At 42.2% G+C, this 247762-nt stretch overlaps 7 protein-coding genes across 7 annotated transcripts; 4 read left to right on the plus strand and 3 right to left on the minus strand.

Annotated features, from left to right (window-relative positions):
- The first annotated feature begins 29648 nt into the window (after positions 1-29648).
- LOC137293998 (chitin-binding domain protein cbd-1-like) lies at positions 29649-32718 on the plus strand. Its single transcript, XM_067824907.1, has 3 exons — positions 29649-29730; positions 31678-31881; positions 32549-32718. Exons 1-3 carry the CDS (start codon positions 29649-29651, stop codon positions 32716-32718), a joined length of 456 nt encoding a protein of 151 aa, XP_067681008.1.
- A 5234-nt stretch (positions 32719-37952) lies between these two features.
- LOC137293604 (symplekin-like) lies at positions 37953-91314 on the plus strand. The gene is made up of 33 exons (XM_067824244.1): positions 37953-38186; positions 41882-41950; positions 42193-42246; positions 43670-43743; positions 44939-45065; positions 46512-46618; positions 46750-46813; positions 52329-52480; positions 52970-53067; positions 53490-53644; positions 54238-54324; positions 55280-55453; positions 57763-57921; positions 58027-58126; positions 59942-60006; positions 66731-66851; positions 67385-67471; positions 68542-68737; positions 69854-69935; positions 70149-70262; positions 75990-76058; positions 76246-76339; positions 76616-76709; positions 81261-81330; positions 81708-81816; positions 83477-83577; positions 83741-83828; positions 84380-84484; positions 84639-84826; positions 85805-85981; positions 86562-87296; positions 87543-87671; positions 89162-91314. Exons 1-33 carry the CDS (start codon positions 38097-38099, stop codon positions 89267-89269), a joined length of 4242 nt encoding a protein of 1413 aa, XP_067680345.1. The 5' UTR covers positions 37953-38096; the 3' UTR covers positions 89270-91314.
- Positions 91315-97650: 6336 nt separating this feature from the next.
- Positions 97651-109447, plus strand: LOC137294025 (purine nucleoside phosphorylase-like). The gene is made up of 6 exons (XM_067824944.1): positions 97651-98015; positions 101826-101995; positions 102508-102611; positions 104094-104269; positions 105672-105862; positions 108107-109447. Exons 1-6 carry the CDS (start codon positions 97969-97971, stop codon positions 108307-108309), a joined length of 891 nt encoding a protein of 296 aa, XP_067681045.1. The 5' UTR covers positions 97651-97968; the 3' UTR covers positions 108310-109447.
- A 1642-nt stretch (positions 109448-111089) lies between these two features.
- Positions 111090-114364, minus strand: LOC137294054 (protein dpy-30 homolog). Its single transcript, XM_067824982.1, has 4 exons — positions 114280-114364; positions 112600-112685; positions 111567-111712; positions 111090-111322 (listed from the first exon to the last, which is right to left on the minus strand). Exons 1-4 carry the CDS (start codon positions 114287-114289, stop codon positions 111259-111261), a joined length of 306 nt encoding a protein of 101 aa, XP_067681083.1. The 5' UTR covers positions 114290-114364; the 3' UTR covers positions 111090-111258.
- Positions 114365-121931: 7567 nt separating this feature from the next.
- On the minus strand, positions 121932-122381 carry LOC137295353 (ribonuclease P protein subunit p20-like). The gene has a single exon (XM_067826667.1). It carries the CDS (start codon positions 122379-122381, stop codon positions 121932-121934), a length of 450 nt encoding a protein of 149 aa, XP_067682768.1.
- Positions 122382-122580: 199 nt separating this feature from the next.
- On the plus strand, positions 122581-141785 carry LOC137293671 (protein ARV1-like). The gene is made up of 6 exons (XM_067824361.1): positions 122581-122714; positions 125332-125451; positions 126680-126845; positions 133956-134043; positions 140559-140707; positions 140947-141785. The coding sequence occupies exons 1-6, from the start codon at positions 122625-122627 to the stop codon at positions 141039-141041; spliced, it is 708 nt and encodes a 235-aa protein (XP_067680462.1). The 5' UTR covers positions 122581-122624; the 3' UTR covers positions 141042-141785.
- Positions 141786-144183: 2398 nt separating this feature from the next.
- Positions 144184-220764, minus strand: LOC137293669 (protein jagged-1-like). Its single transcript, XM_067824359.1, has 23 exons — positions 219760-220764; positions 172424-172466; positions 166409-166666; positions 165857-165917; positions 161330-161463; positions 159984-160103; positions 158688-158801; positions 157517-157744; positions 156894-156943; positions 156226-156399; positions 155896-156046; positions 154920-155084; positions 154488-154601; positions 153856-153969; positions 151632-151745; positions 150782-150926; positions 150185-150270; positions 149564-149677; positions 148860-148984; positions 148127-148393; positions 147340-147471; positions 147028-147181; positions 144184-146697 (listed from the first exon to the last, which is right to left on the minus strand). Exons 1-23 carry the CDS (start codon positions 220102-220104, stop codon positions 146270-146272), a joined length of 3636 nt encoding a protein of 1211 aa, XP_067680460.1. The 5' UTR covers positions 220105-220764; the 3' UTR covers positions 144184-146269.
- Positions 220765-247762: the final 26998 nt, after the last annotated feature.

Genomic DNA, 247762 nt, shown 5'->3' on the forward strand with positions numbered 1-247762 from the left:
GAATTGTCGTGTTTCATCTAATAAGGTGTCTCAGGCTTAATCTCCTCAAATCGGCAGAATAGGAAGCGTTTAAATAGTGCGACCATCATCAAATAATGAAGAGAAGAGAAAAGCTTGGCTAATAGCTACGCTGACTTCATTAGAAAGATACGACTAATGCTCCAATGTGATTGTATTTGTTTCCCGGCCTACCTATCTCCCCGGCAAGGATTACTGAGTCGCGACTTAATAGTTGGATTAGAGAGGGCTAGGGGTAATTAACGCTGCTTGGATCGAGAAACAAAACGACAAAGAGCAAGATACCTGTCCTCTGTAAGAGACGAATGTTGTCGACAATCACGTACACAATGTTTACACATGTAGTCTGTGCGGAGGTGCGCACGCACGTTGTATAAATATACAAGGAGACGCTTTTCTCCCGCCCCTCTTTCCTCTATTGTTCCTGACAATCGATCACGCCATCTCCCGGCGTTAAAACATTATCGTTGACGATTAGAACTGCCATCGATATATTCTTTGCTTCTGTAATAACTGCTTGGTTGCACACTGGAAACTTGCCAAATAAATCTGTACAGATAAAAGCTTCATAAGCACTTTCAAGTTGGTTTTTCGACTATTAATTTGTATTGTTATATTCAAAAGAAAAATCGTTACTGGTAATTTTCGTAAGTAGCTCACTGCGTTGAGTGATTGGCGTGTACAACCGATAATAGATCTTACAGATGACTTGGAGACATTCAAGGATGATTAAATAATTAAATGTATTGTCTTGGGAGATGGATTTTAATATACCGCTGTAGGGGAGACAACTCATTTTGAAATTATGATCGGTGCTTTAAATAAGAGACAGTCTTAGCGACTCCCTAATCTGTGATTTCGTAAACATTTCTGACGGACGAGAGTGCTTGTTAGAAATCCCAGGTCCCGTGTTTGTAATAATCTTATTGAACGTAAAAGTACCTGCGTATTAATGTAGGACTGAGTCTAATGGCTGGGAATCTCTCACAGAAGACAGGAATTTCCATTGTCTCGCCTACCTTAAAAATATATGAACGCGGGAGTTGAATCGGTTTATGGTTATTACCTGGACTATGTATTTGATCAGTAATTGCACGATTGTGTCAGAAGCTACTCCCGGGAGATCGCCTTTTCCATTTCCATTCATTTACTGAAAGCTTTTGCTGATATTAATGGCAAGACGCGCCGAGAGTGGGTTGTGTCCCATTCGCGTTTTACCTGCGTCAGGTAAGAAGGCCACAAGGGAGGGGTTTTGTGCTCCCTTGGGGGGACGGGCGAAGAGTTTGTGTGTTTACAGTGGCGGTAACCACGCATAACACACTTGATAGCCCTGCGTCGTGAATCACAGCAAAGAGATGAGAGAAGATTGAGATAATAGTGAAGATAATGGAGGAAGATAATGGCGCTAATCGATCAGGTTGAAAGCTTGACGTCTGTCGACAAAACACAGATCTCGTGACGGGCCCGAGATTTCTTAGACAACATGGCGGAGCAAGGTCTTTAAGGCCCCGTCACTCTCTCCATGCACGTAATAAGATAAAATGCCTGGAGTCAGCCAATAGGGAAATTAATATCAATTATCCTAGTAGTTGTCTCTAACTAGCACTTAAAACCGTCTTACTATGGCATTTCATTTCATTTACAAGGCATTGTTCGTGACAATCGCCGCTCGGCGCAAAGAACCCTCATTGAGCCCACCGTACAGTCGGCAGATGTCGGACCAGCTCCATCTTTTCCTTTCATCTCTGGCTTGACAAGGATGCTGCGCCCAGCAATCACTATCATCAGTGTTTAGTTTTAAGGTTACACCGGCAGGAGGCACGACCTATTAGGAAATAAACTTGGGCCTAATAATAAACATGACTTCCGACATGAGTCAAGGGCATAGACAATAGCAAAACGGAATTTAGCCCAGTCTTACAATTCTTTATCGTAATTTATAGACTTTGAAATGAACACAAATATATGTCTGCTTAATTTATACTTCCTCTAAGGGACTGATATTTTTGTCAGTATGAATGGCAGTGACTGAAGGTACAAAGCCTTATAGAAACAGACATGTTCATTAAATTGTGTTTTTCATTGCCATTGTCAAATATAATAAACACTAACTGAATTAATAAATAATATTAAAATTATTAATTCGATTTATTCATGCATGGATTGAGGTATAGCAAAAATGAATTTGCTATTCACACAACACTCAAGGTGGTAAGATTTGCTTGTTTCACGTTCAGTCGAGTCTGGACTGACAATCCAGTGGACAACATTAATATACATTGGTGATTCGACTACGGCGATGACCGCGATCTTCACGGGCACCTTGTTCAACGACTATTCTATAATCTTCCCGGTTCAGCTATTATTAATAAGGATAGTGAATGCATCCCGCTAATCTGTATGGCCATTACACAAGTCTTGATCACGTCCCACGCTCACATGAACTCGTGTACAATATGCATTCAACTAACAACACACGAAGATTCGTCGTGTAATCGAACCCACAGTCATACGCCTTATGAAGGACGCGAGGGGCGGTGAGGTAGCCGAGTGGTTAAAGCGTTCGCTCGTCACGCCGAAGACCCGGGTTCGATTCCTCACATGGGCACAGTGTATGAAGCCTATTACTGGTGTCCCCCGCCGTGATATTGCTGGAATATTGCCACAAGCGGCATAAAACTTAACTCACTAACTCACTGAAGGACGCGACCACAGTGCCACCGAGTTTGTAGAGAGCGGCAGCACTGGAGGCTAGCAATGGGGGGTGAGCAGCTGTGACTGATGGGGTCTTGAGTGATCTGTTGTGTTTTCTCTCTCGAATATATCACGTCACCGTGTGATGATTGACTAGAGCAGCCCAAGTAGTGTTCGGGGCTTGCTGTGCCCTTTCGTTTGGAAGTACACAGCCAATAGGCTAAACCGCACTAGTTTCAGCATAACAGTAGAAGTAACAGCAGCAAGAAATGTAGCAGTATGAGTAACATCAGGATAAGAGGCAATGTAAGTAAGAGGATAAGTGGCAATGTAAGTAATAACAGGATAAGTGGCAATGTAAGTAATAACAGGATAAGTGGCAATGTAAGTAACAGAATAAGTGGCAGTGTAAGTAATAACAGGATCAGTGGCAATGTAAGTAACAGGATGAGTGGCAGTGTAAGTAATAACAGGATGAGTGGCAATGTAAGTAATAACAAGATAAGTGGCAATGTAAGTAATAACAGGATACGTGGCAATGTAAATAATAACAGGATAAGTGGCAATGTAAGTAATAACAAGATAAGTGGCAATGTAAGTAATAACAGGATAAGTGACAATGTAAGTAATAACAGGATACGTGGCAATGTAAGTAATAACAACATAAGTGGCAATGTAAGTAATAACATGATGAGTGGCAATGTAAGTAATAACAAGATAAGTGGCAAATGTAAGTAATAACAGGATAAGTGGCAATGTAAGTAATAACAAGATAAGTGGCAATGTAAGTAATAACAGGATAAGTGGCAATGTAGGTAACAGGATAAGTAACAATGTAAGTAACAGAATAAGTGGCAGTGTAAGAAATAACAGGATGAGTGGCAATGTAAGTAACAGGATGAGTGGCAGTGTAAGTAATAACAGGATGAGTGGCAATGTAAGTAATAACAGGATATGTGGCAATGTAAGTAACAGAATAAGTGGCAGTGTAAGTAATAACAGGATGAGTGGCAATGTAAGTAATAACAGGATAAGTGGCAGTGTATGTAACAGAATGAGTGGCAGTGTAAGTAATAACAGGATGAGTGGCAATGTAAGTAATAACAGGATAAGTGGCAGTGTATGTAACAGGATGCGTGGCAATGTAAGTAATAACAAGATAAGTGGCAATGTAAGTAATAACAAGATAAGTGGCAATGTAAGTAATAACAGGATAAGTGGCAATGTAAGTAACATGATAAGGAGCAATGTAGGTAACAGGATAAGTAACAATGTAAGTAACAGAATAAGTGGCAGTGTAAGAAATAACAGGATGAGTGGCAATGGAAGTAATAACAAGATAAGTGGCAATGTAAGTAATAACAAGATAAGTGGCAATGTAAGTAATAACAGGATAGGTGGCAGTGTAAGAAATAACAGGATGAGTGGCAATGTAAGTAATAACAAGATAAGTGGCAATGTAAGTAATAACAGGATACGTGGCAATGTAAGTAATAACAGGATAAGTGGCAGTGTAAGTAATAACAGGATAAGTGGCAATGTAAGTAATAACATGATGAGTGGCAGTGTAAGTAATAACAAGATAAGTGGCAATGTAAGTAATAACAACATAAGTGGCAATGTAAGTAATAACAAGATAAGTGGCAATGTAAGTAATAACAGGATAAGTGGCAATGTAAGTAACATGATAAGGAGCAATGTAAGTAATAACAGGATAAGTGACAATGTAGGTAACAGGATAAGTAACAATGTAAGTAACAGAATAAGTGGCAGTGTAAGAAATAACAGGATGAGTGGCAATATAAGTAACAGGATGAGTGGTAGTGTACGTAATAACAGGATGAGTGGCAATGTAAGTAATAACAGGATAAGTGGCAGTGTATGTAACAGAATGAGTGGCAGTGTAAGTAATAACAGGATAAGTGGCAGTGTATGTAACAGGATGCGTGGCAATGTAAATAATAACAGGATGAGTGGCAATGGAAGTAATAACAAGATAAGTGGCAATGTAAGTAATAACAGGATAAGTGGCAATGTAAGTAATAACAAGATAAGTGGCAATGTAAGTAATAACAGGATAAGTGGCAATGTAAGTAATAACAAGATAAGTGGCAATGTAAGTAATAACAGGATAAGTGGCAATGTAAGTAACATGATAAGGAGCAATGTAAGTAATAACAGGACAGGTGACAATGTAGGTAACAGGATAAGTAACAATGTAAGTAACAGAATTAGTGGCAGTGTAAGAAATAACAGGATAAGTGGCAATGTAAGAAATAACAGGATAAGGGGCAATGTGAATAAAAGGATAAGTAGCAGACGTAGGATTTCGATGATAAGTAGTACATACTCAAAAATGACTGCCATGTGTAGTAGGTAGGTTAAAATAGAGGAACAGTTGCCCAAGGGAATATATAGAAACGCAACTACAACAAGGCGTGATAACTGTCATCACACAAAGCTGTTCTCTCAACTCATGAGAGTTTACCAGTTATCAAGAAAGTAATGGTGGCTCGGCAGTATTTCAGTTATTCACAACCTCTGCCATATACATGTATGTGTCATGTAAGACTTCTATGGAAAAATACGACTATGACGCACCGCAAGACACATTCCGGCAACCACGTGCTCATCCACACACAACAGGCGCATGGCATCACGGACACCGGAAGTGCCTCGCTCTCGCAACGAAATACAGAACCACATGCTTAAACAGCAACATATTGTAGACTTCGTCCTTTCGCTTGATCATATTGTCTTTAGGCAGGAAAGGACCTTTGCAAGGAAATGAATTCGATGTTTTATATCTTCCTTAATTATTGTCTAATTGTAGCGCCGCTCACCCCCGTGCTTCCTGCAGAGAGGGTATCACAGGGCTGGTGTGCCGCGATTGCACGGATCTGAAGCTCAGCTTGTGACATCCTCGAAAAGTGATGATTCACTTGAGGCCCAAGCTAATGAATAGCCAAGCTAATGACTCTTGATGTTCGGAGCCTCGTTCAGAGTTTATTTTTCATTTAAGAAACGGAATGAAATTCGACGCAGGTCGAATCTAAAATCCGACTGTAGCGCGCTGTCTATGGCCAAAGGTGATTTGTAGGTCCAGACTCGACCACTGAGTTTGTGAAGGCATAGTGTTCCAGCATTGCTGGTTGTGGTAAACAACATTTACTCACTGAATGTCTTAATGCTTCAAATTGAACGCAATATACCATCAACATGTGGTATATGTTCATATATATTCTTAATCACATACGTCTGCCGTGTGTATTGGTGGTGGGATGGCACGTCCCTCTATGGGCGTCTCCATGTGCCCCTACTCACCAGGTGAATGACAATATCTTTATAAGAATTCAACAAGCACGACAGCTCTCATACTACTCATCCCGTTCCTAACAGATGCGAGTTACGTGTCCACAATAAACATTACACACGCAGCTAGCATCAAATGTCTAGCATTGCACCTGCTGACGCTGGCAAGCTCTATGGAGACAGTGACTGAGTGTTGTTTTAAACCTCGCTATATTCCAGGTATATCACAATGGCCAGTGGATAGACCGTGTTAACGGTGACAAATACTATGAAGATACCCACTTCATCGACCAGTCTATTCGGAGCTCACAGCTTTTGATTTCCCCACACGCTCCCATAACCTCAGTCACTGACCTCTTGACACATACTCTGACCTCTTGACACAAACTCTGACCTCTTGACACATACTCTGACCTCTTGACACATACTCTGACCTATTCTCACACACACTTCTTCACGCACCCTGACCTCCTCTCACACACACTCACTTCTTCACGCACCCTGACCTCCTCTCACACACAATGACCTCTTCACACATACTCTGTCCTCCACGCTCATACACATTGTTTTTTCTCACACACACTGACCTCTTCACACACACGTTATGAATAATCAAAGGAAAGCCTATGTTTCTGTATCATATATAATTCTGGGGTATATAAGTTTATGTTCCAGTCATATTAACTTGTGACAGGTGTGCTAGTGGGTTAAACAGAACATTACCTGTGTATATTTGATGTCTTTAAATAGAGTTGTGTCATACTGTTTGAATGGACACACGTTCATTGAGGAGATCCCTGTAGAGGCACCGTGAAAAGGTTTCCTATCATAGTCAAGTGTTGACTATACCAGGATTCGAACCCATACTCAACCCACCAGTGACGTACCTTCGCCATCAACCACTCTATGCATGATCCTGCACACTAGCTGTTATTCGTGAAGACATAGACGTAGTCTTCACAACCACTGTACGTGACCGTCTCTTCTGCAGGGAGACCCTTTTCGTATATTTTAATATTATTATGCTCGTGACAAGAATGATGTCTCAACGGTTCAGCACTCATATGCTTCATCCGCGTGCTGTGCATCCGTCTGTCTGCCACAGCTTCATGACTAAGACAGATAATTGTGTTTTCCCTGCCCCAACAATATAGCTTACACACATATCTTGCCCTCAGCTCGGCGAATACGGAACATAAATATCTTTAGACATATCTTTTGGCAAGAGGAAGAAACTACTTATGTAAGTGTGCTTCTTTGTTAGGTGCGGGTCTAATATAGTTCGCCCCACATCCGGGTCACGCGTAGAAATGAGCACTAACATAGCTGGGGAAATAGTTTAGACTTAAGTTAAACAAAGCACAAAGCATTGCATCTGTAATTATCAATATGCATATAAAAAAATTAAAGGCAATACAAATTTGCTACACTTACATTTTTCTGTTTTAAAACTCACATTTGTTCATTGTCAATCTGAATGACAATGAGTCTGTAATAATGAATATTACTAAACTCATTGATTCCCAGTTGTATTGTTACTTTTTTAAATCAGTCTGTTATTTACAAATTAAAACAATTTTGACAGAACATGTTTTAAAAGTAACACTGCCGAGTATGCAAATAAAAATATATGGGTGGCCAGTAAACATATATGCAAATTAAGGATATTTTCAAAACATAAAATGTTATGTTGAGACAGCTGAATGATAAAGATCGCCAAGACTCGTTAATATATTGATTAATATCAGAGGTTATATTTCTATTGTTGATCCATTGAACAGTATACCATTTGCAGGCTAGGTCATCTGCAAAAAGTTCAAGATGTCATATTTGTATTTTCACTTTGTGTTAATTATGGGCCTCCCAAAGCACTGTAGCTAGTGGAGCGTCCGCAGGCAGTTATTATTCGATGGGTTGTTAACATATAGGCGATAAATCATATATACTCGTTCATCGTTACAGATTTTGAATACAACCAATGACAAGTATTTAATTAAACTTCACGCGAGGAGACGTTTCGCATTGTATCGGCAGCAACAAAAGCATGCCTGTCCGCATACAAAGCAGAACACTTTTAATATCTATCCAAACGGTTAATATGGCCAAATCACATTGCTTAATATCAGTTCAATAATCGCTGAAGCAAATATAACAATGCATACATTGACTGTATGAGTGAAGGAACACGTGTTGCAAGATGTTTCAGTCAATCAAATAAATATCTCCCTGTATGAATAGACAGGACTAACTGATGGCTGGAGATTATAATGATGCACGCATTTCACCAATGTGCAATAAAATACAGTCATCTCCTTGCAGACACCCTCGCGTCGAGTCCCGTTTATATCCTTGAATTATCAGCAATTCAAAGAAGTCTTTTCTTTTAATGGCTGCCAAGCGGAACTTGTCGTCATTTGCCCAACATGTTACAGTTTATTTGAATGTTGAAATCGACCGCCCATTGTGTGCTGACCTCGTCGCTCCGCCTCGCGTTCCGATCCATTAGTAGTAGAGGAACGTCTGTAACCGACTTTAGTTGAGTGACCAGATGGACGGGTTACAGGTGAGTGGGGGCCGACTTGACAGACAAGAAGGGAGGACCAGAGAAGAGCGTTACACAGCCTTAGCAAAGGGGAGGAGCATTATCGATTATAACTTCAGGTGCCACATCCCGTTAGTCTTGCCTGTGGCAAGCAGCCAATCACCAGTGTTGTTACAACATCAGCCAATCAGGTTTCAAGTCTAACATGACGTCATTCCGGAAATGACCTGGTAACAGGTGCGCGGCTGTCGCTAGCTTCGGGCGTCGTAACAACATGGTGTGCTTGTTCATAATTAAAAGCAACGATTTTTCTTGCTGACTAATTTCGATATTCTTAACTTAGCGCTGGGTGACTTTGATTGTTGCAATGGAGAAAGCATGAACCTGTTTCAAGCGTTCTTAAAACAAACACACACGACACAATCAATGGTGCCGGCCTGGACACAAATGTTACCGCCATGTTCAATCTATGAGATATCTAAATATTTACAGAGGGAGATAGATTTTACTTCATGTATTCTTTTCGCCGAGTCTCTATCACCGCACGTTTGACGGTAGACCTCTAGCAGTTGACATTGATCATCTTGCTTTCTCGCAATTTATCTCAGACTTTTAGACAAACTAAAACACTTTTACAAGAAGGTGCAGAGGAGGAGATGAAAAGAAATGTTCATTGATTATCTATATTCCTATTGTCACAAAAGATACATCACCTGTTTACTTACGTTAGCAAGATAGCTGAAAGCAGGTATAATGACTATTTTAAAACGCACTTGAAAGACGCCCAGGCTGCTTTTTTGGTTTTGTTACCACTGTGACAGAAATCAGATACATCTGTTGCAGTGTTGCATGATTGGGAAAGGATGCAGTGCACATCACAAAATACTGGATTTAAACATACACTGCTGTCAACTTTATACAATACTGCTGTATGCAAACAAAACTGTCACATTAAAAATATACGATCATGTCAAAAAGATGTACACACAAAACACCAAATACATGTATGTAAAACATGTCAAATACTTCTACATTAAATATGTTAAATCCTTGTAAATACAATGTGTACTATACATGTACATTGCATGAACATACAAAACGTCGAATACATGTACATATAGTATCTCAAATAAAATATAAAACTAACAAAAATATTCCTTACAGACTATAAAAAATAGTAAATACTTTCAAGAACATTACACGGTCAAAAAATTCCCAGGTATATTTTTAGTGCATCACTGCGAAAATGACCAGTGAAACAGAACGATTTTAGTAACAAAAACACACAAAATGACACCGCGAAACTGAGCCTACTACTGTGACTACTGCACCATCAACAGTTCCTCAGTGTGTCGGCTTTTGAAACAAGACACCACCCGGCTGGGGCATTACTGAAATTAAAGCATGGGATGGATAATACAAAACACACCCCGTCTTACAAAGTGTGACCCGTCTTGGCCTGCTTCCACCTCGAGCCCACACGTGTTACAGTAGGTCTCCATTAGATCGAAGTTAGATTAAGGTTCGTATTTCACATTTTCATTACCGTCCTTTAGCAACATTCGATTTGATATTATCACATTACAAACGCCTTGAAGATGGGATAATATTTATATTTTCTGAAAAATGGAAAGCAATTAAGATAACAGCAGGGGTCTGATTAGTTGTATAAACCCACAAATAAAATGTGTGGACTTTAGTGTGCAATACCTTGCAACAGAGGATGTCGAGGCGGAACAATACCTGGTTTGGTATCACTGCGCCGAGACGTAGTCCCTAGAGCCGCTAATTCAGCATCTAGCATCCTTGTGTGGGGCGCTGCGTCATTTCACGCCGTGACGTTTCATACGAAATTAATAGTATATATTGCGAACGAATGCCACAAAATCACCTATATTTTTAAGATTACTCAGGTGCTATTTCAAAGTATCTTGAAGCTGTATCAACAGAGCTGAGCTAATTTCTCTAAATACCCATTCTTATTTCCATGTACCTCTACCTAGTCGGACATCACAACATAGCGTTAACTTGTAAACCGGTTTATGTTAACAAAATGCATTATGACCCATTGGTCAGGTAACGATATAAAAGGAAGGATGACAATGCATGATCATACAGGTGTGTAGAGCGGGTGTGGCTCCCTGGGCCCCCATGATATGGCAGGGGTATTGCTTCCCCTGCCTCCATGCACTTTATAAATATACAGCAGCAGTAGTAGTAGTGGCAGCAGCAGCAGCAGCAGCAGCAGTAGTAGTAGTAGTAGTAGTAGCAGTAGTAGTAGCAGTAGTAGTAGCAGCAGTGTAGCAGCAGTAGTAGTAGTAGTAGTAGCAGTGGTGGTAGTAGTAGTAGCAACAGCAGTAGAAGTAGCAGCAGCAGTTTAGCAACAGCAGTAGTAGCAGTAGTAGTAGTAGTAGCAACAGCAGCAATAGTAGTAGGAGTACTAGTAGTAGCAGCAGCAGCAACAGCAGTAGTAGCAGTGGTAGTAGTTCACATTGAAAGGAGCAAGAATGAAATGAAATCGACTCATCTTCTAGACTTGCGTGGGCTTTCTTGGATACATTTGATTCACGGTCTGTACGAGAGACTATAGTAGTAGTAGTAGTAGTAGTAGTAGTAGTAGTAGTAGTAGTAGTAGTAGTAGTAGTAGTAGTAGTAGTAGTAGAAAAATACGTTCCATGTTTCTATTGTTCTAGAGTGGTTAGCCCTACAACTGTCGTCACTGATCAGCAAGCAGAACAAAGTATACTGTTCTCCCATATATAAACTGTATCCCCTCACAAGATGATATTAATAGACTCGAGTTAATATCGGGAACACTGAGGTATGATTGTTTCATTATGCTATATACTCTCTATGTAATTAGTGACGGTCTCTGGTTACTACAGACGCTATAAAGAGGGCAATGTTTCTAATCAGAAACTGTAACATATATATGAAGGAAACAGCTGTCACAACGGGACTCGCGAACTTATTGGGAAGTCTTCAATTATAGACAGTGTCAAATAAAACTTAACACTTATTACTTATAGACTCATGACAAAGTCACATACACCAATAAAATATATGATCAAATAAAACCCAATACTTGTAACCCCCGATAGAAGGTTTCTGTTTTGAACTCTAACAACATATGACAGTCGTAAGATGAGATTTTATGGTATTCGTGACCTGTTTGATAGTTTGTATGCACATGTCGATCGGGTAATGATGCTGGTGGTGGTGGTAGTGGTGGTGGTGGTGGTGGTGCTGCTGCTGATGATGATGATGACAACGGCGACGACGACGTCTTCTGCTCCATTGCTGCATTGTCACAAACCAGGCAAGCCAATAGTTAACTCGGAGTATCACTGCGACATGTGAAACAAAAAAAGGATTTGTATTGGACATTGGTGTGTTGGTGAAACATACAACTTCGAAATGACTTTCACTGTCCACCGAGACACGTATAAAACCTTTACGTCAGCATGACATGTATAGGAGTATACATGACTACAGGGGAGGTCACTTACTTTGTACACAGGGTTATCTAACACATTGTACCATTGAACATGCTTGTCCAAAAAGAAATCATAACACACCCCAGCCACAAATTATGAACGGTCACTTACTGTTTATGAGGGACGTTAACGGAGGAAGGGAAGATTATTATCTATTGTATGGAGGGCTACAGCCCTCGAAGTACCTGCAGTAGATGGAAGCAGATACTAGGAGAGAGGTAAAAACAGGATGTTTACAAATCATAAGATGAAAATTGTCATTATACGTGCATGTAGCTGTGACGTCATCAGGTGCAGGCATGTCCCCGTATAACACCCATGATTCAGGTAGACAGGTTATAAAAGTTGATATTCTAGTCTGTGTGAAACATGTAATGTAAGCAACATACGTCAGCTGGGCAGCATGCTAGCCTGATGGTTACCGCGTTCGGGGGTGCGAGTTCAATTGCCTTCATGGGTGCAATTTGTGAAGGCCGTTTGTTATCCTCTGCTATGACGTTGCTAATCTTTTTGGGTTTTTTTCATTTAAGTCTTTCACTTCCCATTTCCATGTCACAAATACATGATCACATGTTCGATAAGCATTTGAAAGAAACATCATGTACCATTTAAATTCAGTGTTTACATTTCCCTGCAGAATGATGGCATATGCCGTGCACTTACAGCATAATATAAACGGCAAGGCGGAACCAACATGGAGAGAATGGAAAGATGACCAAAACTTGAAGTACTTTGCTCGATATTATTTTGCTAATGTTGGGTGAGTAATAAATAGAGAATATTAAACTATGTCCCTTGCAATACCATATTTATGAAACGAGTGAATGATTTGGTATCTAACGAGCAAAAGCTATACCATTCACGAGGTTCATGAATATGGTGTTGCATGGGACATATTTTAGTATTGTCTATTTATCACCCAAAACTGTCTTCCACAGGAGATATCGCTTGTGTGAGTTCAGACATTATTACTCGCCCGTTGAAGATACTGCAGTGTAATATTTTCACTTCAATATTACACTAGTGTAATACCACTTGACGTATGACGTCAAAATGGTTCAAAGTTGTGACGTCACAATGCTAATGTTGATGTCGCGATTTTACTAGACCTTGCTTGACTTGAAAGCTGAGAGTCCTCACACTGTAGGCAATTTCGCAGCAGTTTCTGTCAATTTATGTTGACGAGTAATAAACAGAATACTAAACTCGATTCCGTGAAGTACCATTTTCATTAAACTCGTTAAAGATTTAGTATCAAACTCGCTTTCTGATACCAAATCATTAACTCGTTTAATAAAAATGGTATTACACGGAAGGTCGTTTAGTATCCTCTGTATATCTCCTAGGATATATCGTTTTGACAGTAAATTTTGCACAGTGCCCTGACAATTCTATGACGTCATGAACTCGATGACGTCACAATGCTATGGCATCGCCGCACTGCAAATCTAATGGCAGTACTGTATTCAGAGATGTACATTTTTCATTGAAAACTAATGAAGAATGATTTTGGATGATAAACAGAATCTCACCCTCGTGACTGCTGATATCAGTTATATCAACACTCGTTGATAAAGGTAAAAATATCCTCGGCAAGCCTCGAATATTTGTTACTTGATCAACTCGTGTTGATATAACTGATATCAGTAGACACTTGGGTGAGATTTTCTATATCACAACCACTGACATCGGGAATGATGTAGATGACTGTCTTTGAGTTTCCATTATGACTGTCGGTCCATACACAGAGGTTCTCATTTATAGCCCTGAATGTGTCTGTGCGTACAAACCGGTCCAGGTTTTGCCGAGAACTTGCAAGGGTGGGTGAGAGTCAATATTTCACGTCACCTCGGCAATATTTCAACCATGTAGTGAAGAGAGAAACCAGAAAAGAAACCTTCGACAGACCATTAATTTATCAAGTAGTTGGAAAATACAACCCTTTTATCCTACGTTATGGCAACTAGGCATACCACGTGTCAAGTGACGTCACTTCCTGGTGACGAGATGACTGTGGTGTGGTTAGTGTTTCATTAAATCGTCACGTCTTTCTTCAGTATTATCGGACACACTGTGTTGTCTCCACGTCCGATAGCATAGTAATACAATGATGCGAATAACACAATAGTTGAATTAGCACTAACCAATTCTGTTCACGGACCGGGCGATCCCGTCAGCTGATGCTCCGAAACGCGTCATGCGGAGTTCCGGCCCTTAGAAGAGTCAGAATACTATGTTTCTACTTAAAGGACTCCCAGGACCTTCATATTTTAGAGTAATAATCTCCCATATCAAGCTGCTTAGCTGCCTTGGTATAACCGAAGTTATACCCACTCACTCTTCAGTCATTCAGTCATTCAGTCATTCACTCACTCTTCCATTCCCCGGCTTTGACGGCCCAGTCCTCACACTTTCATTTAATGTTATAGGCTGGTGAATTTCAGAGAAGTAACATTTTGTTTGAGGCCATGATAACATCGCCTTCACACAGAGGATATGCTGGGGTCTTCCCTTAGCCTTAGCATTTCGGTTTTAAATATTCTGCTACGAAGTCCTCCGGGTGAAATATTTTGTTTTTAAAAGTAGATACATTTTCTACTTGGTTTATCAGTTGGTGTGAACGTCTTGCTCGTCATCGCACTTCGTGACGACCAGCTTTATGTCTACTGCGGGACACGTTAGCCACCATCTTGAATTTAGGGATGTGGACCATCTCTGGCAATTTGGTGCTAATCTTGGCTACAAAACTGTATTCTCAAGGGACTTTTAATATCGCACGCGCGGTTTCAGTTTTCGAGTCTCCTTGGGCGGCGCTGCCTCATAAAGTGTTGCTTCACAAAATAGCTGCTTGTTTGTTGCGGTGATACAAAGTCCTCGGAGTTGCCTCTAACGGAAGCCGCTACCAGTCGATAAAGAGTGATCACTAAGGTGTAAAATTTCAAAGAAACTTTTATTGATAATCGTGCAAGTCCGTGTGATTGTCCGCGCGCTATATTCATTACCATGTCTTTTATCGCTGCATTAGCCGACAAAGCGCCAGTCAAGTGTGTCGGCCGTGTTCTCAGCTTTCTAATAGACAGAAAGGGAAGATTAGCTTTTCTGATAAAATAACGGAAGTTGAAATCTTCACCAAAAAGCGAAATAAATTCTGCTGATGCATTGACCTGAAGACATAATGCCCGAATCTCGTTGTTAATTTCCTTAGCTGTGCGTGTATTTACTCGAGTCTGCTGGGGCGGCTTTACCAGCGACATGAAAGGTGTGTTAGCCATTAACAAAGCCGCTAGTCTTAATCAGAATTTACCTGAGGGAGTCGTGAGAAAGATAGTTTCAGGTGGAAATTGTCAAAAAAGAAATTATCCAATCAATAGGAGTTTGTGGGATTGAGGTGCGTCGACACGACGAGCAAACACAGCGAACGGGCACTTTCCTTCGCCTCCCGCACTAAGACGGGTTGATATTGATTCCAGCTTCTTACTTTCTAGACGGCCGATTGTCTTGTATACATAAGGGGCTAACACAATGCTCGACAGTTCTTCATACGCACCAAATGGTAGTTTTATTACTATGTTTATAAAGATAGAGAACAAATGGCATTTTTATTACCAAACGCATTTGCAATACAAGCGGGTCCGAGAGGAAATTCAATAAGGCGCACGTGCATGGCGCTATTATTCTTAGTTCACAAATCAACGGGATTCATCTCCCCGTCAGTAGCATGAAACACTTCACGGAAAGAGCCGAGATATTAAACTTGCACCTAATATTACGACCTTCATGTCTTCTCAATGGTTCATATTAGAGAATCGAAGGACATCTTCTATTGTTACGGTCTTACAGTTCGCCATTCATTTTCAAGCGCTGACACTATTATCCATTCACAAATATACATTTCATCATTACCAATATTTTTATTGCAATTTCTCAGCAAGTTGACTGCATTCATACGCGTTAAAAGCAATTAACAGTGGATCTTGATACCCGGCGAACGCTGTGTGTGCGTCCATTCCCCTCCCAGTGTTCTGCGCTCGTCGAATTGAACATGTCATGATTGGTTAGATAATAAAGGTAGCGCTATAAACTGCAAATGTTCACACAATACGTTGATTTACCGCCCTCTATAGGTGCAGTAATTATAAGGACACATCTCGGAGTTGACAAGGAAACGTCTAATCTCGCGCAATGCGAGACGTGACGACAGGTATAATTCACTGCTTTGACAAAAGAGGAACAAGTTTCATTAATTTAGAAACACAAAGTAATAAATTACATTCCATGAACAAACACCGATAATGGATGCCAAAGTGGTTTAAACTTGATATTGTTTGCATATGAGTTGAAATACTTACACAGTCTGCATAAAACAAGCGAGAATCCGTAATCCAGACAAAATCTCTTATTTTAAATCAAAGAGGAAGTTTTTGTTCTAAACAACTATACCGTTAAAAAAAGTAGGAGATATTCTACTTTGCGAGCATATCACAAGCCAATGCATATGAACAAAAGTAATATATATCCATACAGAAGAAACGTTGCTAAAGGAAGGGAATACATTGTCACATCTAACCTTAACTTCTCTTCATCATCTGACTCCCGCTCGGCTTCATCATCTGACTCCCGCTCGGCTTCATCATCTGACTCCCCCTCGGCTTCATCATCTGACTACCGCTCGGCTTCATCATCTGACTCCCGCTCGGCTTCATCATCTGACTCCCCCTCGGCTTCATCATCTGACTCCCCCTCGGCTTCATCATTTGCATTTTATCAATCTTGTAAATCCAGTATCCCCAACTTTTTATGGTATATATCAGAAAACCTTGATGTTGATAAAATGTTTGATATCTAACATAGCCGACTGAGAAATGCGTCTAAAAGATATACATTTAAAAGAGCAACTGTTGAATAACAGTCTGGGCCTGAAACTGACACACAGTATTGAATATTATCAGTATAGAATGGTGAATTGGACTCCATTGTGTGACTTCCTCTGGAAACAATATAAACATGTACAGGTTAAGAAATGTCACGTGACAAATAACATGTTTATCGTGATATGCTGACAGTGTTTTACAAAAACGGCATGTTAAGTGGACTTGTTTTATAAATAACTCAACAATGTTAGCCGCTGAGTCAGGTAACAAAATATTCCTGTTTGAGACAATTCCATGTATATACGAGACAAACACTTCAACTTTTGCAATAATAACAACTTAACACTGGGTGCAGCAACTATCTTTCTTAAGTGAGTGAGTGACTTTAGTTTTCACGTCGCTTTCAGTGATGTTGCAGCAATATCACGACGGGGGACACCAGAAATGGGGAATCGAACCCGGGTCTTCGGTGTGAGGAGCGAACGCATTCACCACTGTGCTACCCCACCGCCATATTTCTTTACAACGATAACAGTTATCTCAGATGGCAATTTATTTATCAAACATTTCACACGGGGTTGACATTTATTTTCTCTAAGTGAATAACAGTAAAACTGCAAGAAATTCATTTTCTAAGAAATTCATTATCTCACAATTTTCAAATGGGTTAACAACAATGACAAACAGAAGCAACAGCAACATCGCTTCCATTTCATGTCCTATTGAGAAATGGAAGTCAACAAATGATATGACATGTCTGCTTTGGGGGCCTAAATGAGATATTATAATTCAGACAGCATTGCCAATTTTATCCAGGTGCATTATTCCGCACCAGGAAGCTCTGCATGTTTTGCTCTAGCAGGGGCCAGAACAGCGACCAGTGCAACAGCTGTTGTTATCGTCGTGCGAGGGGATTGGATGGAAGCTTGTTGGTTGTTTTTGCTGGGCGACCTTGTTGATGATTGTCCACTGTGAGTGGAATTAATATGCAACGGTCTTTGGATACGCAATGTCATTTAGAAAGTGGTTAGACTTCGTTAGTTGTATGATTCAACCCCAAGCGCACCATTTTCTTACTGAAAAACTGTAATCTCAAATATAAGATATGTTACACAACGGCCTTTGTTACGCGTAATACAGCGCCTGCACTGAAAATTTCAAATGGACATCAAGATTTAGAAAAGTACCAGTGTACAGTACAAATAACAGATTTGCTCTAAAGGAAACACGTTCTCAGTCATATAAATACCCCTTAACAATCTAAACATCTTGCAAATCGCACAACTGTTCCTTGACAATTATATGTGTTGCACATCGGAAACGCAATGGTGGCCTTTGAATGGCACTTTGAAGAAGTGTTGAGCTGTGTCAAAGAATCTTTGGTCATATTCTCTTCTTCATTTTGGGGGCTGTGGTGCCTTGTCACACCAAGACTCGGGTTCAGTTCCCCACATGGGTACAACGTGTGAACTCCACTTCTGCCGTTCCCCGCCGTGATATTGCTGGAACAGTGCTAAAAGTGGTGTAAAACTAAACTCACTCATTCACTCATTCACTCCGTTTCGGGGTTATTTCCTACTTATTCTTTATTCTTCACCAGAATAGCTCATAACTCTAAACAAACTATAAATGTTACACATAGTAACAGCTATAGCACTTATCAATCATAAATGTTACCAACTTTCCCAGAAATTAATGAGAAAATCTCTGATAATAGAATTTTAAAACAGGTTGAAGTCTCTAGGAATGTAATGCAACGCTTAGACAAGAATTACAAGGACTCCACTGGGTGAAAATTCCCTCATCACTGATGAAAGATGCATAAAAAGGATGACGTTTGAACACACCCTTAATAAAACTATGTGTTGCACTTCGAAACCGGTTTTGCTCTTCCGAATGTACCCATTTACATGCTAATCGGTGTAACCGTTATTGTTCTTAAAAAACACACATACAGATACTTGATAGACCGAAGGACACCCTTCCTACCGAACCAAGTCTGTGAAACACCCCCATAGACAGATAGATAGATAGATAGATAGATAGATAGATAGACAGAAAGAAAGAAAGATATACTTCCTACATACCCATTCTACTCTCACAGACACCTTATAGACAGACGTCCTACCTGCCCACCCTACTCTCACAGACACCTTATAGACAGACGTCCTACCTGCCCACCCTACTCTCACAGACACCTTCTAGATAGACGTTCTACCTACCCATCATACTCTCACAGACACCTTGTAGATAGGCGTCCTACCTTCCCATCCTACTCTCACAGACACCTTGTAGATAGACGTCCTACCTGTACATCCTACTCTCAAAGATACCTTGTAGATAGGCGTCCTACCTTCCCATCCTACTCTCACAGACACTTGTAGATAGACGTCCTTCCTACCCATCCTACTCTCACAAACACCTTGTATATAGACTTCCTATATGGCCTGCCTACCCATCCCACTCTACTCTCACAGACACCTTGTAGATAGACGTCCTACCTTCCCATCCTACTCTCAAAGATACCTTGTAGATAGGCGTCATACCTGTACATCCTACTCTCAAAGATACCTTGTAGATAGGCGTCCTACCTACCCACTCTACTCTCACAGACACCTTGTACATGGACGTCCTACCTACCCATCATACTCTCACAAACACCGTGTAGACAGACGTCCTACCTTCCCATCCTACTCTCACAGACACTTGTAGATAGGCGTCCTACCTTCCCATCCTACTCTCACAGACACCTTGTAGATAGACGTCCTACCTTCCCATCCTACTCTCACAAACACCTTGTACATGGACGTCCTACCTACCCATCATACTCCCACAGACACCTTGTTGATAGACGTCCTACCTTCCCATCCTACTCTCACAAACACCTTGTACATGGACGTCCTACCTGCCCATCCTACTCTCACAGACACCTTGTAGATGGACGTCCTACCTACCCATCCTAATCTCACAGACACCTTTTAGATAAGCGTCCTACCTGCCCATTCTATTCTTACGGGTACCTTGTACATTGATGTCCTACCTACCCATTCTACTCTCACAGACACCTCGTAGATAGACGTCCTAGCTACCCATCCTACTCTCACAGACACCTTGTAGATAGACCCCCCACCTATTCACCCTGCTCTTGCCAACACGATGCATGTAAATACCGCCTTGTACATGGACGTCCTATCTACCCATCCTACTCTCACAGACACTCTGTAGATACACGTCCTACCTGCCCATCCTGTTCTCTCAGACACCTTTTAGATAGGCGCCCTACCTACCCATCATACTCACACAAACACATTGTACATAGACGTCCTACCTGCCCATCCTACTCTCACAGACACCTTGTAGATGGGCGTCCTACCTACCCATCCTAATCTCACAGACACCTTTTAGATAAGCGTCCTACCTGCCCATTCTATTCTTACGGGTACCTTGTACATTGATGTCCTACCTACCCATTCTACTCTCACAGACACCTCGTAGATAGACGTCCTAGCTACCCATCCTACTCTCACAGACACCTTGTAGATAGACCCCCCACCTATTCACCGATGCTCTTGCCAACACGTTGCATGTAAATACCGCCATCGACGTTATTATGTTCAGTATTTCCTATGTCTGCGGTGTACTTGAGCATACTAATAGTAGTGGCCCTGACTGCTGGCGACATGACATCCCACGCAAGGAATGCTGTCGTCTGTAGTCCACCGCAGCGCTGTTAGGCCGGACGGACATATGCGATACACACACGGATCTTTCACTTTGTCACAATTGTTTAAATTCCGCTTCTGTTTACTTCAAAAACTGGTCACTTAGAAAGTGTTCTTACTTTGTCTACCATTGGTCTACATTTGACTAGCATCTCCCCACTCCCACTCACACTCCCTTACAGCGAACACTCGTTACTGCGCGATCTTCTGATCGTGTGTCAGTGGAAGGGAGGTAACTCAGGCACGTGCTGCAGCCAGAAGTTTTCTAGCTACCTGTCTGCGCCCGTTTGTCAAACACACCCCAAGACAAACGTACCCAGTACATCCCTCGCTAGTCTATAATATGTGGAAAGTCTAGATTACGACGGATACTGAAAATGAAGGCAGTCTCTAGCCCCTTTTTAGTTTATGTCATTAATGCAAATTTTAACTCTTTTCTGCTCATTTCAGAGGGCACATATCAGTCTGATATCTTATTAAGGGCACCATGTACTATGGATCTCATTTTTAACTGGCTGCAACATTAAGTAGGTTATTTGTACTCAGAGAACTATATTCTACCATTTGGCATGATCATCAGGTACAAATAAGTCAAAAAACTACAACTGTAGATATGAAACTTGTTCCTGAACATTGACTGGAACTTTGGACTGACACTGTAATACTGTCACTGGACTCTTGTTGGTCGTGACAGTGTTCGCATAGCGCGTGTTCGCAATTTGTTTTAACAGCGTATATGTTCCACAAGTATCTACAAATTCCACGCGGTGTGTAAGTATGCTTCAGCGCCTTAATATATTGTCTTAATTACCAACTCAAATAAGAATATTTACATTGTGTGTGTTATCCAAGTGCAGATTAATGGAGCGCTCAAGTCACTTGACATTTTCAGCACAGACATTCGTCTTATGAAAGACGCTAAATTAACCTAATACGGTCAATTATGGTGTTTATGGCTGAATTAACGCGCACTTGATACTGAAGGAGATGTAGATATACAAGCGATGTCTCGATGCCTGCAGTAAATGCACTCTCTAGTTCCAACAAGGAACGTTAAATGCGGAAATTATACAGCGGAAATAACCAGGGGGAAATTGCCTTCAAAATTACACTGACGTTGTTTAAGAGCTCCACACGAGGGGACGACAGCCCTGTGTGTGCGGGCTGGGTGTGTAGGGGTGGGGGTTTGAGAGGGGGGGTGGTAAGGTCGATTTACACAGGGCGGATAAAACTGGTAAACATCTAAACATGTGCGGGCACAGTGGGATTTAATTATGGTCATTTATGAGGTAAAAACCTCATTAAGAAGGAAATTATTATATATGCGGGTAGTTAGTTTGCCGCTGTAGGTGATATGGAGTGGGGACTGGGGGTGGGGCAGTGGGGTCGGACGAGGGAAATGGGGCAGGGGCCGGACGTCATCTTTTACATTTTGACGTTCCTAATTATATTGTTTTGCCTTTATGGTTTGAACAACATAATGTACATTTTAAAATATATATTACTATATTTATCTATGTATTTACTAGATTTTAATCTCTCATAAACCACTAAGTGATTGATTGTGTAGCTTAAACCTGTTGTGTATTACGTCTTATCTTTGTATGAATCATCTGTAGGTACACAGGCGAGACTGGAACAAAATCATTGTCTGTCTGTATTGCTATATGTGTAAACTTTCTAATATACTGAGACTCAACCATACTTGAACCTTTCAAACATGTCAGGCTGAAATTTATCTTGTTTTTCGAGGAAAAGCCGGCGTTTTTTTTATCAAAGATGTAGAAATATTTACATCCTGGGCATGAAAATACCACATTCGCATAAGTAGTATCTACACCTGTACTACGATCAATCATCAGGTTCAAGTTGCATTTGTTCTAATCCAAACTGGCCTCAATGATCTGCTGGAACGTAAATCAAATGTAGACAAGCATGATAGCAGTGTCCGTTATCTAATCGTGTTAGACAACAATGTCCTTGATTCTGCACCTGTAGATGATATTCATTGCCTTTCAAATATAAAGAGATAACTACCTATGTAGTGGTTAAGATGATGCTGTGTTAAAGAGGTTATCAGAGTACTGTGAAAGCGAGAGCTGTTGATGAAGAAACAACGATAAACATTGTCTTTGTTTAGCTTGAGTGACGGGGCCGCGACAAGGCCGTGAGTCCGTCTGTCAGTGCAGCGCGTCAGGCAGCCTCAGTAACAACGCCAACTTCCACTACATCAACATACGCCGCTAAAGCGATGAAATGTTTACACGGGTCACAGCGGACCTTTCTCGGCTTACCTACAATAATTATATTTTCTAATTTGACAAAAACATAACTGTAAATATGTTTCACTTACTCGGGAATGTGTTATTTTCAAACTATTTGACGACAACAAGTGGGAACGAAAACAGACGTAGATGACAGAGGTTGTGTGTGTTACAGACGGTTGAAAGGCTGATAAAGACTAACAGTTAGCATATGAATGTGAGAGTAGTATGTCAGTTTTAACGCTGCCCCTCTTATCTTTAATGTACAGAAGAAATATCTTCATTTTTAGCAACTGCAAAATTGTAGATTTCAGAGACACGCGTTGTAGCTCCCTAATGTTTTTTTCAGGGTCCGTTGGAGGGACTGGGGGTGACCGGGATTGGGGGATTATGGGGAAAGGCAGAGCACATGCTGTGAGTAGAGAACATATAATAGAGAAGAAGAAGAGGAAGAACAAGGAAAAACTACTTTATTTCCACTCCACATATTTTCTAGATATACAAATGTATTTCATCAACAGGTTGTAGAAAATATCCGGCCTTTTAGATAGAATTAACTGTTATGGTGTCTGCTGTGAGACATGGAGCGCATTTTGAGTGTAACTCAATGTATATATACATTTCGCTTTAATGCTCTAATATTGGTGACAATAATATTTGATACATATGTAACCAAGTAACATACAAACATTCTGCTATCATTTTTACAACTTTCGGAGTTGAAAAACCTGCAGATATTCGTGGGTCATGACAAAGTATTTGGATTGGCAGTTGTATTGTACTGTTGAAAGGGGCTGGTCTTCAGCAAGGGACAGGATTTAGACTTATCCTCATTCTCTGAATATATATGTTTAATAGAAACAATTGTTTTCTTTTAAATTAAAAAGGAGTCCCAGTGAGAAGGGAGATTCAGACCAAAACCGGAGGGAATCTAGACTTGCTTCTCTATCACGACAGGAAGGGCTCCTCAAAAGGAAAACTAACGCTGGTCAGGTACTGTGAGTCCAACTAAACGGGACCTGGTGGTCAGTCTCCTTGACATACAGTAGTTCCCTCATGTCAAGGTGTCCAAACTGCACAAATTGATGCTCATGATGTTAATCTCTAAACTGTTTCTTCCAGACTCTGCAGTTTATGCAGGCCGCCATTATATAGCTGCAGTGTGCGAAATAGTTTCCAACTTTAGTTGACCAGTCCGGCTAGCAATGCCTGAAAGATATAAGCCGACGAAATAATTCACTAACCCGAAATTTGAACGAAGAAACTACGCAAAAGATTACAGAAATGGACGAGGATAAGGTATAGTCGGCATTACTTGAGTTTCAACGTTGAACTGCAAATATGAACATTTTTATCAGTCCATAATCTTGCATGATTTAAGAGTGTATCATAACTTAACAAGTCGGAGAGAGTGATATATTTACAAAATGACACCATGACAATTTGCTCGCCTGTCGGGCCAGTGACTGCCAGTGACATTTACCCGAATGGATTTTTACTGGCAATGGGCTAGCGGACCATTGGCCATTTCGTGCACTGCTTGAATAACTGGTGTGTGACATGCTAAACTTATTATGTGTCTGTTTCTACAGTTGTCATGGCGTTGACAAGGAACGTTTGTACAAAGTATATCTAGCATATTGGAAGACTACTTAGGATAATCGTTATCATGCAATACAGCCATTGTATCATTTCATCTTAGTCAGTTAATGCTGTAGACTACTGAAGAAAACACATTTCGGGAAGGAACTAACTCACATATTGGACTCTTGTGTAACCACACGATTACAAGACTGTCGACCGTACAATGAAGTACATTATGTAATTCGAGAGACCAGTTATCCTTTTAAGAATGTCCTGCATAGTTCTTGGGAATTGTAAGAGCCCCTACTGCGTGAAATCTCGACACAGTGACGGTTAAATATATCCTACACAACGTTAAGGAATTTGTAATTAGGTATTCGCTCTAGTCGTGTTACCTCTTGTGGTATTCTCGCCAACTGACCGCCCCCTCCCTCCCCCTCCAGTCGGCCATGACAGATGAGTGACACGGTCCCCCCTGGACCCTGGGAAGATAAACAGAAGGAGGTCTCCACGGCGCTGTTCCAGCTCTATACTCCACCGTGGTCGGAGTTGGAGCTCACCCATCACAACATTCACGAAGTGGACACTTTGTTTAGACTTAAACACTGATCAATGTCATCCCAGGGTGTGGCCCTAGTCGGATGACTAAAACAACCCCAGTCCTTCGGTTTAATTTTTATAGCTGTATTAAAAAATGATAGTCGTTTAAAGGAATCTTAATTTCCGCCCCTCACAAAGTTCTAAGTTTTGCCCCAATTGATCAGATATTCCTCAGTGAGCCCGAACCCGTCGCTTCTGCTAACACCCCTTTGAGCTTACGCCCACATTAAATATACACGTTGTGGTATAGCTGCTAAATTATGAGAACTAGCCTACTGCTCAATATAGGGACATTCATAACTCATTCTCATTCTTGTTCTTCAGAGTGGAATGACGAACAGCACGTAGCGTGTTGATGAAGTTATACTTGTTTCACTGTTTCGTCACAGTAAAACACACATGTCTTCTAAAATGGTCAGGGCTGGCTAATGAGTGCATTTACATTTAAGTACACATTGAAGGATCACCGTGTTGTGTGACCTGTACACCGTGACTCAGTCTAAAGGCAGTCACTTATGTAGTTGTCAGATTCCGACATCTTGCCTCCTGATTGTGCAATAACTGAATTTATTAACCACATCAGCAGACACATTCTCCTATAAAAAAGACATGTGATTTTTGTTCATGAATAAATATTTTGTGACTTAAGATGATTTTTCTTTCTATTTTTTAGGGAAATTGTTTATTCAAAATCGCAAAATTCAAGTAAAAGTTTGGATATTTTTAATATTTTGTATTGACTGTTTTGGACAAAATGCTTTATCAGCTGAATATTGTATGTTGACGAAAACAGTAATATTAGATTAGTTCTACTAACTGTAAGTCTTTGTTTGAAACTGAATAGTGAGTGAGTGAGTTAAGTTTGACGCATCTGAAGGGACTGTGAAACAGATTAGGGTCTTCGGTGTGATTAGAAACGTGAGAATAAATAAGTGTGATAGAAACCAAAAACTCCACGTAAGTTGGAAAGTGATCTGGAGATTCAGGACCTGAGGGACGTCCACACATGGTTCATTTTAAGACCTTTGCATCACAGCAGATTCAGTTACATGTGTACAAGGTGACCGCGAGACAAATGATTGGCCCAGAGACCAGTCACAGGAATGACAGTGGAAGGGAAGTAACCGCGAAATCCTGCGAAGAGAACACGAGTGAATAGAAGTTTCGTAAAATATCTAAATGCTTCCAATTTTCATTTTCGATCAAGAAGGTAAGCGATTGTACAAACAATCAGCCTCTTGTAACACACAACCCGAGGCAAGTTCGTTACTTGTATCACCAGCAAGTGATTGGTTACAGGGGCTGACGTCATTAATCAGATACACGAGTGTCAAAGGGACTTTGGTGAGGGGTGCACGGTAACAGATAATATCTTACACTGCATTGTCTAATACAAGGATGTCTCAGCTCAAAAGGTGGAAAGGTCTACGCATTGTTCGTCAGTTTTGCAAAGGTTTTTGATTCTGTGCAGCGGAATAAACTGTGGGGACTTCTGCAGTCCCATGGTCTTAGCAGTACAATAAACATAATGTTGGAGAGTATGTGAGAAATACGCACGAATTATGTTTATATATGACTTCTATCTACTCATGTAAACCAATAATGTACTGCAGGTCTGTGACCTTTTCAAGTACTGAATAGAGATTGAATACCAACACACCACACTCAAACCTTACAAACTTGATAACAGGTTTGTATTAGAATCTCTCTTAAACAAGACACAGCTATATAACTAATTGTCTTTGACAAGTTGCAATAGAACCAAATTCATTCCAATAACACTGCGCTGGGTGTACGTTTCAATCTGTCAATTATGGAGAAAGGTATATGTGACGAATACGAAATAATTCATGGTTTTATGTGTGTACAATTTTAACTGATCTATACTGAATCTCTTGATCTACTAGTAAAATGGTGTTTTTATCATTGAACCATTTATTGTGGGATATTATTTTCCCTGAGTGACATCAAACGAAGATAATAAACGTTTGTTCATGGTCTTTTTCTTCGATATGACGTCAGTTTCCAATATGGCTGCCGGTGCCAATATCACGATTACAAGTGAAACGTAGTGAATATGCTAAATATATGTCATGAATGTAGATAGCCTGTAACAAAGGTGTTTTACGTGATCTTTAGACTTTCAGGGTATTGTGACGCACACTTATCTTCTACCTTTCCGTTCTCTTAGACGTCATGCAGCTGAATATACTGTTTACAACTCCTTAAAATTCTCTGATTGAGGGAGTGAGTGAGTTTAAATTTAGGCCACATTCTGTAAATAATCGAGTCCGGAACCAATCCAGTGATCAACAGCATGAGCATCGATCTACGCAACTGTGATACGACGACATGTCTCAGACAGGACAATGTGTCTGACCACTCGCCTCTTACTACAAGTAAAACTCATTTCAGGAAGATCGGTCCTAAGCGGGTCTTCACGGATCCTCTCAAATCGTTAAAAAATATATACATGTAATGAGTGCGTCATGTTATGTTGAATACAACCCAACCACCATCATCGCAAAGTTCGCAATTCCGAAACGCCAGATAGAAAAGCAATGTAATCACATATGTATTTACACATACAAATATCCCGGCTTTGTAGGAATAACATTTTGCCACTTGAAAAGCATCTTGCAATCAGCACATGTGCTCTTTCCCTCCCTCTGCAAACCTTGCTATTGTTGTGCCGACTCATTGGGCAATGTCCCATGTGAACACTGTGTTGATATCTGTGTTGGGGCAGGGGTTAGGGCGTGTAACACTTCTCTGGCTCGCTACACAATGTGGCGACATGAAGCCTTCAGGGCGATGGGAATGTTTTCGGTTTTACATACGTAAAGAACGCTGAAACACTTGACGCTGTAGGAACCGGAGACGACAGTAAACATGTTTCAGGCAATTAACTCCGAATCTACAGATCCAAGTGTTTATTTTGCATCTCTAGTTGGTTTGCGATCTCATTACAGTCTGTTTATTTGACATGACTTCTGGTGTGAGTAGATCAGCCATGTACGTGTCACCTCCCCTTCTTAAGTCTCAACTTGCAGGTTGTTCGACATGGCGTTTTGAACTAAGCCGGTGTCACCCATCAAAATTCAGACTGTTTTCACCTCGTGGTTTTGCTGTTTTACGAAACTGCGACAGTGATCAAACTTTACTTCCGCTAGGAGTTTTCCTGTAATTAAAGGGAACCCATGTCTGAAGCAGCAGAAACGTGAAACCCGTTAGTAAGGAAATCTGAGTATCTGTACGTCCGTCCACTGGTTTGAGTGAGTTTAACGCTGCTATGAGCAGTATTCCGGTTGCATGGCAATGCGTCTGCTGATTGTGGGAAGGAATTCCGCAGTCAGGTAGCAGAGGTTTACAACATATAGTGCTAACAACCATAGACACATAATCGGGGCAATGTTTCTTGAGTGTCCAAGGGACGCAACTCATCTTATCAAACTTCGACGCCTTTAAAGAACGACCCCACCTATGCCCTCAGCACTCCTCAGGACGTCGTCACCTGTTTCTATGAACATTGTCTGTCACCCAGCACGGTCTCCTTACTGAACCTCTGGATGAACGACGTCATACGCTGCTTTTGCGGAGTTCGAGACGATGACCTATACAGGCCTCCTAAAGACAACACCATTCTATATACTTGCATAACGTTATCTCTGCCAAGCTATACTTGTATTTTAGCCAGGGTGTCTGTGGATCCTAAGATTATCCTAAATCATGAGACACTATTTTGAGGGATTTCTCAATAAATTACAGTTCATGTTAAATTGGTTAATTCCTCCGGCAAATAGTTTTCCAAGATAGTTTGGTTGGAGGCTCTCGAACACCAACTAACTATTTCGTCTAGCGGTTTAACTCACATATAACCATATCTTGTTTACCATACAAGGTGATGCTGGAGACACTATTGTTTCAACATATCAGATGGTTTTTTTTCTCTAGAAAGAAGAGAGACACATTGTTTTTCGTGCCATAGCACAATGACTTTTAAATCATAAAATATATCAACCTAACCGGGTTGGGTTATTCTCAGTAAATATACAAAAACATACTCCCAGTATTTTCTGGATCTAATCCTGAAACCACAAGGACGTTGTCCATACTTCATTAACTAGTGTTAGCGCCTTTAAGACAACCCCTTTAGTTTCCCTTCGTGAAGCCCCAATACGTGTATGCAGTTAAACCTTGACGAGTAAACCTTGGATATTTGATGAAAGATCTCCACTCCAGCTACATACCGATGTGAACGTCGCTGGGCTTCGTGGCCTCTGTCGGCGTCTCGCGACGTCGCATCCCCTCCTATCGCCACAATCGGCGTTCCCCCCACAACCTTATTAATTGAAAAAACATGCCAAGCAGTTGTCATACTAGTGTTGATCTGGAGTAGAGCAAGTACAGCGTTTGTTCAAGGGGTGCCGGGACGAGGTGATCCTCTTCTATCAATTAACTACGAAGACGCTTCGTTGTTTAACCTTTACATTTTCAAGGGTCTTTCATAAAGTCAGTCTCATTCTTGAGTGAGGTTTTGAAAGATGTTCATCGTCCGGTTCCTCGTCGTCGTCGGCTATTTCGGAGTAAGCAGAGGACAAGTAACCAACTTCTACTTTGGAGAAGGTTTGTATATATGTAGTGTGACTGGAAACAGGTTTCAGCGTTGATCAAATGTAACAAAATACAATCTGTATTGCCATTAAAGACATTACTTGTTGGCAGTTTTGAGAGGGTCTATGCGTGGACTTTCCAACTGATGTTACCAACTTTTTGAATATTAATGAATAACAGCAAATGAACTGTATGCGTACACGAGAATCACCAGGTTCAATTGTTTGTATAATGAAACCATCGAGAGACGATGACATGTTGCAAATCTTTGTCTTAACATTTCCCTTCAAGAATATAAGTTGAAATTCACGAATTATTACCATATAGAGGGACAGAATGTTACGATGGTTTTGAGACTCATTAAGTTCTTTACCTGTCCAAAGCTTATGGTGGATATGTCTGTAAGACGGCCATGTAGCCTAACAGTAAGTCTCGATGCTATAGGTTATGGTTTCAAGGAACAATGCTGCCCCGACAAAATATCAGAACACCCCATGCTACTGTATTCCACATACCGCGACTATATATAGCTCATTGTGCTTCGTTATTTCAGTGGACATCCACATTCCTGTTCATGTTTACTGATGTAACACGCTTTCCACACCCTTAGCCCCCTTATGTATTTGACCTCGGGTGTAGTCATCAGATTTTAAAAGAGTTCCATATTTTCTCAGAAGTTCGCATTATTTCACTTTACCGTTAAGTGTGAGTAATGGTGGCGGAGGCTAGTTGCCACTTGTAGTGTGGTGGTGTCACGAATCCGGTCACACATGGTCAGTACTCCTTCAAAGATTTTGCATGCAAAAGGTAAGACAGGAATGTTCTGTAAAAACGTATTATCAACTTGATAGACATTACATTTAACGTGCGCTCCTCGGTTCGCCAAATATCACGTTTTTAACATTTGTTTAGGTAAAGCAAGTTTACCTACAAATAAATGTTTCGCTGCGAATTAATTTAAGTTCTCGGGACACGTGTGTTTGTAATCCCAGCTGACGGTATTTGCCTTGGGAGCTGCACGGTCGTAGCTGTCAAGGAATTCCATGCAGTCAAAGCAGTACAGACGTTGTAGCTGTCAGATTAACGTACTTGCAGCCAAAGTACTGGCATGGTGGAGGCCGTGACCTTGTAGTTGTCAGCGTGTCATTGATGTAAATGTAACGGTGATATTGACATAGCTTTATCTGTCATGTTGATGTTCTTGTAGCGGTGACGTCGATGGTCTTGTAGCAGTGACGTCGATGTTCTTGTAGCTGTCCGTTGATGTACTTGCAGTCATTACAGGATGGAGATATAGTCCTTGCATTCGTGTATCTGGCATTAACGTAGCCTTGTTGTAACTGAGCCACCGGTGTAGTTGTAGCCGTGACTTGAATCTAGCTCTGGTCATTACATTCATTTGTTTGTAGCCGTGACATTAATGTAGCTGTAATCTTGATGTGATAATAGCTGTGACGTGTGTCAGAGTATGGGCGCGCATCTTCCCTTTTCTCCTGAGATGTTGTTAAGTGACCATAGAAACTCGGATGAAAATGAAGTCACACACACACACACACACACACACACACACACACACACACACACACACACACACACACACACACACACACACACACACACACACACACACACACACACACACACACACACAGCGTCCCGTGTTGGCGTGCTGGGACCCCCAAACGGACCCTGACTCCTTGTCCACATGACCAGATAGTTTAACCCCTGTCAGCTGCAGGTCAACAAGGTAAGGTCGTCGTCTGGATGTTGACCCCTCGTCCTGTTGCTGGCATAGCGGTAGCCGTGGTATTGCCAGCTGTAGCGTGGTTAAAGCCAAGACGCCGATATGAAGGTAGTCCTCATATAATGTAGTTGTAGCCATGTTGTTACCATGATTCACACTGTAGCACTCATGTTACCAGTTACCCCTTCACACATATCTAACCCTGTACTTTCTAGATAACACAGAATGCATGAACAACGCCGGGCTGCTGATCCCCATGCCGGGCACAGGTTGTAGACAGTTTCTCATCTGTGATTTCAACGGTCTGGCCTACGGCCCCCAAGACTGTGGCCAGGGCACGCTCTTTGACCAGCAAAAACAGTACTGTGAACACGCGGCGTTGGCCAGCTGCCTTCAAACCAGGGACATTCAAGCCGGAGGTGACTATGGAAACAATGCCACACAAACTACAGTGGACTCCCTCTTTGGCTTAAAGTCATCCCTCTAATCCGGCATTCTTTGTAAAACGACATATTTTTTTATCCCGAATTTGTCCCTATTCAATACCATATAAGAAACTCCCTTTAATCCAACACTCCCCTATTCCGAACTCCGACACTCAAAATTGGTCCTATATAGAGAAAGTTGTTTGATTGAGGGGAGGGGGTTGTTTGGGTTTTTTTTTCAATTTTCTACTGCATGTGGCCATAGTAGCTGAAAAAGATCACATACATTTATATGTTGTATGAATGACAATCTGAAAGGGGTAGATTTGCAGGAGGGGAAATTGTAGGTGGCTTTGGGATGCAAGGTCAGACGATCACTCCTGCATTTCTCCCCACGCATCTACATTCCCACTGCAATTTAAAATGTCGCTTTCGAGATGCAGACATCAAAACGTGAATTCTTATAGTGTTTCTTTCGTGTCCAACAGGATATAACTCAATGGTCAAAGCGTTCGATCTACCCACCGATGGCCCGAGTTCGATTTCTAATATGCATAGAATCGGTGAACTTGATGTCAGGTGTCTCCCGCCGTGACATTGCTGCATTAGCGTAAGACAATATTCACCGCCTGTTGCTGAAATGGGTGTTTCTCGTCCCCAGATTGTGCGACGGCCGCTGTATTCGGCAACTGTGAGAAGTACACACAGTGCGTGTACGGCATACAGCTCGAGCGGGACTGCGGCAACGGCACCGTCTACTCCAACAACCTCAATGTCTGCGTCCACCCCGAGGACCTCATCCCAGATGAGCGTGCTTACTGTTTACTGTGACCTGATGCCAACTGACACTCGACTGTCAATATTTGTCACTACGATAATTATCACCATTACCCAGCACATGTATCACTGAATACTGAATTATCGAAATGACCAACTGTATTTGTGTATGAATAAATTTGTATATTTCATTCCCTTTGTTATGATGGTTCAATAACGCAGTCACGTTCCTGTTGGCAAAACAATCCCCAATACGCCAAGAAGGCATGATGTTTTCCCATATCCGCCAACTCCTGAACATACCGTACAATGCTATATACCTGGGTTTAGATTTTCGAAGCTCTCTCAGCGCTAAGTTAGCCGTAAGTGCCATATATTAACATTAGCTCACGACTATCTTAGCTCTAAGTGAGTTTTGAAAATCTATGCGGTTGATCACAGATGATATATATAATAAAGAAGCTCTTATATATAGCAACGTTATTTTCTGCGCTGTAAGAACTTCTTATAGTAGTATGGGGGCATATCCCATGCAACGATCGCCTGTGGCCTTGATCTGGTTCGGCTGAGTAGCCTGGTGGTTAAAGCGTTTGCTCGTCACGCCGAAGACCTGGGTTCGATAAAGCCACACTCACTTACTCATATGCAGCTGATCTTGTGGAGGAATACACAGCGCAAAAGTAACGTTGCAAAGTTGTAAGCATAATCTCTCAAACTATAAACTGCTTGCATTGTCCAGTGGACACAGCGGCTGCTCCGGGACAAAGTCCGATCCCAGGACATGTCTCACTAATAGATGGTAAAATACGGTACTTATTGTCTCCATGGTGCTCAGCGAGGGGACTGGCCTGTTCAGGGGCAGGATACAGTGCCCGAGAGGAACATTTATGTGGAACATTTAAGTGGAAAGTTAGTGGGCTACTCTGTTTGTGTGCAGCGTGTACAGTGGATATAACGAGGTATAGATATATTTCAGATGGTTGGTCAGGCTTAGAAAGTTTGCGGATCCTGGTTGCAAGGTGGCTACAATGTTGCTGGATGTGGCTTAAACAACAAATAATAATTCATTCTAGGACGGTTTAGGAGCAGTGTTTGCAATACTTTAATTTACCAGTTGGACAGCAGGCCTGCTGCTGCCTGCAGCTTTTATAGCTATTCGTGTTCATTTAACAGTTCATATCACGAATGTATGAATACTCTAAAGATGTCCATCCACAATCTAATTCAAATCCGTGTGAAGATCAAATATCAGGAGATCAACTTTAATACGGACCTCCATGGGCAATTCCTGCGAGGAAATCAAACTGGAGTTGAAAATCTGATTTAGATAACATAGGGCACAGATGGTATTGTCATTTTGTTGCCACATACAGTTGAAGATTATGCATACTAGTATATTAGCCCCTGCAATTACTGACATGCAGTACGTTTATCTAACAGCAGTATGGCCGTGACCGTAGAATACGATACACCATGTTACCTATCGACCTATAGTGCCTCTCACTATATGTTAGGTCATCTCTTGTTTCCCCAGAATAACCGCATTTAAAATTTTTGTTTTGCAGGGACAGGTTTTACTTTTCGCTAGTAGACCTCTTCCCCGGTTTTCTGCAATCATCTTTTCCTAATTCAACATCAACATTCAAATGATCAGTGAGTGTTTGAAATCAATCGAAAAGTATCGTTGAGATTAAGTTCAAAGTGTAACTGTTTTCCTTAGCAAGATTAAAACTGCAACATTCAGATTGTAGGCATACACTCTACCATAGAGCCGGTAGAGAACGAATCAAGGAGTTGAATTATCTAGTTATAGTTTTTGTCGTTAAAGTGATTTTACGTGTGCTTCAGTTATTGTTATGATCGTCTGCATTGTAATGATCTATCACTGACGGTATATATACTACCGACAGAAAATAAGGGAACCAAGAAATTGAATGTAGATGACTTTGACTGTGACAGGGTCCGTTATCGTGGCGTATCTCCCAAACGCAACATCCAGTGACAATAGAATTTCGCATAATGCATGCCCAGCACGTGCTACACGTGCTACACGTGCATACAGAAGTTAACTCCTGTAAATGTACTGGAGAAGTCGCAATCACTAATGCAATTGAGATTGACACTTACTGACAGAAATGCCTCCGAGGCAGTATCTCGGTGAAGCAACAAAATGGAGAATTGTGGGGATGATAGAGGGGGGACATCATTATGTGAAGTTGCCCGGCAGATGGGTAAATCAAAAAGTGTAATTTCACGTCTGTGGGATAAGTACCGTCAAACGGGTGGGGTTGCAACGAGACCTGGGCGTGGTAGACCAAAATCAACGACACCACGACAGGATCGTCTCATTACGTTAAATGCTCTACGCGATAGGTTTAAATCGGCCCCTGCCATCAATAGAGAATTCCGCACACTCACTGGAAGACGCATTTCAACCTCAACCGTTAAAAACCGACTCTGTCAAGCTCGTCTGAAAGCAAGACGGCCTTTTAAGGGTGTCACCCTTTCAGCTCACCATAAGCGCCAAAGATTGGCATGGGCTAGGCAGCATCAGGGACGGGCTATGCGCCGCTGGCGTTACACCATGTTCTCTGATGAGTCAAGGTTTTGCCTACGATTCACAGATGGCAGAAAACGTTGTTGGCGTCGGAGCGGGGAGCTATATGCCAGATCAGCAATTATTGACCATGATCGATATGGAGATGGTAGTGTCATGGTGGCGGGTGGGATTACACATGACAGACGATCAGATTTGGTCATCATTAACGGAGCCATGACTGGTCAGCGATACGCTGACCAAATATTGCGTCCATTGGCTAGAGTTATCGGCCGAAATTTTGTATTCCAAGATGATAATGCCAGACCACATCGGGCCCGAATTGTCTCCGCTTATCTCCGACAAGAAGGTATCCAGACATTGGACTGGCCCTCTAAGTCCCCAGACCTGTCCCCAATTGAACATCTCTGGGGCGTTCTTGGTCGAAGGGTGTACGCCAGGGACCCAGGACCCGCCAACCTGGCCCAGATTGGTGCAGCTCTCCAAGAGGAATGGCGGGCAATACCACGGGCAACCATCCGGAAATTGATTAACATCATGCCATCAAGGTGCCGTGAATGTGTTGCCCAACATGGTGGACACACCAGATATTGAACTTGACGCCTAAAATTGATTTAGTGGATATTTACAGCAGTTTCAAATTCGCTATTATTTCATTAGTTCCCTTATTTCTTGTCGGTAGTATATGTTCGAGAAAGCAGTTGTCGGTTGTCTCCTGAACGCCAAACCCAGATTCACAGTAAACTCGAACTCCAAAGAAATGAAACACATTCAACAGTTGCATTGCAACATCAACTAGTTTCACAGTGACTTGAATGACAGTATATAAGCAAAACAGAACTAAACCTCAGTAGTAATAACATGCATCTAGCACGTGCCAAGCATCCAAAACTGATTGGCTATCCAAGGTGAAGACATGATCTTCACACTATCACTGGCCTTGGTGTCATGTGACCCATGAAGATCCGGGTTAGACCTGGTCTTCACCAAATGAAGCGCCTAAGAGACGACTAACGGGAGCGGGTGGTCAGACTCGTTCACATGGCCGACATGTCATTGTAGCCCATATACGGAGATCGATGCCGAGTGCGGCGTTAAACACCATACAAACAGAAAGTCAACGCACTCTCAAGCCACACCCTTGCACTAAACGGCACACAGTGTCATTTCGAGCTTTCAGTTTTGAGATGTTATTGATTTTGTAACGCTGAATGAAAAAATCCATTTGCACTTTAATGCTCTTGTACAATAGGCTTGAATGAACTGGTTTAACCCGGTTAGCAGAGGTGGTATTGTCGTTGTAAAACAATTTCCACTTTGGCTTAAAGTCGGTCAGAGACGTTTACACATTGATTTGACTACACATATGTTACAAGGAAACCAAATTATACTTGACAATCTGTTCAATCCGTTTATTCAGTATTTTGGGGTTGACCAGGTACCTTACAATGACATTGCGAGTGAAATTATTAAATTACTATTTGAAGCCGTTTTACAGGTGCCTGTCTCAGTCGCGATATCTGGGGCGTTGAATATAGTAGTTGTTGCTGTTTCACTTTAACGTTAAGGGGAAATACGGCCTAGGAAGTTCCATATAATGCTTGATTCGCTGTCCTTGATCATTTCAGATTACTGCGAAAGCATCAAAATAAAGGTTGACAAACTTTATTGGTAACAACTTCTTTATTACGATAGTGCGACGTTTCGGTACAGATTCTTGCACCGGTGTCAAGTAGGAATGCCTCAAAATAAAGGAATAAATTAACTTCCTCATCATTCCTTACATCACATATTTATAAATGCCTGACTTCCCATTGTTATTCAAAACAGTATAAAATTTAATGCAAATATATATAACACCGTTTAACACCTACAGACCACATGCCCTCGTGTCACTGAGAGGATATTGTTCTGTGAAGCGTTTCAAGTCGGGGGTCATCTCAATTTTTTTAGATATTTTTGTAAAACATCTTTAACCTCGCAATAACACGAAGGCTTGTCACGTGTTACAGACCCGCACAGTTATTCTCGGACACCTGATGTCATTTCCATAGACGCACATGCTAATTTAGTGCAACATAAATACTTTTTATAAGTTTAATTCTCGTATGATCCAAGTCACATTTTGCACATTGCCGAGGAATTATCATGCCTATTATCGCATATTTTCTGTTTTATTTTCCGTTGCTTATTTATCGAATGGCAATACATTTAATCAACATATCTACTGTCCCGTGAACTCCCTTAACATGGCGACCTATGATAATATGCATTATGGAACCATGCGTGATTGGATAAATGTGATGTCATTAGTTATAAAGTGATCGCAGAATTGAACTGGAATTATTTGAGCAAAGTAGAGATGATGACTAATTTGCCTGTCACATTTGACAAACATCCATCCAAAACACACCTCAACAAAATTCTTGGAAGTCTATGGAAGTGACGTCAAGTGTCTATAATATAACCTGATGTCAAATGTACATGTATACGATATGAGACAGTGCGACACATGAAACGATTGGCCGTGGCGGTTCTTATCAACGAAAGCTCCCGTAAAATCTTCAGATATGTGCGACATATAATATTGTCATTGTTTTATTGAATAATATTTTCTTTGACACTTTTTATACTGACTTTGGTGTGATATGAAATCCGTTTGTACTTATGTTATTTATGTCGCTTTACTCCATTTCATTGACCCGATATTTTACGACAACGATAACATGTCGCGACTCCTTTACGGTATTTAAATATGGCGGCTTCGTTCGTGCGGCATGAAAACACTATTTGACAAAGATACTTTGAGTTCCTCGTGCATTTACAGTTTTATGTTCCACTGAATCACATGAATTCCACATAAGATAAATAAATCATGTCAGGCGAAAGTCGTAGGTCAACCGCGGCTCAGTTCTTCATTGAAGAGGACGCAGAAGCAGAACAGTCAACATCGACATATGAACGGGTAAGCTCATCATCATGTTAATAAAATTATCAATCACTGTCATCGTCGTGAACCAGCTTCGATGCAACTGACAGCAGTAACCATAGGCAGTTAGGGCGGCTAGGATGCAGTTTACCGGGCGCAGCACCCTTTACGATCCTTGGGGTTAGATTTTGTATATAGAGTTAGGCACCCTTTCCTTAAAGAGCGCAAATTAATTGTTTTAATCTGAAAAAGTGCATCCAGTAAATGGCAGCATTCCCGTTAGGATGTACAAAAGTATTCTGCTTTTCTCACTCTGCTCCCCAGTCGTGCCCCTTTCATCCGAACCTCGGATATCCGGAAAACTCGCCTTCCGAACGGAAATTCCATAAAACGAATTCACAACATTCTAAAATTACTCACGTATCCGGAAATTCTGTAACTGAACGGTCATTTTCACGTACAAAACGCTAAACTATGTGCATTTTTTGTCCCATAAATCCGGATGGCTGAGCACCAGTATGTTTACAAACGCGATTGCCGAGACCTAATGTGCTGTAACATGAAGCGTGAGAAGATTAACTACCTCTGAGTAGCAAGGTGACGCTGGGTTGATTTTTGAGTTGTGTCCATTTGTGGGTCACTGTAATTAACATGGCCTTTTCGAAACTTTGCGATGCATTTCGATCCTATGCACAAGTTGCAACTGTGATGATTACTGCCGATGTTTTTGTGAATGTCGACAGTGGCGAACTGAACAGCAAAAGTCCTTTTCTACACAGCCAATGCAAAAAGCTATGATTGATTTCTTCAAGTGAGCATAACTGCGTGAACAGGAATTAGAAATTTTATGTATGCACTGATATTTGTTTATGTGTAATCAATAAAGATTATGTCTGACGCCTACTATGTTGATTTCTTTGTACGTTTCATTGTACATATGGCCCATAGTTCAGATATCCGAAAATTATCCCGACAATTTCAATAAAAATACAAATGTTCAGATAAACGTGGCACAGCTGTATATATATAGGGTTAGAGTTTTTATCATATATAGTCCGCAGCTACCTTCAAAATGTCAGTGTTTTTGAGCAGCATATTAGAAGTTGGGAAGTACAAGATTGTCATAATTTATGGACATATCAAAACATCAAAATAAAAGTATTAATAATATGAGTTGAGTTTTTCCATTCATAAGAAACATTCAGTATTGTGTAGTGGGACTGAAAACTCAACTAAGTATGAAGTTTCAAATCTACGATTTAGGGAACTAAACATGACTCTGTTTCAACAAATGTATATATTATGCAAGCAAGTTAATATGGTGCCTTAAAGATCACATGCAACGTAAAATATGACTTTGCAGATTCTGATACCTTTCAGTATGCACTTACCGAAATAAATCATAAAAAAAGCCAATTCTACCTGTAAAGTTTAAAAAAAATGCAATGAAAAAAGCTGCGAAAATGGTGTTAAAACGATTCACTGATTTTCCCCAAGCGCTGGGGGAAAATGTGGTTTCAACAGCTGTGCTGCGCTGCACTCATTACGCATGTGCAGTGAATAGGTTCTCACAGTATGCCTATTTGGAGTATGAGGTCGTGAGCAGTAGTCTGATCTAGGTTGTGTACACAAACATGTAAATAATCTACTTGTTACATTAAAAAGACAAAAACAAAAATGTGTTGATTGTAATAAGCAGTCTCGGTCACAGAAAACTCAATGTCTGTTTTATTGACACCTATATGTCTGCCTGCCTGTCTTCTAATGACAATATGCAATGCACAACTTCGATCAATGACGACAGGCAATTTGAAATTAACACCCATCCGGTTTAGAAGCCATTAACAAATACCCGGCTAAGTATATCAGCAATGAACCAGTTGCCAATGAAAAGGCTTTGTGGTACACATGCACACCCACCAGCTCAGACTGGGTTCAGTGTTGTGGCTGCTTCATTTCAAGGGAGGTAAACCTCAGTACAAAATATTGCACTTTTGATTTGCGATTATACGCTTATAAGTTTGTTAATTTGTTTTTTCTTAATCAGAAATGCATTTTATATATCATGAACAAGTGATAACTGTGTTTTAATTGTGTTTGATGTTTTTGTTACAGTTTAGACCTTTAAATAAACTATTGTCTACACAACCAAGTTCAACTGAGGCTAGCTATTTGGAATATTCTGTTTAGATGAACTATTAAATTCTGTCTGTCTACATCCTAGCTATCAAACGATTTGTGATCAGATGACAATCTAAATCAAGTAAGACCTGAACTCATGTGTGTCAGTATCGATAGTTTTGCGTGTGGTCTTACCACACGGGAAATGTCATGCTCCTCTGTTTTCCATGGAGCATGTTGTGCCAGTGGCCTCTTCCAACTGTCTTCAGACCATTCATTATTTTCACTCCAATCACATCTACAGCTTGTTCAGCTTAACCTGAGCTACTCTGCACGTGCATGACACGATAGGTCAATCGATGCAAATGGTAGCTCGAGTTAACTTCATTAAGCAGGGGAGCAGAAAATGTTAAACAGCAACCTTGTCTCCGCTGTTCGTGCATATTGACATGTTGCTCCCCTTCACAATAATAGACCCAACCAGTTGTTACACTGTCATGCCAGGCATTTGTATTCACTTGATAAGGTCAAGCTGAATAAGCTGTAAAACATCTCATTTATTAAAGCTAACTTTCTCTTACAAACAAGCCACCATCAGAGTGTTTACAATATCTGTTTGATGCAACACACTTTACTGCAATTAATTTTACTAAATGCTGCCATCTGAAAACAATTGACATCTGAGGACATCAATCAGAAGAATATTTTGTGAGAAAAGCAATTAGTTACTAGGTACACAAGATTTTCATTAGTTTTAGACTACTGGTCTTGTTATAGCCCTGCTATTACAATTTTTAGGACATGTTCAGTAAGAATGATTAGAAATGATGGAAAGATACCTCTTGTATCATTTTGACTGGCACGTAAGGACCAAAATCAGCAACAATCAGCAACCATTTTAGAAGGCATAGTTATTCAAAATGAATGATGTGTAAGATTTAGGGCATGATGTAGATTTTCGAAGCTCTCTTAGCGCTGAGAAAGTCGTAAGTGCCATACACAGCAGGAGAGTTTCTAGATATCACCAATTTGCAATTCCTCATCAATGATGTTAAGCTATGTTAGGTAAGGATGAAGTACGTCACTCTTCTTACATGATCTGATTTAGTGTAATTGGAGCTTAATTCAATTTAGTAATTGCTATTCAGTGTCCAGTTTTATCGAAAGAGCAGCTACCATGCATGTTATGTATTGTACAATTCCTGCTTGACAATGGTAAAGAATTTGTATCAAAACATTACACTCCTTAAATAAGTTGTTATCCATAAATGTTATTAATATAGTTCTCCACTGCTTATTTTGTCTGGGGTGGTGGGTTAGCCTCATGGTTAAAGCATTCAATTGTCATTGTGAAGACCGAGTTTGATTCTCCACATGGGCACTTTTAAAGCCCATTTCTGGTGTCCCTTGACATGATATTGCTGGAATATTGATAAAAGCAATGTAAAACGCAACTCACTCACTCTGTTTCATGTTTTAAACAATCTTGAAACTCATGTTCACTAGTCATGTTTCACTGTTCTATAAAGTTAATTGTGATGTACACTACCACACACTCACTGATACCATACTATTCCAGTTTTGTTTTAAATATGGGTGATAATTTCCAGGTGGTTGAGCTCCTGAATCAGGCTTCATTGGCACAGAGAGATGCCCAGAAGATCAACAACCTCAGACAGGTCAGTGTGTTCGTGGATCGTGGTGATAATGTTGTGGGCCATGTCTTTTTTATTGACTGAATGACATTTGTGATGGCAGCTTTTTTTAGTGTCTGGCTTTCTACCATATTCACAACATGTTTGCCAGTTTATTGCTTGATGAGAACTTTAGCTATGAGTGAGTGTCTCATCTATTATTCCTGTTAGTAGTTATGACATGTAAGACTTTTAATACATTGTCATGTTTCATATCTGTTTTCCAGGTTCAAGAGCTGATTGTTCATAAAGATCCAACACTTCTTGATAATTTCCTAGATGTGAGTATACTTTAGCCATGTGTTTTTTAACTGAATATACTTAGGTCTGTTGTTTACATTTGCCTTTTTCTAGGTATAGTCTATTTTTACTTTTAAAAATATATGTTTTATAAAAATGTCAGTATGTTTGTGAGGAACATCATTTAAGGACTTTATCATCCCCCCCAGCATGTAATGTAGGGGGATATAGTTGACGCTGTCTGTCCACCCACCCATAATCATTTTGTTTCTGGCAGATAACTCCAAAACTGTGCAGTATTCTTCAGCAAAACTTGGCACATATAACAATCAGCAGTTAACATGGTGCCTTTTGCTATTTCTAGACTGTCGTCATTTTTATTATTTTTTAGTTTCTACTGAAATGGTTTGAACTTTTCTAAAAAAGAGGAGTGACCTTCATTTCCAGAGCTCAACTGAAAAACTGTTCAATATCTTTTAACAAAACTTGGTAGATATATCAAACATAAGATAAAGTGGAGCGTTTTGCTATTTGCAGATTTTTGTAATTTTTTTTTTTTTTTTTTTGGTTTCCATGGAAACTATTCGGACTGAGACTCAAAAGGGAGGGGGTAACCTTCATTTCCAGAGCACAACTCGAAAACTTCTTAACATCTTTCAGCAAAACTTAGCAGACATGGAAGGCAGACCCTAAAGAGGTGCCTTTTGCTTTTTACAATTTTTTGTGATTTATCATTTTCCCAGTTTCCACGGAAACGATTCATACTTAGTCTCAAAAGGGAGGATGTGTCTCATTTCTGGAGCACAACTAGAAAACCATTTGATTTCTTTCAACAGGTCTTGGCAGATATATGAGACAGATCTTGAAAGGGGGTCTTTTGCTGTTTACAGATATATGTCGTTTATATTTTTTATGATTTCCATGGAAATGATTTGAGCATAGTCTAAAAATATATCAAGTAAGTCTGATGATGTGTTCTTTCAAACATGTGGGTAGGGAGGGGCTATGTCATCTTCTGATGACTCTCGTTAGTTGAACAAGTGTTTTTGTACCCAATATTGTCAGACTGAGTTGTTTTGATATTTCAAGTGATCTGAAGATACCCATATCTAGCTTCTCTCTCCAGAACTCAAATTTCACTATTCTGCAGATCCAGACCTGTCGGTCAGCAGATTTGTTTTCATTAAGATTTTGTCAACCAGTGACATGCTGAGATACGGCAAACAGAAACGGATGTATAACACATAATACTTGGTGGTAAAAGAATAGTCAGTTTTAATGCACATGAAGGTATTGTTTCATTATCATTGTTGCATCATTATGACTTGATGATGATATCACCAACCCAAAATTGAGCTTGGATTATTACTCATCTGCTGTTTGGTTGTTGTGCCAGGTGCCTACATACTATTGAAAGCGAGACCCTGTGTTTGTCTGTAATAAAGGATTATTCTTTCCTTTTAGGAAATTTTGGCTTTCCAGAGCGACCGAGCAGTGGATGTGAAGAGATTCGTGATTGGCTTCATGGAAGAAGCATGGTAATGAATATCCAAAGTGCTCCTAGAAATATGAAAAGAAACTGATTTTTCACATTTATCTGTACAATTTATGCAGTTGTTTTACAAAAGCGTCAAATATCTGTAAAAGTAAGTTCAGCCTTACTACAATTCCAGTGAAAGGGAGATAGGAAATTTGGAAAAAAGACTTTATAGAGGAGAAATTAGTGCAGAAATGAGCAATGCGCATTTTTTCAAAGTCCAAAGCAACTTATGAGGAAGAAACCATGGCTTTATGTGAATTAGTGTGTGATGATATTGTATTGCAAAGGCACTTTTTAAATGTCCATTTTGAAATTAGACTTAGTGTCTTCAAATAAACATCTGTTGGCCTTGTTTTTAACCATTTTTGTTACTGATATATGACCCATGAAGATCCAGGTTAGAATTGATTTCAGTAACCATGCCTGTCGTAAGATGTGAATAACCGGATCAGGTGGTCAGACTCGCTGACTTTGTTGACCCATGTCCCACTTCTGTAGATGGATACCCATGCTCTTCATCATTGGATTGTCTGGTCCAAACTTGCTTATTTACAGACAGTTGGAATATTGCCGAGTGTAACTAAACTCACTCAGTTATGTTTTAGGAGCTGCTTGTTTCTACATCTGTGTTTGACCCGAAAAGATCTGGTTAGAATTGGTCTTCATTGACCCATGCTTATCATATAGTTGAAATAACTATAAAATAAACAAACAAAATATCTTGAACTGGCATGGAGTGGCTGCATTGCTTTTGCCTCTATTGTTTCCATGGAAGTATGATTTTTTAAATGCAAGATTTTGATGAAATCAGTCAAATCAGAATATACATGATGTGACACTATCCACTTTGAACTGCACTTCAGCAACTGGAACACAGTCTCTGAGATGGAGAGTCCCGTGGTTACTTCTCAGCTTCTATGTTGATGGAAGCTGGACAGTGGAACACACACTCCTCTGTGTCAAAATCGTCAGGGCCAATAGAAGTGTTCGAGTTATCCTTGTGTCCGTCACATCTGTCAACCTAGAAATAGTGATAAATATTGGAAAATCAGCAGGGTTCGAGAGATGAGTTAGATACAACTGAGAATTCATCTCAATTCGATTGTATCTGGGCATATTTATGGTACTTTGTACCTGTAATGTCATATGTTTTTATAATGAGAACAGCTATTTTTTTTTTTGTTTCTTCTCAGCAAAAAAGACCCAGAAATTCTCTCAAAGGTTCTTCCTAGTCTGAACATGCTCTTGAGTGATGAGAATGTCAATGTCCAGAAAAAGGTCATCCTCACATCCATTCAGATGTTCAAGTGTACAATACAGGTAGGTGTATCAAGTGTACAATACAGGTAGGTGTATCAAGTGTACAGTACAGGTGTATATCTAGTGTACAATACAGGTAGGTGTATATCAAGTGTACAGTACAGGTGTATATCAAGTGTACAATACAGGTAGGTGTATACCAAGTGTACAATACAGGTGTACATCAAGTGTACAATACAGGTAGTTGTATAGCAAGTGTACAATACAGGTAGTTGTATACCAAGTGTACAGTACAGGTAAGTGTATACCAAGTGTACAATACAGATAGGTGTATCAAGTGTACAGTACAGGTGTATATCAAGTGTACAATACAGGTAAGTGTATACCAAGTGTACAATACAGGTAGGTGTATCAAGTGTACAGTACAGGTGTATATCAAGTGTACAGTACAGGTAGGTGTACATCAAGTGCACAATACAGGTAGGTGTATATCAAGTGTACAGTACAGGTGTATATCAAGTGTACAGTACAGGTAGGTGTACATCAAGTGCACAATACAGGTAGGTGTATATCAAGTGTACAGTACAGGTGTATATCAGCTGTACAATACAGGTAGGTGTATAGCAAGTGTACAATACAGGTAGTTGTATACCAAGTGTACAGTACAGGTAAGTGTATACCAAGTGTACAATACAGGTAGGTGTATCAAGTGTACAGTACAGGTGTATATCAAGTGTACAATACAGGTAAGTGTATACCAAGTGTACAATACAGGTAGGTGTATCAAGTGTACAGTACAGGTGTATATCAAGTGTACAGTACAGGTAGGTGTATATCAAGTGCACAATACAGGTAGGTGTATATCAAGTGTACAGTACAGGTGTATATCAGCTGTACAATACAGGTAGGTGTATAGCAAGTGTACGATACAGGTAGGTGTATATCAAGTGTATGATGCAGGTAGGTGTAAATCACATGTGCAATACAGGTGGGTGTATATCAAGTTACAATACTGGGAGGCGTATATCAAGTTTACAATACAGGTAGGTGTATATCAAGTGTACGGTACAGATGTGTGTATCAAGTGTATGGCACAGATATATGTACATCAAGTGTACAATACAGATAGGTCTATATCATGTTACGATACGGGGAGGCGTATATCCAGTGTACAATACAGGTAGGTGTGTATCAAGTGTACAATACAGATATATGTATATCAAGTGTACAATACAGATAGGTGTATGTCAGGTGTATGATACAGGTAGGTTATATCAAGTGTACAATACAGGTAGGTGTGTATTACATGTACAGTGCAGGTAGGTGTACAATACAGGTGTAAATTTCACCTTTTTCAGTTAATTATGTTGAAGGTATTCTGAAACAAACTTGATTTTCAAATTACTACAAATATCGGCAAGTTTGCCCCTTCTGTGTTTTGATATAAAGTATGTCAACACTTGTGTATGTTAGTAGAAGATATGCTGACATTTTCCCTCCTTGCAGTGGCTGAGCAAGGCCAAGACGGCAACTACAGAGAAGACAGCTTCATGGGAACAGATGCACACACTCAAATCTCGCCTCTTTGAAATGCTTGACTCAGAAAATGATGGGTAAGGGATTTTTGTCAGTAAGATTAAACCACTTTTGAACTTGAGTATTGTTCAATGTCATTTGTTTATATTATCCATTGAGTGTAACTAAATAAGTAATGTTTCTCATGTTGAATGTTTTTCATTTCCAGAATCCGAACTCATGTTGTGAAGTTTCTGGAGACTGTCGTCCTTGTTCTCTCCAAGAGATCTGCAGTAAGTCATCTTACAGGAAACATGTTTGTCTTTCCTGGGTCCAAACAGGACAGTAATTGGGACATCACTGATTATTTTTGCTTATCCTGACTCATGCTTATCATGCTTATCTCCTCTCTCTATGCAAAGATAGTGGAACACTTGAAATCCCTTGAAGTTCCCTTCTAATTGAAGTGGATGTACAATACACTCAATCACCAGAAGCCTCCCTTTCCTGCCAATATGGTCACATGTCCAGCCATGTCACTTTCTCCGGACGAGGTCGGTTGGAGGCACTTTGGGTCCCAATTTGGCAATAAGTTTTTGCTTACATTTCGGTCCTGTAAACTAAATTGTGACATATTCGATTTTTGGATTGTAATTGTTATCGTCGTGATGTAAAATTATTGTTGAAACATATCAGTTTTCATGTGCTTTGGACACCTTATTTTTTTCAACTTAGACTTGGCCTTGGATGATGGAATCGTGCTCCCAGTGTAAGTTACGGCTGTCAAAGGTTGAGCCACATGTATTATGTCCTTCATGGAAACATTTGTTCTTCCACTGTTCGCTGTGAACTTTGTTAGAATTTATCTGATTCAGAATTCACATTATATTTATATACTGCTCAAAGGCGTGCTAAGGACAGACGACTTTCTCAAGTCATGTCTTATAAATCAGTTGATTCTGCTTCTTGTAACCTTAAGTTGATCACAGCTGACATTCCTAATTTGAGTGACCAGCCAGACATGTCCCGGGGGCGTGGTCGAGATACCAGCGAGACCTCGTCTAGATCACAGACAAGGACGTCGTCAGAATTGAGATCATCTCGTCAGTCAGTCAGTCTCCATCACTGGAGGAAGCCCTTTTCTCTGACTCAGATCATGTCATGGTCACGCCTACAAGCTCATCCACTGGTAGTGGCAACAGGTCCTACAAATTGGAGGATAAGCAACTAGCTCAACTGGATACAACCACTCCGTGTACCTTTTTTGTACCTGATCCAGGGATATTAATGAGGTTCACATCTCCAAGTTCAGCAGCCTAGAAACTGAAGAAGAAAGGATGATCCTTTCTGTGCTCACCACTCAGGAGAAGGATCAACAATTCATCTTGGGGCATCTAACCTCTTCGTATATTGAATCTTCTACGCCGGCATCTATTATTATCAGCGTCATCTTTGGCAACGGCTTTACTAAGCCCATGTATCTGGCTTCCTGGTGAGCATCTATGGTTTTCGATGGCAGAATTGAGGACGTTGGTAAATACGTCACACAGAACTCCAGGGAAGTAATGATGATATAGTTGATCGACACTTAGCCAGACATCTCAGCATTACTCCAACAAGTAAAAGTTCTCTCGGGGTCCAGAGAGTGAGAGACAAGAAGTACAATGCTCATGGCAGCAAGAGCTCTTTTTGTCGCTCAACTGGAAGATGCAGACACATCCATGGAACAGGGCGTCCTGCCAGGGGCACTAAAAGAGGAAAGATCAGATTCAGAATGACTGGAGCCTTCAGCCCCTTGCTGTACAACCGTCATGAGTGGGTGGACATCTACAGTGCTACTGAGTGCTCACAAGAGACCCAGTACTCTTCATGTGCACCTGGGATCAATGAGACAAGCTAGCCAATGCAATATCATCTCTACTGGAGAAGAACTACACCTGGATCGATTAACACCAGGATTCTACTCTTAAATCTATCTTGTACCCAAGAAGAAGTCAAGAAAAGTGTCAACTCTTACACATCTACTGAAACTAGAATGGTTCAGAATGATCCATCAATCATAGCTCTGGCATCTCATTCGTCCAGCGGATTATCTAGCTAGCATCAATCTAACAGATGTCACCTGCAGATTCCAATACATCCGGACTCTAGGAAATGTCTGTGCTTCCTATTCAATGCTGAATAGCACTGCCAGTGGACGGTTCTACTATTTGGAATATCTTCAGACCTTTGGCTATGTACTTCGGTCACCAAGCCCATCATCACCAACCTACATCGGCAGGGACTTCACAGCAACGGCATTCAAGCTCGTCATGAGACCACTCAGGCTACTATTTGACTTCGCCATCAGGCCGCTAACTCAGCTCAGATGACTTGTGAATCTGTGGAAATCTGAATTCAAGCCCCAGCCAGATAGGATCTGGGATGGAGACAGTGAACATTTGTAGCTGTAGCGGTATCCATGATAGAACAAGCTCTACTCTCTCCGTTACCACTACGACAGTGGCAATGTCTACTCAGCCTGCTCACTTCGGTGCAGGATTTGATCAAACGAGGATGTCTACAACGGTTCCTGATTCTTCAGCTGAACACCTCGGATCAGATAGCTCTGCCAGACAACCTGAGACCATATCTACTATGGTGGACTCACTGATGAAATGTCTGCACAGGAACTTATTTGTTAGAGCTGGTCTACAACAGCCATCTCTACTTACATGCATCACTACAAGGTTGGGGTGCTCACTTAGACAACAAGGTGGCGGCAGGAATCTGGACGAGCAACAAAGGCATTCAGCATCTCAACCACCTGAAGGAGAAAGCTGTAATCAACACAGTACACCAGTGGTCGACAGAATTGAGGAACAAACTACAGATGGTTCACACCGACAACGCCACAGTAGCATTCTACATAAACAAGCAAGGTTTGACACACTGTTACAGCTGACCTTTCAACTCATCAGTATTATCGATGACTTGAACCTCCACATAAAGGCTTGTCACTGCCCAGGTGCACGCAACATCATCGCCGACACGCTGTCACGCTCTCTACAACCATCTGCAACGGAATGCATGCTACATCGAGAGTCGTTTTGACTCATCAGTCAGACATTCGGATCTCTGCAGATAGACCTATTTGCCACAAGGCTCATGTCCACGGTCCGAAGTGCTTTCATGTACCCCAGAGGAACCCTGCATTCCAGGCTGCACCCATGTGTTTTGGGACTGGAGTCAAACTAGCACTGACCTGGGCTTTGGCCCTGCTGCAGCGCAGATCTGTGGCGCTGTTAGCTTAGGTTTCGGCTTGATGTTAGTTGACGCCCTGGCCAGTAGGCTGTTGAGCTGATGGAGCTACCGATCACCTCAACGGACTGATGTCTTCCCGTGTACTCCAGAGGAACCCTGCTTTGTCAGGCTGCTGTCAGATATTTCAGGATGGGTTCAATCTTGAACCACTGACCCAAGTGTAAATGTATGTAGTTTATGTATATATATGAGTATTTATTTTGTATATTTAGCTTGAGGCTATGTTTGACAGTATGTTCAGTGCACTGTAGGATACAGTACTAGGATACAGTACTAGGGGAGCCCTGATTTTTCTAGTTACTCCTACATGTCTTGAGATTGGGTTTCAGACTCGAACCACCGAGCTGTGGCTCCGCGGATGTTTTAAACCCCATGTGTAGCACCAGTAGGGACACAGATTCTCGGCGCCAGTAGTTCAGGTCTCGGCTTGATGTCTATCGATGCCTTGACCAAAAAGCTATCGAGTGTGCTGGTCACCTTGATGCTTGAAGGTAATCGCAGGGCTTGGGGCGACTAATTGAATCAGGGTTCTCTCTGGTGATTCGGATCGGGATTCGAGCTTGAGCAGTTTACGTATCACTTTAAACTTCGGCACTTTTCGCTTCTTTGAACTTAACACTGAGTAAGTTTTCCTTAAGGCAAGTGCCAGATAGAATCGCAGCTGTGTTACTTCAGGTGTTGTCAATCCAACACTCCAAGGCAACCTGGACTATGTCTCGCATTCTACCGCCAATCTGCCATTCTTTCCCTTTAACAGCTCAAGGCTGTCGGAGTGTAACACGCACCATTTGGGCTTTTCAGGATACAGCAGAAATGCTTCTTGCCAAGATCCAGTGATCTGAACAAAGTTTTAGAGGTACTGTCCTTCACGATGGAGACACTGATCAGTGATCTCATCTGTCGGAAGGGGATTGTCGGTTGTCAATTGACCTCAATGTCGCATACCTCCAATGCACCCCTATTTCAGGAAGTACCTTTGGTTTTTCTTTGACGTGATGTGCTACCAGTTTCTTGTGGCGCCCACCTCCCCCCTTCTTTTTTTTATAGGGTGTTCACCAAATTGAGGTTTTTGGCACCCCAGATAGCCAGATCGCAGTGTTGTCACCCGTACCTAGGCAACTGACTCATCCAGGTTTCAGAAGAACAGTTGAGTCTGTGAACATCACGATCAGTGTGGTTCACTCTTATGAAACTGAGTCGATTTGTCAACCTCAGGAAGTCAGACCTCGTCTCCAAGGACCTCGTCTTTCTAGGGTTGGTGTGAGTTTGAGGATGAGACCCGTCTTGCAAGCGGTAGCTGGGGTCCCACTCAGAGAGCTACGAGAACCTTCTCGTCTCACCAGACTGGTTGATTCCTCATTTGCAGTTGTTGACCTGCGGCCTCTTGACAACAAAATCACAACCTGTACATTAATGTGCTTATTTTGACAGAAGTCAGGTTGGTGTTCAATCCAGATGTGAATTATCTCCTTAGCCAGACATTCACACCCGAAATCCTGGATATACTGGGTGGTTTCACGTCTGTTGCGTCAAACCTCCAGACACGCGAAATTCCTGCAGCAGTTGCAGACACAATTCTGACTTTGAGGTGGAATTTGACACCCATTCAGTATGTTGATAGGTGGGGTGTGGTGGTGTGCAGATAAAGGCCATGCCCCGGTCTGATTGACATCAGCGGTCAGATGAAGTAAGAATGTTTTTCTCTCTCCGTATCCTTCGTAGATTTCACTCCACCATGGTTTTTATGCAGTCAACAAATGCTTCAAGAGAAGACAAGTTCAACTGGATGTGATCCCTCCATTTCACAGATAAATATTGGGAGAACACGACCGAATTACTATTGTTACAGTTCCTGAAAAGGGGTGAAGTACTGGACGTACTTATATGGCAGTCAGGAGAATCCAGCATGGCCTGACCCATCACTGTTTCAGTCAGATTCTGTAAGTATAATAAACATGAGTCTGGATGAGTAAAAATATGTAATTTTCTGAATAAAATTGATATTTTATACTTATACAGACTCATGGCCTCAAGCCGTCCCACCCGCCCCTCTCGCGCACACAGTAATTCTCATGTTGGGCTTATGAGATTTCGGAGATAGTGACAAGCATGGCTGGACATGTGACCATATTGGCGAGAAAGGGAGGCTTCCAGTGGGTGGTTTATAGTATGCCCGCTTCAATTACAAGGAAACTTCAAAAGATTTCAAGTGTTCCACTATCTCCACATAGAGGGAGGAGATAAGCATAATAAGCATGAGTCAGAATAAGTATGAAGTATCAATTTTGTTCAGAAAATTTCATGTTATTGATGATGGTATTGCTCATTTTTATTTAAGATTGGGTAGTACTCATGATGATCATGAGTAGAGCCTTTTTCCTGGGACTTGACGTGTGATAACCATGTGTTGAGCCCTGTGTCAAGGACTTGATGTTTGATGATCATGAGTAGAGCCTTTTTCCCAAGACTTGACGTGTGGTGATCATGTCTGATCTTTGTCCCCAGGACTCAGATGCCCAGAAGCAGAAGGAGGGTGACGTTTCCCTAGATATGATTCCTGACGGTCGCCATTACCTCAAACTGAAGAAGCTAGAAGACCAGGGCTTGAAAACATTTGAGATGATGCTGCATTTTCTCGGTTCCCCTCACATCTCCAGGTAAGGCCACCAGGGTCTCCTCATGCAGTTCACTTCCCACAATGCCCTGCAGCTGTCTAACTGATCCCCATCTCATGTTGCTGGAAAACATTTCTGACACACAATCCTCAAAGAGTGTGTGTGTTTGAACAGACACCTTATCCTTATAGGAATCCTCATGCAGGTGATCACAGGATTGTTTGGTCCAGACATGATTATATACAGACCGCTTGCATATAGCTGGAATTTTGTTGGTTGCAGCTTCACACAACAAACCAACCAAATCCTAATAGGAAACTCGAAGCCAGATGAGGTGCCAGTTGTTTGATGGGGCTGTTTGTCATGGGGATCTGAACTAGCCATTATGTTATGTTTAGAAATGTGATCAGTATGAATGTCCCACAATCTTCAGTTCCAGTGTTTTCTATATCTCAGTACAATCAGTTGTGTTTTTGTGTGTGTCTTAACTTAAATTTTCCTACTTGTGCCATTTCACATTTGTTTTGCCAGTATTAACCTGATGACTGTGATGGGAGCATTAACAAACATAGCGCGACAGAGACCGCTGTTCTTCGACCAGGTTGTACAAGCTTTTGAAGCCCTCCATGGTAGGTGACAACATTACACAAAATTGCTATAACTTACTGTCCTGACACGGTTGAATAGGACCCACACCTGGATGTTTCACCAAGATGGTCCACACCTGATCACTTGTGTGTGTGGGTCATGTCTGCCTTGAAGATCTTGAAGGATATTGTCTTCAGAATCTCATATTTGTCATGATAGGCAACCATCAGAATTGGATAATGTCATTGTATCCAAGCTGCATTGATCGTTGGATCATCTGACCAGGTAGAAATTTTGTGCAGATCGCTGCTGTGTAGCTTGCATATGGCTGAGTGCAATTGTAATTGATAACTCTCTCCTTATCGCCCCCATTTGTCAATTTCATAAATGACAACTTCACCCCCAACCCATATCCTCCCACCCCACCACCACAAACTTCAGTAATGTTTAATGTTTTCCACAGTGAACCTGCCACCAACTCTGGCCAAGTCTCAGGTTGCCAGTGTCAGGAAGAACCTAAAGATGCACATGATGAGTCTACTGAAGCACCCCGCTTCTGTCGACCATGTGACCCAGATCACAACACTGCTCACTGACCTTGGGGCTAGTCAGTCTGAGGTAAACACTCATTCAGGCCTTGTTAAGAGGTCAGTCTGTCAGAGGTAAACACTTGCCCAGGCTGTGTTTACAGTCAAGTCTGTCAGAGGTAAACACTCACTCAGGCTCTGTTTAGGGGCCAGTCTGTCAGAGGTAAACACTCACTCAGGCCTTATTTACAGACCAGTCTCCCAGAGGTAAATACTCACTCAGGCCGTATTTAGGAGCCAGCCAGTCAGAGACAAGCCAGTCTGCCAGTGCTTTAAAGAACATTATAAAAAAAAGTTATGGGTTCTAAGAAAATCAATATTCATCTTAGCATTTCCATGGAAAATAAAACATGTCAAATACAACTACTGTTGTTAGCAACTGTATCCAGTAACCATTTCATGAAAATGTTCTAGGTAGCTCAATGTACAAATACTTTCAATAAATATGTTCAAGCAGTTATGGTTAATCATTGGATAATTTGTTTCCACACGTTTTATGTTGTATGTTTACTGCGCTGATAGTCCATTGTTGTGCCTCATTGACTGTTATCAGCCCTCAGTTTTTCATATACGCTCAGCAATATCATAGATTCATGATGAACATGTCTTTGCCTGCACCTTCAGGTGAGCAAGTACCTGCCCAAAGTTGATGAAAGTCGGAAGAGAAAGAATGATGAGCCATCAACATCTAGCAAGAAAGCCAAGGTGGAGGTGGGTTCCTCACAGACATCTTCCCCAGTCTTTAGATGGGTCAGCCTTGTAAATATTCTCAATCAGGATTGCTAAGCCAATGCTAGTCACAGCAAACCATGCTCACAATGTATATACTTCTTTACTTCCTCCAGTAATGAAGATTTACAACAGAGAATGAATCATAATTGTGGATTATGTACACCAAACGCAAACATTTTGAAAAGGAATTGGACGGACAGTTAGAGTAAGGCAGGTAATTGGGTGAATAGGCGTAATTCTGTTGGGAATCAAACCGACGCACCGAGCGAGCAACCTAATCCATAGCCCACCTGACAACTCAGTAAGACAGAGACAGTAAAGAATTGCATTTATGACATGCAGATATCATTGTAGAGACAGGGGATGTTAAATAGACACAGTAACAATTCAAATGTCCTTTTCGCGAGATTCGTCATGCAATATTTACATTGCAATAGTTGGATATGTCGAGGTACCATCGACACATGGCTGTCACAAATGTCGTATAGCTGAAACATTGCAGAGAGCTGCTTAAAACAAACACAACAAAGAATTCTGTCACAGTTTCGATTGGTTACAGCCTCTTCAGATACATGGTTGTTGACTGAATTGTGTTACAGGTATCTTATCATCTCAGCCAGAAATAATGGAAGACAAACAAGCACTGTTTTAACTCATGCAGTTTTCTGTTACTCAAGTTCATCAAGGTTAAATAAGTGACTTAAGACGGTGCAGTAAAGGGGATTTATAACAGCCCAGAAACTAATTTGAAACAGAATACTCTAAACCTAGAAACATTATTCTGGCCTAACCAGGATTTGAATCCCTGATGATGGATTTCCACTGTCAGAAGGATCCCACTTATCACATTAACGACGGCACCAGTGATGGCTGCTCACATCCATGACAGTATATGTATTGATATATGTATATGTCATATGTTTGATGTTTACAGGAGGATGTTGCCGATGAAGAAGATGATGACATTGGTATGACACCATGGTCAAATCGTAATGAGTCCAACCGACCAACTGGTGCCAGTCGTCAAACTGCCATTGATATAACAGCAGATGACCTCTGTCCTCGTCTGTCTCCACAGAATGTTGCAGATCTTGTCCTTCTCAGTATGGTATGTCAGTGATCTTGTCCTCCTCAATATGGTATGTCAGTGATCTTGTCCTTCTTAATATGGTATGTCCATCATCTTGTCCTTCTCAGTATGGTGTATCCATGATCTTGTCCTTATCAGTATGGTATGTCAGTGATCTTGTCCTTCTTAATATGGTATGTCAATGATCTTGTCCTTCTCAGTATGGTATGTCAATGATCTTGTCCTTCTCAGCATGGTATATCCATGATCTTGTCCTTCTCAGTATGGTATGTCAATGATCTTGTCCTTCTCAGCATGGTATATCCATGATCTTGTCCTTCTCAGCATGGTATATCCATGATCTTGTCCTTCTCAGTATGGTATGTCAATGATCTTGTCCTTCTCAGTATGGTATGTCAATGATCTTGTCCTCCTCAATATGGTATATCCATGATCTTGTCCTTCTCAATATGGTATATTCATGATCTTGTCCTCCTTAATATGGTATATCCATGATCTTGTCCTTCTCAGTATGGTATGTCAATGATCTTGTCCTCCTCAATATGGTATATCCATGATCTTGTCCTTCTCAATATGGTATATTCATGATCTTGTCCTCCTTAATATGGTATATCCATGATCTTGTCCTCCTCAATATGGTATATCCATGATCTTGTCCTTCTCAATATGGTATATTCATGATCTTGTCCTCCTTAATATGGTATATCCATGATCTTGTCCTTCTCAGTATGGTATATCCATGATCTTGTCCTCCTCAATATGGTATATCCATGATCTTGTCCTTCTCAGTATGGTATATCCATGATCTTGTCCTTCTCAGTATGGTATATCCATGATCTTGTCCTTAATATGGTATATCCATGATCTTGTCCTTCTCAATATGGTATATCCATGATCTTGTCCTCCTCAATATGGTATATCCATGATCTTGTCCTTCTCAGTATGGTATATCCATGATCTTGTCCTTAATATGGTATATCCATGATCTTGTCCTTCTCAATATGGTATATTCATGATCTTGTCCTCCTTAATATGGTATATCCATGATCTTGTCCTTCTCAATATGGTATATCCATGATCTTGTCCTTAATATGGTATATCCATGATCTTGTCCTTCTCAATATGGTATATTCATGATCTTGTCCTCCTTAATATGGTATATCCATGATCTTGTCCTCCTCAATATGGTATATCCATGATCTTGTCCTTCTCAATATGGTATATCCATGATCTTGTCCTTCTCAATATGGTATATCCATGATCTTGTCCTTCTTAATATGGTATATCCATGATCTTGTCCTCCTCAATATGGTATGTCAATGATCTTGTCCTTCTCAGTATGGTATATCCATGATCTTGTCCTTCTCAATATGGTATATCCATGATCTTGTCCTTCTCAATATGGTATGTCAATGATCTTGTCCTTCTCAATATGGTATATCCATGATCTTGTCCTCCTTAATATGGTATATCCATGATCTTGCCCTTCTTAATATGGTATATCCATGATCTTGTCCTCCTTAATATGGTATATCCATGATCTTGTCCTTCTCAATATGGTATATCCATGATCTTGTCCTTCTTAATATGGTATATCCATGATCTTGTCCTTCTCAATATGGTATATCCATGATCTTGCCCTTCTCAATATGGTATATCCATGATCTTGTCCTTCTCAATATGGTATATCCATGATCTTGTCCTTCTCAATATGATATGTCAATGATCTTGTCCTTCTCAATATGGTATATCCATGATCTTGTCCTCCTTAATATGGTATATCCATGATCTTGCCCTTCTTAATATGGTATATCCATGATCTTGTCCTTCTCAGTATGGTATGTCAGTGATCTTGTCCTTCTCAGTATGATATGTCAATGATCTATCCTCAGAATGTCACGTCGATGATCTTGTCCTCCTCAGAATGTTATGTCTGTGATCTTGTCCTCAAAATGTTATGTCAATGATCCTGTCCTTCTCAGTATGGTATGTCAGTGATCTCATCCTCCGTATGGTATGTCATTGAGTTTGTCTTCATTATGGTATGTCATTGAGTTTGTCCTCACTATGGTATGCTGATGATGTCATTCTCAGCATGGTATGTTAGTGATCTTGTCCACAGTATGGCATGTCCACCTTGTCCTTCTCAATATGGTATGTCAGTGATCTGAACCTTCTCAGTATGGTATGTCAGTGATCTTGTTCTCAGTATGGTATGTCAATGATAGTTTATGGAGAGATGCACTTCAAATAACCTTGCCCTGTATGGTAGAAAGGTTAGATTGAGAGTAACTGTTTTTTCTCATCACTTCCTGTAATCATTTCAGGTGATGCTGCCAGACACCGCCCCTGCGCAGTTCCAGGCCACCTACACCCCCATCGCGGCTGCTGGCACCGAGACACAGATCAGACACATTGCCCGTCTCCTAGCAACACAGCTGACCATGGCAGGCATGGGCAAGGGACTTGGAGAACTACAGAGAACGGTCAGTACCAAAATATATCGCTAGCTGTAGAATTAATATCCTTCATCCTGTACAGGGATAGAGAGTGTCCATCCTGCCACTGATTCAATGATGTTGATGTTGCAGGCTATGGAGCAGGGTATATCCGGGGATGGTGATACATCCCCCTCGTCTCCTTCAAACTTTGAACCAACCTCACCCAAACAGCTCATCCAAACACTAGTTGGTAAGTGTGTTTACAGAAGACCTTGGAACCAGGTTGTCCTGTCATCTATAAAGCTCACATGATGAATATGTTATCCTCACATACTGAATGTTCTGACAAAATACAGAAGATGTGATGTGTGTATAAATGATTTACTATGTACTTCAGTTTACGTCATGTAAAAGATCTCTCTCCTTACACTTGCCTCCCAGTTGGGACTCATGATAAGCAGAGTGACAGTATGCATTGTCGGTATTCATTGTCTAACTGTGAACATGATCTAACATATCTGTGAACATTTGTACATTGGTATAACTGTAACTGTGGTATAACTGTAACCATGGACTGACTGTAACTGTGGTATAACTAACCATGGACTGACTGTAACTGTTGTATAACTGTAACTATGGACTGACTGTAACTGTGGTATAACTGTAACCATGGGCTGAGTATAACTGGTATAACTGTAACCATGGACTGAGTATGACTTGGGTATAACTGTAACCATGGACTGAGTGGGTCGAGGGCTGAGTATAACTGGTATAACTGTATCCATGGACTGAGTATGACTTGGGTATAACTGTAACCATGGACTGAGTATGACTTGGGTATAACTGTAACCATGGACTGAGTGGGTCGAGGGCTGAGTATAACTGGTATAACTGTAACCATGGACTGAGTATGACTGCGGTATAACTGTAACCATGGACTGAGTGGGTCGAGGGCTGAGTGTAACTGGTATAACTCTGACCATGAACTGACTGTAACAGGGATGTAACTGTAACCATGGAGTTACTGTAACTTTGGTGTATCTGTAACCATGAGCTGACTGTAATTGGGGTGCAACAGTAACCATGGAGTTACTGTAACTGGGTTGTAGCTCTTACCGTTGACTGACTGTAACTGAAGTGTAGCTTTTACTATTGACTGATTGTAACTGAGGTGTAACTGTATCCAGGATGAAGTTCTAACCATTGACTGACTGTAACTGGGGTGCATCTGTAACCATGAATGGACTGTAACCGGGATGAAGTTCCAACCATTGTTTGACTGTAACTGGGAGGTAACTGTAACCATGAACTGACAGTTACTGGGGTGTAACTCTAACCATGAACTGACTGTAAATGGGATGTAACTCTAACCATGAACTGACTGTAACTGGGATGTAACTCTAACCATGAACTGACTGTAACTGGGGTGTAGCTCTTACCATTGACTAACTTAACTAACTGGAGTGTAACTCTAACCATGAACTGACTGTAACTGGGATGTAACTCTAACCATGAACTGACCGTAACTGGGGTGTAGCTCTTACCATTGACTAACTTACCTAACTGGAGTGTAACTCTAACCATGAACTGACTGTAACTGGGATGTAACTCTAACCATGAACTGACCGTAACTGGGGTGTAGCTCTTACCATTGACTAACTTACCTAACTGGGGTGTAACTCTAACCATGAACTGACTGTAACTGGGATGTAACTCTAACCATGAACTGACTGTAACTGGAGTGTAGCTCTAACCGTGAACTGACTGTAACTGGAGTGTAGCTCTAACCATGAACTGACTGAAACTGGGGTGTAGCTCTAACCATGAACTGACTGGGGGACTGAACTGAACTAATTGGGGAGTAATTCCAAAATATGGACTGACTGTAACTGGAGTGTAGCTCTTACCATTGAGCAACTGTAACTTAGGTGTAACTCTAACCATGAACTGACTGTAACTGGGGTGTAACTTGCCATTGACTGACTGCAACAGTAGTATAACTGTAACCATAGACAGTAACCATGGTGTAACTAACCTTGCATTAACTGCTGGTGTTCTGTTTCAGGGGGTACAGTTAGTATAGCTGATCAAGAAGAGTTCAAGAAGCCGGAACCAATCACTGCCCCAGTGGTGAGTCTCATGAATGACAACTCTCCGTCTCCTGCCATCTGAAACATTTTACAGTAATATAACACTGCTCTATTGTAATGCAACACATCAATTTCCAGTCAAATTTTGAGTTTCAATTTTAAATGCAAGTTTGAAGATGTGTAGATGCACAAGTGGTACACCAATCAAACCTGTGATCAACATAAGATTCTTTTTCATAGAGATCCTCCTTGGGGTACTTATAAGCGTTTAAATGTTCTTTAAATTCTCGCGACAGTTGTAACTAGATTTTTTCAATAAAATATATACAAAACAAAAAACATCATTTTTGTCTTGTGAGACCACCCCAGAGTCAAGTACTAAGATGAGTACCTCAGAGGCTCAAACTGTATGTATGGTTTCTTTATTAGATGCATGGGCGCATCAGGAATCATTTTTTACAGTTTACTTTTCAAACTGTTGTAACTTTTGCCGTCCCTGTTGGTAGCCACGTGGTTAGTGTAATGGTGGAAGGCAAACCTTTTTTCCCGCCAAAACTTTTTAGTTTTATGGCGGTCTTTTTTAAAAAAAAGTAAGCTTGTGTAGCTATGCTTTTATGTACTTTATTCATGTTATCTCCATATTTACTGCTATTTTTATAAAAAATATGTCGTAAACTATGGTGTCGTGGCACTTAGCTTTTACCTTAACTATGTACGTAGTTTTAGTTTTAGCTTTGCGCCCATGCGTGTCTTGTTTTATTGTTGTTTATTATGCAACACTAGGAGGTTATTTGTTGCCTTGCAGTTTAAATCCTGCTCAACATGCAAATCCTCCATTCCGGCTAAAGACCTGCATGATGTATGTCTAAGATGCCTAGTGGAATGTCATCACGACGATCAGTCTTGTGATGTGTGCGCGGGGTTTACCCCTCAGACCAGAAAGTCTAGACACGCGGACTTCTTGTTCTATTCCAACCTACTGAAGGCGGGGGGGGGGGTATCTGGGCTCAGGACCCTCCATCTAAGCGCTCCCACAAAAAGAAAGGCGCAGCCTCTTCTTTGGAGGGGTCGGTTAAGAAGGCCAGGGTGTCTAGGGACCCTTCCCCTTCTTCTGCTGTTGTATCCTCAGCACCTACCCCTACTTCGCAAGCACCATTAATCTCTGTTGATTCAATTAATGCCTTGTTTCAGCAACAGATGTCTTCGGTACAATCAATGATAGATTCGCCGCTGTCTGGTTTCCGAAAGGAACTGGACGCCCGATCTTCATTGAGCGGCCATGGTGGTTCAGTTGAGGGAGGCCGCGGCCCGGGCTTAGGCTCGGAGAACGCTCCTCCCTCTGGGCAGCCGTCCTGCGCTTCGGGTGTTCAGGCGGATGTGCCTAGGGCAGTCGACCCCAGCTTGTCCCGTGGGGCAAGTGGGGCAACGACGCCCGGTGTCCGCGGTCAGCGTGCCTAGTGCCACGGTGGGCAGGCAGCCTAGTGCTGCCCAGCCGCTGGGGGCATCGACATCCTATCCATTTCCTGGGCTCTCGGGTCACCCTCCGGTGGGGGGCTTGCCCCAGTTGCCCAGGCAACCTAGTTCGGGCTCTGGCAGGGGCGAACCTAGCGGCTCGGCCCTTCTTAGTCTCTCTGCTCCTTCGAGTTCTGTCTCGGTAGCGCCCTTGACAGGTTCGCTTTACGGTGAAGGTTCCCTGTCTGAGGAGCGTGAGGAGATGGATATCGAGGAGGAGGGGATTGGGGAGGAGTGCGAGTCGGAGGTCACGTACTCATTCGGTTCGTCCCTCAGACAGGTTAGAGAGAAAATTACCGAGGTCTTACCTCAGGTTTCTATTCCTGTGTCGGAGCGACCCCTTGGAGTTTCGGCTCCCCGAGGAGGCGTTCGCGTCTACTAAGGTCGCCGAAGCGAGGTTGCGCCTGCTCCCATCGCTGGTCGGGGAGGTAGTGAATCCGCTCCTTTCGGGTACCCGGTCACCCTTTTATCTCCCGGAGATTAGCCGCCGGTATCAACTGGATGAGGATTCGCTATTTGAACCGCCGGTGGTGGACGAGTGTGTGTACGCCTCGGTCACCCTGGGGGGGTCCTCCTCCTCTTCCTTGGCCTCGGCCAGGTAGGGCCGGCGGCTGCCGCCCTTCTCCACGGCCGCTCCAGTGCTAAGGTCCGCCTATCGTTCCTTTGAGGAGCAATATAGGTGTGCGGCCCAGCAGCTGAGAGTAGTGGTCCATTCAGCTTACCTTTCTGCTTTGCAGGGGCAGCTGTTGGATCATGGGAGCGCTGCTGACGACTCTCCGTCGGCAGTGTTGGGCCGGCAGCTTACGGACGTGCACTCTCATCTGGCGAGGGACAGCATTAGGTGCTGTGCTAGCCAGATGATGGAGGCCGTCATGGGGTTGCGTCGGCTATGGCTATCCGTAGCCAGGTACTCTCCCGCTACCCAGCAGGCACTCCTGGCTCTGCCCTAGAGGTTGGGATCTTCCCTCTTCCCTGGGGCACTACAGGTTGTGCGGGAGGCCGCGGAGGCTGTTAGCACTTTCAAGGACTCTAAGCCCTTGTTAGAGCAACCCTCCTCGTCTCGCCAACGGCCTCCCACTCTTGCTTCAGCTTACCCTTCGGCGCCAGCGAAGGAAGGTGCTAAGTGGACTGCTCCGCTGCAGCACAAACGAAGCAAGAGGGCGAAAGGCAAAGGCAAGGGGCCTGCGTTGCAGCAGTCGCAGCAACAGCAGCCTTTTCAGGGCACAGGGAAGCCTGCCCCGGCTTCCCGTTAAACATTTGCCCAGAGCCTTTGGTGTCCCCCACACAAGCAGGCGGAGAACTGCCGACGGTGGGGGTGCATTGCCTTGTGCCAGAAGTCCCTGTAGGCGGCAGGCTGTCACTATTCCTTTCGGAATGGCAGGCAGTTACTTCAAATCCCTGGGTCCTGTCCACAGTCAGGGATGGCCATATGCCACAGTGGAAGCGAGACCCTCCACGCTTCTCAGGGATTCGGCACACGCTGGTGCCGTTCTCCCGGGAAAAAGCAGAGGTCCTCCGTGCTGAGGTCCAGTCGTTACTGGACAAGGCTGCCATCGAGATGGTTCCGGAAGGTCAACAAGAAGACGGGTTTTATTCCACGTACTTCCTTGTGACCAAGAAGGACAGAGGGTTCAGACTGATCTTGAATCTCAAAGGGCTGAACAAGTTCATAGAGGTTCCGTCCTTCAGGATGGAGACACTACGGTCAGTGATCTCTTCCTCAGAGACAGGGGATTGGCTCACGTCAATCGATCTCAAGGACGCTTACCTCCATGTTCCGATACACTCCGAGTTCAAGAAATACCTTCGGTTTTCGTTCGACGGGAAGTGTTATCAGTTTCGGGTTCTACCCTTCGTCATCTCCACGGCGCCAAGGGTGTTCACCAAACTTATGTTGATTCCGGCTCAGCTTGCCAGGTCACAGGGCAGATGTTGTCATCCGTACCTGGACGATTGGCTTTTGAGGGCCCTCAGGCTCCTGTTATCACACGATGCCACACAACAAGTGATGGACATCCAGTTGAAGCTCGGCTGGATCATCAATCTCAAGAAATCAGACCTGACCCCTACGCAGGATCTGGTGTTCTTGGGGGCACGGTTCAATACGGCTCAGGGGATTGTTTCCCTAGCCCCAGACCGCATCGTCAAAGTTCAGAGAACTGTATTTCAGTTTCTCGAGTTCCCCAGAGCCACAGCAAGAACTTGGCTTCATTTGCTGGGCACTATGGCGGCTACAGTGGACGTGGTCTGGCGTGCGAGGTTGAGGATGCGACCCATTCAACAGGCATTATCCCAGTTGTGGTCCCATTCGGAGAGCTACGAGACTATTCTCGAGACTCCCGCTTGGTTGATTCCTCACCTGCAGTGGTGGACGGAAGTCGGAAATCTGTCCAGGGGGATCCCCTTAGAGACACCGACACCTTCCCTCTCGATTCAGACGGACACCTCCCTCACAGGCTGGGGGGGCGTACTGGGCGAACTATCGGTCTCGGGCCGTTGGGCTGAGGACGAAGTTACCCTACACATCAATGTGTTGGAATTGAGAGCAGTCCGCCGGGTGTTCGAGAGCTTTGTGGAGTCAGTGCAGGGTCAAGTGGTTCGCCTAGAGATGGACAACCACACCGCTATGACGTATATCCTGAAGCAAGGCGGCACAGTGTCTCCGTCCCTCCTTCAGGAGGCGTGGCAGTTTCTGCTGTGGTGCGACCAGTTCGACATTCGGGTACTCCCCTTTTTTCTCCCGGACATAGACAACGTCCGCGCAGATGCGCTATCGAGACGTATACTAGCCTCACACAAGTGGATGCTGCATCGGGAGATATTCGGGATTATTTCCCAGTGGTTCGGGTCGTTCCAGGTAGATCTGTTTGCCTCTGGGGCGACGAATCAGATTCCTGTGTTTTGCTCAAGGATACCAGATCCGAGAGCGATAAGCCAACAACGCCTTTCTGCTCGATTGGACAGACAGAGTGCTGTGGGGTTCCCACCAGTTCCTCTGATCTCAAGAGTCCTCTTGCAGCTGACCGCACAACCAGCTTGGCTGCTTGTGCTTCTGGCACCGCTTTGGTCGGCTCAAAGCGGGTTTCCGGTAGTTCTCAGGTTTCTGGCTCAGCCTCCTGTACTATTACCCTTTCGACCGGACTTACTATCCCAGAACGGAGCGCCACACCCCAATCCCAGGATTCAGTGGGTGGCTTGGCTGCTGTCCGGAGTCGCCTCCATGCGAGAGGAATTCCTGCACCAGTTGCAGACACAATTCTGGCTTCGCGGAGGGATTCGACGAACGTTCGATATGAGGATAGATGGGCCTGTTATGCGCGCTGGTGTGTCGACAGGGGGATTCTCGATCCCTTTTCTGCAGATCTAGTATCTGTGTTGGAGTTTCTGCAATCTAAACTGGAAGCCGGTCTGGCCACTTCTACAGTTAGAGGTTACTCCACGGCAATCTCTGCCTTCCACATTCCTGTCGATGGTGCATTATTGGGGCAGCACCCTCTAGTTCAGCGCTTTCTTGCAGGCGTGGACAGAGTCCGTCTGTCCGGCGGATTAGTCCCCCGTGGGACTTGCCAGTCGTTCTTGATTGGCTGTCCGGTCCTCTTTTTCACAACCTGTCGGCTTTGTCCCTCCAGCTGTTGACATGGAAGACTGCTTTTCTTGTGGCGGTAACCTCTGGCAGGCGGGTAGGCGACATACACGCTATGTCCGCCAACCCTGAATTAACGGTGTTTCACAAAGACAGAGTGAGCATTCGATTGCCAGATACTTACCGTCCTAAGAGAGATGGCACCTTTCACGTTACGGAGCCTATTGAGCTTCCCGCTTTCACGCAGCCTTCGCCGCCCGGTACCTCTCTTCGACGTGCTCACGTCTTAGATGTCCGTAAGACCCTTAAGGCTTATATCAAACGAACAAAAGACATTCGGAAGAATGATCAATTGTTCTGCTGTTATGGTGGTGGCAAGGCTGGCCTTCCGGCGAACAAGCAGACCATATCTAGGTGGCTTGTCTCTGCCATTTGTATGGGATACACCTCGAAAGGTCGTACGTCCCCTGAGGGTTTGAAAGCTCAATCGGTTAGGGCTGTGGCGACGTCTAAGGCATATGCGTCTGCCTTGCCCATTGAGGAGATCTGCTCCGCGGCTATTTGGAGCCGACCGAGCACGATCATCCGTCATTACCAGTTAGACAGACTGTCAAGCGAGCGTGCTCGGTTTGGCCAGTCAGTTCTCACCAGTGGGCAGGGCACGAGTGCCCTAGCTGATTGAGCTACCCTTGCATTTGACGAACGATCATTTGACGAACGATCATTTGACATTGTAGCTGCAACAAGTAGACTGGTGGTGGTGTCTTACTGTATACTTTCCATCTTTTGTCCCGGTGGTGGGCTCTATTATGGTGGTGGTATTTTTTGCTTTACCGGTCTAGACTGTTTTCAGGTCTTCCCTAGCACCTTGGCCAGTGCACGAGAATGGACCCTGATATATCGGTCTCCTGTCTCGACTCCCGTTTTTTGTGAAAAAAAAAAGGGGGGGGGGGGCATTTTTTATAAGCACCCTACGACTTTCTCATAGAAATGTAGGGTTAGACCGTGTAATAGCCTGACCCTGGTCCGCACCCCTGCCGCAAGGCATAGAAGGTCACGTGACCAGGTAAGTTTGATTCCTTGTTACTTTCAGTTAAACGTAATAAAGGTTATCATCTTATGTCAGGTTTATGAGCAGACAGAATGCCTCTCCCTAAGATCAGTCTTTTGGAGTCTGTCTTATGCTTATAAGTACCCCAAGGAGGATCTCTCTGAAAAAGAATCGAACAAACCTGTAGAGGTTGCAGATTCTTTGAATAGAGTCCTCCTTGGGGTAAGGCCACCCACCTCCCCACATTCTGTCTGTATTGCTTACAGAACGGAAGTGTTTTGCTGGAGGCTATAGTCTGAAGAGTTACCTGCTCTTGGCTGTCACGGGGCGAGGGGCCCTGTAGGGGTGGTCTCACAAGACAAAAACGATGTTTTTTGTTTTGTATATATTTTATTGAAAAAATATAGTTACAACTGTCGCGAGAATTTAAAGAACATTTAAATGCTTATAAGTACCCCAAGGAGGACTCTATTCAAAGAATCTGCAACCTCTGCAGGTTTGTTCGAATGTTTTGTAAATAATCACCGCTGGTGAATTCTTGATGATTGATTGGTTGATGTGAATGAGCAGTCACACTGTCAAAAGGTTTTTCTCAACAATGAACACACTTGGCTTCAGGTGCAGCCCAGGAAGGGGGTGATCCGCCAGTTCAAGCTATCCTCTGTTACACACCCTCTGGACTCGGAGAAACTGGATGCCATGACACTGGCTACTGTTAAGAGAGTCTTCAACACCGAGAGTGAGTTGACTGCCTGTAATTGTGGACCAGATTCAACCTGTATATAATCCTTCATTTGTTAACATCACCCCTATACAGATTTCACCCAAGCATTGGGGTGGCCAAGTGGATAAAGCATTCATTCATCATGCTGAAGACCCAGGTTTGATTCCCCAAATGGGTACAATGTGTCTGGTGTCCCCTGCTGTGATATTGCGGGAATATTGATAAAAGCGGCGTAAAACAAAACTCATTTATCCCATGGTAAATGTCAAAGATCTACATTACATCATACTGTGAATCTGACATGATTTAGTAGGGTCTGGAAAGCTGACAGTCTGAAATTCTGCCAAACCCACTTACGTATCTGACAGAAATTGGGGCGGTGGGTTAGCCCAGTGGTTAAGGTGTTCGCTCATCACGCCAAAGGCCCAAGGTCGAATCTCCAAGTTTACTATATGTGAAGCCCATTTCTGGTATCTCTGTTATGATATTGCTGGAATATTGCTAAAAGATATGTCAAGCCAATATCAATCACTCACTCACTCTTACAGAAATTGCCATCCAAGCCCATGTACCAGCTGCTCGCACCAAGATTCTGGCCTGTCTGACTGCAGCCTTTGGGGGAGAGCTTAAAGATGGTTAGTTGAAGCCAGCATCCAAACAAAAACATACAAACCATCTGCAGTGGTATATCTGGACCTGCTTCTTACATGTATGGAGAGTAGCAAACTACAAGCTTAGTATCTGATAGATTACAAGTGCTTCTGTGCATCAAGACAAACATGACTGCAAGTTGTGTAGCACTATATGTTGATAAAGTGGGTCGTTCCCTCAAAAGTTGTTTTCATTAAGAGTTTATACAGCTGTTTCTTGACCCGGCTAGATTGAAATTGTGTCTTCAACATTTGAAGGATGACATTATGTGGTAAAGAGATGTATTTTGCTGATCAAAAGATTGCATAATGTATTCATGTTTCTGATACATGTTATGTACCATACTTAGACCTTCTGGTAATTGTGCACCTCATTATCAATGTACCATACTTAGACCTTCTGCTAATTGTGCACCTCATTATCAATGTACCATACTTAGACCTTCTGCTAATTGTGCACCTCATTATCAATGTACCATACTTAGACCTTCTGCTAATTGTGCACCTCATTATCAATGTACCATACTTAGACCTTCTGCTAATTGTGCACCTCATTATCAATGTACCATACTTAGACCTTCTGCTAATTGTGCACCTCATTATCAATGTACCATACTTAGACCTTCTGGTAATTGTGCACCTCATTATCAATGTACCATACTTAGACCTTCTGGTAATTGTGCACCTCATTATCAATGTACCATACTTAGACCTTCTGGTAATTGTGCACCTCATTATCAATGTACCATACTTAGACCTTCTGGTAATTGTGCACCTCATTATCAATGTACCATACTTAGACCTTCTGGTAATTGTGCACCTCATTATCAATGTACCATACTTAGACCTTCTGGTAATTGTGCACCTCATTATCAATGTACCATACTTAGACCTTCTGCTAATTGTGCACCTCATTATCAATGTACCATACTTAGACCTTCTGCTAATTGTGCACCTCATTATCAATGTACCATACTTAGACCTTCTGCTAATTGTGCACCTCATTATCAATGAATGTACATTTGAAAGAGAAATTCCTTATTTAATGCTTTCAGTAATGCAGACGTTCATATTTGAGGACCTGCGTAACCGTGCCGACCTGGCCTTTGCGTGGCTGTTCCAGGAATATGCCAACTGCCAGGGTTTCAGTGTTTCAGCCCCACTGGGGGAGAGACCCACACTCCACAGCTATGATGAGTGTCTCACACGACTACTCACAGGCCTCCTAGAGGCTCAGGACCAGAAGGACGGGTGAGGACATATGTCTGCCTCGTCATGTTGACATAAAGGAACATTGATATTACATAATGGGGGTGCATGGTATAATGTATGAAAGAAATAGCTTGTTCCTATTTCTTCATGAAATAATTGTATGTACTCAAGATTTAGAGTCACCAACTCATTCACTTATCTCACAGACAAATGTTTGGATCCTCCTTTCAAAGATAAAATAGATGGTGGGGTCATCTAGTGATTAAAGTTCATCACACCTAAATTCTTGCATTCGATTACGGACATGGGTACAATGTGTGAAGTCCATTTGTCATGACTCCCTACTGATTGCTCAAATATTGCTACAAATGGTGTATCTCACTCACTCACCAAATATATGTGTGATTTCTCCCATCAATACTGTGTGTTAGGCTATTTTGCAATCCCCTTCATATGTTGTGGAAGCCCAGTGGGTTTAGTGTTTGCTGAGGACACTAAAATCAAGGTTGATTGCCACCTGCATGAAGCCCAGTTTGGTACACGACTGTGATATGAGTTTGATAATGCAGGATGGTTGGAACCCAATCAAGTAGGTCCAACTTTTACCAGCAGTAGTGATACAAGTAACTTTCTGCCTCTCCTGTAGATTTGCAGGTTAGGAAAAGCTTCAGGATTCTTATGGACAGAATTAATAATGAAGATATAGAGAATCTCACCCAGGTGTCCACTGATATCAAATATATCAACACTAGTTGATAAAGTAACATATTTTTATCTTTATCAATAAGTGTTGATATAACTGATATCAGTAGACATGAGGATGAGATTCTGTTTATCATCCAGAATCATTCTCCATTAGTTTTCAATGAAAAATGTACATCTCTGAACACAGCACTGTCATTAGATTTGCAGTGCAGAGACGTCAGAGCATTGTGATGTCATCATGATCATGACATCATAGCATTGTCAGGGCACTGTGCAAAATTTACTGACAAAACGATCTCTCGAAGGAGATATTGTCTGATCTAACACAAACGATATTTCCTGTGGAACATAAGTTTTGGGTGATAAATGTGAGCTAAGGCCTGTTTAAGTCTCTCTCTGTGAAAGTGTTTTTAGTCCTGTCATTGTCAAGGCCAAGTTTTATGTTTGCAGATTGTTTGGTCGTCTCATGATGGAAGCCCCAGTGATCACAGACAATGCCACACACATCCTCAAGCGATACTGTCAGGACCCGGTAGGTCGTCACACATGATGCTGATGTCCACCAGCTGTGGGGCAGGACACTGATGAGCAGTGACTGATATCTGTACATTCAGCATCAAAGCTACCACTACAAGGACAAGACTGGATGTCAAGTCATTTGTATGGGTTGAGAGTTTAAAAGTGTTTAAAAACTCAGGGCCGACTAGATTGATGAATGACATTGTGTACCCTTTCAATCTTTCAGGGACGACTTGATATCGGGATGACAGTGTTGAAGGATCTGATTCTGATGAGGCCGTCCCAGAGGCTTAGGTTTCTTGATGTCCTGCTGGATCTGACGTCACACTACGAGGCTGATGTGAGTATATGTCCTCTTTAGTGTCTGTACTCGTGTTATATCTTACCTCTGACTTACTCCTCACAACCCTTGTGGTCATGTGAGTAGCGCATCTCCCTGGAGAAAAGACAGTCCAGTGTCCTTAGGCCACATTACACAGCAGACGTTAAAAGATGGCACCAGAAACTGACCTGTCTCATGCTCCACATCATGTGGATGAAACAGAACCAGTTCGCTCTGAATCAGTATTGAAGTCTGAGTGTAAACTGTCTCTAGTTTCTGACTAGTACCCTTAGTTTGTTGTATAGAACTGATTGTTGATTCATTCCATCTTGTCTCATCCTTGGACTCCATTTTACTGAACATGCTGAACCATGTTGTTCCGTGGAGATGTCTCACTGAACACAGCTTGTCTCTCCCATTAATACTTCCTACATATATTCTTTGTTGTTGTTTAACACCGAACTCAACACTATTAGAGCTATATGACAAGTGTCTGTAAATAAACAAGGCTGGATCAGTATGATGAGATCATTGAGATACCATTACATAAGTCAGTGGGTCTAGCCACCCTTTCCTGTTAGTCACCCCTTACAAAAAGCATGAGATGCTAACAATCATTTCTGACCCGGATTTACAGCAATGCTACTTATCTTACTAACAAATTAATGAATTTTTAAAGTTATCCTTTCTCACGGTATGCACTTCTATCTCTTGATTCAACACTGAGTGAAACGATATAAACATTTTCTCTCTTACCCATCCGCACAAACGCTCCATCTGCCCAAAGACTCCATACTACCCTCACTATGATACAGCTTCCAAACTCATGCAAAGCATGCAGCATGTTTCACCAACTACCCATGTGACTATCTTCAATCATCATTCTGTCAGCAACGTATTCACATTCTACTGAACATGTTTCTTCAGCCAGATCTGTTGATTTTTCTCTGTCCCCTACTCATACATGCCTGGGACGTCTTCTTATACTCACTCAACGTGGCCCTTTTTCTCCTCCACAGTGAGTCTCCTTAGGTATAACTTCTGTTTCATTCCCATCCAGACATTGTTCTACTGATAGAAAATCTGACCAACGGAGTACTGATTTTAGAGCTCAGCATTCTATGACTGCTAAGCGAATTATTTCAGAGTCATGGACTCTTTCGCAGGAGACTTCTACTCCCCCTGGTTTGGCTGCGATGTTGTCTGCTATTACAACTGTTTGGAATCAATAACACTCTGCCTCTTTGTCAGCTCGTGCTCCATCCACTAGACATCCTACTGTGGTGCCCAGTGCTGATGTTCTACCAGATCACTTGGCTCCAGCACATTACATTGTGAGTTCCCCAAAGGGAAGTTTGGACTTTGTTGATGAACCTCAACTGTTAGCCTTGATTGTTGAGAAGTTCCGCTGTCCGATGTCACAGACTGCAGAGGACTTATTGGTTCCCTTCAACATGAGATGAGACTTGGTATCTATTACTTTTCTGTGGAGCACCCTTTCACTGACCAGGACACCTACATCTCCTATTTTGGATCATTTTCAAGTTGTCCTTGATCATCTTTCACACTTTCTTGGTTATCTGTTGGCTGTTCGTCGTCATGGTCCACTGAATTTGTCTTCTTGGGGAGATAGGTAAAAGGCAGAATTTTTTCAGCTACCTTGGTCCACAGAATCTTTGTTCAGTTGCATGATTGCAGACTTTGCAACAATTATGGATTGAGAAACATAATTCCAGGTCTCTGTGTGGTTACTCAAACTGCAGAAATCTGATCTAGAGGCTTCTGTGACACGGCGAAGGACTCCTAGATTCATCCCTCTCAACCAAAATTATGCCCAGAATTTCGTGGTGAAATTCAAAGCAAAAGGCAGCAGATCCACCCGAGGTTCCTCTTCCTACCGTACCTCCAAGTCTGATTCCAGGAGAAAGTGCAGTCCAGCCCCTCGGTCCAATGCACAGCATGACAGACTTTTATTCCCCCATATTCCTGGTTTCCCAGAAAAAATTTCACAAAACTCATTTTCAAGATGAAAATAGTCCGTGCCACTATCTTCAGCACCCATCTCACCTCCAGGTGATATCTATCGCCCTTTATCGCATGATCATGAAGAAAGGGGATTTCTTTATCAGTCTCGGCCTTCAAGACACTTATCTTCATGTGCCCATCGATCCAGAGTCATTGAAATTCCTTTGTTTTGTGTTTTAGCAATCCACTTTCACTGGACCATTCTATCTTTTGGAATTTCTAAGGCTTCGTGACTGTTTACTAGAATCACTAAGCCGATCACCAGGTTTCTTCATCTCCATGAGGTCGTATTCAAGAGCTACATACATGTTTGCATTCAGACTACCGATGGCTCTAAGATTTCCACAGTTCCAGAGCTGCAGAACTTGCTTAGGTTTTTATCCCCCCGGCATGTAATGCGGGGGGATATAGTCAACACCTCGCCTGTCTGTCCGTCTGTCTGTAATCATTCTGTTTCCGAAGCATAACTCAGAAACCGTTCAATATTTTTAGACCAAACTTGATAAATATAATGATCTCAACCTGTAGTTGTTTCTTTTTACAGGTTTTTCTGATATATTATTTTCTCGATTTTCATGGAAACATTTCCGACTTAGTTTCGAAATGGAGGGCTGGGCTTCGTTTGCGGAGCATAACTCCAAAACCGTTCAATATTTTCCAGCAAAAGTTGGTAGATATGTGTGGCAAGCCCCACAGTGGTGCTTTTTGGTATTTACAGGTTTTTGTGATGTATTATTTTATCGGTTTCCATGGAAATGTTTCGCGCTTACTCTCAAAAGTGAGAGATGTGTTCTGTTTCCATAGCAGAACTCAAAAACTTTTTAATACCTGTCAGTAAAACTTGGTAGATATGTGCAGCAGACCCCAAAGTGGTGCCTTTTGCTATTTACAGGTTTTTATGATGTATTATTTTCTCGGTTCCATGAACACGTTGCTGACTTCATTTCCGGAGCACAACTCGAAAACCATTTCATATCTTTCAAAAGATCTTGGCAGATATACGAGACAGATCTTGAAATGGTGACTTTTTCTGATTACAGATATATGGCATTTAAGTTTTTCATGAATTTCATGGAAACAATTCAGACTTGGTCCAAAACCACAATAAGTAACTGTCAGATGGTTTGTCCTTTCAGATATGTGGGGGCTGGGGGGATATGTCATCTTCCGATGACTCTTGTTTAAGTTGGCTGATTAGTCCAAAAATTTTCGATTTACCATGGTACTGCATCATTTGGCCGTGGCCTTACGAACCCCTAGAACAGGACTTCAAGCAGATTTCCTTCAAGGCTTTTTGTCCTGGTGGTGTTAGCTACAGCTGCTAGGATATCTCAGGATATCTAGGATATCTTCATGCCTTAAACATTTATAGGGTCCAGTTTGAGCGGAAGAAGCATGGCAAGGTTTTCCTTGGTCTCTGTTGCTAAGAACCAGTTGCCAAGACAACCCAATCGTACCTTCACTATTCCACCATTGTCCACAATCCTTAGGTCGCATGAAAAGGTTTGCCAAGTTGGGGCTTTAAAGATATATTTGGCTGCTTCAAAAGACCACTGCTGTCTTCACAAACGCCTCTATGTCCAGGGCCGAAGTGTCTCAGACCACATTATCTTTTTGGATGAGAGTGACCATCCTACAGGCTTATACCTTTGCTGGTTTACTGCCTCTGACAGCTTCCAAACTTTAGAGACTTGGGTGTTGGCATCCACAATGGCTCTCCACAGCAACTCTTCCCTTCATTCCATTATTGAGGGATGCTTTTGGCGATCAGAGATGGTCTTTTCTTCCCACTACCTGCGTGACCTTTCTGTGAAGGACATTCAAGGCCTGCACCAGTTTGGTCCTCTCGTTATCCCCCCGGCATGTAGTGTGGTGGGATATAGTCAACACCTCGCCTGTCTGAAATATTTTGTTTCCCGAGCATAACTCAGAAACCGTTCAATATTTTTAGACCAAACTTGATAGATATAATAATCTCAACCTATAGTTGTGCCTTTTGCCATTTACACCGTTTGGGCATTTTTATTTTTTTTCCCATGGAACATTTTGGTGTTAGTCTAATGGTGGGGTGGGCTTCGTTTCCAGAGCTGAACTCAAAAAACGTGCAATATTTTTCTGCAAAACTTGGTAGATATGTGTGGCGGAACCCAAAGTGGTTCCTTTTGCTATTTACAGGTTTTTGTGGTTTATTATTTTCTGGATTTCCTTGGAAACATTTCGGACTCAAAAGGAAAATAACTGAAGCTATCAACATCAAACGATACTGACCCCTGATTAACAGAGACCAAGGTTACCCCATCCCCATATCTTACGATGAGCTCATCAAACCACTCTAGTCTACTGTACAAACAACCCTCTCTGTGTACCTCACTGGCTTACTTAGTTATCATCACATTGTTAACTTGTATTTATACTAGGCTCTGTGCACTACTGGCTTCTATGTTATCCTTGTATCCGTTGTTAACCCTTTGTCTTCATCATCACTTGTTTATTAGTTTATGTATATATATCGCCTGTTCTCTCCCTGTATCATTTACACTTTGAAAATGATGCAAGAACCTGTATCGAAACGTCGTGTTCCAGTATTAAAGAAGTTGTCATCCATATACACTTATTCTATTCTGCTATGACATGGAGATCTGGAGCACGATTCTGTATCACGATGTGAAAGGGTTCAACAATTCACAGTTATGTCAGTGAAGTGTGTCATTCCCAACTTCCAGTGAATTTCATAGCTCCAAATAGACTCCAAAGTTGCTGGGCACATCCTTTGGTCAAGCTTACTCAAAAGAGTGAGGGTCAATTTGATGTTGTTCCGAAACTGTGGCACATCCTTTAGTCAAGCTTACGCAAAGGAGTGAGGGTCAATTTGATGTTGTTCTGGAACTGACATAAAAACTGAAGTTGTCCAAGTTCAACCTTTCTTTCAAGGGGGTACCTTAAAAATCGTGGCAAAGTGGCATCCTTCTCATGGAGCTGTGCCCTTCTTTGGAGGTTGTGGCCAAACATCACATCACTCAGGAGCTCCTATCTCCCTGGGGGTCGTTGTGCTTAATAAGCCAAGGAGTTCAGGAGAACTCATCACAAGCATAGGAGTTGCGTGTATGTGTAACAGGCCTCCCTTGTGCATCGCTGTATGTGGCTGTTTCCAGTCTACACAGTTATACTGTTGTACTATCAGCACACAAGGTATCCGCATTCCCGCTGTCCAGCTGTAGGATAAGTGCATACCGTGAGATAGGATAAGTTTAAAAATTTGAAAATTTGAAGATAAATTGTATGTTTATATACCTGTCCTCTCTCAAGTGATGGATTCCCTTCCTTCCTCCCTGCTATGCAGATCTCCTAGATGGATATTTTCAATGGCTCCAAGAAAAAGAGTGATGATTCGAAGATAGTGATGTGGGTAGTTGGTGAAACATGCTGCATGCTTTGGATGAGAGTTGGGAAGCTGTCTTATAATGAGGGCAGTATGGAGAGTTTGGACAGATGGACAGGAGAGGCCTAGAGAGAAAAAGTTTACATCTTTCCACTAAGTATCATGTCAAGAGATAGAAGTGCAATTTATATTATAAATAGGCTGTTGCCATGGTTACTTTGCCCGACACCCAGACAGACACTGTCAGCACATTGAGCCTGTGGGAATTCATAGTTGAATAGAATTTACTTAAAATGTCTTGTATGTTAATATAAGATAAATTTGCTATCTTTTTTCTTCAGGTACGGAACAGGGCAATTGATACAACCAAAGAGTTATATAATAAACCCAGCATGCAGTTACCAATAGAGGTACGTAGATAGTCTGATGTGTTTATTAGGGAGACTGTGTTATAGATGTCTTTAGCTTCATTGTATAGGAGATTGTATGTATGGTGTGTTCTCCAGGAGACAAAACTGTAAACTGTGAGTTTAGATCGTGAGTACAGACAGATATGTTATGATTCCCCTTTATTGTTTTACTGTTTATGTATTCCAGAAATATGCTCTGGTTCACCTGAAAAAATTGTTGCTACCTCGACCACCATCAGACTCCAATCAAACCATCCGTGTCCTTCGCTCTACACTCTCAGGTGAGGAAATATGAAAGGAAATACAGTTGATATACCTTGTATATGTATAATGGGCAGCGAAAGAAACAACTGTTTTCTTTGTCTAGTGGTTAAATCAAATATTTACCAATGATTTTGCTCTAATTTTATGAGATTTCAGTTTTTTTTCAAGACATGTTTCTTTTTCAGTTCAGTAGTGTATGAATCTATTATGCTGTATATGTGATTTCAGGTGATGTTTAAGTCTGTTATATCCTTATGTATGTTAAATATGTGTAATAAATATTTCTCCCACAGTGGATATCATAGAACACTGGACTGAGGATGTGATAAAGTCTCACCTGTACCTCTACCTGGGACTGCTACCCACAAACCACAGACTTATACATGAGTAAGTCTCAACCCACACTCACAGACCATTAACTTTCACGTCATACTCACACACTTGTATGTCTCCCCTGTACCTCTACCTGGGACTGCTACCCACAAACCACAGACTTATACATGAGTAAGTCTCAACCCACACTCACAGACCATTAACTTTCACGTCATACTCACACACTTGTATGTCTCCCCTGTACCTCTACCTGGGACTGCTACCCACAAACCACAGACTTATACATGAGTAAGTCTCAACCCACACTCACAGACCATTAACTTTCACGTCATACTCACACACTTGTATGTCTCCCCTGTACCTCTACCTGGGACTGCTACCCACAAACCACAGACTTATACATGAGTAAGTCTCAACCCACACTCACAGACCATTAACTTTCACGTCATACTCACACACTTGTATGTCTCCCCTGTACCTCTACCTGGGACTGCTACCCACAAACCACAGACTTATACATGAGTAAGTCTCAACCCACACTCACAGACCATTAACTTTCACGTCATACTCACACACTTGTACGTCTCACCTGTACCTCAACCTGGGACTGCTACCCACAAACCACAGACTTATACATGAGTAAGTCTCAACCCACACTCACAGACCATTAACTTTCACGTCATACTCACACACTTGTATGTCTCCCCTGTACCTCTACCTGGGACTGCTACCCACAAACCACAGACTTATACATGAGTAAGTCTCAACCCACACTCACAGACCATTAACTTTCACGTCATACTCACACACTTGTATGTCTCCCCTGTACCTCAACCTGGGACTGCTACCCACAAACCACAGACTTATACATGAGTAAGTCTCAACCCACACTCACAGACCATTAACTTTCACGTCATACTCACACACTTGTATGTCTCCCCTGTACCTCTACCTGGGACTGCTACCCACAAACCACAGACTTATACATGAGTAAGTCTCAACCCACACTCACAGACCATTAACTTTCACGTCATACTCACACACTTGTATGTCTCCCCTGTACCTCTACCTGGGACTGCTACCCACAAACCACAGACTTATACATGAGTAAGTCTCAACCCACACTCACAGACCATTAACTTTCACGTCATACTCACACACTTGTATGTCTCCCCTGTACCTCTACCTGGGACTGCTACCCACAAACCACAGACTTATACATGAGTAAGTCTCAACCCACACTCACAGACCATTAACTTTCACGTCATACTCACACACTTGTATGTCTCCCCTGTACCTCTACCTGGGACTGCTACCCACAAACCACAGACTTATACATGAGTAAGTCTCAACCCACACTCACAGACCATTAACTTTCACGTCATACTCACACACTTGTATGTCTCACCTGTACCTCAACCTGGGACTGCTACCCACAAACCACAGACTTATACATGAGTAAGTCTCAACCCACACTCACAGACCATTAACTTTCACGTCATACTCACACACTTGTATGTCTCCCCTGTACCTCTACCTGGGACTGCTACCCACAAACCACAGACTTATACATGAGTAAGTCTCAACCCACACTCACAGACCATTAACTTTCACGTCATACTCACACACTTGTATGTCTCCCCTGTACCTCTACCTGGGACTGCTACCCACAAACCACAGACTTATACATGAGTAAGTCTCAACCCACACTCACAGACCATTAACTTTCACGTCATACTCACACACTTGTATGTCTCCCCTGTACCTCAACCTGGGACTGCTACCCACAAACCACAGACTTATACATGAGTAAGTCTCAACCCACACTCACAGACCATTAACTTTCACGTCATACTCACACACTTGTATGTCTCCCCTGTACCTCTACCTGGGACTGCTACCCACAAACCACAGACTTATACATGAGTAAGTCTCAACCCACACTCACAGACCATTAACTTTCACGTCATACTCACACACTTGTATGTCTCACCTGTACCTCTACCTGGGACTGCTACCCACAAACCACAGACTTATACATGAGTAAGTCTCAACCCACACTCACAGACCATTAACTTTCACGTCATACTCACACACTTGTATGTCTCCCCTGTACCTCTACCTGGGACTGCTACCCACAAACCACAGACTTATACATGAGTAAGTCTCAACCCACACTCACAGACCATTAACTTTCACGTCATACTCACACACTTGTATGTCTCCCCTGTACCTCTACCTGGGACTGCTACCCACAAACCACAGACTTGTACATGAGTAAGTCTCAACCCACACTCACAGACCATTAACTTTCACGTCATACTCACACACTTGTATGTCTCCCCTGTACCTCTACCTGGGATTGCTACCCACAAACCACAGACTTATACATGAGTAAGTCTCAACCCACACTCACAGACCATTAACTTTCACGTCATACTCACACACTTGTATGTCTCCCCTGTACCTCTACCTGGGACTGCTACCCACAAACCACAGACTTATACATGAGTAAGTCTCAACCCACACTCACAGACCATTAACTTTCACGTCATACTCACACACTTGTATGTCTCCCCTGTACCTCTACCTGGGACTCCTAACAGCAAACCACAGACTTATACATGAGTAAGTCTCAACCCACACTCACAGACCATTAACTTTCACGTCATACTCACACACTTGTATGTCTCCCCTGTACCTCAACCTGGGACTGCTACCCACAAACCACAGACTTATACATGAGTAAGTCTCAACCCACACTCACAGACCATTAACTTTCACGTCATACTCACACACTTGTATGTCTCACCTGTACCTCTACCTGGGACTGCTACCCACAAACCACAGACTTATACATGAGTAAGTCTCAACCCACACTCACAGACCATTAACTTTCACGTCATACTCACACACTTGTATGTCTCCCCTGTACCTCTACCTGGGACTGCTACCCACAAACCACAGACTTATACATGAGTAAGTCTCAACCCACACTCACAGACCATTAACTTTCACGTCATACTCACACACTTGTATGTCTCACCTGTACCTCTACCTGGGACTGCTACCCACAAACCACAGACTTATACATGAGTAAGTCTCAACCCACACTCACAGACCATTAACTTTCACGTCATACTCACACACTTGTATGTCTCACCTGTACCTCTACCTGGGACTGCTACCCACAAACCACAGACTTATACATGAGTAAGTCTCAACCCACACTCACAGACCATTAACTTTCACGTCATACTCACACACTTGTATGTCTCCCCTGTACCTCTACCTGGGACTGCCACCCACAAACCACAGACTTATACATGAGTAAGTCTCAACCCACACTCACAGACCATTAACTTTCACGTCATACTCACACACTTGTATGTCTCCCCTGTACCTCTACCTGGGACTGCTACCCACAAACCACAGACTTATACATGAGTAAGTCTCAACCCACACTCACAGACCATTAACTTTCACGTCATACTCACACACTTGTATGTCTCCCCTGTACCTCAACCTGGGACTGCTACCCACAAACCACAGACTTATACATGAGTAAGTCTCAACCCACACTCACAGACCATTAACTTTCACGCCATACTCACACACTTGTATGTCTCCCCTGTACCTCTACCTGGGACTGCTACCCACAAACCACAGACTTATACATGAGTAAGTCTCAACCCACACTCACAGACCATTAACTTTCACGCCATACTCACACACTTGTATGTCTCCCCTGTACCTCTACCTGGGACTGCTACCCACAAACCACAGACTTATACATGAGTAAGTCTCAACCCACACTCACAGACCATTAACTTTCACGTCATATTCACACACTTGTATGTCTCACCTGTACCTCTACCTGGGACTCCTAACAGCAAACCACAGACTTATACATGAGTAAGTCTCAACCCACACTCACAGACCATTAACTTTCACGTCATACTCACACACTTGTATGTCTCCCCTGTACCTCAACCTGGGACTCCTAACAGCAAACCACAGAATCTTCCATGAGTAAGTCTCACCTCATACTCACACACGAGTAGAACTCACCCCATACACACCAGTAGGTCTCACCCCGTACTTACACACCAGTAACTCTTACCCATAGTCACACACCACTAAGTCTCACCCCATACTCACACACCAATTTCACCCATACACACCAGTGAGTCTCATCCCATACTCACACACCAGTGAGTCTCAGACCATACACATCAGTGAGTCTCACCCCATGCTCATAGATCAGTAAGTCTCACACCATATTCACACATCAGTAAATCTCAACCCATATTCACACATCAGTAAATCTCAACCCATATTCACACATCAGTAAATCTCACCCCTGACTCACACACCAGTGAGTCTCACCCTATACTCACACACCAGTGAGTCTCACCCCATATTCACACACCAGTAAGCCTCAACCCAAAGCTCACATACCAGTAAATCTCACCCCGTACTTACACACCACTCTCACCCCTATTCACACACCAGAAGGTCTCACCACAGATACACATATCTCACATTCCAGACCACAAGCTGTAAAGCCACTGTATACTGAATTGTTATGTATATGTATTGTAGGTTGGCCAATGTGTACACCGCCACGTCAGCTGACATCAAGCGAACCATCCTTCGAGTATTGGAGATGCCAGTAAGTTGTCACTGTCTTTCCACTGCTTCTGGACAGTTTGTCTGTGATGTGTCTCATAATGATAAACTGGCTATTTTCTGAAAATGATGAACTGGCTGCTTTGAAGAAAAATATACTCCATGTTACTCCACCAAATGGATAAATTAGTGGTTTACACTGACATTGGTAATTATTTTCTCTCCTGATAGAAAATATTTCTTAATTACCCACATGGATCACTGGATTGTCTGGTCCAGATTGGTTGCAGACCACTGCCATGTAGATGGAATAGTGCTGAGTGTAGCATAACACTTTAAACAAACGAACAAACCAGTGAGGTGTAGAGTAGATCCCCAGCAAGCTCTGCACAAGCCCTACTGTAGATGTGACTGTTGTAGGTGAAGGGAATGGGGATGCAGTCACCAGAACTGCTGACGATGGTTGAGAACTGCCCCAAGGGAGCTGAAACCTTGGTGATGAGAGTCATCCACATCCTCACAGACAAGAGTAAGTTGACCTTGAGATATCTCTCATTATTCTTTCAATATCTGGGCATGAAACATTTCAAGGAAATAAATATATCCCAAATGGAGATAAAAACATGGTGCTATTGTACAAAGTCATTTTAGCACTTGACATAAACTTACGGTTGTCTTAGAGCTAAGGTGATCATAAGTTCCACACCTTAACATGGGTTTAACTTGCACTCTTTAACATGGACTTACAGTTGCCGTAGTGCTAAGGTGGCCATAACTTCCACACTTTAGCATGGACTTTCGGTAGGCGTAGCTGTAAAGTGATCGTAGCCCCCACACCTTAACGTGGACTTACTGTAGTCGCAGCACTATGGTTGCTTAGTGCAGTGGCTCCCTTGTCCTCAGGAACCTGTACGTCAACTGCTGGATTATCTGGTCCAGGCTGAATTACAGTTTGCCAACCTTTAGCTTAGATACTTACGACTGCAGCATCAAGTTACAAGCATACTGTCAGTCACTCGCAACACACCTCTTTTAACAACTGGGGCAGTTTAATAGTCAAGTGGCTAGAGCGTTTACTCATTACCTACATGGGCACTGTATGTGAAGCCCATGTGATATGTCCCCGTCATAATATTGCTGACTCTGTTGATTGAGTGTCATCATACCCTGACTGCGTTGATTTATTGTCAGCATACCCTGACAGTGTGGACTGAGTGTCAATACACCCTGACAGTATGGATTGAGTGTCAATATACCCTAACAATGTGGATTGAGTGTCAACATACCCTGACAATGTTGAGTGTCAGCATACCCTGAGAGGGTTGATTGAGTGTCAACATACCTTGACAGTGTGTATTGTCAGCATACTCTGACAGTGTGGATTGGGTGTCAACATACCCTGACAGGGTTGATAGAGTGTCAACATACCCTGACAGGGTTGATTGAGTGTCAACATACCATGGCAGTGTTGACTGAGTGTCAGCATACCTTGGCACTGTGGTTTCGGTTTGAACATACCCTGACAGTGTGGATTGAGTGTGAACATATCATGGCAGTGTTGATTGAATGTCAGCATACCTTGGCACTGTGGTTTCGGTTTGAACATACTCTGACATTGTGGATTGAATGTCAGCATTCTCAGTGTGTATGGTTGCTCAAAATATGTGTTGTTTCCCTTTGGTACACCAGAATCCTAGAATGGGTTTGATTACTGTTTCTTAGTGAACCAAACCTGCAATCATGGATATAACTACACAAATGTTTGGAAAGTGCATCACCTTTTCTTGGCACTTAGCTAAAATGTCATTATGTAACCAGAACACTTTTCAAAGTATTATATTGTACATGATGGCCTGTGACGGCTACCGTAGTAATTTTTCCCATTGTTCTTCACTAGCTGGATGTACACTGAGACTCAGGATCATGGTTTAGAAGGACTTCAGACAGGATGCTTTCAGCTAGTATTGTCTTGGGCAGACCCAAAGAATTTCTGAATATTAACATATGGAGATTGTTGACTGTAACACAGAGACTACTGTCCCCTTTATTCACTCTTTTGTTGGGAAATTATGTATCACTTTGCTGAGGAGTCTTTGTATCATGCTTGACATTCCATCTCACTGACTGTTGGAGACCAGGGGTAGCAGGTACTACCATATGTGCCATAATTGCTGTCTTCTATTTGACAGCTTTGCCATCCTCGGAGCTGGTGGAGAGAATTCGAGACCTGTACCAGAAACGAGTGCCAGACGTCCGCTTCCTCATCCCAGTGCTTACCGGTCTCACCAAGGTGGGAAGATTGCTCTTTTGATTTTCAATAAATGTTATCATGTAGCAATAATCTTATGGCTTCCCTTGATGTCAGAGGCGATTCTACTGTGCTATCAAATTATCAGTATGCTTTCAGTAGGATGTGGTAAAATGTGACGAAGAATTATTTTGTTGTTTTTCAGGGTGAGGTGATCAGTGCCCTGCCTAAACTTATCAAGCTAAATCCAATGGTTGTGAAAGAAGTCTTTCACCGACTCATGGGGGGATATGGTATGTATCACACGGGTAACAATATGTATGAAAGGGCAGGTTTGATATGTACTACACTGATAGAGAAGGGGATATATGATATGTATCATGGGAGTGATGATATGTATGTGAGAGCGGATATGGTATGTATCACACTGGGGATATGGTATGTATCAGGGGAGATATCATATGTGTACGTGAGATGATATGATATACATCACAGGGGGATGTGGTACTTGTCGTGGATGGGATACTGTGTGTATTGAATGGACATGGAAAAAGATGTGATGTGGGACAATATCGCATCGTGAACTGTTTGGATTTTGTTTCGTGTATGTTGAAAGTTTGTAATTGATGTGTAAAGATTCCAGTTGTTGGGGATAATGTAACAAAACCCATCCAACCGCATCATCAGCCAACAAGGGAACAGTGTCAGTAGCAGTCATTCCACAAGTTCTGTTTAGTTAATGGAGACAAATACCAAAGTATTTGCTTGGAAACACTTGCAGTAATTTTTAGTAGCTGACAAATTGAATAGGGCACATTTCTGAGAGCTTGTTTCTTCCCTCCAGGTGACAGCACAGCCAGCTACACGTCCCCGCTCACACCAGCAGAGTTGTTGGTTGCTCTTCATAACATTGACCCCGCCAAGTGTGACATGAAGACCATTATCAAAGGTAGGTTTAAACATGGAGTTGGTTCAGTGACGAGGGGTGGTTTAGTTGGCGTGTTTAATCCAAGAATATGACGTACAATGACATACAGTAAAACTTACTTCCCTTGATTGTTATTAGTGTGGACGAAAATAGTGATTTGCCTCCTCTGTTTCAGCGGCCAACCTGTGCTTCAGTGAGAAGATGATCTACACACAGGAGGTGTTGGCTATAGTCATGCAGCAGTTGATGGAACAGACGCCGCTGCCAACATTGCTGATGAGAACTGTGCTGCAGTCATTATCCATGTACCCGCGACTCATCGGCTTTGTGATGAACATCCTACAGAGACTCATCGTCAAGCAGGTAGGGTGGCAGCTCGCCTAGCCAGTACTCTTGGACTTGTATTCAGCTTTTGGTGACTGTCGCCTTTTTATTATTTGAGTCTCACTATTTGAGTCTCACTATTTTCTGGGCTTGTTGGACAAAAATTGTCACACACCATCAGTACTTCACTGATTTCTAGACACTACATTCTCCATCACCTTACAATGCCATGGGACCCAGAAAAGTCCCGGCATAGAACAGGCCTTCAGCAACTAATGCTTGCCATAAAAGACAACTATGCTTGTCAAGAGAGGTGACTAAAGGGATCGGGTGGTCAGGCTCGCTGACTTGGTTGACACATGTCATCGGTTCCCAATTGTGCAGATCAATGCTCATGTTGTTGATCACTGGATTGTCTGGTCCAGACTCGATTATTTACAGACCGCCGCCTGGAATATTGCTGGAAGCGGTATGAAACTGAACTCACTCACTCACTCACTCACTCCCATGGCCTCTTTCACAGCAAATTCAATATAAGGCTGTTCATTGACGTCTGATGAGTGTTACACACATGTTGCTCGTGAAGTATTGCTGTGTGATGTAATCTTCTTGCTCTCTCATTTCCTTCAGTCACTGGTCTGCCTGGATGAGATTAAATATACTGCTTAATATTTTCTGTGCATTATGTAAAAAGTGTCCCATTGTATATGTAACAGACTGCCACTATATGACTGTCAAATTGCTGGCTACCACTATACTCATTCCATCACTCACTCCATCACTCTCATTCACGCCATCCATCAGTCAATCAGTCAATCCCTCCAGCAATCACTTACTGACTCACTCACCTGCCCATTTTTGGTGTCCCCTGCCATGATAGTAATGGAATATTTCTAAAAGTGGCATGAAACACAGCTCACTCACTCACTTTCCCCATCTGTCACTTACCATTCTCACTGGCTGACTCACTCCCTCACATACTTACCATCACTGAGTCCCTATTTTGCCTGTGTCTAGGTGTGGAAACAGAAGAAGGTGTGGGAAGGGTTTGTAAAGTGCTGCCAGCGCACCAAGCCTCAGTCCTACCAGGTGCTCCTTCAGCTCCCGTCCTCCCAGCTGAAGAATGCCTTCGAGATCTGCCCCGACATCCGTGAGCCGCTTCTTTGTCATGTGAAAGCATTCACATCGCAGCAGGTATGACAGGAAACATTCACCAGATATGTCACATTTGTACTGCGACTGAAACTTGTCAGTGTCTATTTCAGCTGAAGTATTACATGGGGATACCATAACTGGGTTATAAAACCTTTAGTTAGGTTATTACTTGGATATAAGCCCCTGTTTATGTCAGAACTTGGTCAACCCTTTGTGAGATCATATTTGAGATATAAACCTTTTTGTGATGTCATGAGTGGGTTATAAAGTTCTCTGTGGCATCACAATTGGAATATAAACCGATTCATTGGTGACATGACATTCTCTCAGAAACACTTGGCTGGGTGGCCCTGAAGGTCCAGGTTATGTGTGTATACATGACAACTGGGGTATTGATTGTTGAAATTTGACAGTTCATTGTTTTCACATCATGACCTCCATATGATGTCAAGGTCACTTTAGATCAAGTTATGAAATATCAAACCAAAAGTGAGGTCACTTAACCAGAAGTGCATTCAGATGTCTTTTATGTAATTTCGTTAGATGAGAATTGTCCTTAGGTCACCTTGCAGACAGGCTACATTTGTATACAATGTGATTTTGTTGATTGTTTCTCCAGCAAGCCCACATCCCAAAGGGCATCATGACAGTGTTGGAGACAGATCCCCTAGAGGAGCAGCGTAAAGCAGAAGTAGCACGTGTTGAGGCAGAGAGAAAGGCCAAGCAGAAAGAGGAAGAGGACACGTTTGCTAGGGTAGAAGCTGAGAGAATAGCTCGGGAAAAGGCAGAGAAAGAAAGAATTGAAAAGGAGAGAGCAGACAGGGAATTGCGGGAAAAAGAGAAAATGGAAAAAGAGAGACAGAAGGCTGAAAAAGACAAACTGGAGAGAGAAAGGAAAGAAAAGTTAGAATTGGAGAAGAAACAACAGTTGGAGAAAGAGGAGCGGGAAAAGGCTATAAAGAAGGAGAAACAAGATGAGGAAGAGAAGCAGAGGCAAGAGAAAGAAAAGGAAGAAGTAAAGAAAAAGGAAGAAAAACTGGCTTTGGAAAAAGCAGAAAAAGACAGATTAGAACAAGAAAGAACCGAAATGGAGAGGTTGAAAAAAGAGAAAGAGAGACAAGCCAAAATTGAGGAAGAGAAAAAAGAAGAAGAGAGACAAGATAAAATTAAGAAGGAAAGAAAAGAAAAGGAAAGGCAAGAGAAAGAAGAAATGGAGAGACAAGAAAAGGAAGAAAAGCAAGTGGAGGAAGATACAGTGAGAGTTAAAGAGGAGCCTGCTAATGAAGAGATGAATTTACTGGAAGAAGCCAGAGAAACAGAAGATGAAGAGCTGCAGGTGGAACCCAAGACAGAGGTGAGGAAGACGTAGTGACATGGATTAATGTTTTCTGGTTGTGGGTAATCTGGTGGGCAAGAGTCATGTCCCATTACTTCTTGATCAAACTAGTTTCAGTCTTAGATTGCCCTGTCACATTAGTGACAAACCCTGGCAATAAAAAATTGTTGCTCGCACAAATAAAATGATGCGCCAATGCCCAAGAAACATTTCACTTTTTTTTTTTTTAGCCTAACTGATGATATTGTTGATGTGTCGTCTCAGGTGTCAGAGGACGGTGGGGCCAGTACAGAGACGGAGGCCATGGAAACAGCAGAAAGCTCTCTGGACATGGGAGAACAGGCCGCTGGCAGTCCAGAGGAGGCCATGGACACTCAGGACGATGAGGAACAGGTGGGTGCAGCAGTTGGGGACAGGACATGAATGGCAAGTTGGCTATCATGATACTAGTAGCTGGAAGGGTAGGAGAGGAGAGAAAGTGTGTACAGCATGCAAATATGAGTAATAGGAGCAGCAGAATGGAGTTACTGCAGGTGGTGGCTGGAGTGGTAGGGGTGAGTATCTAGTTTTATCAACCTGGCTTATCAACAATCGTCTCAGACAGTCTTTTCAAGATCATATCACATGGTCCCCGGGATGTGTTTTGTAACTCCCCACGATGTGTATTGTAAGCCCTGGGTTGTGATTTGTAAATCGACAGAATGTGTATTGGAAACCCTGGGATATGATATGTAAATCCCCGGGATGTGACTTTGCCATGATAATTTCTCAACCAAGGTTTTGAAATAACTTTGTCTTCCTATCACTGATCATAAAATTATTGGATCATAAAAATATAATGTGGCGACGCCTGGTTTCAAACCTGCAACCCTTTGCTGTCTAGCTTGGCAATTGTACCCACTTGGCTATAAAGGACTGCTGTGTAAAATGAGATCGTTTGTTGATATGAACCATGTGATCCTCACATGACAGATACTGCAGGCAGCGCACATGCAGTACGTGGAATGCACAAGCTTTTCATAAAAGTCAGTCAGGTTATGGCCATGTGATGTCAGTGTACTCGGTATACCTTGTACCTTGACATCTATTATAAGGCACTGGGGTGTATTGATATCAATCGTCATCTATTATATTAAAACATATTTTACACAAAAATGGTGGATAAGTTGGAAAAACCACACCCACTTTGGTTTCTTCTACACGTAGGAGGTGGTACCTGGTGGGGATGGGTATCTGGTTGTCTCAGCTATAGGTGGTACCTGGTAGGGGTGGGATGGGGTATCTGGTTGTCTCAGCTATAGGTGGTAGCTGGTGGGGTGGGTATCTGGTTGTCTCAGCTATAGGTGGTAGCTGGTGGGGTGGGTATCTGGTTGTCTCAGATATAGGTGGTAGCTGGTGGGGTGGGTATCTGGTTGTCACAACTGTAGGTGGGGCGTATTGATATCAATCGTCATCTGTTATATTAAAACATATTTTACACGAAAATGGTGGATAAGTTGGAAAAAACACACCTACTTTGGTTTCTTCTACACTTAAGAGGTGGTACCTGGTAGGGGTTGGTATCTGGTTGTCTCAGCTATAGGTGGTAGCTGGTGGGGTGGGTATCTGGTTGTCACAACTATAAGTGAAGGCTGGAGTGTTAGGGGTGAGTATCGGGATGTCACAGCTGGAGGTGGTAGCTGATGGGAGTATAGTATCTGGTTGCCACATCTGGAGGGGGTATCTGGTGGGGGTATGGTATCTGGATGTCACAGGTGGAGGTGGTTATACATGCTGGCTTTCAACATGTCTGACTTTCATTGTTTCAGAGTAGGCCTACTGTTACTGTTTTCTACATCCCAGTGTTTCAGTTTGTTCACTTCCTTCACTGCTTTTGTCCACAGATGCCAGCAGAGAAGAAAGTGGGTCGAAATCGAAGAGGTCGTGGTGGGAAGGCTGCAGCAAAAACATCACCAGTCACACGGCGTAGCTCACGCACCAAGAAGTCATGATACCCAGGGTATCAATGATTACCACAGAATTGTGTACATATACTTGGTGATTGTTTGACAGAACAGCGACGTCTGATGGTACGACTGTGCCGCTCTGCTGATCAAACAGACTGGCTTTGTTACCTGAGTACAAGGACATGGAGTTCTTGCAGTGGAACGGACAGTTGGTGTCTGTTCATAGACCAGAATGGCTTTGCTGGTGGATCAGTGGGACTTCGGTGACTTAACAGCATGGGTCTGTTGGAACATAGGGGACATTGTATCACTGTAATCTGAACAGTCACTGGCAATGTCTTGTACAAAGATGATGATGACGACAACGACTATGATGATGATGATGATGATGATGATGATGATGATGATTGTATTTTCTTTTCTGATTATGTGAGGTGGTTGCTTAACAAGAGCTGCTCATTGATGCGAATAAAAACCTTCTGTGCTATTGACAGAACACCCAGTCAATCAAGAAGGTGATCAGAGAGTTACGAGTAGAATCTAAGTTACGTATTTTTTTGTTTGTGCTTCCTGTTTCATTTCTTCAATGAAAATCATAGTGAATAATCCAGCACTTTCTGTATGGTGTCATGTTGTTCCTAGACTCAACTAAGTTGTCTTGTTATCACCACAGACGATGTGCATGCATGTCGTGTGACACAGTGTATGGGTGATTGGGGTAGTCTAGTGGTTAAGGCTTCACTCGTCACCCTGAAGACCCAGGTTCAATTCCCCTCATGGGTACAGTGTGTAAAGCCCATTTCCGGTGTTCCCAGCCGTGTTGCTGGAATATTGCATGAAACAGCGTAAACCCATTTCGACTTTCCATGGAATGTAGGATGTCATAAGCTTGGAGCTGAATATTGATTGGTTTGTCACTCTTGCCCCCACAGCACACAGTAAAACAATTATTTCAGCATTACAATATTAGCATAATTATACCAGATAAACATTTCTTATCATCAAGAATACCAACTAACATCTGAGGCTGAAGGGTTAGGTTGAAGCATATTCTGTCCAACCTGGAAAAGCCCTCTCCCCCAATATTGACACAATTTATTTTACAACACTGTACACAAGCAACAGGCATAAGCTAAGATATGTACAAGAGAAGTTATCTGAGATATTGATATATATGTACACATTTGAAAACATTTTCAGTACTTAAGAGGGCTGACAAGTAAGATAATATGAAGGAATGACACCATCTTGCAAAATGAGAGCTGGGAATATTTCCTTTTATTATAGTGTCTTGGTTATACATCTGTTATACACCCCTGACAAGATGAAAGGGATATAATGACATGATAGTGAAGGTGTTATGATGATACAAAACTGATCATTCAGTGTGGGAGTTGGGATCTGGTGTGTTGGGTGATGGATGCACAGCACCAAGATGATGATTACCTTGTACCTGACTTCCTTCTGTACATTTGACATTCTACCTGGCCTTCCTGGTTCTGTACACATTACCCTGTTGATAGCATGAGCAAATTGGAATTAATTGGGTACTCAAATAATATAACGATCTTGTTTAGGTGTCCATATTTCAAACAAAGGTTTATTTGCAGCCCCTCTCACTTCACTGTGCTTCTACACTGAGATCCAGAGGCAGATCTAGAGGTGAAATGTTCAGACTTCATGATTTATTAGCACCGCCCTACCACAAGTATCTTGGATCCACCCCTGAAAAACATCTTCCAAATTTTCAGGGAAATCTGGATGTTGATGCTCCCATATATTGTTCCCTATTGTCATATTGTCTGTTTACTTACATACTCTGTCTGACATTTTTACCATTGGCTTCAGTATATCACATGCTGTTTACACATGATGTGGAATGTCACTACTGCGTGTGGAGTTCAGATGGACGCCAAAGTTTTTGTAAATGTCCACCTCAGTGAGGGCTTTATTCAGATCATCATTGTTTCTGGTCACTAGGATATCTACTACTGTTGTATGATATATGTCCAGCTAATGTTCCCTGTGGCGATGAACAGTCTGTTATGTATGGAGCAACATACAGTGAATAAATAAAAGAAAATGTGGAACATGTGTTGCATAAGGCTGATTTGTGTTGTCACAGTGACACCACCTCATCACGTCCAACATGTCTGGCATCGAAGGTGAAGGTCATTGGTGATATGAACATTAATTTGTTATTAGGATGACATCAGAGGTTTTAACTGAAATTCAACAAAACTTCTGATACAGTCTTGGGTGAATTTATTTTGAGATCATCAACACAAGTAATTGATTTTAGAAACATTGGTGCAAACCTCAGAGGTGTGCCTGTTTGTCCACGATACTGCCAGAGTGGTCAGGTATTAAGGGTCCGTTCATAATTTGTGGCTGGGGGATGGAAGGTCAAGGTCACAACTCATGACATTTTAGGTTACAAGAAGCAAGTAGTGCTTTTTTGACTTCATAGATCAGGAGATCAGACTACTTTATCACAATGTTGTGGAATGACCAGAATTTAATATCATAATATCAACCTCTCTGTCTGACCCAGATTGGCACCCACAACTACTGATGTCCATGGATACTAGTTTGTCAGCAAAATGGCTTCAGTTTTGAAACAGTTTATCATCAGTCTTGTTCTTGAAGGAGTAGTCTCCCTTGAGAACCTCCCTCAATTCAATTCTCCCTCCAGGATTCAATATCCACATTGGTTGAGGCAGGTGAACTAGTCACAGACCACTTAGCAGACTGTGATCATTGGGTCGAACCAGTGTAAGAAATAGATTCAAACTGTCTCTTGCCATTTGGGGCTAATGACCCAAAAATGGCACTGGCCATTCAGATGCTTACTGGGCCTAACAATTCACAATCATTCATAGACAATAAAACAGCGCATGTTAGAGCATTTATTTCACAAATTTATTGTTTCAGATTATTAACTCTGAACCTCTGACATTGATGGGACACACTCTAAGAATACGCATACAATTTCAGATTATCTTCAGGACTTCAGTCATCATCGCTGGAAGGATCCTCCACATTATAATTGTCTACATCTGAGATGCTGCCATCACCAACCGTCACCCTCTCCATCATATGCATGTAAATCAATCTGCTCTACTCCCTGAGGTTCCTGGCGTTGGAGAACCCCTTTAAGCCGTCTGGGTTTTGTTTTCTCCCACTGGTGAATCACTGGGGTCACACACGAGCACTTCAGAATCGGACCAATGATGTTACTGCTTATGATTTAGACTTTTATTTGTAACAACATGCATTTGACTATATGTTTATGGTTTTTTTTAGGTCAATGTTGTCGCTAACATTAGCTAGTCAGGATTCACGATACATGATCAACTCTTAAATTATCACTATCCAGGCGGGCCAGCTTCGGTAACTTTTATAAGGTCAGAGCAAACATCAGTTGGCATTTTGCTACAGGCAGTTACATCGAACACTGGATTGAACCGGTTTTCTGGATCATGTCATTAAATTTACAAGCACCATATGGCCAGTGAGTGTGGCTTTCACCTGGCTGGTAAATATGGGAAGCCTACGTAGTGACTGTCCACGATATAACTGAGTGAAGATGGTTTAACACCGCTTTCAGCAACATTCCAGCAGCATCACATCGGGGAACACCCAAACTGGGCTTTTCACTTTGTACCTAGGTCTCGGGTCATCGGCGTGACGGCCGATGCTTCTACCACTAGTATTCAGTACTGGTAAAAGCAGCGTCCAAACCTATATAACGCTATAGAACACCAACGCACATTGGCGATTTGGCTCCTCGCTGCATTGAAGACTCTCCTGAGGGTCGTTTCACAAAGCCCTCGTAGCGCTACGACTATCGTAAGTCAGTGTTACAGTAAAGCAACTACGAATGTTACGAGAAAATTTAAGTTAGGAGATCTTAGGCTTACGAGAGCTTTGGGGTCCAGTATGGTCCAGCATATAGGGCGCCTACCGGAGGACGAAACGTTGATGGTTCAATCTGCCTGGTTGCCTTTGCTTAAAGGGGTTAAATTTACATCTAACAAATAATCAGATTTAAAATGAGAAGGAGACCCAGTGAGATAGGAGATTGAGAACCTGGGGAAATCTAGACTTGCTTCATTCAAGGCCTTAGCACTGCAGGGAGGGCAAGGTAAAGGGGAAAATGGCGTGGTACAGCGACTGAGCTAGAGACGACTGGGATCGTTATGTGGTACATCCCCAGCTTATCCTGTTTAGATCGGCTTGTCTGACTTTAGGGGTAGATTGCATACCTCTACTTAGTGCTTGTAACTGGAGCGTTGACGTGATGCTCTTGTTTAGGTCGGCTTGTCTGACTATAGGGGTACAGTTCAAATCCCTGCTTGCCTTCGTTGCATCGCATTTTTCTAGAATACTAGTATATCAACTCTAGTTGGCGTGCAGTGTGTAATGGCGTAACTGGCGTGTCTGTTTGACACGGGAGGACCTTCGCGACGTAGGAGAGAAGACTGTTTACGGTTATAAATGTCTAAATCGAACAAAGACTGTTCATACGTCGTAACACATCAGCGAAAGCGTTCAAATTCTATAAATAAGCTCCGTGTGCCTTGAAGAAATATACGGAGTCAAATAAAAGAAACTTCATAAATTTCATCTATGTATCCGAAATGGAGTCCCTATCTCTCGACTCTAGAAAAACTTTAGCAAAACCCACTCAAAACCCATCCATTCGTCGTGCAAATGACGTTAGTGCCAAATCAGGTTTTGTGCGTGCAGTCGATCACGTGATCTTCGCATCGAAGTTTTCTTCATTCGCACGTGTTTGCATTGGCCTCAAGATTTGAAAAACGACACCTTTAAACCACAGTTCTAAGGGTACTTTAAATGTCACGATTGTCAAATGTGCAACGTGAACGTGCTATTGGCATGTTGCAAGCGGGAAGATCAGTTATTGATGTTGGAAGAGAAAAAGGGTGCAGCCGTCGTACGGTGTATGACTTGCGAGGTCGTCTACAATAAACTGGCACCACCTCTGATAGCTCAAGGTCGGATCGTCTACGGTTGACGTCACGAGCAAAAGGCCGTCAAATCGTCCTACGCCACCTGTACGTGACAGATTTCTGCCGGGTTTTGAAATCGGTTGCGGGCTGCCAGCCTCCATTCTCGACGTCCATAATGTGACTTGACATTCTGTATACCCATGTTTTGGAACGGCAGTGTAGCCTAATGGAACTGATTGTGGCACTGTCAGTGTATCGAGTACATCACACAGATCTCAGCAATGAAATAATAACAATTCAACCATCTTACCATCTCTTGTTCTTTTATAGTGTCCCGAAGAAAGAATGTGAAGTTTCTTTTTTGACTCAGTATAGTATGTGTCCTGATGCATTTATCACTGACATCAAACATGTGTGGGTGTGGTTTTATGCCGCTTTTAGCAACGGAGAGTCGGACCCGGGCCTCCGGCGTGACGAGTGGACATCCACTGATGTTCTGAAACGTAAGACACGTAACCTATTATGTTAAACATTATATCAGCCTGAACCCAGCACACCGAAACACGCATCCCATACTTCCCATAATATAAAACATGGGCTTTAGGCGAGACGAGCGAACACCTCAACCTCTAACCAACCCCAACGCCCTCATGGCCCTTACAGCTAAAGAGATCATGGGTAATGTTACCTTTCCTGAAACGATGAAACACCACATGCTGCTGAAAACACACGATTCAGTCAACTAACTGCCGAGCATAATGATAGATAAGATGAGAGATAAGACAAGATATATTTCTATAAAAAAAACGGCCTCAGAATGAATATATACAAAATTCACAAGAATGTACGTAATAATTACATGCACAAAACAATTTGTGATTATTCTATACATTTATCCACAAAGCTAATGAGGCTGAGTTAGTAGTTATCTCATGACTACTAAAAGGCATGTGTTGCATTAATAACACGAATACAGAATGGTATGAAGGACTGCTGAGCTTTTCAAACCATATCGAATAATAGTTTTAACAGGCGATGTCCTATGTCCCATACTTACGATCATTGAGGCGTATGGATAGGTAAGTGTTTGTTTCTTGAACAAGTGTAGATGCCTTCAGTGCGACACTCCCCATTCATGGAATGCCTTAATTGTTTTCCCAGCATACAAATCATCAGACATTCAGTTCTCTTCCAGTCAAGTAACTTAGTCTCTGTATTATAGACCCGTGAAGGTCCCGGGGTAGAATAGGCCTTCAGCAACCCATGCTTGCCATAAAAGGCGACTATGCTTGTCGTAAGAGGCGACTAACGGGATCGGGTGGTCAGGCTCGCTGACTTGGTTGACGCGTGTCATCGGTTTCCAATTGCGCAGATCGATGCTCATGTTGTTGATCACTGGATTGTCTGGTCCAGACTCGATTATTTACAGACCGCCGCCATATAGCTGTAATATTGCTGAGTGCGGCGTAAAACTAAACTCACCCACTCACTCTGTATTATACGTTACACTCTTACACTGAGTTCTCCTCGTGATTTAATAATAACGATATTTAGCGGATTCTATTTCACGTGATGTGGACAACAGACACAAAAACATTCAACAATTTATTTTTCAATAAATTATTTGTATGATGTCTCTTCCGGGTGAAGAAAAGGCTGGCGTTGGGTGAGTGCAGCGGAATATGTACGTGGGAAGATGCACTACTTACGTATGGTGGCTGATTTGTGCCATCGCTTTCTCGCCTGAAATTTTGGAGGCGAGAGCGCGATATCTCGAGGCGAGAAAGTGATAACACGAGACAAGAAAGCGATAGCACAAGGCGAGAAAGCGATAACGCGAGACGAGAAAGCGATATCGTCTCAGTCACCATACGCACGGCACGATGTTTAATACACGCCATGTTCCAGCGTTTCCATTACCCACCATGCTCCAGTTTTGACCCGTGTGGACAGTCAATATAGGTATTCTGTTAGTGGCAATAAGAAAGTTTCGGGTTACAATTAAAGTGAGCATAATTCGGTGCCAATCTTAACGTTTAGGAGCCAATCGTAGATTTGTCGAAACCATCATCGAAATGGTTTTTAAAAGACCTCGGCTTTTCAGAAAATCTTTTACCGTTCCTTACGACCCCGTGAAGGTCCCGGGGTATTCACGCTTGCCATAAAAGGCAACTATGCTTGTCGTAAGAGGCGACTAACGGAATCGGGTGGTCAAGCTCGCTGACTTGGTTGACACATGTCATCCGTTCCCATTTGCGCAGATCGATGCTCATGTTGTTGATCACTGGATTGTCTGGTCCAGACTCGATTATTTAGTCCGCCGCCATATAGCTGGAATAAGTGCGGCGTAAAACTAAACTCACTCACTCACCGTTTCTTACACATTGTTGAAACAAATTTTCTCAACCGTAAGATGTGATACAGAACTCCCTGTTACAAATCCTGAAGTCCTGTCCAGGGAAGGAAGAGCTGCATGTAGAGTAGTATGTGAGTGAGTGCGTGTGTGCGTGCGTGCGTGCGTGAGTGCGTGCGTGCGTGCGTGCGTGCGTGCGTTTGTGTGTGTGGTTCCACCTCAGGAACAAGGTTTGTCGTTTAATAACATGAACTTTGATATAATATAGTTCTATTACGGGTTTTGACCGATTATTAGTTTTGCTTGCAACTAATATTAAATTGGCACCCATACATTTGCCTCTAAAAATATGTACTGTTAAAAATGAGCATACTTGTACATTTATGTCCGCTACAGAACCCGTTTGAGTGCCGCATTCTCCGCTGACACAGCAGACTTAACAAGTCACATGATCATGAATACATGCATTTCCTGGTATAATGCAACATGAGTGAGTGTTGTTTTATGCCGCAGTTATCAACATTCCATCATTATCACGGCGGGGGACACCTGAATTGGGCTTCACACGTTTTACCAATGTCTGGAATCGAACCCGGGTTTTTGGCGTGACGGGCGAACGCTTTAACCACCAGGCTATCCCAGCGCCTCTAGTTCAGCATGATCAGCTACACTAAACAAATAACGCTATATAATTCAAAGTTTCTTTTACTTAACAATCGGTACGTGTACATGTGTACAACGTATGTCAGCTCAAAGACAGGGAACTGAGTACTGTAATATGATGGCACAAAGAGACAAATGGAAATATATTATTGGTGAAGGTCAAGTTTCATCCTACCAATCTCACCACTGATCAATGATATGGACACATGCCAGTTAAGATGTTCATGATGTCAATCAGTGGATTGCTTTATCAAGACACGAGTAATTACAGATCATCATCCTAAAGGCGAAATATTACTGTGTGTGGCATTTAACAACAACTGTAAACACAACGAGAATATATGGACATACCCTATCCCCACAATGAAATTTCTTCCTAAAGGCCTGGGGCTTCTTCCACGAAGATTAACCTTAACTCCCATTCTTTAACATTGCACACGGGGTTGGTTACCTTAGTGACTTACCATCAACTAAGTGCTTTGTGAAAGGAGGCCCTCGATCTCAGTTTCTACATTATAAACGCCCACAGTTTCTACTTCTGCCAATTACCACTATATACTACATTTATGAGTACAATTTAAATACATGATACTTAGATGTTTGGATGTCATGTCCACCTTGACCTACCCTTGATATTGACCTTCACCTTGATCGTCTCGGTCCATGTTTCATAGCAGACGGTTTTTGCAGAGAGAATTGAACTGAGTGTAGTGTGGCGGGTGTATCATTCAGCCTCTCTATTCACGTGTGTCATGTCGGTACCCGCGGTTGGAGGGACTGACCCTGAGGGGTCAAAGGGGTGAGATAACATTCATATCATGCCAAGATATACAGTGCATATATCGTTATTACCGCGTGTTAAAAATAGGATTGAGTCAAAATCCAGTATGTGTAACTCAAAATGTCCATACACCACACTTTGCCCATGAACGCCTGTAAATGTACTTTACATCAGAAATCGTAAAAATTGTCAGCGAGTGATTCTACCTCTTGTTATAAAAGTTGCAACTATTTATTTACTAAATGTGAACAGAACTATGCATTATTCTCGGTTTTATTCCACCCCATTCTGTGAATTCTTTCATGCCGCTTTTGGAGAGGCTAATGTAAACATGACGGCGAAGTATGGAGACAAACATGGAGTATGGTATTTCCGTATGTTGATACAACCTGGGTGATATCATGTGTTAACTCTCAACACTGGGAGGACAACCTCTGCACGTCACAGTATCTGAAACAATAGCTGCACGTAGCTGTAGCAGCTTGGCCAGTGATGTCGGTCGGCCACAGGTCCTTGAAATAGGTGCAGTCAGTCGACGAATGTTTTCATTGTTAACTTTTAGAATTCGTTAGTCTCAATATTTCATGGCTGAAAACAAAATAGATCCTTTCAGACCGATGCTGTCTCTGAAATGAACATTTTTTTACCGAAAAAAAAACAGTTCCTAAATTATAATCTTAAACTGTAATGGTATGGTGCCCAGGGACTTACTTCATATTACTGTGACTTTTTTGGATATATACTTCCCATCAAAAGTGTGGACTCACACTTGATCAACATATTTAATGCATAGACACACGCACGCACACATGAATGCGCACACATAATATGTATGTATAAATGAATTTCCCTGCTAATTTGGGGGAATCAAGTGCAGACTGTGTGCAGATGAATTGCACGAGGATCAAGCATATGCAGATATGGCGACATGAACAGCTGCAGTTGGGTGTAAAGTTTTGTTACGAATTTGCCAATTTTTACTGAGTTTTATCATATATTCAACTCATGACAATAAGTTTTCGACATTTCGGATTTGCTTTTCAATACATCAGTTCATGTGTAAACAATACCTCAAAACAGTATGGAATGTTTTACAAAGTATAGTTTAGTACAGCTGCCTGAAGTAAGTGGCTATATTTACAATAGTAAGTCTAAACTTTTGATTGGAAGTATAATTGTTTCAGGGTCTATATGACAGACTGCCATGGATAAATAAGGGACACTTATTATTTTGTATCACATTCCCGGGGATTAGCCTAATCATGGTGATGTAAAGACAAGATTGGTAATGACTTTTCTCTTTCAGGTTGATGTTTCAGAACAATTTAGATACATTCAGCATTTTATATGTAGAATGGGAAAACGTGTATTCTTTAGTAGATTAATGGACATTAACATAATTAATGGACATGGAAAACATGTATTCTTTAGTAAATTAATGGACATTAACATAATTAATGGACATGGAAAACGTGTATTCTTTAGTAAATTAATGAACATTAACATAATTAATGCACATGTCCTATATATAGTTTGCGCAGTTTGAATTTGAATTAAATTTGATTATAAGTTGTAAACATGTAGGATATATTACTTGTTATATAATGTCCTTTTTGTCTACCCACTTTCAGGTTGACAGGCAGGTAAAAATCTGATTTTGTTGCTAGATTCTTTGTGACATGTAGCATGGCTTTTTTCTGAGTGTCCTAGGACATGCCTTCATTCCATTGCTCATCTTAGTCTGTGAAGTTTTCGTGTTTGTCTTTTATCACATGCAGAACAAGAATGTTTAAAAATCTATGCCGGTACTACAAAATATTGAGTCATTGTTCTTTGTTAATAATACAGTGCTCAAGCTCTATTACGGCGTCTGTATTTCTGAATGTTTTATTTTATTAATAAACACAAATTAATTGGTGTTTTTAATGACACAGATCTAATTTAGAACAATTTGGGGATCTAAGGACCCAACTTTCTGCCATGAGTAATCTCTATTAATGTGAAATATTCATGACTGTAAGAAATTTAATAATTCAGTAAATATGAACACTGATGCTTTTTATGGGACACTGCTATTGTTTGTGTCTTTTCTATAGCAATCCTGTGTATGATGCTACTGCATTGTTTATGAAGGTCCTGTTGGGTAGCTTAGTGGTTAAATTGTTTACTTGTCACACCAAACACCCGGGTTTAATCCCCACATGGGCACAATATGTGAAGCCTATTTCTGGTGTTTCTTGCTCTGATTCTGCTGTAATATTGCTAGAAGTGAGGTAAAACCACTCACTCACTCACCTCACATATCATTCACCCTTCAAGATCCGGGTTAGTATTGATCTTCACTAACCCATGATTGTCGTAAGCGGCGACTAAGAGTATCGGGTGGTCAAGCTCGCTGACTTGGTTCAAGACATCCTACTTCTTGCGATTATTTTGTCAGTCAGCAATATTATAGCTACATGACATGCCCTTAATTAACTGTCTTGGCCAGAGTATCCAGTGACTGATTGTTAGCAACAAGCCCCCAGCATGTTTCTGTTATCATTAACAGAATGTATTTCTACTGGGGCCACTGGCCTATCATACAAATGCGAACATGTTTTTTCTACAATTTGATGTCTTCCTGATGGTAACTTGCTAATTCTGAAGCAACTGTCATGAGATCTTTCCATACTTTACTAGTGTCAGACTAGCAGACGATAATTTGTTTCTGACAAATATACATGGACTGAACCCAGTAAATTATGGAGTATCCCAATCTAAAATTTGAAGGCTTTGAACTTTGACCTGTAAGGCAATCAATCATTGGATTATTGTCCAAATTTGAAAATGTGAGATGGATAGCATTTTCTTTCAATGTTTGATTATTTTGCCATTCAAACATCTCTTTACACAACTGTCAACAGTTCTAGTTCAGTGAAACATGAATATTTGTTAGGACCACTTCAAGTGTACTGAACCAAGGTAACACTTAAGGCAATACATGTAATGGCAGCTTCTAGGTAACAATAAAATGGTGTGTGGGAGAAGTTTGGTTGATAGGCAGGCTTGGATTGAGATTTGATTTATGACAATATATTTAACACACGTAACACACGTAAGCTACTGAGCATTAGGGATGAGACGTATTGGAAAGGAGTCCTCCTGTGAATCATACATGCTGACTTACTTATAGAAATGATATTCAAAGATAAAGTTATGTCAGTGAGAAAATCAGTTTGAATTTACACCCCTTTTATTATTATTCCTTCACTATCATGGCAGAAGGACACTAGAAATGGCCTTCACACATTTAACTGGTGCACTGAACCTATGCATGCAGTCAGATTAAAAACTCCAGACAAATTGTCATACTGGGGTAATCTTTATGCACGGCAAGTTTGCTGTTTCAATGAACAGAGAAACCTTTGGTACAAGATAATTTATTAAGACTGTTTGGTGAACGAAGTCTTTTTAAATGTGAACAGTCTACTTAGAAATGATTTACATTCTTCCTTGATTCAGAATCTCAATGAAGGTCTGATTAGAATTGATTTTCCATATCCCGTGCTTGTCGTAAGCGTTAACTAAAGGGATCAGGTGGTCAGACTCACTGACTTGGTTGACACGTATCGTATCCCAGTTTCGTATATTGATGCTCATTCTGTTGACCAGTGGATTGTCTGGTCCAGACTCAATTGTTTACAGACCGCTGCCATATAACTGGAATATTGCTGAGTGTGGTGTAAAACTAATCTTTCACACTCACTCAGAATATCATTAACTGATGATTAAAACCTATTAAAACAGAAGGTTACATCCAAGTTCATTTTCTCCCATCTGTTCAAGCTACACCTATGAAGATATTGAGCGTATTGCCCAGGCCATCCTGGCTCGCACCAAACACAGGCCTGTGCTTGGTATAATCTGTGGTTCTGGCCTTGGTGGCTTGGCAGACATAGTGGAAGATAGCGACACTATCCCCTACTCTGAGATCAAGGACTTCCCTGTCAGCACAGGTATGTACAAACTCAATGTTTTCTACTGTCTGCAGCTACCTTATCTACCTACACTAGACTGATGGCAGTCTTCTTTTTAAAATAACAGGTTTTGCAGGGTGTTTAAGTAGCAAAAGTCCACACCGAAAAATGTTGTTAAAGTTTAATGTGTCAGAATGACACATTGTTTTAAATATATCTTGTCAAATGAAGTTCTCAAAAGGCATTTAGAAGTTGGGCAAACATGAATACATGGCACGTTTTATGGTTAACAGTTTCTTTAATTCTTTACCCTTATTGCGAAAAGAATATAAAGAAGTTGTTGTTCATGAAATGGATCATGTGTTCATGTACCTTTTCAAGTTCTAAAATTGCTTTGTTTGCTTGTAACAGTGCATTATCTGAGCACTAAACAGAGAAAAGGGAACAAAGAATTTGAAGTATCCATGTTATAAAAAGAACTAGGTGGAAAATTACTTATCTGGTGTTTATTACTGATGCCACGATATACCAGCATTATGACATGGTTTCAGTTCCTGGTCACATGGGCTATCTGGAGTTTGGCACACTAAGTGGCAAGTCGGTTGTGTTGATGAGAGGTCGATTCCATTACTATGAGGGCTACCCGATGTGGAAGGTAATGTAAGCAGTTGTGACTGAGTGGGTTCTGTTCCTCAGCCAGGGTTATAATAGATGCTAATCTGCCAGACACACGCTAGACAGTAACTGATGTGTGCATTTAGGCACATGGACTAAAATTACTAGAATCATGACTTGTTTTATCTTTTATTGAAATTATCCTCCTTGATTACAGCGTGTTATTCCATTTTCTAACCCTCCAGTGATGTCACTGTATTGTTCTGACAAGGCAGTATTTCTTGTCATATCCTGATGGCCGTCAGTTAGGGGACGCTACCTTCAATATCATCCCTCTGCCCCAGTATATTACTTCAATATCATCCCTCTGCCCCAGTATATTACTTCAATATCATCCCTCTCCCCCAGTATATTACTTCAATATCATCCCTCTGCCCCAGTATATTACTTCAATATCATCCCTCTCCCCCAGTATATTACTTCAATGTCATCCCCCTGCCCCAGTATATTACTTCAATATCATCCCTCTCCCCCAGTTTATTACTTGAATATCATCCCTCTGTCCAAGTATATTACTTCAGTATCATCACTTTCCCCCAGTATATTACTTCAATATCATCCCTCTCCCCAGTATATTACTTCAATATCATCCCTCTCCGCCAGTATATTACTTCAGTATCATCAATCTCCCCCAGTATATTACTTCAATATCATCCCTCTGCCCCAGTATATTACTTCAATATCATCCCTCTGCCCCAGTTTATTACTTCAATATCATCCCTCTCCCCCAGTATATTACTTCAGTATCATCCCTCTGCCCCAGTATATTACTTCAAAATATCACCCCTCTACCCCCGAACTTTGAATTATTACTTGTCTTGACAATTGATATGACTTTGTTTTGATGGCTGTGAAGAATGAGATCGTTCCTCGCAAGACAGGTAGTGACGACAGTGCACGTGTAGGGCACGGGTAGTGCATGCTGTGCACGTGCACTGGGCATGCAAGGCGAGTGTCGGCTGCCAGTCTCATCCCAGTTGATTTTCATTAGTGAGTACCATATATCACCCTCAGGAAAACAGACTTACATCTTCGCCATGCCCATGGGTCATTCTTTATCCTATACAGATACCAGGAACTTCAGTTGACGTTTTCCTTATGTGACACAAAGATGGGTAGAATAGGCCTTCAGCAACCCATGCTTGCCATAAACGGCGACTATGCTTGTCGTAAGAGGCGACTAACGGGATCGGGTGTTCAGGCTTGCTGACTTGGTTGGCACATATCATCGGTTCCCAATTGCGCAGATCGATGCTCATGTTGTTGATCACTGGATTGTCTGGTCCAGACTGGATTATTTACAGACCGCTGGAATATTGCTGAGTGCGGCATAAAACTAAACTCACTCACTTACTCTTAAAGATGGGTAAAGCGAGGATGTGAAGGTGTTGCAAGTCACACTATGAAAACAATTCTTTCAGTGCCCAGGGATGTTATGGTTCAAGTGTTCATGTAACTGCAGGTGGCGATGCCGGTACGTGTGATGAAACAGATGGGGGTCAAGACACTGTTTGTCACGAACGCCGCAGGGGGCATCAATCCCAACTACAAGGCGGGAGACATGATGATCATCAAGGATCACATTGACCTGCCAGGACTCACTGGGGAGTGTGTGCTGATTGGCAGGAATGATGAACGGTCAGTGAGGCATTGCTTTGTTCAGTTCGTCACATACATATTATACAGAGTGACCTTTCTTGTAATGGTGGTCTGATTGATTGAAATGATTGAAGATTGTCCAAACAACCAAGCAATGACATTTACTCATAGTCAAACACAAGCAGTTTTGTAACGACTGTTTTAATGTTTGAAACACTTGACAGTGGAATATACTAGTATGTGTTGTCATGTCCAGAAAATGTGTCAGTTCTTAGAAAACTTACTTCACTTACTGGAACGTTTCATGGTCATTGCATAAAACTAAACTTAGTTTCTAAATAAACTACAAAAACAATGGAAAACCATGTTTTTTAATACTAGTTTATCTGCAATAACAACCTGAACAGGAAAATCTGAAAAATGATGCAATTTGTTTTGATGATTATTATTATCAGTTGTGAGATTTCAAACAATTCCCAACACTACTCTCTATATATAACATAGCTTACACAAAAACATGACTGTCGCTGAGACTAAACTTAGAATATTAATAAGAAGGAAGTAAGTACACTTCATGGGATTCTTTTTATATCTGCAAGACACTGTCACCCATGAATTGTCCAACCTTTCTTATTTCTCAGTCATTTCTAAAATGCCAATCAAATATATTTGTAAAGTAGCAGTTTGTCAAGATGATTAAGTTAAATATTTGTGAAATGTGGACATTCCCTGGCTGAGTGAGTCATGCTTCGGGGATGAGTATGTCCTTGTCTCCCGTGATAACTTTGAAAAAGAATGGCACTTTATAATCTAAGAAGGGCTTGTTGGGGTCGATTATTGATCAAATAGCAAGGGACAAAGTCATAGAGGGTTCTCAAGCTTCAATATTGAAGTAATGGTACTCTGCAGACAAACAAGGCAATCAGTTGAAAGATCCATATGATGACACATTTTGAACATTCCACAACTCACTTCTATATTGTTTCACTACTAAAGAGGGGCCATGGGATAGTCTAGTAGTTAAAGTGTTCGTTTGTCACACAGGAGACCATTGGGTTTTCGATTCCACCCCCCATGGGTACAGTGTTTGAAGCCTATTTCTGGTTGTCCCCAGCCGATATTGCTGGAATATTGCTAAAAGCGTCATGTGTGAGTGAATTTAGGTTTATCGTCAGTCACTCCCTCGCTAACAGTAATATGATGTAGTAGATGACAATCACCACATGGTACTGCAAGGAAAACAATTTCTGAGCAAATATTCGGCCACAGCGTCATGAGAAACAGTAGGGGAAAACATGGCAGTCATGTGATGTCTGCTGTGTTCCTGTTATCTGTCTCTATCGCTCCATCAGCTTCACTCATGAGAATTCATGCGTTACTTTGGTCCAAATATAAGTGATATATAGTTTATGTATAGTAAACTCCATGGTGTGATGTCCAGGTTCGGTCCTCGTTTCCCGGCCACTGTGGACACTTATGACAGCAAGCTGAGGGCACTGGCTGCTGAGATAGGGAAGGAGCTGGGATATGGTGACTACATGCGTGAGGGGACTTATATCATGATCGGCGGACCCACATTTGAGACAGTTGCCGAGACAAGGTTGCTGAGGCTGTTCGGGGCTGATGCTGTTGGTAAGTGTGTTATCACTAGTGATTGTAAAATCTGTTTGGCCATTTGCTTCCTTGTAAAACCAGTAAACGTGTGTATATCTTGTCTTGATTTATGAGGCATCACCTAAAATGCTTACTGGCCTTATTACATTTGTCTGTTCCCACTTTGAAATCTGGGTTGGAATTGATCTTCAACCCCTCTTCCCCCCACCCCCATCCTTGTCTTAACAGGAACAACTTAGCATCACATCCGAACTGAGTAGATTAGTAATTAGTAATCATGATGTAAATTACTGAAACGTATGATCCAGATTTGGTATATAGAGACTGCCATTGTGTAGCTGCAATTTTGTGGAGTGTTATGTTAAACAACAAAGAAACAAACAACTCACACTTCAAGTTTGAGTACCAGCGGGGCTATACCTATGAAGATCCGGGTCAGGTAATGACACTTGCCATTGTATAAGGTTACCCTCTGTGTCCGTCCATACCTACGAAATGGGGAATGTACTCTATTAGCTTCTCCACAACAAATCGCTGTGTGGAATTCAGTGAACTTATACATGGACGTTCTTGGGAGTGTAATGGTGTGCATCTCATATTTTGATTTTGTATTTTATTTATTTTTTCCAATTTTAATGCCATTTGAACTTACATAAATTTTGAAGAACATAGTTTTAAAGGGTAGGTGTATGTTATCCACTTCTCCACAAAATGCTGCTCAACAGAACTGATGAGCTTCTATGTGTCTTTCAATGGGACTTGAAAGGTGTGCATCTCGTACCTCGTTCATCCAGTATCTAAATTTTGTCACTTCTACAGATGTTTGAATGTAGTAAAATTTGGTTCTATTCATCCTTTTTGTCCCATACAGCAGAGGGTATACTTTATCCACTTCCCTTCAATCATCTGTCCATTACGCTTTATCTCCACTGAACAGTATTTTGTTACGGTTCAAAATTTGCCGTGACAAAACCTGTATGAAATCCCTCAGAACCGGCAAAATATAAGACTGTGAATTTTTAAATTTTCAATATTGTATTCAGCAAAACAAAACCAACATACAAAAATTCACAAGAGAGGTTTCATATACAATGCAAATGAGTCGAATCTACAGTAATGGGTCATAATTATAAAGTCAACTCACTGAAGTCTTGATGTAAGAGTGAGAAACAGATATGCAGAATGTAACACGGCAAGCGGTCAGGCGGCAGTTAGGTAGATCAGGCATTGACAGATATTGGCAGATATACTCCAGTCATCTGTGTGTATTTCTGTGTATTTCCGCAACTCATTGTCACAGAGTCAGGGGACAATACAAACTTCTCAAGTTAAAGCACCATTTTGCTGGTTCCACAATTAACTTCTTGTAAAATTGAAAAAATTTGGAACAAGTTTCTCAAATGGTCTCAAATATCAAATGAATTCTATCCCAGAGGAGCCCCCAATTTTTGTTACAGCACATTTTTAACTGTAACAGTATGAATTAATGTTGAAAAGTCACTGGCCAAGAGGGCTAGTTAAGTAAAAATGTTGCGAGCCCACATCTTACTGCACTGGCAAAATATCAGAATACCCATTGGTCAAAAATGCAATTGCTGCCACTGAACAAGCATAATGACCTGAAAATGTATTAGAATGTGAAGCACAAAACTCAGTTTGTTCATACTTGTCTTGAAATACAATATAATTGATTACATCTGTGGAAACCATGGAGGATAGTATCTGAAACACTCAGGTGACATGGTGTTTCCCAATACATAAAGATTTTATATGCATGCCTGGAAAAAAAGAAAAATAATATGTTTTTCATTCCATAAGCATAAGCAGGCTTTCATCTGTCTTGGAGTTGGTCAGTCTGTAAATTCAAAGAAACTCATCTCAGTTCAATTTGTTTTTAAATAAAGGAAACAGTACTTGATTAGTGTTGATAAGTTGGACATCAACAGACACAGGGATAAAATTCTGTTTATCATCCTAAATCATTCTTCAGTTTGAACTGTTGCCATATAGCTGGAATATTACTGAGCATGGTGTAAATTCTACTCACTCACTCACTCTTCAATTTGGGGATGGTTATGATGGCAGTGACTAGTTCCTTGAAGGTAAAATGTAGAGTTAACTGGCTTTAGTGGGAGAGAGACATGTGATGTCATAGAAACAGATGATGTCACAATGGCATACAAATCAATGTGATGCAGTTCATTGTAGTGTTATTGCATGATGCAGATAGAAAAAAATTGTAGCATTTTTTGTATCCAACAGGCATGAGTACTGTGCCTGAGGCTGTGGTTGCAAAGCATGGTGGGATACGCACATTTGGCATCTCGCTGATCACAGACATGTGTTCCTTTGAGTACGAGGAGACACGGGCCACAACCCATGAGGAGGTGTTGGCCACTGGGGAAATGCGGGCCAAGGATATGCAAAAGCTGGTGTCCCTGATGGTGGAGAGAATGGAATTGTGATCATCTCCCTTGACTCACACACATTCGGGCAAGGGTGCCTTGGGAGCGGAACTGGACAAGGATTCTTTCTCTGATCACTTTATAAGTTTATAGTAAACTGGCTTTCAGTATTGCCGACAATTCCTGAATTTTAGTTCCCCAAGTTTGGTGATATGGTTTAACATGACAGCTGGTTCTCCATCTTACGAAATCAGTTTTTCAGGATGTGTATTGTCCAGATCACTAGCATCAGATTATAAACTTAAACTTCATATATTTACATGTACTCAAAACAACTGCCTTGGCTCTATTTTTCAAAGAGGATATATTATACAGAATCACTTTAAGGATGTCAAGATTTTCTCAGTGAAGGTTTCACAGCCAGTGATGGGTGTTGTAACATTTGTTTTGTTGAACATCACCTATTAGTCACACCAGAAAATACTCAAGCATTACTCTTATTGACTAGTCCTTAACAAACTCCTAGTCTCAGACTGGGCTCATGTCTATCCCCTGTGATTTACTGCTAAACATTTGGGTTCATCTCATACATACTTGCTTATACACATGCAAAGTATCATACCTAAACAGTGTGTCAGAATATTAGGAAACTCCTTTTCAAAAGTTGAAGGTATATATTAAACAGAGACAGTGGTTTATTTCACCTGACATTTAGTAACTGATAGTAAGGCGCCCTGCATTTAAGTCATGTCATTTCTTCTACCAAGGATCAATGTAGCAACACTGGCATGTGCTCGAGTTATTCCATATTGATATATCTGGGGTTTTTTTTAGGCATTGTTATTTTCTGGGTCAAGCCATATAGTCAGTGGTGGGGGGGGATCAAATTTTACTCCATCCTTGCAGTAAATAGAAATGAGAAGAACTTTTTAGGAATACAACTGTGGGTTTTTTTTATATTTGAATGATTCTCCATAACTGTACATACTTTCGTTAGTTGTATACAACATACTTTTATTTTTGTTCAACCTAACCTGGCACACAGTTTTGATGACTGCCAGCGCTTCACACAGGGTTGCCGAGTTTGCCCTGCTTTCAGAAAGCTAAGCATGACGTCCTTAAACATCTTGTTTCAGCATTTCTTTCCCAGTGACTTTGTATTTTGTATTTTCAAATAAAATATTTTATATTTTGTATCTATTTTCGCATTAAGTGTTCTGGAAATAAATGTGTTGACATAATTTCACCTGATTAAACGGAGGATGAATTGTAATTTACACTGTCATCAGTTGCATTATGAGTTATAGAGCACTTACTGGCAAACAATGATAAGTTGAGCACCAACCTGACAGTTGACCATAATAGCATGAGTAAGTGCTGCCCACTTGCACTTGCCATTGTGAACACAGGAGCCCCAGGTTGTCCATGAACAAGTGTAGTTGATACACTGACCACATGAGAGTCTTGTGAGCAAGGCATGTGCAGCTACATGCATAATCAATTTCATCATCATGCACTGTACATGCACTAGCCTACATCTGCTCTCCCTTTCACAACCCAAATGAGTTTGCTCAATGTCATGCACTGCCTACTTCTTGTAAACACATTCTCTGCGTCAATCCAACTTTTCCTAGTTTGCCAGTAGAAGAGATGACCACAAGGCACCATTGTTTTGAATATCAACTCTGTTTTAGTTAAGATACTGGATATGAACATGTCGGCTTAGTTTTTTATGTTGTATTCTTCATCCCTTGATTGTTCCCTTCCATCTGTCGGTCAACAACCCCTGACTTCTTCCTAGTAATACACCCAGATAAACCATTCTTGGTCTGCTAATATACATTGTTATCCTGTTATGTACATTGCTCAAAGAGTTTATACACATGCCCATACCCAATCTGTGTCATCCATTTTAATAAATAACTCCTAAAAGCTCATATCCAAAAAGTATTGAACTCACTTGAATTGTGGGTGTCACAGTAATCAGATTTTGGACTTATTGAGGTGCTGGGAATTACCACTCCGGAGACAAATTGGTGTAATGGATCTCTTCTTGAGAGGAATCACAATGGTGAACAGGACAGTAGATGCTCTGGCCAGTTAGTAAGTAATGGTGGCCACCACTTTGAGCTATGGGTCCAGCAGCCTCGTGGCAGGGGACACCCATGCAGATAGGTGAAACAAACAAAACACACCAAGGGACATCAAGAGAGGATTTCCTACACCATCAAAATGGGCACATGAACCATTTAAGACATGTATGTGACAAAGTCCTCACAGATATTCACTAGTCTGTGCCTGTCACATCAAGCCCATGTCTAAGTACAGGGCACAGCAAATAGCATCACCCGTGACCAGGCTGTCATCCTTGCACAGCCATAGAACTGTCACCCAGCCATCATATGTGGCTGCCATTTAGATACTAACTTGTAAAATCCAAGGAAAAAGTAGATTCCCAATGGACATGCAATGGTTTGTTGAAACTATCACCATGTATGTCAATGTTAGAGCTGGGATGTATTCTTATAGTATTGGAAAACCATGTACTCATTCACACATTTCATGAACAAAATGTGCACTCACCAGCTTTGAGCTCAGCTCCTGTCAACTGAGAGCATGGAACCAAAATCTGCTTCATAATTTGCACCAATATTACCTCTGATTAGTAACCAGATAACATCTTGCTGCAGTAACACCTTAGATTCCAGAACAAAATTCAAGAGGTCTTGGAAACACTCCTGTTATTATATCACCACTGATGCCATGATGTATAAGCATGGATCTCTGGTGTGATCAACACTTGCACTCCTGGACTACATAAAGAAAAGACAGAATCGATGGTTTTATTATCAAATTCATTAAAATGATTTATTTCCACTTATGAAACAAAGGATGTAAAAATACAAATGGAAAGAGGTAATGCTTCATGTTAAAATGTTTAGGATGATGGTTTGCCAAATGATGGAATCTCCAACAATAAATATCCTAAGAATATAACAGTCTTCTCGGTCACTCAAATTGGCTCTTATTCTTCAACAGGTAAGCTGCCAGGAACTCGATAGGATTTGGTGGTCTGGAAAGAGACAATGCTTAGACATTTGGACTGTAATGATGCATCAACCTATTGATTTTTCAATTAACAACTGATTAAAAAACAAACAACACATATCAAGGACATGTGAGAACTGAAATTTCTAGCACAGCCTTGGGCAGGAGGCATTACTCTACATCATGAATTACAGATCATACAGACTTGGAGACAGGTGCCCCTACAAAATTGGTTCATATTCATCAAATAAGTGGTTTTATATGCCTACCTTTCTTTTGCCAGAACTGACATTCCTTGAAGTAGGATGGGTACCACTGTTTGGTCCAAGTATGCTCGTGTGGGCAATGACTGAAGATCCACCTTTGGGCGTTTTGCAGGGGTTTCGGCTGCCTCTTTCTCACTTGCAATTATTTTCTGAAAACCAAGAAAATCTACAAGTCAACAATGATGAAGCTTGTATTCTGTTTCTACTCTATATAGGGCTGTTACAATACACTCACATATTTGATGAAAAGAACTGTAGCCTTTCATGAATACAAATTCATTATCGGTCACCAGAACTGAATATTTACAATTTTTTATGTGAGCATGTTTTACTTGAGCCCCTATTAAAGTAAGATATGCATGAATGGAATATGTACTTGCATCACAGTAGTGCAAGTCATGTTAGTTAGCAAAGGCTGCACATGGTACAGTGGACTATAACTAATAGTCTTTTACCAAATTTGAGAGTCATGCCAGATCACCAGTTATTACTATGACAAATTAACAGCCAACATGAGGATTCCATATTGTGCTTTAGTCGCTAAACTACAATATTATATTAGTGGATATTATTCACATACATTACCCAATGTTTGTGAATCATATCATATTCACCACACACTGTATTCTTTGCAGCCCTAACTAAATCAAGACAAGATTTTCTAGCATATGTCATATATGAGATTACACTTCCTTGGTTAAGTACAAATACAAGTTCTCTTTTGGGTGGAGTCCCATCTGTGATTCAGAATAAGGCACCAGTGGACAAAGACATTGAAACTTCTACCAAAAACGGAAGAACAAATGGTGATCTAGATCTCATACTTTGTGTGACTCATAATGATGACATCAAGGTTTTACATGTCTGTAGATTTTCCTGAAGCCTTTAAAGTGAATGTAACATGTTATGGAAGAAGTTACAGACTCGTCCTTAGTTGTGTATTGCATCATATTTCCCATGTTTATGATGTGTAAACATGTTAAACATGGATATTGGACTGGTACTGTTTGATACCATTGTTACGGGTTCTCCCTACCTGAATGTTGTCCGGGATGTCTGGAGCAACTGTCTCAGGCTGATCTCCCCCAGCCTCTCCAGCTGCTGACACACTTCGTACTTGATCTGGAATCACAAAGTTTTATTTTCATAGAGGAACAATTTTTCAGTGGTTAAGTTGACAATTGCTGGGTGGACTTTGACAAATGAACATGAGAAAAAACATTAATGTTTCTATTAATAGACTCTACAACTAAAGCTGGCCTTAAAGACATGTACCAAACAAGTTACAGATTATTTTTGGTTAAAACTGACCCAAGTTTTATACAAATAAGACTGCATTTTTATAGAAAGATGTCTTCAAGGTAATTACACATAAACATTAATATGACTATAGAATAATAATAAATGAAGTTTTTCTCAAACTTCACACTATGTAACATGACCCAAATCAGCACACGCAACAAATATTTATTGTGCTTATTGTGTACAAACTCCTGGCACTTAAAGCATACCCAGTGTCACGAGGAAACACTGTTTAGGTAAACAGGCAGACATTACTTCCTTAAGCGTAAGACTATATCTGGCATGATCTATCGCCTGAGGAAAATGTCAACACATTTATAAGACATTTGGTGTGTCATGGGAAATATGTAAGTGAAAAACTTCGAATCAGATGGAACCGACTTTGCCCACAGCAGACATAAACCTTTCAACTCCAGGTGCTGACAAATTAAAATACATTACATATTAACCTAAAAACACAGCTGCAGGTTTCATATATTTTGTATCATGATAAAGTTTTTGTATGACTTAGAAATTAAATATTGCCATATAAATCTAAGCATAATAATAGCTATTAATACAGCAAACCATTTGACTGGGAGGAAAGGGTCCCAAGATCGAAACTAGGTTTTAATAGTGAGAAGTTCATTCTGTATGTAAATACAAATAATTAACCGTTTTCTCAGACCCCTAGTAAGTTAAAAGAAAAAGGAAAACAAAAAAAACCCTAAACAATCATTCTAATTCACAGAATGTGAGGACAAAAGTCACTGAAAAGTGCAGTATATGACACAACGATACGCACATGCACCTAGGAATCATATGGTTGTTCTTTGCCAATGACCATTACTTAAATCATGTAAACAGACTTAATGTTATCATGATTATAGTCATTCAGCTTTCATCTCACACAAAAAGACGAATGAAATAGCATCGAAAACTTCTGGCGGTCTTAAATAAATCACAGGAACACAGCGTTTTGTAAATTTGTTGGATGAAAACTCTCGTCTGTTTACTGTCAACAAACAGGCCGAATTTGAACCTGGCGCTGACTGAGCAAGTTAGTCATAATCAATACCCTCACGAAACATAATCCTGCCTATTGATTTTCATTCTCTTTTCACTAAAATAGTTTCCATGAATTTTCTAGAAAGATATAATAAAGTTCCGTCTGTTCCACAACTATCAGCATAGAAGCTATACCGAACCAATCCAAACAGAGGCCAGTGGGACGAAAGTCTTCAAAACAGGGTCAACTTCAAGGAGCGGGTATCGATTTTTGTCCAAGATATTTAGAAGATGATTCTTCACGACATCACTGCCTATCATTTCCCCCGTCAAAATAATTCAAGATGCGCAAGTTTTTCCCAACAAAATACCTACCAGTTAGGTAAATAGCATTACTAAAACATAAAGCTAGTGTCATAATGCTTACCGTCCGCCATTCTTGTCACCAATAGCAATGTCTGAGTACGGCAAGTCGTAAACACGATCGATCGCCTCCCTTTTCAATGTCGTAACGGGCACCTGCGTAGACTAGATTTTCCTTCAAGAGCGAGATTAGACATGCGCATGTTAGAGTAATAGCGCTTCAACATAGCAACGCGTGAATCTTTGATAATGTTCTTTTGTACAGACAATAAACACATGACACGTAAGAAGTAAAAGAACAAGTAAAAGGTTCTTATTTCTTTGCAGTAAACGTCAATCAAATTCCTGACTAAAATGGTAATTTGCGACATCCTCCCGTCCTACAATATTTGTGCCGATAACATTTATTTCTCGATTAGAAATCTTGTACCGCCTTGTTCACAGAAATAGTGAATTATCTATGATATAAACTGTTTAACATTTTTTTACATTAATATTAATTCCATATTTTAGCACTAATATTGATCGTTGTTTTGGGCTTTTTCGTTTATAGTAATGCCCGGATATTAAAAAAACCCCGTATGTACTACTCTTAGTTTCAGCAGGGATAATCTACAAGGGAACACGTCAAAATGGCCACACGACAAAATGGCCACACTGACCCTAGTCAAAATGGCCACACACAAAAGTCAAAATGGCCACACACAAAAGTCAAAATGGCCATACATTGTTTTATTGGTTTTTAAAGCTCATGACATTTGTATTATTTGATATCAAAGTGTGAGAATGACAAAAGAAGCTATATCACACAACAAAACGGTGTTTATTATTGAGGTACTTTCCCAATTGATACTTTGAGACTGAGGTGGATGAGAAGTTCACCCTTCTCGAGACTGGCTCACAGAAGGGGAAACCTCTGCTGATGGAGTCTAGTGGATAAACCTATGTCCAAAAGGTACTATAGCAATGTTTTCTTATCTACCACTTGTAGATGTTTAATTAAAACATTGCAATATTTTCTTTCTTAAAACTTGGAAATGTTTAATTAATCTCTCAATGTTTTCCTCCTTGATACTTAGAGGTGTTATTTCAAGACCCGTTAATCATTTGGTAGTGATATGATAACAATACAATAAGTAAGCAACTTACTTACTTGACTCAATTGACTCAACTCAGTGTCATGATACATTACTATATAATGCTGGACAGATATGAACATGATATCACTTACCTCTATCATGGCTGTAAAGTGTGTTTGACTAGGACCAATCTACAACAGGGATAGGTCACTCGCTTGCTTTCTTTACCATTTATACTAATTAACGTGTGCCTCGTCATGCTCCAACGCACACAGCGACTTGGCTCGTTTCCACCGCAACTTCAGTTGTGTTTAACAGAACTTCAGCCAGTTTATTGTATCAGTCGGAATTTTACAATGAATGAATTAGTGAATGAATGAATTATAGTAACAATTACGAGCAAGGATTATGTGAATGTATGAAAGAAATAAAGAAAAAGAATAGAAGAAAGAAGTACATATGTGAATGAATGAAAGAATAAATGATACATCGCGGCCTTCCCTCCCAAAACATGTTTAGGAACCCAAAAGTATCAGCTGTCTTTTTAAAAAATCTACTTTGAGACATTTTTGTTTAGAGCGGTGTCGGGTATTACCGAACAGCTAACACCACATCCAGCCTAATTCCTACCCTGTTTCATCACACATAACAATAATTTATACACACATCGAACTTCTGAATGTGCATCATATTCACGTGTGAAGACGAGTTGATCCCGCCTAGTAAACCTGTTTCAGGCAAATATTTGACGCGATCTAACTGTCAGTTTTTGCAGTCTTGTCGGCTCTGCCGAACTGTGACGTCGGGCTATTCCGAACAGTCGTCGGGCTTTTCCGAACACTCGTGTTGGTCTATTCCGGGCTATCGTCGGGCTGACGACCTCTGTGACAAGTGTTTATGCTCAAGTGCAGTCATTTTGTTCATGTTGCATACTCTGAAGTCCATATTATGTATTTTATATTTTATTTATATTTTTTAATTTAGTCCGTACCAGTATAAAGTTGGAATAGTGTTGAACGTCAAACCAACCCACCAATAATTGAAAAGTGCACTTAAGTCCTCCGCGAATTTATTTTCACTCGACACTGAGTAAAAGGAATTCATGTATATTTGCTTGCAATTTCAGGAAGAGTTTGTTACGAATAAACGCAATTATACTGTAATCTTTGAAAGAATAAAAGACGACCAACTGTGTATAGTGGTGTTGTCTTATCTTAATCGGGGAATCTATATAGAGATTGTTGTAGATTGTCCCGGTCTTAATATTCAAAAGTGTCTTCACTCAATATACTGATATGTCAGGTACACGTCCTATAACGGTATAGTGTAATGGTGTTACTATAACCCATATATTACACATTTATTAGAGCATACATGTCGTTGTAATCAAGGTCAGATATGTTATTGTTTGCTGTGTTATTTCAACATCCAGTTAATGATGATGATATTCTCCTGTAAGCATGCAGATAAAACATGTTACATATATACCATTCAAATACTGCCATGAACGCATAATATGACATATTTTTTGCCGGTATGTGTGCGCAATTTACGCATATGAGCATGAGGCAAACACACTTATGGCACAAAAGGTACATGTCGGGTGTCAGGTGCTGAGCAACTACATGCCAGATAAAATGTCTTTAATGCGTGGAATAAAGTTGTCATGAACGATTCTTCATATGGCAGTGCCATGTACAACTTTGAAAGGCACTGGATATAGCCACCCCAACCAAAGTTAGGCCACGACGCTGGAGATTATGAGGACTTGCGGTCATCAGTTATTACCAATACAAAAATCCTTTCAGTATTGATCTTAACCACCTGACTGAAGATGTCATGATTGGCATTGATCACTACACTATAGTCAAAACGTGAAACATACAGGTATGTGAAAGAGCAATTTGAATGAACTACAAACTATAAATCAGACTATATCGAGTCTGCTGATACAATATGGTCAGTTAAGCTAGGTAGACAGGTAGCATGTTAACAAAAAAGCACATCTGATTCAACTTACGTATAATTTAACGATGTCAGTTAAATGATTTGATAAACAGTAGGCCCAAACACAGCTGAAATATTCCTTCATTTTTGTTCAAAATGCAGCAAGCAGTCACAATTTGAAACATCAGCAGAAGAAAACCCCAAACGGAAAGTCCTTAAAAAAGAGTGTTGAATTAACTTTTAGCACTGGGCATTTTTAGCATATGGGCAGTAATTCATACAGCATCAGCGACATTATTTCACGTCTAAATACAAAAAAAACCCACAAAATAAATAAGTAGAGAAAAATAATTTAAACGAAATAAATAGATGATTAACGTGTATGCACTTAGTGATATGTGGACGTATTTTCTGGGAGAAACAATTCACGTATTTCAACGTGTATGCACTTAGTGATATGTGGACGTATTTTCTGGGAGACACAATTCACGTATTTCAACAGGGACAAGGGTGAAGGTAATTAAATGACGTGCGAGGCGCCCGTCACTCACAGTCTAAGCGAAACCACTCTCAACAAAGTCATGAAATTAACTGCCCTTGATGTTCCTATAAGGTCACGGTCGAATATCTCAAACGTTTATCGACATGCCTCAACAAACATGTTCCTGATGTAAAAGTAGGTTGTTCCAGGAACTAATGTTCGGAGTTAATGTCTGATTTGGCTTGGGAGAACACAATAGCTTGTACAGTAAAACCGATTCCTCTATCAAACAATCATCGTGGTTTTATCAGCAGGGACGTTTCCCAAGTTAACGATTTAGATACAGGACGAGTTAAATTCTAACACCTACCAGTGACTGGAAACACGCAAAATTATCGTGTTTGTCTTGACACTTTATAAACCAGATGAAGTAATTAATGCCGTTTGTTTTAGTATCAACAAATAAGCGACAAAAAAGGCCATAGGCATAAAGTAGAGTAGGAGGGAGAATTGCTGAAGTCAATAGCTTGTTCGGTAAAGGACGACAGGTCTGCACAATGATGGGTTAGTGTTGATCGGACGGTACAGTCCATATATGGCTAACAAAGCTTTTTATTATGGTTTGGAATTGCGTAATGCACTTAAATAGACATGTTGCTATATTTAGAATGGGGTATCCCAGTACTGACCAAGACTCTTTGGCTTAGCCACCTCATCGGCGATATACACACACGGTTTGGGAGGTGATGCTAGTCGCTTGTCTTTTCGTCAGTTTTCATCTCAGCGTCTTTTGAAGTATACTTAAGGAGCAGACAGTTGTTTTTCCGGTAGAGGATGTTTAAATTTCTATGCATGCGCATGAAAAATACTTTAGCGATCGGTAAATTGAGTGAACAATACGGAAATAGAATTTTGTTCGGTAATAGCCGCTTGTTCGATAATACCCGACACCGCTCTACATTAATAATTAATTCGGATATCTTATTGCATGTGGGAAAATGTTAACTGACACTGTCACACTGCCCTCAAAAATAAAGTGTGAAACTGTCACAAAGCGTTCTAAAACACCTTTCCAGTTTTGTAAAATAATTAGATCAACCAGAAAGAAAGAAGCTATGGAACTATAACCCTCCAGCATCAATGGCGAATCAGATCAGATCGGCAATATGTCATATTTTCACACACCTCAAATACACTCTAACATTTTGTTTCAGATTATGAAACTATCACTATTACTTGCAAACACATTTCACCTGATAGCATATTCCCCTAATAAGAATTAAGGGTGCATGTGAAAGATGTTTTTGGAGTAATAACTAGAAACACTCAAACAACGGCTTGTAGTATTTCAATGGCGGATCAGAGCAGATCGGCGATATGTCACATTTTTCACACACCTGAAATACACCGTAACATTCATTCTTAGATTATGAAACTATCGCTATTACTTGCAAACACATTTCACCTGATAGTATATTCCCCTCATATAAATTACAGGTGTATGTGAAAGATGTTTTTGAAGAAATAACTTGCAAAACTCAAACAACGGCATGTAGCATTCAAAGGCAGGTCGGCGAAATGTCATATTTTCCACACACCTCATTTACACCCTAATATTTTTTAAAGTCATAAAACTGTCACGATTACTTGCAAAACCTTTCAACTAAAGGTGTGTTTTCCTACTAAAAATTAAATGAATGTGTGAAAGAGGTTTTTATCGGCACAATTTAGTCTATCTTCGCGGTGAATAGAGAATGGGAGCCAGTGAGCTATAACATACCGACTTGAAACTTTACTACAAATCAACTGTCCTAATACGGACACTAATACCAGTTATTTTACTTAAACTGAAGTGACAAAATAGTTAAACTATCTTCTACATGTAGGATTTCAGTTGTTACATCACTCAGCGAACTTAATCAGCTGTTGAAAATAAACCGGGCTCAGTCTTAAATACTTCGAGGAGTTTCTTCTCCCCATCTATATAGACTCCCTGGTTTCTGATTAGTTGCAGTCACGGGCCGGGTTCAAGTAGTCAACATAATCAGTTGTGCGTAATCAAGGATAATCTACAACTCTATAGAGTCTCCCTGGCGTAATCAACTGTTACCTGACAAGCTACTAACAGCTAATTAAAAGGGAGACACGCGGATTCAATGACATTCCATCCATATTACCGGGGGCTGAAAAATAGCATTGCTTCACGCATGGGTCGAGCGGAATTCCCGATCGGTCTGGTAAATATCCACCCAAAACTTTATTGTTGTTCCAGTCTAAGTAAACTTATCCTCAGTACTTTTCGTTACACTCCACAACTGTGGTGGAGTGTAATGAAAATCACTAAGACTAAGTTTACTTAGACTGTTGTTGTACATAATTTCCATAAAAAAAACCCTAGACTTGCCTCATTTACTCGACTTGTGGGGGCTTTCTTGGATATATTCATTTCTGGGTCTGTAAGGCACACAACAATAGTGATAGACTAGGGAAATGTTTGGATATATGTATTTTGATGATGAAATAAAAATGCAATTGCTATCAACTCAAATTGTTAATTGTGGTCAAGTGTGAAATTGATATTTGGTCAGATGGATTTTGAAAGTTTACTAGAACCCAGTCCAGTTGAGGTTTGAAAAAATTTATATTATGTATGTTACATCGCCTAGTACAACTACAATAATGCCTGTAGGGACATCCATATCTGTATAAAGTATAAACGTGGCATCATCTGAAAAAAGTTCTTCATCCATAAAGTTTGTCCTTATCTTATTCACCAACTACTAAATATGCCCGTGCAGTGGGTTTGCCTAGAGCTTAAAGCTCTTTCATGGCACGCGGAAGACTCGTTCCATGTCTGATAATGCTGGAACATTGCTAAAATCTGTGGAAAACCTAGCTGACTCTAAATATGCCAGTCAAAGAAGTTTGTAATAGCTTAAACAACAAAAACTCAAATACCTTTCACTGTATGTTATTTTCAATACTGCATCTTTTGTATTTGTCTACTGTAATGTCCATGCAATTAATGAACGTACACTTTGCTTTCGTTGCTGTATGGCTGAAATACAGCCGATGTCATGCTAAGTTTTAACTGGCTCCACATTCATGTCTTAAGTAGGGTTCATCCCATACCCACCACCACCAATTTGAACTAAAATCTACCCGTACATCTCCAAATGACTCCACATCATAACATACCCATAGAACCTATACAACTTTTCTTGAATCAACCTCCTCAGTAAATATGCCGAAACTGTACTCAGAACAAGGTCCCTGTTCAATAAGATAAACTTACATGGGGTTCTTTTCCCTTCTGTTTCCCTAAATCAAAGCAAACATCCTCTCTACTAACACAATATTGTTGCATCATCATATTTTTCTTGTATACTTATGAAAACCTCAGTGAGAGTTTAGTTTTACGTCGCACTCAGCCTGGGCCAGACAATCCAGTGCTCAACATTTTGAGCCTCCATCTTAGATAATTGGGATTTGATGAAACATCAACCAAGTCACTGAGCCTGAAACCTGATTCCGTCAGTTGCCTCTTACGAAAAGCACGGGCTACTGAAGACCAATTCTAACCTGGATCTTTACCCGTCCAGGACACCATGATATGCAAAGAAAGAACACAGCTGTTGTAAAACGTAAGCTACAATAATTTTGCATGATTAAATTCTAGGCGATTTTTGTGTAAAATATGAAGCTTATTTTCCAAAATTCAAACATGACATTCAACGAATATGGTCATCCAAAGCACATATTTTCTCTTCACATCTGCCACACTCGACAGTACTTGGAAACAATTAAATTACTACAGATCATTAGAGACTTTAATGTGAAAACAGGCAGAGGCAAAATAAGTACAAGCTACTTGTTGTATAATTCATTTCTAAATGTATTTAATAAAACATACACTCGGACATTCCTTTCCATGGACATAAATCAGGCACAATCGAGCCTCAAGATAAGGAACATATTTACCAACACATGAAATTTCTTCCTGGAGGACATGCGGGACACGTCGTCCAAATACAAGGTTCACGCAACTCGTGTTACCAGTGTGGCATTTACAAAGTGCCTAAACATATAAAGGTAAGCACAATCATAATCAAGTTTGGCTCCCATATTAATGAGCAGCATGGTCATCAAGACAATTCGCATGCCACCAAAGGTCATTTGGAACATGGCACGATAGACTAAATAGTGGAGTCATGGACGGGACACGCTACTTTGGCCTTCCTCGTTTGGTGATTGTGGTCTGTAGACTTTGATATGAACTGCGGAGTTATTCCTTAAACTGGTGTCTGCCTCGGTTTCATCGTTGTTTGGTTCAAGGTCGTCCGTAAGTTCGACAGTTGAGGTACGGCATGACACGCCGATTGTCCCGCGACCATTTGCCTTCAGTTGCAGGGCTAGATTGATGGCTCTGTTCACAGCAGCGCCAAGTCCATGAATGTACACTTCATTTCCAGAATCCAGTATATTCTGACAGCGCTTCATCTGAGCTTGGAAATCGGTTTTTCTTGTTACGTAAACGTCATCTTTACGTTTTGGAAGCTTTGGTGGTAGTCGTTTCCTCAACGTGAATTCCTCTCTTTCGAGGAAATCTTTCGTTTCCTTTGGTTTGGTTTTGGCACCTCCTTGGGTCTCCTGCTGCATTTTTATTTCTTGGACAGACAAGTAGAGGTCAATGTCCCTTTGATATGCTAGTCAACACTCATGGACACGTGCATATGAAATACCAACGACAGTGTTTACTACAGGTATGGCATAAGCTTCGAACACTGTCAGTTTATAGAAGTTTTCAAGAGTGCACAAATCGCATTTCTATGTGCGGAGTTCAGAACCCTTAACTTCCGGTATGAAATATTGGAGTGACCTCCCCTTAATAATGTACCCAACATGAGCAAATTTCAGTGTGTAAGTTGTGGAAAGCCAGCAGACGAATTATATCGCGACTTTAATGGAGGGATAATCAAAATAAGTCATTGTGTACGTATCACATACAGTTACATCACATAAGCCTTCGAATATCTGGACAAAATTCGTGTGTCCTCGTTTTTGGCCCGTTGTTTTCAACTTTTTGACACAGACCCTAGATCCTCCATGCACTAACTCCTTCCGCTAATCATTATATTATTTGAAATATGTGTTTTATGTGGGGAAAATATAGACTTGGCAAAGATTGGTTATAGATATTCCGAAAATTTCAGAAGTGGATGTGTCAGTGGGTTTAAATGGGGATATAGTCCAAAGGGCCGAAGGACAAAACAGCCGAGGTGGAAGTCAAAGGGGCCTTGGCTTGGTGAAAGTCAGAAGAGTCAAACAAAAAAAGATCAGAAAGGATTAACATTATATATTGAAACATAGCATTAAAACATAACATCATGTAAAGGCAATACATATATAAGAGGTAATAATAATTTAAATCATGCAATGGCAATTTAAGTGGTAATAATTAGCAAAAAGAGTAAAATTTGCAAAGTTTCATTTTCACAGTTTCACCCCTCACACAAGTTCATTCATTCATAATTTACACTAGCTCATTCATTCATACTTTAGTTTACACCACATTCATTTGTTCGTAATGTACACAAACACATAATTTAATTCACACAAGTTCATAACATACACAACATTCACATCCTCTCAATCAATCACATACTCTTTGGGCATACTTTTTGGAACAAATTGTAAGGGGTGCCAGTCAAATCGCCCCAGCGACAAAACGCCCCAGCAAATTTGGTCAAATCGCCCCAGATGTTTGGTCAAATCGCCCCAGGTTTGGTCAAATCGCCCCAGGGTGGTAGTCAAAACGCCCCAGTTTATTCAAAATGGTCTGATATATGCCACAAACGCTTTATTTTGTCAACTTCCATACTATATTCTTCACATAATATTATGTGTTATATTACTGGTAATATCCCATGCCTAGGTAACACCGTAATACCAATTATTTGGCAAAGAATTACAATCTGTATAAAACTTCCATGTTACAGCCTTCACATAATACTATGTAGTAATGTGTCTGATAAGTATTTAACTAGTATTTGATAACAGCAAAAGTAATATTCAAGTATAGACAACACTTATAACACCAATTATTTGCATGTTATCTATGCTTTTGTAAATTACAAGAATTAAATGAAAGGCTTGTATAAAATGTTTTTTGGCCGTAAATGCACAGTTTTTGTCAGCAAGTATGGGACTTAATACATATCAAAACAATCTACAGCTACTCTTGTCAAAAAGTGAGGCCATAAATGCATTGGTTTTCTCAACAAGTATAGTATAATACTTATGAAAACAATTTGCTGGGTTTTTTTTAATTACTCTTGTCAAAAAGTGAGGCCGTAAATTCATAGGTTTGGTCAACAAGTATGGTATAATACTTATCAAAATAATTTGGAGCTTTTGTAAATAAGTCTTGTCAAATAGTATGGATATAAACAGGCTATTAAAACATGTTAACTAAGTGATGCAAGATCACCATATATAAACCCCATCGAACACCTCTGGGATTACCTCGATGGTCAGATCCGGTTCCGTCAGCAACAACCACATACGCGTCAACAACTTAGTGCTGCTCTGATGGACGAGTGGAGACAGATTCCAGCTGCTTTCATCCGACGTTTGACATATTCTGTGAGACGGCGAGTTCAGGCATGTTTGAATGCCAATGGATTATTTCATTAAATTCTGCCTTTTTCAAAGTCTCTTTTGTTTTCTGTGATTAATCGCAAACTGAACAATTGATACCACTCTTAAACACATGGGTTTAACACTGTCCACGAGCGTCATACAAAGAACAGCATTACTTACTCTTCTTCTGAAATGAACAGTCTATGTAGCACACACAAATCGGTTCTTCAACCTGACATAGTAGGGAAATTATTTACATATGAAGAGATGTAACATTTCTTTGGGCTTTCGGTTTAGTATGGAAGTTGATAAAACCATGCATTTATAGCATACATCAGACCATTTGAATAAACTGGGGCGATTTGACTACCCCCTTGGGGCGATTTGACCAAACCTGGGGCGATTTGACCAAATATCTGGGGTGATTTGACCAAATTTGCTGGGGCGTTTTGTCACTGGGGCGATTTGACTGGCACCCATTGTAAGGAGGGCATTTGGGCTGAGCTGTCCCTGTTTGTTCAGGCGCCAAGCAGCAAAGATCTCAGACTCGTCAGCAGACAGACTCCTTCACAACTCTTGTCAGTTTTCAATGCTGGAACACCATTTACACCATTTTATTTTGTAATTTATTAATTTTTGTATATTTGGTCACTTTCTTCAGCCTTTTCGACTTTTCATTTTGGCCCTTTTGACTAGAACCCGTTTAAATACAGCATCAGCAAAATATGTCAGTTTTAACTACCATACGCTTTGACATCTCATGGGGCATGCAGTGCAATGGACTTGTATTCCTTGCATGGAATGAAATATTTTGTGTCTGGTTATACGTAGATATCACCATCTGTTGTTTACAGGGCATAAGAACAACTATTGCTGTTAACTTACCAACATTCAGTATCATGTACACCTTTAATTGGGCTGATACCTCAAATACCACCTCAAAGATCTGTATGTTTATGTTTTTCAGAGCAGCTGTGATGAAGTCGTGGACAAATATATAGAGTATGAACCTGTCATTATCTACCTGGATGCTTTGCTGCTGAAACTTCCTGCCTTCAGACACATCCTCATCAATACTGTGCAGACAGTGGGTACACCTTGTATACAACATTTGAGGGCTGAGGGTAGTCACATGAATAAAGTATTCGTTTCCAATTCTAGAGATAAGTGTTTGATCCCTACTTGAGTACAATATGTGAAGCAAATTTCAGGTTTTCCTACAGTGTGATATGGCTGGAAAATTACTAAATGCAGAATAAGACAAGACACACATACTCACTTGAACACAGGGTCCACAAAATGTGTGTAAAATTCTTTTCAGTGATAGTGTGAAAGAGCTTCACAAATGTATTTTGTTATTCCCACAACAAGTTTTGCAGTTTGTTATTAAAATGTACTCTGCATGCATTTTCTGCTCCTTTCTGGAGCAGAACTTTCATTACTCTCCTTCCATTTTGCCATATACACTCCGAAACATTTGACATCATCTTCAATATTAAACATATTCATGAAGAGTATTTCACCATTTTGGAGTATATTGATGACTTTGTATTCTTGTTGTCTTACCGTGGACTGACCCAATCCAAATATGAGTTTTATATAATTTGTTTTACACTGCAGTTCGTTGAGCATGAGAGCATTGCCAGCTCAGGTGTTCATCAGATGAGGTTTCCAAATAATCTGCTTCTATCATAAAGCTGACAAAACCCATGGACAACCTGGAACCAGCCTGTCTCATAATTGTCAATATTTTATTGCATATGTTCAAAGCAGCATCAAACTCATCTCAGTAACTTGATGTGTATTTCAGATTCTTTATTCACAAGTGTATGTGGGCCACTGGCCTATAACAGAAATATTACATATTTGCAGCCATATTTGATTGGTGGTGTCTTTTGCAGCATAATATATATAATATATTGCTTGAAGTCATCAATATAGTGAAATTTGATAAAGAATGGCATGCATAAACTTGGCAGAAATGTATTTTTGTTTTCAATATATCCAATTATCACACGTTACATAACCTGGGATACCTTGGCTTATTTGTGTATCTACTTGTCTCAATATTTAACAGATGGAAACCAGAATGAAGCTGTGTAAAAGAATTGCAAAATTTACTCATATTAATAACACTAATATATGGTCCCATAGAAAGACTACACTTAAACAGAGCATGTGAATAAGCTCTAGAACTTGATGATAGCAGGTTAGGAATATCTTCTCCATGGTATTCTCCAAGATCATGATATTTAACATTTGAAGTTTGAGCTGACTAATGTAACAATTCTCATCCACTGGCTTTCTCTACACAGGCGATATGGAAGTTTACACTGGTGATCCTCCTTTGTGAGGCATTCATCAGGCTGCTGCAGGACCGGTATGCGAAAGTCCCCTCAGCTGGCCCCATCAAACCAGACTATGTCTTCTACTCAGCTCTGGAATGGAACTTGTACTACAACTATGCTGTGTCAGCAGTAGGTATGTACAAATGTCCAAATTTGCGATTTGGTAAGCAGTGTTCTGATCTCAAATCTCAAAGCTTACCTTATGTGACCTCCTACTAGGTTTCATTAGACTCAGTAGTGGAGTGTTACGAAAAGTACTTTGACTAAGTTTACTCAGACTGGGGACAGCCATCTTCGAAATTCAAGTTTTTAAGGCAAGACTTTAGAAACCTGATCCTCTGAGCAGTTGTCAGACTAGCAAGATGATGCTCATCACACAGGCTGTCAGTATTAGGTCATGGTGGAAGGGTAGGTGAGCAGTTGGGTTGGGTTTATGTAGTGCCTCATGTGGAGGGCTAATGTACAGTCACAAATATATAAAACTGTTTTTAGACTGTTACTCTGTACCCCTCAAATTTACACAACTGCAAATAGGATATGATGAAATAACCCACTTTGGTCTAACTGGGTATTCAGTGGGATGCATAGGAGGATAGCCAGAAAAGCTTTTTTTCTCGTAAAATCGGGCAAAATTTAGAAAAAATACGAATTGCTGCTGAAAACAATAGATCCGACTGTAGATGGCAGTTAATTGCTCAGCCAGGTTTATCGACAGACCGTCAACTCACCTGACATGAAATGCATGTGCTGCCTACAGGCATAAAGGGTCATCTCAAAGTTATTTTGTGCTTTTTCATGTATGTTGAATATGTTACCATCCTACGCATTTTAGTTTTTCGTTATTCTGACTCATGCTTAATTGCTTTTCTCCTCCTCCCTGGTGAAGGTAGTGGAATACCTGAAATCCCTTGAAGTTCCCTTCTAAAAGAAGCGGATGTAAAATACACTCACCCACCAGTAGCCACCCTTTTCAATTTGGTCACGTTTGACCATGCTTGTCACTCTCTCCTCATCCATTGCCCAATGAGGTCGGCTGGAGGCACCTGGGGTCCCAGATAGGATAAGTCTTTCAATTATTTTGGTCCTTTAACTAAATTTATGTTGTATGCGGTATTTGGCTTATGTATATGCATCATAATTTCTTATATTCATAATTATTGTGTCTTTATTTAGCACATATTTCATCAACTGAGACTTAGTCTCAGTTGATGAGATTGTGTTCACAGTGTAGATTACGGCTGTCAGCGGTTGACCCACACTTAGTTTGTCCGGCATGTAAGCCCATATGTTCTTCTACTATTCATTGTAAATTTTGCCGAAATTTATCTGATTCAGAATTTACCTTATATATTCAGTCTGTTCACGGTCTGCAAGGGACAGGCAACGTCGGCATGCATTAGCCATGTCTAAATCGGGTGATCTAACTTCAGGTAACCGTTTATCAGTTTCTGCTGAGATTCATTCCAGTGACCTGTCAGGCGTGTCTCCAGGGCTATGTCTTGGGTACAGCGAATCACAAACCCTAGACCTACCAACATACTTTGACGAATACATCCTTTGGTGAAGAGATCGTCCCTCTACAGCGACCCACCGTTGATTCTACACAACAAGCAGACTTTGTCAGCAGCCTTGGTCATTGCAGCAGACAACCCTACAAGTCAGCCGTCACTCCACTCATCGCAGCCACCCAATGCAGGATCCTTCATGCAGCAGTTCACCACGAACATGATGAGTTTTGAAGAAGAACAAAGACTGCAATCTTCAAATATGTCAACTGCTGCTCCATGTGAGCTCTCAGCTATATCTGCACTCACTCCAGACGATGAAGAGGAGGCGTATATAGGTACCTGTTCAGGAAGATCATCACCGTCGTCCTTATCATCCCGTCGCAGTTTGGAAAGAGATCCACTGACGTCGAGTGAGTGCACCCGCACAGGCGAGTGCACTCATGTGGGTGACTACACTCGTGTGAGTGAGGATGCTCACTCAGATGAATGCACTCACAGGTCTACTCGTCAATGCAGAAGATCTTCATCAGTTTCCCTAACTCATGGAAGCCGCCATCAGCACTCATTGTCCCCTTCAGACTTGGACTCACATAGGAGGGATTGTCGGCATTCATCAAATGCATCTCACTCACGGAGAGATGATGATAAGTACTGCCAATCGTCATCTCCAGAGGAAGCCCTCCTCTTGGACTCTGAAGTCACATCATGAATCACGAATGGTCTGGACTTAGTCTCACCATCCAAGGACTCCAACGAAGCCATCACTTATAGGATGAAGTATGAAGACATCGACATGCTAACTTTTCCGCCAGTAGCTCCAATACCTAAGATTCCTGAGACGCTATCTACGGCATTCAAGTCAGCAAGCAAGTTTCAGCAACAACAGGTGCCGCTGTTCAACACTCGTCGTTTCCCTCTTCATCATATGGAGCCCTTCATCAGAGCACCTGATGTAGACAAAGAATACGTGGTCATCAGTACTGTCCGTAACAGATCCTACAAGATAGACGACAAGCGGCTTGCTCAGCTCGACACCACTACGAGACGCCATCAACGAGACGCTTATCTCAAAGTTTAGCAATCCTGCTAACGAAGATGAGAGAATGATCCTGTCAGCACTCATCACACAGAAGGAGGTTCAGCAGTTTATGTTCAAACACCCCACCTCTACTACTGCGGGACTGAATCTACTTCGTCGACAAGATCTCCTGTCCACCTCATCATGGAGTGAGAACTTCACAAAGCCCTTATATCCAGCCCTGTGGTCAGCGCCTGCAATATTTGATGGGAAGATTGAAGAGGTAGCAAGGAAGGTCGCCCAAGACTCATGAGAAGTCATGATGATTAAGTCCATCAACACTTTTCGGCTCATGTACAACATGAAGGAATTCAACAAGAAGTTTCTGTGGAAACCAGAGCACTTCAAGATGATACATCTTCCTCAGCTAAGACACCTCATCCATCCAGAAGATTATCTCGCCAGCATCAACCTACAAGATGCACATCTACACATCCAGTTACATCGAGAATCCAGGAAATATCTGCACTTCCTTTTCAACGGTCACCACTACCAATGGTCGGTCCCACCGTTTGGAATATCTTCGGCCACATGGCTCTTTACTCAGGTAACCAAACCCATCATCAACTATCTACACCTGAGAGGGCTACGCAGCGCTTTCTACCTGGACAACGGCATACAAGCTCATCAAGAGAAAAATGAACTCAGACTGCATTTAGACTTCACCATCAGGCCACTAGCACAACTGGGATGGTTAGTAAATCATCTGAAGTTGGAATTGGAACTTCAACAAAATCTCAAGGTCTCGGGATTCGTTTCATCACCATGGGATTCGTTTCATCACAATCAGATTGTCATCCAGAGGACTGGTGGGTCAAGATTCAAGACATGATAAATCAGTACTGCCTGTAACAGATCCTACAAGATAGACAACAAGCGGCTTGCTCAGCTCGACACCACTACGAGACGCCATCAACGAGGCGCTCATCTCAAGTTCTCCGGATGCATTTCATCACCATGTTGACTCAGATTGTCATCCCAGAGGACTGGTGGGTCAAGATTTAAGACATGATAAATCAAACACTACACTCTCAGTTGACACTATGACAATTGCAGTGTCTCCTAGGTCACATCAGCTTGGGATATGACCAAAAGAGGAAGACTGTATCTACGCCCACTACAACGCTTCTTGAATCTTCATCTCAACAACAGAGGTGAGGTTCCGCTCCCAGACAATGTGAAGCCATTTCTACTTTGCTGGAATTGCCGAACAGACGTCTGCGCAGGAACATTTATATTAGAGCAGGCATTCAACAACCATCTCTATGTAGACGCCTCTCTTCAAGGATGGGGAACCCATCTAGACAACAAGGTTGCAGCAGGAATCTGGAAGAAAGAAGATTGTGCTCTTCACATCAACCAGATGGAGATTAAAGCGGTGATTCATGCTATCCATCACTGGTCGACAACACTAAGAGACAAGCTACTGATGATCCACACAGACAACTCAACAGTGGCCCTCTACATAAACAAACAAGGGTCAACGAGATCTCCATCTCTACTACACCTGACATGTCTCATCTTCGACATGGTCGACAGTCTGAATCTCTCATCACCTACAGAGTGGTTGCTGCATTGGGAGGCGTTTCCACTAATCAGCCAGACATTTTGATTGCCGCAAATAGACTTATTTGCAACAAGGTTCAACAAAGAGACAACAACCTTTGTATCTCTGGTACCAGATACGTTAGCCTGGGCAACAGACGCTCTCAGCATCCTGTGGGAAGGACTTAACACGTTTGCCTTTCCCCCTCCAGTGCTGCAACCAAAGGTCATCGAGAAATTCAGACTGATGAAACTACTACAACTGATTTTAGTCACGCCTTATTGGCCAACAAGACATTGGTTTCCAACACTTATAGAAGAATTGGGACAACCAGCGCTACAACTACCAGATTGGAAAAATCTTCTTGTCCGTCCCCACACAAAACATCCGGACGGCAATCCATCTGCATTCCGCCTTCACGAATGGATTGTATCAAGATCTGTTTAAAACAGAGGATACTCGGCGAGGGCAGCGAAAGCAGCTACCTTAGCCTTATGGAAATCCACTTGCACGATGACAAGTGGAAATGATTTGAGGCATACGCCAGGAAGAAAGAATGGCTATGAAGGCGATATATCCTCAGATAGCAGATTATTACAACATTCCAGAGGTCTGAAAGGTTCTACATTATCTATGTACTTGGCAGCTCTCAGCTCAGTCATCAAAATGAAAACAGGGATGAAGCTGACTAAAGTACCTCAGCTACTCTTACTACGCTCTTTCAAATTGGAAGATCAACAACGCAGATTTAAAGCTCCAGCTTGGGATCTAAACATTGTACTCCAACATCTCACAAGTGATGCATACAAGCCGCTTGACCGGACCTCATTTGAACTGCTGACACAGAAGACGCAGTTTTTAATTGCCTTGGCTACAACTGCACAAATGTCAGAAATTCATGCTCTGGTCTTCAATCGCACAAGATCTGATGCAAGTAATCAAGAGACAGCTCATCCGGGTCTATGGTGGGATTTTACTGCAAATAATCAACTGCAGCTTCAACCGGATAGACATTTCCACATACCAGCTTTATCTTCAATCCTTGGACCTCGTGATACTCAAGACCTATCATTATGTCCAGTCAGAGCACTGAAGATATATCTCACATGAACCAAGTCTAGAAGACAATGTTTTAAGCAACTATTTATCCCTATATCTACTGAGACACCTACGGAAGTATCCCGCAACACTATCTCAGTGTGGATCAGAGCTGTTATACTGAGAGCCTACAAAGAAGCAGGATTGGAACCGCCGCAAGCCTCCAACCCACATGAAGTCAGAGCCTTGGCCTCTACACTAGTGCTACATGGAAATTGCTCACTAGCAACTATAATGGAGGGCTGCTTTTGGAAGTCAAACACAGTGTTTGCCAACCAAACGAGACATAGCCACGGAGGACGTCACTGGCATTCATCAGTTTGGGCCTCTCATCGTTGCTCAGCAACTAACAGTCACCCGAAGGCGCTGACTTCACTCACCCGATTTATCATGTTTCTTGTGGAAGCCAGACACTCTGCGGAGTATAAGGGTTGAAAGTCCATATGCATGTCTTGAACAGACTAGCATGAGTGATTATGATCCTGTACTCGTAATGAAGACACTTGTACATGAAGAAGGGTCGCACCTAGTCTCGAATGCTATATCTTGACATTTAGTTGCATCAGAAACTAGCAGGATGCTAGTTACTTTTGATGTCATGTGCCAGTCAACAAAGCCTTCCGTGGAAGACAAGTTCAACTGGATGTGATCCCCCAAGAATCTACAATGAATATTAGAAGAGCAGGACTGAGTTATCGCTGTTACAAGTTCCCATTAAGGGGGGAAATATTGGACGTAATTTTGACAGCCAGCAGAATCCAGCGTGGCCTGACCCACCGCCATTTCTCTCGGATTCTGTAAGCAAGCATGAGTCAGGAAAAGGAAAAATATGTAATTTTCTGAATAAAATTGATATTTTATACTTATCCTGACTCATGACGAAAGCCTCACAGGCACGCTGAATTTCAAAATTCTCATGTCAGGCGATTTATAGGAGAGAGTAACAAGCATGGTCGATCATGTGACCAAACTGGCGCAAAAGGGGAGGCTACTGGTGGGTGAGTGTATTTTTACTTCCGATTCTTTTAGAAGGGAATTTCAAGGGATTTCAGTTATTCTACTACCTTCGCCAGGGAGGAGGAGAAAAAGAATTAAGCATGTGTCAGGATAAGTATAAAATATCAAAATATCAATTTTATTCAGAACATTACATTCTTTCATGAAGCTTATCTTAAGATATGTAAACAAGTATGATACCTGATACCCGTACAAAAGCATTGTATTAAATGTCTTAAAATATATAGCAGGCATGACCACCCGAAGATCAACAGGACTGGATAATGTCATATATGTTAGGAGATGCCATGTACTTCCCAACTTTCATTCCCCTATTGAATTATCATATCTTAGCTGATATCTCTATCCCCCAGCTCACCCCAATAATCATCTGCTTCAAACATTCTGGTTTTGCATTTGAGAGAACCCTCCTGTATTTTTTTGATAGTGACAGCAAGACTCCCTGGCAGCTACTTTCTTACTAGTTTCAGCATGACAGTTTCAGCTATTTTTTAAAATGAAGCTAGGTATAATTTCAGAATGGGCATTTATAAAGTGAGCTATGTAATACAATATTATCGCACACCAATTTGCATAGGGCCATGGTATGTTCCAAAGAAGTTGCTTGGAACTTTGCAAAAATCTCCATTGCTCATTTCTACACTCATCTCTTGTCAGTAAAGTCCTTTTTCCATGTTCCCTATCTCCCCACCAGTGGAACTGTAGTCAGGCTGAACGTATTTTAACAAATATTTCACACTTCCGCATATCAGTTTTCTGTTTCCAATTGTACTTTAATTCCCATGTATGGGAACAAAGGGTCATGTTTTTTGGTCATTATATTAAGTGTCGAAATACCTCAAACAAAGACTGTAAGTGGTTGTGTTATTGTTTAAAAGTATGCTGTTTACTTACATTGATGCTAATCAGTTAGTGATAGAGGATGTCCCTGGTAAGAGTTACTCTGTTTTAGACTTTGTATTTATTTTGCATTTTTTATTATCTGTTTTTTTTCAGAGCTAATGATATTTCTCATGGCAGTTGTGACAGTGTTATGTATTCTTCAGAGAAAGGGAGGAGGTGGACTGCAAAATCCACAACTCAAGTAGGTTGAGTTACTACATGACATGTAAAAACAGTGATAGGAATTGTCACTACTTATTGTCATAACACCCGACAGTTTATAGTCTGGAAATTTTTAAACATATCCTATCTCACATTATGCATCTCTCTTCCTCTCTTCGACCCAGTGTGGAAACGTGCTGTCAACTAAGTTGAATCAAATCTTCTTTGCCTCTGACCACCCGACCTCTGTCCCCACAATAGACGCCTGTCAATCATCCTGCACACACAGCCGACCATGTGACATCCTCTACTTGTCATTCTCTTTCTTGTCGCACCACAGGCTGGACGTGTTGTTCTCGAGAGAGTTGATAGCTTGATGTAGTGATTGACGATGTAGTTTGTGTATGGGATTAAATGACAATGAATTTGATCTGTACCGACGGGTGAATAAGAGGAGGACGTCAGATAGAGATAGGCACAGGGCAGAAGATGGTTCTTTAGTGCCTAAGAAGGCAAAAAATAACTGTCCTAAGTTGGTGGCACAGCGCTCTGCATCTAGGTCGGCAGATGAAGACTTCTCAGGCAGTTTTCTCACCTGTCGACTTTGGAGAGTTTAATGGACGCTAGTGTAGTTTCATCACCACCATGCATGGTAGTGCTTTCTCAACCACCAGTCGTTTCTTGCTCGATGTTGATCATTGCGATTCCAGATCACTCGTCGATTCAGCAGATGGATCGACATTCTTTTACCGCTTTGAATGTGCTTTGATCGTCTACATGAGATCGTGACATCCCAGAGTGTTTGAGGGAGGCGCACAAAGGGACTCCTACGAGAGCGCTATCCCATCCTCTGAGTGGTAGCGATTCAAATCATGGGGAAGCGTTTCAGCAACATGATGTGGCGTTCGCTCAACCTCTTGGAATCGATGCAGCGATTCACAATGTGACCTTCATCTTACCTCTGGCGAATCAACAACCTGCTCTGGGGCATTGTTTATTCACCAGCATGGTTCAGTGCTGCCTTGTGTCGATCGTACTCCAGTGATTCCCCAAACAATTCGTTCCAGTGCATCGGCATGTTTTGATTCACCGATTCACTGATGACGGCAAGGAGTACTTTGTTTATGGGTGTGCCGAGTGGAATCACCGCTTTGATTCCTCAGAGTGGTTTCAGTTCCATGCCGATTCACAGGGTAGTGACTCAACATGCAGGGTTGAGTGGAAGCGGTTTTGGGAGTGTGGGGTGCGGGAGTGCACCTCTTGTCAGTTCCACATGTGCTTACTTCAGTGGTGAGGGCACTTTTCGTTACCTTTTGATGGGGTGTTCAGGTGTTACGGGAGCAGCGTTTGGTTACCGCATTCGACTGCTGTGCCTACCTTACCAGTTTCATGGGTTCCAGGATTGGAAGCAGTTACGTCACAGCCCATGGACTTTGATGATTTTTGTATTGCGAGTGGCTGCGGCGCTTCGGTGTCAGGATGCGGTGACTCCTGTGTCGTTGCCTGTAACCACGTCACAGGCTACAGTATCTCATGAGTTGGCTAGACTTCGGCGATTGGCTACACCGTCTCTGTTTTCAGATGATTCTTTGAGTTCTGATGGAAGTTTTGATGTGGTTGATACGTCCTCACTGCTTGTGTGGATCGCTGACAAACTACAATTACAGCGTAGTACGTCTTCGGATGATACATTGTCTACTTTTATCATGACAATGGCGATTTTGGTTCGATTACATTCCCCCCAAGGCCATGCATTTCTCAGTTGGTTACTTCGTTGGATGCAGCATTCAGCAATTTGAGGAAGATTAAGGATGGTTTTACCTCGCCTTGTTTTAACCTGTCTGCGCCGCATGTCCATGGGTTCTCGTCGTTGATCACATCTCCGCCAGCTGATGATGATATTTCACTTCTGGGTTGGAAGCAGAGGTCCTATTCTCCCTTTATGGTAGAAGACCAAGAGCTGTGTCACTTGGATGGGACAATGAGGAAGATTTCAGCACCCTTGAACATGGTACTCACGACTTCTGGGGGAGTAGCCATGGCACTGCAACATGCTTCTACACACCAACAGGCTTATATAAGGGCAGCGATGGGTTTGATAGAGGAACAATTCAACTGCATTTTGGAGTTGATTGCACATTTCCTTGCATACTTGACTGCCATACACAGGAGGGGTCAGTTGCAGTTGTCATCGTGGGAGGACAGATTTTGTAAGGACCTATTCCGTCAACCATGATCGGGTAGGATGCTCTTCAACAGCACTATTAGGGAAGTGGCTAGCAAGGTGAGCCAAGATGCGCTCCTGCAGGTGTCTGTGGAGCTTTTGAAGTAACAGAGATTGCAGATGGAGGAGTCGGTCCGCCCGGTATGAGCCTTCCAGTCCGGATTTGTATGCAAGTGTCAATTCGTCCTTTTGAGTCAGAGGTAACAGGGGCCGTACAAATCAATAGAGGCGATCAGATGATGCACCTAGACCCTATGGGGAATCTGGCCAGGCTGACCGCAGGAAGACAGCTAAGCAGTGACTCAAGGACATCAGAGCCAGACTGGGTTCTGCCCCCTCAGTTGTACCCATTCAGCCGTGGGAGGATTGGGGATTTATGTGGCGCATTGGATGTTTTTAGAAGATCCATTTGTGATGCCCATTCTGTCCAACAGGTATCAGTTGTCGATTGTTGGGAAGCCTCCCTTGACCAGGTCACCGGTGCAAAGGTCTTACCCGACTCAACAGTTACAAGTGTTGCGAGTCACCATAGACACCTTACTGGAGAAGCGGGCGATAGAGTCCTTGGGGGCAATGCCGGTGGATTCAGGGTTTTATTCCCCTGTTTTTCTGATTCCAAAGAAAGACTGAGACAAGCTGAGACTAATATTCAACATGATTGTGTACCTACAGACCGCTCCTCACTTTCGAATGGTGTCTGTAGCATTGCTCAAGATTATTATCAATTTTATTTTAGATTTTATGGTCAGTCTGGATTTGCAGGACGCTTACTTGCACATTCTGATTTGCCTGACACATTGGACGTTTCTCCGATTCCTGTTCCAGGGCATTCACTACCAATGGCTTTTGCTCCCGTTTGGAATTTCTTCTGCCCCATGGCTATTCACATGGGTCACGAGGCCGATCACCAAATTTCTGCATCGCAGGGGGATTGTGTTCAAGGCTTACATAGATGATTGCATCCAGGCTCGGAACGATGCTGGAATTCTGCTACTTCACATTGCGGCTTCTTTGCCTATTAGGCTGGTTGGTGAATCTAATGAAGTTGGAACTGATCCCTACACGCCGTCTACAGTTCATCGGGGCGGTATTCGACACTCAGGCCAGCAAACCTTTTGTGCCGAGGGAGAGGTTCGACAAGATGTTACGTCTGATTCCCTTTTGCCTTGTCTCAGGGTAGGACGCTCCAGCAATGGCAGGAGCTTATGGGGGTTATTGTCGTCTGCTCAGGCTCTCATTCTCCGGGGTCAGCTTCAGCTTCGACCCTTGCAAATGTTTCTTGCTCCTCATATCAGGAAGGGCAACCTGTCCGTATTGATCATGTTACCCAGGGAGCTTCACTCTCATCTACTATAGAGGATGCAAGAATCGAACGTTTGCGGCGGAGTTTGTTTAGAGCTGTTGGTGTTGTTTCACCACCTGTATGTGGATGCGTCACTACATGGGTGGGGAGCTCACCTTCTTGATCAGCAAGTGGCAGGTCAGTGGTCTCCCGCAGATCGCGCGTACCACATCAGTGTCTTGGAACTCAGGGCAGTAATTTTGGCTATCACTCACTGGCAAGAGCAACTAAAAGGTTTACCTCTCAAGATAAGGTCGGACCATGCAACAGTCGTTTGATACATCAATCGGATGGGATCGACGGGCTCGACTCAGCTTCTGAGGTGGACTCAACCTGGTAGACTCATTAAGCATAGTGGCTCGAGCCAATCACATGCCAGGGGTAAAGAATGTCATCGCAGACTCTCTGTCAGATCTGAAGCATCCGTCCCCAACGAAATGGAAACTGCATCCAGAGGTGTTCAGGGCTATTTGCCTCCCGCTGACGAAGCCGACTATAGACCTGTTCGCCACCAGATTCAATCATCAACTACTGCTGTTTGTGTCTCCGATTTTGGATCTGTTAACCTGGGGACTAGATGCCCTCGCAATTCCATGGGACGGTCTCAGCGTATACACGTTTCCGCCAACGGCCCTTCCTCCATGTGTACTTCTCAAGTTAGGTTCAACTTGGCAGATGACACTGCTTTTGGTCACGCCATTTTTTGCCGACAAGGAGTTGGTTCGTAGATCTTCGAGAGCTAGCCTATTCAGATCCAGTGCCACTTCCCATTCGGTCAGATCTACTAGCGCATCCACACTCCTATCAACTACACTGGTCTCCACTAATGCTCCATCTGCACGTTTCGCATCGGTCATTAACGGCCAAGGGTTATTCTAAACGTGTTGCTACAGTCATCACTATAGCCCATCGTACATCCATGAGGTCGCTTTATGATGACAAGTGTCTCCCATGACAGCATCACCACAGATGGTTGCACAGTATCTTCAACACCTACGGTCTACTAGGAAGTTGAAGGGTGCTACGTTATCTACCTACTTAGCCGCACTGAACACAATTATTGCAGCGAGTAAAGTTGTCTACTGTCCTTGAGCTCCAGTGTCTGTTGAGATCGTATAAATTGGCGGATCAATCTCGGAAGTTTCGAGCCCCTACTTGGGATTTGAACCACTTACTGGGACAGCCGGATCGTACCTTCAGTACGTCCCCGCTGTCATCTATCCACGGCCCAGAAGACACTGAAGATTTATCCTTGTGCCCAGTTCGGGCATTGAGGATATACTTAGCCGCCTCTAAGGACTGCCACAGACTACACAAGAGGCTCTTCATCACGCTTTCGATGGCTTCCAAAGCAGAAGTATCGCGTACAACCTTGACTTTCAGGTTGAGATCCACGATTCTGCGAGCGTACGCCTTTGCGGAGTTGCCACCACCTTCATCCGCAAAGCCTCATGAGACACGTGCGCTCGCTTCGACTATGGCGCTCCATAGGAACTGTTCACTGCAAGCCATTATGGAAGGTTGCTTTTGGAAGTCAGATACTGTGTTTGCCGCTCATTTCCTACGGGATGTGTCAGTTACGGACGTCGAAGGCCTTCATCAATTTGGTCCATTGGTCCTGGCGCAGCAGGTGTCGTTGACCCATCCATGCAGATAAGCATCGCCGGTCTAGCTATGTACATAATAAATGATATCGATGTTATCCATATCGTTTGTACTTCGTTCAAGTGGGCTAGATTGTTCTCTCCTAGGGAACTAGGGAATGGTGCACTGTCCTACCCATGGCTGGATAGACTGTGCGGGCAGTCTTGTGCATGTGCAGAGATGATCGACACTCCACTTATTGACTTCTACTCTCTGAGCAATCATGTCAGTGAAGCGTTGAATTCCGATTACCTAACAGTTTTGGAAGCGTTCGCTCCTAGGTCCTTTCTCACCTTGGTAAGTAGGGAGATTGGTACCGAACGTTCAACTAGTTGAGCATCCGGGCTACTCCTCCTTTCACTGCTGTCCAGCGTGTGTCTGTGGGGGGTAGTTTCGAAGCAGGGACGTGCCAGATCACTGGGGTCTCCTGATAAATCGTGGGGTGGCGGCGTTAATTCCTTGCCAAACTGCGTCCTTTTGAAACCACATTTACTTGGGAGAGCCCACTCCCTAGAGTTTTTGTGCCGTGTAAGCCAAGGGGTTTCCGAAGCAACCCGTCACAATAATGGAGTAGCATATCGGGAGTTGGTGCTACTCTTGGCCTCCTTGTGGAATGCATCCTCGCCTGTACAGTGTGTCAGAGGGTAATCTGTGGCCCTCCAGCCAACTGTGCATAACGTGAGATAGGATAAGTTTAAAAATCTGTAAATTTTAACTATAAATTGTATATTTATATGCTTATCCTATCTCATGCAATGGATGCCCATCCTTCCTTCCCTGCATCACATATTACTTGGAGCTCCAAGAAGAGAATGTCAAGTAGAGAACGTCACGTGGTCGGCTGGGCGTGCAGGATGATTGACAGGCGTCTGTTGCGGGGGCAGAGGTCGGGTGGTCAGAGGCCAAGAAGATTTGATTCAACTTAGCTGACAGCACATTTCCACACTGGGTCGAAGAGAGATGCATAACGTGAAATAGGATAAGTATATAAATATACAATTTATAGTTAAAATTTCCAACTTTGGACAATGACGCTGATGGTTGCTCACGAGAATTGAAACTCTCAACCTGTGAAGAGCTCACCTGTTCCAAATCGTTTTATAGGAGGCAGCCTCACGTGTATGTTACATCTCTCACTGATTACAGAGGGCTGGGCCATTGACAGTCATAATAGTGTAGCTCCTGGAGCATTCCTTTTTAGACTTGAAATAAAGACAGTAGTAATATAGTCATTTTATACTATCAGTCTATGACATGGAAGTCATGTATAATTTCAGAACCTATTTCTTTCTGGCATCTCATAAACTAATTACAGTAATTTGTACATTGACAATGTGTAATTCAGCATCCCGCTGGTTGTACGTTCCCTCATTTGGTCCAACTTCGGGAAGGTGCTTGTGATTCCTGTTATGTTGTGGGGACAGACATACAGCGCCATCTACCTCAGTCTTAGCAGAGCTTACGTCTTGGCCTGCTATGTGCAGGCTCTTCGAGGTTTGTACTCCCTCTATGTAACTGGACACTTCTATCCATTTGAAACTAACTGAACAGAACATATATTATCACTGCTTAAGAGGTGAAGAACTTCCAATTAGTACATTACTTAGTTAATCTGTCATGTCTTTAATTTATTTTGAATAACATATTTTGAATTTGCATTGCCTTGCATAGGACTGAAACCATGAACATGAAGCTAATTTAACCCATATAAGATGAAACAAAACTTTTTTCAGTGACTGGACCAGCATCAAGCCTACTGGAAGCTGTATCTGTGATCAGCATAGGTTCTGCTGTACAGTGTTGTGTCATGGCCTGTCTGCCTACTTGACCTAGACATCTGCTTCGTTTGGACACTGGTGTCATGGCCTGTCTGATTACATGACGTGGACATTGAAGGTTTACCTCTGTAAACTCCCATATTAGGAAGCTGAATTGGGGCCTGCATTTTTCTTCCTGTAATCACGTCCCATGGGCTGAGGGGTAGTGAGGTGAAAGTGTTTTTGCTTGTCTTGACAAAGGCCTGCATTCGATTCCCCACATGGGCTTAATATGTGAAACCCATTCATGCTCTTCCCTGATGAGATAGAGGTGTAATCTTGCAAAAAACTAGCACAAGAACCCCGTTTCTCTCAATACATTAGATGTTAGTGTTTGTCAATATAGGAAGTGATACAAGACAAATCTTGGCCCTTGGTCAGGTAGTTTGGTGATAATAAGAAATCAATCACCAAACCACCTGACTGGGCAAGAACAAGAGCAGAAAAGTGAAAAATACATCAAGAAGTTGAGTTGTAAATGCCTTTGAAGAATCTTATACATGAAATGATGGTTTTGAACGCATGGGAATGCATGCTGAAACCCTTGTGGGCTTCAGTGAATTGTCTTACTCCTTACCCTGATCACCTTTACATATACTGAATAGCATAAGAAAGGCAACTCTGGCTTTTTGTCAAATTTTAAATAGAAGAAAAACATGAATGCTTACTTTTATGAGATTTTATTATTTTGAAAATTGCATTTCTTTTGCTGTTCAGTGTAAGTTATCAAATGAAAATACACAAAGTCAATGTAATCTTCACATTTTTATTGTTTTATTTTGATGAAGACGTGCAGTTTCAACTCTCTGTTGAAATTATATCACCAAAATGTAACTAACCAGATGAGGCATTAAGTACACACACACAATGATACACGCTCGCTTCGACATCGCTGATGAAGACAACAGAATAACTTAACATGAAACATGAACTGCCAGTCACAAGACATCATATGACGGGGGACACTATGGAAGCTAGCAAATGGACTTCAAAATCAAATTACACAGTTTCCTTGTAACACGATTATTACAAGATATATATATACAATGCTGATATCAAACATGACAATTCCTTTAAGAAATTTTAACAACACATACATGATTCCTAACTGTGTTACATGTAGACATTTTTAAGGTCAATTTGAAGATTTGTTACTCTCAATACATTTGCCATTCACAATAAAAATATTTCCATTTTGAAATCAATTCTTTGTAAGTATTCATCAAGTAACAAATTTACACAAGACGCATCAGTAGTGTTATGACATCTGCTACATTGTACATCACAAGACAGATAAAGCAGACTTTGGCTAGGCCATCTACATTTCAAAGCAACACGCTGCCAAGGTCGAAACAGTCTGGACAATCAGCATTGCATTGTGGGACACGTGCTACAGTTACATGTTCGTGGTGACAGGCATGACACGCGACGTTAAGGTGCAGCATTCCGAGCGCCAGTCAACATGGATCCCAGTACAAGACAAAGTGGGTGTAATTTGGACATTTATGAAAAATCTCTCCCAGATTTTTTTTCTCTTTCATCAAAAATACAAAACATGAATGAAGTTTATAACTCCCCTTGTTTCTCATGATGGATAATACACAATTTGTGGTTTGATACTTGGTATCGAATGATGGGACAATGGTTCATGACTTTGGTCATGAACGTAGCTGCCTTTGTTCGGTCGACGGATTAGCTGCTGCTGCTGCTGCTGCTGTTACTGTTGTTTGCGCTGTTGTTGGCGAGACGCTGTTGACCGCTCCGAGACGTTCACATCACAACATGTAATGTTAGTTAGAACAAGAAGCATTAATCACGGCAACTTGCAGACAACACGTCGTGGAAAGTCACGAGTCAGCACAGTATTTGGAGGGATTAAGAAGTCGCTGGGTACAATAAACACATTGATACAATGGATGCTGTTCACTTGCTAGTTTGTTGTTCAAACCTAACATTTGAAAAACTTGATTATGTTGAGTTTGCAAACTCACATTAGTGCTATTTGCAGTCAGTCTTCACTGTATCAATGTCACTACAAAACATCTCTAAGTTTTCATGCAGGGATGCCCTGACCAGTAATCTAGCTTCGTCTTAAGGAATCCTCGTATTTTCAAAGTACTGTATTCTGATGAAAAAGATGAAACTACCTAAAGTAGTGAGAGACATAATTACCCAAAATAACAACAAAACTCTCTCAACTGTGACAAATGTTTTTCAATAATTTTTCATATTTGAACCATTTTCATAATTCCTTTTAATTTGAAGTTGTTTAAGTACACACTGCAATTACAATTTTGCAAGATTTCTTTGTTCCCAAAATGTCACCGTTTCATCTGTGTAAGAGTAAATGAAAGCCTCACATGAAGATGCTGAGTTAATATTTAGTAAAGAAAGCCTGTTAATTCAGCTAGTGTGTATATTCACAGCTAACACAACACTGGAGGTCCAAGACACCCACCTTCTAGGATCACAATCAGGTCAGAAGTACGGTACCTTTGGGATTCATTATGAAACCATAAGAAACAGCATGGATTACCACATATTGTGAATTGTCAACACAAGACAAATACATTAGAGTGTACTGAACCCCAATTTGTACAATACTGACGGAAATGACTTCAGATGATGTCTAATTCACTCACTCCATAAATAACAGCACATGTACACTTGTATTTACATATATACAAACTCAATTTTGTGATATAAAAAACAATTCCATAAACAGCAGTTTAAAGGTGTACGTCAGTTTATAACGCCTGATGTCCGTGACAATTGTTTATAAGCCTTACATGAAACATACTCCTCTCCTTCCTCAACCAATATTTTCATATTGAACCTTTGGGAACATTAAACTTTGTAGTTTGCACAAGACAAATTCTATTTCTGATTTTATCGATTTTCGAAAAAAATTGGGTAGGTAAACCCACAATGTGTGTTTCACTGAGTTTCTAGTTCCTACCAGACATGCAAAATTCAAGCTTTGCCATGGTCTGAGCTAGACAACCTTTGAGTGACACAATGAGCACAAATTGATGCAATTTTGACACAATACATGCATGAACAAAGTCAACAAGTATGTCAGAAATAGAACATTCTGAGCAAAATCTATGAATTCAGGATAAAACTCTAGTTTTACAATAGGCTAACTTTTTTCTATTTCTTTTACTCCATAATTTACATGTACCAGTGGTTTGGACATACATGTATCAATGTTCAAGAAGTAACAGAAGCTGGCACTTAATTTTTCAAAATCTCTTTTTTTTTAATCTCACAAAGCTGTTCTCCAGAATGTTTGATTGTTAACACCATGATATCCCAGTCTTCAATCATTGGAAAGCCAAAACGTCTTTCCACAAAGTTTATATAAAAACATGTTGAGTCAAGGAGACGTTTCTCTCTGGCTGGTACACATCAAATCATAGTTGATGTAAAAGAATGTTCAACCAATCAGATGAAGGAAGCACTTCAGCCACTTCAGTTGAAAACAATGAGAACATACCTCATACAAACTGATTATATATTCCAATAAAAATTTACACAGAATAAATAGGTTGGTACTTCCTATCATGGTGACAAAGGGTTTCATCTGGAAAGTCTTGAAAATTATAACATGGTTTCTGAAATTGTTATTTTGCAAACAAACATTCTATTTTCATTCACTAACATTTCTAAGTCATTACTTCCTAAGGCCTTTGCCTTTTATTACAGAACTGCTATCCTTTAACGAACAATTGTGTAAGAAATTCACTATGGCAATAAACAAAATGCAAGGAACTTAAATATTTTATTTGAAAGAATCTAGCAGAATTTAAAGGCATTATGTTTTCAATCTCTTAACCCAATCTGTTAACCTTAAAACAAACTAAGCCTTGCCTTAGGAAGTAGATAGTTTTCAAGATGCCAAGGTCCAACTTTCAATCTGTTAGATGAAGCCCTTACCACTCATCTTAGTATCTGTATATACATATATCGCTTGTAAATAAATATATCAATGTAGCTCAGAAATGCTTTACCGGTCATCACAATTACAGAAAGTATGTGTATTTAATTTACATACATTCACTTAAACAGAACATGGAACAATAATAAATATATAATTAAAACTTACAAAAACTTTCAGGCTTAACAATTTACATCTTTAGATAAAATTCAAAACCTGAATTAAGTCAAAAACAAAAATGTTTTTATGGTTCATTTCATGAATATTATACATTTGTATATTAAAAAAGGTAAAAAAATCAAACATTATTCCTAAAACAACAGTAACAACAATGACAAACACCCATTCTCTGGAAAATAACAAACTAACTGTAATGCTATACTGATGGTTGATTTAAACATACAACATTGTCAATATCTGCTGGTAAATACGGAAAATAAGTATGCATACTATTTAATTATTTCATTTATAATTCCACATACCAACCAATGTCTTTGAAACAGTTATTTATAATTTTCTCATGCAGTGCAAATGCAAAACAAAACATTCTTTTCACAAAATGTTCAAAAACCATAACATTTTACCCCACAAAAACATTACGAAAAACTTGTTCCATCTTCCTGATGTTAAGTTGCCTGAAGCAAATAAACTTAAATTCAGTAGAAGTGAAGTACTTAACATTTCACAGTAACAAGAAAAGATTCTACCAATCTTCAAATAATGCCATTTCAGAACACCGGCATTCAAAAGCCATTTTAACATCTTCAAGGTATTAAGGATAAGACGTCTTTTCAACTTGTTCCAAGAAATCCTTCCTAATATCTTATTGTTTACATCATAAATATGGTGGCACAAGAACATCTCACTCGTTGAACTTCCATATAAGGATACAATTCCATATAAGGAGATTATGATGAATGTAGAAGCAAATGTCTGCTGCCTGGAGACACACATCCACTGATGTGTTCAGTAATAATTGGCTGATTCATGTCATGTGACCTATAAATATATTGTGATTGGTTGTCCTGTGGTCACATGATCATGGTTGAGATCCCTGTCTCTCTGATGTTGATTGAACATTTGAATTAGAAGTACGAAAGTAAAAACACGGAACCATATTCCAACACAAAGCACACTGAAATCTAGAATCCTCCAACTTCTTTGGCAAAACAGTGCTCTAGGCTTTGTGTACGATGAAATGAGCATGAATACTGTGGAGCAATGAGCGTGAAAAAAATGGACCATGAACTGTTGAACGCTATGATGATGAAATGCACCAAATCCTGACTGGGACACTGTCTACACTATCACCTCTCTGTCACTGGCTAGAGTCCTTGAGATGTCAATCTCAATGTTGATATCCTTCTTGTGAGAGGTTTTCGGAGGAGGGGTGTGTTCTCGGAAGTCATTAAAGTCTGTTGACGAATCAGTCTGGGTCGGATCCCTCCGGGGACTTTTTTCATATTTTTCTAAATCAATATCTCGCAACTCTGTTGCAGAGATGTTTTTTGATGTTCCACCACCCTTGTCTGTGCCAAACAATGGATTCCGGTACCTTCGGATATTTTGCTCATTTTCATTATTAGTCTTTTGGTAGTTTGTATAACTCTCCAGTCGCTGGCGCCGTGCACGTTGCCGCCGATGATGCCAGATGACAAGGATGATGATGCTGGTGACACCAATGATGCCCATGATAGAACACACCAGAGGAATCAAGTAGCTGGGTCCTGCAGGGGAGAAAGGTATAGCATCAACAACAGCATCAACAAGAAAAAAATCATTGACATCATCAACATTACCGAGACCGTAATACATAAACTGTTTACTGATTTAGAGCAAGTTTAAAAAACAAGATTAGCAAATCCTAGCATTACACAGTAATGTATACTGGATCCATCACTATTGTTTCCGGTGTCATCATCCAAACTGTCATTTTGAAACATTGGTGTAGCAAATGCCTCAATTCTAGAACTTCCTAATGGCAGATTCAGTTTAACTATAAACCAATCAACAGTCCGCATATCAGCACTGACAAAATAATGCAAAACTATAATTACTTGTTCCTCTGTCAACAATGGTTCTCTCCACCCGGATCTCCCTGACTGCTGAGAGGGCGCTGCTGTTGCTTTGCTTGTGACTGACAACATCTGTCACACGGTCAATGGCCGTGTGGATCAAGGGGTCCATCTCGCCACTTGCCACATTCGTTGACTGAAACATAATGACAAAAGTGAACTGATTGGCCTCTACAGATCCTCCAAGCAAGAGTCATTCGCACTGATCAGTCCTACCTCTGATCTTTGACGGCGTTTGACTGTAGTATATGAAGTATTGCTGTAACATGGATCTGAGTCTGACCAATATCTTACCAGTGTGACCTCGACTGTGTCAACTTGACCCTCTTTGATCCCGCACATAATAAACAGAGCGTCATGATTGGCCAGTTTCCTCAGTACAGGAAGCTGACGGAGAGTGTTGCAGATCGTCTCAACAGACACACCCTAAAACAAACATATCCAAATGAATGAATGGGCTAACACTGAATGGTCATCATCTCAGCCAAGTGTTGATACCAACATGGGATGACCTAGAATTATTCTATTCTTTTTCAGCAGTCTGACCCACAATGAACTGGTTACATACAATAGAACCATGTGGACAGTCAAACTCAGGTGTTACTTTTGGTTTTATGTTGCATTTAGCAAAATTCAAGCAATACAACAAGAGAGGACACCAGATATAGACTTCACACTTTATGCCTATGTAGGGAATCGAACCTGGGTCTCCAGCAAGATAAGTTAAAGCTGTAACCACTACACTAACCCAACACCCTTAACCCACTACACTGCTGCCAGTCAGGTTAATTCAAGGAATTATCAGGAAAACATATACATTCTCCTCTATGACTTACTGGCTGTCCTTTTGTTTAATACCAAGATCAATTGTAGCAGCTCCATGATACCAGCTTATCAAGTCTAGACCAGACAATCCTGTGACTGATATTGTGTGCAGTGATTATTATAACTCGGAATCATGACATGCAGTGATCCTAGCTACTGAACCTGACTAAATGATACAATCATCCACCTCTTACAAACATAATGTCCTACATCAATACACCCAATACTTACATGGGTTTCATGATCATTCACTTACCATAGGCATTTTTGATTTGTCAAAGACAAGAGTGATCTTGGCGCAGTTGTTGCCAAGATTAGCAGAGTTAGGGGTGCAGGCTGTCTCCAGCCCCTGGGGCATGGGGTCCTTGATGTGGTCCACCTTCTTGCACTGCCCCCAGGGCAGACAGGGAGGGGTGAAGCAGATCTCCTTGGTCTGAACCACGCAGGTCTCATCATTCATGCAGTGGACCACAGGCTCCGAGGTGTTTGGGTGAGGCAGGCAGTTCCGTGGACCGCACCATATCTGGAGACAGAACAGTAACTTTGGCTTTATGCCTTTTCTTTTCTTTATGCCAGTCCCATTAGTCGCCTCTTATGACAAGCATAATCGCCTTTTATGGCAAGTATGGGTTGCTGAAGGTCTATTCTACTCCGTACATTCACGGGTCTCAGACAAAATATAAGACAATTGGGGAATCAAACCTGGATCTTAGGGGTAATGAGTGAATACCACTAGGCTACTCCATTACCTCTGGAGAAAGAACTGACAAAATGTAAGACGAGTACTTTCTTTCGTTATAAAACTACTCTAGAATACTATGTGACCAGTACAAGGCTGACTATTTTGAGTGTAGTCTCCTGCAAGGGGCATGCAGTCACTTTTTATACACTTTACTTGTCTGATATTTATCTTGGAAACAAGAATGATCCATGCACTGCAACAAAATGTCAGACATAAGAGTTATGTCAGGACCACCAAACTGTCTCACCTTGCTACACGTGACCTTGCCATTGTCACAGATACATGAGTTACACTGGTGCTCCCATTGGCTGCCATCTTCGTAAATCCGTCTGTCATGGACACACGAGTTGGGCGAGGCAATCTGACCAATCACTGTACAGAAACAAAAGACAAGTGATTCTGTTATATGTACCACTTTCTTCAACAAGAAGAAATATTTCTGCTTCAAACCACTTGTCAGAAGAAACAATCGAATGTATATTAACATCACTGTATGATATTATTGGTATGAATTTCATGTGTGTACCATACCACACATTGTAGGAAAAATACTGCTTAATGCTACATCTGCCATTTTGCAGTTATTCATGACCAGTTACCTGCAGGAGTGAGTTGGATGCTGTGTTCACCAATATTCCAGCAATAGCACAGCGTTGAGACAAGTGAAAGCTTTAAATACTTGGTCTCCCTATTGCCCAATTACAGTGTATCAAAACAATACTGTATTTTCTTAGGAGACAAGCATCAAATGAATACAGTTTGCTATTTTATTTAAAAAACATAAGTGAATTTCCCAACCAGCATCCCTGACACCATCATGAAGACAATGCTCTCTTATATTACTGGGTTTCCACTAGCTGAATAAAAGACACAGATTTTGATAAAACAGTAAGACACCTCTGACAAACTGTTCCTTGTGTCCTTTCCCCTTTCAGCATACCCCAAGCCTACCTGTTTGACACCTGTCTCCAGTCCTCCCAGGGGGGCAAATACAGGTGAATTCTCCAATACCATCAATACAGGTGCTGCCATACGTGCATGGACTAGAGGCACACTCGTTGATATCTGCAGGACACAAATTCCCATTTACACCATGACAACCAATTATGCATTGAACAAGAATTGAATGATACAGACAAAACTGATGTAATAAAACTTTCAAAAAATACATAAGTACTTTTTGGAAAATATTCAAGAGCATGAGTTGGTTAGAAGCATGAGGATTATTACAGCAGACAAAGAAATGTTCACCACTGACAGTACCATTCATTTCATTGGTATTCGTCATACTGCACACGAGTTCTGTCACATAGTTCTGTTACTATCTGATTCAAAGGTTATCTTTGATGTTTACGAAATCAGGCTACAAAAATCTGATCATTTCTGCCATTGAATGTCAAAGGTGGTTATTAAAGTAGAAAGTGAGGATTATTTCACTCAACCAGGCATCAGGGATACACCATACAAAACCCAAGGTACACTCATCTCCATGCTTGCAATACAGACATTTTGACCCTTTCTTAACATGGCACACATATCCTTGACTAGGGACCTGCCATAGGCTGTACTTACTGACACGACAGTCAGGCCCGGAGAATCCCTTGGCACAGCGACACACATACCAGTTGACATCATCAATACATGTGCCTCCATTGTAGCTGAAACAACACAATACACATTACACCTATCATTCAACATTGTCCATCTTACAAGATCAGATATTTGTTGAACCCTATATCATTATATAATAGTGAGATTTGAGTTTTCTGTTGGGATATAATGACAAAAACATGTAGCATAAAGTTTTCACTGAAGATCATGGTATGAAACGAAGATAGCATGCCATTACTTATAAATGTGAGCAGTATCGATGTATCAATATGTCTAGCTGATTTCTACATAATGGAGCTGATGGCCAATATATAAAACAAAACAGCCTGATTTAAATGAAACTCACGATTCACTTTCCACTACTTGCAGAAACTCTCCAAGATAAGAGGTGTGTGCGTGCGGTCATGTGTGCATGAATGCGTGTACATGTGCATGTGTGAGGGGATGTGTTTGTGTTGTTACTGTTGCTTGAACACTTATCTCTTGCTGGTCACAACTTGTCCATCTTTAGAATCTACAATATACCAGTACTCTATTTGTCTGTCTTAATAAACTCACCATGGAAACGGGTTACAATCATTGATGTTTTTCTCACACATCTGCCCCTCGTAGCCATCACGGCAGATGCAGGTGAAGCTGTCACCGCTATTGACGCAGGTTCCACCATGGCGGCAAGGGGATGAGTCACAGCTGTACACGGCCGCTGCAACAAGACACCCTCACTGTTACTGTCATGATGTGTTCATATCTGGACTTGGCATGACATTGTACTTAGCCAAGGCAAATACAGGCTGAAGTGGCCACAAGATCGATGTCAAGTCCAGTTTGAAAAAGACAATATTTGTATTCATCAGTTGATTCACTCCCCTTAGCAATTAAATTGGCCAGCGTTGTATTTGTTTCTTCAGACCATTACTGGCCTGCTAATCTTTTAATTCAACTTTCACCATTGTAAGACTGGATTTTAAGGGCAATGCACAGGAAGAGTGTTCGATGAGGCAAACACGGTCAGTGGGACAACTCAGTGTGTCTCTAAGATATCAAAGTAACTGCAGCCCAATGTCTACCCCAATGACTGCTAAATGTCTACCCCAATGACTGCTAAATGTCTATACCCCATATCAAACATCTACCCAGTACCAAAAGTCTACCACACCTGTTGCCAACTTGGACTTAATATGTATTGTCTGTTGTCCCAACAGACAGGTGTGGTAGACTTTTGGAACTGGGTAGATGTTTGATATGGGGTATAGACATTTAGCAGTCATTGGGGTAGACATTTAGCAGTCATTGGGGTAGACATTGGGCTGCAGTTACTTTGATATCTTAGAGACACACTGAGCTGAAATACTGTCAGTACCAGCAAGGGCAGTATACAGGGGTACACGGAGGAGGGTTATGTACATACGTCTCTGACAGGTGTTGCCCACCCAGCCTTCTTGACAGTCACAAGCAAATGTGTTCCCCACGTCGGCGCAGCTTCCTCCATTTGAGCAGGTGGTGTCGTCACAGTGGCTGTCAGCTGCAAACATTAAACATGTCACTGAACACCAGACTGTGACACGGACATCAGCAATAGCTAGACGCATGGGTATCAGTAAAGTAAGTTATCATCAGTGCTTGAGGTCAGGTTCTACAAAGTGCACAGTGACTTCAGTAACGCTACTGCTTGTGGAGGAGAACACAAAGAGATCAAGGTCTGAACAGTTCTGGCAGCTACAGGAAAGGTATGTCCGAATTGGATCACAGAGTTAGAACTCTCTCCAGGAACATTCCTGACTAGCACATCTTACAGCTGTTACAGCTGTTCTGGTTGTCAACTCTGTCAACAGCTGGAGCTGTACACAGCCATTTAAGTGACGCTCTCACAAAATCTCAATTCTGGTCAAGCCTGGATGGGACGTATACTGACACACAATGAAAACGCAAAACCCATTTCATACTAGGAAAAAAATGACAAACCCTATCATTTTCACAGTTATCATTATATCATTAATACAGTCATGTAAAGAATTTAATTGTCTTTCCTTTGCATGTTAAGAAGATGGTGTGTTGCACACTGATGACGTAACACATGAAGTTTAACACACAGACCTCCTTATCAGTAGTGAGTGTGACCCCCTTGAGATTGCAAGCAAGCACAGAGTTGTCGTGGCATGGACTGGCACAAACATCGAACAGATGCTTGAGGAATGTTCTGCCACTCCTGCTGTAGAGCAAGGGCCAATTCTGCGACGTTTGGTTGATGTTGACGTTGATGGACACGGCGTCCAAGTTCATCCAACAAATGTTCAGTGGGGTTTAAATCTGATGAAACAGCTGGCCAGGGAAGGACTGGTATCTGTGCTTGCTGGAGAAAGTCTCTGGTAAGACGTGCAGTGTCGGGACGGGCGTTATCGTGCTGGAATGTCAAGTGCATTTGCTGATGTCCATGGTTGTTCAGAAGCGGTTGAAGAAATATCTGGTTGACATAACGCTGTGCTGTCAGTGTACCGTTAATCACAATCAGACGGCTCCAAAATCTGGCATTGAATTCAGCCCAAACCATTACACTGTCTCTATCAAAGCGATTTCTCTCAATAATGCATCCATCTTGATAACGTTCGTGTTGCCATCTGTATACACGTTGATGTCCGTTGGCAAATGATAGCCAGAACCTTGACTCATCAGAGTAGACACACTGGTTGAAGAATCTGGGTGGCATAAGGCAGTGTTGTTGAGCAAACTGCAGTCAGGCAGCCCGATGACGTGGTGTCATGATGTTTCTACGGTATGGCCTATGACATCTCATACCCACAGCTCGCAGACGTCTTATCACCATCATAGTGCTGACTTGCCGTCCGTTACGTCCTACTGTGGTATGAGCTGTGTTTGCTGCTGTCTAAAAAGCGGTTCCGTTGATGTGCTTGTCGGATGCGTCAGTCTTGACGTGGTGCCGTAACCGGAAGTCAGCCTGGTCGTGGACAGTCACAAAGACTTCATGTTTGCTGATGACATTGATGGAGTCTGTGGACAGTTGTTGGATGCACTCCAAAGGGGTGGGCAACCTCGCTCTGTGATGATCCAGCCAACACCGTCTCAATGGCTTGATTCCTCTGTGGTTCGTTGAGCCGTGGCATTTTGTGACTGGTTGTGAAACAATCTCATCATGATGCCTTTTATGCGTCCAAAACGCCACTTTGCTCGTCCATGTCACAGTATCCATGCACCCCATAAGATCCAATAAAACTGCCAGAGTTGTGTTTTGTCGAATTATCCCTTTGCCAGGAATATTAAATGGGTTTGAACCCAAATCTTCTTATGGTTTCACTTGGCGACCTTACATCAAGTTATCTAAGTGTGATAATTGAATTCATTATGTTAAATAATTTCAAAAATGACCAAAATCAGTTTTGTGTTTTCATTGTGTGTCAGTATAGAAGTCTGGCTGAGGAACTTTAATACATTTGGAATGAAATGTTAAACAACACATCTCACTTTTCGTACCACTATTCAGTTAGAGACTATATCATGCAGTATGAAGGTGTGAAAGAACCACTAGCAGATACTGCTGGGGACCTATTTTGAATCCACACAGGTACTCCAAGAGCGACAAGGTAACCCATCAGAGTTGAGTTAATCACATGACTTACTGAGAGTGCATGTCTTCCCCTTCCATCCGTTGACACACTGACACACAAACTGGCCAAAGTCATCCACACAGGAGCCACCATTACGACAAGGGTTGGTCTCGCAGTCATTGCGGTCTGTGGAGGCAAAGCATGGGTACAGTACACAGTCGGGGAGGGGGTAAGAACACCCTTGTCCTCTACACAGGGTGAGTGCTGCTGTCATCTTTATCATTATTCAGCATTAGACATTACCACTAGTGAAGCTACATCAGCTGACTCTCTGTGGTTGGATTTGGACCAGACACTCCAGTGGCTGTCAGTTTGGAGAGGGTCAAGCAAGCACCCAGTCAGTGCACTGGAATCAAGTCACAGGATGGAGGCACCACATCAAACAGAAGTTCATTTCACTCATTTCTAAGAAAAAACCTTAAAGGTTATGAGAAACCCTACACAATATTCAGTTATCAGAGTAACATAGACAATATTAATCGGTGGTCACTACTGACACTCCGATCATCCAACCCGTATTTCATAACGTACTATCCCCACTGTATAAGAGCCAACTCCCAAAGTAATCAGACAATCTCCACACATGACCAGTCAGTCCCCATTCTATAACAAACAACATCCTTTGAGAATGCAAGCTCACTCACTGATGTTGCAGAGGGCACCCTCCCAGCCATCCATGCAGATGCACTGGTAGGAGTTGACGCCATCAATGCAGGTCCCGTTGTTCTGACAAGGGTTGCTGGCACAATCATCTATATCTGAAACATTGAATCAGGGCAAACCATGGCACTACACAGTAATATCCTCAGGCTGAAGAACAAATGAAATGGGCATGCACTTTCAACAAACAAAAAGAAAAAAATAAACACTGAAGCTAATAAAGTTGTTAACCATGAACAAAAATATTTTGTTGAGTAATTTCAGATGAAAGTGTTGGAAGGGAAATATTTGATATTCATGCTAACTGAACAACCTTCAATGTATGACGGAAAAGGATTTAGATATGAAAAAATATGCAGACAATAATCATTTCAACAATTGAAATTAAATGTATTCAAACAATGACAGAGACTTACTCTCGTGGCAGTAGGTTCCTGTGTAGCCTGTCTCACAGGCACATGAGAAGCGCCCGCTGGGTTGACTGATGCAGATTCCATGATGACCACAGACGCTGGACGAGATGAGGCGGAACCCACCCACCGACTCGTTGGAGGGGATGGAGATGGTGCAACTGTCGATCACTAGGGCAGACATGTATATATTTTAACAGGGATAGAAGAGTATGCTCAAACCTAAATAGCTACATGTTTTAATTATTCACATCCAACAAAAATTTGGAGGGGGAAGCAGACAAACTATAGCTCCGTCACGGACTGTTCATGAAATGTGCGAGACAGAGGGCATCATGGAAGGTAGATCCAAACACAGTAAGCATTTAAAAGGCAAGAGTCAATAGTTCATATACATTATTATTAAAAAAAACTGACCATCTCTGTTAAAAAAATGACCAGTCCCAACACTCACCTTCACTGCACTGTTCAGCACATGATATATGGGAAGAGCACTCAGCTTCATATGACTGTTCAGCACATGATATAACAGCACATGATATATGGGAAGAGAACACTCACCTTCACTGCACTGTTCAGCACATGATATATGGGAAGAGCACTCAGCTTCATATGACTGTTCAGCACATGATATATGGGAAGAGAACACTCACCTTCAGAGCACTGTTCAGCACATGATATATGGGAAGAGAACACTCACCTTCACAGCACTGTTCAGCACTTGATATATGGGAAGAGAACGCTCACCTTCACAGCACTGTTCAGCACATGATATATGGGAAGAGAACACTCACCTTCACAGCACTGTTCAGCACATGATATGTGGGAAGAGAACTCTCACCTTCACAGCACTGTTCAGCACATGATATATGGGAAGAGAACACTTACCTTCACAGCACTGTTCAGCACATGATATATGGGAAGAGAATACTCAATTTCATATGACTGTTCAGCACATGATATATGGGAAGAGAACACTCACCTTCACAGGACTGTTCAGCACATGTAGATCGCATCTGAGAGCAGTCCTTGCCATCAAACCCATCCCGACAGTGGCAGTAGAAGTCGCCCTGTATGTTGAAACAGCTGGACCCATGTTTGCAGGGGTTGGGATTACAGGGGTCCATGTCAATCTGCAGGACAACAAAACATCTCAAATATTCATCCAATACACTTGAGCCTCTGCTATTCATTCATCCTACACACAAGTGCATCACATGACCTGAACACATCACATGACCTGTATACATCACATGACCATGAGATGTTAGCACTACATGACCTGTATGCATCACATTATCACACAACTTACCTCACAGTTGACCCCTGTGTAGCCATCGTGGCAGTCACAAGAGTATGCAGCCAGCTGGTTGCGACATGTAGCACCATTCTGACAGGGGTTACTTGCACATTCGTTGATCTCAATCTGACACCGAGCCCCAGTGTATCCTGGGATACACGCACAGTAGTGACCATTCACTAAGTCCTGAAACATAAACAATAATTATTAAGACATACAGACATCTGAAGAATTGCCTGCCACATACATAGGTGTTCAGCTGACCCTCATTTAGGGTCGTTGTGAGCTCACAGCTGTAACTGGAAAAACATGCCTTGTCTTCATGCAAAATCCATGACAACCCCTCGTGCATTAAATGTTTAGTTCCTGACCTGATTAAGATTGTGTGAAGCAAATGCTTTATCTTTAAATACATTTTCCAAATCTTTTTATAATATCTGGTGGTCAGACTTACTAACTTGGTTGACACATGTCCTTGTATCCCAACTGCGTAGATCAATGTTCATGCTGTTGATCACTGTATCTCTAGTCAAGACTTATTTTTATTCCTATAGTTATAGAATTGCTGAGTGATGTTGAACAACAAATCAACCAACCAGTATGAAAATGGTGTACAAACGAGAAGGGAGATAACTCTTGGAGGCTTGTGTCTCCTCCCTCTGGTTTTGTGTAACACTCACCACACACGATGCACCATTAAAACACTGGACAGCTGCACAGTCATCCACATCTGTGAAGCACAACCAGACACTGTGGTTAGTATCATGCATTATTGTACAGTTTATTTCCTGATTTCAAAGTTCTTAGGGGTTACACGAAATAGTATTTCTTACTCCTATCAGACTAAATTATATACAAATACTGTGTCTTATTAGGTCCTTATTTTGCTCTGAAACTTACCTGTTACATAAATAAGTGTATGGATAAACAAAAAATTATATACTCCATTAATACTCATAATTTTATGTTTTACTAAAATTATTCAAATTCAGTTATTTAATTCAACACACTACCTTGTGATGTCAATTCAATAAACAATTCAATGATAATTACAAAGTGTAAGATAAGAAATACACTTGCATTCAGTTGTTCTTGTTTTAAATTCATAATTAAGTGTCTTCACAGTGGTATAAGACTCCATACCAAAATATCTCATTATAATCGAATAAAAAAATTATCATCAATTTTCTATTTGGTGACCACATAGACAAAAAAGACATATGAAAATCATTTAAAATTCGATGTAATCATAACAAATTCTCTATTAGACAAATATTGTTCCTGTCAATCTCCAGGAACTCACTTTGATCGCATCTCTTCCCTGTCCAGCCTGGTTGGCAGTCACAAGTGTAGCCTCCAACAAGGTTGTGACAGGCGTATGCGTTGACGCATGGACTGCCACTGCACTCATCTGCATCCAGCTGACAGTGGGGGCCTTGCCAGCCCTCAGGGCACTCACAGTCATAGCTGTTGTCTTGGTCCACACAGGTACCGTTGTGGAGACAAGGGTTGGATTCACACTCGTTAACATCTGCACATACACAGCAAACATACTGGTAATTACTCTCCTTCAATAGATAATGAATAAATAATGAGATGAGAAATCATTTGACTTGGAAAAGTCCCGAGGATAGTCATGGGGAAAGCTTCAACTATCATCCTGGTTCATGTAATGAATAAACGTTCGACAGGAATGACCTTGAATCTGAGGTGAATATCCCTTCTCAGTGTAAGTTTGATTCTGTATGTATCCATTAAACAGTTTATCCACAATACTGGAAATGTTCTACTGGTTAATGTAAAGATTGAAAACTACATCAGAGATTATATATTTGCCAATAACATGTTACCTTAACATACTTTTGTTTTCTTTCTTTCATTTCAGTTTTACTCATCTAGCTTTTACAAATGCTAGCATTTTGTATTGTGGGACTTTGGCTTAGAACTACTGAAAATAAATATGTCTGTCTGTCATATTGTCAGTAGTTGATATTTATTTCTTTTTCTTAACTTAAAATGTGAAACAAAATTAAAACCTGTAAACAATGGAATTCCCTTCAAAGAAACCACATCAAAGATGCATGCTAGGGCAGAAAGCATATGTAACACTTCCACAGTTTCTCCTTTGCTTCACTGAAAAGGATGCAGCTGTTTTGCAAGTGAAAATAGCACTATGCAAGTTAATAATAAACTTCTAAATGAATCACATTTAAAAGTGACAGTTTTGTAATTTGCAGATGATGGCAGCTATTTCTTACTGCGGTGGGAAAAATAAATAATATTTCTAATGTTTCAGGAGACCAGGAATAACCACAGTATTTCTCCAGTTTCAGGAGACCAGGAATATCTATTTCTCCATGTGTCAGGAGACTGATAATAACTGCAGTACTCCTCCATGTTTCCGGAGACCGGGAATAATTACAGTATATCGTCATGCTTCTAGAGACTGGGGAATAAGTCCTCCACATACTTACTGATGTCACACTTGGTGCCGGTCCAGCCGGGAGGGCAGTTGCAGACAAATCCTGTGTGTATCTCCACACACTTGCCCCCATTCACACATGGTGACGATGTACAGGCATGATCAGCTGAATAAATAAACATAAACATGCATTGTTCTGCTAATGAAGAGGAAAACAATGTATAATATCTCAGATCTACAGCACTGAAGTCTGAAACGATTCCGCACAAATGCTTAATTTGTCAGGTGTTGACCATTATGGCTACTTTGTACAAAGCACTAAGCTGATGATAAGTCACTAAGGTAACCTTAGTGAAATGTTAAAGAATGGGAGTTAAGATTAACCTTAGTTAATAGCCTGATCCGCATTACTGCTTTATATACCGGGCATGAATAGAAGCTGCAGACAATTAATGACAGACTAAATGTCTTTGAAACTACAGGCAGCTACTTCACCATACAGTCACCACAAACAATGTACCATGTATAGTGCTGCATTATCACAGAATAACATCAAAGGTGAACCTGACCTTCAACAGACAAGCCACTTAACATCAATGTGGTAGGACGAGCAAAGTGAGTGAGTGAGCATGATTTTATGCTGCTTTTAGCAATATTCCAGCAATATCACGGCTGGGACACTAGAAATGGTCTACCCATGTGGAGAATCTATCCCCAGTCTCCCCAGAGGAAGAGCAAAGATTCTCCAGGGGTGACCAAATAATGCTGTTTTCGCAAACATGCATCCTCACCTTGACCTTGCATTCATTTAGCCTAAACATTCTCCATTCTAAATACAACACTCTTTTTCAGTAAGGTGTAAGCTCCAAAATCTTTTCAAATCTAAAATAATGTGTCCTTCAGCACAAATGAATATGTATTTCATGTGGATTAAGTCCATTGTAGGACACTGAATGTCTATAATCCTTACACATCAGAGAGAAAGTATGACACAATTATATAATTAGAATTAAACAAGGATAAACCTTTACATCTGACTGAAACCCACATTCCAATATAAAGTTCCGGTCAAGGTACACAAATATAGAAACAGAAAAGATCTAACCAGGTTTTGCAAAAACCTAAAGGATGACTTTGATTTATTTATGAAAAGGTTCATCAAGTTTCACGACAAACGCAGAGATGGTATTGAGAACCTGTATCTGACCATATTTTGTTCTTATGATCTTCACTCTGACACATGACAAAATAATTCAGCAGGACTGTTTCCAAAACCCTGACAGATAAATTAACTTAGAGTATAGTGTGGTCAAAGTGAAGCCGCTGACCCTGTTGCTCTTGTGCCTACCTATTTCACAATTCCTCCCTGAAAATCCTTTGGGACAGGTGCAGGCATACTCATCAGGGTTGATGTTCCGACAGAGGCCGCCATTGCGACAGGGATGATGGCGGCCACAGAAGTTGAGATCTGAAATAGAATAAAAATAATCAAACTTGTCCTCATTGCTCTTGTTCTATGAGAAGCTGGAACAATATATCAGGTTTTACATATTCAGTTTGTGATGACCCTTTTCAAAACCATTGGCTCAGTAATAGAAATAACTTGAAATAGTCCCTCAAAAGAATTGTAACATACAGTAGGATTATGTAACATGTTTCATGGAGAGCAAAATTAAATAGTTACCTATATTCCCCACACAAATGTATTTTATTGCCCGCATAGCACGTACACAGTTCTTTTTCCCCAAGCTGAGAACATAATAAATCAGGTCATAAGTAAAAAGATTCTTTAATTGACAATTAAAAAAATGAAGAAAATACCTTTAATGAACACAGGGACCCATAGAGTGTTCCCAACACTTTCAGCAGAGCCCACAAGAACATAAAATTACTAGCTAGGAACTTCATCTAACTTAGTTCAGTTCCTCATTCTAAAAATGGCCCAACTGCCAGACGAAAAAAGAGCGCCTTACACTCTGCAAGATACAGTCATGCATATAAATGAGCACTGCCGTGACCAGCGATGTATATCATTAATGCAGTGCTTTCACTATAAACAGTCGTGCACGTGCAGGCTGTTGTGTGATGCACCCTCGGCAGTACAGCTCAGTTTGCTAAGGCCGACACAACTTTAACCTGACAACAATTAACAGCCTCGTTCCCGTCTCAAGTCACATCAAATATTTACTGACTTTGAATTAAATTGTAAATATTTCAACCCGTCCATCAGTCACAGCCCTCATAAATCAAAGACAAATCAGCCGGATTTGTTTGAGAAATAAACAGGGCATGAAATTTGGCCATGAATAAAAAATTAAAGAATTCCTCCACGAGAAAAGACCTAACGCGTTACAGCAAGTAACGGTCACACGAACACAGGAACGGACGCGGTTGATACATTTCATTTTCCTTTTGTTTTTTGTGTTTGTGTATGTGTATGTGTATGTGTATGTGTCTGCGTGTGTCTGCGCGCGCGCGCGTGTGTGTGGTGGGGGGTGGTGTTAGGTATTCTTTGCCTCAAATGTGTCGTGCGTGTACATACGTCAGAGTGTGCGTCAGAGTGTGCGGCAGCGTGTGTTGAGTACCCGGATGTAGCCTGTGTGACTTGTAGATTGCAGTGTCATGGTGCTACAGAACCCAGACGGTCCAGACTGCTATGATGGTCCAAAGCTATGAGGTAAGACTGACACACACCTTTGTTACACAGAATGCCTCCCCAGTTGAGATGACACACGCACTGCCATGGGGACCCGTTACAAGAGCCGTGCTTACACCCCGGGTAGGGAATACACTGATCACAGAGGTCGCCTTGCCAGCCGTAGGCACACCTGCAAAGCAACATACAAGTGTCACACATCAGCACTGTAGAAACCCCATTTAAATGTTATCCAACAAAAAATAAATAATCATTTAAATTGGCAATTATATGTATTAATAAATACAAATAACCGGGTATTGTTTAAAAAAAGCGCAACATCCATCTGCAGATATTGCTTCAAAATAAGATTCCAAGAAAGGTTACGTCCTAACAATTTACCTTGGGCCCCAGGCCACAAAGCGATTTTAATGCTACGATTATTGTAAGTCTAGCTTAAAACTGGACAGTTACGATCGTGTCCGTGGCGTAACTTCACGAACTGGGTGGTTTCATCGTATTCCGACTATGGGCCATCGTGTCCTGTTTCAGAAAGGCCTACTGTCTCTGTGTTGGTGATCGATGCGGACATTTATAATAGGTAATTTTGAACATGGGTATACCGTGTTATACTGTATCAAAACATAACCTGGTTATGCCTGGAATGTGCAGCTTTTACTGCAGAAGCGTTCCACAAGCTGGAACATGAGCGCAAAAATATATGTCATACTACCGCTTAAAAATCCCCAACAAGTTTATGGTGGCATTTTTGCAGTGTGCACGGCTCAAGTTTAACACAAAACCCACGAACTAAGTGATAATGTCGGACGAATTGGAAATGTTTCAGAAGTCAGCTGAAGAGAAGTTTAAGAATGGAATATTTTTTGTTCTGTATTAACGCAGCTCGTAGAGCTTGCATATGACGCCTCGAAACAGTCGAATGTGGACCAGAATGTACAGAAAGTTATATCATGAGCATCAACGTTCCAGTCAACCACCCGATCGTCTCTACAAGCAAGGCCGGGTTGCTGGAGATTAACTCCGTCCCGGGAGGTGGGATTCATTGTTCACGTTCGAGTGACTCATGTACAACAGAAGCGGGGGAATTTGCAGTGTCCGGTTTCCACAAAACATCGATTCACTTTATGGATTATAAGAAGTGGTAATTTCCTGAAAACGGAATTGTACTGCAACACATCCTGAAACTAAGCTAATTTAGTTTTACGCCATACTCAGCAACATTCTACATGGCTGTAAATAACTGAGCCGATCAGACAATCCAGTGATCAACATCATGAGCATCGGTGTACACAATTAAGATACGATGACATGTGTTAACCAAGTCAGCCAGCCTGACACCCGATCCCGTTAGTCGCCTCTTACACAACAAGCAGTGGTTGCTGAACATCAATTCCAACCCAGATCTTCAAGGGTTATCTTGAAACTGAACTTTCCTGCATATCCGCAGCTAGCCCGGCAGTATGACCTGGTATAACGGTTTGAATAGGGCCTCAAAATTAACTTATATATTAACGTTCTTTCTAATGCGATTTAACTTCCCGTATCAGATTATAATCCAAGTCAGCAATGTTTTAAAGTCTTTTTTATGTGGCTGTCAGGGATGGAACAACGACCTTGCGGTCTCAAGAGCATTGAGGCGAGCTCCACGAGTGAGTGAGTGTGTTTAACTTCCACCACAAGGCGCTGCTCCCGGGCAAAGTGAAGTGATGCTGCCTTATAACGTAAGGAAGGAAGTTTGACCTTCGGGAAAAGCCCCATCTCTATCACAGACTCCGTGACAAGTCTTTGTGGGAGTCGAGATAGAATTTCGACAATTACAAGGATAGAGTCTTTTTCTACTCACTTCGTGTTTCAACAATGAGAGAGTCTTGAGATTTCTGTATGGAAAACTTCAAAAAGTGACAACCGTTACAATTCATTGTGGTGACCCACAGAATGCCGTGTGCCTCAATTGTCTGTATGTTTACTGGAGTACAAAATGTGGCCCAGCCCCGAAGTGTGACTGTTGTATTAATCCCATAGGTCATCGGTATACAATGGGAACATCCCTCCCCGTCCACCCGATCTCGGTTCTCACGGGAAAGTCCGAGTCGTCGGTTGCCACACGCGCGGTGTAGACAGCACCAGCGTTCCGGCACACTTGTCAGTAGCCAGTGGTGACAGCAGAACTTAGCGTGAAGTACCAGATCACATTAGCTGCATTCATACGTAACATAATATTTCACAGCACTATTCACGTCTTGAGTGTCAGATTGCCAGCAGGAATCCCGGCCAGTCGCCCTATCAGTGTGTGACGAGAACCGAGCTCCATCTCATGGTTACTAGTTTACATACATAAAAGATAGCGTCACGTGGAGGGTGCTGCATCCACGCAAGTGCCTCTCACACCTTCAGGTGCAAGGCTTTCCGTGTGTCTTGTCGTCTAACTAGCAGAAGAAAGACGGAGACAAATTGTTCATGAAGCAGGCCTGGTGTCGATACTCTTTAATCTCTGTCTTTACATACTCTTATATATATCACACTCCACGTTACGTCCGTAATCTCTTTACGGTGAAGACTATTAGAGGTGTTCGGTGTTGTAACACCTTATTGTTCTGCTTCCAGGTTGATGAGTGAGTGTGGGATTCACGCTTGACTGAACATTATCCCAGAAAAATGACTGATTTTAGGATAATCACGTTTAATACACATCTGTAGTCTTTTTTAAAATCATATTCCGATAGAAGTGTTAGTTCAATAGTGACGGTCCAGTCGATTTGCGCCTTCTCCAAACTTCACCCAGACGGCATGAGTGGTTATTGCCTCACGCTGCAATTTCCCTCGATCAGCGATTGACAGGTTAGTCGTGCTGGGAAAACTAGGATACAAAACTGTAATTGTCCCTAGGACTGGAAAGCTGCGTTAAAACCTTACTCAACCACTCACTCACACACTTTCACACGTTTAGCGACAAGTAAATAATGAGTACCACATGGTATCATTGCCACTCAGTGATGTACGCTATTGATGAGATACACTGAAAACCGCAACGTCATCCATGCGTCCCACTTGTTCCAGTTTCCGTCCATCAAACAACGGCAAGCATGGCATAACATCCTACACACTTTGTAATGTGTCTAAATAAAGCTACATGTTAATTCTAATTTCGTGGGGCTAGAATATGTACACCATGCTATAGAAAAGTTATAGAGAAAGTCCACTGATCTAGTGGGGACGACACGAAGTACTGAAGGAGCTCGTGAAGAGAGCGAGGTTCGTGTTAGTTCCGTACCCTGTATTGAAACCTGTTGTTATCCTGTTAGGCATCGCGACCAGTGGTTATTGTATGCATTTAATCACGTGAAGCGTAGGGGATCATTTAATGAGTGAGTGCGTCAGTGGGATTTAACGGCGCGGTGGACATTTCTTCTATTACAGCATTGTCCGTGAGCCCTATAGTAAGAGGTTTGTACGTACGTACGACTGTGGTAAAATGACGTCCAGGCACAATGTCGGCATCCGCATTGTATGCCTGGACGAATCTGGAGTAGGAAGAATACAGTGAATTCTAATAATGTAGGATTCTTCACACTTGTGGGTCGTGTCCTGTCGACGCGCATTTCAGCATATCTGTGAGCTGGACAACACACTTGATGCCGTCCTTAAAGACAGAGTTGATGTTGCCACCGGGTGCCCTGTATGTCCTCCAAGACCACAGAGAATTAGCCGAGACACTTCAGACTGCCCAGCTTTAAGTAACTTGCCTGGGCTGCTTTTGGATTCTGTGTATCTTTTCACTATTGTATAAAGTATGTTTTTATATACAATAGCAGTATTTCAAGGTCTAAGTACTATAACAGGAATCCCGTAAACACGTCGGTGGACGAGGCTAAACGGGACATTAACTCAGATGTATTAGGATAATCATGTGATGTGGCATTGCGCGACCCTCAAACAACAATACCACAGCAATATCGAATCCAGACCAGACAAACCATCCCTTAACAAAATGACCAGTGATGTAAGCAGGTGGTCTGCGGCAATCATCTTCACTCCAAACACTTGGTAAAGGAACCACGTCGGCATTGTTGTTTGTGTGACTTCAGAGATATTCTATCTGCATGACGGCCGTCTGTAAGTGACCTTGGTCAAACAACCCTGAGCATTGATCTATACGATTATGCACGAACGAAACAAAGGAGCCTGGCAACCCAATCACAACAGTCGCACCTTATTACAAGCATCGGTCGCCAAAACCTGGGAACTCCTAAATGAAATACGTCGGGGCTGTTCCGTTATCTCCACTGGTAACTGAACCATTGGTCAATGACTGAACATGAATAAAGCAAATGGTAACTGGGTAACAAGGACCGCATGCATAGTTACAGGTTAAATGTGGAGTCGATGTCCATCCCTTTCAAATAACAGAACCAGAAGACAACAAACAACACGGTTCTAAAAAGTAATCGATGTTTTCAAGTACAACACAAGGTTAATTATCCTTAGAAAACATGAAACATTTTAAGAGGCCCTGGGCCCAGGAAGTTTGGAAACAACAACCGGAAGTGACTCCATGCTGGGCCTACCTGCATTCTCCCGGTCTCTCGCAAGAACCGTGGACTGCGTGACATCCGGGTATGCAGATAGCTGGGAAGAAGAAAAAGAGTCCCATCAAACAATGTCTATTTTGCCGAAGGCAAAACATTTCCATTACAGCAAATTTAAGGTTTTTAGTTCCTCCAAGTACACAGTCATGGCTTCTGACGCCTGCGTGTTGTTTCACAGCATAAATACATCTTACAAACGTCATCAAATATCGGGGTTCACATTTCAAACATTTTAACCACTGCATTGTCAAAAGACTCGTTGTATAACATATAGTTCACTTGCGTTTGACATTACAAGACTGATATTAGCCCCATACTGTTAGACACACGGTATCATTTAATAATTAATGATTCGTCGAGGAACCGCCAGGGGCTTGTGTTGTGCACTTCCTGAACACATTTTGATATGGTGAATCTTTGAAAGGTATCTTCACAGACGTAAAACTGACTTTATTACAAAGCTACCATTTACTATTCATTACTAATTTTTGGACCACACTTGTAATACATTGCATTAGTTGCCATGGTTACCTGTTTCACATTCTTGTCCCATCCATCCAGTCATGCAGTTTTTGTCTCCGTTAGAGTCGCACTTGTAATGTCCGAACAGGTCGTTGTGGGGCCTACAAAATTTGGTACACGTGGTGTTGTAGTAGTGGGTGTCGCACACGACCCGGATGCGGAAGGTGAGTCGTGCGGTGGCGCCGTTGTGGGTGATGGTGTGCCAGGCCTGGCCCGGGAGAATGATCCCCTTGTGAGATGCGCGTTCAATGAGGGAGGCCCCATTATCTGGAGGAGAACGAGAGTTATATCAGACACGAAGGACTATTTGTTGTAATCAGTGGTGTTGTATCGGCATTCAGTCTGCTGTACAAATATACATAACTTGATGTAAAAACAAAGCAAGCGAAAATCCCGTGTGCAGCTTTACATGCAATATCATCATGCTATGTAATGGGAACGATTGTATTTCAGCAACAGGTCGGTTATATATACCAGCCAAATTCACAGTCACGTTAATTTCATTTACTCGAGAGTTGTGAGGTGAGGTGAGGTGAGGTGAGGTGAGGTTTAACGTTGCACTCAAGAATATTTCGCTCATATGACGACGTGCATGTGTGTGTATGTGTTAGAGACTGCTTGTGCCAGCCCAGACTTAAACTGCTGGGATTGTTGTGCTAACTCACTGAGATATGCCGCAGTAAAGCATGAATACGCACACCACTCAGAAGACCAGACCTTGTTTTACCAATTAATGCCAAGCGCCAGACAGGGACTAACAAGTACAACATTTTAACGTCTTTTGGTATGACGCGACCGGGAATCGAACCCGCGACCTTCCGTTCTCCAGGCGGACGCCCTAACCACTACACCATGGAGGCGGTTAGTTCGGAGTAGAACCTGCTCCTCTGAGTAACGTCTTCTTAACCTGGGCGCCACCTCGCTGACAAAAGCATGGACATTGTAACCTTTGCGATTACGATGGTTCTATTTTCTCCTCTGTACATGTATAGAAACGAGGTCACTGTCACTACTACTTTGTATGTAAGTAGGGACCCAGTTTGCTTAGTACACTCTTAGAAACATCTGTACCTTAGGACTGAAAGCCATTTTTTCCCAGTGAGAGAGTGAGTTTACTTTTACGCCGCACTCAGCAATATTCCAGCTATATGACGGCGGGCACTGTGTTTAACACGCATAGGAAAGGAATCCATTTCAAACAAACCCCCACGGACATCGGATATGTGATCCTGATCCACGGATATCAGATATGTGATGCTGATCCAGACGGTCTGTATTCCCAATCTGTCAAGCATGTCTGTCTCCTCAAGCGTCGGGTATCACAAATATGACATCAAACTGTATCAGAGTGTAAGGCAGTCAGGTTTCAGTGTCCAGTCCACCTGTCGTGTCGCAGCTTGTGAATCCTGCTGGCCGACCAAGCGTCAGATGATGTCCCTTGTCCAGACCCCGGCAGCGAGATCCGCGAAGCCGACCGTGTGTTGTGCCTCAGGTGGCCGTGTCACAATCAAGGCTCCTCTACAGCTCCTTGCAGCTCGTTACAGGATGATGGAGAAGCTACCCTGAGGACTCGGCACAGGCACGCCATGCGCACTGGATATAATCACATGATGGAAACAATTGTTTCATCTTGTATTTGAAATTGAATAATTAGAGTGTAATTGTAGCCTGTTGTTGAGGATTGTCACGTGATTGCCCGTCACCCGGGGCCAAAGTATGGTGATAATGCGTTACATAGAAGCAGAGATGTCAACTTGTGATCAATGCAGTGACCTTGAGGACCTTCGCTCCTGTACCCAATAGTCTTCGTGAAAGTCCGGGTAATGCTAGTGATATGGACATTACATTTGCACAGGTACAGGACAAGTAAAACATCCCTGAACAGACGCGGGGAGATTTCCAGAAATGACACTTAAATCAACTCAAGTCCATTGTTCATTTAATTGCAACTGGCAGGATGTCTTTGACCGAACATCATTGACTTAAAGTTACGGTTGGTTTATGCATATGTGTATATGGCCTGCCCATATTGTGGCGAGTGGATGACTGAATGTTGTGAATCCACATTGTGCATAGAGAGTTGACGGTTGTATGTTGCATGAGATTAGTTGATGGCTGTATGAGGTTAGATAGGTTCATTACCGAAACGTCGACCCTTTACCGCGTTTCAAAGCAAAATGGTTCGACAGTGTCTGTGATTTCATGTGGACTGACAGTTCCGTGTGTGACAGGACGGTGTGTGCAGACAGTTCCGCGTGTGCATACAGTTCCGTGTGTGACAGCACCGTGTGTAGACAGTTCCGTGTGTGAAGGACAGCTCCGTGTGCGACAGTAGCACCGTGTGTGCAGAAAACTCCGAGGACAGCTTCGCGTGAAAGTAGCACCGTGTGTGCAGACAGCTTAACATGAGACATCAAGCCCATGTGTGACAGCAGCTCCATGTGTGACAGCAGTTCCATTTGTGACAGCGGCTCCGTGTGTGACAGCAGCTCCTCGAGTGAGAGAACCTCAGCGTGTTTGAAGTTTCGAACAAGACGAGGCAGAACGGCTGAGTGGTAGAGGCATCAATGATTGTCAGCACATCATTGTGTCAGGGGCACCGCGCGCTTCCCCTTCTTATAAATCTTTGATTTGTGTTTCTGGCAGAAGGAAGAGGTCAGCTTGCCTGGTCACCTAGTTCTAATTGAGTTGGAAATAGATTTCGCTGTTTAGTTTACAGATAGCTATTCGTTTCACAAGGGCTCTATCCAGGGCGCATGCCTCACGCACGTTGCAGGGGAAAAGCTATACAAACATTCAGTATAATTTGCTTATTGACGTTCCATTAGCCTGAAAGAACACATCATCTACTTGAGCGGATACACGGAAGAAGGTATAAGCAGAGTTAACATATGTGTACGGGTAGATGTGCGACACTAGCTGGGACTATACCAAGGCGTTGCTGCGTTCCCTGTAGTCGTCCGTTATCACCGCACACGCTACAGAGCCTATCGGGTAAACACAAGCTCCATCTTGCAATATTCTGAACTCGATGAGCACCAGAAAATACGCAAAACGCGAAGGAAAGTAAAGCTGGTTGTTTGATGTGCGTAGAAATCAGCCCAGTCCTTGTGTTTTTCGCCCCATCGCAGCACGTGCTGGCTCGATGCCAGGCCCCGTGGTTTAACAAGCCCCACAAACACGAGGGCTCTCTTATGACGGTACAAACTGAATGAACATCGACTGCTGACTATGATGCCAGCGAACCATTCTCAGACACAATCAACCACCGCCGGTAATTCCTTAATCTCTCACAGACCTCTTCAATTAATATGTGCACAAGCATAGTAGTTGACCTACATATATCCCCGGCTCACAAATGGAAAAGTATCGTTTCCATTGTAAGTTACCAGCAGCTAAGGTAAGCTATAGGTTAGAAGAGACCACCAAGCTTTTAACTGAGACCCTCAGCGAAAAACCAACAGTATAGGTAACAAGCAAAAGGCCCGCGCCAACAAGCAAGAGCTCCCTAGCAACAAGTAATAGATCCTCAACAACAAGCAACAAGCAATAAGTCCCCAGCAACTAGCAATAGGTCCCAAGCGACAAGCAACAGGTCTCGAGCAACAAGCAATAGGTCCCAAACAACAAGCAATAGCTTCCTAGCAACAAGCAATAGGTCTCGGGCAACAAGCAATAAGTCCCTAGCAACAAGCAATAGGTCCCAAGCAACAAACAATAGGTTCCTAGCAACAAAGAACATCAGCAGTCCCTGTTGGGACTACAGGTTAGAGACCTCCCCAGCAACATACAACACATACAGCAGAGGAGGGTATACTTCACCCAGTCATTGTAGTGCCCATGTTTGAATGAAATCTCGCGTAGTTGCCTTGGCAATTAGTCTGTTAAGAACATAAAGATGCAAAAATATGTGAACTTTGAAGCATCTGTGTCGGTATCTGCTAATGCTGATTATTATGAGCTGCCGGGGTGCGGGATGACGGCAACTCATTGACAAGTTGAGCTGATTTAGCTGTTGCTGTAGATTCTGTTAAGTCGCCGAGGGGGGTCTCCCTCCCTTCCAGCCCGAGCACTGCTGCTGAGATGATGGCGCTACAACCGTGTCATTGTCTTCATTACAGCCTCAAAGGTGAAGACTATTCATCGACCAAAGAATTTTTCCGGTTATAATTAATTCAAAATTCCCTCATGCTGAGTTGAAATATTGCTTTCCTTTATATGTTCCGACAGACTGAACCAAGGATGGGCTCTTACGCCGGGCTTAGGACGAGGTGCTGGTTCTATTGGCACTTGATTCCTGGCCCTGGTGTTGTCGATGTAAATCTGTGGGAATCGGCATACCGCGCTCCTCCAGGCCGTAGATAAGGAGACTACACTGGTCCTAGAGGCTGTCAAGGGCTGCACTGTCAACACGGACAACAAACGCCGCAGACAAAACGCTTTTGTAGGTTGTGAGCGAGTTGGGCTACTGCCGCACTGGACAAACGTAACTAATATGAAAACAATCATGCGGGACACAAACACTGACAACATTGGTAAAAAGGCTGTGAAATAGCGTCACGGTGTGTCTGGAAAGCAAACTATCAGCGGATCCGGACGTAGCTAAAGGAGGCAAATCACAACAGCGAAATTCGTCAGCTTGATCGCTTAAGCTGCTTTTGATAAATATTTCAGCAATGTCCAGCGGGGAAGAAGAGTCACTGACTGTAACATTGTACTCCTGTAGGTATTCGAACAAGAGCTTTCCTACCCATCGTGACGAGGGGCCGTTTTACTCACAAAGCTTTTCCCGACAGGTGACAATAAAGTGTATTTAGTAGACAGTAACAGTGCATACCACGGCTGCAGTAATATCTAGCGTACAACTGTAAAAGGCAAAGGCTATAAGTTTAGTCTCAAACACACCAAGAGACGGAGGTTTTATGGAGTGTAGTTGGGAGATGTGCAAGATATTCTTGTCCAAAGGTCACGGAACTGACATTTCGGAACTGACTAGTTTCTACAATCCTCGGTGATCAGGCTGGTACGTTCCATTGTACCAGTGGTATACACTGATTTTAGAAATATTCCAGCAATAAAAGGGAGGGAGATATGAGAAATGGATTCACTCATTGTACCAATGTGGAGAATTAAACCCCGGTTTCCAGGATGAAGAGTGGACGTTTCAAGCACTGGGCTACCCTACCATCCCCTTTACAGATACAGCATGAAACCAGCTGTGTGGCAAATGGGAGCAGAGATGTTAACATGATGCGTGATGTCTTACTGCATCACAATACATAAATTGTTGGATGCAGTGAGTGCAACTATAACCATGAGTAATCGAGTTGGGTTTCTGCCGCTTTGAATCGTAGAAAACTGAGTGAGTTTAGTTTCATACCGTGTTTAGCACTATTCCAGCAATAGGGAAGCGAACCCTGGTCTTTGACATGACGAGCGAACGCTTTCACCACTATGCTACCCCACCGTCCCTAATGCAGCATGACCAACTACACTGAAGCCATATAATATAAAGTTTCAATTAATTAACAATTGGTACGCGTTTATGTGTAGAGCGAACGCGTAGTAAAGTTACATAAGGTTAAATACAGTTACTTTAAGCGGGGTGAAGCGATTGGTGAAACAGGACGGGTGTGGGTATGACAGGAGATCGGTGCAAAGTGGGATTCGGACCCAAGCCAAAGGGACGCAATTCGGATGGCGGCCCCTGAGATGTTCAACACCACAACAAGGTTTAATTATGACCACGCCCTGTACGTGCTGGATACTATAATGAGAAGACAGAAACAACATGTTGCCGAAGAAAAACGCCCCGTCAGCATTATTTCCGTTGCTGAGGAGATCGTGCCTCCCTTACTTTACCATAAACTTACGACTGTCGTAACGCTAAAGTGATTACTTAATAACAGACTTACGACAGTCTTACGGATTCGATCGCTTTGTGTTTAGGAGGCCCAGGACTGGGGCAGATGTCCTGTGTAGCCTGTTTCAAACACCACCACCGACGTCTCGATCACCACCTACCTCGTTCAACGTTCCAGGCCTCCACTATCAATGTGTATGATCTCTGAAAAACAAAACGAAGGGTACAGTGATACAAACATTTGTAAACATTGATGGTAAACATCACTGTGAGCCGTGACATGACAAAGTACCGGTCGACCGAATTAAGATGTCAATAATAGGTGCAATATACGTATTCAACAAGGGTCATCAGAAGATGACATGTCCCCCCATATCTGTAAACAGCAAAAGGCAGCTCTTCAAGATCTGTCTTATATATCTACCAAGATCTGTTGAAAGATATGAAATGGTTTTCGAGTTGTGCTCTGGAAACGAAGCCTATCCCTCCATTTTGAGACTAGTCAGAATTGTTTCAATGGAAACCTGGAAAAATAAAAATGTCAAAACACTGCAAATAAAAAAGGCACCACTTTGTGGTCTGTCTCAAATATCTGCCAAGTTTTGCTGTAAGATATTAAATAGTTTTCCATTTTGAGTCAAAGTCCTAATCGTTTCTGGAAACCCAGAAAATGATAGATCATAAAAACCTGTAAATAGCAAAAGCACCACTTTGTGGTCTGCCACACATATCTACCAAGTTTTACTGACAGATATTAAATAGCTTTCGAGTTGTGCTCCGGAAACGAAGCCCATCACTCCATTTTGAGACTAAGTCCGAAACGTTTCCATGGAAACTGAGAAAATAATAAACCACAAAAACCTGCACATAGCAAAAGGAACGACTTTAGGTATTGACTGATTTATCTACCAAGTTTTGCAGAAAAATATTGAACAGTTTTTGAGTTCTGCCCGGAAACGAAGCCCACTCCACCATTAGATTAAGAGTAATACGTTTCATGAAAAACGCCATAAAAATGCCAAAAATCTGTAAATAGCAAAAAGGCACAACCAGAGGTTCAGATTAATATATCTATCAATTTTGGTCTTAAAATATTGAACGTTTTTTAGTTATGCTCCGGAAACAAAATGATTACGGACGGACGGACGAGGCGTCGACTATATCCCCTGCAATACATGCCGGGGGAATAAAAATGATAACGAGCTAGTGAATCTAATGTTACGCCGCACTCAGCAATGCTCCAGCTGTATGAGGGCAGTCTGCAAAGAATGGAGTTTGGACCTGACAATGCAGTGATCAGCAGCATGAGTGATCAACCAGTCGGGGGACAAGCCGACCTTGTTAGTCTTACGACAAACATGGGTTAATGTAGACAAATGGTATTCAAGAACATAATACAACTGTGAATCCACACTTTGGAAACACTATTTTAATATACTGAAAGAAAAGATACGATGACATAAGCGACGGAATTTTACAAGTGAGCGCATTAGGATTGTGCTGCGCTGACTATTACCGGGAGAATGAATTGCTGGCCTGTAGCCCGTACACCTCATCACTACTCAACCAGTGCTTTGACTTAGCAGTCTGATATGGGAGGGAACCCCAAAGTGACACGGATCATAAAGGTTTCGTGAAACTCAAAGAATGGGGCAGAACGTGGAGCTTCACTGAAGCAGGGTTAGAGACAAGAGAGTTTCCGACGTCCGTGTGGTGCCGCCTGACCAGGAAATACACCCTCGTAACACCAACGTCTACACGGATGTTAGCAGCAGTGATGGCGGGTGGACTATCTCAGCTTCCATAGTTACACAGGGAAATCACGGCGTGTACACAAGGGTAGCTCGTATCTCCGACCACACGGCCTTTTCCCACCCTGATAAGGCCAGAGTCGTTTGTGTCTCCCATATATTTCTCAAATTATACGTTATTAAAAATGTACGCCTCGTTTCGTTTGTAATATAACGCAGCTTTTTGTCAAAACCCGTTTGCGAAACACCAGATCCGCCTCGATAACATGTACAATGACATACAAGTTTATCCAATTCAAATGATAGACTCTTTTTTCACATTACAATTTACCTATAAAAATAGATTGTTCAACATATTATCATTAATATCAATATCTAACACATCTCTAGTTATTTCTTTTCGTGTATTATGAACATATCGGAGAGAAGATTCCGTTGGCAAGTTATAATCCGCGCATATTTAATCTCCGTATTTCGGAATCCGTAGTTTGTATGGATTTCTTAAACTGCAGGCAGCAGATCACAGCGAGTCTCCTATTCTATTTCTTTCTTGACTCGTTGTATCCAAATTTCCTCCTTACTACAGCTGTCATTTAACATGGGTGTCTGGGGAACTGACACTTGGTACCGGGGATGGAAGCAATGGGACTCCCTAACGCTAGAATATACCCGGTTACTTTACACAGAAAAATAACGCAAAATCTCTTTGCGATAAATGCAATCATAAGTCTGTCCACAACCACGTCACAGCCCGTCACGGGCCGAAAGGATTTCTGGGTTACAGGGTTACAGCGGTAGTTTGATTTACAGATAAGAATACATTCACCTACGGCATTTTGTGTGTAATTGTCTACTTTGGCTTGACCATCTATAATAACATATTAAGGACTATTTATTCAGTATATATCATCTTTAAAGATAGACGAGAGTTAAGTGCCAGGACGGCTCCAGTATAGTCAACACTAGAAACACCGAAATGATGAAGGGTGTGTAACTTTAGTTTTACCCCGCTTTGGGCAATAGTCCAGAATTATCACAACAGGAACACCAGAGATGGGCTTCACACATGGTACCCATGTGGGGAATCAAACCTGTGATGGGCGAACGCTCTAACCAGTAGGCTACTACCATAAAGATGATTAAGAACAACGCGCCCAGTCCCTATATCATCCTGTCGTTTAGCTGGCAGACAGGATCATATTAGAAACAAAGTCAATTGCCTGCATCATTCTCAGTTCATGAGGTGCAGTGTGGGTCAGGTGGAAATACCTAGAAAGTCTCATGAAACAATCCCCCATATAACAACCCTCCAGTGGTTTTATATCACCTTTTTGCGACGATGCTGTAATTGACGTAACTAAAACAACGTGGCTACCTGCTTGGACGAACAAGGTTAGGTTGTTGTAGTTTGTGTTTGTATGATAAAACCGAACTGAAGTGCTGAGAAAGAAACATATGAACTACGCCATTATCCTAAATACCCAGTATAGGCACACATCACCCAAAACATACTCCATCACTACTGGGATTCGAACCCACGAGCACAAGTTTTCGATGCAAAGGGACGCAACTCTGAACGGCTAATTGCAATGCTTAAGACGACCGGGGTCCCCCTGTCCCCATTACTGAAGCACCCTATCTTCACAAACGGCCATTATTACAGCGGCTAGCTCAAGTAACAATTAAACGCTTATTTACTGATCCAAGAAATGGGCTCTCTTTTGTCACAAGAAAATTTTAATTTTAGATAGCAATCGGACGCTCATCAGCATGATCGACTTCTCGATCAAACACGCAACAGACAGCCGTAAACGGAAGCAGCATCCCTCTGTCCCCATATCTCGGTGAGGCCGGCTTCCTGCGGGTGCGTGCAGGTCGTCTAGTAAGTGAGTCCCCTCATATCCATCAACCCTGATTTATCAGCACGTAACACGCATTAAAGGTTAAACACAATCAATTCTAGCTTGACGACAATAGCCTGCAAGTTTCCTCTCATAACAAGCACAACGCAATTAGTACCCCAAAAAGCTTCAGTAAACCATAACTGTTATCGAAATGGTCCCATGTGTGTGTTTGTGAGCGCGTGTGCACAAAGTTTACAATAACACACAATTATCATATCACAGAAAGGTGATAGTCATGAACTTGCGATTCGTTATCTGCCGGTGTTTCAACAGAGCTGGAGATATTACACCTGCGAACGTTTAAAGATTTCCTTATTTCTGGCAGTTTGGAGATGGCATGAAAAAGGTATGCTGAGTGAAGGGAAACGTACACCACTACAAAATCATTATTCATAACAGAACATAACATAACGGAGACGGACACGTGTCTAAACAGGCGCACACACTCGTTTGCCAAATCATACTTATCAGCTTAGAAGGAGCTGAAACAAATTGTTGTCAAATAAAACTCCTCGCTATACAAAGTAATTGGGCATAACCTGCCACCCTCGCTGCGTGGGATCATACATTCAGTGTATATAGAACTGGTTTTCAGCAACGCAACGCAACGCAACGCAACGCAACGCAACGCAACGCAACAGCAATTGTCCAGCTATATGACGTCAGTCTGCAAGTCGAGTCTGGACCAGACAATTCAGTAATTGACATCACGAGCGTCGATTAAAGATACGATGACATGCATCAACCAAGCCATCGAGCCTGACCACTCGATTAAAACCGCTTTTTAAACAATGGGTTTCTGAAGACGAATTCCGATTTGTTATTTCACAAGGGTTCTTCGATAATGACGGTTGAGAGGCAATTTGTGGTGGACGATTCTTCGCTTCAAAGAACTTATTTCATGGCAATCGAATATATTCTTCATGTATGATGAATTGGAGACATGTGTTGGATGGTCCAACCAAAGACCTGACAGCTCTGATACATCTAGATTCTAACGGACAAAGGAGTTAACACGCTACTTCAAAAAGCAAAATTTGCTTTCGTGGATCCATTGCAGTGCTGGTGGGTTCAAATCCCGGTTTACTGGGATTATGATTCCCATGACTGTCAGCGTCATGCCCATGCTAGGTTCAGCAAGGTGGACAAGCCTGAGACCTACATCACCCAGGGTGTTTTCTCATCCACGAGGCACACGGTGCTGACTGGAACTCTGTTACGAGCGGCGATGAACCATACTCTCACCGAAGCGCTTGCACAGAATGGAGGTTCCAATGCTGTAACATCATTGTGATTATGTTAGAAGGGGACAGCGTTTTCTTCCTTTGGGAAATTAATACAAGTACATGATGGAGACCCCCTGCACTGTGAGCTCAATTATCAGCGCACATTTATCACGAGGTTGTGAAATGAGAAATATGGACTGAACTTTGATTTCATAACGAGAGCTGGTACCTGTTATATACCAAGTCACTAAGTGAGAAATGTATATCAAGAGACTATACTGACTAAGCTCGTCGTCAACGGCGTTAAATAAACAATCAGTGGTGTGAATACCACGCAATCTGTCAAACTGATAAACTGGGAAACCGTGCTCACTTAAATTAGCCCAGAATAGAGAAAGTTCAGAATCAGAGCTCCAAGATCAAAGCTGGTCCCCCGAGCAAGAAGCAGCTTCCCGTGTGTCAGCGTCCCGACACCCCCGGGACTGGAGCCTCAGAGTCGACGTCAATTCTTGAAAAGGCAAAAAAATCTTTAGTTTGTCACATGACCATAGGAGCGCATTGTTTTATGCCACTTTAATTTATGGGCGATTTCTTGGACGTCCGCCGTAGTCATGGAAACTATGTTCCCCAGCGGTACATCCATTTCTAACAAAGTTTCCCGGACCAATCCAATATGTCCCGATAACCAGCAGCCCTGCAAGTACCAAGATGAAAATATCGTGCACGCCGACGTAATCCTTAGCGATTGCCGTCCATGTGGCCTAGACTCACTATCGGGAGATGAAATCACAATCTCAACGCCTCCATCTTGATAAGGACTTTAATCTTTGATGCAAAGAGCCCTGGATTATGTTTGTGGAGCTTCTTTTGGGTGCATGTTGCCGAGAGGTGGGTGTTTCGGTAATGGCTGGTCAAGTGGGTGTTGTCACAAGAGTGGAGGGTTCGTAATGTGTACAAGGGGTGGGTGCTGGTTCGAGGGTTTGGAGTTGATGTGAGCGTTTGTGGCTGGGTCGAGGGTTTGGAAGCAGCGCGTGGGTTTCGAGCTGGCGTTCAGGTTTGGAGCTGGTATGGACATTGGATGCTCAATATAGAGGGTGGGAGCTTGGAAATTCCGTTGTTGGATTTAAGTAATGAAAACCATCTAACTTATGCAAACTCACGATAACAGGCATTGTCTACTTATAATAATACCACGAATTGCTGTAAGAGTAGTGTTGCTGCATTTAACATTAATCTTCAAACACAAGGGAATAACATCTCTTGACCATATTATCGTATATGTTCTTTAAGCTCTCATAGCTGAACCGCCTTCCCCTCTCCTGAATCTTTCCAGATATATTTTTAAATACCGACAACCAAATTATTTAATATGGCCTAATTAGAAATTGAACGACCCAAAGTTTCTGCTGTCAGGTTAAACGTCAGACAACATGATCGTGGAAAATCTTAAGGCACGCCGTACGTAGTCTCGCCATCTCTCGTACCATCATCTCGTCTGCAGGAGAATCTCGTCCTTAACCCCCTTTACTGTCTGATCTCCGTGATGAAGATGTCCAGAGCGTGTACATCGGCGTTAGAGTGAATGCTGAACAGCTGGGGAGGTTGTGAGATATCTGTCGGGGTGATTACACCGCGCACCTTGCCCCTGATGTTATGAGTGCCCGACACCGGATACCTGTGGGAGCATGCCCCACCACAGGGAAGCCCCGTGCAGCATCCCGCCGTGGCTCACAGTGCACAACATCATAACAGACGTCACTCATTTATCTGATCACGGAACTTTCACTGACCTACCTGATCAGTACACTGAATGGTCACTGAGCTACCTGATCAGTACACGAGAATGGTCACTGAGCTACCTGATCAGTACACGAGAATGGTCACTGAATGGATCCTCCCTACATGATCAGTACACTGAATGGTCCCTGGTCTACCTGATCACAATACAGAATGGTCCCCGGTCTACCTGATAACAATACAGAATGGTCCCCGGTCTACCTGATCACAATACAGAATGGTCCCCGGCCTACCTGATCACTACACTAAATGGTCCCCGACCTACCTGATCACTACACTAAATGGTCCCCGGCCTACCTGGTCACAATACAGAATGGTCCCTGGTCTGGCTAGTTCCCAGGAATCAGGTGACTGAGTTCCTCGACACCATTCCCACTAAGGAACCAACACCAAGTGACGTCACGGCTTTAATAAATCATAACGGAAAATAGGGTCATGTAAAAATAGATGGTGCCTCACCAAGTTTCTGATTGCACATTCAATAGCCACTGACACTTGCTACTGGTTGATGTACAAATGCTTTGAACAATATTCAAGTTTGATGAATGTCTGTTGGTTTAACGCACGAAATATATTTTGCACATTTTGTGAAACATTCACGTAGAAAAATCTTGCCCACAATTAAGTGGATCAGACAGCAGATTCGAACTCAAGAATCTCTCGACGGTTACAAATGGGCCCCCTCAGAATAAAATAAACGCGCGATTAGAATGAAATATAGTTCTGAGAATTAGAAAATCAAATGTTCATGAAAGTGCCTACATTTATGATGTTTGTATGTTGTTAAATTCCGAACAGAAATATAGCGTGTGGTCCAGACAATCCAGTGATTGACATCATGAGCGGAACAGGGACATGATGACATACATCAAACAAATCAGAGCGCCTGACCACCCGGATCCCGTTAATAGCCTATTACAACAAGCTTGGGTTTTGTTGAAGAAGAAAATTTCTCAGGAGGACTTTCTTGAGTGTTCAGATATCTGCAGTATCATGGATGCCTGTGAAGTAAGAGAGCCGGGATTATTGTAACATCAATCTGGAGGACTGAGTGACTGAGCGAGTTTAGTTTTACGTCACTTTCAGCAATATTCCAGTTAAATTACGACGGTGGGCTACCTGGAGGAGGGGAAATGTATGTGTATCTGCCTGAGTGTAGGCGGACAAACGCAGACGTCAAACAACGCAGACAACCTTTTAATAACCAGCTGGCAACATACTGCTCCTCTCTGATCACATTACATCAAACAGTGAGTGAGTGTAGTTTTACGCCTCGTTTACCAATATTCCAGCTGTGCCACGGCGAGGGGCACCTGAAATGGGCTCCATTCATTGTACATTTCGTCACCTTGGAACCGAACCCGGATCTTCAAGAGAGCGCTATAACCACTAAGCTATCCCACCGCCCATTACCAACAACTGGCGTCAATATGTAATTCCCGTGACATGATGGGAATAGGTGTATTGTATTTGACTATATACAGTTCTATAACCGTATTGGCATTCGAACTTACTATTTACATCACTGTACAAGTTAGCCATATCCGTAAAGGATAGTGACCAGATTTACCGATAGAAACATCCCAGAGACCGTGACATCATATCATCAAGTTACACAGAAACCTGCACATTGCTGTAGAGTCAGCGGGGGGAGTTTTGCGCGAGTGAGAAACTTCGAGAATTGAGAAAACGTAGAAATGTGCTATGGTAGTGCGCTAAAAGGGAAATACATGAAGACATGGAAAAATGGCAGCAAAGGCAATCCTTGAGAAGTGGCACCGAGGATGATGAACCACAGTTTGCTTAATCAGAAGAAACAGTGGATGATATCCACATGAGAACTGACCGTCGTGTCAATGACACTCCTGCGATCGGGTTCAGATCACTCCAGATGACCATGCTGTGTGTATAACCGATATATGTAACGCAGTCAGAAACCAGGATCCATCACAATGTTCCATGGACATAACTTCCTGCAAAACTCCAGAAAATAGCTTTATTTATTTATTTATTTATTTATTTATTTATTTATTTATTTATTTATTCAAAGCTTTTTGACGAAAGCAATGCTTACTGAAGGCCTCCTTTTGGGCATTCGGCCTATAAACCACACATAAACATCGCTGGGCCAAGTTTATTCCCAAACCAAGGAGTTTACTGGATTTACTTTATTCTGCATGACTGTCTCCCTGAGGCCAAGTACTGTTGTATTTACACTAGTAATCCGTTATAATATAAGAGTTCGCTGATGACAAGGCCCCCATTACGTCAGGGTTGACATTACGTGAAGCTTCTCCAGATTCCATGATTTACAGGACGGTTTTATCCTGCCGCCCTTCACACCTCCTTCAGAATGCAAAGCTACACCGAGTTTTATACTTGATACCTCTTCGCGAACACCTGGTGTCATCACTATTTCCAGATTTATAGACAATGTTTATGATATGGTCGGGACTGTAAATCGACTCGACTCATTTCAGAGAATTTTCAAGAATATGGAAAGGCTCCCGTCGCTTATATACGTAGTGTACTGCGGGGAGACAAACAACAGTCATTCAGTCTTTATTGGACATATGTGTTTGTATTCCGTACTGGCGAGCGGGATTGATAAACTGTTGGATATATGTGTACTTACTCGACATTAACCCCTTTCATGACAGCTGATGGAGCGGGTATGTTCAGGCGGTGTGCTCATATAACAGTAACGCCAGCTTGTCTTGACGGTTAGCAAACGTCCTTATTTAAGTAATGTGTATACTCAGGCACGGTCTCCCTTGACATACTTTGCTTTGGGTAAAGATCGAAATAATTCTCATTTATTTTATACCATATAAAATTGCAACACATATTAAAATTGTTTACAACACATAGCGCCGCAGAACTGGAACCACCTGAGATTGAACCCGAAAACGATTCAATAGGGCGTGTTAGTCTCGCGCGGTGGTACTTCAGTTACTATGCTGGTTCCCTTGCCAATTCCACATTTGATCTCAGAATTTTATTCAAACTAAGATAGAAGTTGTCCAACAAAGGATCATAGTTTCAAATCGGTATTAATGGTTTGTTTTACAAAGGGGTAAGCGCAGTAGGCGGAACTGTGAAACAAATGCACGTGCGGTACGTGATGATTAACTCAGACCAAGCCTACTTGTTCTCAATGTTTCATCTAATGTGCATGCCCCTTGTAATACAACTTTTATCCCAAGTTGAACAAAATTCTGAAATTTAAACGAGCAATTGGCAAGGTAAAATTACGAGGATTCGTTATCTTTATTTCCCTTTATTCGATTTACCTTTTCGTCTAAAGAAAAAATCATCGGAACGGTTTCACCCCAGACAGACTAACAGCGGGATACAGAATGAACTGTAACTCACATTTGGTTTTGTGCCACATGAAAACTATCTTCACTCGGACACAAATTCAAGGTTGACGGATGATGGGTGGATATCTGTCAACATGGTTAATGAGTGAGTAAGGTTTAATGCCGGTTTTGAGGACTGTTGCGGTAATATCACGACTCGGAACAACAGAAATTTGAACAAATTCGGGGAATAGAACCCAAGCCTTCGGCATGCCGAGCGAACGCTTTAGTAATCAGACTACCCCACCGCCCTAGAATGGCTCGTGACTAAAGAGAACAAATGTCGAGATAAGATGAAGGAAGGTAGGAGGATCAAAATATTACAAGTGCCTGATTCTTCAATATTATTATAGTTGATCTGTCACTTCCTCATATTACGACAGTGAATCTGTCATGTTCTGACAATGATAATATGACAGGTCGTCCGTAACTTCTCGTGTAGTACAGCTGGGATTGTACGTACTTTTGTTTTCCATGTGCACCACTTCAGCTCGTGATCCCCCTGGTGTACTTAGCCCCAGAGTGGGCTATCCACCCGGCATGTCCATTGTGAACTGGGAACATAGCAATGTAAATGTCGGTCTTGTTTAGGAATTCCCCGCACGCTCAGTCAACAGCGAGATGTAGCTGTGTCGATGGCCGCCTGTTGTATCGACTTGGGAACATACACAACGTCTACAATGACAGCACCGTGGACGAGACTACTACTGTGATGTCCGTCTGTGTCCCACATCACGAGACTATATCACAGAGTTCAACCCAGTCTTTAAAAAAATGATCCACGTGGACTCTGCTCCCGGAAACTAGGGACTGTTTCGGGCTTTGAGTTGAAGATTTGGATTTGTGTTGTTGATAAATATATTTAACGACTTAATTCATTGTTTAGAGATAAATTTTATATATTTAAGTAAGATAACATTCGTCGGATTAAATGTCGGTGAAACTTGTCGTCACAACCGACTCGACGTTGTACGACGAGCAGTGTAGGTTTCTGTACTAGTATTTCAAACCGGTCTGACAGAAGGGTCGACTCTGGCACTGACAGATCTGTGAGTGCTAAGACTGACACTGACACTGATAGATCTGTGAGTACTAGGACCGACACTGGCACTGACAGATCTGTGACTACTAGGACCGACTCTGGCACTGACAGATCTGTGTGTGCTAGGATCAACTCTGGCACTGACAGATCTGTGTGTGCTAGGACTGATTCTGGTACTGACAAACCAGGGTATGCTAGGGTCGATTCTGGTACCGACAAACCAGGGTATGCTAGGGTCGACTCCGATACTGACAAACCAGGGTATGCACTGGTATTGATAAATCTGTGTCATTGTGCCCCATTACTCACGGGTGATAATATACACGCACATCTGGATATAGCGAGTGAGTGAGGAAAAGTAACGACCCATATATTCCACTTGTATGAGGGCGTTTCGGAATGACGTTTGAGGCAAGCCTGAATCAAGGGTTTTTCTCTTTGGCGCAGTAAAAAAATGGGTTTTGTGCCGTCGGCAAATCTAGAAACATAATTCGGAGAACTGGGAGTCGAACCCACGATTACAGGCTTCAGGTGGCCCTCGGAACGCATCTCTGCACTGCAAATGACGTCTTGATAGACAACGATCGTGGAGGTCCAGTTCTGCCTCATGATCATTGGATCCAGGAACAACAAAGACCGGCAACTATGCAGGGTTAATATCCGTCTGAAGGACATATCACATTCCAACTGTATTCACGGCTGTCCACGGTCCAGTGATCTAGCACAAATAAGAACGTTGGAACAAACATATCCGCCATTTGTAAGCCAGTAATATATCCACGACCCAAATCAGTTACCGCATACTCGGAATGTCCTGCCTACAACCAAACCATCTAATCAGGGGCAGGAGAGGAAAGGAAAATACACCACACGTGTCGGAAAGAAATGCTGGACATATTTTGAGGGAACGGAGAGCCACGAAGACACTATCCTACTTAAATTGAATCCAAAATACTCTTATTATTTCTGTTGTCAAAATTAAATGTCAAAATGAAGCGAACTATCGAAGTCTTTCATTAAAATTGGCACACATCCTACGGTTCCTGAAAAATACTGGAGCGAGCAGACAATGGAATGACGTCATAAATATAATTTAATGCAATTTCTGTCATGACGTAATATTTATGATTCTAGGGTGGAGAAATGCCACATGGCCAAGGCGTGTAGGAACTGGCTTAGTACGCTCGGGAGGCACAAGGAAACCCCACTAGCAGAGAATACCATATACACGAATGTTGAATCATAAATATACACCTGGAACATATATTGAATCACTTGAGCCCTTGCCATATTTATCGGATTTTGATACCAAGATTATTGATATAGTATTGATAAAACTTAACTGTCTATGACAGACAGTTAGACGGACTGTGTCTGTCTGTATATGATAAACAGTTATATGAAATACAGTTCAGTCCTCAGCAGTTGCCCTAGACTAACGCTTAGTCCCTGAATGTAATAATTTTGAAAGTAACGAATAAACCCATTTAAATTGTAAGGCACCCGTGAAGGTTGAATTGATCATCAATAGCAATGATTGTCGTAAGAAGCAACTAACGGGATCGGGTGGTCAGGTTCGCTGACTTGGTGGACACGTATCATCGGTTCCCAGTTGCGTAGATAATTCTCTTGCTGTTGATCACTGGACTGTCTGTCCAGCCTCGATTACTTACAGACTGCAGTCATATAACTGAAATATTGCGTAAAACTAAACTTACTAACTAGGAGTTTAGACTTGCTTCATTTTGGGTTCAAACATTGCAGGAAGGGCTGCGCGTTACGGTAACTATGTGGTTGAAAGACAGTGAGACACACTACAGTTGACTTTGACCTACAGGTAACGGACCCCTCCCCTCACTGCCTGCGTAAATAATGCGCCGATAACGGTGTTGTCTGTTTCTTTATATCACAGTTCACAGCGCACTCTTCTATATTCCACAAAAACTAAAGTTTCTCACCTGTAATTGCTCACGTCGGAGAGCAAGACGGCCTAATGACTTCATTATTACCTGTATTATATCTGCACGCTGGATGTGGTGTGGTTCAACACGTTCATTTATTATGTCAGCTAACACAAACATTACTAAATAGGCCTTTCTTTTGATGTCCCTAATGAGTCTACTGTCCTTAAGGTGGATGGGCAGTGTTATCCCAGGCGTATAGAGTGATAAATTGAGATATCACCTGGCAATGACATGATTAAACATGAGCGTCCTGTAATACTGGTTTCACGGAGATACGGATTTCTGAGGGACAATTTGTCTTCGATATACATTTATGGATTTTTTTTATAACTAAAGGAAATGACAATGACAAAAGACGCACATGTAGCCGCCATGCAATAAGCAGATGACCAAACAGAGCCACTGTAACCGACTGACAACTGAAAATCATTTTGATGATGATGATGATGATGATGATGATGATCTTTGAGCATGGCCTTTTGTTCGCACGAGAAAACGCGAAGGATAACACAAGAAGGGCCTGGTTTTATTTCAATCCACATTTAGGCAAATTAAATAAAACATTATTTCCCATCATATTTAAACACCTGATCATCTTCATTGGATAGCCAGACATCTGATCAAAACACAACGGCTAGCAGAACTTCAAACGAAAAGAACTAAAAGTATCTATTTTCAGAGGATGAATACTCGCATGACCACATTTATTTTTTCTTTTCAAATATGAAAAAGCACTTAATTATGGAAAATAAAAAATGAACCAAACTATTAACATCAAAATATCACACCAGGCAAAGATATCAGTCAATATTTCACACAAGTTGTCGAGGTATTACAACCTCGTGTTGACGCTGTTGGCAACAAAGGCGATGATGTTCCATTCGCAGCCGCTGTTGCATGAATGAAGATCAAAGAAACAGTCGACATTGTATTCCTTGAATTAGGCATTGTGGTTACATGTGTTTTAAGAGCCATCTATTGTTTACCTGTTCAACCACATGTTGCACGTGCGAGATTTAAGGTGCGATGACTTGCTGACCCGATGTCATGGAAACAGGTAACGCGATCCACTCGGAACGGCGACATCTGCCGGTCACCAACACTATCAACAACCATTCGGTTTTGTTAACTGATAAATTACTGCTTTTGTATTTTGATCTTAACTTGCGTGATTAACCGCCCTCGACATGAGGCAGACGAGTTGCGTGAGTTTCGCGGAATGCAGTATTCCCGTGCATCTACTATACTTCTGTTTGACAAATACATGTGCACGAAGATCAGCGGTTACGTCACAACGTTTTTCAAAAGTAGAGTGTTAAATGCAAAAAGTGAATGTATGCGATCAACAGACTGAGGTCCCCTACAGAGTAGAGAGCTCACGTGGAGGATCAATCACACCGTGGCTTCCTTCATCTGTGTTACAGGAGCCCTGTAAACTACGTCCATGACACCGTATGTTACATCGCTGGATCAAAGTCGTTACATTCCACAACAAAACATCACGCCGCCGCCGCCATCATCATCAGTAACATCATAAACATCATTCCTGTCAAGCCTGCCCACAAAAAACAGCAATAGTTGTAACGGCTACGAGTAAGACTGGTGTTATGGGTTGAAGCCGCGTTCGCAAGCAGTAGTACGAGCCCTTGCAGAGCAAAACTGGTGTTAAGTGTTTAAGGCGCGTACTCTCGTGGAGCCGAGCCAGAAAGAGGCATGACCTCGGCAGTTGTTTTGTCATTTTCAGTAAAAACTGCACGATACTACCTAGTGAGGGTCAAGGCCGTCTACTCCATTGATCTACACGATGAAAACCTACACACGCGAGGTTAACGGCCGTGTATATTTATAGTGTGTTCGCAGATACCTCAGTAAGCACATAGACAAGTTATCTCTGCTAAAGAGTCATCAAATGGGCTTCGAGGAGGTGTCCCCTTTGAAGTCGGGTATTTAACCGAATGCTTTAAACAAAACACATACTTCCAGCAAGATCCAGTTTTTCAAGATTCATTCGATCGAAAATAATGTAACAGTTGTGTGACACTTGTTCTCTACATGTTTGGACATCTATAAAAATTTTACATTTTTTTAAATTTCACCTGTTTTTCCTTGATAAGGTGTGTTAAAGCATTCGAGTGTGTGTTCAGACTAAATATAACATATTCGACCTGGTGTTAAGGTTTGGATGGGTCAAATGTATGGTAACAGTATGATTAGATCAGAAGGTTCAGAACAAACAGGATATCTAGCGATACGTGTGTTCTTTAGGATTCAGTTGCTTTTTTGGAGCTACACGTGTGTCTTCATGCGTACAGCACACACACACACACACACACACACACACACACACACACACACCCCCCGTGTTGTTTATCCTAGAACTTATTGGGTTGTGGACGTGAATCACATGCGCCACGTGACCTTCTAAATGCAATCTCAAGGAGCAATTACAGCGGTTACCAAGTGCCCATCCTCGGCACCGTGCCGTACTCCCCTCTTCACCCTCTACCCTGCCTCTCCCGAATAATTCTTCGCGCCTCAGGATCCCATACCCCTCACTTCTACCCTGTAGTACCTGACCAGTCCACTCACGTGGCCCATACCCCTTCCAATGTCGACCTTCCACCATACTCTGTGATGTAAACTGATGGAACAGCTGACGTACCGTCAGCTGTAGACAACGTACACAGACAGGCCAACAGACACAGAGTGTAGACATCGTACACAGACAGGCCAATAGACACAGAGTGTAGACATCGTACACAGACAGGCCAACAGACACAGAGTGTAGACATCGTACACAGACAGGCCAATAGACACAGAGTGTAGACATCGTACACAGACAGGCCAATAGACACAGAGTGTAGACAACGTACACAGACAGGCCAACAGACACAGAGTGTAGACAACGTACACAGACAGGCCAATAGACAGAGTGTAGACATCGTACACAGACAAGCCAATAGACACAGAGTGTAGACATCGTACACAGACAGGCCAACAGACACAGAGTGTAGACAACGTACAAAGACAGGCCAATAGACACAGAGTGTAGACATCGTACACAGACAGGCCAACAGACAGAGTGTAGACAACGTACAAAGATAGGCCAATAGACACAGAGTGTAGACAACGTACACAGACAGGCCAATAGACACAGAGTGTAGACATCGTACACAGACAGGCCAACAGACAGAGTGTAGACAACGTACAAAGACAGGCCAATAGACACAGAGTGTAGACAACGTACACAGACAGGCCAATAGACACAGAGTGTAGACATCGTACACAGACAGGCCAATAGACACAGAGTGTAGACAACGTACAAAGACAGGCCAATAGTGAGTGAGTGAGTGAGTTTAGTTTTAAGCCGCACTCAGCAATATTACAGCTATATGGCGGCGGTCTGTAAATAATCGAGTCTGGACCAGACAATCCAGTGATCAACAACATGAGCATCGATCTGCGCAATTGGGAACCGATGACACGCGTCAACCAAGTCAGCGAGCCTGACCACCCGATCCCGTTAGTCGCCTCTTACGACAAGCTGAGTCGCCTTTTATGGCAAGCATGGGTTGCTGAAGGCCTATTCTACCCCGTGACCTTCACGGGTCGACAGGCCAATAGACACGGAGTGTAGACAACGTACAAAGACAGGCCAATAGACACAGAGTGTAGACAACGTACACAGACAGGCCAATAGACACAGAGTGTAGACATCGTACACAGACAGGCCAACAGACAGAGTGTAGACAACGTACAAAGACAGGCCAATAGACACAGAGTGTAGACAACGTACACAGACAGGCCAATAGACACAGAGTGTAGACAACGTACAAAGACAGGCCAATAGACACAGAGTGTAGACATCGTACACAGACAGGCCAATAGACACAGAGTGTAGACATAGTACACAGACAGGCCCATAGACACGGAGTGGAGACAACGTTCAAAGACAGGCCAATAGACACATAGTGTAGACATCGTACACAGATACCGATAGACACCGCGTGGATAGAGCACATAGACCAACAGTCAATGCGTGGATAGAGCACATAGACCAACAGTCAACGAGAGGAGAGAGTACATAAACTAACAGTCAATGCGTGGAGAGAGTACATAGACCAAAAGTCAATGCGTGGAAAGAGTATACACAGACCAATAGACAATGCGTGAAGAGAGTATACAGACCTACAGATATCGAGTGAAGAGTTATACAAAGACCAACAGACATGAAGGGAAGATACACAAATCTGTACTGCATGACGCCATACCGTCTTCGGGCTAGGGAGTACACTCCCCTCTGGCAAAGTGCCAACATACCAGCTGATTACATCGGGTGGAGTGGTATCATCGTGCACGTCCAACAACATCTACACCAACACCTTCGTCCTACATCCGACATCACATATCCGGGGTTACACATATTGGAGCCTAACTCACATAAACCTTATATCGTCGACGCACCCATCTTCTCCTGCCAAATATTTCATACGATTTCATCTCAGCCAAAGAGTGGTTTCTCGCCCTTCCTCCAAACTCCATTGGAACAGGAAGCCTTGATGTCAAACGCAGACATGAGCCAACAATTTCCGGGTGTGGGGCTGTATCCTAACTACCCGAATACCCTGCAGACTTTCCAGCTGTAAATGACCGCGAACACGTGGTTCAGCAACCTTTGATGCTGATTGGATGCTATTCAATTGTGCTGACATGTCAAAATGAACTAAATTATTTTTTAAGTCCACCTTAAAAACAAGTTTTGATTACTCCAATTTAATCGCTATATTATATCCTAAGGCAAGCCAATTTTGATATTATAAGAGAAAGACGAGGCAGAACTTCTGTTTCCGACACTAGAAACAATTGCATGTCGGGAGAATTACTGTTCGGTGGTTATGGGTGAGTGAGGGGGTGTAGGCCGCTCTAAGCAATATTCCAAAAAATCACAGACGAAACCAGAAATAGGCTTCACACACTGTACCCATCTGGGTTACCTAATAACCCTGGATTTGCAGCGTGACGAGTGAACGCTTTAACCACACGGGTCCCCCCACCCTTGATGTTTTAGAATATTGGTTATTTGTACATGTGTTGGGTGAGGTATTATTTCCACCTTTAACTGTGTAAGATCTTGAGCACGATACAGCAACACATACAACACAACCGCACTGTTTGAACTCAAGTTTAAACAGCAGAACAGTTCTCAATGCAGCATCGCACATAAAATACAGTAATTACACAAGCATATATCTCTACACAAAGAAAAACTTCATATCTTCATGTTCTCCATACTATTGCGGAATAAAACAACAGCTCTTTGCTTCAAAGGACTAAGCCCTCTATTGCAGGTCGCTGTTGCTGCCAAACAGCTCCAGGAGTTGAGGTAGTCAGGTGTTGAAAACAGACTCATTAGTTTCAATAATCTAACTATAGCTAATCACTATAGTTCATCTTTAAGTTAATCAGAAAGCCAGCGGAACATGAGTGTCTAAAAGCCCTCCGTACCGATGGGGTCAGTATGGTTGATGACAGTTACAAGCGGTATCAGGAGATACCCAGAGGTGCTGTGATGGATGAAGCCGAGGGATGACTCTCTCTCCATCATCCAAGGACAGGGTCAGTCTGCAGGTGCCCGTGAAATGTAGCTTGCCAGCCGAGGTGGACATGAGATAGCCGAGTCATCGCTGCCAATACAGTAATAATCCTACAGTTATACAGCGAATGTCAATGACGATTAGAGGCAAGCTCAGTGTTTACACAAGTCAGCTGTTGACTCGGTCGATACTGCTACTGTAACGACAAAGACTGCATCGTGTACCGACGCTGGAGTTTAATAACCGCACGCCAACTTTAAGGGGCAGGAGTCAAACGGAAGCTGAGAGGAGAATGGGTTTTTTAGTCTTGTTGGACGAGGAAATCGGAAACGTTAATTTGACTCGAGTCGATAACTAACCGGATCGTTCAATTTAGGGATTTTACAGTGAAAGAAATTGTTGAACTAATTTAAATAGAGGGTTTGGGAATTGCGATAATGTTTGGCGAGTTGTGGCCAAGGCCCAAGTGAGATACGCGCTTCACAACGATGGATTATTAGAATCACAATGACACTGAAAACATGCCTTATTTGATGTGCCTAAAATTAAGAGTCAAAATTAAATTAAACATATGTCTTCCAGATATTGGGGTCAAAGTAAAATGGTTCTTTCAGCTATGCTTGGTAATGAATGGTGAAATGTACTTAAACATTATCCTGAAATCTGTGAATTAATCAAAGCCAGGAAGCGTACTGGACAAAAAAGAATCCAAGGCAAGCAATGCTGTGTTCTGACACATGTAAAATTTGAATGTTTCAAGACATTTTCGCAATTTGACATCTGAAAAGCCTCCGGAAAAGGCCTATGTGATGATAGTATTACAGAGCGGTGTTGTAGTCATGTCACGACCTTACCTGTCAGGTACGGCAAGTACATTTGTTGTGTGTGTTGTTTTTCTTTGGCGGTGTCTAGTAACATACGACAATGTCACAATAGCGTCCATACCCAACAACCCAGGCCATCATCATAACAGGCGGTCGTTTTAACTCTTCCATCTCGCCATCGTGATGGAGCAACTAGCATGTGTTCGGTACAAACAAACTTTTGGTCTATAGATCCTCCAGGATTCGACCCACCCACCAACAAACGGGCAAGAAGGTAAATGTGTCCTTCAACACAATACACCACTACAATCATCATAAAACGAGAGAGAAAAAATCATCAAATTGGTCTCATTGTCACTCCATGCATTGTTAGCGACATCAGTCACCGGACTGTCCAGTTCAGATTCGTCATACAGCTGGGATACTTCTGACTGAGGTGATAAACAGCAAGCACATGCTCTGTTCAAATTCCTGACCCTGACAGTACGAGCATCTCGGCTTCAGCAATATTTATCATAAACCTCATATCGACGACGCAGAAATACTTCACAATGCACCATAAAAAGTGCATTCCCAGCCACCGCGACTTAACACTGTTGAGAGGGTTGCTGCCTCTTGGCTTTGATCTTCATATACAAAGCCTTTATCTGGGGCCTTGAGTACAGCACCAATCGGTATGCCTGACACATTTAATGCCCCACGCCCGTCACGTGATCAATAGGTAATGATTACCCACGGACCCATTGTCAAGTACGTGACGTCGAGTCACAGTTGTGTCTGTCCTGCACCATACTTACATCATCGATCTCAGTTATATAACATGGATAGCAACACTGCAATACCACACCATTCACCCTCTCTGTAAAAACACTCGTGCATTTCACGACTTTAATTTCCAAGCTGAAATAATTTAAAATCCTCTGCATTTTTCTCCAACTGTCGCTCCCTTGCTTTTGAAAGAACGTCGATGGAACAACAGTGACGGAACAGGAAGTCGTGCGGTTCGAGAGGACATGGGTACCACGTGGTACACTTGCTACAAGACAGCCTAATGTTGTGAATATGACCCATACACGATACTTAAATTAACAGACTGCACTTATACAATACCATACTTTGCTATATTAAACCACTCAAAAAGTAAAGGGCATTAGGCTCATCGGTATCAGTATAGTAATCCAACTGTTATGTCAGAATCGTCAGACATCATTGTGTTCTGTTTAAAAAACGATTGTGTTTAATATGTCAGGATTTATGTAAATCGTATACAAACTGAAATTAGTGGCTGACATCAATGGACATTTATTGAAATGGTTTGCTGAATACATGTTTAAGAAAATACAAAAATGTTTTCCGTGGTGAGACATCCAACGTCATTTATGGGAAGTCAGTGTATAACAAGTATCCGCATTGGGCCAAGTGCTGTTTCTTCGTATATAATTGACACTGTTGGTAGCATGCAGTCCTTTGCACGACTGATGAGGCTTGAGTTCATGTAAAAGCTCACTAATCAATTAGCAACAATCAGAATGGGGACTTACAAAATTGTCCCTGAGTAAAATTAAATATAGAAACTGAAATTGTCATTCTTGACCTCTTGAGACCAACGTGTATTTCTAGACAAGGTGTGAAGTAAGCAGTACGAGGAAACCTACCTACAGTTTCAATAAAAATTAAGGGGTTGATACCGTTTGGCTGATGCAAAGTGATAACCAGTTATACACGAGAACCGGCGAAGATCCGGGTTAGAATTTCAGTAAAGCACGCATGTCGTAACAGTCGACAAAAAGGATGGGGTAATATTGGTAATGTTTCAGTTATATGGCGGCGATCTGTAAATAATCGAGTCTAGACCATAATTACAATCCAGTGATGCATGAGCATCGATCTCCGCAGTTGGGAGACGATGTCATGTCAACCAAGACAGACAACCTTACCACCCTATCCTTAGACAGGCGTGGGATGCTGTACACCAATTCTAACCCGATCTCCACAGGTTGTTCATTTAGGAAATGAATGTTGTGATAGAAATAGTCATGGAGGAAGGACAATGTAAAATATTGTACTTGTGTTTACGATTATCCACTTCTACTTTATTGTCTTTATTGTGGTGGGTTTCATGAGAGAGTAGTTTAACCACCAGGCTACCCCAGTGTCGCCTTCAAGTTGAAGACCGAAATCTATAAAGTGTGGGACAATGAACCAAAAATTCCTTCTTAAAAATCGGTTGAAGAACGCTGTTTGGCGAATCGCCATTTCGCAGACGATACCCCAAGGTAAACTTAGAGTTATCTCCCTTTCATCGATTTTCAATCGCAAAGCATCGGTAATTTCCGTGCTTGATGCGTGATTCAATATTATTCGAGATAAAAAAGAAAGTACTACCACGAAGCACCAGAAGAGTTCGGAATTTCCAGCGTCGTACATTGAAAATAATACATCGAATGTAAGCGGGGTACATTGAAAATAATAAAATGGCGCTTAGCCAATCAGAAAGCGACATTCTTGTGTGAGGTAAGATAATAGATAATCGATATCAGTTTCTATATCTAAACATGAGCATGCCCCTGTGTAAACAAAGAGAGAAATCACTGAAAACATCAGGAAAGCCGTCCATAACCTTTTAGAAGGTATATAAAACATATAGTGTATAAAAACACCGTGAATGCCTCGGGTTATTTAATGGAAATATATAATGCTGTATGACCATACTGCGTGGCAACGGAGAGAGTATAGTTTTACGCTGCTTTCATAAACATTTCAGCAATATCAGATACCAGAGATGGTCTTCACACATTCAACCACGTGGAGAAGCGAACCTGGCTCCCGTGACGAGCGTGGAAATGGTACGTGCACGTGTCACGGAAAATAAAACGGTATTTGTTATACTCGGTGCCGTATGCCTATAACTGATATATGTCGTGGTATAAACACGTGCGCTTTAAGGGTTCTAATTACTTAATGGTACATATATTTGTGTGTGTGTGCGTGTGTAAACATAGTGAAAGAACTTGATATCCCACAACATATATATCATTGTAGGTGGTGTTGCGTCACGCAACCCTGTCTATGTTCTCTTTAACATGTGTTTTCAGTTGTATGTTTCAAGGTTCCAAATCGAAGTGTATACTCAAACAATGACACCAGGCAAATATCAATAGTTTATAGAGATTCATAAGCACGCTCTCGTGATGCAGTAAGAATCTCGCACAAGAGACTTTTTAGCTTGTGTGTATTTGAAAGCGTGAAATTTGAAAATCTTTCCTCGACAAAAGTACGTACGAAGACAAATATTACACGAGAAGAGTTTATCGACGTCCAACGACAACCCTTACGCCGAGTGACCTCTACCCGCTTTGTGCTGTGCCCTTTAGTGTAAGGTAATTAGGAAGTATCTGTTTAAAGAAATCTCCTAAGAAGGGCGCTTAATAACATGGCAGAAGCCTAGTAAGGAGACCGAAAAACTAATTTGCGCCTGAAAAGCTCGAAAAATAAATTAATATCTTTATCTGTCAAAAATCCAATATTTTCAAAGGGCGAAGACAAACACAGCGTGTAGTTTCGGGGTCAGAAGGAACTGCGTGTCTAGTCGATACGAGAGAGAAAATCTGCAAACAGATTACGCTCCCTTCCTCAGCAGCCATATTGGTTCTTCTTCTCATCAAATCTCGTTCACGGTGCCCTGGCAATCACGTGACGAGATTAGCTGACAGAGCGAGAGATGATGACTTTATGTTTACAATTTGTACATTGCACTCAGTGATTAATAACTGTTCGGAAGAAGAAAACTCATCTGTCATGCCTCCACAATGAAGACAGTAGCACTGAAATAATGTGTTGTCATTGACACGGCTCCTTGTACGAAGAGCTACCCGGGACATAATTCGGACATTATTGTATGGTGAATTGCACAAAAAGGCAAATCCGTTTTGCCAACGAATTTGACTTATTGGATCAAGAATCTCATTTTGGTGTTGTTTCACTGGATGACACATTTTGAATAAAAAAAGGAATAATCCACTGGGCTATGTATTCTCTGCTCTCAACAATAGCGTTGAAGAATTAGGCCCTTGCTGCTCAACTACTGATTGCAATCAGGGAAACTCGAACAGATCGTTGTAGATTATCCCTGCTGCAGCGGAAACAAACCACTCCCAGCGTCCAACCAGGGGGCGCCATTATGGACAACGTAGGTAAAACCAAACCCAAGATTCGAGGCAAGGCATATCGAAGACAAGAGAAACTCTACATTTCGCAGATGCAGAAGCCATTTGTTTCAAAATTTTGTTTTAGCTATTATTTATTTGAAAAATGTCAAAACGCAAAATACTTCAACAGCAAATTTATTTTTAAAGACAAATGCTATAACAGACAGCTTAACTATCGAAAACATGGGTTAGGTTTTATTAATCCTTGGTCCATGATGAAGGGGATACATCCTTATCGACACTCCCTACAACCCCAGCATGAATACAACATCGATTAAAAGGCGTTGCATTTATCAGAGACCTACTCTGGCAGAGCAAGACCCTGCCTGGTCCTATACGCACAACAGCAGGCTTTGACCTTTAAACAACAGAGCTGACAATAGGTGTTCCGCCCGCAAGTGATCGCCAATTAATAATTAAATGAAGCTAAATATGATTTGAACAAAAGCAACTACCATATCGACACTACAAAAAAAAAACGGGAGAGAGTGACTTAGTGAGTGGGTTCTGTGATATATTCGGTTATATCAGATATGCATATATCATCACGGTATATAATACATGAAAACTTACTGTCAGAGAGTCAGTTAGTAATTCAAGTCACGTCGTCAGTATGTCAGCCATATTGCGCAATGCCAGAAAACAGTCTTGAGTATGACAAGAGAACAGTGTCAAATACATCGGTGGATCAGTGATATCCATTCAGGACATTAGGATCCTAAATAACGATCCGTCATGTCCAGTGAAACACACTGAATATGGCCTCTCGTCCACGACACAAACAACAACAAGGCCCTAACTCCATGACACAATGCAACAAGGCCTCTCGTCCACGACACAAACAACAAGAAGGCCTCCAGTCCATGACACAAACTACAACATGGCCTCAAGTCCATGACACAAACTACAGCATGGCTTACAAGTGTACGCTTACAACAAGTTACTTTAGTTTTCTGATTGGTAATTTGACATGACATAAGAACAATATTTTGGTCACAATTTCAGGAGGCTGCAGTCAATGTGTTTAAACGTCACTTTCGGGTGAGCCAGTTACTTGCCATAAACGGCGACTATGCTTGTCTTAATAGGCGACTAACGGGAACGAGTGGTCAGACTAGCTGACATGGTTGATACGTCATCGGTTCCCAGTTGTGCAGATCGATGTTCATGTTGTTGATCACTGGATAGTCTGGTCCAGACTCGATTATTTACAGACCGCCGCCATATAGCTGGAATATTGCTGAGTGCGGCGTAAAACTAAACTCACTATCTTAGGAGCGTCTAAAATATTGTGTAATTATATCAGGCTTAGTGTTGTACAACAATACAGAAATTGTTGTTGAATTGTACAAAACACGAAGACACGAGAGATAAGTTTTGAACCCAGGATACATGACTGAGCTTCATCTTTCACATGAAACGACTAAGAACCAAACTCTTGCCACTGCTTTCAGTAAGGTAGGGATCCCTTCCAGATCCAGCAACACTAATGGGGCGTGGCTCACCACACCACGGCGGGCGAACCACATGCGGCAAACAAACTCATGACTCATCCACCGATACCCGTCCCATCCCAGCTACCCTAACAAAAATCAATGTGTTTTACTGAGAATCGACATGCCGACGACCTCGACAAACATATAGAACCGCTTGTCCACAGTTCCGTCTCTTAAAGAAGGTCTTCTCTTAATCAATTGCTTCCCATAGACGCGTCGCCATTGTTTTGGCTTGATGTTATCTGTCCAGAATGAAAGAAAATAAAAATTAATTTATCCTCATAATTGAAGGCAACGATTTCCTATGTGGGTGTATCCCTGCAACACCCTCAGCACGGTGGTGGGAGCAACCAATTGTCCTCACTCCACACCCAGACCCTTTCAAGAAGACCTCGGCACAACCAGGGGTCTTAATTCGATTTCAACTGCCCGCTAATTCCTTCACAATGCATAGGATGAAGATAGTGAATAGCCTCCCGGTATGAGATTGATCTCGAGGACCTGGAGGTTTGAAGTGGTGTTTTCAAGGGTTAGATTGTCACGGTCCTCCTCATCACAGGGAAGGTCTTACACCCGCGCTGTTGTGAGCACCTTCCGCTCCCACGTGTGGTGACATCGGCATTGCCAAGTAGGAAGCATTAGAAATAAATAGTGCAATTATGAAAGAATCGTATGATACGGCAACATGAACAACTGAGTGTTTGGGGGCACCATCATCCATATTGACGCTAACATCATTACTGAGCAAGTTCAATATCCGCACCGAGTGGATTGATCCGATGTGTCGATCGCAAGTGCTTCCATACAAAGTGGCACAACACACGCTAAACTGCCGTCAACTCAACAAGTTTCCAAATTTACCGATATTAACCAGCAAATTCCCGGAGTTAGATTAGCTATCAGGAAACATCGCGGTTGTCACAATGGCTGTAGCAGCAAATGCTTGCAGACGGAACTCAGTCCATCCGTTAAGCCGGGGGTTGAGAGAACGACAAAGAAGACGTCCTGTGTGACGGGGACAAGCATCGCCAGCTTTTGATGCCAGTTAATGGGATGAGGAAATAACGCAAGCTTCATTGAGCTCGGGAAGAGCAGCCAGCACAGCCAACGACGCTCGTAGAAAAATGAACCTGACGGAAAATATTGACTCTCTGATGAAATAATTAGCGAGTTAGGAAACACAAAGAAACTGACATGCTTCACTCTCCGCGGAAATGTTCCTGCTATTATATGGGATGGTTCTGTCATATTACTGGTATTTCACTTGCACTTGAGAAAATAGGTACAATATTCTTCAATTTCACAATCAGAAACGACATGAATAATAACCAGCTACATTTAATCATTAGGAAACAATTAGTCTCAGTGACCGCAAAAAACACATTTACCTTATTTCATTGGCAGAATGCTTCTTTTTTTCGGCCAATGATGTTTTCATAAATGTCCGTGTATAACTAGACAACATATACCCTGTGTTTCCTTAAGCAAAACACCGGTGGTTTTGTGTCATTAACACAGATTTGGCTACAAGCGCCGTTAGGAAGCTACCTGCAAACATGGCCACAGACAAACGCCTCTTGTTTTGAATGTGTAGTATTTATTAAACGTGTCAGTGACACGATAACTACAACCTATATACACATGCGTTTAGTACACACGGCGAGATAAAGATATTGAGTGGGTGAGGGTTATGACCTAGCCTGCCTTCATCTATATTCCAGGTATCATGACAGGTGACAGAAGCAAGGGATTCACAACAGTAGGGATCGAACCTGGACCATCATCATGGTCGGACTGCTTTAACCCCTCGGCTGCCAAACCGGACCCAGCAGAGTTAATCTGACGAGATCCTGCACAGTTCACTGATGAAACATGTCACCAAGTCCAGTGTGGACACTCCGTCATCCTTGACGTTTAATTCAATAACACCCAACAGCGAGTCTCTGGCCTCTGGAGGGGCCCGTGCCATCTGGGGAACACTTCGTTCTGGTTCTGCATTCTATCCGGGATGCATTCAGTTTGTATTGTCAAGCACACAGTGGGGCGATTGTAGACCACTTCTGACTGAATCGCAGAGATCACTGACACATATTCAAGTCGAGCGAGTGTTCGGGGTAAACGATGAACTTTGAGGAACAATTCCACACTCCTGCACACTGTTGTCGCTGCTCATTTAGCTGAATTCAGAGGTCATTGTATTTGAATTATGAATAAGAAAAACATTTGAACGTGGAATGAAACAGACCAGTATACAAGAACGCTATCACACTATATCTACCATACGTCACTAACATCATTACGACCGCCATACTTGTCTCCATTAACCGTCTTGTAACTGTACTTGGCACATCAATTCACCGTTCACGACGGGAATAAGTTAAACCTTTCAAATACATAGACGTTGCAGTGCTTGAATGGGAACAATATAATCACACAGAAGGTGGAGAAGAATAACTGTCATTTTATCCTAGTTCCCCACACAGAGGGTGGAGAAGAATACCTGTCATACTATCGTAGTTCCACACACAGAAGGTGGAGGGGAATAACGGTCAAACTGTCCTGGCTCCCCACTCAGAAGGTGGAGAAGAATAACTGTCATACTATCCTTGTTCCACACACAGAAGGTGGAAGAGAATAACGGTCAATATATCCTGTTTCCACACAGAAGGTGGAGAAGAATAACGGCTATACTATCCTAGTTCCGCACACGGAAGGTGGAGGAGAATAACTGTCATACTATACTAGTTCCACACAAAGATGGTGGAAGAAAATAACGGTCAGACTATCCTGGCTCCACACAGAAGGCGGAGACGAATAACTGTCATACTATACTAGTTCCACACACAGAAGGTGGAAGAGAATAACGGTCAAACTATCCTGGCTCTACACGCAGAAGGTGGAGTAGAATAACTGCCAAAATATCCTAGTTCCATACACAGAAGATGGAGAAGAATAACTGTCGTACTATCCTAGTTCCACACACTGAAAGTGGAGGAGAATAAGGGTCATACTAAACTGGGTCTTTAAAATGCTATTCAGCTGCAAACATGGTGTGAGATTTCGGTTTGTGATTCATCGCATGGGGATTTCATGGTATCCCCAAACACACAGGATGTATTCAAGGTTAAACAGCCAGCATGTCGAAACTTTGGGAAAGGAATTATGAGGGATACTTGAAATATAAATCTGAGGATTAGCAGTCCCAAACACCGCCCTCCAAGCTGTACATATCTGTAAACTGAATGGTCAGTTTTCTTTTCAGGTTACCGCTCTTTCCCATCAGTGTACACGCGGAACTTTGTGTACGGCTGTACACGAGTCAATGATCCAATTTAATTACCCCCTCGTTGTCCAACACGAACAATTCCTAATCGTCAGCCCGATGAAATATGGCTTTATTTCGCCTCTCCTCGGGGAAGACTTATAACAAAGCAGTTAGACACGACATGTACTCTGTCAGCGTCTACTGCTCGTCTTCATTGCTGGCGACAACTACGTGAACGACCGCGCTTCGATGTATCGACTCCTCAATCAGAGCGAAGTCGTCGCCAGGTGCAGACAGGGAGTATGGAGAGGCTCTCTATCCAATTAACACTTTAAAAGACGCTGATAACTTTTTTCATCAAAGTTGGGTCTCTCTACACCCTGACAAGGGTACTGAACAATCATGTGATCCTTTTTTATGAAGGAAAGTCACTTCTGAAGTGAATCCTTTAATCCCTTTAATCATGAAGCTAAGGAGATGAGTGGTTGAGAAGGCGCAGAGCTCGACAGGGTCTTCAGATTCATAAATGAAGCAAGTTTCCGTTCGTCGCTCTATTATGATTACTAAGTGCTTGTATAAGTCGGTTATCAACGTGCGGTTGGACTCACCTGCTGAGACTATTGTTGTATGGTGCTGCTATTATATTTGGATTGAGTCTGTCTTGACAGTGAAGGTTGAAGGAGAGGGAGATATACATCCTTCGGGCATCCAGAGAACTAAAATCATTCTCAGCAATAATATAGCTGTTTGTAAATAGTCGAGTCTGGACCAGACAAGCCAGTGATTGTCACTATCTGCATTAATGTACACATTTAGATATAAAAAAGCCTGCTTCAACCAAGTGAGGAGGCTTGACCGCCCGATCCCCTCAGTCGTCTCTTTGTGATAACAATGCGTTGCTGAAGACCAATTCTAACTTTGGTTGTAACTGGTCGTTTCATGAATGAGGAAATCAGTAGTCGATATACAAGACTCAGGTACATTTAACCTCGTCAATCTAACATTTATATCTATAATCCAAACATAAGCAAAGTGAAGGAGTGGGTTTTTAACGCCGGTATCACCAATATTCGAGAAACATTACGTCGGAGGCACCAGACATGGGCTTTACACACTGTGCCGATGTGGGGAATCGGACCCGGGTCTTCGGCGTCACGAGCAAACACGTTAAGCCCAAGGCTACCTTATCTCCCCATAAGCAAAGCAAAGCAAAGGCGATATCAGGCTAACAAGGTTATATAGGTTCCAGTACTGCTGATCAGCCTCGGGTATGTGGCGTTAACTTATTGTGAACAATGTGTGAGTAGCAGGTGTTCCGGGAGAGCTTGGGATGGACCCGTGGAGGTCCGGGTTAGAACTGGCCGTGCTTAACGTGAGAGGCGACTAACGGGATCGGACGAGATGCTCAAGCTGTTGATCACTGGATTGTCTGGTACAGACTCGATTATTTACAGAAAGCCGCCATATTGCTGGACTGTTGCCGAGTGCAAGCGATTGTAACTTTAACCACAGTTTTGTCATGAACGGAATGCTTTGGGCACATAACAATTCTCTGGTATTGACGTTTATGCCACATGTACATGTTCATATCCCTTACTCATGGAATATTAAAACATGAAGTTTGAATAGACACCTCTCAGTTCAAAAACCCATATTCCTTTCTACTGAATACAAATCGGTCAGAAAAAGCAGTATGCATGCGTCTTTAGCTTGCTTACAACTGTTTAGTACGTTACACGAGGTACATGTAATTGGAAATTTAACAGAGCTCCAATTCTGTTGTTAGTCTATCCGTGCATATATTTTACTCAAAAGACATAAAATAACACCGATGCCTCTAGTTACTCTACCCTACTGTATAAACATTAGACCCTAGATTGAAGATTCTTCCAAATGACTCTGATCTGCCATTCTGGTGGGAACAGTCAAACTGAGTCTTCGAACTGTGGGTGTTCTTAACTTGTTCCGAGTGGTACATGTACTGAAATACTTCTCCACTTACTACTTTGGGCCACTAACACAGTGCCATCGTGCTAGTGGTGTCAGTTGGCTTTCAGGCCAACACCCTGCCAGGGTCGTCAATATCTCGCTATTTAGTTACTGGGCGGTAATCACATTCCCTTCACCGGTTTGTGACCATTGGCGACTTAATGATAGGCAACTTTACTGCCGTTACAGTTAACGCAAGATGGTCGCTCCGGAGTGGTGGCGAGCACAGGCAATCAATGACGCGGCGAGATGGATGGGAGTTGGATACATAATGCATAAATGTTGAGGTAATCAAGCTACGGAGGTTCTTCCGGGATCAGTGACGAGCAAAACAAAGAAAGCTTGTCAATGGCATACTTCAGTGATCCCTGATAAGGGAGGACTATTGTCCAGCAAAATGATTCCACCTAACTGGATTTGATCACGATTGCCTTACGTCAGCCGGTCATCTGAGAGTCACACTGGTCACGGTCAGCGTTACACAGTCACGGTTAGCGTTGCATTGTCCCGGCCAGCGTTACACAGTCACGGTCAGCGCTACACAGTCACGGTCAGCACTACACAGTCAAGGTAAGCGTTACACAGTCACGGTCAGCGCTACACAGTCAAGGCCAGCGCTACACAGTCACGGTCAGCACTACAGTCCCAGTCAGCGCTACAGAGTCACGGTCAGCGTTACACAGTCAAGGTCAGCGTTACACAGTCACGGTCAGCACTACACAGTCCCAGTCAGCGCTACACAGTCACGGTCAGCGCTACACAGTCACGGTCAGCGTTACACAGTCAAGGTCAGCGCTACACAGTCACGGTCAGCGTTACATAGTCACGGTCAGCGCTACACAGTCACGGTCAAAGCGAGGACCGGCGTTACAAAGTCACGGACAGGTCGAAGACCGGGTTACAACGTCACGGACAGATAGAAGACCGGCGTTATGCAGTCACTGACAGGTCGAAGTTGTACAGTCACGGTCAGCACTACACAGTCCCAGTCAGCGCTACAGAGTCACGGTCAGCGTTACACAGTCAAGGTCAGCGCTACACAGTCACGGTCAGCGTTACATAGTCACGGTCAGCGCTACACAGTCACGGTCAAAGCGAGGACCGGCGTTACAAAGTCACGGACAGATAGAAGACCGGCGTTATGCAGTCACTGACAGGTCGAAGTTGTACAGTCACGGTCAAAGGTCTACATTGTGCAATCATGGGCAAGCCGGGGACCGGCACACTACAAACAAGGTCAAGAAGAAGAGCGATGTTTTCAGAGTCACGGGTACACTGACTGACGAGTCACAGAAGACTGACTGGTTGAATAAAATTTTAGTTTTAGCAATATGCCAGCAATCCCATGGCGGGTGACACCAGAAATGGTTTAACTCATTGTACCCATGTTGGGGGTGATGCAAGAAGAAAATGGTATACCTTCATAGAGAAAAGGATTGGCGGTTTATAGTCACGGACAATGGGTAGAACGTCGTTACATAGACAGGGCCTATGAAGCAAGTGACTTCCCTACTTTGATTTGACCCTTCTGTCCGTGAGTGTATTCCGTGGAACACTTGCCTTGCCCGTGCGTGTATTTGTGACTGGTACCACCGCGAACGCATTGGTTCATTGCTGTTTGTTAAAGGTTAATACATAAACGCTCATGGGAATTATAAAGATTCCTTCTTTCTTGATCTGAAACAGTGGATACGTCTTCAACTCAAGTTGCTGCAGTGGCCAAACCTAAAACAAACACGTAGCATCATAAAGGCAGGTCAGAATCACCGCCTGGTTTATTATCGGGTCTGATAACAATGATTAAGTGTCACCGTGTGGTGAATGACGTTGATTCTGAACAGTTCCATACGTGGATTCACATCAACTCGCATCAGTTGATGCCGCGATTTATCAAAATCAAACCTACAAAATGAAACTTTTATCTGGCATGTCCAAACACAACGTTGACATTAATTGCATGTTGAACTCGTGATAAATCAACTGCGCATGTCAAGGGTCATACACTGTAACCGAAACGTATTTACTTTCAACAGAATCTCTAGTCTCTTCAAGAACCATCAAGGGTTGTGTGGCCATTATTGAGCGATCTGGGTGATCAATATTGGGGGTATTTTCCGCGGCCATTTGTCTAGAAGTCCCATCACGGACGGTGATACACTGTGTACACTAGGAGTACATAAAGGCGAATTTACATCAGTAGGAAACATTGAACATTATGCTGAACAGCGAAAGAAACGTAATTTTCGAAAAACAAATGGAAGCTCATAAAAGTAAGCGTCTACGTGTATATGTCCTACTTAGAAAAGCCAGAGAGTTCCGTTTCTTTTGCTGTTCAGTATAATTTTGCATAAATGACCTGGATTCCAATACTAGTCCCACGAAGTGTTATCATCAGTACTAACAGCGATGTTCCTTTACTTAGACGAGGCCTGGTCATCTGCCAGGATCCCATCCAAACAAACTGGATCGAGTGGTCAAACTATGCGATCGGGCGTTTGTCATAATATCAACTATTTGACGGCCAATGTGAAGTACTTTTCAGGAATAGTGCCGACTTAAGCGTATCTACTTCTGAAGTCGGTTAACTGCTACCAACACTCGGCTGGTCGACCCTGCTGCTGCTGCTGCTGCTGTTGCTATGATGTCTACGGCGGCAGCACGTTGAAGTTGCCTCCGAGAGTTAAGTTGTGAGTGAGTGAGTGGATTTGGTTTTACGCCGCACTCAACAATATTCCACCTATATGGCGGTGGTCTGTAAATAATCGAGCCTGGACCAAACAATCCAGTGATCAACAACATGAGCATCGATCTACGCAATTGGGAACCGATGACATGTCAACCAAGTCAGCGAGCCTGACCACACGAACCCGTTAGTCGCCTCTTAAGAAGGCCTATTCTACCCCGGGACCTTCACGGGTCGAGAGTTAAGTTGTAACATGGCTACCCGGAACAAGACAAATATATGTTTCACAATTATCTACGCATTGTTCATCGTTATTGATTGACAATCACCTGCACGCCTAGCCTGCAATACAGACCAGTAACCAAAGATATCTGGGACAGCCCATGTACGTCTAGAATGTGTGGCAAGTCTAGACTACCAGTTGCACATAACTAAGAAAGTCTCTCGGCTCCCTTTCATTATATTTCAGTTATGTTAATTATGAACAGTTGTTTGTAACAACATGCCTAGGTGATCATACAAAGAAGTGAAAAACACCCGCTGCATTCACTTGACTAGAGTCAAGTCAGGGACTCGGATCTTCAAATTCTTTTGAGTTATATATACAGTATATTAACCGATTAACGTTAAACACAATTAATCAACCACATATATATACACAATCTCAACACACTCGTAGAATTATTCACGACTTTCAATCTAAAGTTATCCATAACTTTAATTATCATTGAATGTTTTATAACGTTCCCGCTTTAGGTGGCTATTCCTTCCCACCCCCTCGGCAGCTCGGTATGGCCTTGTTCCAGTGTGACCTGGTAAATCGTCTTCACGTGGATATCGCTTACTAATTTACATCAGCAGCCTCCGACCTGTACGGCGTTATCCCCATCTACTACAACAACAACATTCTTACTACAGCTACTACAACTTGACGAGTTGCCCATTAATTATTGATGAGGCAATTGAGATTGCCGCAGAGTCGCACCTGTGGGCGTGATTCCCTCTGTACACCCTGACGTTCTCTGATCAAAGCCCTCCCCTTTCTCCAACCGACTCATCTCCCCATCTTCCACTGGTAGTGATGGCTATTTTTACTGAAACCTCTTCAATCTCTTGTTCGTGAGTCTATATAACTGTGATTTGATAAAAACGGGATAAAACAATGACGCGGCCCCTCGTCCTGGCTTTTCTCCAAGAGTTGTACTCGGCAGAGAGAGCAGTGCGACCTTACACGCTGATTGGTCGATTGTGCTACCTGAAGCTATTTGATTGGATCTTTTTACTCACGTCTTGGAATTATTTTAAGTTGGCAAGAGAAAAGCGATTCTGACACCGGAGAAGCCGCGGGTGCCGAAGATTCCACTATCAATGTAAACACAAGTATTACCGTTGATAACAGTGCAGAACTCGCATTGGGCGCAAGGCTATTCTTAGGCTCAGCTCAAGGCTTTATTGTAACGTCGGTGTAAGGAGATTTGCCTCTGCGTGCCAAGACATTTGGACCGATAACCCTTAGACATTGATACCGTAACTCTGACATCCATTCTGCAATATATCAAGATTACATGTCGTCTATGGAGCACCTCGTGTCAATTACAAATAAATGGAAACGGTACGATCTTATATATGTAATGTGAAGTTGTGGAAACTTTGGGTGATTTTTTAAATAAATGAGAGCAACAGATATATTGTTAAATGACACAGTTTATCCCATGTGGATTTGAGACCAGCAGCTGCAATCCGACACTTTAAATTCCATGTAATAAATCTCCATTTTGTACGCCGATTTCAACTGCATTATTTTGTTTCCCATGACAGACAGATGACGAGGCAACTGAGGCACACAACCATCTCCCTTCGTGTGATGCGTTCCCCTTAAACGTAAAGTCACGGGGGAACATCTTCCGAGCCTCGCTATCAAATCTGACTAGTATCCATATTTCCCTACGGGTGGCATGTTTTCATAATCTGACCCCTGACAAGGTACCAACATGAATCGCCTTCCCGTCAAGGTGTGAAGTCCACACCAAATGCGTGCTCTTCATCTGGAGTTGGCATCAGTAATAATGACATGCAGATTCTTCCCACTCAGGGCAAAAAATGTCTGTTACGACTTGACTCACCAATAAATATAGTATCAGTTACATGACACTTACATTAGCTAATAAACAGATTCATTAACATGATTCTTACATGTATCTGATAAATAACAATAATTACGTGGTTATTACATATGTAATAAATAGAGTTCTGATAATCACGATATGTAGGTATATCTATAAAGTAGGGTATAATCACGATATGTAGGTATATCTATAAAGTAGGGTATAATCACGATATGTAGGTATATCTATAAAGTAGGGTATAATCACGATATGTAGGTATATCTATAAAGTAGGGTATAATCACGATATGTAGGTATATCTATAAAGTAGGGTATAATCACGATATGTAGGTATATCTATAAAGTAGGGTATAATCACGATATGTAGGTATATCTATAAAGTAGGGTATAATCACGATATGTAGGTATATCTATAAAGTAGGGTATAATCACGATATGTAGGTATATCTATAAAGTAGGGTATAATCACGATATGTAGGTATATCTATAAAGTAGGGTATAATCACGATATGTACATATATCTGATAAATAGAGAATGAATCACAAAATATATAATTACATGTATGTAATAAATGGCGCACCAATCACATGACTATGAAAGTACATTAACGACAATCATATGAGGGAGAGTTGTGTTTAGGGTGTCAATCACTGGTTTGTTTGATACTTGGTTTGTTCTGTCCAGAATCAAACACGCCGCCGTGATGTAAGCGTAAAGGTTTTTTTCATGCATCAGCACTGATGCAGCTGTATAAGCCGCTCTGCTAGAACTGACTAAGGTAACATAGTTTCCTCCACTCCTTCAACTATTAATGTAAATCTCTTTTTCTGCTGCAACCATTCACGCTGACACAAAGACGCGATGTGCCGGATGTCGATCTCCCACTGGATTTTCATATTTTCTCTGCCGAATACCACTTAAAAAAGAGAGAGACAGTTTGTTTGTTGTCGACTTGAAACGAATTCAATGGAAAAAATGATATTGACAAAAAAATCCGTTTGCCGCCATAGTGACGTCTTCGGCCATATTTAACAGGAAAATATAGAAATTTTAAGATCTCCAGTCGTAACTGAAACTCTTTTCTAGAGTTTTTTTGTTTGGGTTCAAGCAGACTGACTTAACGACTTCTCTTGCAGATTGCTAAAAAAAATATTTCACCATAAATCACTAATGGTTCCCTCTACAAAATAATGCCCAAGTCATAAATTATACGTTATTTATATTAAAGTTGACATTTCAATCATCGTTGTATAAAACTGAATCTATTTGTCATTACACATACATAATACATGATCTTCCATAAAATATTTTTTTTCAATATAACACTGAACACTAAATTTGATTCTTGAGTCAATTAAAAAGACAAATCTACATGTATTTACACCATGTATACCATGCACAATAATGAATAAAATGAACAGCTAAATACACATACAACATAACCCTAATTCGTGACATATCGCTCCACTAAATATACTTTGCATATAAAAGTCATTGGTGCCCGCATATCCACGGAAAGTTGCCAAAACAGCGGAATGTGCGCCACCTGGCAAGCTGCCAGCGAGTCAGCTGATCGGGGCCGACTACCAGTGCTAAGACTCCATCACAACACTGAAGCTAGCGACGGCCCTGAATCTGATGGCAGCTTTTATACAACCATAACACTTCACAAAAATTCAGGTTATTTCTAAATTGTTTTATTAAGTTATTTGCTACTAGAATTTCCCTGACAAGAGATTTGAAACATTAAAGAATCGCCAAGGGGCAGTTCCAGTATTAATGATGTGAATCTCACGCCGACCCTATTATAATGTCTTTACTAACAGCTAACTTATTTTGTTGGAGGGGAGGAATTTATATTGAAATCGCGACCGCATAGCAGAAATTCATAATTACATAAACGTTTTTTGAAGGCTGTCATGATCTTCAAATGTATGGGATAGCTCATTCTAATGTACGGGAGAGCTTGCTTTCCCGACCGTTTTACCACGCCCAGCTGGCGGCAAAGCAACATCTTCCTGGAAGAGCTGGTTTATGTCCGACAAAACGACTCTATTTGCATACTTAATGAAACCACAAAACGGAGATACAGGCTAGAAATCGAAATCGGGGTTAAATGTGGTGCCTGTTACAAGTTACGTGACTGTACCGCCGTCTCCATCTCAGGCTGTAGTTCCTCATGTGCCTGTACTCATTCATTTGATGCTGCACAGACAGCTCCAGTGTATCACATCCTTACTGCTGGTGTCAACGGCTATCTCACCTGTGCATGGAGGAACCTAGCCAGGTTACACATAAGACTCAAAACTAGAGAATGAAAATAATTCCATGGATGTACTGTCCCCCGCTCCAATTCTTCGGGGAGCTGTAAAAAACGCTGAACCGTTCATTCTATCAAATGTCGGAACTCAACTCAAGTGCTCGGTCTGACGATCAAATGCTTCATACACTTATCTACTCCGTCGTTTCAGCTGGTGGTAGGAAGACTGTGCACCATCGCTCCTGACGGAGTGCGGCGTCAAATAATATTCAATCGTTCCCCCATGCAAACGGACATTTCGTTTATATATTTACGTTTATATTCCACTTCTCCCATTAAGCAGTACCCTTGCACGTGACAAACAAACGCTGGTCTAAACACCAGGTGTCATCGACTGTAAAACAATGGAGAACGTGACCCTGTGTCAGCCTGCCGGGGTAGGAGACGCAGATAGCTTTCTCATATCACCCATCAGTCAGAACGAGAACCGTGCACCACTCACAACCGTGCACCCACAACCATGCACCACTCACAACCGTGCACGCACAGCCTTACATCCAGAACACAGCACCCACAACCCTATACCACTCAGAACGGTGCACCTACAACCGTGCACCCAGAACACAGTACTCACAATCGTGTACCCACAACCGTGTACCCCTCACAACGATGCACCTACAAAAGTACACTCTGAAGTCGGCATCCATTACCGTGCACCGAGAACACAGCACCCACAACCGTGCACCCACAGCCGTGCACCCAGGCCACAGCACCCACAGCCGTGCACCCAGGCCACAGCCGTGCACCCAGGTCACAGCGCCCACAGCCGTGCACCCAGGCCACAGCACCCAGGCCACAGCGCCCACAGCCGTGCACCCAGGCCACAGCGCCCACAGCCGTGCACCCAGGCCACAGCACCCACTGCCGTGCACCCAGGCCACAGCACCCAGAACACAGCACCCACAACTGTGCACCCAGAACACAGCACCCACAACCGTGCACCATTCACAACCATGCACCCAGAACCCAACATCCATTGCTTTCCCAGCACAGACGCACTGTGTATCAGCACCACAACTTTAACGGAGTTAAAGTAAAGCTGGGTATCGACCATCAATGTTCAATTTATACATACCACACAAAGAACTATCGTTAGTTTAACGAGACATGGGATCTTACGTAAAAGCGCTAATACATCGACCTGAACAATCGATATATCCATGTGAAGATCAAAGCTGACTGTCCGTCACAGTGCATCCGATGCTCGCTTCGATCAGTCAGTACATGCACTCATAAAACAGTCAATAATTTAATTGATTAGAACCGATAGTTTTTGGTTGGCCAGTCAATAGTACATCTTGTTTATCTCAGCTAAAATTTCCGGTCAGGTAGCCATGGGTCGAAAATCATAAAATGGTTGTACCAGGGGTAGTGTGCAACAACTGCGACTAGAACCTGTCGCTAAGCCTTGTGCCGCTCGAGCACATTTGCCTACAGCATTTCGGCCAATCAGCACCTGGCCTATGGCTGACATGTTGACATGCGAATGGCACACATGACTGAGTAGCGAGGTGTTAGAAAACACCTCTACACCACTAGGGACAGGCAAAGAGTGGTTGACACTGCTGACCTTCAATCTCAAGTGACGAGTAGTGATTGCGAGTAATTATTGTTAAATATTAATCGCCCCATATGGCGCATATTCAGAGATGTGAGTCACATCTAAACCATAATGTCACGCTCGCTTTACCACGTGACCGCAAAAAAAGACGATGGCCGATTCAATTAACGTCCTCTCCGTTTACACGCACGTCTCTGCTCTCTAACATTTCTGCAGGCGGATTATTCTAGAGATTACGGTACTGAGTGCGTTTAGATGAAGTTGCATCTTCCTTTGTTGTTACCACTACCATGTTCAACACCATGACTGCAGAGCAACACCGGCAAATTTAACGTAACGGCAATTCAACTGTACGGCAGCAGTAATTTAAACACCTTATAGCATTATATCTGTCTATATATCTGTCCGTGTGTGTGTGTGTGTGTGTGTGTGTGTGTGTGTGTGTGTGTGTGTGTATGTGTATGTGTGTATGTATGTGTGTGTGTGTGTATGTATGTGTATGTATGTAATTATATTATTATATATTATATATATAATTCTGAAGATTGCTGTAATAGTTTTCCTTAGTTTATGGCCCTGCAACTAAAATCACAAAGCTAAAGACTGATATTGTCAATCAAAGGGTGATGCATTAGCATATTCTGATGCCCTCCGCAAAGTATTCCCCGGGAATCGTCTAGCTGTCAGTAACAATGACAATTCAACGAAAGGATTTAAATTAAAATTTACAATGTTCACCCAGCACCGAAGAGATGGTGCGAGGAGAAAATTGCAATGAACAATATCTGATCCAGATCGATATCTTCTCCCCCGTTCCATCTGTCATCTACCCTGCCTCATCAGATGAGCAACGATCGAGGGAGGGAGGCACTGCCGCTCCTGATTGGCCGCTGCTCAACACACTGATCCACTGACCGACCTAGCAACTCCCAACACACTGTGACAATAACCCAATCCCTTCGCCCCTCCTTCTCTCTGGTTCCGGTAAACGCTGGAGAAGCCTCCTGGCTGTCCAAACATGGCATGTTCCAGCACACAATCAATGTCTTATCGCAACCTTCACACAGTGCTCTCCATCCATCACCTCGCCAGGCAGTCAAGGCCGCCATTAAAACCGCATTGCACTTTACTCACTGCACACAACCAAACTGTATCAAACAGGGATAAATATTCGTATCGGCCTGAGTAAATAACAATAAATATCTGTATTAAGAGCGTAATCGGCAATCGCAGTGACAGCTTGCTCGGCCTCCGCTCATTTCTTGTACAATCGTTACACCACTTGGATGCAAACAGCTGACGGTGGAAGAACTTCTCTCACCGTTCAATCACAAACATATCCCATGGTGAATGTTCCTGCCTAGGTAGATATACTGATTTATATAACGGGCGGATGGGGGGATGCTGAGGGGTGACGTGTGACGAATGAGTGACAGGCCATCTCGTATTGGTCACAGCTTATATCGATTGTATTTGATATCCCAACAACAAAATTTTCTATCCTAACAGCGTAAGATGTAGGACCTAAAAATATATCTCTTATTATTCTGAACTGATCGAATTACAATCGGGAAAAAAACTTCCGCTTAAAATTGATCAGTGAAACTGCTCTGAAACAGAAACCCTTTCGTCCGATGAAGTGAAGTGTAATAAGATCGACGACAGGCTGGTGTAACTTGCATGATTTCTCGGTGAATGAAAATAATTATTTCAAGATATGAACATCATTAAATTTAGGACAGTAATGGCGCAGTGGGGTGAGAATGAGCCTATTCTTGTAACGGACGGGCGAATAATTGCTTCCATATGCAATAAATGATATGAAAAATATCTCGCAGGCAGCGGGAAATTACATATTCGTAAATGTTTCACACTTGTTGAAGGGAAGCAATAAATATTGCGTAAAATTAACATTTTTGCAAAGAAAAGAATTAATGTAACTCAGCAGTACCAACGGCCGTGAACTGCGGGGTCACACTTTCCTGCCTATCGTTTTATCCCAAAACCAACACGACACGATTGTATGTTTGTCTCCCAATTTGCAACAAATCCTCCAGAAACACATCCAGGAAAGAAACGCAACACTTCCCTCCTCCTGTCAACATTTAGATAGTGACAACCAACAAACAGTCGTGCAACAAGCCCATATCAACCAATGTATATTTCACACCCATAAAAGGAGTGCGCATTTTTATTTACGTGATCAGGTATAAAACCCTCCACAAAACATAGTGCTCTCGTTCCTTCCTCGCCCATAAAATGAGATGCTGAGTTGGAAAGACATTTTGTCTCGTCTCCACAAGAAACAAATAACAAAATGTCATCTGTTTGTCTGTCTGCTGGGGTCAGAACGGGGCATGGGAACCGGGTGCCCCGCCCCCTCGGGCCTCACCGCGCGAGATTACTTTCATTTGTTTTGGATATACATACTTATGTTTCTATTTTAAACTATAGTCATGACATGACACGTCACGGACGTCAGCGTGTAAAACAAGAGGACTGGGTTTCTGAACAACAGTCACCCCCTACCCGCCCCCCCCCCCCCCTTCCCCCCATCTGCAGGACATGTGCAGTACTGGGCTCCTCTCATTGTTATTCACACCTTGATGTTGAATTGTTGAATCTTGACAGTCTCTGGGGCAGTACTCGTTGAATAAATCACATGTTCTGTGTAATACTATTAACCGGGAGGGGCCTGGCGTACGTTTTGAGAATTGGGTGAATATTACCATACCTACTTTATTTCACAAATGCCGTGTATGCATATTCAAGTCTATGTAAAAATGAAATTATGCTGTAGTGAATGTTCTGCTGAAATGTATGCGATGTCACCGTTCTACTGAAGTACGTGTGATGTTGAATGAATGTGCTACATCCTGTTGAAGTCTGTTTACGTAAGCACATGTAGAGTGGACGCATTAAAGTGTGCGTCGATTACGCTGCTATAGAACTGTGTGCATAACTCGAGTTGAAGTGGAGACATAACTCGAATACGCATACAATTGAAGTGTACGTATAACTCGAATAGGCATACTATTGAAGTGTACGTATAACTCGAATACACATACTATTGAAGTGTGCGTATAACTCGGGTATGCATACTATTGAAGTGTACGTAACTCGAATACGCATACTATTGAAGTGTACGTATAACTCGAGTATGCATACTACTCGAAGTGTATGTATTTACTGAAGCATGTTGAATGGATGTATTGAGTATGCCTACAATTGAAGTGTATGTATTATTGAAATCCACGTACAAATCCTACACCAACAAGATAAACAACGAGGCGTTTGGGTCTGCTCGGAATTGCTGTAATGTGTGCTCACTGTCACTTATCTCCCAGTGCACGTGCCTGCACGCGCCAAGGCTCCCCGTGGCTGTAATCAGCGGCATCTGCCTGCAGAGGTAGGTAATCAGGGCTCAATGTAAGATAATATCCCTGGGAAATACAAAAGAGAGTAGTTTTTTGGTTTGTGTTTGGAAACATTCCCCCAGCTTGGACTTGTGCAGTTTGACATGCATCGGTGTTCCAAGAATGCGCCCCTTGCATCGATGCGCACGTGAGATGGCACGCGTATCTACGCACACGCGAGACGGCACGCGTATTCATGAGCAGAAATGTTTAGTTTGTTTATTTTCTATATCAGACTCATCAAAACACACGGCAAAGCCTTTGAGGTAAATAATACCTATTGACATTTCGTCTCAAATGTTCTATTCGCCTTATGCAAGTGCTGTGACGTCATAATGCCAAAACGAGGCGTTATCAAAGGAAATGATTCAAGAAAATGACGTCACATATATAAAAAGCACCGCTCGAGAGTGCATATTTTCTCCGCTAATTGCAAGCGTTGGATCGTAAACAAAGGTAGTTTTATGAACACTTATATCTCTACCATGTAAAATATCAGCTCTATGGCCGGTCCATTTGCTGGTATGGTTCTATTTTGTTTGCTGTTTACGCCACACTCCCCAATATTACAGCTATATGACGGGGGTCTGTAAAAAATTAAAACTAGGTCAGACAATACCAACAAATGGATACAGTGATATGTATGAACCAAGTCAGCGAGCCTGACCATCCGATCGTCAGTCGCCTCTAACGACAAGCATGAGGCATACTGACGACTTTTAACCAGCGTTCGAAATATCCGCCGACCCGGAGGCCCAGCGCCGGTTGTTTTCATAATCGGGCCGGCAGTCTCATATACATGTATGTGCATACCCTCTTGGCCTTCAGTAAATTAACAGTCAGTTATTTTTCAACTGGAATGTTTCCCCTACTTTAACATTCGAGAATCGTTAAAGATCAATTTTACGATAGCTTACACTTTCACTTCTTGGTATTTCAGCGTTTTGGCGTAGTAATGTCAACACCAGTCTAACAAATAAAAACTGTGCGTCATAGGCTTCGTTTGGTTTTGTAGAAACAGTGTGAAACTATTCAATGTGGAATATTTTGTTTTCTTGGTTTGACTTTAACCGAATGGCAGCAGGCCCTGGTGGTCAGCTGGTAAATTGAAGTATTGCAAACACTGCTTTAAACCCCTATTTTCACATGTACATGCAATTTTTCACGAGGTAATTGTGAAATACTGTAGCAGCAAGCTCATATCTGATTAATCGTTAACACCTAGTAACTTGTTCCACGATCGGGATCTCAGTAGGAGAGACATTTTTGAATACAACAAATCAAATCAGGATGAAATGTTGGCTCTCAACTAAATGATTGCCCCAGCAATATAACTCATTCCTCGTCCAATAATACTTAAATTGGGATATGATGTAATATTTTGTGTGACGTTAATATTTAAACAGTTACCAATTAATACAAAGGAAGTTGTTAATATCTGTCGACAGCCATCCTGTGTACATATGTATAGGTCTACATGTTAGAAGAGAATTATAGTTCAATAAATAAATGTTGTATGCAAACTGTTCTGGGTTCTGGAAAAGATCCGTTCTATATAAACGCTGTTCTCTTCTCTATCGACTTCCACTATCAACATATGGTAGTCAATGAGCGAAACGTGACAACGACCTTGACCCTGAGTAGTATTCATGAATGGATGTAGGTACAGAAGATTCCCACGGCGATGGTCAGTCTGATCCTCCATTGACCACGCGGTTCGCGTTTCAACCAACGGGCTCGCCAGGGAGAGAGAAAAACGTCGGGAACGTATGGAACACCATGTCTGTTGATGAACGTCTGCTTAATACTAGACGACAAAACAAAGGAAGACTATAGCCTGGCCCATAATGAGACCTGGTGACGGGCAGCTGGTTGTAAGTAATGTTTAGCCACGACTGACATACCGACATCATCCATCATCCACGCCCAGCGCTCAGATGATACGAAAACAAATCCATTATTTCTGTTTAAGAAGTCGAAATGAATCAACCAAACAGCGAAACTAAAATAAGATATCACTTTTCTCATCAAACAAATTCAACTCATCATACCAATATTCAATCAGATTTTACTAATCGAAGATGCTATCTTTTCTTCAGCCCACAGGCACATTTCGGATTTAATCTAAAAATTCAAGATTTTTAAACTGCTTGATGAGACACTAAATTACTATGAACAGATGAGTTTACAATGATGAGATTAACACAAGCACAAAGCAACACGTTTTTCAAGATTAAAGCAATAAAAAGCAAAAAAACAAAAAAAACTGGTTAAACGTTTATTTGGCCCCAATTTTAAAGAACATCTTAATTTGTTGAGGTCATTGAAAAGCTAGTATCATATGGCATGTGTATAAGTGAATACTTTACTAATTGTTTGAAAATCATTCGAGAAATATGTTAAGATAAAAGACACACTTTTGTCCTGTAGAACGTGATTTGATATCATGAATACGATGACCTGACATGATAGTAGGAAAGGTTGGATAACAATTATAACATCATATATACGGAATAACATGGGTGGCATTCCACCTCTATATCAGCATCGGTGGTGTAGACGTCATCGTAATGGTTTCTACTGAAGGGAGTTAAAGGACAGACACCCAATTGTTTCATGTGGCAACAGATAATTTGACATGACATACATGTCAACCCATGATAGATGAACTTATGGGCACGTGGAACATTTGGATATTCTTGAACTTCTCCAGAGTGGTATATGTAGTTCACCCGGGTGCCGACACAGGGACGATGGGTACGTTGGGTAATACATCCATTCATCCTTAAATAAATCATTTCAAATTCTAAGTAGTTGATTGTGATTTGTATTCAAATTCGAACACGGATTAGATAATTTGGAGAATAAGCTTCAGATTAACTCATCACTTTAAAACATTGAAAAAGAACGAAAATGCAGTTTGTTTTAAAATATTCATCAATTATTAACAAATTGAGAACAGAGATTTCAGAAACCTAAATATTGCAAGTTGAAAACTGTATTTGTAACAATCACAAGCATATCCAAACACGTTTCTATGACCAAATAATCTATGACCAAATAATATTTGTACAATAGAAAACATTTTAAAATAGGTGTACCATGCACTGAAATTGCCCGTTTCTCTTCCATGTTGTCTTCAAACGCTCCATAGATAATTAATCACAATGATACCACTTTAGGAATGCTGGAAAGACCAGCAGCATCAAACACACCTACTATCTTTTGTATTATTAATGTCTTGTAAGTTCTGATATTTATAAACAGTATTATAACATTCCCACTTGACAAACTATATATACTACTGGACGACCCAAACTCGAGCCGCTGTTTGGGAGTCAATCAAGCGCGTTTATATTTTCTCGCTTTGCAGATAAACTAAGGTTTCTGAATTTTTCACCCATGGACTACAAAGATAACGTTTAATTCCACTGAGAGGGAGATATTCTAGTGACATACATAAGGACAACGGGGCAGGTAGATCAATGTTGTATCTACATGCAGAGCGGTTATAAACACTTGGGATGGCGTTATAGTGAGCCCGGGCTTTCTCACGCCAATACTTGACGGCACGTACCTGTCACCGCAGGCTGTCGCGCGCGCCACGCGTCATCAAAACAATGTTGGCCATAAAGTGGCTTGTCCACAGCCCATTACAATACCTTGCATCAGGGTAAGACGAAACACGTGTCGGGGGCCCGAGCCACTGTGTACTGTTTAAAACGTGCACGCCCGGAGCTGGGTGAGCGTCTGTATATGTGATGTATATATGATATAGTATAGAGTTCATACGGTGCTCAAACAGATTTAACCGCCTCAAGGACCATCCTTAAAGTTCATGCACTTCATCGGCTTCGGCTTTTCGTGCCAGCGTAAGGATGGAATTGGGATCCTATTTCAGTTTATTGAATTAATCAATTCTTGGAAATCTACCCATCGTAATTTGTTGAATCTGTTTTGCCATAACATACACACGACAGCATGTCGCTTATTACACGGACAAGTAGTAGTCTTATACTCCTCAGTCATGAGCCTGTAGTAATTACAGAAGTACCGTTCGTTCGACCGTTTCACCTGATTTTTTTCTTGGCAAGACTTTTGTCAAAAGTACAATTCCAGTTTGTAATAAATACAAGTAAATAATCACATGACACATGAAGCGGACACAATGATGAATATCGAAGGATCTGTCAAAAGCATAGCGTACGTCACAGTTAATTTTATTGTAAATAACTTCGAAGGTTGTTAGACGGCGAACACGCGCACGTGGTTGGTTACAAGACAAGCCTGTTCAACACACCCCAGACTTCCATCTTCCATTGAAATACTGATATTCAATACCGACGTATGACATCGCCGAATGATTTCTTTACAATAAATTCTATAGTCATTGATAGCATATGCGACCTTAAATACCGTTGGTTACAAGAGGGAATGCCCTCCTAGTGTTGTGTGAGGTCGCGCAACACGCTGGGTTAGTTTGGGTGTAATTGAAATATTAACTGTTCTACGGTGTTCAAACCTATCATTGATTCATAATATACACAATCATTAAAAAAATAGGATGTATGTTTACAGCTATATTACTTCGACACGCCTTCTACTGGTATGGAATGAAAAGATAGGATTCTTGTGGGTAGGTTATCCCCACGTGCGGGGTAAATATACGTCTGAACGCTCGTGTGTGCACGTTGAGAGGCTTTCCCGAGGTAAACCAAACAAATAGCCCAGTATATAGGCCAATGGTGACGTAATAACAATGAACCTTACAGCGAAAAGTTGGCATGAGAACCGAACACTTTGAACAACCACCTTCTGCAACACACGTTCAGTTGCCAAGAAAATCACACTTCTCTACAAGAAACAAATTGTTGTATCTGTTCGAAGTCATTCTAGTTGTCAGCTTTGTTCCGTGTAGGAGCGTACATAGAAATAAAAGTGAAATAAAATATAATAAGTGGGTACTTACGGTCCAAGCGAAGTTAAAGGGTAATTCCAGAGTGTTGCCCGTTCCTTCCGGGAGGGTGAAGGAATTTCCATGGTGGACAAGGCTGGACACATTCCCGAACGTACATGTCCCATCGGGGGTCACCCGGGATTGGTATTCCTTGAGACAGGCTCTGAACTGGGTCTTACAAGGGGTGCTGCACACACCCTCTCTCCCTCTACCCCCCGAACAACACACCCCGCTGGCGAGCTCCCCCCTGGGGTTGTTGACAGAGAGTATACCCAGCTCGAATACTCCCGACCCCGAACACACTTGCATCACGACGACGACAACGACGACGACAGTGCAACAGTGGAGATAAAACATAGTTTAAAGGCCAGGTCTGCAATAATCGTTGTAGACGTTCCAGTGTACTATGCTTTCCAAAGCATACCTGTTCCAGCCCTTGAGATAGTACACAAGTTGGCCCCACGCTTGTGCTCGCATACATTCCTACCCTGAAACTCGTTTCAAATATCACTTTCACCCATCTTCACAAAGCGGCAAAAACAGTTCACCGCTGCTGAAAAGAATGCAAAATGACATCCCCTCAGAGAGTTAGCCAGTGTCGGAAACTTGTACAAAAAGTGTTTCGACTACCTTATGGTGTGGGAAAGTATAGCGACCGACAGATGCTAGTATTTTTAGTCAGTTGTAGTGTGCGCATGCTCGGACGTTCAATTAAAGGGGCTGGCACTGGCTGTGTTCAATCGCGTTATTGCACGAGCTGAGCCGCCGCTAGCGGAGGGAGGGGCAAGGAAGCGTCCGGTAAACACTGGTCAGCGTCGAGCTCTGATGAGGGGTGCACCTCCAACGTCGGTCAGGGTGACTGGGCAAACTTACATTGCACTTCGTAAACTTGAAACAAGTTAAAGATTGTTGTAGCGCGCGGTGGAAGTGTTTTGGCCTGGAAGAGCGTGACAGCGTGCTGATCGGCGAAGAGCTGCTTGAAACTTGATCAAGGCTGGTGCTGCAGACGATACAGTGAGTGTTGTCAGCACGCGACACGTGCTTCTCACGCGCCAGCACGTGCTGGTGGAATACCGCAACATAGCAACGGTATGTGTCGTCCCTAGAGACGGGAGTCACGCGACACGAGACAGGCTACACTTTCTTGTTACCCACAAACTCCGTATCAACCCACCTTCATACACAACGGTTACGCAGGAACATCTGCAGACAACAGCTGTATATCAAGTGCATATCAAGAATTGATATTGTCACTCAGATGATATTGTGAACATATCCTGTCGGATATCAGTAGATTTTCAAAAGAAACTTGAAAACACCTGTGTTATAACCAAGACAAAACCAATAATAATTCTTTACAGGCGTAGCAAAAATAATTCATTTATTTTATACGTTCTATATCGCTTATTATTTACGTCTATATTCTACTTTGAGGATTTATCTTGACTCTTCATGAATGTTTGTAGGCGTTACGTTTTACTCGACTGATTAATCTGTTCAAGGTGGAAGTCGTTGAAAATATATTACTCTGCGAAATCACAGATCAGGTATGTGTCTTCCTGAAACTGTTTCTGAATACTTAAGAAAATACAAACGTGTGTGTATATACGACAGTAATTTAAAATGTACAGCATTTTATCAAATTTACACCCAGCAACAAAAGATTAATGTTGGTAGATTATTTTCGTTTCGTTGTCATGGTGCCGGTGACGTCACGGTTAGTTTACGTACCGCTGTGTAGTTTTCCACAAACAACATTATATGTGACCTTATTCCATTTCCCCAAACCTCTCTCCCAAATATTCCCCTGGTATCTGTGTCAGACACTAGTGTATGTAATATGTAAATGTAACCACATAATGCGGGTGTTGCCGCTGTACCAGACACAGTCTATGTTGTCACTCACAGCTGCTGCTGTTTTTCCTTCATATCGCCCCAAAGTATAAGTCCCAAACGATTCACAAATTCATTTACGACGATGTTCTGGCGAATGTATGAAAACGTCCAGGTGGATGCGAGCGTCTGCCCAAGGTCACGTGATCCAGGTGATGGAAAGGGGACCGTGGGAACGATGCTGCGAGGGAGAGAGGGTATCTGCCTGAGCTCTGTCTGGGGGGAGCGATGCTCGTGTCACGGGCAGTTATATCATGTACATGTCAACGTAACTCACCTCCGACATGGCTGACTGCAAGGACCCAAGGCTCTACTTGGACCTATGTTGGTATCAACTGTTTCTCGTGAGTCTCAATCCCTGCACGGACATCAGTAATACAAGTTGTTTGTTTGTTCGTTACAACCGATACCTTTACATGTCGCGTATTATCACGCACAACGTCAAACCTGGCACAACATCAAACCTGGCACAACCGTCCTGCGTTAAACAACAAATAAATCTTACGCAAAGTCTAACACCACGCATAAACTGCCACACACACTATATAGCTAAACACACACAACCATCATGCACACAACAGCACATATTATACAAGTATCACATGTTAAACAACTCTCACAACTATTATGCACACATTATCACATACTGCACACAAACAGTATGCAAACAACATCACATATTGCACACAACCATCAAGCACATATCTCGTATTGCACACGGACATCACACAGCCATCATCTTGCATTACACACATCATCAACCCGCGCAGACACGCACACGCACGCACACATCACAATCTAATCCAGTTATAGAGAAACCCACACTTTACTCACCCTGACACAACAGATGCAGCACATTAACTGAACACCACAATCCACGTACCTAGAACTCATGAGACCAACGCATGGAATATATATGATTTTGGTATAAACAAACATCCGTGAATACCCAGTCTGCTATACACATTTGTCAGAAATTTTCATTTACATCATCAGTCGGCAAATTATCAATCGGTACTTTAAAAACCTGTGCATGTCTACATGAAGAGACCATATCGCTGGGTAGAGCGAACCGTGACGTACTAGACTACTATGTTGATGATTACACATGACGTGGTGGCTAAATAATCGGACGTACGTTCCATCTTGCTGGCTAAGGTGAACCTGATATATGCTGAAAGCGGCACAGAACCACACTCACTCACTCACTCACTCTATCAGTCGTGCGAATTTTGAAATACTGAAATGATTTTCAGTTCATGAATTTCATCCAAGAAGCTTCTTACACCAGTCAGCAATGTGGGGAGTACAAAGCACGTGCAACCTGGTGGTCTGTGTCAACACACGTGACTGTCCGAAAGCGGGGACGTTTGTACAAATTAGTTGATGAGTCGCCGTTTACTCGGTTCGCATTTCCGCTTGTTGTTAGTGGAGATTTGATTCAATGCCGTTTTCACAGAAGCTGTGTCGAGTGACCGGGCGACAGAAAGTGATGATATTAACTTGTATCCTTATTAAGGCCGAAGTGGCCAAATATTGATGTCCACGATGAGATTACCGACGTCTAATACGGCCAAGCGTAGCACGGACGGCCTCTATCGTCTGACAGCAATTCAATATCGCAGGCGCGTTAAAGACGGGTATTTGATTTTTTGAAATAGCGTCACTTTGAATCTGGGCCCTATTTTCGGAAACCCGATTATAAATTGACCATATTATCATTTGTATTGAGATGTCAGGTTTGGGATTTGGAATTCTGTACAAAGGGAGTTATGAAAAAGGAAATATTATGAGAAATTTTATAAAGAACGTTCTCCTTGTAGCTGTCTAAGGACATCGTCAGACCGGTGATGGACGTTTGGAGATGGAACATGTCGATAGGCTCACATGCTGGGTAGTTGCACGTGGACCTCGGCACTGGTGGGGAACTTCGTTACACTGAGAGTGGAGTCTTTGTGATTTTTTGCAGCAGAAAGTTTGCGATATGTCAGAGTCTTTGATAAATGATCGTTTTATTGTGACAAATGATCCCATAAAAAGTGCAATAGTAAAACAAAGTGTTCCGGTGAGGGTTTATTCTCTTTCACCACAAAGCATGTGCTGTTCAACGCGCAAAAAGTACCGTGCGTCTCAATTTCCATGAACTGGTCAAATGTCACAGAAACTTAGTGATTACGAAAACTAATGTAGTAAACGGAATATTCATTGTCACAGATAATTCGCAATCCCCAAATATAACAGACGGGGCACGATTCTTCCGGCCTGATAAATACATCGGATTTGGAGCTAATGTTAATAAATTTTAATTCAACTCTCTAGTAATATTGATTTTCTAGGTATACATGCCAATTATTATCTTGCCCTTTCCTTGCTGATGCTAAAACGACAAAAATTCCGTGACATATCGCAAAGTTTCCGTCGCAAAAATCACAAAGACTCCACTCTCATTGTAACCAAGTTCCCAACCAGTGCTCGGGAACGAATGATGAAACGTCCTTGGTTTTGATGAACTGAAGAAACGATCTCAGTTGCAACTGCTATTTGCTTAACACTGTCCAGGCCACCTATTCTGAAGTTCTGCTTCTTTCCATCATTCATGGGTCCACCGGAATATCACCAACAGGATGCTATATGGATCATATTTATTATCATTTCTAGCATAAGTAAAACCTAATTCTTTATGTCCAGGGTGATACTTGGGTAAAAGCACTCTATCCGTATTTATAGATGTGTACTAACGCTGCAGTCACACGATATGCTATATATCCCCTGCTACAGAATTCACAGACTACTTGAACACAGACTATTTTCAAGTTCAAGTTTGGAGACGAGATACACTAAGCTAAGTTAAAATGTCAGATGCCGATTTGATTTGACACCAGGATTCGAAATTCTGAAAAGTGCTTTAAATATTAACAACATTTTCCACGACGGCCTTAGTCTGCCGTAAAAGTGAAAATATGTTTAGTCAAGTCCATAAATTGATTGTAAGTATTTAGCCTTTCAGTTAATGTGTAATATGCCTTATCTCTGTTCATTGACTGCCTCCGTGGTGTAGTGGTTACAGCACTCATCCAGAAAGCGGATGGTCGCTGGTTCGATCCCCGGCTGCCCCATACCAGATGACGTGAAAATATGGAACCTTTTGGTGCCTCACTGGCGTTCGGCATTGGTCGGATTCGGAGTCAGTATAACGTACCTGAGTGAGGTATCATGCTTAACTTCGGCATGGTATCTCAGTGAGATAGCTCAATAAAACCAGCTAACGCCTGGGCTTGTGGGCTTGCACAAGGGCTTGGGCATGCACACATTAAGCGAAATGTTCTTAAAAGTGACGTCAAACCCAATTCACGTCACACCACCACCTCTGTTCATTGTCCTTTACATGCATTTTACCATGTATTATCGGGAGCGGGCTTAATAAGTATAACAACTTGTGCCCAATCCGTTTCAAAGTAGAATAAAATATGTGTAGACAAACATCAGCTAAGACTACAACAAAGGATGAGAAGTTACCGTCAGTGACCACATAACAGTTCAGAATGTAACAGTCTCTACTAATGGTATATCGCCTCTCTACTACTGAATAGGTTCATAATTTGACGTTGTAATACAAATTAAATATTGTTGGGCATTTGCAGGATATCCATACACATCCACAAGCATTTAATAGTTGGCTGTCTTGTAATAAAACCCCCAACTCCTCGCATCACAACAACAAAATTTGGGGTGGGTAGTCAAGACAGAAGGCAATGACCCTCGCCTTCCGCTTGTTACAATTGTGCGTTTGTATGTCTCTTTACAATCTCGTTCCCAAACGTGTATAATTTACATAGACGCTCACCACCTTCATAGTTTGCTTGTGGTGGGACAAGGAGGTGAGTACTCAATCCATTAACTACCTGCAATATGCTGTAACAATACTTATTCCTGTAAATATAATGATTTACAACACTGTGCCTACCCGGATCTAGTTCAGGATATGATATCGAAATGATTTGCATACTACTTTGTGTCAGATGGTGTTGTAAGTGCCTCAGGTCTCCAATAGCTCAGATGACCCATGCAGGCGACATCTGCACAGACAACAACACAATGGAGACTGTGCTATTCAAACAGTCATGTCATTGGATCCTGCCTGACCATGACGTCACCGATGTCGCGATCGTCTGCTCTGTGCACGAGAGGAAAACCGCGTGTAATTAATGTTCATAAAACACGTCTGCTGTCTGATTGATGACACGGAGATCCGTGCACACGGTACTCTTTCATTACGATCAGGCCGCCCCGGTATCATAATTCAATAAATGACACTGTTTGATCAAACACGATTCGATTAATTAACTCTTATTAATGTTTTATCCCCCTGCTGCTCAATTAGGGTCAACTACTGTCCATGGAGGTTTACAGGGTTCTAAAACGTTCACTTTAACTAGATTTTCGCGTGTCATATCCCAGACACTCACGCCATGGTGTGTTCACACAGGTGGGCAGACATTTTTACCACAAATATTTCAACATGCATTTTTCATTGGCATTGCAATACTTCTTTGATTGCATTGTCGTTCAGCTGAGTTCTCCATACCAACTCTCCAGTCTGTCTGGGCTCGTGGACGCCACTGGAGGCCTGTCTCACTCTACTTTGCCTCTCTCTCTAAAGCACAATTAGACCCGTGAAGATCCGGGTTAAAATTGATCTTCAGTAACCCATACTTGTCGTAAGAGGAGATCGATGAGACGTCATTGTATCCCAATTGCGTAGATCGGTGCTCATGTTGTTGATCACCAGATTACCTGGTCCATATTCGATCATTAACAGACCACTGCCATATAACAGGAATACTACTGAGTGCGGAGTGAAAGGTAAACTCACTCATTTAATCAATCACATTAATGGGCCTGTAAGGCCCGATGGTGTAAGAGTTAGCGAGATGCTGTGACAGAACCCTACGATCATGAGTTTTGCATCTGATGTAACAGGCTAACAACATCAACTTCTAACGTTTTCCTTGGTATGTAGAACCCGGGAATCGAACCGCGCACCTGTCGGTCTGTGAGCAGGAGCTCTGTCCACTTCACCACAAAGGCGGTAATCAATTCAGTGATTATATCGCTAAGGTCGTACTTTTCATATTGATAGTCATATTTAGCTGAAGCGCGTCCTGAACTGATCTTATTTAACTGAAGCGCATCCTGGACTGATCATATTCAGCTGAAGCGCATCATGCGAGAGTCATATTCAGCTGTAGGGTGTCCTGAGCTGGTTATATTCAGTTGAAGCGCATCCCCAAATGGCAATGTTAAACCAAAGCGCATCTTGCAATAGTCATATTCATCTGATGCGTGTCCTGACCTGGTCATGTTCATCTGAAGCGTGTCCTGACCTGGTCATGTTCACCTGAAGCGTGTCCTGAGCTGGTCATGTTCACCTGAAGCGTGTCCTGAGCTGGTCATGTTCACCTGAAGCGTGTCCTGACCTGGTCATGTTTACCTGAAGCGTGTCCTGACCTGGTCATGTTTACCTGAAGCGTGTCCTGACCTGGTCATATTCATCTGATGCGTGTCCTGACCTGGTCATGTTCATCTGAAGCGTGTCCTGACCTGGTCATGTTCACCTGAAGCGTGTCCTGACCTGGTCATGTTTACCTGAAGCGTGTCCTGACCTGGTCATGTTTACCTGAAGCGTGTCCTGAGCTGGTCATGTTTACCTGAAGCGTGTCCTGAGCTGGTCATGTTTACCTGAAGCGTGTCCTGAGCTGGTCATGTTCACCTGAAGCGTGTCCTGACCTGGTCATGTTTACCTGAAGCGTGTCCTGACCTGGTCATGTTTACCTGAAGCGTGTCCTGAGCTGGTCATGTTCACCTGAAGCGTGTCCTGAGCTGGTCATGTTTACCTGAAGCGTGTCCTGACCTGGTCATGTTCACCCGAAGCGTGTCCTGAGCTGGTCATGTTCACCTGAAGCGTGTCCTGACCTGGTCATGTTTACCTGAAGCCTGTCCTGACCTGGTCATGTTTACCTGAAGCGTGTCCTGAGCTGGTCATGTTTACCTGAAGCGTGTCCTGACCTGGTCATGTTCACCTGAAGCGTGTCCTGAGCTGGTCATGTTTACCTGAAGCGTGTCCTGACCTGGTCATGTTCACCCGAAGCGTGTCCTGACCTGGTCATGTTCACCTGAAGCGTGTCCTGACCTGGTCATGTTCACCTGAAGCGTGTCCTGACCTGGTCATGTTTACCTGAAGCGTGTCCTGACCTGGTCATGTTCACCTGAAGCGTGTCCTGAGCTGGTCATGTTCACCTGAAGCGTGTCCTGACCTGGTCATGTTCATCTGAAGCGTGTCCTGAGCTGGTCATGTTCACCTGAAGCGTGTCCTGACCTGGTCATGTTTACCTGAAGCGTGTCCTGACCTGGTCATGTTTACCTGAAGCGTGTCCTGACCTGGTCATGTTTACCTGAAGCGTGTCCTGACCTGGTCATGTTCACCTGAAGCGTGTCCTGAGCTGGTCATGTTCACCTGAAGCGTGTCCTGACCTGGTCATGTTCATCTGAAGCGTGTCCTGAGCTGGTCATGTTCACCTGAAGCGTGTCCTGGGCTGGTCATGTTCACCTGAAGCGTGTCCTGAGCTGGTCAAGTTTATCTGAAGCGTGTCCCGACCTGGTCATGTTCATCTGAAGCGTGTCATGAGCTGGTCATGTTTACCTGAAGCGTGTCCTGACCTGGTCATGTTTACCTGAAGCGTGTCCTGACCTGGTCATGTTTACCTGAAGCGTGTCCTGAGCTGGTCATGTTCACCTGAAGCGTGTCCTGACCTGGTCATGTTCACCTGAAGCGTGTCCTGAGCTGGTCATGTTCACCTGAAGCGTGTCCTGACCTGGTCATGTTTACCTGAAGCGTGTCCTGACCTGGTCATGTTCACCTGAAGCGTGTCCTGACCTGGTCATGTTCACCTGAAGCGTGTCCTGAGCTGGTCATGTTCATCTGAAGCGTGTCCTGAGCTGGTCATGTTCACCTGAAGCGTGTCCTGACCTGGTCATGTTCATCTGAAGCGTGTCCTGACCTGGTCATGTTCATCTGAAGCGTGTCCTGAGCTGGTCATGTTCACCTGAAGCGTGTCCTGGGCTGGTCATGTTCACCCGAAGCGTGTCCTGAGCTGGTCAAGTTCATCTGAAGCGTGTCCCGACCTGGTCATGTTCATCTGAAGCGTGTCCTGAGCTGGTCATGTTCACCTGAAGCGTGTCCTGAGCTGGTCATGTTCAACTGAAGCGTGTCCTGACCTGGTCATGTTCATCTGAAGCGTGTCCTGAGCTGGTCATGTTCACCTGAAGCGTGTCCTGGGCTGGTCATGTTCACCCGAAGCGTGTCCTGAGCTGGTCAAGTTCATCTGAAGCGTGTCCCGACCTGGTCATGTTCATCTGAAGCGTGTCCTGAGCTGGTCATGTTCACCTGAAGCGTGTCCTGAGCTGGTCATGTTCAACTGAAGCGTGTCCTGACCTGGTCATGTTCACCTGAAGCGTGTCCTGACCTGGTCATGTTCACCTGAAGCGTGTCCTGACCTGGTCATGTTCACCTGAAGCGTGTCCTGAGCTGGTCAAGTTCATCTGAAGCGTGTCCCGACCTGGTCATGTTCACCTGAAGCGTGTCCCGACCTGGTCATGTTCACCTGAAGCGTGTCCTGAGCTGGTCATGTTCAACTGAAGCGTGTCCTGAGCTGGTCATGTTCACCTGAAGCGTGTCTTGAGCTGGTCAAGTTCATCTGAAGCGTGTCCCGACCTGGTCATGTTCACCTGAAGCGTGTCCCGCCCTGGTCATGTTCACCTGAAGCGTGTCCTGAGCTGGTCATGTTCAACTGAAGCGTGTCCTGAGCTGGTCATGTTCACCTGAAGCGTGTCCTGAGCTGGTCAAGTTCATCTGAAGCGTGTCCCGACCTGGTCATGTTCATCTGAAGCGTGTCCTGGCCTGGTCATGTTCATCTGTGTGTCCTGCAAATACCATGTTCAGTTGAAGTGCGTCATATTGAACTGAAGCGCGTCATGCAATTGTCATGTTTAGCTTGAGCCTTGTGGGTGTAAAAACGAGGCTGCAGATGTCAACATCGACGTCGGTGATGTTCCCCTGAAGAGCGACAAGGTCGGAGGAGGCGTAGCGGGGAGGTGTCAAGAATCTGGTATAATTCCCTCAGTTGTTCTCGCCACACACAGTAATCAAGATGAACAACGTGGCGCGTTCCCTCGCTCGTCACTACTCCCCACCCTATCATAATTACATTAAATATGTATAGCCTCTTGACGAGATGCTTTGAAATATTAATGGGATCTGCTGAAGGAAAAGCTTTAGTGTATAGCTCGGGTTTCAATCACAGTCGTCCCGGCATCAAGAGGGACGGTCTGTGGAGAGGAGAGAGATGAGGGGGTGAGGAGAACCTGATGGTTACCCCCTCTAACTTACCATCCAAGTAAGCAGAAAGGTTCTTTACAGGGACAAGTTGTAGATATGATAAAACGTTTCAGCCACTGAAATAAATCTCGCCGGAATGGGATTGCGGTCTGTGATATGACCGAGGTTGAGGTGAGGAGGATCGGTGCTAACTGTGTCAGCTTGACGTGGAGAGTCTCGCCTCCCGGCTGCTTCCCTCCATCTTACACTAACTAAACTGAGAGAATCGAGGTAACACTCACCATCAACCTGAATATAGCTCAGCTCCTCACATCATTTCCTGTGTGACCACAGGCGGACCGAATATACAGCGCACCTTCTCACGCCATTTTCTGTTTGACCACAGGTGGACTGAACACAGTTCACCTTCTCACGTCATGTCCTGTATTATCTCTGGCGGACCGAATACAGCTCAGCTCCTCACGTCATTTTTGGTATGACAACAGGTGGACTGAATACAGGTCACCTTCTCACGTCATTTCTTGTATGACAACAGGCGGACTCAATGCAGCTCACCTTCTCACGGCATTTCTAGTATGACCACATGCGGAAAGAATACAGCTCATTCTCAGCTCATTTTCTGTATGGCCACAGTGAGATTGAATACAGCTCACCTTCTCACGACATTTCCTCTGTGACCATATGTGGACTGAACACAGTTCACCTTCTCACGTCATTCCCTGTATTATCTCCGGCGGACCGAATACAGCTCAGTTCCTCACATCATTTTTGGTATGACAACAAGTGTACTGAATACAGCTCACCTTCTCACGTCATTTCTTGTATGACAACAGACGGACTGAATGCAGCTCACCTTCTCACGCCATTTCTTGTATGACAACAGGAGGACTGTATGGCCAGTCCGCATTTGGCCACACAGAAAATGACGTGAGAAGATGAGCTGTTTTCAGTCCGCCTGTGGCCACACAGAAAATGACGTGAGAAGATGAGCTGTTTTCAGTCCGCATTTGGCCACACAGAAAATGACGTGAGAAGATGAGCTGTTTTCAGTCCGCCTGTGGCCACACAGAAAATGACGTGACTGAATATGGTCCTCTATGACCATATGCGGACTGAATACAGCTCACCTTCTCACGACATTTCCTCTATGACCACATGCGGACAGAAGATGGCTCGCCTTCTCGCGACATCTTCTGTATGGTCACAGGCGGAGTGAAAACAGCTCACCTTTTCAGGACATTTTCTGTATGGCCACAGGCGGAGTGAAAACAGCTCACCTTCTCAGGTCATTTTCTGTATGGCAACAGGCGGTTTGAAAACAGCTCGCCTTCTCACGTCATTTCCTCTATGACCACAGGAGGACTGAATACAGCTCACCTTCTCACGCAATTTCTAGTATGACCACATGTGGAAAGAATACAGCTCGCCTTCTCAGACCATTTTCTGTATGGCCACAGTGGGACTGAATACAGCTCACCTTCACACGACATTTCCTCTATGACCACATGCGGAAAGAATACAGCTCGCCTTCTCAGCGCATTTTCTGTATGGCCACAGTGGGACTGAATACAGCTCACCTTCTCACGACATTTCCTCTATGACCATATGCGGACGAACACAGTTCACCTTCCCACGTCATTCCCTGTATTATCTCCGGCGGACCGAATACAGCTCAGCTCCTCACATCATTTTTGGTATGACAACAGGTGGACTGAATACAGCTCACCTTCTCACGTCATTTCTTGTATGACAACAGGCGAACTCAATGCAGCTCACCTTCTCACGTCATTTCTTGTATGACAACAGGCGGACTCAATGCAGCTCACCTTCTCACGTCATTTCTTGTATGACAACAGGCGGACTCAATGCAGCTCACTTTCTCACGTCATTTCTTGTATGACAACAGGAGGACTGTATGGCCATACACAAAAGACTCGAGAAGATGAGCTGTATTCAGTTCGCCTGTGGTCATACAAGAAATGACGTGAGAAGATGAGCTGTTTTCAGTCCGCCTGTGGCCATGCAGAAAATGACGTGACTGAATATGGTCCACTATGACCATATGCGGACTGAATGCAGCTCGCCTTTACACGACATTTTCTGTATGGCCACAGTGGGACTGAATACAGCTCCGCTTCTCGTGTCGGTTCGGACGCTGCACTGTATTTTCTATGATCGTGTGTCTTTTGTAAGTAAAGGAAATGTAAGCGTGTGCTCAATACATTATTGCTAATAACTGCCTTCTCCCCTTTCCGTCGAGACATCGTCGTGCCTGTGATGTCGTTATCGTCAGCGCGGACGCAGCACTGTATTTTCTATGATATTCGTCAAAAGAGATCTTCAAAGTGACTTTTACTGGTACTTGTGTACCTCGTGTCGATAGGACGGCCATTATTCACTCTCGGGTAACGTATTTCATTATGTGAAATTCCCTGTGATGCAACGCATTTTTATTCCTCATCAACTGAGGGTCTTCATTAAGGGAGCCTCTCGTTTGATGTCTGACGGCACGCTATTTGATCAACACTGAACCTGTGTCAGCCATTCACCCCATCCCGTCATCTCCAACCTCTCACCTCAAAATTATTTTTGGAATTAATTCAAAATATTAATTTTCCATTGTGTAATCAATACATAATACTTTGAAACCGAACCCGTGCCGCCCTTCAGTAGCTTCCAATATTTCACATCCTGTACTACATGCACTCCCTTGTTTTATCCTAAACCTCTTCTAGTGTCACCGAATTCCAATACAAGCGTGTCCCACACTTACCACATTTGGTGTAAGAGGCAACTGTATGTAACACTTGGTTTAGTAGTTAATCTAGCTAGTTTCTTAAAAATAAATGCAGTATGATTTCTATCTAGCCGACCATAATTACATAATTTGTTTATTTGTTTGTTTAGCTAAGCAATCACACTGTTGGGCATGGCAGCGTATTTAGGTGAATAGAGCATGGCAGTTTGACCAAGCCTTATTGGAAACGCATATATTACAGTTAATGACAGAGGTATACTTTGTTATCCTACAGTATTCAGTGACCTCCTTCTATATGAACTGGAATGTCGGTGGGTAATTAGTCTTTCTAAAGTTGAAAATGACAGGATGATGGCAAGGTTTAAGGTATTGGTATTTTTCGATAGATAGCCAAAAGAACGTCTTCTTTGGATATTGTTACCGGACTTGGCAGGTTGTACGATATCTTACTTCCAGTACGTAAAATGTTTTTGTTGTTTCTTTCTCTAAAACAAAACTAAAAAATTTCTTTACAACCATTATCAATTTAAATAAAGCATTTCAATACTGTAATTAACCGGTTCAGCTTTTAACTCTACCCCGATTAGTTTTTAGGAGTGCAAATAACATGTATAAAATTAGATTTATTTGAAAATTTCGACCCACCAATCAAAGTTGATACGATCGATGGTCACAACTGTAGTACACTGTTTACTCTTTTGACCTGCTGTCACAGCTAGAGGTGGGCGGTGTTTTGCGGACAAGACCTGCTGTCACAGCTAGAGGTGGGCGGTGTTTTGCGGACAAGACGTGCTGTCACAGCTAGAGGTGGGCGGTGTTTTGCGGACAAGACTTGCTGTCACAGCTAGAGGTGGGCGGTGTTTTGCGGACAAGACTTGCTGTCACGGCTGTATGAGGTGGAGTTATTCATGAGATCTGCTGTCACAGCTAGAGGTGGGCGGTGTTTTGCGGACAAGACCTGCTGTCACAGCTAGAGGTGTGCGGTGTTTTGCGGACAAGACTTGCTGTCACAGCTAGAGGTGGGCGGTGTTTTGCGGACAAGACTTGCTGTCACGGCTGTATGAGGTGGAGTTATTCATGAGATCTGCTGTCACAGCTAGAGGTGGGCGGTGTTTTGCGGACAAGACTTGCTGTCACAGCTAGAGGTGGGCGGTGTTTTGCGGACAAGACCTGCTGTCACAGCCAGAGGTGGGCGGTGTTTTGCGGACAAGACTTGCTGTCACAGCCAGAGGTGGGCGGTGTTTTGCGGACAAGACTTGCTGTCACAGCTAGAGGTGGGCGGTGTTTTGCGGACAAGACTTGCTGTCACAGCTAGAGGTGGGCGGTGTTTTGCGGACAAGACTTGCTGTCACAGCTAGAGGTGGGCGGTGTTTTGCGGACAAGACTTGCTGTCACAGCTAGAGGTGGGCGGTGTTTTGCGGACAAGACCTGCTGTCACAGCTAGAGGTGGGCGGTGTTTTGCGGACAAGACTTGCTGTCACAGCTAGAGGTGGGCGGTGTTTTGCGGACAAGACTTGCTGTCACAGCTAGAGGTGGGCGGTGTTTTGCGGACAAGACTTGCTGTCACAGCTAGAGGTGGGCGGTGTTTTGCGGACAAGACTTGCTGTCACAGCTAGAGGTGGGCGGTGTTTTGCGGACAAGACTTGCTGTCACAGCTAGAGGTGGGCGGTGTTTTGCGGACAAGACTTGCTGTCACAGCTAGAGGTGGGCGGTGTTTTGCGGACAAGACCTGCTGTCACAGCTAGAGGTAGGCGGTGTTTTGCGGACAAGACTTGTTATCACGGCTGTATGAGGTGGAGTTATTCATGAGATCTGCTTTCACGGCTACAGGAGGGTGGAGTTTACTCATGAGATCTGCCATGTCTACAGGAGTGCGGAGTTTACTTATTAGATCTGCTGTCATGGCTAGAGGATGACTAATTTTAATCTGCTGTCAAGACAACAGGAGGGCGGAGCTTATTTATTAGATCTGTTGTCACGGTTATATGAGGCGGTGTTTATTCATGATATCTGCTGTCATGGCTGTATGAGGCGGAGTTTATTCATGATATCTGCTGTCATGGCTGTATGAGGCGGAGTTTATTCATGATATCTGCTGTCATGGCTGTATGAGGCGGAGTTATTCATGATATCTGCTGTCATGGCTGTATGAGGCGGAGTTTATTCATGATATCTGCTGTCATGGCTGTATGAGGCGGAGTTTATTCATGATATCTGCTGTCATGGCTGTATGAGGCGGAGTTTATTCATGATATCTGCTGTCATGGCTGTATGAGGCGGAGTTTATTCATGATATCTGCTGTCATGGCTGTATGGGGTGGAGTTATTCATGATATCTGCTGTCATGGCCAGAGGCTGACTGATTTTAATCTGTTGTCACTACAGCAGAGGGGAGCTTACCCATGTGATCTGCTGCCACGGCTACAGGAGGGCGGAGTATACACTTGAGATCTGAGGTCTGTAAAGGCTGTCTTATACAATATGCCAGTCAATTAGTAGAGAATAGAAGCAACAGTCGTGAGTATTTGGACAAGGCTAAATTAATTTTGCTTCACACTTGACACTAACATTCATGCAAAATGTCACTGAGTACCTCGGTTTGGTACGCTCTTCCATTACGTAAATATATTCAACGATTAGAGTATTAATGTATACAAAAAGTAATACCCATATCTGAATTCATAATTATAAACACCTAGCGTACTCAACCGTATTAGAGAATGATTCATGTTAGACCACAATACAGCTAGAGCGGGGTTAACCAAGGCGCGTTCGATCAACGAGGAACATGTGGCGTACGAAGACGTGCGTCACGTGGACGTCATGGGACGACATCGACAGCGACATGGTGGGGTCTACCGTCGATGACGCCCCCTAAGGGCCAGTGTGACCCTCGCTCAGCCGCTGCACGAGCTCCACGCGCCCCCGGCCCTGTGCACGGCATGAAGACATTGTGTGACGACTTTGAGCGATGTTGCTCTTGTGCGCCAAGCTCCAATTGATTTAAAAACCAATAGAATTTAATCAGCAAAAACAGTGAGAAGAAACTTCTTTCCAGGCAAAGAATGCCCTGAATCCAATAACCGATTTACTTTAATGTATTTGGAAACTTTGCATTGAGTTTTACGTTGCCTTTGACCAAATGGGGAGCCCTTTGTATATGGTTTTGTTTTATAACCTGTTTATGCGCTATTCGTGCACCTAAGTGAAGGTGTACATACTTAATATAGCCGGAAAGATCTTTACTAGTGAATAACCGAATCATAAACAAGCAATATCTAGTTGTATCCAGATTTAACGAACTGACACGTCGTTTACTAATTCTTACACCCAAATACATTCCCCGAGTCGGATTCATACAGTCTGATCTATATCATATTTTTCCAACTTTACAACGTCGTTTCTTGAATAATTTGAAACAATGAGATCAATAATCAATAATCAATGCTGAGGCGAGGAATATCGACCGGGTGTGTAAGACTGCCATGCTGGTCTGTATGAAGCATTGTCTCCCTTGTCTTCCTTACAATACGCAAAACTATACTCATTGCTTATTGATAACAATTGATTGCAAGTAGCACACATGTTTACAAAACGCCTGGCACCGCGGCGACCTCTGTGTCCGGTTCGATTTCCAATGCCGAGCCTTTCCTTCTCAAATAACGGCTACCTTTGAACTCCGCATGATTCACGTGTGTTTGAAGATGGCACTGTCGTCAGTCCATGACATCTGAAGAGGACGTCCTGCAATTAGACATTAGTTACTTGTACATTAACGTATGAACTGCCACCACTTCCACTAGTCACCACACCACCAGCAGCTGCTGCTACATCTAAATCTACAACACCAGGAGCAACGAATACTTCTGCACCTCCACATCGGTGGCAACAACTACATCTTCAAACTAGCATCAACAACTACATCAACAACTACATTTACACCTTCACACGAGCAACAATGTATACCCCCAAAACTCAAAAACAGCCGCAACAAATACTGTCCCTTTACACCAGCAGGTATCTCCATACCTTGACACCTGCACCAACAACTACCTCGACACCTGCAGAAACACCAACTCATGTGCCTTCACACCTGCATCAACAACTAGTTATGTACCTTCACACCCGCAGCAAACACTACTCATGTACCTCCACACCTACAGCAACAACTAGTTATGTACCTTCACACCTGCAGAAACAACTTCCCCCAACCCTTAACACCTGCAGCAACAACTACTATTATACTTTCACACCTACAGCAATAACTACTCATGCATCTTTGCAGCAGCAGCAACAACTACTCGTGTACCTTCACACCTGCATCAACAACTGCCTCCATACCTTCACACCATCAGCAACAATTACACATGTATCTTCACACCTGCAGCAACTATACTCATGCACCGTCACACCTACAACAACTACTCATGCAGCTTCACACCTGCAACAACTACTCATGCACCTTTACACCTGCAGTAACAACTATTCATGTACCTTCACACCAGCACCAACAACTACTCGTGCACCTTCACACCTGCAGCATCAACTACTCATGTACCCTGCAGCAACAACTACCTCCATACCTTCACACCATCAGCAACAATTACACATGCACATTCACACCTGCAGCAACAACTACTCATGCACCTTTACACCTGCAGCAACAACTACTCATGCACCTTTACACCTGCAGCAACAACTATTCATGTACCTTCACACCAGCATCAACAACTGCCGCCATACCTTCACACCTGCAGCAACAACTACACATGCACATTCACACCTACAGCAACAACTACTTATGCACCTTCACACTTGCAGCAACAACTATACTAATGTACCTTTACACCGGAAGCAACAACTATTCAAACACCTGCACGTCAGGAGCAACAACTACTCAAGCACCTTCACACCTGCAGCAACAACTACTCATGTACCTTCACACCAGCAGCAACAAGTACCTCCATACCTTCACACCAAGAGCAACAACTACTCAACTACCTTTACACATGCAGCAACAACTACTCAAGCACCTTCACACCTGCAGCAACAACTACTCAAGTATCTTCACACCTGCAGCAACAACTACCTCCACACCTTCACACCAGGAGCAACAACTACTCATGCACCTTCACACCTGCAGCAACAACTACCTCCACACCTCAACACCAGGAGCAACAACTACTTATGCACCTTGGCAGCAGCAGCAAGAGCTACTCATGTACCTTCACACCTGCAGCAACAAGCACTCATGTACCTTCACACCTGCAGCAAGGATTACGAGAAATAGCGCGGGGAGAGTCACGCACACATGTATAGTTGAATAACAAAATGATGTTTCTAAAATAGGATACATTAATACTGAAAAGAAAGTAATTATTTTAAAACCAAAAGTGGCTGGCATACATCACATCTAGCTCTTGTATATGTATTAGTTATGTCTAGTTGTATCTACTGACACGTCCATGACGGTTAGAGTGTGCCAGGGGGTTCTTGCTGATTCCCTACTACTCAGGATGAACTTGCTGCTCAGTCTGGCTCCTAGCGCGCCATTACGTACAAGAACGTTTCCCGCCAAACCAGCGTGGGAATCCTCCAGGTTTGGATTTGATGGACAAAGCTGTATTGTTCCCGTTGTTTCAGGAGGTAAATGTGACCTGACTTCTGATTCATGGCAGTGCAAACAAATATATTGAAACAGCGGTCACAAAAATGTCTACGTTGACTCTGGCGGTTACCACCGTCAACAACCCTCGTGCCGGCATGCGCATGACAAACAAAATGGTGTGGACGCCAAGCGGCGACATACGACAAGGGATGAAAGGCTATGCGGGTGCAACTTGCTGTCTTGTCCTCACAACAACAGGTCTAAACAGCAGCTTAGAACAGAGCAGCCAGTATTAGTCCCCTGGTATTGGACATGACGCTGTGCAACTCCCAGTTAACGCTGGTCGATGAACTGGCGTCCCGCCTCAAAGTGCCTCAAGTCCAACTGTAGACTGTTCATACGCCATGTTCACAAAAATCTCTCGCCCGTTTCAGTCTCAGTTTTGTGTGGTCTACCAAATAACATTTCCAAGGTTTGTTTTCAGGTTCAGTGGGATTATTTGTTTCTAGCAAAACTATATATATTCAGAGAGTAAGCTTTAGTAAAATATTAAACCTAACGCACAATATCAGCTATCAGTGTGATGCGGAGTTGTTGTTTTTTTTATCTCCCCGGCCCTGTTCCTCTTTCCGTGTCTTCTGAACACGGTGGATTAGCCTCGATAAAACTGCACGGTCGGGTTCGAGTCCGATTGCTTACCCTTGAACACCATCTAAAGTTTCACTCTGTGTCTCGTTGCTTTCATCCGAATCCCGAATATTTTAATAAAAATCTAAAATGTATTGGTGCGAGTTTAAGTTCAACTTACTGAGCAGAATACATACCGCAACAGTGGTGATTTGTATGTACGCCATTATTGTTATATATGTTAAACCTGCCTGTCAAATACGACCATTTGGTGGTATCACTCTGTTGAGTCCCGAATACCCTTTAAATAGACCCGTGAATCTTAACAAACGAGAGATGGCAGTCTAAGCTGTTTCTAGAGTAGTGCTAAATACTGAGTAGAACCCAACCGACTCGCTCAAACTTCTTTGAAGTTCAAACTTCCAATGAGGATAAACAAATTTACATTCTGCGACATGTGTGTCCCAGATTCCTGTCACGCGACAATCAAAACTGAACAGGAGGCCTTATTTATTCTTTCAGTTAACGGTCAGTGTCAGAAGTCAACGTATCTCATTGTTAGCTTTAGCGGAGAGTGCACGCTGACATGGTTTTCGAGCCTAGATTTTACGCACGCTTCAATCATTGAGCCTGAGCAGAACAGAGAAACGTGTACTATTGCAGAAGTGTGTCGACGGACAGGGGAATCATGTGGTACAGGTGTTTCACAATCGGCTTTAAGATGGCCCGCCTTTAAAATTCTGTTCAAAGCTACGTTACAATCATCTCCCTAAGAGCAGGCGAAATGCTGCCAGGGTTTGTCTTTCGTCCTCTCATCAGTCCATACCCTTCATCGGTATATAAATAGCATTTTCTTAAGCATGTGTTATGAAGTCTACAGGTGGCGCGCTTTGGGGACGCCATGATCCGATGACCCCGGGTTTGAATCCAAGATTCGCTTTGATAAAAATTATTACACTTTTAGTCCCTGATCATTGGTGTTCGTCAAGGTGAAGGTCGAGAATCTGAGTCACTTTACAGGGCTTTAACACGAAAAAAGACAAAAAGATTAAAGCAAGAGAAATATCCAAAGTTTAATTATCAAATCAATACTCACAAACGAAAAACAAGAACAACAACCAGGAACATAAATTAATTTTGTATTTCCAAGTTAATAAAACCTAAAAGAAAACCTATAGTGCTATAACAGACATGCTATATCACCCAAGGAGGTGGAAAAATCAAAATCATCGTTCTTCTTGTCGGAGTGAACATTATCTCCGAGCGACTGGACGAGGTGAGGTCTGATATACATGTGTTCAACTGCTCCTTCATATCCCATCTCGGCAGCGACCCACAGCTGAAGGGAACAGCTGATGATGAACAGATGAAACTGAAAGGTTACACCATGTGAAGAAGGACGTTTGTAAGACGTTGTCTTAAGGCTCCCCAAAGGGTGAACTCTTGTCCCTGATAACCAACCAGTATTGGTCCCTTTTAGGTGATGTTGAGCGTATCGAATATCACTGATTGAGGATGAACGGATGTGACTTTTTCTTAAGATGTCTATCGAAACTGACGACAACCTGCAAACCGTATGTAGTTACCTGGTACTTGGTAAGGTCTCCCATCTTCCTTGATGTCTCCAACTTTCTGTGGTAGGGACAGATTCGATTTCCCGTTGTACATCGTTTTACGGAGTGTGGTTTGGTTCTGACTGACAGAGACGAAAGTGTTAATTACGAATGATCACGTGGATACTCGGGGGCTTGGAGTGGATCGCTTTTTTAAAGGATTCACCATGGTTAGAAGATAAAAGTGGCATTCTTCATCAGTAGTTCATCAATCCAACCACTTCCCAAATGGACAGACGCGGACGTTACCAACAATGCTGTTTTTGCAAGACGATAGAACTAGCTTGTCACATAACTTCAGTAAAACTACTAATGGCAGTCGCAATACCTGTGCACAGGTATATCGATTGCTCAAGCCATTTCGGCAGAGACCCGCCTCCTTACAATTTGTACATGACAGTGTGGGTTCTTGTAAACTACTTTTTTCACAGTGATGAATGGTAAAAGAACAAACATTTGATTACAAACGGGGTATAGGTAGAAAGGTGTTTGGCATGTGTAGCATGATTGTCTTCGATAGACACACGTGTACCCTGTCAAAGAACAACCGTCACAATCATGGAATCATAATCTGACCTCAGGTCATCTCGTGGAGGAGCCGATCACGGACCTGGAAATCGTCCTGACACATGTCTGATAGCAGATATTTCACATGTGTTTCTCACCCACGCGTGTGTGAGACAGCCGGGTCTTACACGCACTACATCGCACCACTTCAGCCTCGAATCCACCACTTCAGCCTCGAATCCACCACTTCAGCCTCGAATCCACCACTTCAGCCTCGAATCCACGTACGCTTACTTTGTCTTTCCTCATTGTAGTTGAGCATAAATACATAAGACTTACCACTTACTACTCTCATTCAACCTTTTCATCCCATCTGAGCATCATCATGGCGATAAGGATATTGCAAACAAGATATGAACTAGATCTACACTCTTAAAAACAGAAATTTGCAACAATATTTGAAAGGAAATTTATTTGCCAGTTTGATAATAAAATTAGCACGCCAAATCAGAATGTATGGAGAGAAAGAGAAGGTAGGTGTGTGGGGTGTCATACCAACACAGTTAACTGAAGGCGATCGTCACAGCAGCAGGCGTCTACAATGAACGTTCTGTGTAGAAAGAGGGGCTGTTAGCGGTCTAGTCTTCAGAAGACAACGACGGAATTCAATCTGTTCTGGTACTGTATCCAAAGACCATATGTTACTGCATGGTAACCGATCAGTTATACCTCGTCAAATACCTTCCTAAATGCAAGTCTCTAGTCAAGATTTGACGAACAAATATAGTCAGCAGCGCACATAAAATCTTGACATGGCGATATTTCAGCGTGGTGAAGGCTTCAGAAAATGATTGATTATATTATTTGACTTCGAGTTTTATCCTGAAGCGGGGATAACAGTGTTAAGCTTTCATGCCATTATTGGTGACATTATTGTTTTCAGTCACTTAATGAGATCAATAAGACACGTATTCCTTATATAAGCCTCTTTAGCCGCTTTTCAAAGGTTACAGTCACACAGTAAGAACAGTCGGAATCATGCCACAACAGAGTTGGTCAATAAGTTCATTACTTACTTCATTTCGAGGGCTTATATATTTCCATTCTCAATAATTTGCAAGAATCGCAATTCATGATGGTGTCTTATTTCTACAGATACAAAGTTTAATAAAGCTGCTCATGGACCCTGCTTATTTTTTAATGTGTCACAGAAAACCGGTTAATCGGAGTCGTACAAGACTTGAGAAAGCCATGAATGTGGAAAGTATCAGTTCTAGTTGAAAAATGCAAGGATGATGTCAACACCATTATTAAATCGGTGATGTGAATTGTATTATTCTTATTGACTCCACGGTCAGGAATATTACTGTATCCGGTGTAAATAACCGGGTCGACACGCGTGGAATTACGGTTGTTGGTCAAACACGAGGAAAATTCATTTTTAGCCGCAGGGGCACAATTCGATTAATATCTTTTAGCTGATCACTCTTAAATTAGTAGCTATATCCTTCGGCAGCTAAAAGCACAATGTCACGCAATTTCGACAACACATTAGCCAATGTTAATTATATTGGGACATATGCACTCACTCAGCTATCGTTTGATGCAATGATAGACTTATTATACGTTACGACTTGCCTGAACCGTTGAATTAATCTATTCGAACTTCTTAACTTATTATTGCAATCTAAATACATAATTTACTTTTGGGAATAAATTTTATAGTAGCTTCTCTAGGGGGGTGGGGGGGTGGGGGGTTGCTGTTGTATTATTGAGAAACATGTATCACTTATTTTCAGAGACGTGTGGTGTGATATAGAGTGCCTTTAACACCTATCGGTACACTACGTAATGCGTTTGTACAGAAAATGTACATGCAAGAGCGCATTCTGTACACATTAAAAGAAGTAGCGTAACATCCACTATTTTAACCCTCATACCAGTTTTATGTTAGTATGGCAATTTTTGGATACGCACGTGCTATGATCAAAGGAGAGCACCACGTGCAATACGTAGCCGTCATTAAGCAAATATCAAGTATGCTGTTCTAAGAGGTCGATAATTTGAACAATATATTGATTTCGTTGTTAAATATGGGTCTCCTGAAGTGACAACTGTTCAAAGGTGAGACGTTATTGGTATGCTGGCATGTTATTGAGGACTACTGCAACAGGTGTTGCTTGTCATCCATCGATTATCAGCAGACTGGCCAGAAAACATCAGCCACCTAATGACGCTTATGTCACATGGAGCATGGTTGGGTCATTATGGGCCGCAGAGAGATCCTCCACTACAATATATTGGTGTGTTGGAACAAGCCCTCAGTCTAGAGTGGACCGCAATGTTCAGATTCAGCGTCTGGTACAGTCAACGGGGAGGACACTCAGGAAGGGGTGTTGTTGCAGCTGCGGAGGTTACACCAGATATTGGCATGCTGTTCCGTTATTCATACTTTTTTCTTGCGGCTCCTGAAAATAACCACTCTTGATGATGCCACACAATCATAGTTACCAACAAAACAAAATTACAAAATGGGTCAGTTTATTTGCTTCTTTATATAAAGTATAATGTTTTTGTTCTTTGGGGGGGTTTATTTGCCAATCAATTATTCCTTGATGGCCAATCCGTACAGATAGAGGGGAAATTGAGTTTTGGGTTCCTTTGCTTATAATGCCATGGTAACGTACACTATGACAAAGAATGGAGTGTTGCGATACGTTTTTCCCTGTGTATATACACTGAATACATTGTACACCATTTGGCGGGCAAGCTGTGGGTAGAAACACACACGATACATCATCCTTGTGTGGTTGTTGTTAACAGGGACTTGAGACAGTTGAACATATTCCACGGAGTTGGTTGATTCACTTTTTCATTCGAAGATGCGGTGCTGTCCGTATTGACATGATTCATGATCATTCGAGTCGGGCAAACTTCACAGATGGTCTCGAAATAGTGGTTATAAAATATATATAGCATATGTTTGATGGAATTGTTGACTTTTCGTCAGTGAGAAGGGTGGAAAACAAACGTAAGTTGTGGAGCTTGAGACCAACACTCACGTCACGCTAGCCTATATCAGAGATGCATATATATACAATGAAGTCGATCACGCAGATACTGTCGTTAGAGATATACAATGAAGTCGATCACGCAGATACTGTCGTTAGAGATATACAATGAAGTCGATCACGCAGATACTGTCGTTAGAGATATACAATGAAGTCGATCACGCAGATACTGTCGTTAGAGATATACAATGAAGTCGATCACGCAGATACTGTCGTTAGAGATATACAATGAAGTCGATCACGCAGATACTGTCGTTAGAGATATACAATGAAGTCGATCACGCAGATACTGTCGTTAGAGATATACAATGAAGTCGATCACGCAGATACTGTCGTTAGAGATATACAATGAAGTCGATCACGCAGATACTGTCGTTAGAGATATACAATGAAGTCGATCACGCAGATACTGTCGTTAGAGATATACAATGAAGTCGATCACGCAGATACTGTCGTTAGAGATATACAATGAAGTCGATCACGCAGATACTGTCGTTAGAGATATACAATGAAGTCGATCATGCAGATACTGTCGTTAGAGATATACAATGAAGTCGATCATGCAGATACTGTCGTTAGAGATATACAATGAAGTCGATCACGCAGATACTGTCGTTAGAGATATACAATGAAGTCGATCATGCAGATACTGTCGTTAGAGATATACACATTAAGCAGCATATCCCTTGTCATTGTTTTAGTCGTGTTAGCACAGCAGAAGACTTGTTTGGTCGACATTCTATGATTTAGTAAGTAAATAACGATACATAGAACTTCATGGTTACCGGTGTCTTGTTTATAGCATAGGTCGACGTCTCGATGTAAATTCTTAAGCATGTTCAACGTGAGGGCATTAAGCCGGTATTGTACCTACTGATGAAGAAGCTTATTCACAGAATGGGAAACTGCGAATGATGCACCACGTCCACATGCTACTTTAAACTAGCTTTCATTCTGAACTTCCTGGAGAGAACACTAGTAAGGTTGGTCATACCAGATCATATTTCCGACAGATCCTTCCGGGTACCCACTTACTGATGAGGTCCAAAGGTGCTGAGTGTGCCTCACTGTATGGCAAGGTGAAAACCGGGCCATCCATTCCGAGATTTCGCCTTATTTATGTCCTTGATGCACAGCTAGGTCCACTTATCGTCATTATAAAGAACCGACATCTAAGGGTTTTTTACCAACAAGTGTTTGAAATAAACATGTGTTGTGGACACAGTAAACCATTGTGTCTGGCATGCCTGAACTGGAAAACGTGTAGGTGGGTAACTGATCTTTAAGACGTTGCCTTTGTTCCAGATATAAAGAAGAGCAAAACCTAGCATGTACACTCAGTTCCTTTATTCAGAAATCACCATTAAACTTCGCATCTACTAATCTGAACATTTAGAACATGCCATTTTCTTTACCAGCTAACGGTAAATCTTTCATGAAAGTTCTCTTTAAATTATCAGTATCAGTACACACGTAAATAAATGCACGGGGCATGGAAGTTCCAGCTAAAGGTATCAAACGTGCCAGTATACATACCCCACGTGACATATGGCTTACATCTGGGGTGTAATGAATAAGTGACCGACACCAACAAAATATAAACCAGACGCCTAAAAACTACAGTTAATGTGATTTCATAGTAATTAAAGTGAAATAAACATGAAATCCAAAGAGGTCAGTCTGGCATTTTAAAGTCATAAACGGGTAATGTTAGTTCCCGGAAAGTAAGTGGAGGCAATCAAGACATGTCAAAACGTTTGGATTTCCCCTGCCGCTATTACTCTTGTATAGCAATTGCCTGCACGTACAATACTGTTATTTTCTCCTCCAAATCGTTTCATCCAGCGTCAGTGTCTTACCACAAGGATCTAGATCATGTACTTTAACAAAACCCGTAAAAGGATCCGCGTTAGAACTGGCCTCAGCAATCAATGCCTGTCGTAAGAGACTAACCTGATCGGGTGGTCAGACTCGCTGGCTTGATCGACACGAGTCATCGTATCTCAGTTTAGTGGATTAATGCTCCTGATGTTGATTACTGGGTTGTCTACTAAAAGATCGCCGCCATAAAGCTGAATTATTGCTGGGTGCGGCACTAAACAAGAAACAAACTGGGGCCGTTAATAACCATCCACGTGAAAACCGTGTTATACCAATGGTTTGAGGCACAAAATGAATCAGTAAAACATTCAGCAGCCCCACTGCACCCCCTGGGCTCCATACGACCCTGCGTTCCTGGCGTAGCTGTGCGGAGTTCCCATCCATCGCTCGACGTGCACACAGGGTGCTACAAGGTGTCTCCTTCTTTACGTGACCAACTTCACTTCAATCTTTTACTTCCATGCGACAGAGCATTCCTTAAAAGAACCTGAGGTCGAACTTTGGGCTTTCTTCTGTTTATTTGGGAAAACGCTGAAATAAGTGTAGCTTAATAGACATGTATAGCCACAAATCTCGTTTATCACCAAAGCACTTCATGTATAATATGTATGGCTGGATTCATTAAGAACAGAGCCAAGGCGTCTTGTCAGTTCAATATGGAGACAGTAACGTATACGTACATTATCAAATGGTTCACTCTCAGAAGACAGAACCCCCAAATTAAAGACCTCCCAAAAGACTGGCTCAGTTAGTACACTAAGTAGCTGCGCCATGCTTTCCACCCATGTTTAACTAATGAGCTGACACAGAGTCACTACAGAGTAACAACACGCCCCTATCTCCCGTGTCCTTCTCAAACATATTACACATCCTTACACTCAGCCATTGCTTCAGTGACTGTGCATCCCCATTCTCCACTGAAAACCTTTCCCTTTGGTCTTCATGAGTCCCTTTGCGCAGACAGGCAGTTCGTAGTTGCCTTAAAACAACATTTACGGTTCAATGAACAAATAGTTACTATCTGTTACTTACACGTTATAATGGAATAGTCCAAATAACAACACAAGGAAATGTACATCTCTTCCCCGACTCCTCTCCAACATCCGCCCCTATATCCTTCCTGTTCAGTTGAAATGTACATGTTAAATCCGAATAGATGTGTTTTAGAACACTGGATTTATTGGAGTAATTAGATGGACACTGTTGTTAAGTTAACGAACGAATAAACTCATTTTTTTCTTCTCTTTTCACCACTGCATATGAAAGACTTCTGGTTAGTCATTAACGAAACACCTTTTTTTTTTTTTTAAAAAAAAAAAAAGAAGCTTGTGGTTAATTAATATCAAGCGCTTAAAAGTTGCTAAAAAACCGTCTGCTTCTCTCTCGCCCACAAACGAAACCACACAGGTTACATAACTGTCGCCAGAGCCCTGTAGTGACGTCATAGAAGGAACGATTTTCAGTTAGTTGTATAGAAAATGTGTAGGAAGCTCGTCATTTTGCTGATTTCTCGACATCACCAAAGACATGCCGAATTGTTGTGTTGCCGTCAATAGCTCCATGGGGTCGGGTGTTGGTGTCACTATACACAGATTTCCACCGGACCCCGTAGTCTGTGCTTAAATTGGTTGTTTGTGTGTGCGAAGCGAGCGTTGTGGAAGC

Source organism: Haliotis asinina, chromosome 8 (genome assembly GCF_037392515.1).
Source record: "Haliotis asinina isolate JCU_RB_2024 chromosome 8, JCU_Hal_asi_v2, whole genome shotgun sequence".
NCBI lineage: Eukaryota > Metazoa > Mollusca > Gastropoda > Lepetellida > Haliotidae > Haliotis > Haliotis asinina.

Coding starts and splice junctions, on each gene's coding strand:
- LOC137293998 (XM_067824907.1), top strand. CDS start 29,649: ATGTTCATCGTCCGGTTCCTCGTCGTCGTCGGCTATTTCGGAGTAAGC. Junction 29,731..31,677: donor CAACTTCTACTTTGGAGAAG/GTTTGTATATAT, acceptor TGTACTTTCTAG/ATAACACAGAATGCATGAAC. Junction 31,882..32,548: donor CAGGGACATTCAAGCCGGAG/GTGACTATGGAA, acceptor TCTCGTCCCCAG/ATTGTGCGACGGCCGCTGTA.
- LOC137293604 (XM_067824244.1), top strand. CDS start 38,097: ATGTCAGGCGAAAGTCGTAGGTCAACCGCGGCTCAGTTCTTCATTGAA. Junction 42,247..43,669: donor TTCTTGATAATTTCCTAGAT/GTGAGTATACTT, acceptor CTTTCCTTTTAG/GAAATTTTGGCTTTCCAGAG. Junction 84,827..85,804: donor AGAGACTCATCGTCAAGCAG/GTAGGGTGGCAG, acceptor GCCTGTGTCTAG/GTGTGGAAACAGAAGAAGGT.
- LOC137294025 (XM_067824944.1), top strand. CDS start 97,969: ATGTCGGTACCCGCGGTTGGAGGGACTGACCCTGAGGGGTCAAAGGG. Junction 98,016..101,825: donor GACCCTGAGGGGTCAAAGGG/GTGAGATAACAT, acceptor CATCTGTTCAAG/CTACACCTATGAAGATATTG. Junction 102,612..104,093: donor AGGGCTACCCGATGTGGAAG/GTAATGTAAGCA, acceptor ATGTAACTGCAG/GTGGCGATGCCGGTACGTGT.
- LOC137294054 (XM_067824982.1), bottom strand. Junction 111,713..112,599: donor ACATCCCGGACAACATTCAG/GTAGGGAGAACC, acceptor CTTGGTTTTCAG/AAAATAATTGCAAGTGAGAA. Junction 111,323..111,566: donor TCAGTTCTGGCAAAAGAAAG/GTAGGCATATAA, acceptor GTCTCTTTCCAG/ACCACCAAATCCTATCGAGT.
- LOC137295353 (XM_067826667.1), bottom strand. CDS start 122,381: ATGCAGCAGGAGACCCAAGGAGGTGCCAAAACCAAACCAAAGGAAACG.
- LOC137293671 (XM_067824361.1), top strand. CDS start 122,625: ATGAGCAAATTTCAGTGTGTAAGTTGTGGAAAGCCAGCAGACGAATTA. Junction 126,846..133,955: donor CTATGCTGTGTCAGCAGTAG/GTATGTACAAAT, acceptor GTTTTTTTTCAG/AGCTAATGATATTTCTCATG. Junction 134,044..140,558: donor CTGCAAAATCCACAACTCAA/GTAGGTTGAGTT, acceptor TGTGTAATTCAG/CATCCCGCTGGTTGTACGTT.
- LOC137293669 (XM_067824359.1), bottom strand. CDS start 220,104: ATGTTTTATCTCCACTGTTGCACTGTCGTCGTCGTTGTCGTCGTCGTG. Junction 165,918..166,408: donor GGGACAAGAATGTGAAACAG/GTAACCATGGCA, acceptor TCTTCTTCCCAG/CTATCTGCATACCCGGATGT. Junction 156,047..156,225: donor ACACAGGGGTCAACTGTGAG/GTAAGTTGTGTG, acceptor GTTGTCCTGCAG/ATTGACATGGACCCCTGTAA.